General features: G+C 42.9%; 2 protein-coding genes across 6 annotated transcripts; both read right to left on the bottom strand.

Moving 5' to 3' along the window:
* Nucleotides 1-4,526: 4,526 nt before the first annotated feature.
* Nucleotides 4,527-169,731, bottom strand: LOC144504309 (kinesin-like protein KIF13B). Of its 5 annotated transcripts, none has more exons than XM_078229452.1 (41): nucleotides 169,341-169,731; nucleotides 148,624-148,717; nucleotides 140,948-141,041; nucleotides 92,588-92,600; nucleotides 90,645-90,705; nucleotides 87,140-87,232; nucleotides 86,593-86,773; nucleotides 83,981-84,068; nucleotides 79,844-79,978; nucleotides 78,548-78,660; nucleotides 75,850-75,961; nucleotides 73,183-73,395; nucleotides 68,259-68,369; nucleotides 64,249-64,383; nucleotides 62,094-62,224; nucleotides 61,133-61,219; nucleotides 57,906-58,096; nucleotides 56,060-56,267; nucleotides 55,577-55,739; nucleotides 53,320-53,466; nucleotides 49,299-49,448; nucleotides 46,522-46,662; nucleotides 44,639-44,812; nucleotides 43,019-43,176; nucleotides 41,119-41,251; nucleotides 38,282-38,428; nucleotides 37,237-37,266; nucleotides 35,772-35,871; nucleotides 34,504-34,630; nucleotides 33,135-33,190; nucleotides 31,283-31,407; nucleotides 28,879-29,055; nucleotides 27,652-27,744; nucleotides 24,890-25,042; nucleotides 22,028-22,105; nucleotides 21,347-21,400; nucleotides 19,782-19,890; nucleotides 16,833-16,999; nucleotides 15,858-15,920; nucleotides 13,395-14,613; nucleotides 4,527-11,692 (listed from the first exon to the last, which is right to left on the bottom strand). In XM_078229452.1, exons 5-41 carry the CDS (start codon nucleotides 90,673-90,675, stop codon nucleotides 11,382-11,384), a joined length of 5,904 nt encoding a protein of 1,967 aa, XP_078085578.1. In that variant the 5' UTR covers nucleotides 90,676-90,705; nucleotides 92,588-92,600; nucleotides 140,948-141,041; nucleotides 148,624-148,717; nucleotides 169,341-169,731; the 3' UTR covers nucleotides 4,527-11,381. The 5 variants fall into 5 exon arrangements, with proteins under 5 accessions (XP_078085578.1, XP_078085576.1, XP_078085575.1 ...); XM_078229450.1 differs by lacking the exon at nucleotides 148,624-148,717 and having other exon boundaries at nucleotides 16,833-16,879; nucleotides 16,910-16,999; XM_078229449.1 differs by lacking the exon at nucleotides 148,624-148,717.
* A 13,954-nt stretch (nucleotides 169,732-183,685) lies between these two features.
* krtcap3 (keratinocyte associated protein 3) lies at nucleotides 183,686-214,908 on the bottom strand. The gene is made up of 9 exons (XM_078229439.1): nucleotides 214,749-214,908; nucleotides 199,730-199,914; nucleotides 198,701-198,760; nucleotides 193,382-193,582; nucleotides 190,217-190,351; nucleotides 187,573-187,670; nucleotides 186,670-186,849; nucleotides 184,322-186,339; nucleotides 183,686-184,218 (listed from the first exon to the last, which is right to left on the bottom strand). The coding sequence occupies exons 1-6, from the start codon at nucleotides 214,759-214,761 to the stop codon at nucleotides 187,581-187,583; spliced, it is 684 nt and encodes a 227-aa protein (XP_078085565.1). The 5' UTR covers nucleotides 214,762-214,908; the 3' UTR covers nucleotides 183,686-184,218; nucleotides 184,322-186,339; nucleotides 186,670-186,849; nucleotides 187,573-187,580.
* Nucleotides 214,909-237,737: the final 22,829 nt, after the last annotated feature.

Here is a 237,737-nt window from a genome sequence, read left to right as displayed (position 1 = left end):
AGAAGTTTAACAACACCAGGTTAAAGTCCAACAGGTTTATTTGGTAGCAAAAGCCACAATTAAAGATATCAGGGCGGTAGTGAGAGACGATATAGGCTCTAAGGAGCAGAATGTGGAATCGTTGTGGGTGGAGATAAGGAATAGTAAGGGGAGAAAGTCACTGGTGGGCGTGGTCTATAGGCCCCCAAATAATAACTTTGAGGTGGGTCGGGCTATAAACAAGCAAATAATGGATGTGTGCAAAAACGGAACAGCAATAATCATGGGGGATTTTAACCTGCACATTGATTGGTTGACTCAAATTGGACGCGGTGGACTTGAGGAAGAGTTCTTAGAATGCTGTCGGGATAGTTTCCTCGAACAGTATGTTACAGAACCTACGAGGGAGCAAGCTATCTTGGATCTGGTCCCGTGTAATGAGACAGGTAAAATTAATGATCTTCTTGTGAGGGATCCTCTTGGAATGAGTGATCACAATATGGTTAAATTTCTAATACAAATGGAGGGAGAGAAAGTAGGGTCCCAAACCAGTGTCCTCTGCTTGAACAGAGGCAAGTACAATAGGATGAGGGCAGAATTGGCTAATGTAGACTGGGAGCGCAGACTAGTTGGTAGGACAGCTGAGCAACAGTGGCAGATTTTTAAGGAGATTTTTCTCAGTACTCAGCAAAAATATATTCCTGTGATAAAGAAGGAATGTAAGAAAAGGGATAACTAGCCGTGGACAATTAAGGAAATAAAGGAGAGTATTAAATTAAAAACCGATGTGTACAGAGTGGCCAAAACTCGTGGGGAATTAGAAGATTGGGAAAGCTTTAAAAACAACAAAGAACTACTAAGGAAGCAATAAAGAAAAGAAAGATAGATTATGAAACTAAACTAGCACAAAATATAAAAAGAAAAAGAGTAGCTAAAGTAAATGTTGGACCCTTAGAAGACGAGAAGAGGGATTTAATAATGGGAAATGAGGAAATGGCCGAGGCCTTAAACAAGTTTTTTGTGTCGGTCTTCACGGTAGAGGACACAAATAGCTTACCGAAAATTGACAGTCATGGGACTGTAGGGGGTGAAGTCCTTAAAACAATTACTATTACTAAAGAGATAGTGATTGGTAGGCTAATGGGACTAAAGGTAGACAAGTCCCCGGGCCCGGATGGAATGCATTCTAGGGTACTGAAAGAAATGGCAGAAGTAACAGCAGATGCGTTGGTTGTAATTTATCAAAATTCACTGGACTCTGGGGAAGTGTCGGCTGATTGGAAAACAGCTAATGTGACGCCACTGTTTTAAAAAGGAGGTAGACAAAAGGCGGGTAACAAAGAACAGTACAGCACAGGAAACAGGCCCTTCGGCCCTCCAAGCCTGTGCCGCTCCTTGGTCCAACTAGACCAATCGTTTGTATCCCTCCATTCCCAGGCTGCTCATGTGACTATCCAGGTAAGTCTTAAACGATGTCAGCGTGCCTGCCTCCACCACCCTACTTGGCAGCGCATTCCAGGCCCCCACCACTCTCTGTGTAAAAAACATCCCTCTAATATCTGAGTTATACTTCGCCCCTCTCACCATGAGCCCGTGACCCCTCGTGAACGTCACTTCTGATCTGGGAAAAAGCTTCCCACCATTCACCCTATCTATCCCCTTCATAATCTTGTACACCTCTATTAGATCTCCCCTCATTCTCCGTCTTTCCAGGGAGAACAACCCCAGTTTACCCAATCTCTCCTCATAGCTAAGACCCTCCATACCAGGCAACATCCTGGTAAACCTTCTCTGCACTCTCTCTAACGCCGCCACGTCCTTCTGGTAGTGCGGCGACCAGAACTGGATGCAGTACTCCAAATGTGGCCTAACCAGCGTCCTATACAGCTGCATCATCAGACTCCAGCTTTTATACTCTATATCCCGTCCTATAAAGGCAAGCATACCATATGCCTTCTTCACCACCTTCTCCACCTGTGTTGCCACCTTCAAGGAATTGTGGACTTGCACACCTAGGTCCCTCTGTGTTTCTATACTCCTGATGACTCTGCCATTTATTGTATAACTCCTCCCTACATTATTTCTTCCAAAATGCATCACTTCGCATTTATCCGGATTAAACTCCATCTGCCACCTCCCCGCCCAATTTTCCAGTCTATCTATATCCTGCTGTATTGCCCGACAATGCTCTTCGCTATCCGCAAGTCCAGCCATCTTCGTGTCATCCGCAAACTTGCTGATTACACCAGTTACACCTTCTTCCAAATCATTTATATATATCACAAATAGCAGAGGCCCCAGTACAGAGCCCTGCGGAACACCACTGGTCACAGACCTCCAGCCGGAAAAAGACCCTTCGACCACTACCCTCTGTCTCCTATGGCCAAGCCAGTTCTCCACCCATCTAGCCACTACTCCTTGTATCCCATGAGCCTTAACCTTCTTAACCAACCTGCCATGTGGGACTTTGTCAAATGCCTTACTGAAATCCATATAGACGACATCCACGGCCCTTCCTTCATCAACCGTTTTTGTCACTTCCTCAAAAAACTCCACCAAATTTGTAAGGCACGACCTCCCTCTTACAAAACCATGCTGTCTGTCACTAATGAGATTGTTCCGTTCTAAATGCACATACATCCTGTCTCTAAGAATCCTCTCCAACAACTTCCCTACCACGGACGTCAAGCTCACCGGCCTATAACTACAGGTAGTACGGGTAACTACAGGCCGGTTAGCTTAACGTCCGAAGTTGGGAAATTGCTGGAATCCATCATTAAAGAAGAAATAGCAGGACACCTGGAAAAAAACAGTTCGATCAAGCAGACGCAGCATGGATTCATGAAGGGAAAGTTGTGTTTGATGAATTTACTGGATTTTTATGAAGATGTAACGAGTGCGGTTGACAGAGGGGAACCGGTGGATGTGGTGTTTTTGGATTTCCAGAAGGCGTTCGATAAGGTGCCTCACAAAAGGTTGCTGCAGAAGATTAGGGTACACGGAGTTGGGGGTAAAGTGTTAGTGTGGATTGAGGATTGGTTATCTAACAGGAAGCAGAGAGTTGGAATAAATGGGTGCTTTTCTGGTTGGCAGTTGGTGACTAGTGGCGTGCCGCAGGGATCAGTGCTGGGGCCTCAACTGTTTACCATATACATAGATGATCTGGAGGGGGGGACCGAGTGTAGGATAACAAAGTTTGCGGATGACACAAAGATAAATGGGAAAGCGAATTGCGAGGATGATGCAGAAAGTCTGCAGAGAGATTTGGATAGGCTAAGTGAGTGGGTGAGGAACAGGCAGATGGAGTATCATGTTGACAAGTGTGAGGCTATCCACTTTGGAAGGAATAATAGTAAAATGGACTATTATTTAAATGGTGAAAAATTACAACACGCTACTGTGCAGAGGGACCTGGGGTCCTTGTGCATGAATCGCAAAAACTCAGTTTGCAGGTGCAGCAGGTGATCAAGAAGGCAAATGAAATGTTGGCCTTTTTCGCGAAGGGGATGGAGTATAAAAGCAGGGAGGTCTTGCTGCAATTGTACAAGGTACTGGTGAGGCCGCAACTGGAGTAGTGTGTGCAATTTTGGTCCCCTTATTTGCGGAAGGATGTATTGGCCTTGGAGGAAGTGCAGAGAAGGTTCACCAGGTTGATACCGGAGATGAGGGGGTTAGCTTATGAGGAGAGATTGAGTAGATTAGGCCTATACTCGTTGGAGTTTAGAAAGCTGAGGGGAGATCTTATAGAGACATATAAGATAATGAAGGGGCTAGACAGGGTAGAGGCAGAGAGATTCTTTCCACTTAGAAAGGAAACAAGAACTAGAGGACACAGCCTCAAAATAAGGGAGCGTCAGTTTAGGACAGAGTTGAGGAGGAACTTCTTCTCTCAGAGGTAGTGAATTTCTGGAATTCTCTGCCCATTGAAGCAGTGGAGGCTACCTCGTTAAATATGTTTAAGTCACAGGTAGATAGATTTCTGATCAATAAGGGAATTAAGGGTTATGGGGAGCGGGCGGGTAAGTGGAACTAAACCACCATCAGATCAGCCATGATCTTATTGAATGGCGGGGCAGGCTCGAGGGGCTAGATGGCCTACTCTTGCTCCTATTTCTTATGTTCTCACTGACTCCGATGCTCTGGTTTTGTGTTGTTCTGCTGGTTAGCATAGATCATCAGTTGAACCAGTCATGATTCATTTTGAATGAAAACGCAAGATGCTGCAAACATTCAGCAGTGTCTGCAAAGAGAGAAAAGAGTTAATATCTTAGGTTGATGACTTTTCATCAGAATGACCCTTTCTACAACTGCTGGCAATTTTGCTGAGTGAGTCTAGCAGTTTCTGTTTTATTAATCAGATTTACAGCATCTGAAGTGCTTTAAACCTATCTTGAAGCAATGCTCTGGATTTTCCAATTCTACCGTTTAATACCTTAGAGATTTATTACATTCTTATATAGAAGGTCCCCTTTTAGTTAGTTCCACATTACTTCAAGCATCCAATAATTAATCAGTACAGAAAACCAAGGAATACATTAGCTCGTACATTAATTGGTATTTTTTATTGCTCATTTTTCAGCCAGAAGTAACAAGCAGTGTTATTATACAGAATATTTAAGTATACAATTGACACCGAGATGACGAGTGCCTTTGGATTTCATCAAGCCCTTAAATACACACACAAAATTATTACATACATTCAATTTTTTTGCATTGTGCTTTTTATATACAAACCCGACGGATATACAGATTACCAACCAGCTATGGAACTCTACTTCCCACCAGACTGCAAACAGCAATTAGTGTTAAGTTAAAACCTCTACTGGGCTCCATATAACTATGGAGCCTCAGTTGTGAACTGGAAGGTCAGTGTTTTATTCATACATAAAATTATTCAGTATCAGTAGTTAAAATTTCATTTTTTAATGGTCACATTGATTGTATGATTAATCCCGAAACAAATATGGTACACTTCTGCTCCGCAGAGCAGCAAACATAAATAAATGATTGTATTTTACCTGATCCTGATCCACGCAGACTGCCACAGGTACAATTGTAACATCGTAGAGTAGCATACCTGGTTTGTTTTACATACCCTATAGTCCCCATATTTTATAAAATAGAATTTATATTTAAAAAATGCAATGTTTGGACCCAATACTCTTAAATCACATATATTGTCAGCACAAAACAAAAACCAACTAGTTTCTTATCCCGCTGCTTGTTACAACCTGTAGACAGGTGTTTACCACTGCACTGACACCATGTAGGAACATTAGAAACCATTTTCCCCTCGTAGTCTAAATCACCCAGCCTTGAAAGAGCTGCATATTGAACTCTTGTCTTTTGACTCCCACTTTATCCTGGAGGTTCTCTCTACTGCTGATCACCCTTTAACTAATTATTTTTCTCTGATTGAAAGGTTTGGAATTTATTAAGGATGAGAATTTACAACCTCTCGTACTGGCCTCGAGGATATAATAGGTACTCGCAGATTGTGAGCAGGTAATTGGGTTAAAGATTTGTCATAATGCTATGTTGAGTCTTCTAAAAGCCTATTGTCACATCGTCCCAAACACTCTTTAATGTGTACACATTATTTAAAACATTAACTGAATCCAAAGTACATAAATCACACTGTTAACTCCAAGGACACAGATACTGAGCAGTCATTATTACAATTTTTAAAAATAAAGTTGAGTTCTCTTTCAACCAAAATAAAAGCTTACAGGTGTGTGACAAGTGCTACATAGGTCAAATTAATTACTACCAACCATTCACATATTCAAGTGTAATACCAACACAGAATAGAACATTCACTTGTAAAAGTTAACTTCAAACCTGGATGCCTGGTGTTGCTGACTTTGCATGGTCCGTATTTTCCAGCTTCTCCCTGGCTCCTGCACATTCTAACCACATGTCAATACTTGATTCATGAATAAAAGCAATACTCAGCCTGCTTCCAGCCACAATCGATTGCAAGTTAAATTGACAGATTATCTAACAGTCATGCGTGGAGAGCAACTATAGTGTAACTTGATTTCTGCCAGGCATTTTTGAAAACTGTAGTCAGTAAACTTACATTACCAAGAGTGCACTACATAAGCGACTCTGGGGTCAGCTGCAGAAGGAGCTCTGGAGCTGTGTACTTGCAGTCACATTCTCATGTCTGCACCAAAAACACTTCATAGCAGTGCAGAAGTGGTAATATAACCTCAGTGGACAAGTCCAGAACAGTGTGAAACTTGCAGCGTGCTATCCTTATGGTCTATTTCAGAAAGATCGCATAACACAGTACATCAGGCAACAAAATCACTTTTGACTATTGCAATCACATGTTCTACTAGCTGCACTCATACATCACTCCAAACATCTCAACTGCTGGCAAAAGACATGTCTCAAGTTAAGTAAGCACCGGAATCTTTTAGGTTTTTTTTCGGAAGCTCTCTGCCTGTATCGGTTCTGTGGGAGGTGCTATCAGCAGTGCACAAGTACCAAGAAAGCTGACATATTGAGAAACTATTTACTAAATTACTTTTTTAAAAAACATATGATTGCATTGCCATTTCAATAAAGGTAATTTTAATAAAGGGGGAACAATGATCCGTACCAGACCCATTTCAGATAAGCTGGACTGACAGAAGAGTCTCTGCAACCTAATTTAATTCAGCAGCTTTGATACAAAAACAATTTCATTCTTTGTGCTATCATAGTTCATCCTCCTCCACTGCACTTCAAAAACCTTTTCTTACATTATTACAACATTATTTATCTGAAGGATTAAGGCAAAAATGCCCTGAGCAACCCAGGATGCCTATTTGATGCAGACGTGCTATCAAACATACCTAATGGGAAATATTCACAGAAGATTTTCTCCTGGTACAAACCCACTTAATTTCATTCATCAAATATTAATTAAAGACACGCAAAACAACCATTTGTGCCAACCCAAGCCGCCAGTTGCACTAATTGAACGCCAAAATTCTGGGACGTTACTTGGAACAGTATACGTGGCTAAATAATCCCCTTTTTAATAGCCAGCAAGTAATCTTTCGGACATCACTTGCAACAAAATTACTTCTCTCCAGTGGTGCCTCTCAAAGTCAAACACCAGGAAGTGGTGTCACATTTGTGACAGATTTAATTTGACCATTGTAGGCTCAGAAGACTAGTATGGTGGGCAGGATAATTTTGTACATGATGACTTGCCAAGGTTTTGCTGCACCCCCCCCCCCCCGCCCCCGAATTGCATAAGAATCTCTGCTCATCGGGTCACATAGCTGCTATCAAATATCCACTGAACAGACTCCAGATATATTAAAACCTCAACTTAGTGCCTGTACACCAAGATCTGTAATTACAGAACCCAATTAATAGACAAAAATACATTTCAATCAGGATTTGATGTAAAAGAAATTGACCAAAATATGCAAGAGAAAAAATATACAATTTAAACATATAAAGGCCTCGAGTTAGATTTGAATGTACATTTGATTAATATCTCGTTACATGCTCACGTATCATTTTTAATTGATGTAAATTGTTAACTTTGCGATTAAAATCTGAAATCCAGTTTTAAAAGAATGCTCAGTTTAATATGAAGCAGTTATAGGTGCGTGCTGCAGACATACTGTAATCTTGGAGAAGATGCAAACTGTACATAATCATCCTATAATCTTATTGGACTATATGGGGTGATATACAATCTTCATTGCCCCAACCTAGAAACTGCAGGGGTTTTTGGGGGCAGGGGGTGCTGTTGGCTATTCTCACTGTACAGACAATTAAAATATAGGAATTTGCACACTTTGAAAGAAAAACGGAGGTGTGAAATTGTTCACTCTTCAGTTGAACCCTAATATTGAAAGAATAAACATTAATTTAGTACAATTGCCATCAGGAAAGGGCCTGGCTGGAAAGTATACCCATAGGGTTATACTTTGTACAGACCTGTACTACTTTGTATTACAATGTCTGTTTTTCTCTCTCCATCCACCTGAGGTGAAGAGCTGGTTACAAGGCAGATTAGTGTGTGGAGTAGTCAGGTTTTGTAACTACATTCACACATAGATAATCAGCACTTGGTGAAGCATAATCACTAAGCTAGGTGTGTAATCAGTTGGTAACCTATTATATGCATGGTCTCATTATCAGCATCCAAGTATCCAAGCTATCTATCTGTCTTACAACTGTGTCTGGCTGCACTTTGTTGTTGTAAATAAACCCATTCTACAATTTTTAAAACATAAATTGCGTGACAACATAGTCCCACTCTGTTCAGGGGCTGCTTACAGGTACTGGGAAATAAAAAGGGGACTGATCAGGCCACAGATAAAACTATAATACATGGTCACAGAATCCAGGTCTCAAAGTTCCAATTTAAATAGTCGAGAGAACAACTGGTTGTGCGTTTATACACAACTCTCAATTTGGCAAACAAGCTCCCTACAGGAATCGAGTTTATAAAGAAATAAATCAAATCATCTTGCCCGAATCCTCAGTCTGAAGAATCATTCAATTCGGAAATGTTAATCCTGTTTCACTCTCCTCAGATGCTGCAAGGCCGGTTTTACACCTTTCCAATCCCTCTCAAAAAGATAAGATTGCAAGAAAATAATCAGGTTTACCTTTCTCACACAGTACCATTCAACAATTCAGTCAGTCAGAGGCATTTAAGTAGTGCGCATGACATTCAAACACTGAATGTCAATCACTGAGCAAAATAATAAAACCCACAAACACAGGAAAGGCACAGGGCTTCACACTGATATAAAAGTGTCCAGGTATAATTAATTCACAAGGAAAAGGTATGACATTGGAAAAGAACATGCAACCCATCAAGTAAAATCCTTCTGCTGACTGTTTATAATCTACCCCACCCTATTTAAATCTCATGAGAGGCACTTGTGTGCATAGATAATCCCTGATGCCCAAGAAGAAATGAGGCAAAATTGTAGAATATTCCTTCATGCTCAAATCTCCTGTATTCACCCCCCCTGCTGCTGACAATGTTTCTGCTCTCCGCCAACTTAAAAGGAACCTTATCACTGAATGGATTTCTTTCAGGTGCTTGAACTCATGGTAATGCCTTCTGCACTGAAATCTCAATTCCAATAGTCAGTTAGGGAGATTTCAGAATGGCAAACACCAAGAATTTCTGATTGCCAGTTGTCTATCAATACTGGTGTGCTGTTTTTGTCTCCTTTTCCGAGGAGGGATGTCCTTGCTCTGAAAGTGCAGCGAAGGTTTACCAGGCTGATTCCATGGATGGCGAGATTGATGTACGAGGACAGATTGACCAGGTTAGGATTGTTTTCACTGGAGTTCAGACGAATGAGGGGGGGTCTCATAGAGACTTATAAAATTCTAACAGGACTCGACAGGGTAGATGCAGGGAGGATATTCCCGATGGTGGGGGTGTCCAGAACCAGGGGTCACAGACTGAGGGTTCAGGGTAGACCATTTAGGACGGAGGTGAGGAGACATTTCTTCACCCAAAGAATGGTGAGCCTGTGGAATTCATTACCACAGGAAGTAGTTGATGCCAAAACATTGAATGTATTCAAGAGGCGGCTGGATATAGCACTTGGGGCGGATGGGATCAAAGGTTGTGGGGAGAAAACAGGATTAGGCTATTGAGCTGGATTATCAGCCATGGTTGTGATGAATGGCAGAGCAGGCTCGAAGGGCCTCCTCCTGCTCCCATCTTCTATGTTTCTATTCCACACCTATCAAAACTGCCAGTGGTTACCCTATGTTCAGAGATGTAAATCTAAACATCACAATTAAGAAAACAGCAACTGCTGAAATTACGAGGTAAATACAAACCATGTGTAATACCATCCTAAATAGGAGCAAGTTATAGTTGTAGGTAAAGACCGCTAGCCAGAGTTGGGGATTTTTAATGATGCAAGGCCTTTAATAGGCATTAAGTAGTTGTTAACATATCAGACTTGTTGGCTCCCTTCCCCTTTCTTTTGTTCAATTCCAAGAGAGGTTCACTTACTTTCCATTTCAAGTTCTAACAAAGACTCTACACCTAATCCATTAATCAAATCTCTTCTCTTTTTGGGCATCTTCTCAACTGTGTGTTCCTAATGCTTCATCTGTTAAAAAAAATATTATTTTGATCATTGAGAACACATCAAGAAAGAAAGTTCTGGAAACAAAGAGCACAGAGTGAAGGCTTCTTCTCATTCCTCGAGGCAGAAATGTTTGCTCTCACATTGTGGCCACTACACATTTGTTAAGAATTTGAGGTAAATCAGGGAGGTTCTGTTTCTCTGCATAAGTCCCAATGGAATTAGCACCCATTTCTCTCCAAAAATTCTTCATGTCAATTGATCCAACATTTGCATAGTTTATGAAATGCATTTTTTCTGGCCACAGTGGAAATGGTCTGGTGAGGAAGAACTGTGCGTCACGGCCATGTTCTTCCACATTTACTACCACAACCTGCACTCCAAACCGTACAAAAACAATTCCCAGGTTGAACAGCAGTCAAGAAGCTCAAGATCCCATCTTCCCTAAACACCTGGAACCTTCACATTTCAACCCCAGAATACTTCAAAATATTCCTCAAAATTCCAACAGACCTGTTAAAATATGTTGCATTGCACAGGAATTTAAATTTTACTTAACCACTTAAATTTTCACCAACACTGGCAAAAGTGCCAAAAGCAGATTCCTGGGGCTTGGTAGGAGGGACTTGCACTGGTGCGAGCTGGGCAGTGACACTCCGACAATGGCAGCAAAATGCACAGTCCTGTTTGTGGCATTGTCAGCACTTCACATAGTCCCTTCACATGTTTCACTGAGGCATCGCTGCCCCTGCGGCCCCTCGCTACACCAGCAAGCTGCCTGATAGTCCTGTTGGAAGGAAACAAATGTGAACCTGAGCAGGTGACCCAAATGCTTCTCTCTCTGAACCGCTCAAAGCCTGTCATTGTTGATATTCCTTGTGGGGTTTCCTGATGAAATTAAATTGCTGCAACAATACAATGCCGAGTGATTAATGTCAAAGTGACAGGCAATGAATACACAAGTCTTCAGATGCTCTCCATCAAGGTTCAAAGAGGTGAAGTCAAACTTTGACAATACAAGAGCCCTCACATGAATCATAAATATTTTTACAGTGCGTGTCCAGTAATTCACAAGCCCAACAGATGATTGCCATTTTCAAGAGTTGTTTGATTATCTGCTAGTTTGAAGCAGGAAAACTAAACGATGTTACTGATGAAGACAAATGAAAAGAGGAAAATGAAATGAAAGAGTGGGGTTAACCAATGGATGGGTCCCCTCAGGTTGGGGAAGTTATTCAAAGGTACCAACGGGCCCAACTTAAAGAAGTTTCCTTCGGATGTCCAGTAAGATCCAAACATCACTGTCCACTGGTTCATTTCTCACGAAGGTTTTTGTTCAGCAGACCAGGATTTCCTATACTCGCTCTTTCTTGGAGTCCTGTCACCAGATCGGGAACCCCCTCCACTTTCAGATTTAGCGAGTGAAGTGAGAGCTGATAGGTTTGGGTTGGACCTGGAGAAGTTTCCACTCCTCCGATTCTCTGAAGTCACAGCTGACTGTATCCGGAGGCCAGTGCTGCGCCGTTTTGCTGAGCTGGTGGCTTTTGCGACTCGGTTTGGCCTGACTAGCACTCCGTAGCCTGGGTTACATCGGAAATATTGCTTTCCACCAACTGAACCGTCATTCTTTCCTGAAACATAACAAAAATATTTTACTTCTTTAAGAACTGCAAACCAAAAGCAAATTGTGAAACATTCAGGGTAAATCAAAATGATCTGATTAAATTCCTCTTATTCTGTGATTCAACCCAGTGAAGATAAAGGATTTGGAGATTATACCAGGGGGGATGTAGGTGTGGCTGGCGAGGCCAATATTTATTGCCCATCCCTAATTGCCCTTGTTTAGAGGACATTTAAAAGTCAGCCACAATGCTGTGTGGCTGGAATCACATAAGAATAAGAACTAGGAGGAGTAGGCAATTCAGCCCCTCGAGCCTGCTCTGCCATTTAATACGGTCATGGCTGATCTCATCTCGGCCTCAACTCCACTTACCTGCCCGTTCACCGTAGCCTTTCTAACCCATCACTAATTAAAGCTCTGCCCACCTCTTCCTTAAATTCACTCAAAGTCCCGACGTCCTCCGTGCTCTGTGGTGGTGAATTCCACAGACTCACCACCCTTTGAGAGCAGTAATTTCTCCTCATCTCCATTTTAAATCTGCTACCCCTCATCCTAAAACTATGACCTCTTGTTCTAGATTCCATGTAGGCCAGACCAGGTAAGGACGGCAGATTTCCTTCCCTAAAGGACATTAGTGAACCAGATGGGTTTTTACAACAATCAACAATGCTCTCTCAGTCACCATGAGACCTTTCGATCCCAGATTTTTATTGAATGAAAATGTCAACTGCCGTGATGGGATTGAAACCTGGGTCCCCAAAGCATTACGCTGGGTCTCTAGAGTATTAATCAAGTGACACATAACTATGCCACCACCAGCTAGTCTCCAAAAAAAGTTATTTCCCTAGTTCTTTAAATTGATATCCTGGTTGGTTCAGAGCGCAAGGTTGCAAAATCATCGAGATGAAGAAATCCACCTTCCCATTATCACCAAAGTGAGAAAAAAGATGGCACATATTTCTCCTTGCAGAGAGATAATAGCACAACTCTGAGGCAGGGAGATCATGATGTCATTACAGAGAATTGGATAGATGGGCGAAGCGAAAGCAAAGGAATGAAAGTTGTAGAGATAAGAAGCAGACCATCTCCTCCTGTGCTGCAGGCCCAACCAACTTCCCATTGCAGTTTCAACATCCACTCAAACACTTGCTATGTCCAATCTGAAGGATAGGCTATCCATCAGTACCACGTTTGCTGAGTGTTGAACTATTGTTGTTTATGAACTCCAATCCTGGTGTGCAAATTGGACCCAGAAGCGACTGACTGGATGCGGATGATTAATGGACAAAATTATAGTTAAATAATGAGATTAGGTGGAGGTGACTATTAGTTCAATGCAACCATGTTGATATATTTCTCTATTTGTTACCTGGCTGGAGAAAACTCACCATCTACAAATAGCAGCATTTTATGACTTACACCTAGGCAAATGTAATTAATTATCAAACACAAGGCACTGAATAACAAAGGATTTCTCAGAACCTGAAGAGAATAAATCTAAAGGAAAATTAGAAACCAGAGCGTGGTCTACAATAATCAAACTTCTCGCCACTCCTGTGGCAAGCACCAACTCAAAGTTTGAAAAAAATAATTATAAACTAAATGAAAGAAAGGGTTGAAATTAAAGTGAAGGCACTTTTGAACCCACTAACACCACCTTTTTAAAAAAAGATAAAACCCAAAATCAATTGAAGATATTCTCAGTCTCTTACCTGCTGGTACATTCAGTTCAATTCCAATCCAAATTCCATCAGCAAATTCCGTGGGTCCTATATACCTGACTGTACCAATCTTGTTCGTACCAACTGAGACATACTCCCCCTCTTTTAGCCACGCGGGAACGATGTCAACAGCTTCCTCAGAATCTGAAATAATTTCAAGTTTTTCGCTTGATAACTCATGATCATCATCAACCTTCGCACTTACAGTCACAGATCTCTCAGAATCGTCACCTGCCTCCAATGTGGCCAGGCCCAAGGCCCCAGAGTCCCATTGGTCTGGGACCCACTGCACTTCTTTGTCTTCAAGACTATCTTCAGAATCCTGCCACGCATTTTCATCCTCCAAGATGCCAGTGAAAGATTTCAACTCAGATGTTCTTACTTTTTGGATTTTGAAGGGATTGGATGCTGATGTTTTGGGCTGCGTTGCATTGGATTTTGACTCAGGTTTTGAGACGCTTAACACCACGGTTGTCTTCTGTACTGGAGGTAAGTCTTCTAGCTCATCAATTTGGAGGAAATGCGGGGCAGGCATCTGGTTGGACACATCTGTTTTGGTTAATGGCTGTTCGGTGGTCTGAGAGGTAGAGAAGCTGTTTTTGACATCACCTGACACAGATTTTTCCCTGGCTTCTGTTGTCATTGTCTCATGCGAAAGCTCTGCTGTTACCTCAGAGTCTGATGATCGATTTTGGGAGCTTCCGCAATCCTTCCCTGTACTTTTGCTTGGGCTTTGCAGTTGGAATGGACGCGCATCTTCACTGGACATCTGCGGGGCACCACTTTTCACTTGACTAATTTGATGCTCCACGTCCAGAGACCCATCAGCTGCTTGTGCAGCAGAGCAGGAACCTGATTTCACATCAGTGTCCAGCTGCATTGGACTCTCACTGCTCAATACGCTTTGATTTTGTAACTGGGCAGGTGTGTCCTTGTCAGGGGTGGCCCAATTGGATGGAGGTGTGCCAACATCGCCACTCGTCACCATAGCTGTTTCCGAGAGGGTTGTTGTGGAAACGCTGTGGGAGAAATATCCACTCGAACCTTCGCTCGAAGGACTTTGAGGCTCTCCTTGGGTTTCATGGCTGGCTGTGTCCACTGGCTCGTTCTTTGAAGGAGCACTTCCAGTCTCCGAGCCTGTCACTGCAGGGTGGGTAGGTTTTGTTATCACCGCTGAAGCGGAAGGCACTTTCTCTTTCTCTTTGTGAGCCTGATGAAAATGTACAGAAACACCACGTTTTGGCAAAGCAAAAATGTTAGTGCATTTTACCTCCTCTTTTCACTACACCCCACCCCCCGCCGCCCAAAAACACGACTACTTTGCATCCATCAATACCTGCGACGTTAAAATCATGAATCAGTCTCGGGTTTGTTCTTACCGCCATGCTAGCTGGAGGACGATACCCGAGGTGACGCACAATGTGGAAGGTAAAAAGGGAGGCGCGAAAGAGAGGTGGAGTTAAAAATATCTTTTACAAGAATGGATTTTGTCTGTCTGTCCTCGATCTGATAAACACTATAGCTTAAACGAAAAGAGAAAACGCTGGAAAATCCCAGCAGGTCTGGCAGCATCTGTAAGGAGAGAAAAGAGCTGATGTTTCGAATCCAGGTGACCGTTTGTCAAAGCCCAAAGCTTTGTCAGCTTTAACAAACGGTCATCAGGACTCAAAACGTCAGCTCTTTTCTCTCCTTACAGATGCTGCCAGAACTTGCTGAGATTTTCCAGCATTTTTGCTTTTGGTTTCAGATTCCAGCATCCGCAGTAATTTGATTTTAAGCATTTAGAGCTTGTACATCACTGAGTCGATGAAAAATAACTTTCAAAAGTTAATAATTTTATTTAAAAAGGACATGAACTTGCTTTTATGTAGCGACTTAGAGCCCTCAGGACATCTCAAAGGCGCTTCACAATAAATTCCTTCAGAAGTGCAGTCACTGTTTCCTGTGCAGCAACTTCAGCAGCTTTAGATATCCACAACAAGTTTCACATCCACATTCAGTACAGCATGTCCAAGGCAGAAGGGACAGCAACAACTTAATAAAAAAATTTAAACACAGGAACTTTTGTTCTTGCTTTCAGATCTCTCCTTGGTCTTGTACAGCAGCATCTTCTCCAAGCAACTACTGCTCATCTCTCCACTCCACCATTGGAAAACTCGCTTCCAAAGCTATCTGACCTCGCGACTTCTCTCACTGCCTTTAAAATTATTCTAAAAAACCATCTCTCTTCACATTTCCCCTTTAGAATTCATGCTTTCAACCTTGTAAAGCACCCCCAAGGCACTTTTTTCAGGTGCGCTACATAAATTTAAGTTGTTGAGTGCATGGGACATTTGTAAGTCACATTGTATTTTCTGATCCTGTACAAAATATTTTATCACAAAGATCTAACAGCTGCCAAACACGTACGAATTGTAGTACTTAGCCATGTCAAATCTAAGATCCTATACTTACGACTTTATTCTGTTCAGCAGTATCTTCAAGAGTATCAGGTTGCACCAAGATTCGAGGAACAGGCTACAGATAAAAAATATTGATCAGTTATGATCTGTTACATGACCGAAAAAAGGCCTAAACCCAAAATCCCCAGCCTAATGACTCCATTTAAATTTCATTTTTAAAAAAGCCTCATCAGCAAATATTTTAGTTTCACATTTCCACACAAGTCCACTTTCTCCACAACCAGCACCATTGCCTCATCAACAAGAGGTCCAACTGCAACTAGATCACTCACTTGCCCCTGAACATCCCTCCCATTTCCTCCTTCCCCTGCAACCCATACCGTTCCCAGGACAAGCACTGGCTCAAGCCCTGGCATCACCATTTCAGCATGGGTACAGGTCCGCATCAAATATCAATGACTACACTTCAAATAAAGTTCTCAATTGACTATAAAGCACACATTCGGGGTTGCAAGCTGATTCTTTTACACTTTTTATTGAAATATGGTTTAAAATCTGATTTTATCAGATTCAGAACAGATTGTTAGGAATTACTGAAACCAACCAGATGAGTGAGCTAGACCTGTGCCAAACACAGTAAGAACACAAGACACTTCAGTGATCGTTGCTCATTTAATTTGCATTTAAAAAGATTCAACATCTTGTTCAGGAATGCAGCAAATTCTGTATTGAATGGCTTTGATGTGGAGATGCCGGTGTTGGACTGGGGTAGGCACAGTAAGAAGTCTCACAACACCAGCTTGAAGTCCAACAGCTTTATTTGGTAGCACAAGTTTTCAGGGCGCTGCCCCTTCATCAGTTGAGTGGAGAGTTGGGTTCACAAATACGGCATATATAGACAGAGACTCAATTTACAAGATAATGGTTGGAACGCGAGTTTTAACAGGTAATCAAGTCTTTACAGGTACAGACAATGCGAGTGGAGAGAGGGTTAAGCCCAGGCTAAAGAGCAATTAAGATTCCTGACCTGCAGATTTGGTTGAGGGATAGATCTCCTCTTCTCCTCATCCCGTGGGATAGATCTCCTCTTCTCCTCATCCCGTGCAGGGAAAAGTGATTTGAGAAGTTTGGGCATCTGAGGTACAAAGGCCTTCACTGGATTCAAGTAAGAGGCTGCTAGCGCTGAGAATGAGTCTAAAAAGAGATGTGAGATGATGATGGAGGTAACCGTTCATGAATTCCTTCATTTATATTTTTTACCCTGGTATTTTGCACTGCCACTTGTTACTTTGCAAACAGGAGCACAATGACTAGTAAAAAGGCAGAAATTTCTCCACAACCTCTACCGCGCTGCTATTTCATCAACAGGGGTCTAAACATGACATGATCACCTTTTATTTTAATTTTAAAAACTTGTGGCTCCAGATCAGACAAGCGGCCATCATCTTCCAAACAGGACAGCAAGTTTGATAGTGCTTTTGGGGAATCAGTGCACAAGAATAACGGTCCCTCTAATTCACACTATATCACACTATAAAGGTGGCTGGATTTCTGCCACTGCATCTTTAGCACAAGAAAGTTTGCATTTCCTTAAGAAAACAATGCACAGTATAGTGAGTAAATCAATGAGAATGAGGGGTAGAAGAGGGACTAAGTGCAATACAGGCACAGAAGCGTTATTAATGCAACAATAACTTGTGCTTTGAGTGCTCTTGTTTGCTCCCAGACTGTAATGGAAGCAAATTTGAATTGACACTGAAAAAAGGTACCCGTGTTGTTGGAATTCCTTACCATAATCCATCATTGAAGCACAGGTGCAATTGGGGGGGAAAATTGACAAATTAGTTACTTTATAAAATAAACTGGTAACAATTTCATTATCCTATAATAATGTCATAAAACAATCAAGATTTCTTGAATGTGAACAGTTTGCATTGCAATAATAGATTTTATTAATGGAAGAGTTGCAAAGAGTCAAGATGTGTTGTGCTACAACAAAAGCAGAAAATGCTGGAAAATCTCAGCAGGTCTGACAGCATCTGTGGAGCGAGAATAGAGCTAATGTTTTGAGTCTGGATGACCCTTCGTCAGAGCTGTGTTGTGCTGTTGGGACTGCATAGCTGCTGGCACAGTTATCAACACCTTTCTTCATTGAGTAAATAATTCTAAACAAGCAGTTTAATAACCATTAGTAGGCAGCGTTGCAGTGACCATAAACACTGGAACCGACATGAAACAGGTAGGCTTTGAAGTTGAAGATGTTATGAATTAGCTGCTGGAAACATTGGCAATGCTGGTTGCAAGTTGGGAGTAGGGTAGAGGGAGATAAAGAGCAGTTGGCCCTGGTAGCAAATCATGGATAAAATAATCATTGGATGATGCTGTTTATTTTCTGGGGGATGTGATTAACATGTGATTAAGCATCTTAGGGCATCACGGTAGCACAGTGGTTAGCACTGCTGCTTCACAGCTCCAGGGACCTGGGTTCGATTCCCGGCTTGGATCGCTGTCTGTGTGGAGTTTGCACATTCTCCTCGTGTCTGCGTGGGTTTCCTCCGGGTTCTCCGGTTTCCTCCCACAGTCCAAAGATTTGCGGGTTAGGTTGATTGGCCATGCTAAAAATTGCCCGTTAGAGTCCTGAGATGCGTAGGTTAGAGGGATTAGCGGGTAAATATGCAGGGATATCGGGGTAGGGCCTGGGTGGGATTGTGGTCGGTGCAGACTCGATGGGCCGAATGGCCTCTTTCTGTACTGTAGGGTTTCTATGATTCTATGATTCATCTTAATACTTTGCATCACCCGAGCTGCTGAAATTTGATTTAATTGATTTTTAGATTGTGTTTTTTTGAAGAGACTGCAGTCAGCATTTAGTCTCCCAATTGCAAAGCTCCAATTTAGTCCTTGGCAATCCTTGCCGTATCGAACAAGGATTATAGCCCAGACAGGCTCTCGAAAGCATATTGTTCCCAATTTGCAAGATTTCTACCCATGATGCATGAAAACAAGAGCCAGATTTTGTACCCATCCTTTGCCCCTTTGGCTGTGCTATATTTGGCTGAATGAATAAAATAAATCAATGGTTGAACCCTGAAAAGGTGTAGGGCAAATCTTATTTTCTTAGCTACCTACTGACAGCACATTGTCAATCAGATAGGAGAGTTTAGGGCTAGCAGAGGCATTGATCATTGTGCAGAGTTGCATTTGAACATTTGAAGTGAATGGGTAGGGGCGGTGGGGGGGGGGGGGGGGGGGGGCAGGAAAGTGCAGATCTGGGCATTTTCTGAAAAACAATAGCCTTTTTGCAAGATTTCAGTCTCGTTTAAGATGATAAAGGCCTGCTACAGTGGAAGCATCAAGACAGTTTACAGAAATTAAAGTAAAATTGACTCACTATTCCTAAAGGCTTTCTGGACCTTTCAATCCATTTTGCTCAAATCGTTCAGCTAAAGATCATAGCAGCGGGATACTTAAAATCCCCTTTATGAACCACAAGCTTTCTACAACAAGAAAAACTAGAAAAGCTTTCGACATGCTGGAAACATCCATTGATAAACCAGAAAAATCACTTTCAGTTTCTATTATCAAAGTTAATTACGTAAATCCTGGCTGGAGGTTTAAAGTGCTTTGGTGAAATAACAGGTGGTCTGGGCTCAAAAGGAGGAATCCTTAAAAGCAGCAATTGCTGATATCTGGAAATTGTGCTAAAATATAATGTTTTAGGATAGGGGTTAAAGTACTTCAGAGGAAAAACACTTTCTCTTAAAAGTCAGGTGAGCTTTGCAAGCCAACTTCAATGATCTTTGCTACAGAAACGTAAGTTTTAAAAATGTTCAATGTGTCTTTTGAAAGCATTAAAACAGTAACATTGTGACAGAAAGTCTTTGTTTTCTCTATAATTAGTATTTTTAAAATACCCTTGCAGTATCCCTTTCTGAAAAAAAAAGATTCCAAGTCACATCTTTGCACCAGTTCTCACCTGTGTCTTGTGGCATGGAATGCCTGGACACTGGGGAACGGTATGGAGGTGTCTTCTTGTTTGACTGCAGTACAGTTGTCGATATGTCCTGCTGACTCTCCCATCGACTCTACCCAGGGAGAAAAATAAACAAGGGGTCCAGTTACTTTTTTGCAGCAATCCTCAAAACCAAGACAGCAGCATGAGACACTCTGGCCACTTAATTAATTTTTTTTAAGGGGATCACTGGTTAAGATGGGACACTCCATTTACTCTCTCATTTAAATCTCTTGAAATACCAAAGACAGGAGGGAAAGCTCCACAAATAATTCCTGCAAGATTCACAAAAGCCGCTACAACAATTTTACTTGCTACTCGTATACGTGTTTGCATGTTTGGGTGGAAAAGATATCGGGCTTCTGATTAGGGTGTCAGACCTTGTAGGAATCAAAATCATACACCCAAGTTCTAATATTTATGGCAGACCTGATGAAAGTAGGAAATAGTCATGGGTCAGTACAAGCATATCAATTTCTGCATACTACTCCCAAAGCATTGCAAATTGAACAAGACGTCATAATTAACTGTTTAAAAAAAAGTAACTTTCAATTACTGTAACTTCTAAAGAATGGCTCTTTGTGGACAAGCATTTTTCAATATTTCACAACCCCAGGCTAAAGGGACGATCCTTTAAAACAGAGATGAGGAGGAATTTCTGTGGTGAATCTGTGGAACTCTTTGCTGCAGAAGGCTGTGGAAGCCAGATCATTGAGTATCTTTAAGACAGGGATAGATAGATTCTTGATTAATAAAGGGGATCGGGGTAATGAGGAAAAGGCAGGAGGAATGGGGATGAAAAAAAAAATCAGCCATGATTGAATGGCAGAGCAGACTCGATGGGCCGAGTGGCCTGATTCTGCTCCTATGTCTTATGGTCTTATATTTACTTGTTCCTTAACCATTAAAGCTGAAGCTGTAATTACAATGGATGCAGATGGCCAGGAAGCTTATCCCATTGCTTAATTCTATTCATTGTGGTCCCAAATTGCGAATTACAAAGTTACTTGAGATTTAAACTAAGTAATGCAGATATCAAGTTCATTTTTCAAATCAGCAACCAACTTTGGCTACTGGAAACATTTTCAGGCAAACAGTAACTGGGTGACAATGGTTATCTGCACCCATAACAAAAATTAACAAAGAGGAGACCGATTCCCTTGGGATACCATAGTTATGATGCAATTGGGGATTTGAGTGATGGGGACAAGGAGTTGATGCTATTAATGCAACATACATTGACAACATAAATCAGCCTGAGCACTTCGTAAGAGAAAACATTATCAAACCCTGGTGATATCAGTTGCATGGCTCCCATGATTGCGTACCACCTAGAAGCTTAATTGTTGGTTAATGGCAGCATGGGATAAATGTAACTGGAATCACACCACTTCAACTGTAAGCTCACATTGCAGTAGAGATGCAAGAATCAATTACTAAGTCAAGATTTGAATATTGAGGAAAGTTATTAATGTTTAACATTGCTATTTTAATGCTATGTCTAATACGAATCACAGGAATGCAGTTACCTTGTTACGTTCAAGGCTTGATCTTGCATTGAGATCATGACGGCTCCCAGACAACTTTAAAAAGGTTCAAAAAGAAGCACACATTACTGGAGTGAAATGAAACTATTAAAGATGTTGTGACAGGTCAGAACATGCAAACTCAGGATAACCGGTCATGCATGCTCTAGCAGATCCAAGCTTGGACTGTGACAGTGAGAATACATCAAAGGAAAAAATTGTACAGTGCTGCATTTTGAATAAGCATACTGAAGTGTTTGTTAACATTGCAGAAAGGAAGATAGGGACAGAATTTCATGCTCCCGAAAGGAATCAAGAAGCGCTGTGAGGGGAAGGTCAGCAATGAGATAATCCTACATAGACTCTCGAGTTGAATGGCCTTTTCTCTCTGGATATTGTGTTCAGAGATAGAATTAGCATGTCACATATTGCCAATAGGTAACTCGATTAATATTTTAGAATTAGCTGTCAGCCAGGACATCACAACTTCTAATCTTTGTGTTATCATCATGCATCAAGGACACTGACCCTGTAATTCCTCCCAGTTCATTACCCTCTGCAGTAACATTTCAGCAGTTTCAAAATGTTAGAATGAAGCTTGATGCTCCTAGAAACATAGCACAAAGCACATTCCGCTCCTAGCCCCACACACAGGCAGAGGAAAAATAATTTCTGGAGTCATACCCGGTTGACGTTTGGAGAGCTGATGCACCTTCTGGTCAGTTTACGCTTTGCATTTAATTGTTCTTTTACTGCAACTTCCTGTTCACAAAACACAGCAGAAAAGAAACAACACAACATGGCATCAGGACAAGGACAAGACCAGACAACACAGCGGACAGACAAATCTGCAGTTCCACAATGCAAATGGAAGAATTTATGACTTAAGGAGCAAGCAAGCAGTCAGCCTCGCCAATTTCTCTCCTTCTGCAGCACAATTCCACAAATGCTAATGAATTTCTCACCATGTTGCCTCTTATATCTCAACCCTTAACTACTTGTGCTTGCGGACAGTGAGAAATTTGGGCAGACGGTTGAAGAAGAGGTGGGGCTGCACCAGGTTGAGCCAAACACTGATCTCATCCAAATACACTTTCCAGCTGCAGAACACTGGTCAGCACAAAAGTAGGTCATTCAGACCCTTGAGCCTGATCCACTGTTAAATTAAAACCTAATGGAGTCAGATCATGGCTGCTCTATATCTTAACTCCACTTCCCCATCTTGCTTCCATATTCTTCAACACCCTTGCATCTCCATCTTTGTCAACCTTCACTGGCTCTCTGCCTTTCAGTGCACCTAATTCAGAATCCTGGTCTACAAATCCATCACTCAATACAACCTCTTCCAACTCTACGTCCTATTCTGAAACTTTACTTCCTCCAACTCCATTGCTCTATTCAAAACTTTCAGACATCTTGGGACTTATACTATGGTTTATTCATTAGTGTCACAAGTAGGCTTACATGAAGTTACTGTGAAAATCCCCTAGTTGCCACACTCCAGCGCCTGTTCAGAACGACATCCCTTAACCAACTTTGTTCGACTCTGTATTTTACCACTGTTAAAAGTCAAGTGCAGCTCCTGATCTTTAAAATCATTCTTAGGACCTGACTCTTCATGACTGGTTTCTCTCCCTTGAACGGGCAGCACGGTGGTACAGTGGTTCGCACTGTTGCTTCACAGCGCCAGGGACCTAGGTTGAATTCCAGCCTCGGGTCACTGCCTGTGTGGAGTTTGCACATTCTCCCCGTGTCTGCGTGGGTTTCCTCCAGGTGCTCCGGTTTCCTCCCACACTTCAAAGATGTGCGGATTAGGTTGATAGGCCGTGCTAAATTGACCCTTGTCGGGGGGACTTAGCAGAGTAAATGTGTGAGGTTATGGGAATAGGGCCTGGGTGGGATTGTGGTCAGGACAGACTCGATGGGCCGAATATCCTCCTTCTGTACTGTAGGGATTCTATGATTCTAATGCTCAGTATGTTAAAGGTGCTGCATAACCGCAATATGTTGGAGTCTGAAATTGTAGACTGAAGTATAAGCTGGCAAATTCCACATGCTCAATTTTTTGCTGTCAATTGACTTTTTTAATATTCCAAAAGAGGCTTAAATAGGATTTATTTATTTGTTAAAGGCATTAATCACCATTTGCTAGACAAACAAATATCGTAGGCCAATCTTCTTTTGGTGAACCGAATTAAAATTCCAAAAGTCACAAGTAAATTTTCACTCACTATACAAAAAATGTACTTTGCACTTTTGATTTTTTCTGCCTATGAGCTTCACTCTTCTTCTCTCCCCTCTAATCCAATGCTGTCAGAATTGTTTAGTCCTAGTGAACTCTCGGTCTTTGTGTTGCATTTGCAACAGCTTCATTTCTAGGTTGTTTTGTTTTCCTTTTGCAACCGTGTCATGTGGTGCCAGGATAAGAATATCTCATCTTTAGAGTGTCAGGGTAAAGGACAGGGCGAATATTCAAATGCAGAAAGCTGACAGACATTAATGAATATGTGGATGGTTCAGACAGTGCAATCATAAAAAGGAAGCTAGCGTCTTGAGATAAACAGAAGCTTGGGGCATTTGGTGAACATCTGAACGTTCAAAAACATTGATTTAAGACACCAATTTACACATGAACGACTCCATTTAAAAATAACATTTGCTCAGACAGTGATGGCAAGAGAGCTAAAAGTTCAGCGGAACTAAAAACATTTTTAAAAATTTGCAGAAAAAAACCATACGTATTTCAAATTTAATTTTTATTAACAGACCGTTTGCACTGACCTCAAGGCCAGATTCAAATCCAAAAGAACTTCTGCCCAAGTGCAATTTAAGCAACAAATATCATAACCTCAAACGTGCACCATTTGTGGCTCATATCCCAGTTTTGTCCAAAGATGTTCACACATCCACTTCCCACACCCTCTACCTCTGCATCCTGATTGAATTAATCACAAAGAAATGTTGATTATCCGTTGGTTTTATGATCTGCGAGCTGGGATCTAGATTTTTATTGCTGGTTGGCTGGAAAGATGAGTTAATAATACACAGCTGATCCAACAGCTCATAACTCCCCTTTGGATCAGCTCTCTGGCAGATCTGACTACTCACGTCACAGGGGAGTGCATTGCCAAGGAATGATGCACAGCCCTAGCTAATTTACTGGGCAGAAATAACAAGAGGCGAGTATTACTTGAAAAGGTTGAAGAGGATGGGACATGCAGCAACTTACACTCAATTATCCACAAGCTTCAATTATATGCCAAAAGTCAACACAATGGATAATCTTGTGATTAAAATGATCAGCTGCTCCTCTAGAACAGCTGATTTCTGACACCCAGAGACAAGCAGATGCACAATTCAAACCAAAATAACACCTGGCAACTAAAGCCAGCTCACATTTCAGTCACTGTATTTCCAAACTTTGACCTTCCTTGCCTGTGGGTACAATGCAAGTACTAGATAGCCTGTCCGCAAGTTTTAATATCAGAAATTAAAGGCAGAGCAAGCATCAGCCTGGTCAGCTTCCTTTCTCTCAGGAAAACTCACCTGGCGCAGGCGATCCAGAGTGAGGATATTCTCCACTGCCAGCACACTACGGAGATATTTCTCAATGTATGCTTCTTTCTCAGCAGACTCCGCATTTTCCAGCTCTGCTGCCATTCGTGCCAGAGTTTCACGGTCCTCAGACGCTTGAGCATCCTGAAAACACAAAGGAGAAGCTGAGATCATTCACACAACCCACTGTGTTGCCCGAAGGCAAACCATGAAAAAGAAAATGTAAAAGGCCATTTATTTTAGTATTCGCAGCAGCGGATTTATTGATAATATTAACTATTGGTAAAACTGGAAGCTACCATGCTGAGACACCATGCAGGGTTCTGATTAGGTTCCATCGTCAGTACTGATCACTTAGGCATGAAGACCCATTTCAGCTGACTGCTAATGTCAGAGGACTCAGTTAAGAGGAAAGGTAGAAACACAAACACTTTAGCTTCAAGAGGAATTAAATGGTTAAAGGACAGCACGATGGCACAATGGTTAGCATTGCTGCCTCACAGCATCAGGGACCCGGGTTCGATTCCCGGTTTGGGTCACTCTCTGTGTGGAGTCTGCACGTTCTCCCCGTGTCTGCATGGGTTTCCTCTGGGTGCTCCAGTTTCCTCCCACAGTCCAAAAATGTGCGGGTTAGCTTGATTGACCATTCTAAATTGCCCCTTAGTGTCAAGGGGATTAGCAGGATAGATTGTCATCGGTGCAGGCTTGATAGGCCGAATGGCTTCCTTCTGGACTGTAGGGATTCTATGAAAAGCATTGAAGTTATCCCTGAATCACTAAGTAAAATCACTGATGAGGTCTCAGCTGCAGGAAGCACTGTACTGCAGGAGAAACATCAAGGTTTGAAGAGGGCATTGTTTAGAATGGTATCAGGATCGATGGACTTCAGTTACATGGAGAATCTGGTAAAACTGGTATTGTTTTCCTTAAAAGTAAAGGGGAGATTAAATAGCAGTGTTCAGCATTATGAAGGATTTGATGGAGCAAATAGACACACATTGTTCTGACCGGAGGGACATTACCAGAGGACATGGATTTAAGATAATTGACAGAAGAACCAGGGACGAAATGAGGAGAATGTCTTCTTTTTAAACACAGCAACCTATGATCTGGGTAGTGGAAGTAAATTCAATAGTAACTTTCAAAGGAAATCAGATAAGAGTAAACAGAAAGCTTTGGTGCATTTTGTTTATGCTGTGAAGTTATAGATTCTACTGGTAAAAAATACTGATCAACTCCACTCTCTAATTTAGAACAATGCAGCTGTACCTGCTTCCATAGGATAGCGATAGACAGCAGAATTCACTATTGGTTAATGACAGATCGTTAAAGGATTATCAAGGTGTGTGGATAGCTTCTCCCTATAATCAAGTTACTCTCTGGTGAACATCCATGACCCCAAAGAATCCAAATCCCATAATCTCAATTACCAACTTTCTTTAAAATAACACTTCATTCTTAACAGTGTTGTTTTAAATGCTAAAGGAAATGGAGCGCTTTCACATTCCTACTAGTTCCAGAGCTGTTGCCCTGAGCACTAGAGAGCTCAAGGGGACAATAACATAGTGGTGATGTTACTGTGCAAGTAATCCAGAGGCCTGGATTGATGCTCTGGTGACACAGGTTCAAATCCCACCACAGAAGTTGAGGGAATTGAAGTTCAATTATTTAATAAATCTGGAATAAAACTGCTAGTCTCATTAATAATGATCATGAAACCACAGAACAGTTGTAAAAAAAAAAATCTAGCTCACTAATGTCCTTCAGGGATGGAAATCTGCCATCCTTATCCGATCTGGCCTACATGTGACTCAGGTGTAGGTAACTCACTGCCACTTGCTCATGGGGCAATAAGGGATGAACAATAAATGCTGGCCTGGCCAGTGAAGCTCACATCCAAGAATTAAAAAAACTATATATCTGCTGTGCCAACAAGAGCACAATGATGCACCACACTCGTATTAATGCAAATTGGGCCAGATACAAAGTCAATTATAACTACAATGAAAATTCCAAATGCAAGTCTAATCCTAGTAATCGCAAGTAGGTTAGGCAGAAAGTTAAAACTTACCTGCATTTTAATCACGTACCTCGCATTTAGTGGCTATTAGCTTCCCTACAATTATGTTCAAAGCAAATGAATGACAGGATAATGCAGCTGTAGTTTAAACAGCACAGGATGACAACATTCGAGCCATCATATCTGTGCCGTCTCTCTGAAAGTGCTCCTGCGCTCTTTTTTCAAAGCCCTGCAATTTTTTTTCAATTTTAACAATAAATCCAATTCCCTTTCGGTGTTAATTCCGGATCTGCTTCCATTACGTGTATTCGACATTGCAGATCATGATTTGCTTCGGAAAAGTAATTGCTTGTGCCCCCTTGGCTCTTTTGCTAATGATCTTGAATCAGTTTCTGATGGTTACCCGCCCTCCTGCCAGTGGAAACAGTTTATCACTTTCTGCTTCATCAAAGCCCCTCACGGGTTTCCCAGCATGACTTCCACAAGGCTCCAAAATAACCTTTGATTAGTGTATACATCACATGGAGATAATATTTTACCGAGAAGACTTGCAGGCAGCATTATACACTTTTGCTGAACCACCTTCCCTGGAGCAATCCTTTCACTATTTATAACATTCACAGACATTCTGAAGATCCTATTATTCAATAACCACAAAAAGCACTCGTAAGGTGATACACTTCTTTAAAAAAGCTCACAGAACATCAAGCTGTGATACTTATTACTTACGTACCTCTGGAATATTGGAGACTATCTCAAAGGTCACTCCACACGCATTAAGTGTACTTTTGTGGGACATTCGTCTCAAGAAGTTTTGTGCAAAACCCTGTAATTATATTTTGTTTTAATATAAAAGATACATGTTAATACTTTTCACCCCAATCCAGCCAGAGCAGACACTAGCTGCAAATCAATCAAATAGTGAGCTTCTAGCACTCCATAGTATTGTGGCTTTTCATCCTTTCCAAGATTGGCAGTTTATATCAGCATCCTAAATAGGTGTTTTTTTCTTTGTATTAGATGTGTGTCCAATGCATGCAGAAATTATGTTTGAGAGAGTATAAACCAAGCTAAAATAGTCACAGGGCTGGAGTTGCTGTTTGCCCCAATCTGCTGTCCACACCGTCTTCCTGTACAACCCAGCTGCTGAAGCTTAAGGTGGGAGCAAAGAGCACTGGTCAAAGCTTTCTGCTGATTTTCAAACAAGCATCAGCATACTAAAGCTTAACCGACATTGTGTTACGGGTGCAGCTGCCCTCCAACAGCTAACAATTTTTTTGCACGTGCTTCAGTCAGTGTTGATAAGCCATTCCCTCTCACTAGCCATCAGATGAGAGCCCAAACATATCCTCAACTAATGCTTATGGCAGCACACTTTCCATCAGGGCCACCAGATAGCAAACAGGGGCAAACTAGCTGACTTCACCTTTCCTTAACCCAAAGAGATAAAATGCTGGAAAATCTTAGCAGGTCTGGTAGCATCTGTAAGGAGAGAAAAGAGCTGACGTTTCGAGTCCAGATGACCCTTTGTCAAAGCTTTGACAAAGGGTCATCTGGACTCGAAACGTCAGCTCTTTTCTCTCCTTACAGATGCTGCCAGACCTGCTGAGGTTTTCCAGCATTTTCTCTTTTGGTTTCAGATTCCAGCATCCGCAGTAATTTGCTTTTATTCATCTTTCCTTAAATCAGAAGCAATGAAATCAACTCCAACACCTGAAAAGATTTCTTGGTTAAAATTATATGGACACCAGACTGGGATTGCCACAGTCCGTATGACACAATTCACATTTGTCTGTACCTTTGTAAACAGAGCTAGCTGGCTTTCCATCTCAAAGCTTGAATTCCAATTAGCCTGCTCACTATTTTGAACTGACCCCTATTTTCTCTACTGAATTGAGGAGCTCAGGTAGAGCAAAGGAAATTTTATCAGCACGAACAGATGACTTTCTTCAGCTTGTACCTGTCGACTGTAGACGTTGACACAGATGCGCTTGCGTAACACCAGCTGCATCTCAGCAGGGTGGCTGAGCTGCACCACTGTCTTCACGATGAGGAAAACACGCTCGTCGGCTGGAGTTCCTTTGCTCAAGGATGAACAGTTATGGACATTGGAGTCCCAGGAAGCCTCTGCTTTCACCTTGTCCAAACAATGTTAAAAGACATTACCATGCAGAATTTACCATGGGTAAATTATTAGTTCATGCAGCAATTACTCAATAAGTCCAAATATGAGATTGTAGACATTATAAAAGGTTGGCTGATATCAGAGAATGATGGACAGTGGTATTCAGCATAATATACTATCGTTCAGTTACACATTAGACACAAACTTATTTCTATTCTTTCTTGGGATCTGCACATCACAGGCAAGATTAGCAACATTTCTTGCTCATCCCTAATTGTCCTCGTGAAGGTGAGAGGTGGGCCACCTTCTTGAACCGCTGCAGTTCTTCTGGTGCGGGTATTCTCACACTGCTGCAGGAAGGGGATTCCATAATTTTGATACCTCTTGTATCATGTTTGGTAAAACCAAGTGGTTTGCTGGGCCATTACAAAGGACAATTAAAAGTCTGGGCCTGGAGTCACAAGTGGTTTAACAACACCAGGTCAAAGTCCAACAGGTTTATTTGGTAGCAAAAGCCACACAAGCTTTCGGAGCTCCAAGCCCCTTCTTCAGGTGAGTGGGAATTCTGTTCACAAACAGAGTATATAAAGACACAAACTCAATTTACATGAATAATGGTTGGAATGCGAATACTTACAACTAATCAAGTCTTTAAGAAACAAAACAATGTGAGTGGAGAGAGCATCAAGACAGGCTAAAAAGATGTGTATTGTCTCCAGACAAGACAGCCAGTGAAACTCTGCAGGTCCAGGCAACTGTGGGGGTTACAAATAGTGTGACATGAACCCAATATCCCGGTTGAGGCCGTCCTCGTGTGTGCGGAACTTGGCTATCCGCACACACGAGGACGGCCTCAACCGGGATATTGGGTTCATGTCACACTATTTGTAACCCCCACAGTTGCCTAGACCTGCAGAGTTTCACTGGCTGTCTTGTCTGGAGACAATACACATCTTTTTAGCCTGTCTTGATGTTCTCTCCACTCACATTGTTTTGTTTCTTAAAGACTTGATTAGTTGTAAGTATTCACATTCCAACCATTATTCATGTAAATTGAGTTTATGTCTTTATATGCTCTGTTTGTGAACAGAATTCCCACTCACCTGAAGAAGGGGCTTGGAGCTCCGAAAGCTTGTGTGGCTTTTGCTACCAAATAAACCTGTTGGACTTTAACCTGGTGTTGTTAAACTTCTTACTGTGTTTACCCCAGTCCAACGCCGGCATCTCCACGTCACAAGTGGGCCAGACCTGATAATGACAGCAGATTTCCTTCTCTAAAGAACACTCTGGAAGGAATGGGTTTTGACCACAATCAATGATAGTTTCATAGCACCATTACGGAGACTGTGATTCAGTTCCAGATTTTTATTAATTAACGGAGCTCAAATTCCACCAGTTGCTGCGGCATTGGCCCGGGCCTCTGGATTGCGAGTCCAGTAGCATTACCACAATGCCATCATCTTGAGGCAGCCCGGTGGCACAGTGATTAGCAGCGCTGTCTCACAGCACCAGGGACCCAGGTTCAATTCCCAGCTTGGGTCACTGTGTGGAGTCTGCACGTACTCCCTGTGTTTGCGTGGGTTTCCTCCGGTTTCCTCCCAGAGTCTGAAAGACATGCTGGTTAGGTGCAGTGGCTGTGCTAAATGCTCCCTCAGTGTACCCGAATAGGCGCCGGAGTGTGGCAATAAGGGGATTTTCACAGTAACTTCATTGCAGTGTTAATGTAAGACTACTTGTGACACTAATAATTTTTTACTTTAACTTTTCACTTCAAACTCAGCACCCACTCCATTCAGTTACACTTAGCGTTGCTCTTACAGTTTGATACAAGAATTTCAATCCTTTTTGAGTAGATTAATTTTGCAGCAGTTTATGTTGAGGCTGGTTCAGTTTTGGGTTCGTTTAATACTAATGGAGAAATACTTGCTGCAAAACCCATCCCACAATTTCTTTCTTTTCTTTCCTTATTCTCTTCCAACCTTTCAAAATAAAAACAAAGCTTCACCCATCACAAGACCAGGTGTAATTCCTGCTCCTTTCTGACAGTAGATATCTTTATCGCCACTTTCACTCTATACCTTCCTGACTTCAAATACAACCTATAAACCCATTTTCTCTCTCAAATTCCCTTTCCTTTACTGCTTGCTGTCCAATATTCTGCCTTGTTCCACACTTTGAGAAGTTTATTTTATATGAGGAACGGTCAATATTATAAATTGAAGTCGGGGGAATATGTCACCTCTGGGTCGTGATGCTTTGCAATCTGAAGTTCAAAAATGTCATCATCATCTTCATCAACAAGGCTGGCATCCAGTGCACCAGGTTCTGGTCCATCCAGATCTTCACGAGAGCTGAAGTCATCAGCTAATGGTGGGTAAGCAAAACAAACAGAGAAAATAGCAGCAACATTAAACTAAATAAAAGGGTAACATCAGTTGGCATTTAGTTTTTTTTAAATTCACATTCATATTCTTCCCCTAATTAATGCCATTCCTCCCTTGTGTTCAGAACATGCTCGTGGGTAGGGAGTGAGGATTAGCCAAGCTTCATGCACATCCGTGGTCTTGGCAAAATGAAAGAAAAGCTTGTAGAAAGGCATTCATTGCTTCTTCAGTTTCCCTTCACTCTTTCCCTTCCAACTACTCAAGAGGAAACTGAAAAATTTGATTTGGTGCAACTGGTATTTGAAATCAGGAATCAGCCGGAGTAATGTGTAAAAGAAGAACTGAGATCAGGACAAATGTTTTTTTTAATACATTCGTGGGACATGGATGTCGCTGGCTAGCCAGCATTTATTGCCCATCCCTAGTTGCCCTTGAACTGTGTGGCTTTCCAGGCCATTTCAGAGGGCAGTTAACAGTCAACCACATTGCTGTGGCTCTGGAGTCACATTTAGGCCAGACCGGGTAAGGACGGCAGATTTCCTTCCCTAAAGGACATTAGTGAATTAGATGGGTTTTTCCAGCAATCAACAATGGTTCCATGGTCATCGGTAGATTCTTAATTCCAGATATTTTTTATATTGAATTCAAATTCCACCATCTGCCCTGGCGGGATTTGAACCCGAGTCCTCAGAACATTAGCTGAGTTTCTGGGTTAATAATCTAACAATAATACCACTAGGCCATTGCCTCCCCTACTCTGGTAGGGAATGGGTGAGGAAGAGATGATAAGGATGAGCTCAGCAGGTGTCCAGAGAACCTCAGTACTTATGTCAGCCCTGGCAAATTACTGACTGACTTGCACATTGGGAAGTGCATTTTTATCCTGATTGATGTGGCTGTCTCTCTAAGCCCTCTGGAAGTTGCCACATGCTTTAAAAAAATCTCCTCCATACAGCTGAGAAAGCCAATAAGAGGTTTGAGAGAAGAGGTTCACTAAATAAAAAGAAATTGTTTCCAGTTGCTCAAAGGTCTGCAACCAGGCAGTGAAAGCTGAAGAACTGGAGGCAACATGAGGAGAAACCTTTGACACAATGAGTGGCTAGAATTTAGAATACACGGTCAGATAAGGTGGTAGAAATAGATTCAGCAGAAACTGACATGATGTAATTGGATAAATGCTTGATTGAGAAAAAAAGACATGGGATATGGGGAAAGAGCCAGGAAGATGGGGCTAATCTGACTGTTGTTTGAAAAAGCTAGCACAGACTCAATGAGCCGAATGACTTTCTTCTGTAATTCTCCCCCGGACTCTTGTGGGGAAAACTTGTGAAATGAAGTTGGAACTTCCAAGATTCAAAGTTCAGGAACCAATCGAAAGCCTCCAAAACATGCTGCTTCCAGTTACTGTACCAAGATAGGTTTCATATACTGTTAATAACCTAATTCAATTAGAGCAGAAAGAAGAGAAACAATAGCCCCCTCTCTAACTCAGGTAAATGTAGATTAGCTACTGGTAATAAAATTACTAGCGAGTTTCCAGCAAAAAACATCTTCACTATATGTCGTATCATAGTAAGTATGTTTATATTTGTCAGGATATGAGTGATGCTGCTAAAATCTGATGGCTTACCCATCCTCCAAATTTAAAAAAAAATTATTTCCCCTCTTTCACCTGGTGTATAAGAGAAGAAACCATGCAAAATTTACCATTTAGGTCAAGGAAAACAACGGGAACATGTGTTTCCATTCCAGGCGCGGGGCTCCTGCAAGAAATGGGGATAAGCAATTTACAATCTTCACGAGAAAACGGATGGAGTTACAGAATTTGAGTCCAAACCGCTCGCTAAAGCCCCAGAACTCAGCAATAAAAATTAAAATCTGCCTCAGTTCCTGTAAACTAGCAACTCCAGTGAAATTGTGGAGCATGATTCGCAAAACAATGGTTAAAAAAAATCTTGGCATTCCAAATAATAAAAGACATATAAGAAAATGAATTATTACTCAATGTCATAACTGACCATGTTAATTTTAAATCATGCAATTTGAATCATTGGATAATTCTAAACAGTTTTAAAAGCAAAACTTCTCGTTTTCATGTTTGACTAATCAGAATGTTTGGGAATTAAAAAATCAACATGCAATTATTGGGAAACTGTTCCTTGCACAAAACTGAATATTTACTTTGAATATTTAGTATGCATGAACCTGTACCAATACACACTAATTACTTGTTCACAAAACCGCAAGTCTCACATTGTAAATTTCTTCAGGCTGAAGCTAACAGTCTATTTGATTTGGAGCACACTGGGACATTCAGCAAAAACAAAATCTGCCAAGATCATAACATACTTTAATGTGACTTTTTTTTAAAAAGACCTTTTAGATCTGAAGGGAGGGAAGTGAGAGAAATGGTCCATTTGCTTCTGCAAGGAAGAAATGGGATTTGGAATTTTGAAGTCAGCCGAAGAAACAGGGTCTGGATTTTTGCCCAGAGGCAACAGGGAGTGAGGATAATGGCTTTGGCAGGTGGTTAGACCAGGGGCCACACTTAATTGGCTGCTATCCATAAAGTGGCTGCTGCCAGGGCAGCTATTAAGGATCCTATTAAGGATGGTGGCTTGCCCTCAAAAGTTGCTGGTCCAATCAGAGATCCAGCAGCTTTGCAGACTTCAAGGAAATGGTGGTCACAGCAAGCTAAGGCACAAGGCACTTCCTTCTCTGCCCATGGCCTCTTCTCTGCTTTATAAACCGCCCCCACAACATCTTGGCAGCCGTCTCCAGGCATGTTGATGGCAGGTGGCGGGGTCGCTCCAATGTCAGCAAGTTGTCAAATGCACTGTCAAACAGCTCCTGATTGGACCATTATATATGCAAGTCAAATGCCCACCTCCTTGGCAGAAGCAGTTTGCCCACTTCCAGTCACACCATCAGTAAAATGCTGGACTGTGCTGGGTAGTTGATCCGATATGGTTCCCTGCAACTTTATCAGCAGCCACACCCCCATCCCCAGCCACCTGAGGGCCGGTAAAATTCAGCCCAAGGACTCCATTTTTCTTAAATCATTTTGCTGACAAACCATTTTGCTGGGGACCCTGGGATTCCACTTCCAGCTGATGGGACCATTACAGCATTCCTCTCCTCCGTTAGTGTCAATCTTCGTTCCAACAACTGTGCTTCACGGTCTGCATCGTCTTCAGACTTATCTGCAAGAAACATGATATTGAATTCACACTTAACTTTGACAAAGTGAGGGGGGAAACAGGTCACCACAGCACTATACTAAAACTCATGTTCCATCAATACAGAATGGGACGGGAGACTGCCAACACATGCATTCCATCAGAACTCATACTTGACCAACCAAGAATGAGACAGGACATCACATGTCTAATTTATGCATTACATCTGGGCTCACATTTGGCCAATATAACATGGTGATTGATAAGCAAGCTGGAGTTCAGAAGAATGAGGGGGGGGTTCTCATAGAAACCTATAAAATTCTAATAAGACTAGGCAGAGTAGATGCAAAAAGGATGATCCCGATGGTAGGTGTCCAGAACCAGGAGTCACAGTCTGAAGATACACAGTAGACCGTTCAGAACAGATGAGGAGAAATTTCTTCACCCAGAGAGTGGTCAACCTGTGGAATTCGCTACCACAGAAAGTAATCGACACCAAAATATTGAATGTTTTCAAGAAGCAGTTAGATATAGCACTTGAGGCAAACAGTATCAAAGAATATGGGGGTGGGGGGGCGAGATCAGGCTATTGAGTTGAATGATCAGCCATGATCATAATGAATGGTGCAGCAGGCTCAAAGGACCTCCTCCTGCTCCTATTTTCTATGTTTCTAACTCACCATTATTTTAAACACAATCAATTTCAGGACTGCAATCTCTGAAATTCACAACAGTAGATAAATAACCAAGTGCTTAATTACTTTAAATATTTTTACTTGCATGTGCAGTAATTACGTAGACTTCCTGTGCACATGTATTTTAATGGCACCAGGGTGGCTTCAATGACTCTGCTAGTACGTGAAGTCTGGAAATCAGGATGAACTTAAGGCAAGAACACATTTAGCTGTGATAGCACATGCTGAGGATCCTGCCAATACTTGCTGCTCAGGCTCACACAGCTATAGCTTGGAGTGAATTCAGGTGGGTGAACATTATTCACAGAGTGACATAATCATGTGGCTTATGGCCTGAGAGGCACAAAAGGTAAGAATTGGAATGATTGGGGCAATATAAAGAAAATTGAATGGATGGGTTGTGGCCTAGAAAAGCTGCGGTAACAAACTGATTATTCAAAATTGAACACACTTGAGCTTGCTTCACTTACTGGATTTACAAGCGAGTTTCTGGAGCTGCTTGTCAAGATATTCCTGCCTCTTAGTCAATGCAGTTAACCATTTCCGGCGCAGTTTCTCCAAATCCCTTTCCTGCAAGAAAATTAGAATTAACATTTGCAGGTCAATGGGGCAACACGGTGGCACAGTGGTTAGCACTGCTGCCCCACAGCGCCAGGGACCCGGGTTCAATTCCTGGCTTGGGTCACCGTCTGTGCAGAGTCTGCACGTTCTCCCCGTGTTAGCGTGGGTTCCCTCTGCCCCTTTTCATCTCTCCAGTTCAAAGTAATTTCTCGTCTGCTATAACTTCTTTCCAAAAAGTTATAGAACATAGAACAGTACAGCACAGAACAGGCCCTTTGGCCCACGATGTTGTGCCGAGCTTTATCTGAAACCAAGATCAAGCTATCCCACTCCCCATCATCCTGGTGTGCTCCATGTGCCTACCCAATAACCGCTTAAATGTTCCTAAAGTGTCTGACTCCACTATCACTACAGACAGTCCATTCCACACCCCAACCACTCTCTGCGTAAAGAACCTAGCTCTGATATCCTTCCTATATCTCCCACCACGAACCCTATAGTTATGCCCCCTTGTAATAGCTCCATCCACCCGAGGAAATAGTCTTTGAACGTTCACTCTATCTATCCCCTTCATCATTTTATAAACCTCTATTAAGTCTCCCCTCAGCCTCCTCCGCTCCAGAGAGAACAGCCCTAGCTCCCTCAACCTTTCCTCATAAGACCTACCCTCCAAACCAGGCAGCATCCTGGTAAATCTCCTCTGCACTCTTTCCAGCGCTTCCACAGTTAATCAGCGAAAATTCATGTATTATAAATTACTACCTTTCTTTTGATTTCAGGGTTTTAGCCCAAGAACTAAAAGTCATTAACCAAAAGAGAAAATGCTGGAAAATCTCAGCAGGTCTGGCAGCATCTGTAAGGAGAGAAAAGAGCTGACATTTCGAGTCCAGATGACCGACCCTTTGTCAAAGCTTTAAAAAAAAAGGGTCTTTTATCCTTTTATTTTTTACTAAAATTAATTGACAATCTAGATCTAATTCTTAATGAATATGGATTTTTAACACAAAATTGCCCCTCTTCAGCACTTCACCTTTTCTGAGGATGGCTGATGTGCTAAATGAAAAAATGCTGCATCAGTATAGTAGCGAATGCTCTTTTGTGACTGGAGTTTGGACATGAAATAAATACGTCGGAGCAAGTAGTTAGTTTTATTCCACTGATCATGTTTAATGCAAGAACAACCTGACCAAAGGAAAGCAAACGACTAGCCCCAACCTAACCCCAGCTACAAGCTCTGAAATAGTTATTCAAGCCCTTAATCTTGACTAAAGGAGATTTCCAACAGATATTATGTGGCTATTGTACAACTGACTGCTGATAGAGAACAATTTTCATGAAATGAAGGCAAGTAATTCAAAAACAATCAAACCATACCTGGTAACTGTCCATGTCGTCCTCTTCTTCCTGTGTAAAAAGTGAAAACAAATGTCAAAGAAGTGTTCGTAATGGATATGCAAATTTATAAACTGGGTGAACAATTCAACTAACCAGGATCAAAATAAAAAGGACAACGTGTTTACTTCACAGCTGGATAGTATGCATTAAGTTCAAGGTGTGGAGATGCCGGTGTTGGACTGGGGTAAACACACTAAGAGTTTTAACAACACCAGGTTAAAATCCAACAGGTTTATTTGGTAGCAAATACCATTGGCTTTCGGAGCGCTGCTCCTTCGTCAGATGGAGTGGATATCTGCTCTCAGACAAAAGCTAATGGCATTTGCTACCAAATAAACCTGTTGGACTTTAACCTGGTGTTGTTAAGTTCAAGGAGCAGGATTGGCACCATTCAGACCCGACTGTGCTAGGGAAAGTTGGCACCTAAAGAATTTCATTAGAACCAAGCAACAGAAAACCAAAAGCAGTAGCAGAGATTTCAATGATTCTAAATTAGAATCAACATTTTGCAGACTAATGGGGCAACACGCTGGCACAGTGGTTAGCACTGCTGCCCCATAGCGCCAGTGACCAGGGTTCAATTCCTGGCTTGGGTCACCGTCTCTGCAGAGTCTGCACGTTCTCCCCTTGTCTGCGTGGGTTCCCTCTGGATGCTCTGGTTTCCTCCCACAGTCTGAAAGACGTACTGGTTAGGTGCATAGGCCATACTAAATTCTCCCTCAGTGTACCCGAACAGGCGGCGGAATGTGGCAACGACGGGATTTTCACAGTAACTTAATTGCAGTGTTAATGCAAGCCTACTCGTGACACTAATAAATAATCAGTTTTCTCAAAATTCTCATTTTATCTGCCTCCATTCAAACGTTTCAAGCCAAACTCATCTTATGCCCAATTTCTTTAAATAAAACAGTGGGTTTCGCAGTTTACTTTAATGCCATGTTATACGCTCCTTCTGTGCCATTCCTAATTCATCACTTTAAATTGCACTGCTATTACCAACAGCAACAGACCTGTAGCCTCTTACCAAGTGGATATCTTGATATTTCTGGTTTTTAGCAGGTCTGGTTTTGACACATCCCACAGCAACAGACAACACTGCTTCAGCAATTAAAGGCAGCGTCCCAGAGTCTTGAACTGACCTTACTTCAACTTGAATACGTCGAGACTGACCCTGCAAGGCAACGGAAGAAAGATTTTTATGGAAGTTGATATGTTGTTCACACTCAAAAAGCGGGGCATAGCAGAGACAGACAACTACAGGCCCTTGGGGCACATTTCAAATTCATATATAGATCATAAGAAATAAATTGTAAGATCATTTGTCCAAAGATATTTAGTAAACAGTGACAACCAGAAGTTCCTGTCTGACCAACAGTGACATTCAAATGAACTGCGATATGCTGTGCCTAGAACTTCCAAAATACATATGTAAAAATTCCATATACAAAGTAATTGGTATATTTATTACATATTTTGGGTACAGATTTTATAAATTGGCTGAAGGGTGGAAAGCAACACAAACTTGTCAAAGGGGTTATGTCAGATGTGGAGGTATGAGGTGCCCAGTGATTGGTGTTGTGATCACTACGTTTCTCACCTACATGAGTAACTTGGACTCAGAATCCCAATGCGAATCAGTGAAATTTGCAGACAAAACCAACCTACATACATAGAAAATGGAGGAGTAGGCTATTTGGCCCATTGGGCCTGCTCTGCTGCTATTCAATATCATAGCTGATCCTCTATTTCAACGCTATATTCCCATGCTCTACACTTTGACAGCTTCTAACATCATGAAATCTATTTCCTTGTTAAATATATTCAATGACTTGGCCTCTACAGGCTCACCACTCTCTGAGTAAAGTAAGTTCTCCTCATCTCATTCCTAAATGAACTACCCTGTATCCTGAGACAGTGACCCCCTTTGTTCCCAACATCCCCAGCCAGGGGAAAGATCATCCCTGCATCAAGTCTGTGCACCTGTCAGGATTTTATAGAGAAGGCAGTTGGAATCAAAGGAGACACTCAATGAAATGAGAAAGAGAGAGCAGGTAATGGTAGATTAAACTTCATGCAAACAAATGTAAGGTACTGCACACAGGAAGGAAAAATGGTTGAAACGCATACTCCATGAATGGCGCTGAAATAGCTGCAGATGTAGTTGAACAACATCTAGGAGACTTAGTAGGCTGGACATGTCCAATTAACTGCAGAACTCCAATCAACAAAGCTAACAGAATACTGAACCCCATAGTCAAAACAATAGTATATCAGTCAGAGGGAGTCATGATCAGACAGCACAGTATTCTCAACAGTTTGCACCTTGAATGTGGTGGTCAAGGGGACATTTATACTCTGGAGGCAATGCACAGAAGAGACAGAAACCTGAATGTCAAAGGGCTGAACTACAAGCAAAGACTGGAGAAACATGGGTGATTTAGCCTTGAAAAGTCATGTCTGTCTGAGAAATCATCTTATAAAGATACACAAAAAAGTGAAATTGTTTGGAAAGGCAAGATAATTAAAACATGAAAATCGGTTGGGGGTATGAGTAAAATACAAGTTTAAGGATAATGTCAGGAAGTTCTGTTTACCAAGTGATCAAGACATTGAATGGAATACATACTAGATTAGTGCAGGTAAACATTCTGAAATTATTTTCGGACGTTATTGAGTGCTGTAGTGGTGGTCTAGAGGCTCTTTGCAAACAAATGAACTAAGGTGTGCTTAGCGACCCTCCTCGCCTGTTACTATCTTGCAACGTTTTAGAATTTTACTTGTAACAAACTTTTCCATAAGTCCGAGTTATGTGCAGTGTTGACATCACCAACTCCCAAAGCACAAGACTTTCGACATCAGATGTGTAAGACCTGTCGTTTGGGAGTTAGTTGCAATGACAAAGCAAGAGGAAATATAAAAGCAGTTAATGCCTGATAGTGATGTGAAGACTCTAGTGATTGCCAAATATTCCATTTCTTTGGAAAGATAAACGGAATATGGATCGGAAAAATGCACAAGGAAAAAAAATCCTTGATTCCTTTTGCCTCTATTATTAACTGAAATCTGACATAATGGTATCACCTACACCGATGAAATTTAGTTATAAAAGAAACAAGAACTTGAAACTCAATCCAGGAAAGGGAGTCTAGTAGTGGACTGGACTTGCAACCCAGATCTTAAGAGCTTAATTCCACCACTGAAAAACGGAACAGGAAAATATCTGGTAATTTGTAAGCTAGTTATCAGAAAATGCTGTCAAATTACTTTGACAACCCAACTGGTTCACAAATATCCCTCAGAGAAAAGAGTCCCTCATTCCCAAAGTTAATCAAATCTACACAAGTTGATGAAAACCAAGACACATAGCTGTTTTCTTTACTGGAGAGAGTTGATTTACTTTGTCCAGTGTCTCGGCTATTCCCATTTATACTCTTCTGATTAAACCAACAAGATAAGGGGATAAATTAACAAAAGATCAAATGTACAAATATGAATCACCTGTTTAACAATATAAATGCCATCAAACCATAACAATCTAATTGCTATTAAACCTTGATGTAATTAGTAAGACATTGACACCTATCCTCCAATTCGGGCCTACATGGGACTCCAATCCTGCAGTATGTGACTAAAGCATAATGTGTTCAGGTTAACTAAGGAAAGGGAATAAACACTATTTTGTCGGTGTTGCTCAAACAAAAATCAACCCATCCTACTAGGATCTTATCTGAATGATTCTTATATTTTCCTCATGCTTAAACCACGTTCTCTCCACCTCAACACTAAAATCCAAAAGTAATTTCAGACTTCCATCACAGAAGCCCACTTCAGTGTGGGACTCCACTCCTGCCTCCCGCTTACCTGTCGTAGTTGAAAGATGCCACCGGTGGAAACGTCCTTCGAGAGGGTCACCTCCACAGGAACGTACTCTCCATTCTCATTCAGTTCCAAGATCTGGGTCCAAAGCTCTACCTTTCGCATCACCTCACTCCACCTGTAGATATACATGTTTTTAACGGTGCATTTAATCACTCAGGTATATAAATCATTCATTGAGCAAAGGCTAAATGCAATAGTCACCCAAGCTCCACCTAGAAAGCAGGTTATTAGAAACACTACAGTGCAGAAGGAGGCTATTCAGCCCATCAAGTCTGCACCAACACCCTGAAAGAATATCTTACCCAGGCCCACCTCCCCCGTATCCCCGTGCATTTACCATGACCAATCCATCTAACCTACACATCTTTGGACACTACGGGGCAATTTAGCATGACCAATAACACTTAACCTACACATCTTTGGACTGTGGGAGGAAACCAGAGCACCCAGAGGAAACGCATGCAGACACGGGGAGAACGTTCAAACACTACACAGTCACCCAAGGCCGGATTCGAACCCAGGTCCCTGGCACTGAGAGGGAGCAGTGCTAACCACTGTGCCAGTGGTGATCCTTATACTATATTTATTATAATTTATAGGAGGTTTATTGTAAATTTTACTATTTTCTGGCAGTGGTTTGAATATAACTCAGTACTGCTTCCTCCTGTTATTACATAGAGTGTTGCAACATATTGCATATGAGCAGAATACCAAAATAAATCAGTTTTTTGTTTTAAAGGTTAAATCCCAACACACTAATTTCATAGAATTTACTCAGCACATTGGCATCGATTTACTGTAGAAGGGGAAAAGATCCATGCAGTCCATTCTATGTGTACTGAAGACCCAATCATGAATAGCATGATCCTGGGAACTGTAGACCTGGTTTTTAGAAAGCAAAGTCCAGCAGACGGACACTTGCACAATTGCTTCTCAATTTAATACAACTGTGGTATTCCCTGGGAATGGTGCAGATTTTGCCTGGTTGTTTTCCCAGGAAGGGTACACTGTGTCAATAACACTTGGCAAGAGATGGTATGTTGTAATAGAAGGTAATAAATTGAACGGAAGAATTACAAAAGATGAATCAAGCATCAGAGCTACCAACAGAGATCAGCTGAAACAACTAATTTATGCTTGGCTTTGTAATATTTTTATGAATTTGTTCCGATTGAAAATACTTATGGTTGGATAGGTGATTGCTTTAATAGCTGTACCTCTCTAATCAAATTACTTTTGCTAAATGATTTGTGTAGTTTTTTTGGTGGAATATATTGCTTAAAAAATTGAAATCGAGGAAGGCATGGTTGAATAATAGTTTTTAGTTCAGTCACAAGTACGGCTTACATTAACACTGCAATGAAGTTACTGTGAAATTCCCCTAGTCACCACAGTCTGGCGCCTGTTCGGGTCAATGCACCTAACCAGCACGTCTTTCAGAATGTGGGAGGAAACTGGAGCACCCGGAAGAAACCCAGGCAGACACAGGGAGAATGTGCAAACTCTACACAGACGGTGACCCAAGCCGGGGATCGAACCCGGGTCCCTGGCGCTGTGAAGCAGCAGTGCTAATCACTGTGCCACTGCGCCACCCCCGCTTATAATAAGAATAAACCAATTTAAATGGAGACGAAATTAGGAAATTGAACGTGAGAGCCAGAGACCAGGGGAAGACAATGTTGGAACGGTCAACAGAATGAAGAAATAAATTTAGAGCGACATCAACAGAGTGGGAGGCAGCTATGGAAACAGTGAAATAATTACTTTAACATTTCATCCATTTTCAGTACTAGATAGCTTCCACTGTTTACAATAATACTTTCTACACAAGGTGGTAGAGTATAATCTAATGGGCATCGATGCCCAATGCCTCTATATTCACCTATCCCGCAGGGATCGTGTTTTGGCTTGTATTATTCCCAAGTCCCATATGGAAGGGTTTTTCCGAGAATCACGTGATTTATGTCCGTATACTTGGAATGCCAGTGCTCCTTCCGAGAGATATTCCAACAGATCTTCAGAAAGATTGACTGAGAATTCCTGATCAAAAGACAGTGGAAATAATTATAGATTAATTTCAAGGCAATGCACCAACATCCAACACACAATATGCTACTACTCACATGGGTACATTTTCTAGAACATAAATGTTTGTTCTCAGGCACATTAGCCCAGATTTGACAACATTAACAGTTTACATCCAGTATATGTTTTGAATATTGAAATAATGACATAGCTGGAAATCAAAGATTAGAAAACACAGACAATGCAATGTATAGTAGGTTAATCCGTAACTGAAAGAGATAGGTTTATCTTTTCGATATAGTTCCACGTTTAATGAAGAGTTACACTAACTTATTTACTGCTGTAAAAACAGATTTTGCCAACGCGTGCCGTCTTGCACTCATCAGGACAGAGGAAAGAATGCCAAATCGAACAGATTCCTTATACGGGGCATGTTCCTTTGGCTGTATGCAATAGGCACAGTACAGGCCGTACTCAACAGCCCACCTCTCGCAAGACCTAAAATGTCTACTGGTACATTTGATTCTGTGATTGGACAAGACTTGCTAAACAATTCAAGCGAACTAATAGCTACACTAACAACCAACTTAGGATAATCAGTTGAGCTCCTAATGTGGTTTATTTATACTTGCTAAAAGCGACATATATTCTATGCAGGAACCTATTTTCTGCAAACAAAAGGAATATGTTCAAGCTTTGGATCTTTTGGAATTTCCAAACGTTCTTCTTGTGTCTGTGTGGGTTTCCCCCGGGTGCTCCAGTTTCCTCCCACAGTCCAAAGATGTGCTGGTTAGGTGCATTGGCCGTGCTAAATTCTCTCTGTGTGCCTGAACAGGCACTGGAGTGTGGCAACTAGGGAATTTTCACAGTAACTTCATTGCAGTGTTAATGTAAGCCTCCTTGTGACATATAAATAAAGTATAGTTTTAGTTTAGAATTACCAAGAAGCTTGGGGAGCCTATAGTTCCCCGTTGCTTTCTCCATGGATACACTTCAGCCAATCACAGTCAATTTGCAAACCAATCAGCACCCTTTTCTCCTGTGGTATAAATTGTTGCGATTGCTTGAAATTTGGTATTCTTGCATTTGTCCTGATAAGTACAAGACAAAAGGTTTCAGCAACATGCCCCTCTTTTCATCAATAACAAATTTATTTCCTCAGCTATTCAATGACCTGCCATGCAATTCTAGCATGCTGAAGATTATTCGTTCCTGTTAAAAAATATCCTGAATCAACTCAAGCTATGGCAAGAGGGACAAAATATATCAGCATCGAAGTTCACTTGCTACGAATACACTAATCCCCCCAACCCACCACCATAGTCTTGCAGCAAAATGCCCAAAGATCCTCAGCTTTTTGACATCTAAGGTAAAAATTGTTTCAATTTGAAATCTCTCTATAAAGCCAAGCCAAACACCTGAGCAAACTGGCAGATGCAATACGAGTCAGATGATGTTCTAAGAGTTATTCCCTCACCTTACAGTGGTCAAAAACAACCATGCACTCCGGGTCCTTGCCAGCAGAAGTTGAGGAGGAAGGGTCCACCTCCGGTGCAACAATGATTGGTTCGGTCTGATCCCAGAAGGTATACTGGCAGAAAACAAAGTTCGACAGGTGTCGAGGCAAGCCTGTAGCCTGAAGAATTTTAATCTAGGGAAGAAAATTAGTTAAACAATATTACACATTATTGTTTTCACCGGTGTATTCATTTAGCATACAAATTGCATTTCTGAGATTGACGGTGGGAAGATGTTGGCACAGTGTTAATGTGGCTGGACCAGTAACAGAGGTCCAGGCATTGCTCTGGGTACACAAGTTCAAATCTCACCATGGCAGCTGGTGGAATTTAAACTGAATTAATAAATCTGGAATATAAAGCTAGTCTCAGTAATGGTGATCTTGCAATTAATCGTTGCAAAAATCCATCTGACTCTCTAATGTCCCTCGAGAAGGAAATCTGCCATCCTTACCTGGTTTGGCCTACGCATGACTCCAGACCCACAGCAATGGGTCTGTATTGCCCTCTGTAATGGCCTAGGACATCACGCAGTTCAAGGGCAATTAGGGATGGGCAACAAAGGTTGGCCTTGCTGACAACATCCTCATCCCATTGACGAATACATTTTTAAAAATCATGCAAAACCACCAACTGTTTACAAAACAATATGAACCAGCAGGAGAGGTTAACACTGACAGGGGTACTGCTGTGTGGTAGAATAGATTCAAACTGGCAAAGATCCTTATATCAAGAACTCTTCAAGCAAAATGATCAAAATGTAGAACGGATATCCAAGCAGGGCAATGAGGACAAAACCTTTGAGACGATTTAAGAAACAGTTAGTGTGATTGTTGACGAGTGGGGTGGTGATAAAGGAACTGTAACTGTGCCTCATGGATCAACCATGTTTAACCAAATGCCATTGCTAGTTTGTACTTACCTTACATAATCTGTATGAAACTGACAAATGTCCTGCCCTAAACCAGTTAAGTTAATTGGTAATTACTTGTTGTGCAATCAACCCTCATGGTTGTGCCTTCTGATACAAAAACAGTAAAGTTGTTAAAGCGAGAATTTTGCTGCAACGCAGATAGCTAAATACACCTGTGATTACCACGTACAGCTGTTCATCTTTATTACAACAGCACACATACAAATTAAGAGTAGGCCATTTGGCCCCTCGAACCTGCTCGAATTAACAATAAGATCATGGCTGATCTGACTGTTGCCTCAACTTCACGTTCCACCTATCCCCAATAACCGTTGACTCCCCTTGTTAGTCAAGAACCTATCTACCTCTGCCGTACAAATATTCAATGACCTGGTCTCCACCACTTCCTGGGGAAGAAAATTCCAAATTCCAAAGATACTCAACCCTTAAGAAAATAGTTAGCACTGCGCCAGGGACCCGGGTTCGATTCCTGGCTTGGGTCACTGTCTGTGCGGAGTCTGCACATTCTCCCCGTGTCTGCGTAGGTTTCCTCCAGGTGTTCCGGTTTCCTCCCACAGTCCGAAAGACGTGCTGGTTAGGTGCACTGGCCATGCTAAATTCTCCCTCAGTGTACCCGAACCGGCGCCAGAGTGTGGCGACTAGGGGATATTCACAGTAACTTCATTGCAGTGTTAATGTAAGCCTACTTGTGACACTAAAAATTGAACTTTAAAACATTTCTTCTCATCTTCGTTTTAAATGGGAGACCCCTTATTTTTAAACTGTGTCCCTTCGTTCTGATCTCGGAAATAACCAATGCTGGACTGCTTCACATGGACTATTTGTTTTCAACCAATTTCCAGACAGCAAAGTTCCATAAAGAGCATGCTGCAATAGCAGAGTGGAGAACACCTGAGGAGGCACACTTACTCTGCAGACTATTGTTCGTGCCGTTTCTCTCTCCTGAGTTTCACTTTCATTTGGACTGTCCAACGCATCTTCTCCACCAGCAATTCGATCATTAAGATCCCCACTTGTTCGCACCACTTCCACATGCAGGCGTCCCGCAACCTAAAAATCAGACCAGGAACACAGTCCGATTTAAACATTCACTCAAAATATCTCAAGATTACCTCATATGCATTATCTTTGAATTTCAGGGTTTATTCACAACTCAAAAGAAAATTTTATGGACACTGCCCCAAAACATCCAAAAAAACTCCTGAAAGAGTGAGATTCTGTTGGGCACCTGACAATGACTGGCATGGCTCTCTAGTGAACAGCACAGCTTCACCCAAAGGCAACTAGATTATGACCTTTCTGATTCTATTTAGGCTCTACTGCATAAAACATGCCATGCATACCACAAAGGATGGTTGAATGATGTTTCAACCCAGTTATCCTTTGTGGCATTGATAGACAGTGCTCTTTCTATAAAAACATACTTTAACCAAAGGGCAGTGTAGTCAATGCACAGTCAACTCCGCTCCATAGCTCTGAATGACAGTCTTCATTTGTAGAACAGTGAAGCCTGATTCTAATTGTGACATTGACTTCAGCTCCATGCACACATCTTCCCTCAAAGATGTCAGCTACCTCACAAGATCAGGGCTTTTGTATTCGAATCAGTTACACAGATATCAGTCAGTCATCTGAAAGAAATAGCTTTGAGGACAGTTTTAACAATTGCAATTTCCAAACCTAGAGATAGTCATTCAGGAATGAGAACATTTGGCTTCAAGCTAAGTCCTTCACAGTTAAAACGTACCTTTCTATCGTACCTGCAATGTAACAAAACGTTGCAACACTTCAGAGCATTATAAAACAAAATGACACCGAAGTAGTTATTAGGTCACATTTGGTCAAGTTTTAAGGAGCGTTTTAAAGGATGAAAGAAAGATATAGAGGTGGAGTGGTGCAGAGAAAAGACTTCCAGAGCTCAAGTCTCAGGTAATTAAAGGCAATGGTGGTCAAAAATCAAGGATGCCCCAAGAAGCCAGAACTAGATGACTGCCGATATCTCAGAGGGTTGTGGAGCTGGAGGAGATTACAAAGATAGAGGGTCAATGCCATGGAGGAATGTAAAAACAAGGGTGATTATTGCTTGACCAGAAGTTAATATAGGTCCACAAGCATAGGGGTTTCTGGGGAATGGGCCATGGCACGAGTTAAAATGGGCAGCAGAGTTTCGGATTACCTCAAATAAGGAAGGTAAAATGTGGAACACCAACCAGGAGGAAATAGGCAGTCTTATGGATGGTGCGCATATATAGTTAGAAGCTCACCACAGGGTCAACTATGATACCAAGGTTGCAAACATTTTGGTTTAGTTTCAGTCTGTTGCCACAGTAAGAAGTCCCACAACACCAGGTTCAAGTCCAACAGGTTTATTTGGTAGCACGAGCTTCCGAAAGCTTGTGCTACCAAATAAACCAGTTGGACTTTAACCTGGTGTTGTGAGACTTCTCACTGTGCTTACCCCAGTCCAAAGCCGGCATCTCCATATCAAGTCTGTTGCCAGAAAGAGGGGTGAAGTCAGTATCTAGGTAACAGAGCTTGGAGTGGGGACCAAAAACAATAACTTCAGTCTTCCCATTACTTAAATAAACATGGTCCTTCCTTTACTAAATAGTTATATCTCACCAAGTAGGTAATTCCTTGCATTTAATTTGAGGATCTCACTTTAAGGTTTTGTCACATTTAATTTAAAATTAAGGTTCCAAAGGTGAAAGGATAATGGTTCAATACAGAACTAAAGCAGAATTGCAGAGAATTTCCACAGAATTCTAAATCTAACAACTGAACATATTTACAGAAAGTCAGGAAAATCTACAAATGCTGAAAATTTGAAATTAATATTTAAGTCCTGTAAATACAGAATAGATCAGTCACAATCTGAATGGAAAAGATGGTCAACATTTTGGGTGCCAATCTAGAGCCTGACAAAGGACGTTTATCCGAAAAGCAAGCTTATGTTTCCAAGTCCCAATTGATCTCTTGTGGATTGTCAGCTGGTTTCTACCTTTATTCCATAGATTTACTGCTTTTTTAAATTGATCCTTTCTCCAAAACATCAATAGAAACCTTGGTGCAAAAGAGAGACAGTTGTGGAGAACATGTCACAATTCTGAATAGCAATCAAAACGGCGAAAGGGTCGCCCTGAGGGACTCACTTTCAAGACTATTCAATCTGTACAGCCACTTCAGAGCCAATTTAATAGCTAATGCTGGTGCCTACTTGACTGTGAACAGAGCTCTCACTCTCCACAGTGATGATATAATAAACAGCAAATTAAAAGAAACACACAACCTAGGGACATTATGATGCATAAACATTAAAACCCAGATATACTGTTTGTCACGATTTGTTCATAAGACTTACACTGAGCTTTGACAAGAGACTACATACCTACATATCGGAAGGTTTTAATGAATTGATTTTTGTCAAGTCAAAGAGACAAAAGGAATAAAGCAATGTCTCACCAAGTAGGTAATTCCTTGCATTTAATTTGAGGATCTCACTTTAAGGTTTTGTCACATTTAATTTAAAATTAAGGTTCCAAAGGTGAAAGGATAATGGTCCAATACATTGTAACTCCCAGGGCTCCCATCCCCTTATTACTTTAAGCACAATACAAGAGAGGGAACACTTACTAAAACAGCCTTTCAATTGCTATCAATGGAGAGAGCACTGGTTTGTCACATACCTCTCCCTTCTGGTTAATGATGGGTACTGCATACTGCAATTTCACATCATAAAAGAGCAACTCCAAAAAAACATTTGCAACCCCAATCAGGCTGTGGTTTTCCTGTTCATCAAAGAATGGATCAGCTCGCTTGAAGTAAGATCTCATCATCTGCGAAAAAAAAATATCCAGCCAACAGACACGAATTAGCAAAGCCAAATCCTGCCAGCAAGTTATCAGAATATGATCGGTCATCTCAATTATACAATTAAATCCAGAATCACTGAAGCAATGCTTGAATAACAGTTAAAACAAAGATAAAACAGGAACTGTTTACAAGCTGAGGTAAAACAGAAAACGCCTTGCATATGCAGGTTGGTCAGTATCTTAAGGATAACATTTCAGAAGAGATCTTAACTGAATTCCGCATTTCTAGCATTCTCTGTGTTCTACAGTAGTAACAAAACTAACAAGCATCAATTGTCTTCCATGTGTAACATGATGCCATCTAACCCTTAGATCACCACTTATGAGAAATTCTAGTTTACAACTAACTGTAACAAGTTTATGGTGTTAAATGGGAAACAAACTGCCTTAGGTACACAAAATTAGTGTGTAAAATGGTTGCGGTATGTGTAGATACAAGGATCATAAACTAAAGATACAGCGGGCAGTCCAAAATCTGAATTAAATGCAATGAAGTAACAATGCAGATTACAGCCTGAAGCAAATAGATGGGAGATCTTATGCACAATTACCAAACCCCAGGGTGATTTGGAAGGAAAACAGTTTGAAATCTCAGTTTTCTTTCTCCTCAGGCTAGGTATTGCAAAAAGCAAATTTATCCCAAGTTGCTTCCCAGCATCTCAAGAGCATTTTAAAAGCAGTAACGGGTGAATGTTACCCACATGCTCTTCTTACCAGGTTAACTTTCATGGGACAAAGAGGAAATAACATTTTTATTTCAGTTTATTAGCTTGATTCAATTGGTGATACTCTCACCTCTGAATCAGGTGGTTACAGATTCAAACTCCATGCCGCAAACTGAGCAAACAAATATCAAAGGTTGCTTTCATATCTTAAGATCAGTGCATTACTAAGGGAATGGCTAATCAAAGGAAAAGTTTGGATGAGACATTAAAATCACTTGGTATCGTTAATGAATGAATGAAAATGTAATCACCACACGGATGTGCTTTGTTTTTATGGATGTTTAAGAGACTCGATTTGGAATTAAAATACCCCATGCAGATCATCAAAACTTTTGAATTGTAGATAACCTTATAGAGCTTGTAGTCCAATTACTTTTTATGGGCACAATCCTGCAAAACGCCACTCCTGTAGAAGGAATGCAATAGCGTGGTACAGATTACCTATGAATGCAGTAGGATGGTATAGACTACCTTTCTTCAATCAAATAGGTCCACTATTATCACTGGAGGTTGTTTGTTTATGCAACTTTCCTTCAGTGTAATGGAACTTTGTAGAACCTCTTGCACAATAGACATGTTGCATTAATTTAGTCAGTAGTATTGTGAAATGTACATTTAAAGAAATAAGGAAGGAGATCTAAGGGAGAGTACAGTGTGTGGGGTATTTCACTCAAGGTCTCCAAGCAAAAATTGAAAAGAAGCAGATGGTGCAACACCATAACTGAAGTATCTTGGACAACTTTTCTTCAAGGACCACCACCAACAACAGATTCATCTTTATCTTGTCAATTGTGGGATCTTGTAATGGGCAAACTGATTGCCACATTTGCCTGTGTAACAATCACTGCAATTAGAAAGGAATTCATTACACATGAAACACTTTGGGATGTTTCTGCAAGGTGTGATAAGGTGCTATGTAACTCATGATGTATTGTATTTCAACAGAAGGTTTTTCAGCTTTAACAGTGGGATAGCAGACTCAAGGGGTTAAATGGCCACGCCCTACATTCACAAGAAAGTCTTGCAAAGCTTCCAGTATAGAGACCAAACTACTATTATAATCCAGTTTGGTTTATGAACAAATATCACCACTCCATTTCACTGGGTGGTTTAGAGTAATCCATAAACAGCCCCTGGTCTTAACATGGACCCAAACATTTCAGAGTGATATCAAGAGCATCAAAACCACCATCGCAGGTTTAAAACTTTCCAGAGGCGACAATGTCCTAGTGGTATTATCGCTAGATTATTAATCTAGAAACTCAGCTAATGTTCTGAGGACCCGGGTTCAAATCCTGCCACGGCAGATGGTGGAATTTGAATTCAATTTAAAAAATCTGGAATTAAGAATCTACCATGAAACCATTGTTGATTGTTGGAAAAACCTTTCTGGTTCACTAACGTCCTTTAGGAAAGGAAATCTGCCATCCTTATCTGGTCTGGCCTACATGTGACTCCAGATCCACAGCAATGTGGTTGACTCTCAACTGCCCTCAGGCCACTAGGGATGGGCAATAAATGCTGGCCAACCAGCGACGCCCATGTCCCACAAATGAATAGAGAAAAAAAGACCACCTGGTATTAATATCTTCCTATTAACATGGTTTTATTACTTATGGACATTTCTAAGCAACCAAACACAGGTATTAAATTGGGTTTATGACTATTACAAGAATGCATTAAAAAAGTTGTCACCCTTAAAACTTTTCCGATGTGGAGGAGGTGCCAGTGAAGTAATTTAGTGATTATGGTACTGGATGAGTAATCCAGAGGTGAGCAGTTAAAATCCCATCATGGAAAGCAGTGAAACTGAATTCAACATATTAAGTACTTCGTGAGCTAGTTTCAGGAAAAAGGTGCTGGATTGTTATTAGTAACAACCGGTTCACTATTTGTCTGCCTGGAAGATAACCTGTCATCCCTGCTTGGTCTGGCATATGTGATTCCAGTTTCATATTAGGCATTAGATTTTCATGTCCTCAGGGCTGTAAATAATGCCTTGCCAGTTTTACATAAAGTTTTTAAAAAAAAATGAAACTTTTGCTCTTCCTATTGCATTGTTTGATCTTCTAGTGCCACACACCAGATCCTTGACTTTCCAGGCAATCCAAATTAGATTCCTCCAGAACAGCCTGGGAGTGAGCAATCTCTTCTTCCAGTTTCCACTCTGTGCACTCAGCATCTCCTCATTGTAGCATGGGTGTGAAGAAGGGTTTCTGTGCCGTGTTTGAGAGCAGCTTTCCACTCCATCTGACGAAGGAGCAGCGCTCCGAAAGCTAATGGCATTTGCTACCAAATAAACCTGTTGGACTTTAACCTGGTGTTGTTAAAACTCTTACTGTGTGAAGAAGGGAACAGTAGAGGCCTGAATCGACTACTCAGGTTACACCTGAGTGTGTGCAAGGGCATAGAAACATAGTAAATAGAAGTAGATCATTTGGCCCTTCGAGCCTGCTCCGCCATTCATTTTGATCATGGCTGATCATCAAATTTAATATCCTGATCCCCCCCTTCCCCCCATATCCCTTGATCCCTTTATCCCCAAGAGCAATGTTTTGGTCTCAACTACTTTCTGTGGTAGTGTATTCCACACATTCACCACCCTCTGGGTGAAGAACTTTCTCCTCACCCCGAAAATGTTTACCCCTTATCCTCAAACTATGAGCCCTAGTTCTGGGCAATCCCACCATTGGGAACATTCTTTCTGAATCTCCCCTGTCTAACTCTGTTTAGAATTTTCTAAATGTGGCATCATCACATTGTGTAAAGGAGATCCCTTTAACACAATGTCAACGCTTCAGTGATTGAGAAATCAGATGTACTCAATCAAGTGCATAAAGAAGTAGGTGAAAATACAATTCAGATTTAACTGCTTCTCAATGGTTGGTCAGCATAACATTAGAGAGGCAAATAGTGCCTGCTAATTCAAGAGGGTATATAATACTGATATATGTCAGACAAAGATTGAGGGATATGGGAGATTGAGGGATAATGGAGGGTATAATTCACCTGCAGCACCTTTAAACTTTTGGTTTGGCTGATTCAGTGCATTTCCATGTTCCCAAGTCTAACAATGTATTTTTTAAAAAATGCACAAATCTTCTACTTACAGGATTGTCCTCATCACAATCTTTCCATTCCTGGTAAAGTTCACGCATATCAATTAATCGGTTTTCCAGTTTCTCTAGTGACCAGATCTGCTTGCCTTTACTTTTCCTTCGTACCTGGACAGCCGGTTCACTGAGAACGGAGTCACGCTGTTGGAATGAAAGCAAATGAATGAAGTGGCTGCCGACCCAAAAATTATCCCAGACACACGGAAATAAAACAGGCAATCTTCCTCCCTTTCATGTATGTAAACTTAGCTTCAGGAACAACAGCTAGGAATTCTGTTCTTATTTATCAGGGTAAACATCTGTCCAGAAGAGTGATTCAAATACTGGAAGTGCTATAAGGGGCACCAACTCCTTATGGGGAGGGCTTGCCAAAGTCCTGGTGAATTCAGGTGCCAGAAGAGTCAATCCAACTTCAAATCTAGAAAGATGCCAAGACATGCCAATCTTGTGTCCTATATGTAAGGTAGAGAGGGGATATTTCTTTTGTGGACAAGATGGCTCTAAAATTCTGACGAAAGGCCAAAAGTATGAAACATTAACACTGCTTTCTCTCCAGGGATGCTATCTGGCCTGTTCAGTAGTTCCAGCATCTCAGCTTTTATTTCCTAAGATAAAGGACATAAATACACAGCTTCCAGTGATACATATTGGAAATAAGTCAATGGCTATTGCTGGGAGATCTGGAATCTGACACTTTTGTTCATTGTGTTTGTTCTAATAGATGTAAAACATTCAGTTGTCTGTTCCCAAATCTCTTAAGCGCTTAGGAAATTGCTCATTCTGTTCTTCTACTGAGCATACATTTAACAGTAGATACCTTACAGGAACAACCAAAACTAATTACAAGATTGCTCCACCTTTAGTCAATGATGACACCATTCACAAACAAGTAACCAAAGCAGAGATTAATTCCAATGTTCCGCAGTCATTCACGGGCACAGCAGGTGTGTGCAGTAAGAATCAACATTAAAGAATGTTTACACAGTGTATAGTACTGATAGCTCATTTCAGATGTAAAACACTGCTGTTATGTTTATCTTGGCCCCAATGTCCTGAAAATGATCTGATTCACACTGTAAAGGTGGATTTCAAGCTGTGAGGCCAATTGCAAGATCTTTGAGAACAATTTTTAAATCTAATAGTTCAGTACTAAATGGGCAACTTCCTAACAAATGAGAATAAAAAGATATGATGCAGGAAATGGAAATGACATCACCAGTGCAAGACTCCCCTCAAAGCTACAGTTTAAGAAGGTTAGTAAGGTAACTTGGGGAGCCCTTTCTACCCATGTCCTCCTAACTTTCCCAAGCCAACACACTTGACACTCAATCCAAAAAATCTGCCGTATCTACCACCCAAACTTCCAACTTCTGGCCTTCCTCCTGTCCTGACATCTCCATTGCTGATGCTCAATTGTTGCTCACCAGTCATCAAGGACTTTATTTTCATCACATCACTTGCCATCTGCTAATTAGCTTTTCCCCCTAGGATTCATCAACTGTGCTCCCTTATGCCAGAGGACACATAAACAAATTATTATTTTTTTCAGTGCCAGACCGGGATTGAAAAGCATCAAGCACTACACTGCCTCTGCTCACTCAAATTGCTCCAGCATTCCAGGAGCTCTTTACAGGATAAAGATAATTCAAGGTTCCTTTTCTCCAGAACAAGCCGCCTCCACAACCCCTTTTCCCATTCTCTTTAACAAAACCATCTGCAGAGCATGAAGACCATCCATGCAACTTTTTCTTTTATACGAGCTCCTGGGACGTAGTACATAAAACTATCGCAAAACAAAGCAGAACATGGGACGGCACGGTGGTTAGCACTGCTGCCTCAACAGCACCAGGGACCCGGGTTCAATTCCTGATTTGGGTCACTGTCTGTGTGGAGTTTGTATATTCTCCCTGTTTCTGCGTGGGTTTCCTCCGGGTGCTTCAGTTTCCCCTCTCAGTCCAAAGATGTGCAGGTTAGGTTGATTGGACATGATAAATTGCCGCTTAGTGTCAGGGGGATTAGCAGGGTAAATGTGTGGGGTTATGGGAATAGGATCTGGGTAGGATTGTGGTCAGTGCACTTGATGGGCTGAATTGCCTTCTTCTGCACTGTAGGGATTCTATAACATGGGGTGCGGCATTGAACCGCAGAGTACATCCAAGCTCACCAGTACTTGGATGGCAAGAAAATTAAAGAAATATTCCAAATAACTACCAAATTTTGACCAAAGAAATTGAAATATATCAAATTTTACCTTTCGGTTAGCATCAAGGCTGGAGGCTGGAATCTGCAGAGTCACCTGATACTCAGTCTTTTTCTCCATTTCTTCAGCAATATAATTTGCTTCATGGACATAATGATTTGCCTTGGCAATCTGCTCTTGCAACTTCATGAGACTGTGGTTTAGCATTGCCTCTCTGCAAGGATCACAGAACCACTGTAAAAAGCATAACACCAATCCCAAACAGCTACCTACAGCACCACTGGTATTATCACAGGATGCACGATGCAAAGTTCTGCAAAACTGCCAATAGCCAGGCAATTGATTTTGATGCTTTGCTCTATCTTTGCATAACCACAAGTGAGTCTGAACTCAGGAAGGATGACAGAAGCTACAAATTTATCTAAGAGTTGCAAATCAGCAGCTTCATGAGACAAGGGAGAAACCATTTCCTGAACCCCCACCGCCCCCAGAATTCTTCTATAATGAAACATACAGAACATGTCAATGACTCACCTCTCCTCTGTCCACTGACGAAGCCGCTGTTGAGTGCTGGGGGAGCCAAATGAGAGGCGCTCCATACTGCGGTAATGTTTCTCCGGGGACAAACGTCTACGTAACTGCTCCAGTTCTCGTTCGTACATCAGGCGCTGCTGTTCAAGCGCAGAGCGCTTCTCCTCCTCATGTTGGCGTTCCAACCTCTGCAGCACTGACTGCATTGCATCTAACAATACGATAAATCATAGTATCATTACAATGCACAAAGTCCTGCTGTCTCTGGCTTGCGTTGCTCCAATTCCTTTTAGGAGTAGGTAAGGAATACATTTCGTACAAGGTGTGCGGCAGAAGTGTTGGATATGAAACTCATTTCCTTTAATTCTTCAAAGATAATTTCTTTCCGAGTCTAACCAAGCAACCACCTCATCCTTACAAAAGCAAAATATTCTGGGTGCTGGAAATGCTCCGCAGGTCTGGCAATATCCGAGTGTTAAAGTTTCAAATCAATGACCTTGCATTAGAACTTGACCATCTAACTGAAACGTCAACTCTGTTTCTCTCTCAGATGCTGCCAGATCTGCTGAGCATTCCTAACACTGTGATGCTTTACCCTCAGGCCTTTATACATCTTCTAATCCCAATACTCCAATTACCTGCCTTGCATGTTGCCTGCCAGAATTTTTTCAGGGAAAAAGCTCTGAATTGTCTGTTAACACCAATATTCTTCTCTTGGGAGATAACTCAACTGTGGCAAAAAGAAATCCCAGCTTATCATGTTAGTTGGATTGTACTTGCTTTTATTTCTGTGCCTATGATATTACTGGATCATATATTTGCAGATGATCCAACAATTTCAATCTCAATTCACTCCAGATACACAGTTAAAGTTCCTACATTTCGACATTTATGGCCTTATTTCCACATCTTTTCATTCATAAGACATAGGAGCAGAATTAGGCCACTCGGCCCATCGAGTCTGCTCCGCCATTCAATCATGGCTGATACTTTTCTCATCCCCATTCTCCTGCCTTTTTCCCATAACCCCTGACCCCGTTATTAATCAAGAACCTACCTATCCCTGTCTTAAAGACAGTCAAAGACCTGGCCTCCACAGCCTTCTGCGGTAAAGAGTTCCTCAGATTCACCACTCTCTGGCTGAAGAAATTCCTCATGAAACTCAGTTTCTTCAATGTTAAAAACTCATCTTCCTCCCCATAAAACCTAAGTAAGTCAAGGAATTGAACACTCACCAAATTCAGATGTTCCAAAACATCTCTAACATTTCCTCAGTCCAAGCTGCATCTTAACTAGAACATTATAGAATCCTACAGTGCAGGAGGCGGCCATTTGGCCCATCAAGTCTGCACCGACCACAATTCTACCCAGGCCCTTTCCCCATAACCCCACGCATTTACCCTAGCTAGTCCCCCTGACACGAAGGATCAATTTAGCATGGCCAATCCACCTAACCTGCACATCTTTGGACTGTGGGAGGAAACTGGAGCACCCAGAGGAAAACCCACGCAGACATGGGGAGAATGTGTAAACTCCACACAAACAGTGACCCAAGCCGGGAATCGAACCCAGGCCCTGATGCTGTGAGGCAGCAGTGCTAACCACTGAGCCACCCGCTGCTGCAATCTATTCGACATTAGCCTTCAGGACCCTCCCAAATTTGAGCTGCATTGGATAAGCGGTTATTGCAGCCCACAACTTAGAAATGTGATGGACAAAGGATGTTCTGAGGTTGTGAAAGATGCTAGAAAATGCAAATCTTTCATTCTTAAAGTAATGTTATCAGAGCTAAATTGATACTTCAAGGCAAAGGGTACAATCAGATCATCAAATAACTGCTCCTTCTTACCATTGTTTCCAAGAGCCTTCATAGTGACCTCCATCTGTGCAAACTCATAGCTGTAATTGCTTTCACTGGAACCCTCACTGGCACTGTCTCCATCTCCATCCAGTTGCTCACTGCTGGAACTTTGCTTCATGGGACTCTCCTGTCTGTCCTCCTCCTGCACTGTTTTCTGTTTGGTTTTTGGCAAATTAATTCTGTTGAGGAAAATAAAAATTTCAAAGTTGCTTCACGTGGAGTGGAATTAGAAAAGGCGTTTGGAAATTTGTACTCCAAATATGTTGGACTGGCAGCTGTTGCCTATCTTACAACTTCTGCCATCGCAAATAAATCCAGAAACTACAGTCGAAACTCCTCCTCCTCATTTGTAATTCAGGACATGCTATCTCTGGGTAAATCCCAGCCCCTCCCAAGTCTGAATCCTGGAGAATGCAGTCAAACAGGTTTCACAGGATTTGGAATACGCAGTGAACACCCTTACCCATTATCTTTGATGTGGAGTTGCCGGCGTTGGACTGGGGTAGGCACAGTAAGTAGTCTGACAACACCAGGTTAAAGTCCAGCAGGTTTATTTGGTAGCACGAACTTTCAGAACGTTGCCCCTTCATCAGGTGAGTGAAGAGTTGGGTTCACAAACAGAGCATATATAGACACAAACTGAATTACAAGATAATGGTTGGAATGCGAGTCTTAACAGGTAATCAAGTCTTTACAGGTGCAGACAATGTGAGTGGAGAGAGGGGTAAGCACAGGTTAAAGAGGTGTAAATTGTCTCCAGCCAGGACAGTTAGTGAGATTTTGCAAGACCAGGCAAGCTGTGGGGGGGGTTACAGATAGTGTGACAATGAACCCAAGATCCCGGTTGAGGCCGTCCTCGTGTGCGGAACTTGGCTATCAGTCTCTGCTCAGCGGTTCTGCGTTGTCTGTGTCATGAAGGCCGCCTTGGAGCAGTTGAACCAGGAACACTCCTCGTCACAATGGATGTCTCGGCACTCTACACCAGCATCCCCCACAACGACGGCATTACTGCAACTGCCTCAGTACTCAACGATGACAACTGCCAATCTCCCGACGCAATTCTACAACTCATTCGCTTCATCCTGGGCCACAATGTCTTCACCTTCAACAACCAGTTCTTCATCCAGACACGTGGAACAGCCATGGAGACCAAATTCACACCTCAATATGCCAACATCTTCATGCACAGGTTCGAACAAGACTTCTTCACCGCACAGGACCTTCAACCGACACTATACACTAGACACATTGATGACATTTTCTTCCTTTGGACTCTTTGCGAACAATCACTGAAACAACTACATGATGCCATCAACAAATTCCATCCCACTATCAGATTCACCAGAATCAGTTGCATTCTTGGACACACGCATCTCCATCAAGACTGATCACCTCACCACTTCACTGTACCACAAGCCCATAGATAACCTTATGATGTTCCACTTCTCCAACTTCCACCCTAAACACGTTAAAGAAGCCATCCCCTACAGACAAACCTTTCTGTATACACAGGGTCTGCTCAGATGAGGAGGATCGCAATAGATACCTACAGACGCTGAAAGACACCCTCGTAAGAACAGGATATGGCACTCAACTCATCGATCGACAATACCGACGCGCCGTAGTGAAAAACCGCACAGACCTCCTCAGAAGACAAACATGGAACACGGCAGACAGAGTACCCTTCGTCGTCCAGTACTTGCCCAGAGCGGAGAAGCTATAACATCTTCTCCGGAGCCTTCAACATGTCATCGATGAAGACGAGCATCTCGCCAAGGTCATCCCCACACGTCCACTACTTGCCTTCAAACAACCGCGCAACCTCAAACAGACCATTGTCCGCAGCAAACTACCCAGCCTTCGGGAGAACAGTGACCACGATACCACACAACCCTGCCACAGCAAGCTCTGCCGGATCATCGACACGGATGCCATCATTTCACGTGAGAACACCATCCACCAGATACATGGAACATGCTCTTGTGACTCGGCCAACATTGTCTACCTGATGTACTGCAGGAAAGGATGTCCCGAGGCACGGTACATTGGCGAGACCCTGCAGACGCTACGACAAATGAATGGACACCACTCAACAATCACCAGGCAGGAGTGTTCCCTTCCTGTCGGGGAACACTTCAGCAGTCATATATAATCATATAAACCCTACAGTGCAGAAGGAGGCCATTCGGCCCATCGAGTCTGCACCGACCACAATCCCACCCAGGCCCTACCCCCACATATTTTTACCCGCTAATCCCTCTAACCTACACATCCCAGGACTCTAAGGGGCAATTTTTAACCTGGCCAATCAACCTAACCCGCACATCTTTGGACTGTGGGAGGAAACCGGAGCAAACCCACGCAGACATGAGGAGAATGTGCAAACTCCACACAGACAGTGACCCGAGCCGGGAATCGAACCCGGGACCCTGGAGCTGTGAAGCAGCAGTGCTAACCACTGTGCTACCGTGCCGCCCCACAGTCAAGGGCATTCAGCCTCTGATCCTCGGGTAAGCGTTCTCCAAGGCAGCCTTCACGACATGACAACGCAGAATCGGTGAGCAGAAACTGATAGCCAAATTCCGCACACATGAGGATGGCCTCAACCGGGATCTTGGGTTCATGTCACACTATCTGCAACCCCCAAGACTTGCCTGGGCTTGCAAAATCTCACTAACTGTCCTGGCTGGAGACAATACACATCTCGTTAACCTGTGCTTAACCCTCTCTCCACTCACATTGTCTGCATCATTGGTGTTCTGCATCATTGGTGTTATGAGACTACTTACGTTGCCACTATCTTTTGCATCAATACAGAAATAATTAATATGACAATCCCCAGGCCCCCAAAATATATTTGATTTCATTACTTGTACCATAAGAACGGACTCATAAATTCTAACTCACTCATTGAAGTTCCTTGGGTTGCAGCACGGCACAGCACAATTATTGTGACCCAGTTCTCATTTAAAAGTTGTAGCTATGATGTGGAGATGCCGACGATGGCCTGGGGTGGGCACAGTAAGAAGTCTCACAACACCAGGTTAAAGTCCAACAGGTTTATTTGGTAGCACGAACTTTCGGAGCGCTGCTCCTTCATCAGGTGAATCACTTGATGTTGTGAGACTTCTTACTGTGCCCACATTTAAAAGTGTAAACGATATCAGAACGGAGAAAATACTTAGAGTTTTAATTTTCTAATCACTCAAACTTACCTGAAGAAATGGTTGTTTCCCCAAAGGATTCGATCGCCGTGGTGAAGCTGCACATGGTTAGTCAAGAGGGAGCCATTCACAAATGTCCTGGGAGGGATTACAACCAAAGGTAGTGAAAACGCTGGTTCAGTGGACAAAAATGAATTCATTTGAACTACAACAACTCGCATTGATATGGTGCCTTTCACGTACTCAAATGTCACACGGTACTTTAAAACTTAAACTTTAAATTTTAAAGTTTATTTATTAGTGTCACAAGTAGACTTGCGTTAACATGGCAATGAAGTTACTGTGAAAATCCCCTAGTTGGCACACTCTGGCACCTGTTCGGGTACACTGAGGGAGAAGTTAGCATGGCCAATGCACCTAACCAGCACGTCTTTCAGACGTGGGAGGAAACCAGAGCACCCGGAAGAAACCCAAGCAGGCACGGGGAGAACCTGCAGACTCCGCACAGACTGTGACCCAAGCTGGGAATCAAACTCGGGTCCCAGGAGCTGTGAGGCATCAGTGCTCACCAACGTGCTGCCCATATAAACTATGATACTGAGCCACATAATGAGATATTAGGGCAGAAGACCAAAAGCTTGGTCCAAGGGTTTAAGGAATACCTTAAAGAAGAAAAGCAAGGTAGAAAGGTGGAGAGATTGAGGGTGGGAATTCCAGAGCTTAAGACCTGAACAACTGAAGGCACAGCCACCAATGGTAGAGTTATTAAAATCAAGGATGCTCAAGAAGCCAGAGTTAAGATTTACAATCTGGGAGGGACCTGATGATTCCTCAGCAGGATGGTAAAGCCTCACACAATTTGCAATAATGACTCACTGTTTACCATTGGGCTTAAAAGCAACAATTTCCTTAATCCGGGTGCATAGGTCCTGCCCACCCTTTCAGCTTGGGAACAATGATGGATCAATTTTATTTTTAATAAATCACCTGAGTTTGACTGGAAGAATCTCACCTGGAGTTTTGCTTTGGTGTGAGAATTACTAGTCTCTCTGGAGAGATATCAATGAAACAGTGTTCTGGAAGTATTCCCATGCCACACAGTTGGATATCCTGGGAATCATCAGAACCGACTAGCGTGTGATTCTGTCAGATGAGAAAAACATGAAAGATCACATTCCCTCTCCCACACTACAAATCAGTTCTTCAACAACCAAAATACTTGTCTTAGATCCCAGCAGTAGCTCATGAATTGCCAATCTTTAAATTATGATAATATGGAATGTACTGCCCGAAAGGGTAGTGGAAGCAGACTTGGTCATAACTTTCTATTGAATAAATACCTATGACAAGAATATTGCCCAAGAGCTATGCAGAAAGAGCAGGGGAGTGGCACTAATTGGATATCTTTCAAACAGACCATACAGGGATGATGAGATGAATGGCTGCCTGTGCAGTAAGATTCTATAAAGATGTTCCAGCACCACCACCTATTTTCAATTTGCTTTACGTGACCATGTATATCCCCAGTGGTATACTGCTGAGGCAACAGTGCAGCTTTCCTCAGAAAAACAAACCACTACACACAAATTAGGAGGAATGCACAAAAAAATGAAGAATTGATTTGATTTATTATTGTCACATGTATTGGGATACAGTGAAAATATTGTTTCTTGTGAGCTGTTACAGACAAAATATACCATTCATAGAGTTCTGGTCACCCTATTATAGAAAGGATATTATTAAACTAGAAACAGTGCAGAAAGAATGTACTAGGATGCTACCGGGACTTGATGGTTTGAGTTATAAGGAGAGGCTGGATAGACACAGACTTTTTTCTTTGGAGTGTAGAAGGCTGAGGGGTGATCTTACAGAGGTCTATAAAATAATGAGGGGCATAGATCAGCTAGATAGTCAATATCTTTTCCCAAAGGTAGGAGTCTAAAACTAGAGGGAATAGGTTTAAGGTGAGAGGGGAGAGATACAAAAGGGTCCAGAGGGGCAATTTTTTCACACAGAGGGTGGTGAGTGTCTGGAACAAGCTGCCAGAGGTAGTAGTAGAGGCGGGTACAATTTTGTCTTTTAAAAAGCATTTAGATAGTTACATGGGTAAGATGGATATAGTGGTATATGGGCCAAATGCGGGTAACTGGGACTAGCTTAGGGGATTTTTTAAAAAGCGCATGGACAAATTGGGTTGAAGGGCCTGTTTCCATGCTGTAAACCTCAATGACTCTATCTATGAGTACATAGGGGAGAAGATGATAGGGTGAAGAGAAAGATCAACTTAATGTGTGATAGGATCATTCAAAAGTCTGATGGTAACAGGGAAGAAGCTGGCAAGAAAATATATGAATGTGTGAGGTTTTCTGTTCCTGCAGTCTCCTGCTCACATTTCATCGGGCCTGCTCTGTTTCACCCACTTGTCTGGCATTGGGACGGCACAATTGTTCCTCGAGGTGTAGGAAGCTTAAAGACGAGTGTAGAAAGTCAGAGATTCACAGGGATATTTTGCCAGATCATTCCACTTCGATAGATCATTATTTCTGAGATTATGGCTGATCAGTGACCTAACTCCACACAATATTTGGTTGCATGCATGGACAGAAGAGATTAGGAAGAAGCTCGGTTCTAAGGCCCTCAGTCAAATAACCTGTCCATATCCAATGGAAGTCTGGCACTTAGCAAGGTCATGATGTGGAGATGCCGGCGTTGGACTGGGGTAAGCACAGTAAGAAGTCTCACAACACCAGGTTAAAGTCCAACAGGTTTATTTGGTAGCAAATACCATAAGCTTTTGGAGCTTGCTGCTCCTTCGTCAGATGGAGTGGATATCTGTTCTCCAACAGTGCACAGTGTGTCTGTGCACTGTTGGAGAACAGAGACCACTCCATCTGACGAAGGAGCAGCAAGCTCCGAAAGCTTATGGTATTTGCTACCAAATAAACCTGTTGGACTTAGCAAGGTAGCAGAGACCTGCCAGTGATCTTTAAGAATAAGAAATAAACGGAATGTTGAAAAATCACAAAAACAATGCAACACAGTTGCTTTTTGTCAGTTGTGCAAAAGCAGCATGTGGTAGCAGTAAGAGCTCTGTATAAACAGGGCCCAGGGCAGACTGTTCAATGTTGTATTGAAATTACAATATTACCCATAAGCAACAACATTACCTTTAAATAGTAAACAAGCAGCTCATTTAAGGCTGGATCTGCATTCAGATTCACCAAGAAACACTTGTCATCTCCAACTTTGATTCCAGAGGACTGGAGAGAAATGCCAAGCCTTTCCAATTGCTTCTGACGCTCCTGTAAACACAATTGATAAAAATCCATTTTAAAATATTCCGTGGAGGATACCAAAGCACCCACATTCGCCACAGTATGGCTTTAATAATAAACAGCTGAGAAAGAAGAGGAGGGAAGTTGACCATGGAAGCTGAAGTCATTGTTATTCTGAAGTAAATGCACCCCTGATCTGCTTTAGTCACAGGCCCAGTTTAAACATCAGCTAATTTTGTTACATTTCCATTATCCACATACTTGAGCTTTAACTTTTCAGAACATTGCTGGTTCTGTACTAGAAAGAACAACAGATAATTGTTCACAATTTCAAATCAGTAATTAAATCAAGCAATCCAGACATCATGAAGAGTGATTACTTTGATCAGATTACTTACTGTTTTGTAAGCAATCACAAGCTTGGGAGTTATATTCAAGATTAGTGACAAAATTAATTGCAGAGACACAAAACAATCTGATAAACAGATCCAAAGGATAGTCAAACTGTGTGTGACAAAGTCAATACTAATACAAACAAGGAGGAACTCTGTAGCATCTGATCTTAAAACAACATGGAAATAAGCACATAGATAAAATTGTTGATCTGGGCAATTAAACAATATCAGATAGTCAAGAGCAAATTAAACAGATTAGAAAATGCAAAAGTGATATTTAACATAACAATTCAGCTTCATGTGATTATAAACTAGGGTTTAAACTAGTTTGACGGGGGGGGGGGGTTAATTGAGGGAGTCTGTGGGAAGGCAATGGGACGTCTGGTAAATGGCAGGCTTTCAAAAGTGTGTTAATCAGTATTCAGGTTAAGCACATTCCTCTTAGAGTTAAGGGCAAGGCTGGTAGAAGTAGGGAACGCGAGATGACTCGAGATATTGAGGCACATGACATGCAGAGGGAGCTGGGATCAAGTGAATCCCTTGAAGGTTTAGGAGTAGAGTTGAGAGAGAAATCAGGAAGGCAAAACGGGGACAGCAGATTGTTTTGGCAGATAAGGTAAAGGAGAATCCAAAGAGCTTCTACAAATACATAAAGACCAAAAGAGTAACAAGGGAGTAGGGCCTCTTAAGGATCAACAAGGTCACCTATGTGCGGATCACAACAAATGGGTGAGATCCTAAAGGAATATTTCTCATCAGTATTTACTGTTGAGAAAAGCATGGATGTTAGGGAACTTGGGAAATAAATAGTGATGCCTTGAGGAGTGCACATATTATAGAGAAGGAAGTGCTAGAAGTCTTAAAGCACATCAAGGTAGATAAATCCCCGGGACCTGATGAAGTGTATCCCAGGACATTGTGGGAGGTTAGGGAGGAAATTGCGGGTCCCCTAGCAGAGATATTTGAATCATCGATAGTCACAAGTGAGGTGCCTGAAGATTGGAGGGTGGCAAATGTTATGCCTTTGTTTAAAAAGGGCTACAGGGAAAAGCTTGGGAACGACAGGCCAGTGAGCCTCACATCTGTGGTGGGTAAGTTGTTGGAAGGTATTTTGGGAGACAGGATCTACAGACATTTAGAGACGCAAAGACTGATTAGGGACAGTCAGCATGGTTTTGAGAGTGGAAAATCATGTCTCACAAATTTGATTGAGTTTTTTGAAGGGGTAACCAAGAAGGTAGATGAGGGCAGTGCAGTTGATGTTGTCTACATGGACTTTAGCAAGGCCTTTGACAAGGTACCGCATGGTAGGTTGTTGCATAAGGTTAAATCTCACGGGATCCAGGGTGAGGTAGCTAAATGGATACAAAATTGGCTTCTTGACAGAAGTCAGAGGGTGGATGTAGAGGGTTGTTTTTCAAACTGGAGACCTGTGACCAGCGGTATGCCTCAGGAATCGGTGCTGGGTCCACTGTTATTTGTCATTTATATTAATGATTTGGATGAGAATATAGGAGGCACAGTTAGTAAGTTTGCAGATGACACCAAGATTGGTGGCGTAGTGGACAGTGAAGAAAGTTATCTCGGATTGCAACAGGACTTGATCAATTGGGCCAGTGGACTGACGAATGACAGATGGAGTTTAATTTAGATAAATGCAAGGTGATGCATTTTGGTAGATTGAACCAGGGCAGGACTTACTCAGTTAATGGTTGGGCGTTGGGGAGAGTTACAGAACAAAGAGACCTAGGGGTACAAGTTCATAGCTCCTTGAAAGTGGAGTCACAGGTGGACAGAGTGATGGAGACGGCATCCAGCGTGCTTGGTTTCATTGGTCAGAGCATTGAATACAAAGTATTCAAACAAATGTAAAAACCACACCTTCAATTATTGCACTATGGACAAATATAATGACTAATAAAGGGTCCTTCAATGTGCACAAGGGAGAAAGATAAAATAAAATTACCCCTTGCTTCAAGTTTATTAGGAGTCGTAAGGAAAATCATAAAGAAAGTTGTTGAGGTTGTTGGGGCAACACATTGCATTTTATCAGAATTACTGGCTGTCCACCATGAGAAATTGGGAAGAAGCACTCACCCATTCTTCTACATTATTCCTATCCACCAAACAGCCCTCAGACTAAAACTAGCAATTGATCAGACTTTTCCATATTGGGGGTGAACCGTTACCGCGTCTCTTTCAATACCTGTTGCCCTTTTTCCTATTTCAAGACACTTGCCATTTCAAACAGTTCAGTCATCGAGTTGGCATCTTGCCATGGGGTGATTGGGGGGGGGGGGGGGGGGGGGGGTGGTGAGAAATGGGGAAGATCGGGAGAACAAAAGATCTAAATGCAAATGCATCTCAATTAAATCACACATCTTCATTTCCATTGTACGGCACAAACCATTTTGCAGCATCAGCACACAATGGTTTCATGTCGCTAAGATTTTTTAAATTTCTGAAGCTGTAGTTCCTGAAGTCAGCATCTTCCTTTCTCTCCCACGGCACAGTGGTTAGCACTGCTGCCTCACAGCTCCAGGGACCCGGGTTCAATTCCAGGCTTGGGTGACTGTGCAGAGTTTCACGTTTCCCCGTGTCTGCGTGGGTTTGCTCCGGGTGCTCTGGTTTCCTCCCACAGTCCAAAGATGTGTGGGTTAGGTTGATTAGCCATGCTAAATTGCCCCTTAGTGTCAGTGGGACTGGCAGGGTAAATAGGTGGGGTTACAGGGATTGGGCCTATGTGGGATTGTTGTCGGTGCAGACTCGATGGGCCGAATGGCCTCTTCCTGCACTGTAGGGGTTTGATGATTGTTTCAGGTGATGACTGCTCTGCTTTATATTACCAATAGTCTGCTTTATTTCCAAATGACCGCATATAAATTTAAGAGCCTTTACCCCACTCCCCATAAAAAAAGGGAGATGGTAACAGTGGCATTGGACCAGTAATCAAACGATCCAGGTTACTATCCTAGGGAAATCCCATCATGGCAGCTAGTGGGATTTAAATTCAATTAATTAATTCAATTCTGAAATTGAAAGCTTGTCACAGTAATAATGACCATAAAGTGTGGACAGCCTATTCTGAAACCTCAGCTAACATTGCTATGGAACCGTGCTTGGAGGTATAGGAAGATGTTCAGTGACAGTGCTCGCCCTGGCATTTTTTCTTAACTTCCTGTGAGGAAGTTTCCATTTGATCTCAATGACCAAGTAGCAGAACTCGCCATATATATTGTAGACAATTTGTATCTCAGCATACAGTGTGTTAGAATGCTAACTAACTGACCCAGTGTGTTCCCCAATGAGCAACCCCACAAATACTTCAAACCAGTATATTCTCATTCAGAAAACTAGATTTTCATCACAATTCTTGTCCAGGAATTAATCAACTGAGGGAATTTACCACTCCACCTGCCAACTGCAGATACTCAATATCACCTGGTCCCCCGTAAGATTCACCTTCTGACTTCTATTGTTCACTAAAGATCATACTGCACAACATACCTGTGCGATGGCTTCCGTTTTCCTAAGCTTGTCTTCCCATGTAACAGTCATTTCCTGAATTAACTTTTCAGACTCTTCCAAACGATCCTTCAGCTCTGGGGCTTTCATTGCCTGGTATGGGAAATCCAATCAAATATTTCTAAGTAAACATGATTAAGTCCAGACAAACGATTCTATATAGGCACTTAACAATAAAACTAATTGAAGTAAGTACATAATCATGGGGAAAACCAGTTTAGGCATTGAGTGGTTAGGATCTGGAATGTGCTGGCTGGGTGCTGTGGAGGCAGATACAGTCACGGCTTTCAAAAAGGAATTCCGTAGGTACTCAGGAAAAAAAAACAGTGCAGGGCAGGGCTATGGGGAAAGGGGGGAGTGCAACAAGCAAAATTGCTCTTGCAGAGAGCCGACACAAACATGATGGCCGAGTGACCTCCTTCTGTGCTGTAACCATTTTATGTTTCTGTAAAGAAGCTCAGTCTTTTACAGCTTATACACTTTCTCCCCCAAATTCCACTGCACACTTCACCCTTCACATAACCTCAAACAACTCTTCCAATTTTCACCCCCCTGACAGAAAACAGCCTTGCCTGGCATTTGGGATACAGTGAACCGAGAATGGGGATGAAGGTGAACAACAAACCTTTTAAATAGGTGTTGACTAAAGAGGGTTGAAAATATGTACAACAGATGCTGGCCCAGCAGTTAAGCAGATTAACTGGATGTTCATTGAAAAATGATAATTTTTATGTTCACATTAACCTAATACAGTGCCAGCATCGCCCAAGAACAGTGCACAAATCACTGCCACCAGCTCATGAAACTACAAATAACCCTGTGGCAGTAACAGTAGTCATGATGTGGAGATGCCGGCGTTGGACTGGGGTAAACACAGTAAGAAGTTTAACAACACCAGGTTAAAGTCCAACAGGTTTATTTGGTAGCAAAAGCCACACAAGCTTTCGAGGCTCTGAGCCCCTTCTTCAGGTGAGTGGGAATTCTGTTCACAAACAGAACTTATAAAGACACAGACTCAATTTACATGAATAATGGTTGGAATGCGAATACTTACAACTAATCCAGTCTTTAAGAAACAAAACAATGGGAGTGGAGAGAGCATCAAGACAGGCTAAAAAGATGTGTATTATCTCCAGACAAGACAGCCAGTGAAACTCTGCAGGTCCACGCAACTGTGGGAGTTACAAATAGTGTGACATAAACCCAATATCCCGGTTGAGGCCGTCCTTGTGTGTGCGGAACTTGGCTATCAGTTTCTGCTCAGCGACTCTGCGCTGTCGTGTGTCGCGAAGGCCGCCTTGGAGAATGCTTACCCGAATATCAGAGGCCGAATGCCCGTGACCGCTGAAGTGCTCCCCAACAGGAAGAGAACAGTCTTGCCTGGTGATTGTCGAGCGGTGTTCATTCATCTCTGTATAAATGCCCGTGACCGCTGAAGTGCTCCCCAACAGGAAGAGAACAGTCTTGCCTGGTGATTGTCGAGCGGTGTTCATTCATCTCTGTATAAATCCTGTATCAACGGATGAATGAACACCGCTCGACAATCACCAGGCAAGACTGTTCTCTTCCTGTTGGGGAGCACTTCAGCGGTCACGGGCATTCGGCCTCTGATATTCGGGTAAGCGTTCTCCAAGGCGGCCTTCGCGACACACGACAGCGCAGAGTCGCTGAGCAGAAACTGATAGCCAAGTTCCGCACACACAAGGACGGCCTCAACCAGGATATTGGGTTTATGTCACACTATTTGTAACTCCCACAGTTGCGTGGACCTGCAGAGTTTCACTGGCTGTCTTGTCTGGAGACAATACACATCTTTTTAGCCTGTCTTGATGCTCTCTCCACTCCCATTGTTTTGTTTCTTAAAGACTGGATTAGTTGTAAGTATTCGCATTCCAACCATTATTCATGTAAATTGAGTCTGTGTCTTTATAAGTTCTGTTTGTGAACAGAATTCCCACTCACCTGAAGAAGGGGCTTAGAGCCTCGAAAGCTTGTGTGGCTTTTGCTACCAAATAAACCTGTTGGACTTTAACCTGGTGTTGTTAAACTTCTTACTGCAGTAACAGTACACATCACAAGTACAGGTCTCTACTATGTAATATAATCCTAAATTCAGATGGTATCACAAATTATGAAAGAAATGTTAGCAAGTCTTCAAATCATCACCGGAATCCTTTTTAACTAGTTTAATGGCTTTGTAATCTCTCTCAGACGTCTATTCTTTACATCTTATGGGACAGTCAGTCAGTCTTTAGCACACATTGACAAAGAAAAGGAACTTTGCATTGTTCGAGTTATCACTCAGCAAATGTTTGATCATAGCAGAGACTAAATCCTGTATCAGATAGAGCTTTACAGCTTGGATCTTATGGTCAGTGGCAAAACAAGGACACTCACTGTTGATCTGTAAGAAAGAGGCCCACAAAGAACTAGCAATCTACATGGTGGGAAATTCCCTTCCCAATGGCAGTTTAAATCCGGCTCCAAATCAGGAGGATGGCATGGCATGGCATGCAGCAGCAGTGATGTTCATGAACCAGGTCGGCAACTAACTGAAGCATTCAAAGTTGGAAAGCACTTAAAATTGGTCACTATTAATTGCAATTTTCTGATCACAAAATAAATGTATGGCTGTATCAAGATAGAACTAAAGAACAGAATTTTAAACAAAGAATTTTTAAATCAGTGAAATGAACAAGTCTAAAATTAATTTTTCAGAAGCAGTAAGAGTGGCACGGTGCTTCACAGTATCATGGAACCAAGTGTGATTCCCGGCTTGGGTCACTGTCTGTGCAGAGTTTGCACGTTCTCCCAGTGTCTGCGTGGGTTTCCTCCGGGTGCTCCGGTTTCCTTCCATAGTCCAAAAGACGTGCTGGTTAGGGTGCATTGGCCATGCTAAATTCTCCCTCAGTGTACCCGAACAGGCGCCAGAGTGTGGCGACTAGGGGATTTTCACAGTAACTTCATTGCAGTGTTAATGTAAGCCTACTTGTGACACTAATAAATAAAACTTTAAAACTTTAAGAAAATTCAACAGTAATTATAAAGTTGTCATTAAAAACCCTGTTGCACCTCATTCAACAAGAAGTAAATTTCTCAAGGGTTTTTACCATGAGACCAACAGCATTAGAGCGAAGGTTCTTGCCAATTCATGATAGAAAGGGAGATGGCAATCTGCGGCAACTTTGACAGTTCACCTTAAGAAAGAACACAGACCACAATCCATGTTATTCTGTGCATATCTGGACTCCACAAGTTGTTGTCAGTTCCAGATGAGTAATAATGGCGAATGCTGACTGTTTCACCCTCATTACTACAGCAAAATCCAGACCAACAATTCACTGGTTAGGCCTCAACTGGAACACCAAAGACAATTTTGGGCACTATACTTCAAGAAATATGTAAAGACCCTAAAAGGGTGGTTTACAAGGCTGTAACCGGGGTTTGTTCAGGAAAGGTTGGAGAACTTAGGGCTGTTGCTCCATGATGTGAGGCTAACAAGATGAGAGGTTCTGATAGGAGGGACAGTTGGACAGGTACTTGGTGAGGAACTTACAGGGTTATGCACAAAATGTGGGACTAAGCACAACTGAGCCATCACGGACGGGCATGACAGATTGGATGGCGCCCTTCTGTGCTCCCAGTTTCCATGTTTCCATCAGAAATGAACAAAAGTACATTCTCCAGCAGGGGTCAGTGTGGCTCTGCACTTTCCATTCCCTATTTTAACTTTCAGTGTCTCCCTCTCAACCTCAGTTGAAAACAGCTTTTTAAAATCAATATTGATCAGGGTTTGGACGTAGGACCTTCCCATCCGAGTACAATAGCTCTCAGTGGATTTAGTAATTCAGACATACGAGATCAGACAACAGCCTCTAGATTTGGAATTTTAACATCCTCCTTCTTTATGTATTCATTCATTGTACATGGGCATCACTGGCTCGGCCAGTATTTTCTGCCTATCTTAATTGCCCTTGAGAAGATAGTGGTGAACCGCCTTCTCGAACTGCTGCAGTCCATGCGTTGTAGGTACACGCACAGTGCTGTTGGGAAGGGAGTTCGGAGACAGTGAAGGAATGGCAATAAAGTTCCAAGTCAGGATGGTGCGTGGCTTGGAGGGGAACTTGTCCTTCTAGATGGTAGCGGTCATGGGTTTTGAAGGTGGTGTCAAAGTAGCTTTGTTGAGTTACTACAGCGCATTTTTGTAGATGGTGCACAGTGCTGCCACTGTGCATCGGAGGCAGAGGGAGTGAATGCTGGAAATGGTGGATGGGGCCCTGAGCAAGCGGGCTGCTTTGTCTTGGGTGGTGTTGAGCTACTTGAGTTTTGTTGGAGTTGTACTCAGTCATTGAGTGGAGAGCATTCCATCATACCTCGAGTTGTGCACTATCGGTGGGGTGGATAGGCGCGGGAATCAGGATATTAGTAACTCGTCACAGAATTCCGAGCCTCGGAATTGCTCTTCTGGTCCAGTTCAGTTTATTTACAATTTACTGAAGAGTGACACTTGTGATTCTGGGGACCGCAGGCGGATGCCAAGATGAATTATCCACTCAACACTTCTGAATGAAGATGGCTGAGGAGCTTCAGCTGTTTCTTTTGCACTGCAGTGCCGGGCTCTCCGCCTTCACTGAGAATGGGAATATTTGCGAAGACTCCTTCTCTATTAGTTGCTTAGTTGTCCACTGCCATTCGCAACTGGACATGGCAGGACTGCAGAGCTTAGATCTGATCCATTGGTTCAATAGTTCATAGTTAATGCCAGCAAGCATTTAAAATTGTGCCTAACATTTACTTAATTATTTCCAGACCCTCTTTCGCAGATTAGTTGCGCATCCTACCAACCTATTCCTCATGGACTGGACCACTGCTCTGTTTAAAGTCAGAGACTTCCACCACATCATACCTCTGCTCTGGAGAGCTGCTCCCGAAGTTTATCTACTTCCTCACGGAGTTCCCGGATGATTCGGGCGTTGGGATCCTCATTCACCACAGCATGATTAATTATGCTTTTGGCTCTGTCTGCATACCTCAGCGTTGACAGCGTTTCATCGTAATTGTCTGCTGCAGGGCTGACTGTTGCGATCATCGCTGTTTTGCTATTTCCACCAAGACTATCCTGCATTTTTGGAAAAAGAAACAATGAATTAGACTATATATCTGAATTATCTCCCCAAATCTGTGTAACGCATGGTGGCACAGTGGTTAGCACTGCTCCCTCACAGCGCCAGGGATCCGGGTTCAATTCTGGCCTCGGGTCACTGTCTGTGTGGAGTTTGCACATTCTCCCCGTGTCTGCGTGGGTTTCCTCCAGGTGCTCCAGTTTCCTCCCACAGTCCAAAGATGTGCGGGTTAGGTTGATTAGCCATGCTAAATTGCCCCTTAGTGTCAGGGGATTAAGAGGGCAAATATATATGGGGTTGCGGGGCTGGAACCTGGGTGGGATTGTTGTCGGTGCGGGCTCGATGGACCAAGTGGCCTCTTTCTGCGCTGCAGATTCTATGATTAAAAACTGTCACTTCCTTTGTTTATGTACATGATTTGGATATTTTAAAACATTGCAAAGTTGCATCTCTCCATTTAATGGTTAGAAAACATAATGTCTATCATGTCTTAATAGCTAACATGGTGTGAGGTTGAGCCACATCATGAACATTCCTTCTGTGGACAGGACCTGGAGTGGGCCTTGAACCCTGAGCGGGCCTTGAACCCTGAGCTCAGAGGGAGGACACAATCCACTGAGCCACAGTGGGGGGGGCGGGAGGGGGTTCAGGTGGTCCTCTTCTATTAAGACAGATAAATCAACCTGCTTTGATAATATGCAATTAGTTACTCAGAAGAATAAAGTGTAGCTCCTCTCTTCCCCTCCCAATCATCCTTTTTCCTCTCCTCCCCCCTCCATCAACAAGCAACTTAACTAGCACACATTACCCAAAACAGAAAGAATGAGCTAATCTACAGCTGAAACAGATCAGCCTGTGTTTCAGAGTGTAAACTCCAACAGAGTACATGTTTGGTAGGAATCAGGAAGGGTGAGCCAAGCTACTTCCTTTGCTTGAAGGAGACACAGTACAGTAGCTAACACGATGAAAACGCAAATAGTTGAATAGATATACAGCTCTCATTAAATCAAAAGTCTAGAATCATAGAATCATAGAAACCCTACAGTGCAGAAAGAGGCCATCTGGCCCATCGAGTCTGCACCGACCACAATTCCACCCAGGCCCCACCCCCATATCCCTACACATTTACCCGCTAATCCCTCTAACCTATGCACCTCAGGACACTAAGGGGCAATTGAGCATGGCCAATCAACCTAAACCGCACATCTTTGGACTGTGGGAGGAAACCGGAGCACCCGGAGGAAACCCACGCAGACACGAGGAGAATGTGCAAACTCCACACAGACAGTGACCCAAGCTGGGAATCGAACCCAGGTCCCTGGAGCTGTGAAGCAGCAGTGCTAACCACTGTGCTACCGTGCCGCCCATTCAATGTCTAAGCTTCACTGCCACCTTCTTTTCACTTTTCTTCAAAGGTCAGTGGCTGTGATACGGTACCTTGGTGCTAGCACCACATCCAAGTAGCCACTGACCAAATGAGACTCTGGAAAGTGACCGTGGGCAGTCTATTTAATGTGGGGATAGCAGGGCTGAGCACGATCCTATCTATGATCAACAAATGTCTACTTCACAGCACACACCATTGGATAGTGTTGAGGAATGGGAAGCTCATTTGCTGAAACCAGTTGATTAAGCACAGGCCAAGAATCAAAAAGAGAGATTACTGGATGTGGTACAATTAAACCAAAGAACCCTAGATTACCACATTATTTACTGAACCAGATCTGTACACATGACAACAGCCCACATTTAAAGTTTACCCCGAGGCAAAGTTGACTATAAATAAGCTTCCATTCAATTCTTGCGACTGCACTTAGTTTCTACATTGCCTCTCTGTTAAAAGAAAAATGCTCTTCTTTTTCTCATGCCATTCATTATGAGAACATGAACCATCAAGCGTTTTCTGATCTTTTGGCTAAGATCAAGGGTCAGATCAAGCCCAGAATGGGATGTGATGCCTTATCTTGTCAGCTTGTTTGTCTCTCTTGTGGGGGCCTTGAATTGGATTCAATTGGACTTTGAATTTGATTTTTGGAGCAAGGTAGGAATAGATTTGGGTTTGCCTGGTCCACTCTGAGCACTGGCTTTATAACTTTAAGGATGGAGTAAAAAGAAAATCAAATAGACAGTTTAATAGAAGGGTCGTATGTGCTTGAAACATTAACTTTGTTTCTCTCGCCACAGATGCTGCCAGATCTGCTGAGTTTATCCAGCATTTTCTGTTTTTATTTCAGCTTGCTATAAAACCCCTCAGCACTTAAGTCAGTTGGTGGGATGGCTCTTTTTCTCTTCTTTCCATCACCAAGCTCCCTCTCCTCCCATCATCTTCCCCACCCCTCACACAATTGACTCTGCTTTCAAACTATTAATACATCAAGAATTACAAGAGCAAACATGCATCAGACCACTATTTTGAAAAACAGTAAACCAGGTGCAAACTGTTAGTTTACCTTGAGTAGCCAGGTCAGTACAGAATCCCTGTAGGGAACAAACTTGTTCTTGTTTTTACCAGCAGCCTGATCTGCCAAAGCAGAGATTACCAGGCCAAGAGTCGTCAAGGATCTGGAGGTGGAAAAAAGTTAGCATAAAGAAATATTACATTAGCAAGAAAATGTTTGTGTTCACCTGTCCTTGAAGATAAATTCAATATGCCCAACGAGCATGAAATAAAATGTTTTAACTCTAGGGGGAATTTTTGTTTTTCTATTCATTCATGAAATGTGACAGTATTCAGCTAATGTTCGCATTTATTATCCATCCCTACTTGCCCTTCATAAGAACTAGGAGCAGGAGGAGGCCATCAGGCCCCTCGAGCCTGCTCCGCCATTCAATAAGATCATGGCTGATCTTTTTGTGGACTCAGTTCCACTTACCCGCCCGCTCACCATAATCCTTAATTCCTTTACTGTTCAAAAATTTATCTATCCTTGCCTTAAAAACATTCAATGAGGTAGCCTCAACTGCTTCACTGGGCAGGGAATTCCACAGATTCACAACCCTTTGTGTGAAGAAGTTCCTCCTCAACTCAGTCCTAAATCTGCTCCCCCTTATTTTGAGGCTATGCCCCCTAATTCTAGTTTCACCCGCTAGTGGAAACAACTCCCTGCTTCTATCTTATCTATTCCCTTCATAATCTTATATGTTTCTATAAGATCTCCCCTCATTCTTCTGAATTCCGATGAGTTTAGCCCCAGTCTACACAGTCTCTCCCTCATAAACCAACCCTCTCAACTCCACAATCAACCTAGTGAATTTCCTCTGCACCCCCTCCAGTGCCAGTGTATCCTTTCTCAAGTAAGGAGACCAAAACTGTACACAGTACTCCAGGTGTGGCCTCACCAGCACCTTATACAGCTGCAACATAATCTCGCTGTTTTTAAACTCCATCCCTCTAGCAATGAAGGACAAAATTCCATTTGCCTTCTTAATTACCTGCTGCACCTGCAAACCAACTCTTTGTGATTCCTGCACAAGGACACCCAGGTCCCTCTGCACAGCAGCATGCTGCAATTTTTTACCATTTAAACAATAGTCCATTTTGCTGTTATTCCTACCAAAATGGATGACCTCACATTTACCAACATTGTACTCCATCTGCCAGACCCTCGCCCACTCACTTAGATTATCTATATCCCTTTGCAGACTTTCAGCGTCCTCTGCACACTTTGCTCTTCCACCCATCTTAGTGTCATCTGTGAATTTTGACACACTACACTTGGTCCCTAACTCCAAATCATCTATGTAAATCGTAAACAATTGTGGTCCCAACACTGATCCCTGAGGCACACCACTAGTCACTGATCGCCAACCAGAAAAACACCCATTTACCCCCACTCTTTACTTTCTGTTAGTTAACCAATCCTCTATCCATGCTAATACATTACCCGTAACACCGTGCACCTTTATCTTATGCAGCAGTCTCTGGTGCGGCACCTTGTCAAATGCCTTCTGGAAATCCAGATACACCACATCCACAGGTTCCCCATTGTCCACTGCACATGTAATGTTCTCAAAGAATTCCACCAAATTAGTCAAACATGACCTGCCCTCATGAACCCATGCTGCGTCTTACCAATGGGACAATTTATATCCAGATGTCTCGCTATTTCTTCCTTGATGATAGATTCAAGCATTTTCCCTACTACAGAAGTTAAGCTAACCGGCCTATAGTTACCTGCCTTTTGTCTACCTCCTTTTTTAAACAGTGGCGTCACATTTGCTGTTTTCCAATCTGCGGGAACCACCCCAGAGTCCAGGGAATTTTGGTAAATTACCACCAGTGCATTTGCTATTTCTCCCGCCATCTCTTTTAGTACCCTGGGATGAATTCCATCAGGACCAGGAGACTTGGTGGTGGAGGTGGTGGTGGTGAGCCACCTTCTTGAACCGCTACAGTCCATGTGGTGCAGGCACACCCACAGTGCTGTCAGAGAGTTCCAGAATTCTGAGCCAGTGATAATGAAGAAATGGGAATACAGTTCCAAGTCAAGGCACTGTACGACTTGGAGGGGAACTTGAAGATGGTGGTGCCCCCTTTGCACTTGCTGCCCTTGTTCTTCAAGTGCCAGGTTTGGACGATGCTGTTAAAGGACATACCTCTGATAATGTGATATTTAAGCCAATAAAAGGTAAGTAAGAGATCAACCTGGTTTAGTTGGTACATTCTTATCTCTGGGTCAGGAGGAATTGGCTCAAGACCTGGACCAGAGTTGAATTACATAACCAAGGCTGATACTCCAGCGCTTCACGAGTGCTCCATTTTCAGAGGAGTTGTACTTTGACTGAGCAGTCCCATCTGCTTGATCTGATGGCCCAGGCAAGCATTAAAGATCCCACAACATTAATCAAAAATTTGCAAGATCACTCCGGATCCGGCCAGTACTGACCTCAACTATTTCAATGGCAGGCCGTAGCAAGAAAAGAGGCATTGTCCTGGAACATATAGCAGGGGTGAAAGACGATCTAGGCCACCATGTAACCTAATTGATAGTCACTGTCCCAATAGGTCTAATAGCTTTCATGTTTAGATAGTGGTCTATTTAATGTTGAATGATTTAAGGGATTATCTAATCAATATTATTTTTTAAAGCACAAGTCAGTGATTAGATACAGATTAAGCATTTCACCTGCGCCATCAAAAGAACTCACTTGTTAATGTTGCTTCCTTCCTTCAATCGATCCCCAACAGCTCCAGATTTTGCTGCCCTCTCACTGCCGGCCAGGTCCACAAGGCTCAATTTACTCACCTTCTCACCTGAAGTCTATACAGAAAGAAAGCATCAGAATTTATTCATATCTGGCTCCAGAGCAATCTCAAAAATTCTCCATTCACTACAAAATACTTTTACCCTTCCCAACATGATACAAAACCCCCACAGGACACAAAACCAAGAATTCCATTTACCTTTATGCCCTTATCTGACTTGCCATTAACTTGCCACTTTTAATGAACTTCACCTGCACCCGAAGGTTTTTCTGCTCCTCTAACCTATTTAACATCTTCTTTTGCCACATTCTTCCATTTTTTGCACAATGAACCACATTTGTCACTTTTCTATCCATTTAATTAGCCTATCCACGCTCTTCTATCTTTCACAATTCTCATCACAATTTGCCACGATTCCTTAATTTGCTATCAGTAATTTTCTCAATTTTTCAGTCCAGATCATTTGTGTAGTGCGCATGAAACACAGAGCTTTGTGTCACGTTGCTCATCAGATCAGCACAACCCAAGAAATGCCCATCTATCTCATTTAACCATCTCTTTATCCATGTGGCACATTGCCATAGCTCTATACAATACCTCATCAAACACTTTTCAAAAACCAAATAAACCACATCCACACTGCACTTTTTTTTCTATCCTACATCACTGTTCAAAGAATTCTATCACAGTGATCAAGCAAAATTTGCCTTTTAGAAATAGACCCTCACCAGCTCAATCTCATTTTGCAAGCCCTTTTGAACTTTGACAAAGGGTCATCTGGACTCGAAACGTCAGCCCTTTTCTCTCCTTACAGACACTGCCAGACCTGCTGAGATTTTCCAGCATTTTCTTTTTTGGTTCCAGCTTGATCATCTGCTGTTTCAGCAACTACTAGAGATCCCACCCCATGACTTTAAAATTCTCAACCCAGCTTTCAAATCCCACATGACACAATCCTAACCATGCTCCAACTGTACTTGTTCACAAAACATCCTTTGTGCTTCAAATGAGTTCTTGCTTTCCCCATCTCAATGGCCACACATTGAACCACTGTGCACTCTGGAACTCTGCATAGTTCAAACCATCCTCCTTACTTTCAGAAGCCATCTTATACACATTGTCTTCATTTTCCTTTTTTGTATTCTACGTGGCATCTACTTGTCTAATTCCTCAGGCAACCTCCCGCACATGAGCAGCGCCTCAAAAATTCAAGTGGTTTTCAAAGCACATGCCCTCACCCCAGACTGAAGATCATATAACGTATGTGTAAGAATAATGTTGAATACTGCATGGGAGCGGCTGCTCTCCTCATTCATGTTTGTGGCAGCCACTGTTCGAGACTTGTTCCCTTCTGACATCAAAGATTCAATGTCCTGTTGAATAAGAGAACCAAGTTTTTAAAATATATATACATCTTACTTCCCCATTTCTTGCTATTCTGTTTGACCTTCATCAAAGTGCAATCAGGCATTTTCATTCCTAATCACCTTTTCACAGTCCCCAACAGTCAGATTCTTAAAGAACATAGAACATAGAAAGCCACAGCACAAACAGGCCCTTCGGCCCACAAGTTGCGCCGATCACATCCCCACCTCTAGGCCTATCTATAGCCCTCAATCCCATTAAATCCCATGTACTCATCCAGAAGTCTCTTAAAAGACCCCAACGAGTTTGCCTCCACCACCACCGACGTCAGCCGATTCCACTCACCCACCACCCTCTGAGTGAAAAACTTACCCCTGACATCTCCTCTGTACCTACCCCCCAGCACCTTAAACCTGTGTCCTCTCATAGCAACCATTTCAGCCCTTGGAAATAGCCTCTGAGAGTCTACCCTATCCAGACCTCTCAACATCTTGTAAACCTCTATCAGGTCACCTCTCATCCTTCGTCTCTCCAGGGAGAAGAGACCAAGCTCCCTCAACCTATCCTCATAAGGCATGCCCCCCAATCCAGGCAACATCCTTGTAAATCTCCTCTGCACCCTTTCAATGGCTTCAACATCTTTCCAGTAATGAGGTGACCAGAACTGCGCGCAGTACTCCAAGTGGGGTCTAACCAGGGTCCTATAAAGCTGCAGCATTATCTCCCGACTCCTAAACTCAATCCCTCGATTAATGAAGGCCAGTACGCCGTACGCCTTCTTGACCGCATCCTCCACCTGCGAGGCCGATTTAAGAGTCCTATGGACCCGGACCCCAAGGTCCTTCTGATCCTCTACACTGCTAAGAATGGTACCCTTCATATTATACTGCTGCTTCATCCCATTGGATCTGCCAAAATGGATCACCACACACTTATCCGGGTTGAAGTCCATCTGCCACTTCTCCGCCCAGTCTTGCATTCTATCTATGTCTCGCTGCAACTTCTGACATCCCTCCAAACTATCCACAACACCACCTACCTTGGTGTCGTCAGCAAACTTACCAACCCATCCCTCCACTTCCTCATCCAGGTCATTTATGAAAATGACAAACAGCAAGGGTCCCAGAACAGATCCCTGGGGCACTCCACTGGTCACTGACCTCCATGCAGAGAAAGACCCCTCCACAGCCACTCTCTGCCTTCTGCAGGCAAGCCAGTTCTGGATCCACAAGGCAACAGCCCCTTGGATCCCATGCCCTCTCACTTTCTCAAGAAGTCTTGCATGGGGGACCTTATCGAACGCCTTGCTGAAGTCCATATAGACCACATCCACCGCTCTTCCTTCGTCAATGTGTTTGGTCACATTTTCAAAGAACTCAACCAGGCTCGTAAGGCACGACCTGCCCTTGACAAAGCCGTGCTGACTACTTTTGATCATACTAAACTTCTCTAGATGATCATAAATCCTGTCTCTCAGGATCCTCTCCATCAACTTACCAACCACTGAGGTTAGACTCACCGGTCGGTAATTTCCCGGGCTGTCCCTGTTCCCTTTCTTGAATATAGGGACCACATCTGCAATCCTCCAATCCTCCGGAACCTCTCCCGTCTCCATCGACGATGCAAAGATCATCGCCAAAGGCTCCGCAATCTCCTCCCTCGCCTCCCACAGTAACCTGGGGTACATCCCATCCGGTCCCGGCGACTTACCAACCTTGATGCCATTCAATAGTTCCAACACATCCTCTTTCTTTATGTCCACATGCTCGATCCTTTCTGTCCACCGCAAACCAGCAGTACAACCACCCAGATCCCTTTCCACCGTGAATACCGAGGTAAAGTATTCATTAAGCAGCTCCGCCATTTCTAACGGTTCCGCACAAACTTTTCCCCCTTCACCTTTTAAGGGTCCTATGCCTTCACATCTCATCCTTTTACTCTTGACATATTTGTAGAAAGCCTTGGGATTCTCCTTAATCTTACCCGCCAAGGCCTTCTCATGACCCCTTCTCACTCTCCTAATTTCCTTCTTAAGCTCCTTCCTACATCCCATATACTCGTGTAAGCGAGCAGCATAAAATGAGTTGCCCCTGTATGTGTTCCTGCAATACAACTGTTCTCTTTCGAGATAGGGGAAAATAGTATTTGGAGTGGGAGTACTTTAGATTAGTACGTTACCTATTTATGCGGCACTTCTAAAAATTTCAGTAATTCTATGCCAGAGGTATATCGGTGACTCATGTTATTTTGAGGAAACTGGGGAATGTTCAGCTAGTATCAGCAAGTCAAGTGCTGGCTTCATTTCTTTTTCATATTTGGCAAAATTTCAGCTATTTTAATGCATTATATCTGATCATGCATCAGATTAGGGTGTGCATAGATGACAGCTGCAAGATCCCGAGCTCGCTGTCCTCCATGAAGTCAACTGGGTGGAATGAAGAAAATAAGTTAACACTTCATTCAGCAGTGACGGTGGCAAGCAAATTCTTATTTATGCTGTGCTTCAAATCCTATTAAAATGAATGAAGCCCTGTGTATTTTTAAAAGTAGGCAATGGCAAAAGCAAGTACCAGACTGTGAAATTATTGATAACTGTTGGTAAGCTTTTGCAAGAGAGATAGTGGTTACCGGTCCATACAGAAAATTACTGGTTTCAGCAGATAAATAGTTATTCAGTGAAGCACAAGAATGCAAAACGTGAGCACGGTTGCTGTGAACAGAGAAACCACAGAGTTCAGACATAACTCATTCTTACCCAGATTCAAATTCTTCTCTCCCTAATCTTTCCCTCTTTGGACTAAGCTGACTTGAGCACTTTTTCTGATTATGTTAATTTTGTTTTTACACTCTCCAACCTTGGTTGGCGAGAATAATTTCATTCAAAATTCCATTCCTAGAAAAAAGTACTCTTTATACCCATTCAATATGCTGCCCTCATCCAACTCCAACCTTGTGCCCAAAGCATGTTGAACTGACAAAATAAAAATGCACAACCATATTTATCACCATACCGGTGCGAAAGCTGACAGGAATTAGAGCTAACTGTTAACATGTTTGCCAATTTTCCCATTTCAAGTTGTAATTTGTTTGCAGTGTTTGGGTTATTATTTATATGAATAAAACAATGAAAGCCCCAACTAAGCAGTGAACTCTGACAGATCATAACTGTACATCCTGCTCCTGGGAATCATTCTCGCAAATCGTTTCTGCACTCACTGTAAAGACTTCACATCCTTCCTGGAGAGTGGCACCCAGAATTGGACACAATAGTCCAGTTGAAGTCTAACCAGCATTTTACAAAGATTCAGCATATTATCCTCTATTCAGGAAGCCCACGATCCTATTTAACTGTCCTGCCAACTTCAACAATTTGCACACATAAACCCCCTTGAGTCTCTCTGTTCCTGCACCAATTTTAGAGTTGTACCGTGTAAATTAGAAGGAATTACATTTGCCCAATTCAGAAAGGTGTGCAGCTTGGAAGAGAACCTTGGAGGTTCCCATTGTTGCTCTTATTCTACTTGGTGCTTTGATTTAAATGACATTTAAGTTACGCTGGTTTAAAAATGGTCAGCCAGAAAAAAAAATGACGACAATGAATGGTTATTGCAAGTTTCAAATCTCAATAATCTTCAAAGTATTTTATAATTAAATCAAAATTTGTGCTGTTCCCTTGATGAATAGAATATTTATAAATGTGAAAAGCTCTTCATCCATTTCATTCAACCAAAATAATAGTAAATAAGAGCTTAAGCAATAGATCAGAGTGCACAGAAAATGGATAGCATCATGTTGGCAATTAAATTCAAATCATACATTTGAGATTTTAAGCGCCAAATTTTAAACTGGAGCTGTTTTGGGTAAAAAGGTCAATTTTCCTTAATAACTACTTCAATTGTTACCACAAACCAAAAGCTGGCTACACCAACCACCTTAAAATTTTACTTCTGCTATATTCTGGTTTACTGCCTTCAAGATCTTGTTTCATACAGTCCGATTATTTTCCTTACCTTGTAACTTGTCACAGCCAGTTTGGACAAACCATCCACATATGGACCTAGAACCTTGTGTTCTCTCACCTTCAAAGTGTGTCGACTCCTAAAAAACAAGTGCAAGAAAGACGAATGAAACAAGTCAAAAGAAACCAAGTCGGTACACAAATTGGACTTGTACCTCTGGTGTTATACCTAACCAGTGCTGACTATATTCAGCCTGAGAGCTCTGCACTTTGAACAGCTGGTGATGTACAAAATGGCAACTTCACTACTTTGCAAAGCTGGAACACAATGAAGCACTACCCTAATGTTAACCTTTAATTAAGAAAATGTTTGAACCAAAAATCATTCAAGAGATCAAAGTTGTCTCAAACTTTTCTGATTTATTTTTCCTCATAGTTCAACCTCTCGAAGTTGCTCTGTGTCATTTCAAAGGATTATGCTTAGTTGCATGGTGGTCAGAATATAGTAGTTGAATGTTGTGGCTGACCAATGCAGAGTCGTAGAATATATCCTGTACATGTGTATTATTACATACATACTTTCATGCATATTCATTGCTTCACCACATTCAACTCATGCAATATATGATGCAGTTTGTAATGAGAGGAAAAAATCCATTATTTTATCCCATCTAGCACTCAGGGTAACTTTGCTTGCTATTCATCTTTACACCCCAATCACCCGACCACTAACTTAAGTTTCTACTAATCTCCAGAGATACTTGTGCGTAAAAGTCGCAGCTCGTTTAGACGGCACACTCCAGTCAGTGGTCCGCTAGAACAGCCTCCAAGGAAGCAGCGGCTCTGCTCGGCTATGAGAATCTACAGAAAGGCAGGATCATGGCACCATCTGAGCATATGCAATATGACTAATGCCTAACCTAGCCTTGGAGAAGGCTGCATGGGTCATGGGCAGAGAAGTAAACTCGGATTAGAAGATATTGATAGTGACCTTCGTTGGCTTAGGGTATGAAATTAGATTTACGGTGGCACAGTGGTTAGCGCTGCTGTCCCAGAGCGACAGGGACCCTGGTTTGATTCCCGGCTTGGGTCACTGTCTGTGCAGAGTTTGCATGTTCTCCCCGTGTCTGCATGGGTTTCCTCTGGGTGCTCTGGTTTCCTCCCACGGTCCGAAATTCTCCCTCAGCGTACCTGAACAGGCGCCAGAGTGTAGTGACTAAAGGATTTTCACAGTAACTTAACTGCAGTGTTAATGTAAGCCTACTTGTGACACTAATCAATAAAATTGTTTCTGGTGCTTTTCCAAGCACCACGGGAGTGCAGAGATATAATAAATCTAAATAGATTAACATTTTTCTTGTATTCTTTGACAAAGATCTTTAAAGATCTTTCACATTTGTTTTATGTTTCTCTTCTTGAGGTCTCCGTATACTAAAGTAATCAAACCCATAACCTGGTCCCAAAACATCCACAATGCAGCTCTGTAGGCAGGCATACACAGAGCAGCCTTTGGGAAATACATGGGAAACAAAATCAGATGCAGTATCTCTCCCGATGGATGCACTATTAATTAATATTTCATAGGGAAGAAACAGCCTGGATTGGCCTTTTTAATACAAAGTTTTCTTTTAACTTCCATTAATAAAATCATTGGCAAAAATGTCAAGATAACAAGTCATATGAGCATTATCCACATATTAACATCCTTCAATGCAATGACATCTTTTTACCTGTGTTTCTTGCCACAGCAATTGATATGTATGTAAACAATGGCCGAATCTGTCAGATATACCATATGGCAATAGTTCCCAATTTCTCTAACTCTAACAATTCTCTAACAAGTCATATAAGCATTATCCACATATTAACATCCTTCAATATATTCAATTGGACGATAAAGAACAGTGGGAGATTTTATTCATGATTCAAGGTGACACAAATGATCTTTAACTGCTGAAAAATAATAACTCCCACAGTTGCATGGACCTGCAGAGTTTCACTGGCTGTCTTGTCTGGAGACAATACACATCTTTTTAGCCTGTCTTGATGCTCTCTCCACTCACATTGTTTCGTCTCTTAAAGACTTGATTAGTTGTAAGTATTTGCATTCCAACCATTATTCATGTAAATTGAGTCTGTGTCTTTATAAGCTCTGTTTGTGAACAGAATTCCCACTCACCTGAAGAAGGGGCTAAGAGCTCCGAAAGCTTGTGTGGCTTTTGCTACCAAATAAACCTGTTGGACTTTAACCTGGTGTTGTTAAACTTCTTACTACGAAAAATAATTACAACAGAATTAGGCCCTCACTTGAAATGTCAAAGAATGACACTAAGTAAAGACCCATCCACACAGGAGAAAAAAATATAAAGGCATTATATGTGACCCATCCTTGGTGCTTGGAAGCATGGTTGAGATTTGAAGTTTATCACATAGGGGAAATGTCAATGGTGATTGAAAGTTAGAGAAATTGGGAACTATTGCCATATGGTATATCTGACAGATTCGGCCATTGTTTACATACATATCAATTGCTGTGGCAAGAAACACAGGTAAAAAGATGTCATTGCAGATTGTCACATCTTGAGTTAACGCTCTCTTGACAAAATTACTTCCACTTCTAGATATATACACATTTACTTTTCATCTTTATTTTCCTTCACTTACCCTTTTGGATCAAGGAGGTCCCGGACTTTCTCATTGTAGATTTCCATGTACGACACTTCAACTGTGAAGCTTTGCTCCTCATTTGCCTCTTGCAATGCACGTTCAAACAGCTTGCTGCAGAGTCGAGGGATCAAACCCGGCTTGTCCTTTGAGCCCATCATTGTATACGATTTGCCCGAGCCTAACCATTGAGCAGGTGTACACAAGATAGTTAATGTGTACAACACATCAGGATGAATTCAGTTTCATTTTTGTGAACACCATGGAGAATTAGATCAGTGTGAAATTAACAGTTACTTCACAAACAGATGTGCCTTCACATTTTCATCAGTTCAGGTACCATCTATGCCACAGAAGGCCAGATAAAAGAGACATACAGTAAAAGCCTTCAAGGATCCATGTAAAATTATTTTTACATTCTCTTCAAAGGTTTGATTGCAAGAAATTTAGCTAAAACTTCATGCGAAAGCTGAGGTGTTCTGGTAATTATTTGTTAAATGTGTTCTGTTAAGTTAATTTAAAGAAATGTACCACCGAGGTAGCTTACCAGTCTGTCCGTAGGCAAATATACAAGCATTATATCCTTGGAACGCATTTTGCAGCAGATTTTCACCAAGGCACTTGAACACTATATCTTGACCTGGAGTGAAAAAGAACGGAACGGAGAAGGAAGGAAGAATACAGCAGAGTTACATAAAAATGAGGAAAAGGTCATGATAAGAAGAAATAAAAGTATGCATTAGTGAAGTAAACATATTGTGGTGCAGGACTGGAAATCTTAAGCAGGCACAGCCTTCAACTCCATTCAAAATAAAATTTAGATTATACACCGACCAGTAGAAGTCATACGTCCCTCTGGAACTCGGTTAACGCAACCCTTGATGGAGACGTATGAAATTAGATTTATGGTGGCACAGTGGTTAGCGCTGCTGTCTTAGAGTGACAGGGACCCCGGTTCGATTCCCGGCTTGGGTCACTGTCTGTGCGATATGTTGGCCTCTAAGTAATAGCTTTCAGAAGCCATCACCCCAAATCCTAGAGTGTTCTCATAAAACCATAGAAAAGTTATGGTGCAGAGAGAGGCCATTCAGCTCAGTGTGTCTGTGCCAGCCAAAAAAAAGGAAATAAAACTAGCCACTCATTTAAATCCCACTTTCCAGCACCCAGTCCTCACAGGCTACAGCACGTCAGATGCAGATCCAGGTAACTTTTAAATAGGCTGAGCATTTCAGTCTCAACCACCAACTTAGGCAGTGAATTCCAGCCCTTTGGGTGAAAGCATTTTTCCTCATGTCCCCACTAACCCTTATCTCTATTCCCCCTGGTAAATGGCCCCTCAGCGGCAAGAAACAAGCTTTTCCTGTCTACCCTTTTTAGGCCCCTCATAATTTTGTACACCTCAATTCGATCAACCCTGAGTCTCCTCTGTTCGAAGGGGGGGTGGGGGGAAGAAATCTCGCCTATTAAATCTCTTCTCATAGCTGTAATATTCAAGCCCTGGCAACATTCTTGTAAATATTCTCTGCACCCCCTCCACAGCAATTATGTCCTTCCTTCAACATGGTGACCAGAACTGTACACAAAATTCCAGCTGCGGGTTAACCAGAGTTTTATACAGTTGCATCATATCCCTGTTTTTGTATTCAATACCTCGCCCAATAAAGGAAAGCATTCCATACGCATTTTTGACCACCTTGTCCACCTGTCCCATGGTTTTCAAGGACCTGTGGATAAGCACTCCAAGGTCTCTCACTTCTTCATTCCTTCCCAATATTTTATCGCTTAAGCATTTTCTTGTTTTGTTTGCCCTCTCCATTTACATTATCTCATACTTTTCTGGATTGAATTCAATTTGCCATTTCTCCAACCACTCAACCACACCATTGATATAATTCTGGAGTCAACAGCTATCCTCTTCCCCATTCACACAGTCAATTTCTGTGTCATTACAATTTTTCCAATTATGTCCCTCACATTCAAGTCTACATCTTTAATATATAAAACAAACAGCAAAGGCCCCCGTGAGCCCTGTGGAATACCTGTGGAAATCACTTTTCACTCGCAAAAACACCCATTGACCATCACCTTTTTTTCCCCATCATTGAGTCAATTTTGGATCTAACCTGCCATCTCCCCCTGTACCCCATGAGGTTTCACTTTCCAGACCAGTCTGCCATGTGGGACCTTGTCAATGCCCTACAGAAATCCATACAAACCACATCCACTGCACTACCATCAATCTTCCTTGTTACTTCCTCAAAAAATTCTATTTATGTTCGTAACACACAATCTTCCCTTAACAAAACCATGCTGACAATCCCTGATCAATTCGTACCCCATGTCCTATACACCTAAGCTCATTGTCAAATAACAACTTTCCATATCCTCAAGCGTTTAATTTAGGCCCTTGTGTTACAGGATTTGGCTAAAATATATACCCTCTAATGATACTTTCAAAAATAGAGGCATTAACGCAGGAAGTCAAATCGTTCAGGAAGATCTTGGATTCAACCCCAAAATATCAGAATTGTGTCCGGGCAGGCCATTTGGCCAATCATGTCTTCACCAGCTCTCCAAATAAGCATTATGACTTGGTGCCATTCTCCTGACTTTTGTCCATACTCTTGCACTTATGACTGGCCGCAAGATTCCTAGCCACTGATTTGCTCTTGTAGCCACAGTAATTATATGGCTATAGTCAGTTCAGTTTCTGGTCAATGGTAACCGCCAGTGGGGGATTCAGTGATGGCAGTGCCAGTGAATGTCAAAGGGCAATGGTAAGATTCTCTCTTATTGAAGATGATCTTGGTCTGGTACTTGTGTGATGTGAATGTTACATGGATCTTTGGTCCATGTTGATCTTGGCCAAATCAGCAGCTGACCTCAATCCGAGGGGGCAGTATGCCACTGCCTCCCCGATATTTCACCACCATATCGGGGAGGCAGTGGCACAGTGATATTGTCCCTGGACTAGTAATCCAGAGACCCAGATTAAAATGCTCCGGGGACCGGGTTCAAATTCTGCCACTGCAGATGGTGAAATTTAAATTCAATTTTTTTAAAAACTGGAATTAAGTTTAAGGATGACCATGAAACCATTGTTGATTGTTGTAAAAACCCATGTGGTTCACTAATTCCTTTAAGGAAGGAAATTTGCCATCCTTAACTGGTCTGGCCTACCTGTGACTCCAAAACCATAGCAATGTGTTTGACTCTTAAGTGTCCCCTCGAGGGCAATTAGAAATGGACAATAAATCCTGGTCCAGCCCCTTCACATCCCATGAAAAACAAATATAGATGCACATACAAAGAACGACCATTTAGTTGTGGCCAGCATCTTCCAAACCGCATTGCAGTATAAGTCGGTGTCTTTTTCCACTACTGTGGTAGTGGTAAAATTAGATCAGTACCCTGGGACTGGACTTTCAACATTGCAATACAGCTATCCCTTTATGGATGTCAAAAGAACAGAGCTTCCTCAGTGCAAGACCTTGAGCAGGTGGCAATCAAAGGCCAGAAGTGGCACACAACACTACTATATACAAAATAATATTCCATCATACCAGCTTAATGCATGCAGATGCCTGCACAGCCATGCACATGTTTAGAGCAACAGAGATTGTTACTCATAAATAAATTTAGTGAGATGAAAAGTCCCAGTGCAAGGTTATGACATAATAAAGAGCACACGGCACATTTTGTGCAATATCCTAGCATTTTCACCTTGCTGTGCTACAAACTCGTAAATTGTTGAGTGAATGCAGCAAGTTCCTGACCTCAAAGAGATTAACAGAAAAAGGTTAAAGAGCAAGACGATGAAGAGCTAAGTTGATGTAATCCAGAGGGCAAGTCAAGTCCCGACACCTCCCAACATTGGCTATAGTCCTCCATAATCACTGGCCCACGTTTTCAATGGTGTGATAGGCCTAAACAAAGGGCAGGTGCAAAAGGATAACTAAGTAGTAGAACTTTAGTACTGCAAGCAAATGTTATGACTCTGAGACACAATTAAGAGGCTCTCAACCTTACACTGCAGAATAGATGCGACATACCTGCATACTTCTCCTTAATGGACTCATCCATTGACCAGAAACAGTGATCGTATGCAAAAACCTATATACAAAAAGGACAAGAACTCACCATCAATATCTGTCCCTTTCCAACAGCAATCTAAAGCATAAATACATGAAGACTGTTGTAAAATGGGATTAGAAATAATGCAAACATGACAATAAAATTTTATAAATTAAACATTTAATAAACAGAATGCATTTCAGTGGGAAGCTATTATAAATTGGAACTTTCATTCCAATGCTGATCAAGGATCATCACCATATCTCTTCTCTCTTAAGCTCATTGGACTGCCCTGTTACACATTTTCAGCAGTTTTTCATATCAGACTATCCCATCTTGGCTATCCACCACTCCCCACCTTCCCTCTGCAACCCACCACTACAGATTGGCCATGACCAAATAATTGACAATAGGCCAACTGAACCATGTCGCTCTGGCTTTACCATGGTCTGATCATTTTATTGCAAGAACTCTTTTCCAATAATTAAACATGAGGTTGGTTCACAGAAATCACATCAGACTCAGAACAAAATCAGCCTTGTACTAATTATTTACACCAGACAGCTCATTAAGGCTCACAAGTGCTTGCAGGCCAATTGCCTAGCCAAAAAAGTTGATATCACTTGTAGGTGCAAATAAAATTTAAATAAACATCCAGTATAACTTGCATGAATAGAACATGAAGTTTATTGTACAGACCAAACAGACTCTGACAGTATTTGTCCTGTCTCACAAATGAATAAACCTGCAAGTCTACATTATAAAACTGAAATAACATTTTCTCTCTTGCACTGTATAATGTAAACTTTCAACCTCAAGTAATATCAGAAAACGTACAGAGAAATAACTATTTAGCTCACCGCGATCTTGCCATCAGTTCACGCCATACTCCTGCTGCAGCGAAGATGGAGATTTTAGCAACAAGTCAAATCTCCATTCTCTGCAGAGGGATGGGAAAATCCCGCTGGTGTGAACAGTCGGAAAATTCCGGCCGGGATATTTAAAAGTACAAATGGGAATTTAATATGCAGACATCCAATAATCTATCATTCAAGCTTTGACGTATGCTTAATCTATACTAGTCACACTGGCTTGAAACAACAGGTAACTTTACTTTCCACCAACAGTCCATTATATTATATTACTTCTCACATTATTCCCCTATGCTTAAAAGTAGGGATTTAGCTTGGGAAACAAGGAATAGAATTTCAATGCCAAAGCAATCAGCAATTTTCATCCACTGACAAGCATTTATTGTCCATGTTTATTTGCTTTGAGGGTGTGGCAGCTGGTGGTCTTTTTGAACTGCAGTGAAGAATGCTGTTAAATAAAGAATTCCAGGATTTTAACCAGGCGACAGTGCAGACATGGCACTACAGGTCTAAGTCAGGATAGTGTGCGACCTGGAGGGATAATTGGAGGTGATTGCATTCCAACTTGCTGCACTTGTCCTTCAAGTGGTGGAGAGCATAGGCTGGTCACGGTCTTGGTGATTTGCTGCAGATCATCCTGTAGCTAGCATAACCTGCAGCTACAACATACTGGTGGTGGGAGGAGTGGATGTTTAAGATGCTGAATGGGCTGATGAAGCAGATTGCTTTGTCTTGGATGACATTGAATTTCTTCAGTGTTGTTTCAGCCACACCCATCCAGTTAAGTGGAACGTAATCTATAACACTCCCCACTTGTATCATTTAGATGGTGGAAAGGAACGGAGGAGTCAAGAAGTGAGGTATTCGCCACAGAATACCTGACCTAATGCTGTAGAAGATGGCTCACTGCAACTTTCTCAAGGTCAACTCAGGATGGACAATGAAAGCCAGTTTTGCATGACAATTTTTAAAACCATGACATAGTAAACCTACATCTCTCCATTGAGTGTACCAGCACCAAACACAAAAGAAACATAATTGCAACCTACCTTAGGCTGGCTCCTATTGGTAAATCATGATATCCATAATTTCGGAAGCGAAACCCAAATGGAAAGAAAATTTTAAAAAAGTTTTGATTATAATCTGCTTGAAATTGATTTTAAGATTACAGAACAAAAACTGAGCACATAAGGCAATTGAAATGCTTTCAATCTTAATGGCAGTGCTGCTTTTGAGCTAACCATAAGAGAGTCATGCAAGAGAAAAACAATCCTTATTTCTTGCAATGTATATTCAGGAAAAATATTCAACTCGAAAGTGTCACATCAATCAGAAAACAAGATGTAGGAAGACATAGAAGATGCAATAAACTACAAGAGAAAAGTTTAAGCTAAAACTAGTCACCTGAACCTACCAAAAATGAAGTTAACTGTCCGAAAATAACTTTAATACATAATTATTAATGAAAAATGTCATAGCCTTGGCAGGGAGTTTGTTTAAAAACCGAAGCAAGTACCAATCAGCATATCCAATTTGAATAATTTATAATTTCGACAATGTTAAGCCTTGTAGACAAGTCAAAATTAAGTTATTTAGATCAATGATTAAGAATTGATTTCCGAAAATAAGTATATTATAATTTGGACAGGACATATCAGAGTGCTTAACATCATTTCAAGCTCTTTTGTCAAGTCCTCGAAAAACATGCCAGTGTTTCTTTGATATACAGCCTGCAGTTCCCATTGAACATTTTGGCAAATGTCACATTTCACATCTTCTGCTGCAGTTTTATTCCCTTGAACAACTATATGGGTTTGTAATTATTCAGATTATTTTAATTTAAACCACAAAAAATATGCAACCTCAACAAAATGAATCTCATAAGTTCATGGATGGGTTATATTATTCCAGTTTTATATAATGCTTGTTTTCATTACTGCTTGCAAGTACTTCAGTGATGAACAGAGGGCACTCTATGATTTGGGCTGAATTCATACCAAGGTAGTTTTACAGCAGATAGAATATGCACATTTAATCTTAAATTGTATAACACATTTTGATCCAATAAAGTACTGCACTGTGATAGAGAATCCATGGAGTTTTTCTAACACAGAATGGGGACCTTGGAAGCAAAAAGGTTGAAAACCTTTATATAGGTATCAGAACAAATTACAAAGTCTGTGTTTGTTCAAAAGAACCTTTGCAGATAATTGACAAAACTTGCAATATTATATTAACCTAGGGACATAATTCTGGCCTTAAAGTTTTTTTGAAAAACCTGGCTATGATTGAATTAAAGGAACCTCTATAAATGCAAAATAAGACAAAACAACACGTCATGATTGAAAATATTTTTTGTCATATAACACATGCAAAGGAGTAATACAAAGAACAAAGAAAAGTACAGCACAGGAACAGGCTCTATGGCCCTCCAAGCCTGTGCTGATCATGATGCCCTAACTAAAAAAACCCTTCTACCCATACTCGGTCCATATCCCTCTATTCCCTCCCTATTCCTGCACCCAGGCAGATGCCTCTTAAATGTTGCTAATATGTCTGCTTCCATCACCTCCTCTGGCAGCGTGTTCCAGGCACCCACCACTCTGCGTGAAAAACTTCCCCGCACATCTCCCTTAAACTTTCCCTCTCTCACCTTGAACCTGTGCCCCTTTGTAATTGACATTTCCACCCTGGGAAAAAGCACCTGACTATCCATCCTGTCTGTGCCTCTCATAATTTTGTAGACATCTATCAGGTCTCCCCTCAGCCTCTGTCTTTCCAGAGAAAACAATCCTAGCTTATTCACCCTTTCCTCATAGTCAACGCCTTCGAGCTCAGGCAACATCCTGGTTGGTGAACCTTCTTTGCAATCTCTCCAAAGCTTCCACATCCTTCTAGTAGTGTGGTGACCAGAACTGCATGCCATACTCCAAATGTGGCCGAACAAAGGTTTTATATAGCTGCAACATGATTTGCCAACTCTTGAACTCAATGCCCTGGCCGAAGGAGGCAAACATGCCATATGCCTTCTTAATCATCATGGCCACCTGTATTGCCACTTTCAGGGAACTGTGGACCTGCATGCCCAGATCTCTCCATATATTAATGTTCCTAAGGGTTCTGCCATTTACAGTGTAATTCACATCAAAATTTAATCCTCCAAAATGCATCACCTCTCATTTGTCCGGATTAAACTCCCTCTGCCATTTCTGTGCCCAAGATTCCAAACTATCTGTTGCATCCTCTGACAATCCCCGGCACTATCATCAACTCCACCAATCTTTGTGTCATCCAAAAACTTACTAATCATACCACCCACATTTTCCTCCAGATCATTTATATATGCTACAAACAACAGCTCCTAGCACTGATCCTTGCGGAACACCACTAGCTACATCACAGTGAACAACTGCATCTTCAGTAAAGTCTCTTTAATCAAACTATTTCATGAAGGGCATCTGCAATAAAATATACAAACTACAATGGCAATTTGGCATAGTAAACATTGTTAGTGAATGCTGTCTCTTAAAACTCTCGAAACCTAAGGATTGAGTTGCCTAGCTGAGCCAATTGAATGAGAATACAGATGTATACATACATGTCCTTAAATTATAAAATCTGAAAGTGACATTTTAATTAGAGAATAATTAAAATTACAGCATATGTTGTCTGAGTAAACATCTAGGTCAAGAACATGAGCACTTCATAAACTGTGCATTGAAATCTACATGTTTATTTTCTAGTGTGCAATATGGGTGTGGATGGATTAACTAAAAGTAATCAGAACACCCACATTGTCATTACAAATTTTGACGGTCTCATTCAACATTGTCTCTTCAGAACTCAACATTACAAGTTGCGTTAAGGTCTACAGCGAAAGTAATTAGATAACTTAAAAGAGCTAACACAGGTATAATAGGTTGAATGACCTTATTATGTGCTGTATGATTCTATAATTTTCAGTGTTTTATAGTACAGAAGGGCATAGCTGCTTTAATTCTGTACTAAGAAGCTACACCATCAGATTCTGGTCTTAACCAGCTACAGAAAAGGCCAGCAAAAAAAGAATTCTGAAAAGAAAACCACAGCTGCTGTCACATAAGACGCTTCACAAGAGCGTAGGGAGCCTCTGGCTTTTGGACTGGGAATAACAAGCATATGGGAGAATGTAAATAAGGGGACTATTGTTTCTCTTCAAAACTAAACAAAAGTGCTACGTTAATAATTTAACAAACTGGTATCACCAACTCCAATGCAAATAAAAAGCAATTTCACTATTGAGTAACTAAGGGCCACTAGCCAAATTTGCCATGGCGGCAGACCCATTTCTCTCTCAGCTTTGAAACAACAATTACATCAGCAAGAAAAACGGAATAATGGTTCACGGTCTATGCAAATTTCATGCTTTTTTAAAAATAAGATTAAATAAACAGAAACTAATGCTGTTTACTGTAAGAACTACAATGCAAAATGCATCCGATAGTCAGGTCTGAGAGCAAAACAGGATGTTGTTTTGACGCAATGAACCCAGTCATAATCAAGGCTAGCTGAATACCGAAAGTATTTTATGATCATCCTGAAACAAGCTGAATATCTGATCTTTAATTTCACAAACACACTGGACAAAAGGTTTCCTCACAGTAGCCACGACAATTAGAGTTCCCAAATCTAACTGTCAAACCTATTAACATTAGATCTACTGGACATTAAGTAGTGAGAAACTGTTTTGCAAAAAAAAAGCTTGTATTATCAGTACTGTGACATGGCTTATCTTACAGTATGAACTTGGCTCAGTTGATAGGAAATTCACCTTTGAGTCAGACATTGTGAGTTCAAGCACTCCCAAGACATGACCACATACTACACGCTAACATCAAAGTATAAACTTGACTGTTGTGCTTTAGATGAGACAGTAAATGAAGGCCACATACGTGATCAGGTTCTCATTAGACATACCATCATCTCAAATGTGGCCCTCTCAAGCATCACTGTCAAAAATGGTTGTAACACTACATTCTGCACTCTCTCGTTTCCTTCTCTATGAACGGTATGCTTTGTCTGTATAGTGCGCAATAAACAATACTTTTCACTGTATGCTAATACCTGTGAATAATAAATCAAATAAAATTATATCATGGCTATTGGTGGGATTTTTCAGAGTACGATCATGGCATGATGAAACTTCATCGGTTTTTAAACTTGTGGTAAAGTTATTCTATAAAATAAACCACTATTTGTAAGGCTTGGGTTTCTGCAATCGATTTGCAAAGGAAACAGAGTTGAGGTTATTTTCTGCAAGGAATGGAAAGCATAGGAAGAATAATATGAGAATTGACAGCGAGCTCTAGGAAGAGGTTACCTCTTCTGAGGCTGAGGTTAGAAACAGGAAAGGAGAGGTCACCCTGTTGGGAGGTTTTTATAGACCTCCGAAAAGTTCCAGAGATGTAGAGGAAAAGATTGCAAAGATGATTCTGGATAGGAGCGAAAGTAACAGGGTAGTTGTACTGGGGGACTTTAACTTTACAAATATTGACTGGAAAAGCTATAGTTCGAGTACTTTAGAGGGGTCGGTTTTTGTCCAGTGTGTGCAGGAAGGCTTCCTGACGCAGTATGTAGATAGACCAACAAGAGGCGAGGCCACATTGGATTTGGTACTGGGTAATGAACCAGGCCAGGTGTTAGATTTGGAGGTAGGTGAGCACTTTGGTGACAGTGACCACAATTCGATTACGTTTACTTTAGCAATGGAAAAGGATAGGTATATACCAAAGGGCAAGAGTTATAGCTGGGGGAAAGGAAATTATGATGCGATTAGGCGAGATTTAGCTGGCATAGGTTGGGGAAGGAAACTGCAGGGGATGGGCACAATTGTAATGTGGAATTTGTTCAAGGAACAGCTACTACGCGTCCTTGATAAATATGTACCTGTCAGGCAGGGAGGAAGCAGACATGTGAGGGAACCATGGTTTACTAAGGAGGTTGAATCTCTTGTGAAGAGGAAGAAGGAGACTTATGTTAAGGTGAGACGTGAAGGCTCAGTTAGGGCGCTTGAGAGTTACAAGTTAGCCAGGAAGGACCTAAAGAAAGAGTTAAGAAGAGCCAGGAGGGGACATGAGAAGTCTTTGGCAGGTAGGATCAAGGAAAACCCTAAAGCTTTCTATAGGTATGTCAGGAGTAAAAGAATGACGAGGGTAAGATTAGGGCCAGTCAAGGACAGGAGTGGGAAGTTGTGCGTGGAGTCTGAAGAGATAGGAGGGGCACTAAATGAATATTTTTCATCGGTATTCACACTGGAGAGGGACAGTGTTGTTGAGGGGAGTACTGAGATGCAGGCTGTTGGACTGGATGGGATTGATGTTCATAAGGAGGAGGTGTTAACAATTCTGGAAAGGGTAAAAATAGATAAGTCCCTTGGACCGGATGGGATTTATCCTAGGATTCTCTGGGAGGCTAGAGAGGAGATTGCAGAGCCTTTGGCTTTGATCTTTGTGTCGTCATTGTCTACAGGAACAGTGCCAGAAGACTGGAGGATAGCAAATGTTATCCCCTTGTTCAAGAAGGGGAGTAGGGACAACCCTGGTAATTATAGACAGGTGAGCCTTACTTCTGTTGTGGACAAAGTATTGGAAAGGATTATAAGAGATAGGATTTATAATCACCTAGAAAGGAATAATTTGATTAGGGATAGTCAGCATGGTTTTGTGAAGGGTAGGTCGTGCCTCACAAACCTTATTGAGTTCTTTGAGAAGGTGACCAAAGAGGTGGATGAGGGTAAAGCGGTTGATATGGTGTGTATGGATTTCAGCAAAGCGTTTGATAAGGTTCCCCATGGTAAGCTTTTGCAGAAAATACGGACACATGGGATTGAGGGTGATTTAGTGGTTTGGATCAGGAATTGGCTAGCTGTAAGAAAACAAAGGGTGGTGGTTGATGGAAAATATTCATCCTGGAGTTCAATTACTAATGGTGGACCGCAAGGATCTGTTTTGGGGCCACTGCTGTTTGTCATTTTTATTAATGACTTGGATGAGGGCGTGGAAGGATGGATTAGTAAATTTGCGGATGACACTAAAGTCGGTGGAGTTGTAGACGGTGCGGAGGGAAGTGACAGGTTACAGAGGGACGTAGATAAGCTGCAGAGCTGGGCTGAGAGGTGGCAAATGGAGTTTAATGCGGAAAAATGTGAGGTGATTCACTTTGGAAGGAGTAACAGGAATACAGAGTACTGGGCTAATGGTAAGATACTTGGTCGTGTGGATGAACAGAGGGATCTGGGTGTCCATGTGCATAGATCCCTGAAAGTTGGCACCCAGGTTGATAGGGTTGTTAAGAAGGCGTACGGTGTGTTAGCTTTTATTGGTAGAGGGATTGAGTTTCGGAGCCAGGAGGTCATGCTGCAACTGTACAAAACTCTGGTGCGGCCGCATTTGGAGTATTGCGTACAGTTCTGGTCGCCGTATTATAGGAAAGATGTGGAAGTGTTGGAAAGGGTGCAGAGGAGATTTACCAGGATGTTGCCTGGTATGGTGGGAAAATCGTATGAGGAAAGGCTGAGGGGCTTGAGGTTGTTTTCGTTAGACAGAAGAAGGTTAAGAGGTGACTTAATAGAGGCATACAAGATGATCAGAGGATTAGATAGGGTGGATAGTGAGAGCCTTTTTCCTCAGATGGTGTTGGCTAGCACGAGGGGACATAGCTTTAAATTGAAGGGTGAGAGATATAGGACAGATGTTAGAGGTAGGTTCTTTACTCAGAGAGTAGTAAGGGCGTGGAATGCCCTGCCTGCAGCAGTGGTGGACTCGTCAACGTTGAGAGCGTTCAAGTGGTTATTGGATAAACATATGGATGATATTGGAATAGTGTAGATTAGAGGAGCTTTAGATTGGTACCACTGGTCGGCGCAACATCGAGGGCCGAAGGGCCTGTACTACGCTGTAATGTTCTATGTTCTATGTTACCTGCTCACCTGGAAACAGGTTCACAACACTGGACTTCCTCGAATTTCATTATGATCAGTGTACATTTAAAAATAAGTGACCTCTAATATACATGGGAGAATAATTCAATTTGAAGTGATCTGCTTGTACTATTACTCCAGTTCTGGTCATAATAAAGGCTTACTTTTATACTGCACATTATGTTGAACCTTTGCGGGGCAAGGATATGAGTTGTGCATTCTTGAGTCATTATTATCTTGTGTACATGAAGCAGAGATTAAGCTTCCAACAGGAAAATAGCTTAAGAAGTTATGTTCTTCAGCTTTCTTTTAAAATATTTAATTTGAAACTTGACCTTTTCCTCCTACTCCTTTCCTACTCAAGGAAACAAAAACAAGCAACAACTGTTAACACACTTGCACAAAAAAGAGCCTTAGATTCCAAAGCATTCCTAGAATAGCTCATAATGATCATGTTCCAAAAGAGAACTTCATATTTTCTGCTGATTCACTTAATAACAAAGGAGTGCAGAAATCTCACTGTCAGTCAGAGCAATGAACTTGGAAGGATCTTGTATATCGTGTGACATAAATGCTATAATGGGAATAAAAAATCTAAGTCTCCAGATTCTACTTCCATTGCGCTGCAAGGGGAAAGGGACTTCAATAAATTCTAGTAAACTATAGTGTTTACAAAACATATGCTGCAACTATTTGCTTCATCAAATAAGTTAACTCCATATATCCCACCACATAGAAGAAATATGTGTGTATGACCTAGCTAAGGATGTTCAATTACAAGCTGCATGCAAAGGGCAGCTCAAGTCAACTAAACACCCATTTATTTTCTTCCTTCTTCCTCAATATATACACAAGCAATGAGGAGCTACACTGGAAACTTTCTGCTTTAAGGAAATCTGATGTTCTGTTGCTGAAAACGCATACTCTAAGCCATAGTGCATTTCTTAGATAAATTATATCACATTACTCATCCTTCAAGTAGCATGCCCTAAGAGGGCATTGGTGACCATGGACTTCCATTGGATTGGTCCGTGATTATGCTTGCCAAAGTACTGCAGTGATTTTCCGTTGCCTTCTGAAATATAGCTGTCTGGGAAACTCTCCCGCTTTTACCACTTGCCATCAGGCATATTGGAAGAACTTACAGGCAGATAATCAACCTGTCTAGCCACGTTATGAACGCACTTCAAGTCCTGAAGTGGGACTTGAACGCAGGCCTTCTGGCCAAGATATAGGGATGTTACCATTGCCCCAAAAAAGTTTACAGCACAGAAAGAAGCTACTGGGTCCATCATGTCTGCGCCAACCAAAAAACGAGCTACCCAGTCTAATCCCATTTTCCAGCATTTGGTCCGTCACCCTGCAGGTTACACTTCCCAAACTACTGCTAAACTAGATCAGCACACTGCTTAACAACATTCAATTGCTAAAAAACAGCAGTCAGACTTTTGAAAACATTAACAATTGTACATAATTTATTTGGAACAACTCACTGTCAGAATTGGAAGCATACTGGATTGCTAAAATGAAGGTTAATCAATCAAGGCTACCATTCGAAAACAGACACAACTGAATATTTTTTTTTATTAGTGTCACAAGTAGGCTTACATTAACACTGCAATGAAGTTAATGTGAAAATCCCTTAGTTGCCACACTCTTGACGCCTGTTCGGGTGCACAGAGGGAGAATTTAGCATGGCCAATGCACCTAACCAGCACGTCTTTTGGACTATGGGAGGGAACCAGAGCACCTGGAGGATAACCAGACACAGGGAGAACGTGCAGGCTCCGCACAGACAGTAACCCAAGCCAGGAATCGAACCCAGGTCCCGAGTGCTGTGAGGCAGCAGTGCTAACCACTGTGCCACCATACCACCCAGCGGATTTCCAGCATCTGCAGTATTTTGCTCATCATCATGAATCAGAATCCCCAGTTAACAAAACCTATGAAACAGTGTTTCAAACAATGAAGCAATTGACAGGACCAATCAGGGCCTCAACAGAGAGAGAATTCTCTCAATTTTGATTTAAAAGAATGCAATCTAAAAAAAAGTCTTATGTTTCATAAACCACAACTCCTGGATAAGGCCATTCTACACTTTTTTAATATTTCTTTATAATCTAACAGTTGTTTTCAATGTAACCGCATACAGTATTGCCTTTTATACAAACACACATCCCAAAAATGGCTTTAAATACCTTACAAGACTGTTTTCCCAATCTTTTAAATAATGTGCAACAAGGTATATTTATATAATACTTTTAATATAAAAAGCATCCAAAGGTGTTTAATAGACATACTTAAGGAAAATGGAAGTTGAACCAATAACGAAAATATTACAAAGAGTGACCAAAAGCTGGATCAAAGACCAGGTCTGAGAAAGCGTTCAAAGGAAGAGGCGAGGAAGAAAAAAAATTGACAGAACTCTGCAGAATAAAACGGGGACAGCTAAAGAGGTTTTTTCTAATACAGGAAACATAGAAAGATGCCAGGATGTCAGTTGTTTTGAGGGAGGGTTAAGAGCAGTGATGAACAACCTCGGCTTGTGAGTGGGCCACCTGAGTGGCCCTCCATCTCAGTGGGCCGCAAGATTGAAATCAGGCTTGTTCACTAATCATGACCTCACAAATGAGATTAAATACATTTAATTCAAGCTGAGTATTTTATAATGAATTATAGAAAATGCTCAATTGTTTATATATGAATAGAACTATCAACTTCAAAAGATACATTTGCACTTTGGACGCAGAGGGAACACACAGCTCTCACAGTAAATGTTGTGAGCAATCATCAGTCACCTCACTTCGCTTGTCCTTACTTGGATTTTCACAGTAACTTCATTTCAGTGTGAATGTAAGCCTACTTGTGACTAATAAACAAACGTTAAATTTTTACATGCAGATCACTTCAGTTATACCGTTAGAAAAAAAACTACGGACAGAAATCAGCGGAATGTGGCAACCCTGCGTGTGATCAACGGTCAACAAAATGTCTCATGGGCTGGCTGCACTCTGAACTCGGATGGGCCGCACGTGGCCTCCGGACCACAGATTGCCCACCACTAGTTAAGAGAGTCACCAAGTTCGAAAGAGACACACGAGCAATCCCATGGTGGGGAAACTTCCCCTCCTGTGATATTAGTAAGACAATGTGAACCATCAAGTTCACTGTTGACACTAAAACTAGAAAATCAACATAATCTTCAACGTTCTATCAACTGGGCTAAATTAAGGCACACCCATCCTTTAAGGGTTTCAAACCCATTGCAGATGACAGCACAATGATTGAAACCTAAGAACCGCAATACAATTTGTCTGTTTGCTAAGGTGTGTTATTTTGAGTCCAGAAACATGTCTGTGCAAACACGGAAACTGAAAATAAGCAGCAACCATGTTCTTGCACACAGCTGTCACTTGGGGAAATTGGTGAAAGCACAAATTAAGGGTGTGGCCTTTACAAGTGCATACAAATATTAAAGTGAAATGCCAATTTGTTAATTTGAATCCAGTCCCACACACTTTAGTTTAAAAACGTGATCTTTCTTGATACACTGCAATCTTAATAAACATCAAGTCCATGAGTCTAGAAGCACCCAGGTTTGATTTCAGGTCTGTGGCGAATTCAGCTTAATCTCAGTAAAGTGGAAGCATGCTTATAATTCACTCATGGAATGAGGACGTCACTGCCAAGACTCATTGTTTGAGAACAATAAGAGTCTGGAGTCGCACGCAAGCCAGACCAGGTAAGGATGGCAGAGTTCATTTCCTAAAGGATATAGTGAATCAGATGAGTTATGACAAAATTGATTCATGGTTACCATTACTGAGATTAGCTCTCAATTGCAAATTCTTTTCAAAATTTAAATTCCGCCAAGTGCCATTGGAGGAATTTGAACCCATGCCCCAGAGCATTTATATGGGCCTCTGGATTACTAGTCCAGTGACATTACCACTACACCCCCATATCCCCATGGGAAACTGAAATTAGCTTCAGTCTTTCTCGATAGCCACCCAATGGCTATTCAGCGACTGCTGATAAAAGTGTAGATCTGATGAGAATTGTTTTTGGCTACGTTCATCTCCCGACCAATCAAACATCATACTGAAACTGTCAATGATTCCCCTAGAGCGTGCATGAGTACTCTTCTGATGCAGAACCAACCCTGTGCAGCGTCATGCAACCAATACCCATCTTCTGGTGCCATAGCTGTATGTCATATCTTGGATTTGCATCCAGTCGGAATCAAGAGAGCTTATGGTAAAAAAGTTTCTCACAAATACTTAATTTCCAGTGGATCAATTTGATAATTGATGTTATAGGAAGCTTTAATTGCCAGGATTACAGTGAAAGCTGTCCAGAGTGTTGGTGAAATTAAGAATTAGATATTCAGCTTGTTTCTGAAAGATCATAAAATGCTTTCTGTATTCAACTGGCTTTGATTATTAGCTTAATAGTGGAAGTGAGGTGGCTACAAGTATGATGCCAGCTATATTATTTTTGGGAGTTTTGAACAGACTCCATTAACAGAGCATTTATTTTCACAAGTATGCTAACCGCGTTAATTATACACTGTTTTACACTGACAACAAATACTTAATTTTGCTGTACCGCAATATTTTACTGAAATATTCATTCTGAAAACATTAAGACAATTTATAGCAATAGTTCTCTTTAACATATGCTGAATTTTGCAGGATTATGCCTGGCTCCCATTTTCAACTTTTGAATGAAAAGGTTATTGTTGTTAACCTTGCGGCACAATCACAGTTTGGCTATCCTGTATGTGTCTGTTTCATTGGTCCTTGGTAACCATGCCAGTTAATGTAATATTGATCAGCTGTTATCAGCGCCAAATCCCACTCTCCCAGCCTGATTCTAGCTCAGAAAAAGCTACTTGAATTTCTATCGTGCCTTCAATGTAGTGAAAAGTTCCAAGGGACTTCACAGGAGTGAAAACAGGCAAAAGCTGACACCAAGCCACAGGAGGAGACCAAAGTCTGGTCAAGTTGTAGGTTTTAAGCTGCATCTTAAAGGAGGAGAGCAAAGTGGACAATCAGAGGTTTGATTAGTGAATTCCAGACCTCAGGTCCTAGAAGGCTGAAGGCACTGGCACGAAGAACGAGGTGAAGGAAGTTATTCCAAGCTAACAGTCACATTTTGCTTTGATACTTTAAGCATTGGGTTAAGAGATATTGTTTTTGGGGCTGTCCTTCCAAGCACCATTATCTCCCTTTAGCATTCCAAGTTGGGAGACATGCTTGGCTCTTTTGTACAAGAGACTTACAGAGCAAATGCATAGGACTAGCCACTAGTATTTAAATTGTGCACACTGGGTACTCCTGTAGTCCAAAAGGGCTACAGGCGATGAATGTAATCTTTCAGCACATTCTGGTCTTGAGAAGTGAAAGTTGCCAAATTGACTATCTTCCAGAAACATTCAAAAAAATCCTCAAATGCAGCAAGAGGTATAGTCAAATGCTTTCTGTATTCAACTGGCACATACAGGATAGCCAGTGGGAGCAGTTAGCAGAAAGAGGAAAACGGTGTTAGAGAGAAAATTTTAAAAGAAAGCAAAAAAAAAAGAAAGAATGCAGCCAGAGAATGATAAAAGAACAAATAATTAAAATAAAGGGACAGATTTCATTTTGTCCAGCAACAATTGAAAAGTAATTGTTTTACCTTGGCAGAACCCCTGCCGTGCTTACACCTTGGTGGTTAAATAAAAATTTAAACCATCAGAATTTTGCCTTTATCTAAGTACTTCTGCAGTGTGGTCCTCGTTTTAATGGCAGAAAGGCAGCAGCCATTTTGAACACACAGGGGCATAAATAGGTTGAACGCATGTAGTCTTTTTCCCAGGGAAGGGGAATTGAAAACTAGAGGACATAGGTTTAAGGTGAGAGGGGAAAGATTTAAAAGGGACCTGAGGGGCAACTTCTTCACGCAGAGGGTGGTGTGTGTGTGTGGAATGAGCTGCAAGAGAAAGTGGTTGAGGCAGGTACAATAGCAACATCTAAAAAGCATTTGGATAAGTACATGGATGGGAAAGGATTAGAGGGATATGGGCCAAATGCGAGAAATTGGGACTCGCTGAGAGGGCACTATGGTCGGCATGGAGCGATTAGGCCGAAGGGCCTGTTTCCGTGCTGTATTGTTCTATGACTCTATAACATCAAATTTCCGCAAACAGCTATGTCGGAGTGATCACAGCATCTGTTTTTTGAATAGGTTTGAAATTTTCCACTTCCTGAAATTTTGAATAGGATTGCAAAGCTAAAAACATAGCAAGTCCACAGGCTAAATAATTATGCTGCAATATGCAACTACAGTATTAAGCTCCTGACTCAACATTTGTGACCAACACCTTGCATGCACCTGGTTCCTTGTAAAATCAACGCGTAAAAGAGGCACAGCCTCTCAATGACAATCTGCTGACTCTTGCATCCTGTTGCATTTGCCAAACGTTTTTTATTCGTTCATTGGATCTGGGCGTTCCCTCCATATTTCAATGCCAGGAGTATTGTGGGGAAGGCAGATGAGCTGAAGGCGTGGATAGACACATGGAAATATGACATTATAGCCATTAGTGAAGCTTGGCTACAGGAGGGGCAGGACTGGCAGCTCAATGTTCCAGGGTTCCAATGTTTCAGGCGTGATAGAGGCAAAGGGATAAAAGGTGGGAGGGTGGCATTGTTGGTCAGGGAAAATGTTACAGCAGTACTCAGGCAGGAAAGACTAGGGAGCTTGTCTACAGAGGCCCTATGGGTGGAGCTGAGAAACAGGAAAGGTATGACCACATTAATGGGGTTGTATTATAGACCACCCAATAGTCAGCGAGAATTGGAGGAGCAAATCAGCGGAGAGAGAGCTGACAACTGCAAGAAACACAAAGTTGTGATAGTAGGGGATTTTAATTTTCCACATATAGATTGGGACTCGCATACTGTTAAAGGTTTAGACAGGGTAGAGTTTGTAAAATGTGTTCAAGAGAATTTTCTACATCAGTATATAGATGCCAACTAGAGAGGATGCGATATTGGATCTCCTATTGGGAAATGAGTTAGGGCAGGTGACGGATGTGAGGGAACACTTTGGATCCAGTGATCATAATGCCATTAGTTTCAACCTGATCATGGATAAGGATAGATCTGGTCCTCGGGTTGAAGTTCTGAACTGGAAAAAGGCCAAATTTGATGAAATGAGAAGGGATCTGGGAAGTGTGGATTGGCACAGGCTGTTCTCTGGTAAGGATGTAAATGGAAAGTGGGAGGCCTTCAAAGGAGAACGTTTGAGAGTGCAGAGTTTGTATGTTCCTGTCAGGATTAAAGGCAAAGTAAATAGGAATAAGGAACCTTGGTTCTCGAGGGAGATTGTAACACTGATTAAGAGGAAGAGAGAGTTGTATGAAATGTAAAGGCAGCAAGGAACAGATCAGATGCTCGAGGAGTATAAAAAGTGCAAGAAGCTACTTAAGAGGGAAATCAGGAGGGCTAAAAGAAGACATGAGGTTGCTTTGGCAGACAGAGTGAAGGAAACTCCAAAGAGCTTCTATAGGTATGTTAGGAGCAAAAGGATAGTGAGGGATAAAATTGGTCCTCTTGAAGACCAGAGTGGTAGACTGTGTATGGAACCAAAAGAGATGGGGGAGATACTAAATGGTTTTTCTGCATCCGTATTTACTGAGGAAACGGGCATGGAGTCCACAGAAATAGGGCAAACAGGTAGGGAGGTCATGGAACCTTTACAGATTAAAGGGGAGAAGGTGCTCACTGTCTTGAGGCAAATCAGAGTGGATAAATCCCCAGGACCAGACAGGGTATTCCCATGGACCTTGAGGGAAGCTAGTGTTGAACTTGCAGGGGCCCTGGCAGACTTATTTAAAATGTCAGTATTCGCGGGGGAGGTGCCGGATGATTGGAGGGTGGCTCATGTTGTTCCGTTGTTTAAAAAAGGTTCCAAAAGAAATCCGGGAAATTATAGGCCAGTAAGTTTGACGTCGGTAGTGGGCAAGGTATTGGAAGGTGTGATAAGGGATAGGATCTACAAATATTTGGATAGAAAGGGACTTATTAGGGAAAGTCAACATGGCTTTGTGCGTGGTAGGTCATGTTTGACCAATCTATTACAGTTTTTCGAGGAGGTTACCAGGAAAGTGGATGAAGGAAAGGCGGTAGATGTTGTCTACCTGCATTTCAGCAAGGCCTTTGACAAGGTCCCTTATGGGAGGTTAGTTAGGAAGGTTCAGTCGCTGGGTATACATGTGGAGGTAGTAAATTGGATTAGACACTGGCTCAATGGAAGAAGCCAGAGAGTGGTTGTGGAGGATTGCTTCTCTGAGTGGAGGCCTGTGACTAGTGGTGTGCCGCAGGAATCGGTGTTGGATCCATTGTTGTTTGTCATCTATATCAATGATCTGGATGATAATGTGGTAAATTGGATCAGCAAATTTGCTGATGATACAAAGATTGGAGGTGTAGTGGACAGTGAGGAAGGTTTTCAAAGCTTGCAGAGGGATTTGCACCAGCTAGAAAAATGGGCTGAAAAATGGCAAATGGAATTTAACGCAGACAAGTGTGAGATATTGCACTTTGGAAGGACAAACCAAAGAAGAACGTACAGGGTAAATGGTAGGACTCTGAAGAGTGCAGTTGAACAGAGGGATCTGGGAATACAGGTACAGAATTCCCTAAAAGTGATGTCACAGGTGGATAGGGTTGTAAAGAGTGCCTTTGGTACATTGGCCTTTATAAATCGGAGTATCGAGTATAAAAGTTGGTGTGTTATGGTAAGGTTATGTAAGACATTGGTGAGGCCGAATTTAGAGTATTGTGTACAGTTTTGGTCACCTAGTTACAGAAAGGATGTAAATAAGGTTGAAAGAGTGCAGAGAAGGTTCACAAGGATGTTGCCGGGACTTGAGAAGATGAGTTACAGAGAGAGATTGAATAGGTTGGGACTTTATTCCCTGGACCGTAGAAGAATGAGGGGAGATTTGATAGAGGTGTACAAGATTTTGATGGGTATAGATAGAGTGAATGTAAGCAGGCTTTTTCCACTGAGGCTAGGGGAGAAAAAAACCAGAGGGCATGGGTTAAGGGTGAAAGGAGAAAAGTTTAAAGGGAATATTAGGGGGGGCTTCTTCACGCAGAGAGTGGTGGGAGTGTGGAATGAGCTACCGGATAAAGTGGTAAATGCGGGGTCACTTTTAACATTTAAGAAAAACTTGGACGGGTTCATGGATGAGAGGGGTGTGGAGGGATATGGTCCAAGTGCAGGTCAGTGGGACTAGGCAAAAAATGGTTCGGCACAGACAAGAAGGGCCAAAAGGCCTGTTTCTGAGCTGTAGTTTTCTATGGTTCTATATCTCTCTGGTTCTAGGAACTCTACCTCTTCATTCAAGCCAATACAAGAACACAAGAAATAGGAGCAGAAGTAGGTAATTTGGCCCTTGGATCCCACTTCACCATTCAATAAGGTCATGGCTGATCTTTTACCTCAACTCCGCTTTCCCAAACTTTCCCCATATACCTTGATTTCCCGACTACCTAAAAATACATTGACTTCTGTCTTGAATATACTCATGATGTGGAGATGCCGGCGTTGGACTGGGGTAAGCACAGTAAGTCGTCTCACAACACCAGGTTAAAGTCCAACAGGTTTATTTGGTAGCAAATACCATTTGCTACCAAATAAACCTGTTGGACTTTAACCTGGTGTTGTGAGACTTCTTACATTGAATATACTCAACAGCTCAGCATCCATGGCTCTCTGGGAAAGAAAATTCCAAAGATCTACAACGTTTTGAGTCAAGAAATTTCTCAATCTTCAATGGTCGACCGCTTATTCTGAGACTGTGACTCTGTGTTCTGGATTCCTCAGTCAGGGAAACATTTACTCAGTATCTACCCTGTCCAGGCACTTAAGAATTTTGTGTGTATAAATTATGTATTGTGTGTGGCCTGGTGTCAAACTTTGTTCTATAATATTCCTGTAAAGTGCCCTGGAATGTGTCATTACATTAATGTTACAATATAGATGCAAGTTGTTGTTATGTATGCCTTTTAGAAACATCATTATAGGAAACATTCAGAAGTAATGCAAAAGATGCACACATTAGGATATTGCCAGAGTGGTCACTGTATATAGTCTTGAAAATTAGGCTCTGCAGCTGAGCAGATTAAGATTTGAATCCATGCAGATATTCAGAATTGTGAAGAATCACAATGGGATAGTGACAATGAATGACTAGCAAGACAGGAACAAAAGGGCTTTTTTAAGAGGTTAAAAATAATTAAGAGGAAATTATAAAATATTCTATTACACAGAGACTGGTAGGTATGTTTTAGTCCATCCTTTGTTTTAAAAGGAAATACACAATTGCTCAAAAAATAGGAATGCAAAAGGCTATTAGGAACAAGGGAGAGATCGACAGGGAAGATGGTGTAACTGGAGAAAAACTATCAACACTAACTTGACATGCTCAGTGGCTTATTTCTATAATTCTACAAAGCCCTGATAGGGTTTTTTTTCAGAGGCTAAGTATTGAGTTTAATTTAGCTAATACAAAGACTCAGTATCCTGGTGAAAGATGTCTCTTTAATGACCAACGCATGCTGGGAGAGAAGGGCTGGACAGTCCAACTCTTCTCTGAAGTTACATCACAGTAGCAATACAATTATACAACCTCCAAAACACATTTTACCTGCCTTCTGGCTCATCATGAGCCTGTCACCATTAGTACAAGCCAATCATTATTAGAAAATGTCATATACCTTGCCCAATTACAGGTATTCTCTGACAGCATGGGAACAATAAGTTCTAGAGCTTTCTGCCTGACTTTCCCTTGGCCACCTGTCCTGGACTCTTATCTGACCTATTCATTAAGCTGTCTGGAACCACTACCTTGTCCTTGCTTAATGAATACCTCATTCACTAAGCTGTTGGGTAGCCATGCTGATAACAGCTATGCTTCTATGGGTGTATTGTTATAAGGAATGTGGTTCACTTCACTGGCCCTATTTCCCATGGTGCCTTAGAACCTCATGCCATTAGCCAAGATGTATGCCTGTTCAATAACACACTTCCAAAAATACATATTTAAATTCTCTAACTGTAGTTATGTGTTTCTATGCAGACAATACCTCTGTAAAATATATATAAGGCAGTCTGTCATTCTTACCTTAAGCTAACCCACTCTGTTCTAATAGTCTTTATTAGTATTTTAAATCCCAAAGTATTTTGTAGTCCTCTAACAGTCTCATACTTAAAAAAAATTTGGATCCCAAAGAATTATTGTCTAATCAGAACAGGAGACGATCATTTAGCTGCTCAAGCCTGCTCTATTATTCAGTGAGATCATGGCTTATCAGTGATAGAACTCCATATACCCATCTTTGTCCCATATCACTTTGTGCCTTTGGTAAACAAAAGATCTATCAAACTTTGATTTAAAATTTATAATATCGCAATTGTTGCATGTGGGACAGAGTTACAAACTTCTACTTCAAACCTTGTGTAGAAGTTTGTCTTAATTTCACTCCCGAGTGGTCTTGCTCTTAAGTTTGAGCATATGCTCCCTAGCCCTGGACTCCCCAAGCAACAGAAATCTACCCATCGTAATATCCTATAAACTTTGAAACATCACCAACACCTTCTAAATTCCAAGAAATACGTCCTTATTTCCAGCGATATTAACTAATATCTTCAATAGCAAACATTGAGGAGGTGATTGCAATTTCCAGGGTCATGGTGCTTTTTGAAGAATTGACAAATAGTGAAGGAAGCTAAGCTTAGAATGCAGATTTTTCAGATGAGACACCTCTGGCTGGTCAGACCAACCCGAGATATCCTGTGACAATTATTGCAGAGGAACCAACAGTTGGTTCTTCCCAACTCCTGGCCAACATTCCTTCATCAATCATCATCAAAAATAAATTAGCTCTTCATTTGTCTCCTTGCTGTTTGTGGTCATTGTTGACCACAGTGGCTCCCAGTCACCTACTTAGTGACTACATTTAAAAATAACCACTATATATGTAAAGCATTACAGGATGTTTCACAGATACAACTAGGTGCTATAAACAATGCAAATCTTTCAGTTTTTTTATTTCCCTCAAAGTATTCCGAACTGAACAGAATGCAGCAAGAAAGGCGATAGACTCAAAAGGTCTAAACACAATGCAGTATGGAAATTCCCCTAACACATTTGTACAATAAATAATTCCAGTGCCTTAGCTGGGTACAATATACTTTGACATTCATCTGAATACTAAAGCTTAGATTCAGAGCAGTCATTTTGTATTATCCTGGACGCTAAGACTGGCTGAAGTCCCCACTTCAGTCAGATCACATATCTAGAATCTTCAGAACATCAACCGTCACATACTGGGAATATCTCCAAATGGCGAGTTGGAACAAGGAAAATTATTCAGACTGTATAATTACAGCATTCAGTGACTTCTATCCAAAATGTGACTGATCTTCACAAACCTGAAACTAAAGATATTTTTTCACAATAACCCCTCTAAGGATGTCAATCTCGGGACTGGTGGGTGGAAAATGGCTTCGAGCATTCAAGTCGGTTTCCAAATCATGATTTCTACTTTTAACAGTGCAGTACTGTGGGCAGGTTGAAAGGGAAGTTTCAGTGCTTTGGTAGGTCAGATATTTATGTAGGAGTAAATAAAATTCCAAAGCACCAGGCAATGTTCAGTGCACGGAGCCAAGGTGGAGGCAGGGCAGCTCAATCCTAACCTGAGCTATATTGAGCATGGGATAACAGGGGCCTGAGGGAAAACTGGCAACTTCCAGAGGGAGACATGTTCTTGATATCTTCTGACAGCCAACACAAGCAGTGAGAGTAGCTTGAAAGATTATATAGTGAGCTCCCCCTTTCAGTTGCAAGAAAGCCAACCAAATGTACAAAGCAAGTAAAAACTACAGCAGAAAACTGTGTCAAAAAAAATCTCCAGAAAGTAAACTAATATATACTTCAAAAGTAACTGAAATTATATTTGCTACGACAATTCCAGATTACTAAACCAGTATTTGGTTCTCATGAAGTATGACACCACTCCTATTATTGGAATGCAAAGGAAAATTAACTCTGATTTCCAAATCTGATAATTTTAAAAGTTTCACAGATGCATTTTTCACAATGTCACAGGCTAACATACTGAGGAGTTTTACAAGATGATCAGCGCCAAGACACCTTTGATTAAATGTTATATTTTCATTCTCGACTAGAAGAACGTTTGCGAACTGAAATCCCATTCACCTGATGAAGGGGCAACGCTCCGAAAGCTAGTGGCTTGTTCTACCAAATAAACTTGTTGGACTTTAACCTGGTGTTGTGAGACTTCTTTACGGAATTGTTTACAGGGGTCACTAATGTCAATCACAATGGATCTTCAAGCCACAAATTCCAGACTCAGACAACTGCCCCACCTGGTGCTCCAACACGTGGCTTCTAATCTATCATATATTCAGATGAAAGACGACCTCAATTTTAAAATTTGCATATTAAAAAAATGTCAAGAGTTACATTTAGAATCACAAGAGTTTTTATAGCACAGAAAGTGGTCCTCCGACCCACTGTGGCTACGTCAGCCATCAAGCATCTATCTATTCAGATTCCATTTTCCAGCACTTGGTTCGTAACCTTGTATACTATGGTGTTTCAAGTGCATATTTTAATGCTTCTTTGATGCTGTGGGGGGTTCCCACTTCCACTACGCTTTCAGGTAGAGAGTTCCAGATTCCCACCACCCTCAAATCCTCTAAGTCTCCTGTCAATTATCTTCAATCGATGCCTCCAGGTTATTGATCCCTCTACGAAGAGGAAAAGTTTCTTCCTATCTACCCTATGTCCCTCATAATTTTGTACACCTCAAACAGGTCCCCCCTCAGCCTTCTCTGCTTTGAGAACAATCCCAGCCGATCCAACCTCCCTTCATTGCTGAAACGCTCCAGCCCAGGCAACAAGCTGATGAATCTCCTCTGCATCCTCTCTAGTACAATCACATCCCTCCTATAGTGTGGCAACCAGAACTGCAGACACTACTCTCGCTGTGGCCTAATGAATGTTTTACACAACTCCATCCTTCTTGCTCTAATGTTCCATACCTCAGCTATTAAAGGCAAGTATCCATGTGCCTTTTTAACCACCTTATCTACTTGCCCTGCTGTCTTCAAGATCAATGGACATGTACTCCAAAGTGCCTCTGGTCCTCTGTACTTCCTAGCATCCTACCATTCATTTTGTATTCCTTTGCCTTGCTGGTCCTCACAAAATGCATCACCTCACACTTTTCAGGGTTAAATTCCATTTGCCACTGTTCTGCCAATCTGATCAGCCTGTCTATATCGTCCTGTAATCTAAGGCTTTCCTTTGCTATTTACCACACCACCACCAATTTTTGTGACAATTCCATCCATATCATTAACGTACACTACCAACAATAAGGAACCCAGCACCAATCTCTGCGGTACACCACTGGACACATGCTTCCAGTTAGTGGCAGAGTTGCACTTTGTGGGGCTCCATGTTCACCTTCATTTCTGTCCCACCACCCCTCCCAATGATGTCATGCCGTCCCCCTCCCTCTATGATGCTACACCCCTCCCCTTGCCCATTGGTACCACACCTCTCACCTGATTTTTTTAAAAAGTCCCCCTCCCCTGCCCTTTCTATACTCCTCTAGGGCTCCATTGTTTTTGGTCCCCTGCAACTGCCTTAAGCCTTCCTTTTTTTTCCTTACACTGCATTAGACTGGTTTCTATGATTGCTAAAACATCAGATCTAACTATCACATGCATTCATATAGCATATATAACACTCAAGTGATTGACACAATTGATTATTTTAAAAAATATACTGTCACTGTTATTACACGTCCAAAATACACACAGAAAATTCTACTCCTGGATCTGTTCTTTCCAGGCACATGTAAAAATAATTTATTTCCCTAGCCAGAGCTTGGCCTTAAGACATGGAGTCATTTTCCAGTTTAAACAAACCTAGTTTCCATTATTCGTCCAAACTGAAATCGTCCTCTTTCAAGATGATTATGGATATCAGTTTTATCAAATATCTTCAAATGCTATTGCCCTAAGATAATAGTGGCACACAAGAAAGGGATAGATGGGCAAAAATGCAAACTGAGGTACAATCACTGTCTGCGCAGCCAGTTCAAACATTGTATGCACTGACTTCTTCAGTTCTCCTTCCCTCCAGCTTTTAGATTGGAGTTTCGACCAGTTTGTACATTTCTCTAGAGAGGACCACAGCTTTAGAAATAAGTTATAGAAAATTATAGCTATTTATACTGTTCACCCACAGTACTAAATTATTTTACACTCAACTTTTCTGCTGTCAATGACTCATGCTGAGATCATGCTTTCCATTGCTTCGCCCAAATGGCCAATATCCATGCTAGCCTGCAAAATGCCAGCAGGCTTTTCTTCAGCAGTTGCACTTTAGAGTGGCATTAGCAAAGTGGTAATAACTCTGGACTAGTAATCCAGAGGCCCAACTAATGACTTGGGGATATAGGTTCAAATCCCATCACAGCAGCTTGAATTAACACATTGATTAATAAAAAAAATATGGAATTAAAAGCTAGTCTCATTGATAGTACTGTGAAATTACTGATTGTTGGTTCAGTATCTGCCAATCTTACCCAGTTTGGCCTCTGCATGACCAGACACACAGCAACATAGCTGATTCTTAACTGCCCTCTGCGATTGCCTAACAAGCTACTCAATTAAAGGACAACCAGCAATGGGCAACAAATGCTAGTCTTGTCAGCAATGCCCACATCCCATCATGGATATCCAAAAACTTCACAACAACAAGAACTGATCAGTAATATGAGGAATGAGCCAGTAACATTTTTCTGATCAAATTCATCCAAGGCTGTTTGTACTACTAATAGGGTGATAAACTCAAGGAAGACCTGCACAAAATTAATTTCTCAAGGCAGGATCCTCCTTCCCCTACACTCCCCACTACCAAATGTTCAGCATACGTAACATGTCCAGTATTAAGAAGATACAAGAAAAGCTTGTGTGAAAGATAACTCAAAATTAATTTCATGTACAAAAGCTCCAAAAGTACCTATCACTTGACTATTAGTGACTGTTGTAAATAATGATGAATTAGGTCAATGATTTGCTTATGAACACTATAATATGGAACAAAATGCAATTTCCACTCATTCTATATCACATGTAATTGACTAAGCCCATGTGGGGCTGCATGGTGGCCCAGTGGTTAGCACTGCTGCCTCACAGCGCCAGGGTTCAATTCTGGCCTCGGGTCACTGTCTGTGTGTGTGGAGTTTGCACGTTCTCCCGTGTCTGCGTGGGTTTCCTCCGGGTGCTCCGGTTTCCTCCCACAGTCCAAAGATTGCGGGTTAGGTTGATTGGCCCTCGTGTCAGGGGGATTAGCAGGGTAAATGCGTGGGGTTACGGGAATAGGGCCTGGGTGCGATTGTAGTCGGTACAGACTCGATGGGCCGAAGGGCCTCCTTCTGTACTGTAGGGATTCTATGATTACAGAGTTAGGAAGTGTCTACTGCATCTGGAAAAAACATTTGCATGACTTCTGTTTCTTCCACAACAACACACTAACATACAATGTATCTGTGTTTATCTTGTAAAAGGTTCAGGAGTTGTTTAATCTTTATATAAATTAAGTAAAACTCCAATGATGTCACTCCAATCACATGGCACCATTTGGGGAAATCTCCTGATATTTTGGCTAACATTTCTTCCTAGATCAACTAGTCATTAGTGCCTATAAGATCTAGTTACAGATTGGTTACTAGATTGCTGTGTTCATCTACATAATAATCACTGTATTCCAAGTAATTCACTGCATGAGAAATATTTGGGACATTTCAGAGAGACATAATGGATTTGCTTCTTAGAACTGGAAGGTTACCTCCACTGATACTCAAATCTGGCAACTATATTGCCAGTGTGGGAAAGGATTAGACCACAAAGGGATATGAGGAACTTCATATATTCATTAAAGAAAAAATGGCCCAGGAAACGTTTATTTTCTGCTGTTTGCATCTAGTCCACTAATTTCTCAACTGCCACTTTCTCTTTCCGCCATGTTGAACCATCGTTGAGATTTGATGTTTTTATATTCAAAAATACTGGACGCTGTGTTTTATATGTCTGTAACACCCAGCATGTAGGAATTCTCAGTCAAAAAGCCAAATCTGACATGAACTAAAACCTGCTATTTGAACTATTACTGTAACTGTACACCGAAGACTGATAATTACCAAATGATTATGTTACACAACAGAAACTACATAGGATGCACAACACAACGGTCTGTCTTATAAATACCACAGTGCCAGAACACAATGTCCAAGCTAAAACTAATAGATTTGCAAATAAGATAAGGAACAGGAGCTGAAAGACACCACTAACAATGCAATACTTTAACAATACATAAACTGTTCAAAATAAGAAAAACAAACAGACCAAAACCTTTGAATTTTCTTCTAATAGCTTCTGACTGAGCCCCTCACCATTGTTACAGGAACATAAGAACTAGAAGGGGGGACAGGTCATTCAGCCTCGAGCCTACTTCATTCAACTATTTCATAGCTGATCTACTTCAATGCACAATCCCAAATGCCTTGATATCTTTAATATCTAGAAATCTATAATCCCAGTCTTGAACATATTCAATGACTGAGCCTCCACAGTCCTGAAGGGTAGAGAATTCCAAAGATTCACCACTCTGAGTGAAGAAATTCCTTCTCATCTCAGTCCTAAATGGTCTACCACTTATTCTGAGACTATGTTCCCTGATTCCAGTCTAACCCGCCCCTTCCAGCTAGGGGGAAAACATCTAGAATCATAGAATCCATACAGTACAGGAAGAGGCCATTCAGCCTATCGAATCTGCACCACCAACAATCTCACCCAAGCCCTATCCCCTTAACCCTATGTATCCACCCTGCTGGTCCCCCTGACAATAAGGGGCAATTTAGCATGGTCAATCAAACTAACCTGCACAACTAACATGCATCCACTTTGTTGAGCCCTTAAAGAATGTTGTATGTTTCACTGAGATAATCTCATTCTTCTGGACGCCAGACAGTACTGGCCCAATCTCCTCAATCTCTCCTCATTGGACAATCTCCAGCGCAGGAATTAATTTAGTTAACCATTGTTGCACTCCCTCTATGGCAAGTATATCCTTCCTGAGTTAGGGTGACCAAAACTGCGCACAATGCTGCAGGTGTGGTCAACTATGAATCTATACAATTGCAGCAAGACATCATTACGCCTGTACTCAAATCCTCTTGCAAGAAAGGCCAATATACTTAACAGTTTGCTGTATCTGCATTTTAGCTTTCAGTGACTCATGAACAAGGATACCTAGTCTCTTTGGACATCAACTCTTCCCAATTTCGCACTACTTAAATAGTACAATATTCTGCATTTCAGAAACCATATATACCATTCATAATTTCATATACCATATCCTTGCCTATTCACATAGCTTGATTAGATAGGAGCTAACTCACATGCAGCCTTTCTTTGTCCATGAACCCATTTTTCACCACCTCGTATGGTATTGGCCACACACAGCAAATAGTTCAAAATTATACTGGATTGTCCTCCTTTGATGTTAAGCATGGTGGTCATCAGACACTTTTGCTTTTGACACTCTTTGTCCACTTAAATCATACCTTGTCCAGTTCCCACAATGCTTCTAACAATATATAACCTGAATTCTTAGAACAAAGCTGCCCTGATGGCTGAACAATTTAGAAGGTTTTGAATTTGTATGTACCTCACCGACAAATGTGAGGTACAGCAATTGCCAGCAATTGAAACAGCCCTTTTGTGACTGATGAGCAGAAGCTAGAGCACACACAGCTAATACTCGATATCCCTCAGATCATCAAAATTAAACAAACATTCAGAAATCTTTCACGACTCAATACAAACCAATGCTCTCTCCTGCTTGGCTCATTCAGATTGAATTCCCGTTCTTACTGTTCACTTCCTTTTCAGCACGTCGTTACCTTTCATCCAAGATGCAGTAAAACAGTCCATCTGTATCTAACGTTAACTCTGTTTCTCTCCTGGGGCGGCACGGTGGTACAGTAGTTAGCACTGCTGCCTCTCAGCGCCAGTGACCCAGGTTCGATTCCTGGCTTGGGTCACGGTCTGTGCGGAGTTTGCACATTTTCCTCGTGTCTGCGTGGGTTTCCTCCAGATGCTCCAGGTTTCCTTCCCACAGTCCAAAAGACCTGCTGGTTAGGTGCATTGACCTTGCTAAATTCTCCCTCAGTGTACCTGAACAGGCACCAGAGTGTGGTGACTGGAGGATTTTCACAGTAACTTCATTGCAGTGTGAGCCTACTTGTGACACTAATAAATAAACTTTACTTGATAGATGTTGGTAGACCTGCTGAGTTCTTCCAGTGTGTTCGGTTCATGTTTCGGATTCCAGCATCTGCAGTACTTTGCTTACTTCCCTCAATACCTAGTTTAACTCACTGAATTTGAAGTGAAATTTGTTTTGGAACACATTCAAGTTCCATGTTGCACAAGGTAGTCAAGGTCATCTTTGTTTCTGCACATAGTTGCAGAAAACGATTATCTAGCTGCAAAATAATCACTGTTGCATGATCTATGTTATAAACTGTTTCTTTCCCAATTTGGTTAGCTTCTTGACTGCCTTTCTCTTTCCATTCTCACTAAAGCTTTCTCTTCATTTAACACGAATATATAACCAAGGTAAACTTCTTAAAATCTCCACACATTTTCACATTGCTCACGTGGCAAAGTTCTTTTTTTTTGACCATCAGCTACAGGGATCAGTGACAGGGGTTAAAGATAGCTGTTTTTAAAAAGATCCAACAATGTAAATTTACAGAATGAACCCCTTGCGCCTTTAAGTATACTATTTACTGTATTAGTCTACATGAACTTAAGATGTAATTTTAAAAAACTGGTTAAACTATGTCCACTTTCATACAAATGGAATAAGTACATAGCATTCACTTGATTAAGCATTTTGATCTATAAACAAAAGACTTGTTTGATTCTAATATCCATTGCTCCTAAAAATATTTTAAGCAGTAAATATTTATTTTAAATGAGAGGTATGTCTAGACCAGTGTTGGGGAAACTAATTTGTCAACCCTGCCCCATCATCTAGTGAGTAAACTGCATTACAAGCTAGTTGCCAGTAATCAATGGGGAAACAGCTTTTCACAGTAGCTTGGAAATAGGTAACTTTGGGCCACATGTCAGACTTGATTTGATTTATTGTCATATGCATTAGTATACAGTGAAAAGTATTGTTTCTTGCACGCTATACAGACAAAGCATACAGTACATAGAGAAGGAAAGGAGAGCGTACAGAATGAAGTGTTTCAGTCATAGCTAGGGTGTAGAAAAAGATCAAATTAATGCGAGGTAGGTCCATTCAAAAGTTCAATGGCAGCAGGGAAGAAGTTTTTTTGTCAGTTGGTACATGTCCTCAGACTTTTGTATCTTTTTCCTGATGGAAGAAGGTGGAAGAGAGAATGTCCAGGGTGCGTGGGGTCCTTGATTATACTGGCTGTTTTTTTGGGGCAGCGGGAAGTGTAGACAGTGCCAATGGATGGGAGGCTGGTTTGAATGATGGACTGGGCTTTGTTCACGACGCTTTGTTGTTTATTGCGGTCTTGGACAGAGCAGGAGCCATACCAAACTGTGATACAACCAGAAAGAATGCTTTCTATGGTGCATAGAACCGTAGAAAATTACAGCTCAGAAACAGGCCTTTAGACCCTTATTTTCTGTGCCGAACCATTTTTTGCCTAGTCCCACTGACCTGCACTTGGACCATATCCCTCCACACCCCTCTCATCCATGAACCCGTCCAAGTTTTTCATCTGTAGAAGTTGGTGAGAGCTGTAGCGGACATGTCAAATTTCCCTAGCCTCCTGAGAAAGTAGAGGTGTTGGTGGGCTTTCTTAACTATAGCATCCACATGGAGGGACCAGGACAGGTATTTGGTGATCTGGACACCTAAAACCTTGAAGCTCTCGGCCATTTCTATTTCGTTCCCATTGATCAGGACGGGCATGTTCTCCGCTATGCTTCCCAAAGTCGAAGACTATCTCCTTCGTTTTGACGACATTGAGGGAGAGATTATTGTCGTCGCACCAGTTCACCAGATTCTCTATCCCTTTCTTCTACTGTGTCTCATCATTGTTTGAGGTCCGACCCACAACAGTAGTGTCATCAGCAAACTTGAAAATCAAGTTGGAGGGGAAATTGGTCATACAGTCAGAGGTATATAAGGAGTATAGTAAGGGGTTGAGGAAATAGCCTTGTGAAGCACCGGTGTTGAGAATGATCGTGGAGGTGGTGTTGTTGTCTACCCTTACTGACTGCAGTCTGTGGGTTAGGAAGTTCAGGATCCAGTTGCAGAGGGAGGAGCCGAGTCCCCGGCCATGAAGTTTGGAGATGAGTTTCATAAGAATGATAGTCAAGTGTAGGGCCAGGGAGATGGCGCCTGCTGTGGACCTGTTGTGGCGACAGGAACTGTAGTGGATCCAGGCAGTCTGGGAGTCAGGAATGATTTGTGCCATGACTAACCTTTCAAAGCACTTCATAATGATGGATGTCAGAGCCACTGGATGACAGTCATTAAGGCAAGCTGCCTGACTTTTCTTTGGTACCGGGGTGATGGTCGTCTTCTTGAAGCAGATTGGTGTAAAGAGAGGTTAAAGATGTCTGCAAATACCCCCGCCAGCTGGTCTGCGCAGGACCTGAGTGCGTGTCCGGGTACCTCATCTGGGCCAGTTTCTTTCAATGGGTTGACTTTTGGGAAGGCTGCTCTGACATCGGCAATGACCACCTCGGATACAGGTTCATCCGAGGCTTCCGGGATGGAGGGCGTGCGCTCGCTTTAGAAGATGCAAGATGAATAGTGCTGTGGAAACCATGCCACAGTAACATCCATGTAGGAGATGATGCTGGAAAGTCTCAGGCAAATATAGTATAACAAAACTGGAACAATGATTAGAGAATTCAACCAGAGGTAGGTGAAATGAGTCGGTAGGTTTCATTGTGACAGAAAATAATGACAGAAGTGGTAAGACTGTAAAACTTTACAGGAAGGGTAACACACAAAATTATTCTTGGAGACACTTATTTTCTATTTCTGCATTGAAGGTCAGAATTTTGCTTTTTCTTAAGGCTAGCAGCAGATGCCAAGGCTAACAGATGCATCTAAAATGTACAGTTCAATTGACATTATGACTGAAGAAATAAGAGTTATGGTGAAACTGCCACAAACACCAACTTAGGTTAAGTAGAAAATAACACAAACAACAATTTGTCAGATTAATGGTATGATATATTACTGAATCCCTACACTGTCTTTGAGGCTATAATCCACCATAAATAAAACATCTCTACCAACAGCATAGCATCAAGTGGGATTGAGTGGCTCAAGTTCTTTTTTTTGAGTGTCAAACATTCTTGGAAATCTCGCACCATTGCTCGAGTTTTTCAAAGTTTGATTTCAAAATTTTAATTGAATGCAAACTCTACCCCCAAACAGATCTACTATACTTACTCAGCCCAATGAATTTAGCTACAAGTTGCCAAGAACAAAGCTGAGGCGGCCCAAATTTGTGCTGGAATACTGCTCTGGTTTCACAAGCTAAAACTTACAAAACTTGCTAGCATTGAGCACAGTTAAGCTTTATGCATCAGGCTATTAGCATGTAGGGTTATTCACATGAAATAGAAAGCTTCCACCATTTACGGGGTACATACGTGGGGTTACGGGGATAGGGCCTGGGTGGGATTGTTGTCGGTGCAGTCTTGATGGGCCGAATGGCCTCTTTCTGCACTATAAGGATTCTACGATTCTATGACAGGTTTACAGCCGAGCCAATCCAGCAAGCGAAACATCAACAACACCCCAAAGTAAGGCAGACCTGCCTGGCTCAGTTATCAGAGTATCAAGGCTGTCAATTAAGATCAAAAAATCATCAGCATTAATCATATCTCAGAGATGACTCAATTTCAGCATCAGCCTTGCTTTCCTTCAATCCTTCCCTAAATGAGATAATGTATGACTTCAAAAATATTCTCACTGAGATGTGGCTCTTAACAACAATGACTGATTAAAGATCTAAAACACGAGACTCAAAGATTGATTTTGTGACCATACTTCTGAACATCTGAAAGGTCAAAGAAATGTCTTTACCCTTTGTAACCACCTCCAACCCAACAACCTTTCTCCTCCTCTGACTCTGATCATCTGTGCATCCTCATTTCCTTATTCCCCCATCCGTGGTATCTCCTTTTGTTATTTACCACCATTAGCAGCCGTGCAGTTAAGCCAGTGGGCTTTTCACTGGGCTGCACTATCGGAATAAAAATTTGCTCGTGCCACACTGAATTTTTTATAGATAAGAAATACATTCAAAAACAAAAAAAACCAACTCCTAGCAGTGCTTGATTCATAACATAGAACACAACTACTTTATAATACGATCATGGGACATACAGAAAGTACAAAACAATGCTTGCTTAAACCATGTTTAAATGTTTCTTTGATTGTCCTTGAATCTTCCCGCCACACTTGCCATCCTCTCTCGCCGCACCAGTGTGGCGCACCGCACTCTTTGGGAACCACTGAGTTAAGCTGTCCAAACAGTCACTGATTGCCAAAGGTAATTGGATAGACACTTCAAGGTACTAAATTTGCAGGGTTGCAGGGCTACAGCGACAGAGAGGGGAACTGACTGGACTGTTCAACAAAGAACTGGCATGGACACAATGGGCAAAATGGCTTCCTTCTGCATCATTATGTCAATGATTGCCGTGAAACTGGCCACCAATTTGTTCACTTACTCTGGCTTTCCCAAAGTATAATTAATCCTTATTTAAAATAAAATGTACCCACCTCATACTTACTGACTTTTCTGACACCATCTTATTGATGCAACCTTGCAACTTCATTAGGTTCTCTGAATTATTTATTATGCCTCCTTTTTTATTATATACAAATTTAGAGACCACATTCTCGATCCTAAATAATGTATGTACAGTAAATGGAAGTGGCCAGAGTAAAAAAAATCCCTGGAACCATCACTAATCGGTCAGAAGCTGTCCTCATCTCCTACTGTTTCCGCCTTCCAACCAAATTTTATTCCAACATTTACCTTTCTCCTCATTCCAAACCTCCCATTCTTCTTTAATAGTTTCCTGTCATCAACTGCAATACTGTAATTGAAGGCAAATTTATAAAGTTCATTTTGTACCTGCTGTGTGGCTGGGTACAAAATCAGAGACAGTACTTCGAAGTGTCCTAAAAAAAATAAATACCCAGAAAGTACACAATTGGAGGCAATAACATCTCATTTACAATTAGGTGCAAAATGCACTAGTACACAATTAAGTGTTTCTGAAGCACAATTCAGACAATCTTTTTTAAATAGAAAGGCTAGATGGACTGACTGAATTGGCATCTTCAAGCGTTTAAGTATATTTTAACCTATACAACAATACAGCAAAGATCAAACCCAAGTATCTTTTTAAAAGGACACTAAGTCAGTCAGTCATATTGAATACAAAATCAATCATAATTTATATTACGTTGCAAAGCTGACAGCAACTAACATGTCATAAATGTTCCAAAAACTGTGCCATCAATAGCTAGCCCCTCTTTATGCTCCCCCACACACCGACAGCTGGTACTGTAACTAAGGCAACAGAGTTTCAGCAAAAAAGCGGATGGGGAAATGGCACTTGGCACTCGTTATCAGACAACAGAAAGAAAATGTAGCAGCTGAAGACTAGACCAGCAGTGCCCAGAGACAAGCGAGCAATTTAGGAGGCATCAATTAATGCCAAGCATACCATTCCTTCCTCAATTCATACAATTTCAATGCACACAGTTCCTCTTCGTTATTCTGACAAAAGAGAGAAAACCCTGGTCTTGAAAGATTTATTTATCACTCAATAATTACTAAGAGATTGTGATCGAATCCTATACTGCCGAAAAGTTCCTTCTGTAGAATAAGCACAATACTGCACTTGTAGGCTACAGCAATTCATTTGATTTGTCACATGTATTAGTATACAGTGAAAAATATTGCTTCTTACATGCTATACAGACAAAGCATACCGTTCATAGAGAAGGAAAGGAGGGCGTGCAGAATGTGTAATTATAGTCACAGCTGGAGTGTAATTCTGCAAAGGAAACAATTTGAATATTGTTATAGTTTAATGCTCTAAAGTGAAATCTACAAATGGTAGAAGTGACATCAGAGTTAGGCATGCAAAACTATTTTGTTTCCAATAACTCTAAACTGAGTCTAGAGGTAATGAATTTGTGTGTTTATACCCTACTACATCCTAATTAATTTCAAGTGTAGTGTCTGTTGTGTAGACACACACAAACAGTAAATGAGATGAGTGACTAGTTGATCTGTTTATAACTGTGTTGTTGAGAGAATTCTTGGCTAACAATCAGAAAAAACTGTTCTTCAAATAATACCAAGGTATCTTTTACATTCACTCAAACAGCAAACACTAACACAGCTTTCTCTCAGTGCTACACTGAAATGGCATAGAGTACACGTGGAGATGATGTTTCCACTAGTAAGAAAAACTAGAACCAGAGGAATATTGTGTGCAGTTCTGGTCACCTCACTATAAGAAGGATGTGGAAGCGCTGGAAAGAATGCAGAGGAATTTACCAGGATGCTGCCTGGTTTGGAGGGTAGGTCTTATGAGGAAAGGTTGAGGGAGCTAGGGCTGTTCTCTCTAGAGCGGAGGAGGCTGAGGGGAGACTTAATAGAGGTTTATAAAATGATGAAGGGGATAGATAGAGTGAACGTTCAAAGACTATTTCCTCGGGTGGATGGAGCTATTACAAGGGGGCATAACTATAGGGTTCGTGGTGGGAGATATAGGAAGGATATCAGAGCTAGGTTCTTTACGCAGAGAGTGGTTGGGGTGTGGAATGGACTGCCTGCAGTGATAGTGGAGTCAGACACTTTAGGAACATTTAAGCGGTTATTGGATAGGCACATGGAGCACACCAGGGTGATAGGGAGTGGAATAGCTTGATCTTGGTTTCAGATAAAGCTCGGCACAACATTGTGGGCCGAAGGGCCTGTTCTGTGCTGTACTGTTCTAGGGCACAACCTCAGGTTAAAGGGACGATGCTTTAAAACAGAGATGAGAAGGAATTTCTTCAGCCAGAGAGTGGTGAATCTGTGGAACTCTTTGCCGCAGAAGGCTGTATAGGCCAGGTCATTGAGTGTCTTTAAGACAGAGATAGATAAGTTCTTGATTGAAAAGGGGATCGGGGTTATGGGGAAAAGGCAGGAGAATGGGGATGAGAAAAAAAATCAGCCATGATTGAATGTGGCCTAATTCTGAGTGGCTGAGTGGCCTAATTCTGCTCCTATGTCTTATGGTAACTTAGATTCGAGTCCTGCAAAGGGGATCAATTCCGCAACCTTATGACTCAGAAGCAATCTATTATCAACTGAAGCTTTACTGGCTCCATCATTCGTATGCCCGACACGAGATTCCCAAAGCAACTTCTCTACTCGGAACTCGATCACACAGGAGATTTCCAGGAGGACAGCGGAAATGCTTTGGGGAATGTACTCAAAACAGCCCAGAAGAGGTCAATCAAATCCGTCAACTCATCGGCGACCCTGTGACAGGCCAAAATGGGAAGGCAGCTCGGTTCAGAAAGCACCAAAAGCATCAAGAGACTTCGCTGGAAGTATGCAGAGGTGAACGCACAAACTTTCAAACACCCATCTACACAACCCTTCAAGCACCACCTGCCCCGCACCTAGCAGCGTCTGCAGATCGCACATTGAACTACTTTGGCCATGTCAGAACTTAACAAACCACAGAACAAGAAAGTCATCCTCGATCCCAAGGGACTGCCCAAAATAAGGGAGGTTGTGCAATCTTTCAGAAGTCACCATAAACAGAGATACCGTCTCACCTCTCAAACAGACTTAAGACAAGGAACGATAAAGGTGAGGAAGTTCTCCCAACATCCTAGACAATATTTACCCATCAATTTATAGCAAACCCAGTTAATTAGTTATCTATCATATGTTTGTGGCACCTTAGCGTAAGCAAATTGGCTGCCAAATTTCCCTACACTTCAAGGTAATTGATTGGCAGCTTAATGTTTTGGAGGTAACCAAAGTGAGTTGTGCTATATAAACAGATACTTATTTACATAGAATTAAAGAAGGCTTTTTAAAAACAAAATCAGGAACCAAACATAAGATAAAAAGGAATGGCACCTCAACACTGCCAGCAGAATTGCACTGACATTTTTAACAGCAGCACATTCTGCCAACTTATCAGCGTCATCGCATTTTTGAATGTATATCCCGACTCACCCAATGGAAGGCAAGCTAGATGAATGCACTCAGGTATTAACTTTATTTCAATAAATGCAATATTTCAGTGTGGCATTGATGCAATATGATTACTTTGCAACTAATCTGACCACAAAACATTTGCTTCTGTCAGCAAGGCAAGATCTTTTCGAAGTACTGTGCTGGAGCGTCAAGGTGGCGCTCAAAATAGCAATCGTGTTTTGTCATTGTTCTGAAAGCAGTCATGCTGATATTCTATTTTTAGGTCCAACTTCAAATGTGGACTGCAAACTTAATGCCATCCAAATAAATGAAATTATTAACAAAGCCCCAAAGTAAATCACGCTTGAATTTTACATTGTGTAACCCCTTTCTCCCCTCATCAGTAAGTTGGTTTCGTTCAAACAACACTCCAGGACCCGTGACCAAAACCAAAACTGCATATTAACATGTCCCTTTCCAACAATTTTTAAAGCATCAGACTCTCGGTGATTGAAAGACACATGCATACATATACTGTGTTCTTGTCTCATGAGTTATTTAACACAATATTTACAGTTCTGAAGGAGTCATACGGACTCGAAATGTTAACTCTGTTTCTCTCTCCACAGGCGATGCCAGACCTGCTGAGTTTATCCAGCATTTTGTTTTTATTTCAGATTTCCAGCATCCACAGTATTTTGCTTTTATTTGACAGCTCTATGTTCCAAAGTATTATTCCTCCTCTTTGTTCAGACATGTTTAAGGTTCAGCTTTCAATAGTACATGCATTAAGCCAACTGTTATTCACCTATCTAATAACTTACTCGAGAAAATCTAATTGTTGGTATCGGGTGGCACGGAGGCACAGCAGTTAGCACTGCTTCCTCTCAGCGCCAGGGACCCAGGTTCGATTCCCGGCTTGGATCACTGTCTGTGCGGAGTCTGCACATTCTCCCCGTATCTGCAAGGGTTTCCTCCAGGTGCTCCGATTTCCTCCCACAGTCCGAAAGACGCGTTGGTGCTAAATTCTCCCTCAGGCGCTGGAGTGTGGCAAATAGAGATTTTCACAGTAACTTCATTGTAATGTTAATGTAAGCCTACTTGTGATAGTAATAAATAAACTTTAAAATCCTGTTTTAACTGATCATTTTTGGCCAAACCAGCACATTTTTTTCATCTCGTGTCGACCAAGATAGCACCAACTCAAAAGAACCGCCCAGTTTAATTTGTTCATTGCTCATGTGATTAAATTTGATATCAGGTTTGAGGGGGAAGGGACAGTCACAAATGAAAGTTTTAAATATATGTATGGAAAACTTTGAAGAGTTGAGAAATAACTTGGGCTGAACTGCTAATGGATAAACCTACAAATAGTGGGAGATGTTTGGTATGATGCAAAGTCAGCAAGTCTCCCTAAAAGGCACTTTGTTAACTGTGGTTGCACAGCAACACAAGATAAAATAAAACAGTGTCAAGGAACAGCAGAAATCCATCAAACTGGGAGAGCAATAAAAAGCAACAAAGGTACAAAAGGAAAGTCATGGGATTCGAGAAGAAAATATGAAATAAAAAATTGATAATGGAGAAAATAATTGAACAAGATCAATATTTAGGACCTGATGGTTTCCACCCAGCATGTTAAAACAAGAGAAAAAAAACTGTAGATTTATGTAACCATAACAATGTAATAATTTTCCGAAGCTTTAGATTGAGAAATTATGAGTGGAATGTTATAGCCTGGTCAAGCCGGGAGTAGAGCTGTAAAATGTGGCGAGCCTTTCGAAAGTCTATTGACTTTGGTGGGACTGGAAGATCCCACCAGCATAAAATTTGTCTGGATTGAAAAATTGCAAAAGTCACTATTATCTATGGAGTGTAGGAGAAATGATATAATTGCAGGCTTGTTGATCATCTATGAAGAAATTAAATCGAAAACAGAATGATTAAGGCCTTACATAATCAGCTGATGAAAGGGAATCAAAATGGATCTAATTGAATTTTCTGAGGAGGTAGATATCATTGTAGATAGGGGAATGTCTATCTGACTAGTAAGTTCTCTATCTAAAGGACATGAGTGAACTAATCTTTTTATTACATTCTGGTAGCTTTCATGAAGGTGAGACCGGAACCCAAAATCTCTGGGTTGCTAATCCTGCACCAAAAGCTTACTGTACATCTTTTTTTGATTTGATTTAATATTGTCACACGTACTGGGATACAGTGAAAAGTACTGTTTCTTGAGCACTATACAGACAAAACATATCGTTCATAGAGTGCACAGGGGAAAAGGAAAGGAGAGGGTGCAGAATATAGTGTTGCAGTTATAGATAGGGTGTAGAGAAAGATCAGCTTAATATATAGTAGGTCCATTCGAAAGTCCAATGGCAGCAGGGAAGAAGCTGTTCTTGAGTCAGTTGGTACATGACCTCAGACTTCTGTATCTTTTTCCCAACAGAAGGCGGCGGAAGAGAGAATGTCCGGGGTGCGTGGGGTCCATGATTATGCTGGCTGCTTTTCCGAGGCAGTGGGAAGTGCAGACGGAGTGAATGGATGGGAGGCTGGTTTGCATGATGGATCTAGACAACAAAATAGCGCTCTGGAGCAGGACCATGACCTCTGTCAATGAATCTCTCTCCTCCTTCAACCGATGTTGGACACATTTTAAAACTCAGATGAGCCAACATTTTGGGGGCAACAAAAAAGATGACAACCACAGGAAATGTAAAAGTATCTTCCTAAAATTTAAACTTGTATGCAAAAACTGTTTAGGGTGATCACTGTTTGGAAAAAGATTGCTATGCCTGGCACACGGGATACTGTAGCTATTTGAAATGCAATGGATGCTACAGTGAAAGCTAGCCGAGGCCAAATAGCCTTTTCTCATCTTTCATTGCTCTTTTAAACAATCCTTCAAGGGACATACTCATCTTGTGGCTTGCATGCAACTTCCAATCAAATACCTTTATCAAGAAATCAAACAGGGGATTCAAAAGAAGCATCTTTATCCAGACTGCTGAACTGAAGTGAATTATAGTTTTTTTAAAAGTTTATTTATTAGTGTCACAAGTAGGCTTACATTAACACTGCCATGAAGTTACAGTGAAAATCCCCTAGTCGCCACACTCCGACACCTGTGCGGGTACACGGAGGGAGAATTTAGCATGGCCAATGCACCTAACCAGCGCGTCTTTCGGACTGTGGGAAGAAACTGGAATACCCAGAGGAAACCAACACAGACACGGGGAGAACATGTAAACCCCATGCAGGCAGTGACCCAAGCCAGGAATTGAATCAGGGTCCCTGGCACTGTGAGGCAGCAGTGCTAACACTGTGCCACCATGCTGCCACCACGGTGGCGTGTGTTTATACACACACACACATATATAACGAGGGGAGGCAAGACAAACGTATGGAGTGAAGGAAATAGAGGGATATATTGATATTTAGATGAGATGGGAGGAGGCCCAAATGGTGAATAAATGTTGATATGGACTGGTTGGGTCGAACAGCCTGTATCTGTGCTGTATATCCTATACAATCATCACGGCACGGTAGCACAAGTGGTTAGCACTGCTGCTTCACAGCTCCAGGGACCTGGGTTCGACTCTCGGCTTGCATCACTGTCTGTGTGGAGTTTGCACATTCTCCTCGTGTATGCGTGGGTTTCCTCCAGGTGCTCCGGTTTCCTCCCACAGTCCAAAGATGTGCGGGTTAGGTTGATTGGCCATGCTAAAATTGCCCCTTAGTGTCCTGAGATGCATAGGTTGGAGGGATTAGTGGGTAAATATGTAGTGATATGGGGGTAGGGCCTGGGTGGGATTGTGGTTGGTGCAGGCTCGATGGGCCCAATGGCCTCTTTCTGCACTGTAGGGTTTCTATGATTCTATGATCAGCAACCCAAAGACGTTAATGCCAATTGGTAGGAAATATGTTCAACAACTAAAATGAAAGGGATGTTACAGATGATTTGTTGCCACTGATCCTTACTAAAGAAAGAGTCCAAGTCCAACTTTCAAATTCAATGTTTTGAAGCTGCAGTGATTGAAGCAAGGCTCCTTTTATTTAGGAGACAGATACACTGAACTTATCTGAAATATGGTTTGCAATTGCAATCAAAACTCTAAGTTCTGCAACAGCAAGCTTCAGTTCCAAAAAATATTCTACAGGTTATCAAATCGCCAAAAGTGTGTTTGATCCTCCCTTTCCCTCCGCCCGAAGTTCAATGTTTGAACAAAAATGGAAGAAATTCTGTGCCAGACTAAGCACTATCCGCTTCTAATATCACAGCATTCCACACATAGTTTTGCAAAACTTGGAGGCAGTCACAACTACCAAGTAAATCATATTACAATGGAGCAAATAGCTCTCCATTAAGTCCGCATTCAGCAATTAGGACCTTTCAAAGCTTTCCCAAATGGCTGTTCGTAAACATACTGTCTACTGTGGAACCGAGTCATAAGCAGCTGGAAGGTCTCAATTTCAATTTAAATCTGTACCAAATCTAATAACAGTGGGGTCAGTACTCTGGGCACTTGCTATATAAATGCATGTTTCTCTGGTTTGTCACAAATACCTGACTCACTGTTAGATTTAAGAGACTGGGGTCAGGGAAAAGAGCAAGAAGTGCTAATACTATTAGTTTGGGATGGAGGAATAACACAGCAGCTTGCATTTTACCTTCAGCAAGTTTATTCTTCATACAATTCAGCAGAACAGAAACTTCAAATAATTACCCCACAGTAACTGTTCCCGCTGTGTCCATTTATACTCTTTCAGAGGTTGAACCAATAACCATTACCTGTCTTTAATACGGCATTTAACAGGGTGATCATCACAACATGCACTTGCTGATACCAATGACAAGAGGATTGAAATAAAAAAAAGAGGCAAGCCTGGAGTAATAAAAAATGTTTTTAAACACTCAAAGTGGTTTTGGGTACTCGCACAGTGAAACTGATCTTCAGCAAAGTGGGCAACAATGAATTGGCAATCTATTTTACACCGACCTGATTTTTATTTTCCACAGAAAATACTGGGATGGGTGTAAAGCAAGCTGCTGATGCAAGAATTGACTGTTTCGCACTATTGTCAAAGATCAATTTATTCCAAGTGTTTGTACATGGGAAATGGATCTACAGCGTATAAAAAGTAATTTAAAAACTGCTAAAGTCTTCAGGGTTCAGCAGGATGTATTCATGCTTAGAGTAACAACTCTGCATTTATATAGCACCTTCAGCATGGAAACATATGGCAAAGTACTGTCTGTACTTCACCAAAACATAATTGGAAAAAAAAAACACCACACCAAAGGAGGGAAAAAGGATGATTTTAGCGGAGAAGAGATGTTGCGAGGGACAATAACATAGATTAAGGAGGTAACAAGACGTTCAAAAAATCTGGAGCAGAAGAGAAGATGGTGTCACAACTGATTATTTTTGAGTAGGGTGACGATAACAATGGTTTTGAATAGGAAATGGAACCACTAACAATAGCATCAGTGATGGAGGCTAAAAATAATTTGGAATGCAGTCTTCCACAAATGTTTTCCATTGACAAAACATCACAACACCATTAAATTATATAATAACTAGCAAAATGTGCATCCCTGACCAGACAGGAGGTCCAAGGTAATTAATGGAGCTAAAATAAAACTAAATATTGCGGATGCTGGAAATCTGTGAAATAAAAACAAAAGTGCAATCAGTATCTATCGAGAAAGAAACAGAGCTAACAGTTCAAGTTGGATATGTCTCTCCCTCAGATCACTTGAGCTAATTTATTCTACTTTTACAGTTCTGAATTGCATTTTTATTTTTAAAAATTACTCATTAACTGGACAAGGTGAAAAATTCCCTCCGGCACATTCAGAAGAAGTCTTGAAGAAATCTTTCACGCTCTGGAAATAAATAACTCTTTGATTTTGAAGTAAATTAACAGATTTCCACAAAAACATTTACTTGGAATGGTGAAACACCAAACTGTATTTCTGCTGCTGCAGCGGGAAAGGAGATTAATAAAATATGGGGCAAGGCATACCATAGGTTTGCAACCTCCTATATTTGTACCATGCAGTACAGGTTATATACATGTTGGCAATAGTGCACTTTCGTTAATATGGTTTGTTTGCACAGATGTAAATAATCAATGTCACTTATATCAATGCAAAGTCACACCAAGCAATTCAATTCCTGTTCATATATTTACCAAAACTGGGTTGATGAGCAACTTTTATTTAATTCTTAATGAACATTCCTTCTATAGATCTAATCAAAGATCACGCAATTTAACATTCTCCGTTTACTAGTCCAGAGAAAGCCAAAATGATTTGCACACCTAAACTGGTCAATCGACTGGTCTCTCAGTAACATCCATGTGTGACAGTATCACAAAATGCCACTTTTGCTTGCATCTGAGTATTCAAACCGGCAGCTCAATCTATGCAAAGTGATGGAATCTGAATTCATTCAAGAAAGGAAGATGAAGACAGTTTTGTAAATATTTCATCTGCCGTTTTCTCACACCACCTTTTCTTATTCCATGACCAAAGAAATACCAAGCAGGCATACTGGTGGTGATAGAATGTGGATTTTTTCACAAAATGTCCCTGCATACAGTCAGACAAACTAAACATTTCCCAAAGCAGAGTTGGAAACAGGAATAGAATCATAGAATCCCAACAGTGCAGAGGGAGGCCATTTGGCCCATCAAGCCAGGAGGAGGTTTCCAGGAAAGTGGATGAAGGGAAGGCGGTGGATGTTGTCTACCTGGATTTCAGCAAGGCCTTTGACAAGGTCCCTCATGGGAGGTTAGTTAGGAAGGTTCAGTCGCTGGGTAAACATGGGGAGGTAGTAAATTGAATAAGACACTTGCTCAATGGAAGAAGCCAGAGAGTGGTTGTGGAGGATTGCTTCTGAGTGGAGGCCTGTGACTAGTGGTGTGCCGCAGGGATCGGTGTTGGGTCCATTGTTGTTTGTCATCTATATCAATGATCTGAATGATAATGTGGTCAATTGGATCAGCAAGTTTGCTGATGATACAAAGATTGGAGGTGTAGTGGACAGTGAGGAAGGTTTTCAAAGCTTGCAGAGGGATTTGGACCAACTAGAAAAATGGGCTGAAAAATGGCAAATGGAATTTAACGCAGACAAGTGTGAGATATTGCACTTTGGAAGGACAAACCAAAGAAGAACGTACAGGGTAAATGGTAGGACTCTGAAGAGTGCAGTTGAACAGATGGATCTGGGAATACAGGTACAGAGTCCCCTAAAAGTGACGTCACAGGTGGATAGGGTCGTAAAGAGTGCCTTTGGTACATTGGCCTTTATAAATCGGAGTATCGAGTATAAAAGTTGGAGTGTTATGGTAAGGTTGTATAAGGCATTGGTGAGGCCGAATTTGGAGTATTGTGTACAGTTTTGGTCACCTAGTTACAGGAAGGATGTAAATAAGATTGAAAGAGTGCAGAGAAGGTTCACAAGGATGTTGCCGGGACTTGAGAAGCTGAGTTACAGAGAGAGATTGAATAGGTTGGGACTTTATTCCCTGGAGCGTAGAAGATTGAGGGGAGATTTGATAGAGGTGTATAAGATTTTGATGGGTATAGATAGAGTGAATGCGAGCAGGCTTTTTCCGCTGAGGCTAGGGGAGAAAAAAACCAGAGGGCATGGGTTAAGGGTGAAAGGAGAAAAGTTTAAAGGGAATATTAGGGGGGGCTTCTTCACGCAGAGAGTGGTGGGAGTGTGGAATGAGCTGCCGGATAAAGTGGTAAATGCGGGGTCACTTTTAACATTTAAGAAAAACTTGGACGGGTTCATGGATGAGAGGGGTGTGGAGGGATATGGTCCAAGTGCAGGTCAGTGGGACTAGGCATAAAATGGTTCGGCACAGACAAGAAGGGCCAAAAGGCCTGTTTCTGAGCTGTAATTTTCTATGGTTCTATGGTAAGCCTGCACTAACAACAATCCCACCCAGGCCCTATTCCCGTAAACCCACATATTCACCCTACTAATCTCCCTGACACTAAGGGGCAATTTAGCATGGCCAATCAACCTAACCCGCACATTTTTGGACTGTGGGAGGAAACCGGAGCATCTGGAGGAAACCCACGCAGACACGGGGAAAATGTGCAAACTCCACACAGACAGTCAAGCCGGGAACTCAAGCCGGGAATTGAACCCGGGTCCCTAGCACTATGAGGCAATAGTGCTAACCACTGTGCCAAGTTGCCCCCCATAGAAAGCAAGCATTTTGAAGCACACTTCTTTCTGCTCCCAAGAGGTTCCCAATGGAAAAATGTGAGCAACTGTTATGCAGAAATTGCATTCTGGTCTGAGGTTGTGCATTTCTGATGTACACGAATTCTGATATGGTTATATTCACACTGCCACATCAAGCCCATAATCCCTGCCCTAGAGCAAAATGATTAAGCAGTTAGATTCACATAAGTCCCTACCAAACTCATCAGCACTTAATTTGCACGAAATGAAACAGATGTTTTGATGTTAGTTCAAAATCACATGCTGCGCTATCAAGGTTCAGGTGGTGATCAAGACAGTTTTCAAACAGCACTCTTAAATTCCACCTCTCTATTTCCTATGCAACCACCCCATCAACCAAATCCAACCCAAATTGTGACCCACATTACACCATCTTTTAACTCAGCCATACCTGAATTAATTCTGTGGGAACTGCAATGTTTGAGGACTATGTGGCTGATAAATTTCAATAAAATACCAATATGCTCTGACTTAATTTTTTAAGCAATTTGGTCGAATTAGAAATTCACACAAAACTTTTTGGTGTCATTTTTCCCTATTATTGTATTCAGAAAGGTTAACAGAGGAGATAATGGGAACAGGTCATGGATATTGAGGTAACAGGTCATGGATATTGAATTTCTTGGCCACTTAGGAAGAGATGCTTTTAAAGAAACTCAATGTCCTTCCATTCTTGCATATAGAAAAGAGTACTTAAGTGATGCATTCAACAGATTGATCGATTCAACTTAATGTAACTCTTGGGAGTTTCCAAACTATTTTTGATACCCATTATCAAACACATTTTTCATGCTGGATACATGATATTGAAAGAAGTACAGATATATGAATGGAGGGATCACTATGGAATTTAAAGCAATAACAGGAATAATTAGGTTTTAGAAACCTCTGATTTTCTGTTTATACAAATTATTTGAACCTGGTTACAAAAAGTGTATCAAAGTTAATAGATTATACCAAATGGAAAACAGAGAATGAAGAGTGTAGAGGGTTAGAAGACTGGCCGGATAATGCAGAGAAACATGAAGTAGCAAATTGTCTTTTTCAGGTATCAGTGTAAGTGGGATATTAACTGACAACACATTTTGCCAAGTCTGAAACATAGGCACACATAATGACTTCTTAAATTTGTGGTTTATCAGTGTGTGAACAATTGAAATTTCTAACAATTTAAAAAATCTTTAAAAACCAAATCTTCCATTCATAGATTCATTTTTTACCTAATATATTAAATGCAACATGAGCTCAAATGTAGTTAACATATAGGAGATTGCCTGTGGACCTTTGGCCAAAGCAAGAGATTCTGTTTTCAGCAGAGGGGAAACAGCAAGACTCCATTTGTATAGTTAAGTAAGCATAGTCAACAATTGAAGCCAGAAATAGTGCCAAGTTGAAATAAAAATCTTACACAGAAGCTCATTACCTAAGCTGTCATTCTGCAGTGAGCAACTGCTATCAAACTATTCAATATACAGGTCTGACTTACAGGCAGACCTTTCTGCGGTAGTCACAAAAGCATCAGGTGTGTGAAAGCAAGTTGTTTCTCCCCCTGCACATCACCTGTGGAATGTCTTTAGTGCAGTTCCAGCTGTCATACAACCACAGACAATCTGATCTGTAGGACGTTAATACTTTTATAACATAGTTTTCAAAAAACATGAATATTTACAATATTAAGCTACCATAAAATGATATCTTTTAAAGCAACTATGATGTGCGGGCTAGGTTGATTGGCCAATCTAAATTGCCCCTTAGTGTCCTGGGATGCATAGGTTAGAGGGGTTAGTGGGTAAATATGTAGGGATATGTGGATAGGGCCTGGATGGGATTGTGGTTGGTGCCGACTCGATGGGCCGAACGGCCTCTTTCTGCACTGTAAGATTCTATGATTCTATGTCCCAAATTCCTCCTATCGGACTTAAAATATGCCTTCAGAAAGCCCTCGACCACCATTATTTATAGCCATCCAGTTTTGTGACAGCAGACAATGGAGGCATTAACTAGCGCTGGCTCATGACTACAGATGGTTTTATACGAGTCAAAAGGATCTCTGCAAAAACTGGCCACATTTGGAAACTCAGTGCCAGACCTGAAAAAATATACAGATCTAAAGCTGAGAAAAACCCAACAGGAATTTTAATCAGCAAGCCTTCCTCTCCTCAGCAGAGTTTAGCAAAACTGGAATCCAAGTACAAATACATCAGAAGAATTTAACCAACAAGTACAATATTAACCCTTCACAATAATGTATCCAGGGGTATTATAACCTGGTCTTCAAGAACTCCCAACCAATCCATAGCTGGATTCATTATGAAGACAGGCTTTAAATGTAGAAGGAACATTTCCAAAAAAATGCAAATTTAAAGAGGAAGACTTTTAAAAATAGTAATCTCGACTGACGGTGATACTTAATGCAATCTAATATTGTAACCTGTATGTAATAACGCTGCACCAGTCAGCATAAGTTGAGAATGAAATTAATGACATAAGTGATGCATAGCAGCTCCATAGATTTGAAATGCAAACACAAACATAGCAATTACATACTGCAAAGTTAATCTGCGTGTTTATGCTGTATATGCCAGATCACCCTACCCTACCCAGCTCTCTAAATCAGATTAGTGGGATCATTCAATCCTGTAGCACCATAGTAAATGAAAAGGCCAATCATCTTAAAAAGGCAAATCAATAATATTTCTCCTCTCCTAAAAAAATACTTGTAAAAGCCCCCATTAAAGCCAGTTATTTAATCTGAATTCTGATTCTCCAAAAAACAATTTTAAAAGTGTTGAGAGCCCTGAAGCAGATTTGTAATGAGGAGTTATGTACTGTTAGCAGAGTAGCAGGCACCTAATTTATTCTTAAAAGAGGAAATTGTGCCTCAAGAAGAGCATATTCCTTTAATTTGAAATTTAAATTGACAACCTGTAAAATTACACTTGGCACATCAGATGTACAAGTTTCAACTATCATTTTGAACATTATGCAAGTTCAAAGGTACCCAAATACAGTCTACTTTTAAATACAGAGCATCTAGAAGCAGTCATCACAGTGGATGGCTTACTCCACTGTTTCAGTTTATTACGGACATTATGGTCATACGGCATGCTTAGATGTCAGCTACACAAAGCACTTGCTAGCAATTAGTAATGGTGCCTTTTGATTTACTGCCATTAGCTCACAGATTTCAGTCAGACAGAAGTGCGACATTTATGCTTCTGTTTACAGCAAGACGGGTGCTGTGGGGAAAGGGATGGAGGAAAGTGCATTCCGCATTTCGGACGCATTCGATTGTCAAAGAATCTAATAAAAATTCTCAATGCTGAACTTCTAATCTGAGCCTCATCCATCAGAGGCCAGTCAAATAAAACCGCTCGCTCGGCTGTCTGTGCAGTGCACACTGTTCCACATCAAGAGTCTAAACATTTGGTTGAAGTTTATCCCCAGCATGGAGACCAATCTTTTACAACAAAGCACATGTTGAAATGGAATTCCAAACACATGGAACTGGTTCATTCATACAGACTGCTGGATTATCTAAGAAGTGAGTGGTGGGCCTCAGATTCAGAACCCCTGCTGCGAAGGATCTGATCTTAGTGTCAATTTTGGGAGGGTTGGCTGGGAAGAGAAAAAGGGGAAAAAGATTTTTTTTTACAAGATCTGGAGGAAATAAAAAAGCTAAGAGAAAAGCTACTGGCATTGTTTTCATTGCATTTCTGACACACATATCTTGTAAGTGGCACTGGCAACAATCTATGATGACCTTTTGGCCATGCTATTGTTTAATCCATAGACAGGGGGAGGGGCAAAATTGGCTTGCACAGGATATAATAAATACAGGATAGCAGATAATCTCCTAAGAATTAAGTTTTAATGTAAATTTTGCATAATATTCAAAACTTCTGGAGGAGGGAAGAAAATTCAAGTAAAACAAAATGATTGCTTATAATTAAAAATTAGTCGCAAGAAGGTGTCATTATCAGGATTACAAATTATATTTATTTATTAGATTTGTTTAAATTGCCATGGCTATACATACCAAACAAAAACATTCACAAATTATTATACACATACATTCCAGTAAGGGGTCTGATTTGCATTCTGTCAAACTCCTTCAGATCAGGAGATTGTTCTCAAAGCCAACGCTTAAACACACTGTACAAAAACATTATTGTACATGACCTCGGCTATTGTTGCACCAACTCAATGACAATTGAACATTATAAAACTGGAAAAACCATCTGTGGAAATTAACTTTGAAGAAAAACAAGGCTGTACACAACGACACAGCAATCAATGCAATCTGGAGGTGTGAAATCCCAAATGACAAGCACAGCTCTCACTCCACTCAACAACAGGTCTTATTATGTTTTATTTAAATATTTGTGCTAATTTATTAACTGCATCCCCGATAGCCTTCGTCCTTTTATATTTCCTCTGACCTGGCAATGTAATGTGATTTGGGATGGCATAGTGGCACAGCTGGTCAGAATTTCAGTCGCCCACACCTCCAAGTGCTGGAAGGCAGTTTTGTGTTAAGATGCTTTGCGCAGCTGCTTCCCAGGTTCAGTCACATTCAAGTGCTTCCCCTTCGGGAGGGAAAATTGGACCAGCATAACCTTCATTATCTTTACTGCTTACAGATATTTAAGGAGCAAAACTCCATCCCGTTCCCTCAGTCAGGAAAGGCTTGTAAAACTACTAGATAGGCTTCAGGAGAGAAAAGAAAAATGTACAAAACAAAATGAGTTGACATGCCATGTAATATGTAGCACCTAAAGACTAGCTAGTGTATATAAACACACTGAAAGCATGCAAGCAGGTGAATGAAAAAACAGCGAGACAAGATCTTACAAGATGTCACAAATATTTTGGTTTAACAGTATAGACAACAATAATGACAGATACCTTGAGTTGATTACTAGTCAGAGATTTAACCACAATGATCCAGAAGGCATCAACAAACACAAAAGCTAACTAAAGCTTCTAAATTGCCCCCTGCAATTAGATTGTTATTTTATAGCTGCTTGCAAATTGGGTATAATTTCACACAGGCTTTCATTTTGCATTCACTCACTAGTTGCACCTACTGACATCAACTGTAAGTGCACTTCCTGCTATTAATGTAGGGTGATGCTTACACAAGAGAACTCCTTGTTCAGTATTACATAGAATAATCAATTACAGGAATTAATTACAAGGGTAATCTCAAAGAGGTCCAAATTAAAGCACATGAAGAAAGAGGTTAAAGGGTGCACCATTCACAATTTTAACCACAAGGCAAAATTGCTACTTCAAAATTCACTCTGATCTATTCATTCATTGTTCTTTATATCTCTCAGTGTCCTGTGACAGAGAGAAAGGCTATGTTTTAACACAGCGCTTTTCGGGAAACTCTGGCTATTTAAATTTTCTCCCAACCTTTGAAATCTAGAAGAATTGGTAAGAACATTTAAACAGCTTAATTAATTCATGCTCTGTATAATATGCAGCAAGTTTGGTTCCTCACAGACAGCAGTCAGTGCACTTTCAGTAACCTGGCTGCGATCAACTTGTACACAGAAGGAACTGTGACCTTATTCCTGAAAGTTTAACAGCATTTCAATCAATAGTTCGTTACTGAGAATCAAGGCAGTTGGCGATTAACTGTTTGATGTAACCTTTCATGTATTGTTTAAATATTACTCTTCAAAGTAACATATGCAATATACTGAGAAAATCATCAGAATAAATAAAACATAATACAGAAAGTCCAATATATGGTAAATGGCTTACCTGGCATCTCCTTTACCGAGGTTGGCATTAGCCGGATTTAGAATAGTCTGATTGCCCTCAACATCTACAACGCACTTTGTGTTCAAATCAATTTCTAAAAAAAAAGGCAAGAAAAATAAGGCTGATGTCATCCCACAAAACATTCATTTTTTAACCTATATCAGAAAGCAGGTAAATGTTTTATATCTGTAAAGATAAACTGTTATGAAGCCATTTACTTTAAAAAATGACTGAATATGAATTTACTGGTCTGAAACCATTTTTTTAAAGACTGAAGCCACATTTCAATGACCTGAAATCACAGTCAAAGATAGGTGAACATTTGTGTCTCTCTACCTTCGACACTCAAAGCCAGGGAAATGGAGATAACATGTCTGTAAAGCCTTATGGGGACAATTGCCTGGAAGGATTATGAATAGGGGCCATCTCCTATCCATTAGCAAGTATCCAGACAATTACCTGGGTACTCAACCAGGTGGAGACAAATAACTAGATATAATCACTTGGACAAAGGGACTCTGGCTGTGCAAGGAATTTATCCAGGCATCATCTAACCAGAAGCCCTACACAATCTTATTTGGAGTAAACGGGCAGGTATACAATGTGTCACGTGACAAGCCATGCTTAAACCCTATGCATGTTTAAACACCTGGATTCTTTAGAAACCAGTACAAGCAAATGAGATGCTAAACCAGCATCTCTGTGTGGGCCTCTCTCTCTCTTCATACAACTTGCAAGTTTCAACCCTGTATGCTTTCTGGCTCTTCATGGGCCACTTACATTTTTAGAAAAGCTCAACCCAGTAGCTGCAATCTGATAAATCAAACCTCTACATCTTTAAACCGTCTTGAAGCTGAACTCAGAGGACCACCAAGTTCAACCTAGAGGTAGCTAAGTCACCAACCATTAATAGCAGTATATCCTTTAACTTTACTAGATTTTAAATCACAATCTATCTTTCCATTCTGTATTACAGTTGTGCGTGTGGGAGTTTCAAACATGCGCGCGACCAGCATATTCTTTTTAAAAACTGTTGCTACCAAACGAGGAGTAGGAAATCCCTCCTCACCTGCCTGTAACATTTTCAGTAAGAGTTTTAACAACACCAGGTTAAAGTCCAACAGGTTTATTTGGTAGCAAATGCCATTAGCTTTCAGAGCGCTGCTCCTTCGGAAAAGCTAATGGCATTTGATACCAAATAAACCTGTTGGACTTTAACCTGGTGTTGTTAAAACTCTTACTGTGTTTACCCCAGTCCAACGCTGGGATCTCCACATCATGTAACATTTTCAGCACGTATACACAAATGTGATCATAACTAGGCTTTTCACGCACATGGCCTTGCCTACCCTACCTTGCACCTTCATGTCCTCACATGCATTTTCCATTTCTCTTTGTTCACCTGCTCTCTTATTGTCTGCCTATTATTCATCCATGATGTTCTTGCTCACTGCAACTCCCTGATTTCAGAAATCTCAACAACCTTTTCTTCGGCCACACCTTTGGCTATTAACGTCTCTGCATTTTTTTGAATTTTCCATTCTTACCTGACATTTATTTTATTTTCCTTTTGAAACTGAAGCATCTTTTGGTTCTTCCTCCATAAAAAGCTCTATACCAATCTTACTACTTAGAAGTAATATTCATCGACTCCCCAAGTACGCCAAATTTATTCCCATGCACCATCTTAAACGTTCACACCTTCCATCACTGGTAATGCCATTGAATGTCAAGGGGCAATAGTTAGATCTTCTCTTGTTGAGATGGTCATTGCCTGGCACTTGTGTGGCATGAATATTACTTGCCACTTATCAGCCCAAGCCTAAGTGTTGACCATGTCTTGCTACATTTAGATATGGACTGCTTTAGTACCTGAATCGTGAATGGTGCGCAACATTGTACAGTCATCTGTGAGTATCCCCACTTCTGACCTTATGATGAAAGGGGAGGTCATTGATGACACAGCTAAAGATGGTTGGGCCTAGGACACTGCCCTGAGAACTCCTGCAGTGATGTTCTGGAGTTGAGGTGATTGACCTCCAACCACCACAACCATCTTCCTTTATGCCAGGTATGACACCAATTAGCAGAGTGTTTTCCACCTGGTTCCCATTGACACCAGGTTTGCTGGGGCTTCTTGATGCCACACTCAGTCAAGTGCTACCTTGATGTCAAGGTTTACAGAGGGTAAAATTGAATCGAATTTGTTATGTGTATTGGGATACAGTGAAAAGTATTGTTTCTTGAGCACTATACAAACATTCATAGAGTACATAGGAGAGAAGGAAAGGATGAGGTGCGGAATATAGTGTTACCGTCACCAATCAGGTGAAGAGAAAGATCAACTTAATATATGGTAAGTCCATTCAAAAGGTCTGATGACAGCAGGGAAGAAGCTGTTCTTGAGTCAGTTGGTACGTGTTTTCAGATTTTTGTATCCTTTTCCCGATCAAAGAAGGTGGAAGAGAGCATGTCCAGGATGCATGGGGTTCTTGATTATGCTGGCTGCTTTTCTAAGGCAGTGGGAAGTGTAGACTGAGTCAATGGATGGGAGGCTGGTTTGCGTGATGGACTGGGTTATGTTCACAACCCTTTGTAGTTTCTTGCAGTCTTGGTCAGAGCTGGAGCCATATGTGATGCATCCGGAAAGGATGCTTTCTATGGTGCGTCTGTAAAAACTGGTGAGCGTCGTAGCGAACAAACTAAATTTCCTTAGCCTTCTGAGAAAGTAGAGGCATTGGCAGGCTTTCTTAATTATAGCATTGGCTTGGAGGGACCAGGGCAGGTTGTCGGTGATCTGAACACCTAGAAACTTGAAACTCTCAACCATCTCCACTTCATCACCTTTGATGTAGTCAGGGGCATGAAGTTGCCTGAAGGGGCATGATAGTCATCCTGAAGTTGATGACTATCTCCTTCGTTTTACTGACATTGAGGGAGAGATTGTCATTGCACCATTTCACCAGATTCTCTATCTCTTTCCTGTACTCCGTCTCGTCATTGTTTGAGATCCGACCCACTACAGTGGTGTCATCAGCAAACTTGAAAATGGAGTTGGAAGGGAATTTGGCCACGCAGTCATAAGTATATAAGGTGTATAGTAAGGGGCTGTGGACACAGCCTTGCGGGACACCAGTGCTGAACATAATCGTGGAGAAGGTCTCATTATCTATCCTTATTGAATGTGGGGGACCAGCCAGGATGCATTGGAATAGTGAAGTCTGGAGGCAACAAAGACATAAATGAGGGTTTCGGCAGCAGAAACATTGAGACAGAGATAAAATCAGGCAATATTACACGGACCTGCAAGCTCACTTTCAAGTCACACAGCATCTTGGCTTAGAAATATATCACCGTTCCTACACTGTCACAGGTTCAAAATCCTGGAAGTTTCTCTCCAATAGCACTGTTGGAATTCCTACACTACATGGATGGCAGCAGCTGAGGAAGGCAGCCTTCTTCTCAGGGTAATTAGGGTTGGGCAATAAATGCTGGATTTTCCTGTGACATCCGCATCCCATGAACAAAAGTAAATAAAAATTAAGCGAGCAGTGCAAAAATGTACGACATTGACCATTCTTCTACCAGTGTCAGATTAGTTGCTCACAATGAGGGTGGCCACAGAAATGTGTGCAGTTGACCTCTATATAATCATAGCCAAGAGAGGGAAAAACAATCCAGGTTCCCATTCCTGAACATTATCTAGTGACTCTTCCTGAAAGTGCACATTGTAGACTTCAGACAAGGTCAGGATCAAGTAGCACTGGGCTGTTCCCCTTCCACTATTCCATGTCTCAATTCCATCAACACTGTCCATCTAGGGTTGTATATGAACAATGTCCAGTTAGTCAAGGGAGCAGGGAGCCTCTGAAGCCCACTGGAAATCCATGCCTTTGGAGAAGAAGGTTTCAGATGTAAACAACATTCTGGGGGTTACCATTGACCATACATCTAACAGGACCAGCCACATAAATATTATGGTTCCAGCTGCTGTTCAGAGGCTGGGAATTCTGCAGCAATTAATTCACCTCCTAACTCTCCAAAGCTTGTCCAACATCCACAAGTGTCAGGAGTATTCTCGCTTGCTTGGATAATTGCGGCTTCAAAAAGTTGGAGCTCAACACCATTCGGGACAAAGCAGTCCACTTAACCGGCACCCCATGCACCACCTTAATCATTCACTCTCCCCACCACCAACATGTTGTGGCAGCAGTGGGTACCATATAAAAGATACCCTGCAGCAAACCTTTGGCAGCACCTTCCAAACCTGCGACCTCTACCACAAAGGACAAAGGTAGCAGCCACATGAGAGAGCACCACCAACGGGTTCCTCTCCAAGCCATGCACCATCTGAACTTGAAACTCACTGTATCTTCTATGTCACTGGGTTAAATTCCCAGAACTCCTGAACAGCGTTGAGTGTACCTGCACCACATGTACTGCAAGTGGTGCAAGAACCAGCTCACCACCACCTTCTCAAGGGCAATTAAGGATCAGGTCCCAGGAAAGAATAAAAATAATGGTTGAGGAAGCAAAGATTTGAGCAACTTTTAAAACAAGTCATTCATACTGTGACAGATGTGCAGCCAATTATTAGAAAAAGTGGGCAGGCTCTAATTCTGCTCTGTATCTGGAAACATACACATTTTCCAAAAATCTCTCTTCCTTCAAGAATTCCGCATTTAGAACATGGGGAAACTGCTTCCTCCACCTTCATGTCTCACCTATGCTTTCAGAATGTCATGACCACAGCAGATGTTATTGCTGAGCAAGCCAGACCCCGAGGTAAGTTCTGCCTCATGGATGACTAACTTTTTTTTATTATGCTACTGACCCCAAAAAGCATAGAACTCCAGTCGAATTCCTTTCAAATTTTAAAAGCTCAAAAGATTTATTTAAAAAAACTTCAGCACACATGATTAAAGTTACACAGTTAAAACAATCATACAGAACAACCCCTAAAAGATCAAAAGTATGCAATAAAAACCTTTCAGGTAACAAACCCCGATAGATTTCAATGATAAAAATTCAGTAATATTACCCAAGACAATGTATTGTCACGACTTTAAATAAAGGTATACCTGCACAACACCTCAAACACTCGCACTCTGGTGTGGAAATCTAAAGGGAAGTTTAGAACCAACCTATTTCCTAAACAAAGACTCTTCTGGATTAATACTGGGTGGCTGCCTCCAATGCAAAACTTTCAGTCACCACAACTCAGTGAAATTTTTTTTTGCCTTGCATTTCAGATTCCACTATCCTCAAAACACCTCTCTGAACTCAACTTCTCCAAAGATACAAAACTTCTGTGTTTTCTACTTTACCTCCACTTTAGGATCAATAAAATTTAATACACCTTTCTCCATTTACTCATGGAACCTTCGTAAATTGCGAATTTTCCTTATCACCTCTGAACTCCCTTTTGAAATTCAACAGCTAAAAAAACAAATTCCCCACTTATCTCTCAATGCAAATTTTAGATCCAACCTATTTACCTGTAACACAAACTCACCATAACCTCTCATTACAAATGCATCAACCTAACACCACTTTTATTTCTTACACCTCGCAGCCTATTTAATTAACCCTGAACACAGACACAACTTTTTTTTTTACCTACACAGAATACTAACATAATCCCAAAAAATATTTTTTTAAATAATCTCTCATCACAATGTCAAGAATGTCAATGACATTAGGTGAGAGATAATTAAAAGAACCGTCTTGTCAGGCTAAAGTAAGTTCTTCTTACTAGAAATTCATAAGCAGAGTCTAACCCTTCTGACCTTCCTTTCCTGTGGCAAAGCGGCTGGCCTTTTTTTGCCTGCCTTAGACACATATCGACACATAGGCAGATTTCCACTCCATCTGATGAAGGAGCAGCGCTCCGAAAGCTAGTGGCGTTTGCTACCAAATAAACCTGTTGGACTTTAATCTAGTGTTGTTAGACTCCTTACTGTGTTAGACACATATCAACATTGCAAACATTCAATAGAGGATATCCTTTGCACAAAACCACATCATAGGACTTAATGATGTATCATGATGCAACTAAAACTGCAGAAGTCTACGATCCACTGTTCATACAAATGTTGAACTATTAAAATTATAAGTCAAAGCCAGGTGTCCCTTGTCTATCTATGTCTAGACTTTAACTCTTTTGAGCATTTTAAACTAGTCATCAGGAAGCACAAGTTCACAGTGTATTTTTAATAGAAAGAATGACAAAGAAAAAAGAGAGAGAAGCAAAATGAGATTAGATCTGCAGTTGGGGAGCTAGCAATGATGCCGGAAGCCAAATGGCCTACTTTGTGGTATTATGATTCTCTTTACTTGGGCTGCTAATGCCAACTGTAGAATCCCAGTTAACTCAAATCTAACCAAGAATAACAAGCTCCTCACAAGTGATTAGCAGAAACCCCAATAATGTTTACAAATAAGGGCCTGATGTCCTATTGCGTCCTTTTTCATCCTTCTCTTGGAGTAACAAACCTATAATTTAAAGTTTTAAAAGTTTATTTATTAGTGGCACAAGTAGGCTTACATTAACACTGCAATGAAGTTACTGTGGAAATCCCCTATGGAACCTACAACACCAGTCATTTGTTACCTGTGGAAGAATCAAGGCACAGGTCAGGAGCAATTTTCAAATGCAATCTACTAGATTTGCCTCCAGGCAAAATAGTAAACTGAGTGTGACAAGCATCAGTTGGTTGATAATTGTTCACTGAGAAATTCGTGCAAAATTTCCTCAGCAGCAGAAATTTACAAATACAGTCAGCAAACTTTCGGCATTTCACTGATCAACCGAGTCAAAACCACTTCACAGCTTTTAATAGAGGAAGTATAAGAGATAGAGAGATTGAGATACTGATATCTAGATTTTTATTTTTGTTTGCGCAAAATAAAAAGCTGAAGGCCTGCAAAAAATACCTATTTAACATCTGTTGGACATTGAGTAACTAAAATAGTTTCTGCTACTACTGGAGGGAGTGTCATTTGCTTACAGCACTCAAAGCTCAGAGTGAAAAGTTTATTCATTAGTGTCACAAGTAGGCTTACATTAACACTGCAATGAAGTTAGTGTGAAAATCCCCTAGTCGCCACACTCTGGGTGTACTGAGGGAGAATTTAGCTTGGCCAATGCACCTAACCAGCACGTCTTTCGGACTGTCAGAGGAAACTGGAGCACTGGAGAAACCCACGCAGACACGGGGAGAAAGTGCAAACTCTGCACCGACAGTGACACAAGCCAGGTATCGAACCCAGGTCCCTGGCGCTGAGAGGCAGCAGTGCTAACCACTGTGCCACCATGCCACCACAGTAGTAAATATTAAACAATCCTTTTTAAAATGTTTCCCTTGGAGTGAAGAGGGAGAACACAGGGAGGCTTGTGTTCCTTTGGAATTAAAATATATAAACGTACTGTTATATCTTCTGGTTCCCAGAAGTTCGAAATAATCACACTTTAAGACTCAAACACTGGAGCTTAGAGCTCTGCATATGGCCAGTGGACTGATGAATTGTTCTGTGGTATTTGACTGTAATGCAGCGATTAACGTGGCACCCTGGATACACACTTGCATAATATTTACATTTCGGCTCTTTACAAATAATATAACACCTACAGCCTGAGGCAATAGAGAAAGAGAGAAACTCATGCAAAAATAGACCTTTTTCCTGCAACCTCTAGAATCTACTGTATCCAGGGGGCTGAGTTGTTTCTGGATGGGCACATTCGTAACTTTCTTGTAATCTGTCTCCAGGCTGCAAAGAATAAAAACCAGAAAATGCCAAATACACTTAGATCATGCATTATCTCGGAAAGGTTACTAATCTGGTACCCGATCTCTGGATGGTCGTACCTCTGAGGTAGCCCCCTTCCCCACCAAGACACACTGGAGGACCCGCCAAAAGTCCCAACACTCTGACTACATGAGAAATGCCTGGAAAGTTTAGACTTCCGATAGGCAATTCTCCTGAGTCTGGAATTCTCCTCGAGTTAAAGATGTAGACTTTGGATGAGTCTGACTTTCTTAGCAGAATGGTTACCCAGGAAAAGTTAGAAAGATTAACCAGTTTTAACTCATGGCGATCTTTGTACTGAGTTCCCAATTTCCCCCTGGACCTCCAGCCACTTGACCACCACCTCCTCACCCACCACCCTACCCCCCTTTCCCACCCATTTACCTCACACTTTACCTTCTCAAAGCTGCTTTGGGATCTTTAAACTCTCTACTCTGAGGGATATGACAGTTAATGCCAGGGTGTGGCTTGGCTTCCCCTGATGATCCTGCTCTGAGGACTCCCAGAACAGGTATGCTCAGCATTTCTGAAGAGGCTCAGTCCAGATGTCCGGGCCAGAAACTAGAAGGTCCATCTCACAGTAAAAAATAGGAGCATAGTAGTAAGCTGATGGCAATTGTCACTCCTGTGAAAATTCACCCAATATCTTTGTTTTGCTGTCTGCAAATGCTGCCTGATGAGTATTTCTAGCATTTTTTGTTTTTATTCGGACTGCCAGCATTCACAGCATTTTACTTTTGTGCTCAAGAAAGGTAGCTGTACAGCTTGATGTCAGTGTCCTTTGCTGAGGTAGAGCATTACTATGAGGATGAATAATTCATCCCATAACTGTAACTTTTGATTGCTTTAATATAATAATGATGAATAAAACATCAAGATATTTCACAAGAGGCACTATAAAGCAGGTTCTGATACTAGGCCATGAACCAGATGACCAAGAGCTTTACACAAGAACATAAGAAATAGGAGCGGGAGTCGGCCATCTAGCCCCTCAAGCCTGCTCCGCCATTCAATAAGATCATGGCTGATCTGATAGTGGGTTCAGTTCCACTTACCCGCCCGCTCCCCATAACCCTTAATTCCCTTAATGGTTAAAAATCTATATCTGTGACTTAAACACATTTAATGAGGTAGCCTCTACTGCTTCATTGGGCAGAGAATTCCAAAGATTCACTACCCTCTGGGAGAAGAAGTTCCTCCTCAACTCTGTTCTAAATTGACTCCCCCATATTTTGAGGCTATGCCCCACTAGTTCTTGTTTCCATTGTAAGTGGAAATAACCTCGCTGCTTCTACTCTGTCTAGCCCCTTCATTATCTTATATGTCTCTATGAGATCTCCTCTCAACCTCCTAAACTCCAATGAGTACAGGCCCAGTCTACTCAGTCTCTCCTCATACGCTAACCCCCTCATCTCCGGATTCAACCTGGTGAACCTTCTCTGTACCCCCTCCAAAACTAATATATCCTTTTTTAAATAAGAGGACCAAAATTGTACACGGTACTCTAGGTGCGGCCTCACCAGTACCCTGTACAGTTGCAGCATGACCTCCCTGCTTTTATACTCCTTCCCTCTCGCGATAAAGGCCAACCTTCTTGATTACCTGCTGCACCTGCAAACTGAGTTTTTGTGATTCATGCACAAGGGCCCCCAGGTCCCTCTGCACAGTAACATGTTGTAATTTAAATAATAGTCCATTTTACTATTATTCCTTCCAAAGTGGATAACCTCACACTTACCAACGTTATACTCCATCTGCCAGATCCTTGCCCACTCACTTAGCCTATCCAAATCTCTCTGCAGACTCTGTGTCCTCCACGCAATTTGCTTTCCCACTCATCTTTGTGTCATCCGCAAACTTTGTTACCCTACACTCGGTCCCCTCCTCCAGATCGTCTATGTATATGGTAAATAGTTGAGGCCCCAGCACCGATCCCTGCGGCATGCCACTAGTCACTGATTACCAACCGGAAAAGCACCCATTTATTCCGACTCTCTGCTTTCTGTTAGATAGCCAATCCTCAATCCACGCTAACACTTTACCCCCAACTCCGTGTACCTTTATCTTATGCAGCAACCTTTTGTGAGGCACCTTATCGAATGCCTTCTGGAAGTCTAAATACACCACATCCACCAGTTCCCCTCTGTCAACCGCACTCGTTATATCCTTTAAGAATTCCAGTAAATTAGTCAAACATGACTTTCTCTTCATGAATCCATGCTGCGTCTGCTTGATTGAACCATTCTTTTCCAGGTGTCCTGCTATTTCTTCCTTAATGATAGATTCCAGCATTTTCCCAACTACGGATGTTAAGCTAACCGGCCTGTAGCTACCTGCCTTTTGTCTGCCTCCTTTTTTAAACAGTGGCATTACATTAGCTGTTTTCCAATCAGCTGGCACCTCCCCAGAGTCCAGTGAATTTTGATAAATTACAACTAATGCATTTGCTATTTCTTCTGCCGTTTCTTTTAGTACCCTGGGATGCATTCCATCCAGACCAGGGGACTTGTCTACCTTAAGTCCCATTAACCTACCCAGCACTACCTCTTTAGTAATAGTGATCGTTTTAAGGTCCTCACCCCCTACAGTCCCATGACCGTCAATTATTGGTAAGCTATTTGTGTCCTCCACTGTGAAGACCGACACAAAAAACTTGTTTAAGGCCTCGGCCATTTCCTCTTTTCCTATTATTAAATCCCCTTTCTCATCTTCTAAGGGACCAACATTTACTTTAGCCACTCTTTTCCGTTTTATATATTTGTAAAAACTTTTACTATCAGTTTTTACATTTTGTGCTAGTTTACTTTCATAATCTATCTTTCCTTTCTTTATCACTTTCTTAGTAGTTCTTTGTTGTTTTTTAAGGCCTTCCCAATCTTTTGGTTCCCCACTAATTTTAGCCACTCTGTATGCATTGGTTTTCAATTTGATACTCTCCTTTATTTCCTTAGTTATCCATGGCTGGTTATCCCTTTTCTTACATTCCTTCTTTATCACAGGAATATATTTTTGCTGAGTACTGAGAAAAATCTCCTTAAAAATCCTCCACTGTTCCTCAACTGTCCCACCAATTAGTCTGTGTTCCCAGTCTACATTAGCCAACTCCGCCCTTATCCTATTGTAATCCCCCTTGTTCAAGCAGAGGACACTGGTTTGGGACCCTACTTTCTCACCCTCCATCTGTATTAGAAATTGAACCATATTGTGATCACTCATTCCAAGAGGATCATTAATTTTACCTGTCTCATTACACAGGACCAGATCCAAGATAGCTTGCTCCCTCGTGGGTTCTGTAACATACTGTTCGAGGAAACTATCGCGACAGCATTCTAAGAACTCTTCCTCAAGTCCACCGCGTCCGACTTGAGTTGACCAATCAATATGGAGGTTAAAATCCTCCATGATTATTGCTGTTCCATTTTTACATGCACCTGTTATTTGTTTGTTTATAGCCCGCCCCACCTTGAAGTTATTATTTGGGGGCCTATAGACTACGGCCACCAGTGACTTTTTCCCCTTACTATTCCTTATCTCCACCCACATTGATTCCACATTTTGCTCCTTAGAGCCTATATCGTCTCTCACTACCGCCCTGATGTTATCCTTAATTAACAGAGCTACCCCACCTCCTTTTCCTTCCTGTCTATTCTTCCGAATTGTCTGATACCCCTGGATATTTAGTTCCCAGTCCTGGTCACCCTGCAACCACGTTTCTGTAATGGCCACTAGGTCATACCCATTTGTACTGATTTGTGCCGTCAACTCATTTACTTTGTTTCGAATGCTACGTGCATTCAGGTAAAGTGTCTTTCTTACCTGGGCCAAAGAGATAGGGGTGGAATTCCAAAGTTTAGATATATAGCCTTGGCAGCTGAAGTCACGGCCACCATTGGTGAAGCTATTAAAATAAGTGATGGTCAAGACACCAGAATTAGGGCACAAAAAACTCAAAGGGTTGTGGGCTGCAAGGAAGGATGAGGCTTTCAGACAAGGATGAGATTCCGTTTTTTTTCATTCAAATTCTAAGAGATCCAACATTCAAGGACCTAGCATTAGGCTGTTAAATCAGCTTTTAGGAGTTTAGAAATATATTCAGAGACTTAATTTTATCACCCAGATTCTGACTAAGAGTAGCAGATGAACATGAGCAACTTAGTTTGCATTTGCTAGAAAACATTGGTTCCTTGCTGAGGGTATGGTAGGATTTTCGACTGGGAAAAAAAAATCATTGCTCTACCCAATCCCATGCTTACCAAATGTCCACACATGCTTCCCACTATAATCAAGGTAAGATATCAGCCCTGACAGATTTTCCAATCTCCAACCTAGGAACATTGGGGTCAATTATAACACCTAACTGAAATCAACAAATACATCTAAAATTAAGAATTGAATATCTTCTATTTCACATGGTTCAGCTCCTCACTTCATAAACTTGCTAAGCAACTTCATTTTTGATTTGATTTATTATTGTCACATGTATTGGGACACAGTGAAAAGTATTGTTTCTTGCGTGCTGTATGGGCAAAACATACTATGCATAGAGTACATGGGGAGAAGGAAAGGTGAGGATGCAGAATGTAGTGCTACAGTCACAGTAGGATGTAGAGAAAGATCAGCTTAACATAAGGTAGGGCCATTCAAAAGTCTGATGGCAGCAGGAAAGAAACTGTTCTCAAGTCGGTTGGTACGTGACCTCAGAATTCTGTATTTTTTTCCCGACGGAAGAAGGTGGAAGAGAGAATGTCCGGGGCGCGTAAGGTTCTTGATTGGCTGCTTTTCCAAGGCAGCGGGAAGTGTAGACAGAGTCAATGGATGGGAGGCTGGTTTGCATGGTGGACTGGACTTCGTTTATGACCCTTTGTAGTTTCTTGCAGTCTTGGAAAGAGCAGGAGCCATACCAAGCTGTGATACAACCAGAAAGGATGTTTTCTACGGTGCATCTATAAAAGTTGGTAAAAGTCGTAGCAGACATGCCAAATTTTGTTCGCCTCCTGAGAAAGTAGAGGCATTGGTGGGCTTTCTTAACTATAGTGTCCTTAACTATAGCGTCCTTAACTGTAGCGTTGGCGTGGAGGGACCAAGACAAGCTGTTGGCAATCTGGACACCTAGAAACTTGAAGCTCTCGACCATTTCCACTGCATCCCCGTTGATGCAGACACGGACATGTCCTCCACAAAGCTTCCTGAAGTCAATGACTATCTCCTTTGTTTTACTGACATTGAGGGAGAGAGTACTGTCGTTGCACCAGTTCACTAGATTCTCTATCTCTTTCCTGTACACTGTACATACCGTCCCAGTGTTTCTATTGAGCAACTAATGGGTTGACTGTTTGCTTGCACTCTTATAGCAACAACAATGGTCACAAAAGACTCAAAAGGAAAAGCATATAAAATGCAGTAATATGTACAACAAGAACTTGTATTTATATAGCACCTTTAACATAATTAATTATCCCTAGGTGTTTTGTAACAGCAATATATAAAACACTATGAGAACCAGCTACATAAGTTGCTATTAGGCTCAATGACCAAAAACTTAGTCAGAGGTAGATTGAGGATGCAACAGAATGTAACATGTTGTTGAAAGAGGGAAAAAAAATCACTTGACTTCCTCCTTCTCATTTTAGAAAAAAGATTAGTTAATCTCTCTAACATTCCTTGCATCCCCTCCAAGTTGAGCAAGCCAACTAACACCCCACCTTTCTGTCACTGTTCAACATGGAGCACAGAATTCTTTGGTGACAGCTACTTAATGTTCATTGTTCAACTCCCCTGAGTTCAATCATGACTGAGCTAACCATAACTGTAAATCCTACTCCTCCGGTACAGCAAAGCTCTATAACACTTAAATCACTCAAAGCACTCAAGCCCAATGGCAGCAATGATGACAGGCCAAATATTTGACTCCCTTCAGTTATAATAATAAACTTGCCACACCTTTTATTTGTTGTCACTTTTAATATTTTGGTATTAGTCTGTCTGGAGCTCATTAGGACCAGCCTTTAGATTTCAGTCGGTGAGAAAGAGTAAAGGAAAGTAATGGACGTTAAAGAAGATTACTGGTTAAGCTATCTAATCATAAAATCAACTTGGCACAAGAACAAATATCAGTTAATAGAACTACATTGATCTCCCCTGGATTGAATAAAACATAATAAAAATTATTGTGCATTTTATAACTAGAACATCAATTTTTAAACTGCTGGAAGAAGAGGGTGGTTGGAGCCTGGAATAAATTTCCTCATAGGGTGGTGGATCCATTCAAAAGGGAATTGGATCGCTATCTGAAAAGAACGAACTTGCAATGTTACGGAAAAATGGCAGGGGATTGGGACTTGGTAGAATGCTCTTTCAGAGAGCCAGTGCAGACTCAATGGCCCAAATGACCTCCTTCTGCACTGTAAAGATTTTGTGACTACTCCAATTTCACTGTGGGTGGCTTGGAAGAAGATGATCATTGTAACAACCTCAATTGCAAGTAGAAGCGGCATGTTGGTATACCAGTACAGACTTGTGGAAGTCAAACGTCAACTTAGTTTAGTTGGTAGCATTCTTGCCTGGGAGTTGCAAGTTTAAGCTCCATTCCACGAATTGAACATAATCGAGGCTGGCATTCAGTGGGGTACTGGGGCCTTGCTGAACCTTTAGAGGTGTCATGATTCAGATGAGGTGAAACTAAGGCTCAAACACCAATTAAGATGGATGTAAAAGATGTCATACCTTTTTTTCTGAGCAGGGAATTTTTCCAATGAGCTGCCCAGTGTATGTGAATCACAACTACCAAAATAGATTAAATGGTCATTCATTCCACTGGCATCAGTAGGACCTCACTGAACACAAATAAGGAGCACATAAAAACGATATTTATATTTCAAAAAGGTTTGGCTATCAAATGCTTTGAAGATAGATACATATTCTAATATAGAACATACTTTTGAAGCTTGATGATTTATTTTTAAAAATAAAAAGTAATTAGGGTTAGTTCAAGTATATTAATTGATCTATATGACAATGTGTCATACATATTAAATATTCAATAAGAATTTGATCGGGGTATGTTACATTACACAGATTATTGTAAACGGGTTAACTATTAGCCACTCAGCTCTCGGTAAAAAGAAAACACCTCTCTTCTTAAATGGCTGGAGAAATTTCCAAGCAGATATTAACAATGCACGTTATTTCCTCAGGAGAGGAAGGAAACCAAAGGGACAAATTATATTTACATAGCACCTTTACCTGAGTCAAACTGTGCCCCCTTTACATGCACAAGGGGCACTGGCCTGGTAGAGGTTAGTTACATGACCTTCCAGATCTGTGAGAATAAGGGCAGAGGAGAGAGAAGGACAAAGAGGACAAGATAAAACAGGAACAGAAAGTTCCCCGGGTATCAAGTGTCAAATGTAAAAACAGAATTCACGTGACTGCTCCACCACTTGTTTGTTTTACCACTATGCAGGCCAGAAATTAAGCAATGGATATTTCAACTTGCCCTCATAAAAAAATCATCATCCACCCAAATGTATAATTTACTGCATTCTACGTAATGAGGGATAGATGAATGTTGGGTAACAGCAGGATTAGCAAGGTCAAAATATGTATTTCTTGGTTTTGTTTAGATGCATTTAATATTGAATGAAACCCAAGACACAAAAACACAAAGCCATGTTTCTGAAGAGTCAATTCTTGGATATTGATTGATGTACATTAACCATATTGGTGCAATTTTGGACTTCAATTTTGAAATTGAATCCACCTCCTCCTACCTCAATGGCACACTGATGGAAAGAACGGAAAAGATGTTGTTTGTGTTTGGATGAGAAATGAGACTGTTCAGTGTAATGAGTGTGTGTGAACAAGGGAAGCAAAAGAAGATCAACTGTCAAAAGAAACACAATTACCCAAGGCAGAGTTAAGTTACTCACATGAACATGGCACATAATTTAGGAATTAGAAAAGCAAACAAGTTCAATTCACCTTATCTTTCCAGATTATTCACTTTTTCTCCAATCACAGAATTTCATTGTTACTTAATAATATCCAGTATCCTTTACAATCCTTCCTAGAGACTTATCCATGTTTAGAAAAGCTATAATAAGTGAGGTTATGTGGAGGCTCCATTTTGTACGGAAGAGTCAATGTTCTAATTAAGAGAGTGACTGAAGAAATCTGCTGTCTCCATATCAGCTCAGGTCCTGAGTCCTTTTCGTGATTGGTAGAAGTTGGAGTCATAAAGATAATTGTTTGCTCGAGTGTAGTTCTAACTTACTAGTGGATAAATCTATCCATCTTAATTGCCTTGATCCTTTCCCCTAGACGTAGACAAGACAGGCATTTTGAGTGGTGGCTATGGATCCCTATCAGAGAGACAGTGAGTCTCAAAAGCTAAGCTAATAGAAATTAATGCAATCCAAGGGTGAAGGTCATGGAAGGTAGATGATGTAATAGCTTGGAGATGAGAGAATAACAACTAGACCACTGTATCACAAAGGGAGGGATATCAAGTGTTGGTCATCTTTCTACTGATTTCAGCTACTGTGATGTGACGATTCCCAGAACATTCACAGAATCATCTGTACTGACTGAGTAAAATTTCCACTAATAAATCGATAAGTGAAAGACATTACACCATTTCAATCCTGTATCAAACAGATGCACTGTTCAAAGTGCAGCTTTACTCAGTCCCTGGGCCAAAATTTACTCCGTAACCAAAATCACTAAAACAGATCAATCGCAAGCAATTTACAGAAACTTGCTATTCCCAAGCAATTGCCACTGACGCTTACTTTACAACAGCAAATGCAGTAGTTCATAGCCTGGAAAGCAATTTGGGTTCTCCTCTGCTCGTAAAGGGTGCTATACAAGATGCCCTCAGAGGAACTAGAGAAGATTATTCTCTCTTTTGATGAAATTACCAAGACAAGGAATAGGAAATTAGTAACCAAGGAGAATTTAGAGCCTGAGGACAGCCACATGGGCAATATCTAAGTTAAGATTTTGTCAGTGAAAGAAGCCGATTTGTTTTTTTGTAAACAGCGCAAACAACACAGTATTTGTTTGCAAAGTGTCTAATTCTGTAGGTAGCGATTCTTTGGAGTCATTGCATGCTCATATGAGCCCGCAAAAAGTAGTTTGATTTTGTGTCTGTGGAACCATTCAGAATTGCAATCCGCAGTGTAGACTGCTGGGTGACATTTTAGGATGTACTTTTATTTTTACTTGCATAAAGTCAAGTTCTTATGGAGTGCCACCAAATCAATGTGAAGGCAACAGAGTAAGATTCCTATTCTGCATTATATCATTAGCAGATAAACATTTTTTTGAAGTTATCTACCCCAAGCTCATGACTCTAACATTCCCAACAATCTTCACTCCTGCTATATTTGTTGTTCATCCTACATGTTAAGAGATACTCCCTGACATAGCCCTTGCTTAACCATCTACAACAGGACACCAATAATCTTGAACTGGATTTCAAAATGGGCAAACAGACGACAATGATCAAAACTCAGTCTCAATGAGAGCATTCGCAGTACTACTTGTAGTTGGTGTTCTCCATCCCAACACAGAAAACATAATTACCCATGGATTTGAAAGCAAACAGGACCAACCTCTAATGGAATCCCACAGTGGAATAGCTTTCTGTCACACAATGACAAATAACAATTTGGGTTACGTAGCAAAAGCTGTTGCCATTTATATTATACCCTTGAGCACGGCACTTAATGTGCAATAAACTTGGACACAGGGAAAATGACCTAATAGAACATGCATGTTACTTCAACAAGATCAACATTGGATAAAGCATCAATTTCTACAACCCAAGGTTCCAGCAAGAGTTGTTGCAAGATGCCAGAATTAATGTAAACCAGGTTTCTCCGGTCAAAGACAGTATAAACTATTCCAATTGCAAATACAGTAGACAGATTGGAGTTTCAAATAATTGGCTATTTTGATTTGATTTATTGTCACATGAATTAACATAGTGAAAAGTATTGTTTCTTGCGCGCTATACAGAAAAACATATCGCTCATAGAGAAGGAAACGAGAGAGTGCAGAATGTAGTGTTACGGTCATTGCTAGGGTGTCGAGAAAGATCAACTTAATGCAAGGTAAGTCCATTCAAAAGTCTGACAGCAGGGAAGAAGCTGTTCTTTTGTATCTCAAACTTTTGTATCTTTTTCCCAAAGGAAGAAGGTGGAAGAGAGAATGTCCGGGGCGCTTGGGGTCCTTAATTATGCTGGCTGCTTTGTCAAGGCAGTGGGAAGTATAGACAGAGTCAATAGATGAGAGGCTGGTTGATGTTGACAGCAGTATTGGAACTACTTTGTTCTGGATGTAATATATCTTATCATGTAAAATTTTATGCAAAATAAACAAATGCATGCAAATAAGTCAACCAAAAAGCCTTCTCCCAATGGTTCTCTCAAAATGCCTAGCAAGTCTGATAAAGGTTACAAAGGTGACTCTAACTACCCGAGGATTGTGTATGACTCCTCAAACTGTTACTCCTCCGTACTCCTGCTGTCAGCTGCGTTCATATCAGACAAGGAGGAACGGTTGGGAAAGAGGAAAGTGAAAAATATATTCTTCAACAACTTCAGTCTGTTTACTTTTAATTTGGATGGATTTTCATTTGCATCGTCAAATAATATTCTCTTGACTAAAGGACATGGTGAGCAAGTGGTTATAGTCCTGAGCTAGCACTCACAGTCAAGATTTAAATCAAATCAGTTAATTCCATAAGTGAGCTGATACCAGGAAAAGTGACTATAAAACTAGCTAATTGTTATGAAAAACCAATTGGTGCACTAATGTCTTTCAGGAAAGGGACATGTCACTCCTCCAGAATCTGGCTTATGTTACTCATGCCCTCAGAGGAACTAGGAATGGACATTAAATATTGTGTTATCAATGTAATCATATAACAGAAACATATCAAAAAGAGCGATCTTCTCCAAGGTCCATGGCGCTATTGTGCAACTCCTATCAACTAGTTATGGAGCAAAAATAGTTCAGGATGACTCTCCCCATCGCATTTTCATTAAAATTATATTCATGAACCCCAGCTCTTCCACTACAGAAGCACAATGCTACTGACTTTTCCTGCCTGAAAAACGGGCTGTTGATCCACAGGGAATACTAGCCATCTGATATGTGATCAAGGTTAATAGTCTTAATCCCTGCATCTAGGCATTGAATGTTAGCAAGCTACTCATTAGTGGGTGGGAGGTGTCACCGGACAACAATCAAGCATATCTGACTTTTCCTCTTTAGTCCATGTGTACTGGGGTAAGGACACTCAGCACAGTCTAGGAATCACATATGGGACTTTCCTGGGCTATATGGCTCAGAGACCACCGGTGTTTTTACCCATTAGGCTGTCAGGGAATCTCTAAATTGCACCAAATAGAGCCATGACTGGAGCTTGGCAGTTCTCCTGAAAAAAACAGCAGGGTTGTTCAACCAACAACACTGCTTATTTTCCACTAAACCTTTAATTTCTGTTATGAAACTGCAGAGAACAAACAAAACATACAACAGACATTATGAAAGGATGCGGCACATTTATCAAACAAGTTCACATCGCAGTACAATCCATGATTACTGTATCATGAAGAACAAATTAGTCACAGGAACAGGATAATTGCACTGCAAGACAAAAGATATTTTGTCTTAAAATTAGCATTCTGATTACATTGGTGTCCCCTGATATTTCAACTAGTGAAGACAACAAAGGACCACATTCTACAAGAAAGTCCCTGGTTTGACACCCGAACTATCTTCAATCTTTGCTGAATCCTTAGATCTCAGCCAGTATTGCATCGTTCAATAACTGAATGGTCCACCAAGACCCACTATCTATTTTATACGCAAAATGACCATTCAAGAGAGATAGAAGAATGATGCACCCAGGAGTAAATTAAGCACCTTTGAAAAGGAAGCAGAGAAAATTAACAAGGGAAAATTATTAGATTAAGTTTACTTTTCCCCTCTGTCCAAGCCACTACAACTGTGGAATCTAAAGGATAGGGGCTCACGGCCACATTTCCAAACATGATATGGTTAAGATCTGAAAGCCCATGTTTCAGGTAGTGAAGTGTCACACCCTGTTGCAGACATATGCTGCAGATGATTAAGTAGTGGGCAAGCGCGTGCACACATGTAACAAAGCTTCGAACTTCAACCACATTGGTGCAAGGTTTGAAAATCAGGGACAGGAATTTCAGCACATTAGAGGATTGTCTCTTGGTCCTCTAAGCAGTGGTTTGATGTGTGTGGAATGGCAAAAGAACAAATATAAAGGGGAATGTTCTTGGGGGAACAAATAGCATCCAAGGGGCAAGGGTGTAGTTTTTTTTGAATATGCAGTTTACAGGAAAAATTAACATGTTAAAATCAAATCTCAGTCAGCCCAAGCTGCACCACTGACCTTTAAAAAGCCAATATCAATAGAAGAAATAATAGAACAGTACCAGTAATTAGACAGCAGATCTGACAGGCACTTGGGACAAGGGGAATATTTCTCCACGTCAGATTATACTTGCATCCTACCTCTACATAAATAACAGGAACACTGATCTTTTCTTTGACGAAACAATGTTATAATTTATTTTTCCTTAAATGACATCCTCTCAAGCAGCCAATCAACGAAACCTCCATTACTTGCATTCAGCAAAAAATTCATTTCCTCCTCTACTGAAATGAAGTTGAATATTGCGGAAAAGAGACAAATGTTGCTGAAGCTTTTCATCTTGCACTCAACAGGACAAATGCAAGAATATCTAATTTCAAATGACCACAAGAATTCCCAGAAACTTGGGAAGTTTATAGAGCCCCATTGCAACACCTCAGCCAGAGTTGACTTGTCAACCAATCGACACCCTTTTCTCTTGTGGTATAAATTGTGGTCAGCAACTGAAGATATATGCAATTTATGTGAACTTGGATTTCACTGTATCCAAGATTCCCGAAGCACTGTAGTGCGCATGTATAGGTCAAATGAAGCAAAACGTTTCTGCTGTCCTTCTAATAAATTAGATTAAATGAATCAAATAAAGGCTAATGGAAACAATTACCTGGCAAAGATTGATTGTACCAGTACCTAAAGACATGGAGAAAATGTATAAAAGATACCAGTAGTCAAGTCAAGTGTCCTTCCACCCTATCAACTCTGGTGCAATAAGTGATGATTCAGAACCAGTGGCTCCAGGTGAGTAGTATGGAGGGGAAAAATTTCACTGACATCAAATTCCCCAAATGAGTATGAATTGATACAGAATGCTCAGGATGAGTAACTTGCAAATCACTACTCCAATCATAATCTTGTAACAGATCAATAGCTCAATATTTTCTCTAGGTATGACCACACAACACAACCTACAATGGTAAAAGTTCATCTTGATTCAATCCATTGTTCTGAATCCAGAAGCCTATCAAATAGTAGGGTGTTAGGAAATAGAATGTGATGCTACTGTGCCTTTAAGAAATGTATTTTAAGCATGTTTCACTGCAGTTCTTTTAAGAAGGCCTGGCCTTTTGTGATTGTTGCCACGTTGTCTGTACCGCTATCTTTTATGGTTGCTGTAGCAGGAAAATTGCAGCATTATTATTTTTAATAAGGGCCGAATGTAATATCATGGCGTTTACAACCCTTTTGAATTGTCCGATTTGCGATCGATTGACAGGTTATGGTCAGGTGGTTCCTACACAGGGAAAATCCAAGAGTCACTTTCAGTTCAGTTAGAAGCTGTCTCCAGACTAAAAACAGTGTTAGTGTCTCTCTGCCTGGTGTTGGAAATTCTGCTGGCTTGTGACTAGGCAGAAACTGTTAGGACTCCAGACTGCAAGCAGTGTGTTTCTGTCTCTCCCCTGGGTATTGGAAATTTAGCCACTGGTGGCTGGCTAGCTAGTGGTAAGCAGTGCCTCTATCTCTTGCAGTGTGCTGGAAGTCCCAGAACCAGAAGGTCTCAGTGTTTTCAACTCAATATCCAAAGAGGTTGTGCTGGAATCTTTGAATGGCATCAGGATAGATAAGTCGCCGGGTCCAGATGGGATGTACCCCAGGTTACTGTGGGAGACGAGGGAAGAGTTTGCAGAGCCTCTGGCGATGATCTTTGCATCCTCGATGGAGACGGGAGAGGTGCCGGAGGATTGCGGATGTGGTTCCTATTTTCAAGAAGGGGAATAGGGATAGCCCAGGAAATTACCGACCGGTGAGTCTAACCTCAGTGGTTGGTAAGCTGATGGAGAAGATCCTGAGGGACAAGATTTATGAGCATTTAGAGAGGTTTAGTATGCTCAAGAATACTCAGCATGGCTTTGTCAAAGGCAGATCGTGCCTTACGAGCCTGGTGGAGTTCTTCGAAAATGTGACTAAACACATTGACGAAGGGAAAGCGGTAGATGTGGTTTATATGGATTTTAGCAAGGCGTTCGATAAGGTCCCCCGTGCAAGGCTTCTAGAAAAAGTGAGAGGGCATGGGATCCAAGGGGCTGCTGCCCTGTGGATCCAGAACTGGTTTGCCCAAAGGAGGCAGAGAGTGGGTATAGATGGGTCATTTTCTAAATGGAGGTCGGTCACCAGTGGTGTGCCCCAGGGATCTGTTCTGGGACCCTTGCTGTTTGCCATTTTCATAAATGACCTGGATGAGGAAGTGGAGGGATGGGTTGGTAAGTTTGCCGACAACACGAAGGTTGGTGGGGTTGTGAATAGTCTGGAGGGATGTCAGAAGTTACAGGGGGACATAGATAGGATGCAAGACTGGGCGGAGAAATGGCAGATGGACTTCAACCCAGATAAATGCGTAGTGGTCCATTTTGGCAGGTCAAATGGGATGAAGGAGTACAATATAAAGGGAAAGACTCTTAGTACTGTAGAGGATCAGAAGGACCTTGGGGTCCGGGTCCATGGGACTCGGAAATCAGCCCCGCAGGTGGAGGAGGTGGTTAAGAAGGCGTATGGTGTGCTGGCCTTTATCAATCGAGGGATTGAGTTTAGGAGTCCGGGGATAATGATGCAGCTATATAAGACCCTCGTCAGACCCCACTTGGAGTACTGTGCTCAGTTCTGGTCGCCTCATTACAGGAAGGATGTGGAAAAGATTGAAAGGGTGCAGAGGAGATTTTCAAGGTTGTTGCCTGGATTGAGTGGCATGCCATATGAGGATAGGCTGAGGGAGCTCGGTCTTTTCTCCTTGGAGAGACATAGGATGAGAGGAGACCTAATAGAGGTATATAAGATGTTGAGAGGCATAGATCGGGTGGACTCTCAGAGGCTTTTTCCCAGGGTGGAAATGGCTGCTACGAGAGGACACAGGTTTAAGGTGCTGGGGGGTAGGTACAGGGGAAATGTTAGGGGGAAGTTTTTCACACAGAGGGTGGTGGGTGAGTGGAATCAGCTGCCGTCAGTGGTGGTGGAGGCAAACTCAATAGGGTCTTTTAAGAGATTCCTGGATGAGTACATGGGACTTAATAGGATGGAGGGTTATAGGTAGGCCTAAAAGGTAGGGATATGTTCGGCACAACTTGTGGAGCCGAAGGGCCTGTTTTGTGCTGTAGTTTTCTATGTTTCTAAACCACAGCAGGGATTGGAAAGCTGCAAAATCCAGCATCACGTGAGCATACTTACTTTCTGTGCTAAACCGAAACCAGGGTGCACGTTTGTGTTGGAACTGCATTCCTGGCTGTTAGGGTATATACAATCTCATGGTTGTTTTTTTCTTGTTTGTAATTGGTAAAAGTTAGTGCTAATTGTCCGACTATATTTTAAGTGTATTCTTAAATAAACATTATTTGATCGAAGCTCCCTGGTGGGTCATTTGAATTATATCTGGAGTGAAACACCTTATGCTTACCCATGCCAAAATTCAAAGTGCAAAATTTATGGTGTCGGCTGACTTCATAAAACACCTTGGAGTTTCTAGATTATAACAATGAACAGAAGACCATTCAGTCCCTCAAGCCCATTCAGGGTGAGGGTGGGTGAGGATGTCACCATCAGTGTTGGTTCTAATTAAAGACACTTCAAAGCCAGAGGAGACCTATCAGAGTGAGCTAATTCCAATGAAAGGATCAAAGCAGTACTGAGAGAGTGCTGCACAATGACTGTTATCATCTTTAAGACAAGACGAATCTTTAAGCTAAGACTTCCTCTGCCCTTCCAGGTAGATGCAAAAAATTCTGCTGTAGTATTCAAAGAAGTGGTGGCAAGTTCTACTGACATCCTAAATAATACTTGCCCCATAACTAACACCACCATCACAGATTAACTGGGCATCAATCACAAATTATTTGTGGAGCCTGGTCTGCGCAAATCGCCTGCCAAATTTCCACACTTTAAAAGACTTCATTGGTTGTGAAGCATTTTGGGATGTCCTGAGGTTGTGAAAGGAGCAGTATAAATTCAAGTTCTTCCTTCCAATTTTCCTTTAATTTCAATTTTCAAGCCAAGGCATGGGATGTTTGTAACTGAGTGGACTTTAGAACCCATACAGAGGACAGTCATTTGGCCAATAGCATAGTCAGCTTTTGTCAGGAAGGGATCCTGACTTAGTTTTTCCAAGACAGAAAACAACACACTATTTGTTTGCAAACTGTCCAATTCTTTCTGCATCTGGCTGCAGTGATTCTTTGGATAACACAGTGAGAAGCCCTTGCAAAAGCACTATGCCACATAGGTTCCCCAGACATAAAATCATCCAAAATAATCCTGGGAATTGTGGATTCTTAGGTGACACTTTGGGATATTATGAAACCAAATTTAACTTAATATTGCCTGGGAATTCCGAGTCTGGACAAACCTTGGACTTCCCCGCTAGCACAGACTGGGAGCTGGCTGCAAGTGCAAATCATCAGATCTGCATCATTAAGTTATTCGGGCCCAGGACAAGCTCAGCACGTCTGCACATAGAGAGGTAAAAAAGTGAATACCCAGTTCAGGTGACCAGGAGTGGAGCACCATCAAGTAGTGTCCCAGGAAGGGAACAGAAAGAGGTCCCAAAAAAACCCAGGAACAGGGAGAGGTCCATAAAGAAAGTCCCCAGGTAAGGGACAGAGACAATGAACAGAAACAAGCCCCAGTTAAGAAAAAAGAGCAGAGAAATAGGCTCCGAACAGTAAATATGGGGCAGTGGTGTTCTGCTTGGTGCAGCTGAAGATCTGAAATAGTGCTTGTCACTTGGTGCATACTTGGGAATCCAGAGGAACTGAATCTGGAGAGATGAACCTTTTTTGATGCTGTCCAAGTTTAGCATTTGAAGAGGGCTCAAGAGAAGCCCTGAAGATCCAAGAAGGCAGCCAAGGATTGATGACTCCATGCTGCAGGCCATTGAGGCAAGCGTACCCCTTTGGAACGGTTGCATTCTGCTCAGCATAGCTGAAGGTGTGCTTATGAGTTATTGCCCGAGTAAATACTCGGGAATCCAGGAGAACAGAATCATGGGACGAGAGATTGAAACCCTGCGAGGTGGACTGTTATTGAAGCTGTCCGAGTTGGAGCTACTTTTGGAGAGAATTCCAAAGTGAGACCTTCTAAGGTGACACTGAACCTTGAGTATTGCTGAAAAAAGTATGCTATCAAAGATTTTTGGTCTTGCACTCATCATCATCCTTTACTGAAAGTAAAGGGGAACAACAATTTATATTGCATAAGAAGAGTGCACTGAAAGGTGGAGGCACTGCAATGGAGAACGCACCAGGGGATGACTGTTTCCCAAGCTTTTGTTTAGTTGACAACGCGCAATGTGTAGTTGACAACGCGCAATGTGTGGACATGTTCCTCCTGCCTCCACCACCCCCCACTGAGGCTGGGCCTGCCCACACACCTTGCCGCTGAGACCCAGCCCAACACACCCCGAACCCCTAGAGCACAAACCAACCTCCATGCCCCCATACCCCTACCAAATCCTACAAACTTGCCTGATACACTTACCATCTCCCTGGCTGGTCAGGGACTTGGCAGGATCTTTAACTTACCTGGTTTACAGCAGCTAGTGTGTTAAAAGAGGGCGTGACCTCTTTACATTTGACTGAGCTCCCCAGGGTGTTAAACCCTGGGGACATGCTGTACAGCCCAGATCTCACCCAGCAGAATCGGAAAAAATCTCATTAGAAAGTAGGAGAGAAGTGCCAGCCCGACTCTGATTGCCAGTCTGCAGAAGTTTAGCTTATTGTAAATTGTTTTATCTTTCTGACCTTGTAAAGTTTACTTCCGTTCAAAGCCCATGGAATCGTGCAGCTTTCTTCACAAAGCAGGTGTCTTGAATCTCAAACTTTGTCCACTTTAAAATATTGATCCCTACCTGGATCTTGCCAACAACTTGGAGGTCTGGCCAAGGATCGTAACAACGTACCATTATTTTTACTGGTGTAAGATTATGGGGTGTGCCACTAATGTCAGACTAATTGCAACAAATTATTCTGCATCATACATAGCTGCAACCATCATCATATAACCTCTACTTTAAAAAGTCAGTTACTGAAAACATTTTAATTTCACTATCTCCCTGATGGCTAGCAATTAATTCATTTCTCAGTGTGGAATTCATCCAATCGGACTGGATGCTGCAGGATTTAAAAAAATCAGGGTTCCGAATCTACATCCAGCTGATCATAATGAAGGCACTATTGTGTGGAAGAGGACAGATTTGGCGGCAATGCTCCCCACTGCAGAACTGTCTGACAGCCTTCACCAATTAAGATAAGCCGAAGAGTGGCCACTTGATTGAGTCGCCTAAGGGCTCACAGCATCTCTGAAACTATGTCACAGGAAGGACTACCGCCATCAGAAGTGGAGTGGAGGAGGAAAAAAGAACAGAAAGTGCAAGAAGCCTCAAGACATTCCACAACCAGTGGGCATTGCAAGGTCTCAAATGTAGTGTCGAATTTTGCTTGATAATTCTCCTGCAAAGCTCCTCAGGAGGCTTTACTACTTAAAGATGCATTAATATAAACGCAAGTTGGTGTTACTGCAAAATCAACATGGGGCAAAATTATTTCATAGAAACACAGAAGATAGGAGCAGGAGGAGCCGTTTGGCCCTTCAAGCCTGCTCCATCATTCATCATGATCATGGCTGATCGTCCAACTCAATAGCCTGATCTTGCTTTCTCTCCATAACCTTTGATCCAATTTGCCCCAAGTGCTATATCTAGCCGCCTCTTGCATGCATTCAATGTTTTGGCATCAACTACTTCCTGTGGTAATGAATTCCACAGGCTCACCACTCTTTGGGTGAAGAAATGTCTCATCTCCGTCCTAAGTGGTCTACCCTCTATCCTCAGACTGTGACCCCTGGTTCTGGACACACCCACCATCGGGAACATCCTCCCTGCATCTACCCTGTCTAGTCCTGTTAGAATTCTATGAGATTCCCCCCTCGTTCGTCTGAACTCCTGCAAAAACAATCCTAACCTAGTCAATCTCTCCTCATACATCGATCACACCATCCCCGGAATCAGCCTGGTAAACTTTCGCTACACTCATTTGTTAACTTTCCTCCTTTAAAAATGATTTGGGCTTTTAATAGTTCTGCTCTCCTAAAAAGGATCAGATTTTTGGATCAATGACCCTGAGGTAGCACATTGTCTCCCTATGGGGTTAAATTAAAACAGACAAAAGATTGAAAAAGAGCCATGCTGGAAATCCATCGTCAAAGCACAAAGCAGTCCTGGTCAACTGAGGTACAACTGAGGAACCGCATGTCTACCACATTCAAAAGAAATATCCTGAAGAAATTCCTTGTGTTAAAAATTAAACAGAAAGCAAACATTTAACTGGAGCTGCATGAAAGCTGACCACTGTTAATAATTTCTGTAAAAAAAAACACACCCTGAAAGCAAAATTCATCCAAATACAGCTCTCAACTTCCATAATTTAACACTGAAAATAGGAAAAGGGATGTTAACACACTGAAATCAAATTGCGAAAGAGAAGCCCCCCACCCCCCAATTTTTCCAGGCTTAAAGCCCTTCAAGCAACTGAATCGCAGCAACAGGTGATCCTCAAGTTAGTCAAGAACACCTTACCTATTTATTCATTAAGTGACTCACAGTCTGACCTCGATTCCCTCCTTCTGAATTTAACCAAAAACCCCAGCTCCCAATAATAAGGGGGGGGGTGGACAAAATAGGAAGAAACCAACTTGGTACAAGTTACAGATCCATCTGCACCAAACTGGGACAGGAATTGAGGGGGGGATAGGGGGGGGAATGAGACATAGTCTTGTGTTGACTATTTTTCTCACTCTCCCTCCACACGCCCCCCCCCCCTTCTTTTTTTAAAAAAAACAAGTGCCAAGAATCAGTTCTTGTAACACGATCACTTCTTGTTTTTGGAAACCCGTCAGAAGGCAAAATAAAATATTTATGGAGGCCACTGAGAAGAGATTCAATACTTTAATTATACGCAGCCAGGGAAGACCAAACTTTGGGACGGTGAAAAAGCAGCTCTTAAAATTACAACTTTAATTCTTTCCCCCTCACCCGCAGCAGCATTGATATTTCCAAATCAGATCCAGGGTGAGGAATTTGGTGTAAAGTCTGAAGAATAATTATTTAATGGTGATGCCTGGTGGATTTACCTCTTCTGTTGAAGGGACGAATCCTCACAGCCACTTTGACGTTGGAGTCGGACATGCTGCTGAAAGGATGAAGCTTGCAGCACCAGCTCGGAGAATAAAACTTCTATTCCTCCCTCAGTTTTAACGCAATTAATAAAAAGGGAGAGGGTTTTCCGACCGTTAAAAACGTCGACAGCTCCTCAGACTCTCCCCAACTCGGCGCCTCGCTTCACCCCCTCAAAACTTTTTCTTTTACTGAGCAGTTGATTTTTCTCTGAGGTGTTTTATTTTTGCCTCCTCTTTCTCTCGTGTGTTTCACCTGTTTCGTTGCCTGAGTTTGAACCGATGACTCTTCGCCATGACAGCAACTAGGCTGGAAGCCGGCAGCGGCGGCCGGACAGACGGAGGAGGTGGTGGTTCGTGTGGAGAGGGGGGCGGGGAGGAACACTCGGAACCTTTCGGTAACTTCCGGAGACAGGGCCAATATTCGGCACTTTCCGGAGACGGAGGGCCAAGGATCGGCAACAACCGGAGAGTGCTCCAAGGCTCGGTAACCTCCGGAGGGTGAGAGACAAGGATCGGCAAGTTTCGGAGGGAGTGACGAGGATCGGCACTTTTCGGACACAGTGACAGGGATCGGCAGCTTCCGGTGGAAGCGGGCGAGGGTTCGTCAACGTCCGGAGAGTGCTTGGAGACTCGGTAACTTCCGGAGGGAGAGAGCCAAGGATCGGTAACTTCCGGACGGAGGGACAAGGATCGGCACTTTCCGGAGAGAGGGAGCGAGCCGGCGGTCATCAACTTCCGGAGAGAGCTCGAAGGCGGCCCTGTTAATTCCGAAGGGAGAGACAAGGATCGGCAATTTCCAGAGGGAGCGGAGACTCGGTAACTTCCGGAGCGAGAGACAAGGATCGGCTTCTTTCGGCCAGCACGTAGCTTCGGCAACTTCCGGAAGGAGGACAACACGGTGGCACAGTGGTCAGCGCTGCTGCTTCACAGCGCCAGGGTCCCGGGTTCGATTCCCCGCTTGGGTCACGGTCTGTGTGGAGTTTGCGCATTCTCCCTGAGTTTGCGTGGATTTCGCTCCGGGTTTCCTCCCACAGTCCAACGACGTGTACTTAGTTGGATTGGCCATGCTAAATAAATAGGTGGGGTTATGGGGATAATGATGTGGAGATGCCGGTGTTGGACTGGGGTAAACACAGTAAGAAGTCTCACAACACCAGGTTAAAGTCCAACAGGTTTATTTGGTAGCAAACGATTCAGAGCGCTGACAAAGAAGCAGTCTTCTTACTTATGGGGATTACACAGAGAGTCTGAATGGCCTCTTTTGCACTGTATGAAAGCTGTATGATCAGCAAATTTCACAGAAGATTCTGGAAAGATTGACAAAGAGTCAAAACCAAAAAAAAAGACGTGTTTATACACAACCATAGAACACCCTACTGAATAAAGTATTCCTTTCTGGAGTAGATCATCAAGAGAGGTGGTGTCAAAGGACTGACAAAGATTTATTTATTTCCATACAATTTACACACGATAAATGATCATGATTGCAGCATCTACAACAATTGCAATGTTCAAGGGGGCAGGCGATGGCCTAATTAGGCTATTAATCCAGAAACTCAGCTAATGTTCTGGGGACCCGGGTTTGAATCCCGCCAGGGCAGGGATTTGAAATTTGAATTTAATTTTAAAAATCTGAAATTAGAAATCTACTGATGACCACAAAACCATTGTCGATTGTCAGAAAAACCCATCTGGTTCACTAATGTTCTTTAGGGAAGGAAATCTGCCATCCTTACCCGGTCTGGCCTACATGTGACTCCAGAGCCACAGCAATGTGGTTGACTCTCAACTGCCCTCTGAACTGGCCTAGCGAGCCACTCAGTTCAAGGGCAACCAGGGATGGGCAATAAATGCTGCCCATACTTATGGATTGTTGTGATATGTTTGTATGTGAGAAGGGAGTTGTTAAGGATGAGCTTAAAGGTTGACTCCTCTCCAGGGAGAGAAGGGAGACAAGAAAAGAGAGATAAGTCATAGTCAAGAAAGCTGAATCATCAAGTTATAAAATCAGATAATTAGAATTAATTACCACACAGTAATGAGTTTACACATTTAGAATGTGTAAATTCATTACCCTGTGGTAATTTAATGGGTGGCACAGTGGTTAGCACTGCTGCCTCACAGCGCCAGGGACCTGAGTTCGATTCCTGGCTCAGGTCACTGTGTGGAGTTTGCACATTCTCCTCGTGTCTGCGTGGATGTCCTCCGGGTGCTCCGGTTTCCTCCCACAGTCCAAAGATGTGCGGGTTAGTGGATTGGCCGTGCTAAATTGCCCCTTAGTGTCAGGGCGACTGGCTAGGGTAAATGCATGGGGTTATGGGGATAGGGCTGGGTGGAATTGTGGTCGGTGCAGACTCGATGGGCTGAATGGCCTCCTTCAGCACTGTAGGGATTCTATGGATTCTATGAATGGGAGAGTGCTGATTCAACAAGATGGACGAGTATCTAATCTCTCAAAGAGCAAAGAAAATTACAGCACAGGAACAGGCCCTTTGGCCCTTCAAGCCTGCACTGACCATGCTGCCCGACTGAACTAAAACCCTTCCGGGGACCGCATCGCTCTATTCCCATCCTATTCAAGACATCCCTTAAAATTCACTATCGCATCTGCTTCCACTACCTCCCCCGACAGTGAGTTCCAGGCACTCACCGCCCTCTGTGTTTAAAAACTTGCCTCATACATCTCCTTTAAACCTTGCCCCTCGCACCTGAAACCTATGCTCCCTAGTAAAAGAACAAAGAGAAAAAAAATCCAATCTATCCTCATAACTGAAGTTTCTCAATCCTGGAACCAAACTGGTAAACCTCAACGGCTGAAAAGGGTTCAGTGCTTCATTCTTATGTCAATCCTTTGAGTGTATAAAGATACCGACTGAACCACACAGCAGGAAGCAATGAAGCTAATTGGCATGAGCCATGAATAAAACTGGAGCAACTGGTTCAACCTCACACTGAGTAGATTATCATAATTGTTGGACAATGTTTTCTGTCAACTAGATTCAGAAGTTTCCAGGCTATGGAGCAGTAATTTGGAATGACAATGGAAAACATTTCACATTCGAGGCAAAGTTAGGGTGGCGTCACTGCCCAGTAATTGTTCTCTAGTCCTCATGACACTGCTCATTAGATCACACCCTAAACTCTTCCAATTTTGATACAAAATAAAATGTAAAAGTTTAAGAGAAAACTATGTTCACGCCGGATATCATGTTGAGGAGGTGACATGAATTGTGCTTGCATACTGTATAACTGAACTCTTGAATAGATAAGATTCTGTGGGCACAGAACAACATGAATCTCCCATGCTACCTTCTCTGCCACCTAGTGGTCAACACAGTAAGAAGTCTCACAACACCAGGTTAAAGTCAACAGGTTTATTTGAGTCATAGTCGTGGAGTCATAGAGGTTTACAGCATGGAAACAGGCCCTTCGGCCCAATTTGTCCATGCCGCCCTTTTTTTTTTAAAACCCCTAAACTAATCCCAATTGCCCGCATTTGGCCCATATCCCTCTATACCCATCGTACCCATGTAACTATCTAAATGCTTTTTAAAAGATAAAATTGTACCCGCCTCTACTACTACCTCTGGCAGCTTGTTCCAGACATTCACCAACCTCTGTGAAAAATATTGCCCCTCTGGACACTTTTGTATCTCTCACCTTAAACCTATGCCCTCTAGTTTTAGACTCCGCTACCTTTGGGAAAAGATATTGACTATCTAGCTGATCTGTGCCCCTCATTATTTTATAGACCTCTATAAGGTCACCCCTCAGCCTCCTACGCTCCAGAGAAAAAAGTCCCAGTCTATTCAGCCTCTCCTTATAACTCAATCCATCAAGTCCCGGTAGCATCCTAGTAAATCTTTTCTGCACTCTTTCTAGTTTAATAATATCCTTTCTATAATAGGGTGACCAGAATTGCACACACTTCTGCCAAGTTTGTACTCCCTGACTTGTCTAAGAGGCTTCAAGGTGACTTAGACAAGTTGAGGGAGTGGGCAAATTCATGGCAGATGCAATATAATGTCGATAAATGTGAAGTTGTCCACTTCGTACGGAAAAACAGAAGGGCAGAGTATCATTAAAATGGCGATAGTGGGAAGTGTTGTACCAAGGGATCTGGATGTCCCTGTACACCAGCCACCCAAAACAAACAACGAACATCCCCTGCACGACAAGTAAACCAAACCCGGTCCACACCTGTCGCTATCCGCCACGAAAGGATAGACATCCTCACCACCACCATTTGGTAGCAAAAGCTTTGGTAGCGCTGCTCCTTCATCAGCTAAGTGGGAGTTCTGTTCACAAACAGGGCATATAAAGACACAAACTCAATTTACAAAATAATGGTTGGAATGAGAGTCTTTACAGGTCTTTTCAGGATGCCCTCGACATAGCCGGAGAGGTTCTCGCAAAGGTGTGTTCTTTGGTCAAAGAACACACCTGTCAACTCAACAGACTGATCAAGACCTTTGATCCGAACCTTCAGAGCACCCTCCGTGCTCTCATCCCACGTACTCCCCGCGTTGGAGATCTCTACTGCCTCCCGAAGATACACAAGGCAAACACACCCGGCCGTCCCATCGTGTCGTGCAATGGGACCCTGTGCGAGAACCTCTCCAGCTATGTCGAGGGCATCCTGAAACCCATTGTACAAAGAACCCCCAGCTTTTGTCGCGACACTACGGACTTCCTACAGAAACTCATCACACATGGAGCAGTTGAACCAGGAGCACTCCTCGTCACAATGGATGTCTCGGCACTCTACACCAGCATCCCCCACGATGATGGCATTGCTGCAACGGCCTCAGTGCTCAGCGCCAACAACTGCCAGTTTCCAGATGCAATTTTACAACTCATCCGCTTCATCCTGGACCACAATGTCTTCACCTTCAACAACCAGTTCTTCATCCAGACACATGGAACAGCCATGGGGATCAAATTTGCACCTCAATATGCCAACATCTTCATGCACAAGTTCGAACAAGACCTCTTCACCACACAGGATCTTCAACCGATGCTATACACTAGATACATCGATGACATTTTCTTCCTTTGGACTCATGGTGAACAATCACTGAAACAACTATATGATGACATCAACAAGTTCCATCCCACCATCAGACTCACCATGGACTACTCTCTGGAATCGGTTGCATTCTTGGACACACGCATCTCCATCAAGGACGGTCACCTCAGCACCTCACTGTACCGCAATCCCACGGATAACCTCACGATACTCCACTTCTCCAGCTTCCACCCTAAACACGTTAAAGAAGCCATCCCCTATGGACAAGCCCTCCGTATCGCAACAGACACCTCCAGACGCTGAAAGATGCCCTCATAAGAACAGGATATGGCGCTCGACTCATCGATCGACAGTTCCGACTGCCCACAGCGAAAAACCGCACCAACCTCCTCAAAAGACAAACACGGGACACGGTGGACAGAGTACCCTTCGTCGTCCAGTACTTCCCCGGAGCGGAGAAGCTATGACATCTTCTCCGGAGCCTTCAACATGTCATTGATGAAGACGAACATCTCGCCAAGGCCATCCCCACACCCCCACTTCTTGCCTTCAAACAACCGCACAACCTCAAGCAGACCATTGCCCGCAGCAAACTACCCAGCCTTCAGGAGAACAGTGACCAAGACACCATACAACCCTGGCACAGCAACCTCTGCAAGACGTGCTGGATCATCGACATGGATCATCATGCTGGATCATCGACATGGATGCCATCATCTCACGAGAGAACACCATCCACCAGGTACACGGTACAATTCTTGCAACTCGGCCAACGTTGTCTACCTGATATGCTGCAGGAAAGGATGTCCCGAGGCATGGTACATTGGAGAGACCATGCAGATGCTACGATAACGGATGAATGAACCGTTCGACAATCACCAGGCAAGAGTGTTCTCTTTCTGTTGGGGAACACTTGAGCGGTCACGGGCATTCGGCCTCTGATCTTCGGGTAAGCGTTCTCCAAGGCAGCCTTCACGACACACAACAACGCAGAGTCGCTGAGCAGAGACTGAGTTCCGCACACATGAGGACGGCCTCAACCGGGATCTTGGGTACATGTCACACTATCTGTAACCCCCACGACCTGCCTGGGCTTGCAAAATACACATCTCTTTAACCTGTGCTTAACCCTCTCTCCACTCACATTGTCTGTACCTTTAAGACTTGATTACCTGTAAAGACTCGCATTCCAACCATTATTTTGTAAATTGAGTTTGTCTCTTTGTATGCCCTGTTTGTGAACAGAACTCCCACTTACCCGACGAAGGAGCAGCGCTCCGAAAGCTAGTGGCGTTTGCTACCAAATAAACCTGTTGGACTTTAACCTGGTGTTGTGAGACTTCTTACTGTGTTTACCCCTGTCCAACACCGGCATCTCCACATCATGACCTCGTGGTCAAACCAGCAGCGACAACAATGGTGAGAATACTTTGCAGTTTCCTCACTTGTCATCTCATTTAACCATTCGGCATTTCTTTTGTCATTTAATCTCTCCTGTCTTCTGTGCCATCATTCATCTTCTCCTTTGTCCTATTCCTCCTCTTCTCTTTTTCTATTTTTTATTTGCTCAAGGCCGGTTACATCTTTTTTTGATTTTTGATTTGATTTATTATTGTCACATGTATTAGTATTGTTTCTTGCGCGCTATACAAAGCATACCGTTCATAGAGAAGGAAAGAAGAGAGTGCAGAATGTAGTGATTGATTTGATTTAATATTGTCACATTAGTGTACAGTGAAAAGTATTATTTCTGGCGCGCTATACAGACAAAGCATACCGTTCATAGGGTACATAGGGGATAAGGTTAGAGTGCAGAATATAGTGTCACAGTTACCGATAGGGTGAAGAGAAAGATCAGCTTAATGTCTGATAGGACCATTCAAAAGTCTGATGGCAGCAGGGAAGAAGCTGTTCTTGAGTTGGTTGCTACGTGTTTTCAGACTTTTGTATCTTTTTCCTAATGGAAGAAAGTGGAAGAGAGAATGTCCGGGGTGCTTAAGGTCCTTAATTATGCTGACTGCTTTGCCGAGGCAGCGGGAAGTGTAGACAGAGTCAATGGATGGGAGGCTGGTTTGCGTGATGGATTGGGCTACTTTGTAGTTTCTTGCGGTCTTGGTCAGAACAAGAGCCATACCAAACTGTGATGCAACCAGAAAGGATGCTTTTACATGTGGTGCACATGTCAAAATTGGTGAGAGTCGTAGCGGATATGCCAAATTTCCTGAGTCTTCAGAGAAAGTAGAGGTGTTGGTGGGCTTTCTTAACTATAGCATCAGCATGGAGGGACCAGGACAGGTTGTTGGTGATCTGAACACCTAGAAACTTGAAGCTCTCGACCATTTCCACTTCATCACCTTTGACGTAGACAGGGGCATGTTCTCCAATACACTTCCTGAAGTCGATGACTATCGTTTTGTTGACATTGAGGGAGAGATTATTGTTGCCGCACCAGTTCACCAGATTCTCTATCTCATTCCTGTACTCTTTCTCGTCATTGTTTGAGATCCGACCCACTACGGTGGTGTCGTCAGCAAACTTGAAAATGGAGTTGGAGGGAATTTGGCCGCACAGTCATAGGTGTATAAGGAATGTAGTAAGGGGCTACAAAATTTTTATCCAGTTCTGATGTAAGATCACTGGCCAGAAACATTAAATCAGTTTCTCTCTCTTCACAGATGCTGTCTGACCTGCTGAGCAGGTCCAGTTTTTATTTCAGATTTCCAGCATTAGCAGTACTTTGCTTTTTGTACTGTGATGGATCAACTTTATTGACATAAGGTTCCAGTTTCTGATGCAGCATTTCAATGTGATACCAAGCTTCCAAACGTCTAAGAGCTTGGCATATGGTCACTTATAAAATAGTTTTGAAAAACAATTACCTTCCTACCATCAGGACAAGATGGAATTACTGATTAAACAGTGAAACAAAGTTCTGTTTAAACATCTGCATAATATCATGCCTCCTTGTAGGAGGGAAAGTGGAGGTGGAGGTGGGGGGGGCTTTCACCACAAAGCTCGAAGGATGCCAACGTCATCCCTTTGTAAATAGAAACAATGAGATCGGAGTGATTGTATAGGGGAGTTTAAGATTCACAGAAGGAAGGGGTTTGGGGCAAGAGATGCAGGGGGCAGCAAGGTTGGCAGAGTGATGAACACTGCTGCCTCATGGTGCCAGTGACCCGGGTTCGATTGGGTGACTGTGTGGAGTTTGCACGTTCTCCCCGTGTCTGCATGGGTTTCCTCTGGGCGCTCTGGCTTCCTCCCTCGTTCTTCCTGAAAACAACCAGTAGATGTCCTCCTCTGGCAATATGTTCAGTTCATGAACAGATAAGAGTCACACACGAAACCACATACTTAACTTGTCTCTGACACAAGCCCTGCAGTTTATTTATAACCCCGGCCCACTTCCATCTGCAACTGGGATAACAATTACCCAGGTCACAGATTACTCCAGAGCTTCAATCATTGCTGCTGTGTGTGGGTGGCTGGAGGCACCAGGACAAAGCCGATTTCAATTCACTTGTTTTTCTGCTTTTCCCCCTCCTCCGAATGCAGGATAAGGAGCATTGGACAACTTGACAAATACAGATGCTTGGGGCAGGTCATAAATCTTACCTAACACCGTGGCAGAGAGCTACCTGACATCTACAAGAGAGAATTGCTATTAAAGAACACAGGGCTCAAATCACTGAAACATCGATCTCTCCCACCAGAATAGAAGACAAATTGTTGAGTGGATTGAGAGAAGGTGTTTCCTCCGCTGCAGGGGAAGTCCAGAACAAGGGGGAGTAGAACCTTATAATTATAGCTAAGCTATTCAGGAGTGATGTCATCGATTACACCAAAGCTGGTGGAAAATGGAACTCTTTCCCCAAGGCCGCAGAGGTTGGGGGTGAATTAAGAATGTCAAGACTGAGGCCAATAGCCTTTCGTTAATCAAAGTTATTCAACAATATCAAACTGGGGAAGGGGAATGGTGAGGGATAGATGGAGTTCAGATATGGGTTGGCCATGATCGAATTGAATAGCAGAACAGGTTTGATGGGTTAAATCATCTCCTTCTGCTCTAACGTTTGGTGAAAACTCTGGCACGCCATACATTCCAGGCTATGGGCCAAGTGCTGGGATTAAGGGGGGCAGGTCAGGGCATTTAATGCATCAGTGCAGATTCGATGGGCCGAAGGGCCTCTTCTGCACTGTAGTATTCTGTGAAAACTCGATGCAGTTGTCAATTTCACTTTGTCCTAGAATCCCTACACTGCACAAGGCCATTTGGCCCATCGAGCCTACATCAACAACAATCCCACCCGGGCCCTACCCCATAATCCCACACATTTACCCCACTAATCCCCCTAATCTACGCCTCCTGGGACACTGAGGGGCAATTTATCATGGCCAATCAACCTAACCTGCACATCTTTGGACTGTGGGAGGAAACCCACGCAGACATGGGGAGAACATGCAAACTCCACACAGACAGTCACCCAAGCTAGGAATCGAATCCGGGTCCCTGGAGCTGTGAGGCAGCAGTGCTAACCACTGTGCCACCGTGCCACCCTTTCGAACTCCAGCTGCCAGTGGCTTAATTCGATAGGTACATTTCTCCCATGGCCCAGCTAGCAGGTTCAGGGACAGGCAGTATAGGGAAGGCTGGGGATAGAAATTGGCGCAAGTTGGTTTCACGCTGGCATGAATTTCTCCGTAACGTCAGCAGGAAAACATGCCGGGACAAATCATGTTTGGAACATGGGGAGGGAGTGGGGGGGGAGTGCGGCGGGGGAGGTGGGGGTGGTGCAGATATTGGCACTCATCTAAACAATGTCTGATTCAGCCTCTGGAATTGGGAATGGAAGCCACTAGCAACCTTGGACCCTGGAACACCACAGCAGTGCATGCAGGGAGCATCAAGAGGTGGATCTTCCAGATTCAGTGTCATTGAGGAGGTCCATCGAGCAGCCTCAGAATGTTCCGGGAGATCCATCTGCTTACTCAGAAGGTCTATCTTCTTTCTTCAATAGTGGGTCACTGATGTTGGCTGTCTTTTCAATATGGCGCCTGGGTATGATAGCAGACTACGCATCATTGAGCCTGCCCTGGCACAGGACCTGGTCCCAGATGGGAGAATTCCACCCGATATCTTTGCTTGTTGGACTTGAGGGTACACACGCAAAAAAGTACAATTGGATGGACTGGCATTCCTGGATGGGTTATCTGCAATCCCTCTTGCAACCGACATGGAATGGACCAAGTCACCATGTTCTGCCTCTCACCCCCAAGTGGCAATTTTAACAATCCTCGAGCTGAAGATAAAATGATTCTAAAAAAATATTTTAAGATGAATCTCTCTTAAGCTGTCAGGTTGCTCTCTGCCACGGTGTTAGGTAAGATTTATGACCTGCCCCAGGCATCTGTATCTGTCAAGTTGTCCAATGCTCCTTATCCTGCATTCAGAGGAGGGGGAAAAGCAGAAAAACAAGTGAATTGAAATCGGCTTTGTCCTCTTGCCTCCAGCCACCCACACACAGCAGCAATGATTGAAGCTCTGGAGTAATCTGTGACCTGGGTAATTGTTATTAGTGTCATAAGTTAGGCTTACATTAACACTGAAATGAAGATACTGTGAAAATCCCCGAGTCGCCGCACTCTGGCGCCTGTTCGGGTACACCGAGGGAGAATTTAGCACGGCCAATGCACCTAACCAGCATGTCTTTCAGACTGTGGGAGGAAACCGGAGGAAACCCACGCAGTCACGGGGAGAACGTGCAAACTCCGCACAGACAGTGACCCAAGCTGGGAATCGAACCCAGGCCCCAGGCACTGTGAGGCAGCAGTGCTAATCACTGTGCCACCCATAGCATGAGTGGTTTATCTGAAGGGAAATGAATCAGACCTGGCTTCGAGTCTAAAATAAAACCACAAAAAATATAGGAGACAAAAAAACACATTCAATTATCAATCTTTATTTGAAAGACAAAAGTTGGGGTTTGATGTTGCAGTTGTATAGAACGTTGGTTCGGCCGCATTTGGAATACTGCGCCCAGTTCTGGTCGCCACACTACCAGAAGGACGTGGAGGCTTTAGAGAGAGTGCAGAGAAGGTTTACCAAGATGTTGCCTGGTATGGAAGGGCTTAGTTATGAGGAGAGATTGGGTAAACTGGGGTTGTTCTCACTGGAAAGACGGAGGATGAGGGGTGACCTAATAGAGGTGTATAAAATTATGAAAGGCATAGATCGGGTGAACAGGTCGGTGGTGACATTCACGAGGGGTCATAGGTTCAAGGTGAGGGGGGGGTGGTTGAACATGGATATCAGAAGGATGTATTTTACACAGGGTGGTGGGGGCCTGGAATGCACTGCCTGGGAAGGTGGTGGAGGCGGACACACTGGGAACGTTCAAGACTTATCTAGATAGCCACATGAACGGAGTGGGAATGGAGGGATACAAAAGAATGGTCTAGTTTGGACCAGGGAGCGGCGCGGGCTTGGAGGGCCGAAGAGCCTGTCCCTGTGCTGTATTGTTCTTTGTTCTTAAAACAGTTACATTTAACACAGAGTGGATACAAATAATTAACTTTCAGCAATTGCATATAAACAGGATGAAAAGTTTTTTTTAAATAAAACAAAATAATTCAAATACTTTCCAGCTATGCCATTACAGTGATTTTGGAATTCAGTTAAGACAAATTAAATTTAGGATGTGAGTGTTTTGGCCCACAGGATACTGTGTGCAATTCTGGCCACCCTATTATAAAAAATATATTATTAAACTAGAAAGAGTGCAGAAAAGATTTACTAGGATGCTACCGGGACTTGATGGTTTGAGTTATAAGGAGAGGCTGAATAGACTGGGACTTTTCTCTCTGGAGGGTAAGAGGCTGAGGGGTGACCTTATAGAGGTCTATAAAATAATGAGGGGCATAGACAAGGTAGATAGTCAATATCTTTTCCCAAAGGTAGGGGAGTCTAAAACTAGAGGGCATAGGTTTAAGGTCAGAGGGGAGAGACACAAAAGTGTCCAGAGAGGCAATGTTTTCACACAGAGGGTGGTGAGTGTCTGGAACAAGCTGCCAGAGGTAGTAGTAGAGGCGGGTACAATTTTATCTTTTAAAAAGCATTTAGATAGTTACATGGGTACGATGGGTATTGAGGGATATGGGCCAAATGCGGGCAATTGGGACTAGCTTGGGGGTTTTAAAAAAAAAGGGCGGCATGGACAAGTTGGGCCGAAGGGCCTGTTTCCATGCTGTAAACCTCTATGACTCTATGATTATTTTGATCCCCTCTCTGCAGGATGATGAAGTGAGGCTGTCAGAAACTTCTAGAACTTCTTTCAAAGAGGACGAAGCTTTGACGACCGAGTCCAAGGACGCCAGAGCCAATTGTCAGAGCTTCCACATTCTTACACCCCTACGTCCAGTGTGATCAGCAAACTCAGAGAACTGGAGTGCAGAGCCAGGAACCCTTTGGTGCACCATTGCTCACTCGCACTCGTTAAAACTAATGCGCTGTAGAGACAGCTCACTAATTGTTCCTACACTGTAAAATCATCATTCGTAAATGGTAATGATGAGTGGAATTTTCCTACCCAGGCCCTATTCCTGTAACCCCATGTATTTACCCTGTTAATCCTCCTGACACTAAGCATGGCCAATCGATCTCACCCGCACATAGACTCCCGACAGTGCAAGAGGCCGCCATTCGGCCCATCGAGCCTGCACCGACCACAATCCCACTCAAGCCCCAGGCCCATAACCCTAGCTAGTCCCCCTGACACTAAGGGGCAATTTAGCATGGCCAATCCACCTAACCCACACATCTTTGGATTGTGGGAGGAAACCAGAGCTCCCGGAGGAAACCCACGCAGACACGGGGAGAACGTGCAAATTCCATATAGACAGCAACCCAAGCAGGGGAATCGAACCCAGATCCCTGGCGCTGTGAGGCAGCAGTGCTAATCACTGTGCCGCCGTGCCTCCCATCTTTGGAGTGTGGGACGAAACCGGAGCACCCGGAGGAAACCCATGCAGACATGGGGAGAACGTGCAAACTCCACATAGACAGTCACCCAAGGCCACAATTAAACCTGGGTCCCTGGCGCTGTGAGGCAGCAGTGCTAACCATTGTGCCACCTTTTCGAACTCCGATTGCCATTGGCTTCATTCGATAGGTAATTTCTCCAATGGCCCGGCTAGCAGGTTCAATGACAGGCAGTATAGGTCAGGCTGGGGATAGAACGTGGCGTGAGTTGGTTTCACGCTGGCATGAATTTCTCCGTAACGCCAGCAGGAAAACATGCCGAGACAAATAATTTATGGAACATGGGGGTGGGTGTGGGGTGCAGATGTTTGGATTCACCTAAACAATGTCTGGTGCGGCCTCTGGAGTTGGGAATGGAGGCCACCAGAAACTTTGGACCCTGGAACACTACAGCAGTGGGTACGGGAAGCATCTAGATGTGGGTCTTCCAGATTCAGTGTCATCGAGGAGGTCCACCAAGCAGCCTCAGAATGTTCCGGGAGAGCCATCTGCTTACTCAGAAGGTCTATCTTCTTTCTTCAATAGTGGGTCACTGACGTTGGCTGTCTTTTCAATATGGCGCCTGGGTATGATAGCAGACGATGCATCATTGAGCCTGCCCTGCCACAGGACCTGGTCCCAGATGGGAGAATTCCACCCGATATCTTTGCTTGTTGGGCTTCAGGGTACACACGCAAAAAAGCACAATTGGATGGACTGGCATTCCTGGATGGGTTATCTGCAATCCCTCTTGCAACTGACATGGAATGGACCAAGAGACCATGTTCTGCCTCTCACCCCCAACTGGCAATTTTAACAATCCTGGAGCTGAAGATAAAATGATTCTAAAAAATATTTTAAGATGAATCTCTCTTAAGTTTATTTATTAGTGTCACAAGTAGGCTTACATTAACACTGCAATGAAGATACTGTGAAAATCCCCTTGTCGCCACACTCTGGCGCCTGTTCGGGTACACTGAGGGAGAATTTAGCACAGCCAATGGCACTTAACCAGCACGTCTTTCGGACTGTGGGAGGAAACCGGAGGAAACCCACGCAGTCACGGGGAGAATGTGCAAACTCCGCACAGACAGTGACCCAAGCTGGGAATCAAACCCAGGCTCCAGGCACTGTGAGGCAGCAGTGCTAACCACTGTGCCACCCATAGCATGAGTGGTTTATCTGAAGGGAAATGAATCAGACCTGGCTTCGAGTCTAAAATGAAACCACAAAAAATATAGGAGACAAAAAAGACACATTCAATTATCAATCTTTATTTGAAAGATAATAAAACAGTTACATTTAACACAGAATGGATACAAATAACTAACTTTCAGCAATTGTATAGAAACAGGATGAAAAGTTAGAAATAAAATCTCACCAATTTTAACAGAACAAAATCTGCCCTCTGCGTCTTTTTTAATATTAAAACAAAATAATTGAAATACTTTCCAGCTATGGCATTACAGTGATTTTGGAATTCAGTTAAGACAAATTAAATTTAGGATGTGAGTGTTTTGACCCACAGGATTATTTTGATCCCCTCTCTGCAGCATGATGAAGTGAGGCTGTCGGAAACTTCTAGAACTTCTTTAAAAGAGGACGAAGCTTTTACTCCCGAATCCAAGGACGCCAGAGCCAATTGTCAGAGCTTCCACATTCTTACATCCCTACGTCCAGTGAGATCAGCAAACTCAGAGAACCAGAGTGCAGAGCCAGGAATCCTTTGGTGCACCATTGCTCACTCGCACTCGTTAAACCTAATGCTCTGTGGATTTTCACAGTATCTTCATTGCAGTGTTAATGTAAGCCTACTTGTGACACTAATAAATAAACTTAAGAGAGATTCATCTTAAAATATTTTTTAGAATCATTTTATCTTCAGCTCACTAATTGTTCTTACATTGTAAAATCTTCATTCGTAAATGGTAATGATGAGTGGAATTTTCCCACCCAGGCCCTATCCCTGTAACTCCATGTATTTACCCTTCTAATCCTCCTGACACTAAGCACGGCCAATCGATCTCACCCGCACATAGAATCCCGACAGTGCAGAAGGAGGCCATTCGGCCCATCGAGCCTGCACTGACCACAATCTCACACAGGCCCTATCCCCATAACCTCACGCATCCACCCTAGCTAGTCCCCCTGACACTAAGGGGCAATTTTAGCATGGCCAACCCACCTAACCTGCACATCTTTGGACTGTGGGGGGGAAACCGGAGCACCCAGAGGAAACCCACGTAGACACGGGGAGAACGTGCAAACTCCACACAGACAGCGACCCAAGCCGGGGAATCAAACCCGGGTCCCTGACGCTGTGAAGCAGCATTGCTAATCACTGTGCCGCCGTGCCTCCCATCTTTGGAGTGTGGGAGTAAACCGGAGCACCCGGAGGAAACCCACGTAGACACGGGGAGAACATGCAAACTCCACACTGACAGACAGTCACCCAAGGCCGCAATTAAACCTGGGTCCCTGGTGCTGTGAGGCAGCAGTGCGAACCACTGTGCCACCGTGCTGCCCAGTGATTGAATCAGCAAAGACTATGGTTCAATCAGTTCACTATTATATTGGGTCTTCTCCAAAGCCATTCAAAAGGATTCGGATCCACTGTAGTTTAAATCACAATTTTTACAGCTTATTGGGGAGAGTGCTGAGCGTCACACAAATATGAGAATTGAAGGAAAGGGATCCTCAGATTTCAGCCCAGTCAGTAGGGAAAGAGATGATGGATGCGAAAGAGGAAGGGTGGAATAAAGAGAAGGGGACAACAACAAAAAAAGAACACAAATAGAGAAAAGAATTGGACTAAATCTCTAAATTTATGCTTGCATTGACATACCTAGTCAATATTTCAAGGTATAGTTTTCTTAAAAAGGCACTTAAAAAAAGGCAACAACTCATGATTTTAAGAAGAGTATTCATTAAGAACCTTTCAAATCCACATTAAAATTCTAACAGTTTCTGAATAGTTCACAGTAACAACAGATTTGCACAAATACTTCACCTGGTGGGGTTTGGGGTAACTCTCCACGTCAGGTCCTTGTACTTTGGTACCATCCCAATGTTACAATTCACCACTATTCCAAAACACTTTCCCCGCCGCACTGCTTCCCTGAATGTGTCAATTCCGCATCCCGGTTCAAGTCGGTTCTCATCTTCGGGTACTTCTCCCGATCCACCGCTTTTCAGGTCCGAGTGTCGACCGTCGGTCTTGCAATGTCTGCTGACAGTTTGGTCGGATGTCACAACCAATGCTTTCCACAGGCAATTTCCAGCTACTGAGGTGTTGGGGGTGGGGGGGGGGGGGGGGGGGTGGGGGTTACCAGCCCTGACTCAAGTGTCGCTGAGACCAATTATATTATCCTGCTGATTGCTGCCCTCAGAGAGAGGGGTAATTTCCTGGCGAATTTCACTCAGTTCCACACTGCCTTGAGCTACTAAAAAGACAAGCCCTTCAGTTCCTAGATTTACAGTGTGTAAGGGGATCTAAACAGAAAAGGAGGACTAGACTCCTCGAAAGGTGCAAATTCTTCACCTATTAGCCTTAAGACAGTGAACAAGGCTGGTTATTTTTTCATGAACAGAATCACGGACAAGTCTACCCTTTTCTTCAGCTCATGCCAACTTTCAATCTGGACAGCAATACAGAGCAGGAAATCTCGCCGTTACCTTTTTTTGGTAATAGCTCGAACGAGTTTAGCACCCACACCTCTCCTGACTTAACATGATCAACTCAGCACTGACTGGAAATTGCACACTGGAGCTTTTGGCTTGTCTGCTATTCCCAGTGGTGTCTTTGACACGAGGCCGTTGAATGTTGTTCATATTGTTTTTGTTAATAAAAATCGTGCTCACGATAGCATTCCTCCCGACAGGAGAAGGACAGCAGTTATATAGAAACCCTACAGTGCAGAAACAGGCCATTCGGCCCATCAAGTCTGCACCGACCACAATCCCACCCAGGCCCTACTCCCATATCCCTACACATTTACCCGCTAATCCCTCTAACCTACTCAGGACACTAAGGGGCAATTTTAGCATGGCCAATCAACCTAACCCGCACATCTTTGGACTGTGGAAGGAAACCGGAGCGCCCGGAGGAAACCCACGCAGACACGAGGAGAATGTGCAAACTCCACACAGACAGTGACCCAAGCCGGGAATCGAACCCAGGTCCCTGGAGCTGTGAAGCAGCAGTGCTAACCACTGTGCTACCGTGCCGCCAAATATACATTTGACTTCTCCAGTTCCACGTTACAACTTTAAAAACAGAAATTCGATTACCAGTACAGGTCCCTCACTGTCAGAAACTCAACACGCACATCCCCCTAAACCCACTCATCACTCTCAATCGCTTTGTGTGAATTCTAATACAACTGGCACCGTCTTGAGTGGGTAAAGGAGATGTTGGCCTGAAAAAAAAACAAAAGTAAAAGTGAAGTTTATACCTGTAGCAATTCCAGTGAGTAGCACCCAATGCTACATTTGGTAACAATGAGCTGAAAAAGTCTCAGGTTCAAACCCTACTCAAGGAGCACAGAATCTAAGCCGATACGGCAGTGCGGTACTGAGGGAGTGCTGCACTGTCACAGGTGGCGCCCTCTGGAGGTGATGTTAAAATCTCTCCAGGAAACACTGCAACTTTTTTTTGTAAAAGTAGTTTATTAATTAGTCACAAGCAAGGCTTACATTAACACTGCAATGAAGTTACTGTGAAATTCCCCTAATCGCCACACTCCGACACCTGTCTGGGTCAATGCACCTAACCAGCATGTCTTTCAGACTATGGGAGGGCACCGGAGCACCTGGAGGAAACCCACGCAGACATGGGGAGAATGTGCAAACTCCACACAGACAGTGACCCCAGCCGGGAATCGAACCCTGGTCCCTGGCACTGCGAGGCAGCAGTGCTAACCACTGGTGCCACCGTGCCATCCACTTTGGTACACTGGTTGTAGAGATCCAAGGATTTTTGCAAGCCATCCAGACCCAGCTCATGTTAAAATAACCCGAGCAGATTATTGTAAATAGACAATGCAGAGAAAACAAACAATCAAGAGTTTACAATATTGTATGCGAGATCTTACAGTGACTTTATAGAAAGCTCTACCCAGTGGAAAAGCCAGCTTACTCACCCACTTCACTATAGCTGGATATCTCTGCTTTTCCTGATGAGTTTGTAAGTTTCCAATTTCTGGCTTTTCTTTCCTTTCCCTTGGATTTCGTCCTCAATCTGCCGAATGACATTTGTTCACAGAAGTTTAGAAGGATTTTAGACAAATGATAGATTTTTTTAAAATGTTGGCACTCTTTTCTGTGTTTGTCGAGAAAGGACTTAATTAGGGTAATAATGGACAGGGAGCCAATGGCCTTTTGGTATTATTGCTAGACTATTAAGCCAGAAACTCAGATCATGTTCTGGGGGACTAGGGTTCGAATCCCGTCACGGCAGATGGTGGAATTTAAATTCGATTTTTAAAAAATCTGGAATTAATAATCTACTGATGACCGATTGTCGTAAAAACCCATCTGTTTCACTAATGTCCTTTAGGGAAGGAAATCTGCCGTCCTTACCCGGTCTGGCCTACATGTGACTCCAGAGCCACAGCAATGTGGTTGACTCTCAACTGCCCCCCAAGGGATGGGCAGTAAATGCTGGTCAGCCAGCGACACCCATGTCCCACAGATGAATAAAAAAGATGATAATTAATTGAAGCAACTCTGTCAAGTTCAGAGGTTTCCGTGTGACTAAATGAAAAAGGATGTGGCCACTGTATTTTTGTGGATAATACAACATTAAATAGGTCAGAGTTTCAATGTGGAGTGAGATTTGTCTCACCACACTCCCAGCTCCCCTTCTCAATCAATTGATGTTGAGGCTGGATCATTGAATACTCAATATGTGATCAGCAGCAATACACAGTGTGAAAGACCAAGAGCACTATAAAGTGAGATAACCGACAAGTTATATTCCCACAGACAGACATCACACAGAATCTGCAGAACGGGAAACCATTCAGCCCTTCATACCTGTGCTGGCTCTTTGACAGAGGGCAAATGCGAAAAGAAAGATTGAATGGTCCAGTGGAGAGAATCATACCATCCAATCAATCCATAGTCAGGAGCAGTCAGGGAACCACAGTCACAAGAGAAAAACAATTTGGTACAAATTGTACACCGGAGAGGCGGCCCATCATTAGATTCAGCCTGTGCATTATCAATACAGTAAGAAGTTTAACAACACCAGGTTAAAGTCCAACAGGTTTATTTGGTAGCAAAAGCCACACAAGCTTTTGGAGCTCCAAGCCCCTTCTTCAGGTGAGTGGGAATTCTGTTCACAAACAGGGCATATAAACAGGGCATTATGCCCTGTTTGTGAAAAGAATTCCCACACCTGAAGAAGGGGCTTGGAGCTCCAAAAGCTTGTGTGGCTTTTGCTACCAAATAAACCTGTTGGACTTTAACCTGGTGTTGTTAAACTTCTTACTGTGTTTACCCCAGTCCAATGCTGGCATCTCCACATCATCATTATCAATACAACAGTGACCACAGGCAGAGACACGCGCGCGCACACACAGACACGCGCGCGCACACACACACAGACATGCGCGCACACACACAGACACGCGCGCACACACACACACAGACATGCGCGCACACACACAGACACGCGCGCGCACACACACACAGACACGCGCGCACACACACACACAGACACGCGCGCACACACACACACAGACACGCGCGCACACACACACACAGACACGCGCGCACACACACACAGACACGCGCACGCACGCACACACAGACACGCGCGCACACACACACAGACACGCGCGCACACACACACACAGGCACGCGCGCACACACACACACAGGCACGCGCGCACACACACACACAGGCACGCGCGCACACACACACAGACACGCGCGCGCATGCACACACAGACACGCGCACGCACGCACACACAGACACGCGTGCGCACGCACACACAGACACGCGCACACACATTTGCACTGCGCCCAGCTACTCTCATACGCATCTATACACAGACATAGGGGGAGGCAGTGGCACAGTGGTATTGTCACTGGACAAGTAATCCAGAGACCTGGGGGAGCCAGGTTCAAATCCCACCATGGCAGATGGTGAAATTTGAGTTCAATAAAAACAAAGAACAGTACAGCACAGGAACAGGCCCTTCGGCCCTCCCCAAGCCTCCGCCAATCACATTGTCCTATCTAGACCAACCGCTTATATCCCTCTATTCCCCATTTGTTCATGTGTCTATCCAGATGAGTCTTAAATGTCGCTAACGTAACTGCCTCAATCACCTCATTGGGCAGTGCATTCCAGGCCCCCACCACCCTCTGTGTAAAAAACCTCCCCCCACACATCTCCACTGAACCTTTCACCCCCTTATCTTGAATTTGTAATTGTCATTGCTTTCCATTTCTCTCTTCGTGTTGGATTCACGCCCTTTATTCTCTCTATGAGCTGCCATTAGCAGTCTTTTCCCCTGGTTTCTGTGGCTATGACTCATCTTTCATTCCCTCACCCTGCAGTATAAATATCTCCCACTTTCTGTGCCTTTTAGCTTTGACAAAGGGTCATCTGGACTCGAAACGTCAGCTCTTTTCTCTCCTTACAGATGCTGCCAGACCTGCTGAGATTTTCCAGCATTTTCCCTTTTGTACTCACATCCACAGACACACACAGACACACACAGACACACACAGACACACACAGACACACACAGACACACACAGACACACACTCACCCGGTCTATCATGTCACTCTTTCCACAGGGACCTAACCCTCGAAGAATCATGGTCACTATGAGGCAGCGGATAGACAGGATTGCCTCAACGGCCGACAGCACCATTGATGGGAACCACAGGGCCAGTGTGGTGTCCTGAAAACAGACAGAAAGGATCTCCATCACACAGGAAAAATATCTGACAATTTCAGCTTTTAAACCAGGTGACAAAATTCCGACAATTTCTACATTACACTGCTTCACAACACCTTGATCTTTGAGTTGGAAATGAAGTGGGTACGGTTAGGATTGAGAATGGTTGGTGCCATTGGCTCCCTCTGTACTACATCTTGCCTTATTTTCCTGCTGTCTTCTACAAAAAATTGGAATAATTCAATGGTAATGGGGTTCTCATGAGGCATCCCATTAATATTCAGTCCAAAATCCACAAACGGGACTGCTCTGGTAGACCCAAAGTATCAGCCTCTTCCTGCCCCACTGAACTCATTGCTTCCTATCTTCTCATCCCCCTTGTCAAGTCTCTGCCCACCTACACTCACAACTTCGCCGATACCCTATGTAGCATCAACAATTTCCAATTTTTCCCTCTGGATGTTCAATCCCTCTCTACACCTCCATCCCCCACCAGGAGAGTCTTGGGACTCTCCCCTTCATCCTTGAGCAGTGGCCCAAACAATCCCTGTCCACCACACTCCTCTGCCTGGCTGAATCGGTTCTCTCCCTCAACAATTTCTCCTTTAACTTGTCTCACTTCCTGAAAATAAAAGCTGTGGCCATGGGTACCTGCATGGGCCCCAGTTACGCCTGTCTTTTTTGTGAGTTATGTGGAACACTCCTTGTTCCAGTCTTACTCAGGCCCTCTCCCACAACTCTTGCTCTGTTACACTGATGACTACATCGATACCGCTTCATACTCTTGTCTGGACCTGGGATAAATTATTGACTTTGCTTCCAATTCAGTTCTAAACATCTGAACTTCATGCAGTTTGCAGCAATCGTCATGTCATTTTTTTCCAATATTCACCACGATTGGGTTTGGTTGCAAAATATAAAATTAGCTTTAAAGGATGTTGCAGGTGCCCCAAAGCCAACTCCCTGACTGTGAGAGGTTTTAACATCCAGCAGGGAGACAAGCTTAGATTTAACACGTGCTCCTGACGGTCAAGGGGTGGGAAGAATTCCAAAAACATCCGGTTATTGCATGGATTAAAAAGTAACGGAATGTTCCCTTCTGCACAATTAAACTTACAAGTCCAATCCTCAGCTAAGCTTTGTCAAACAATAACCTCTCATCTGATGTACGTCTGCTATAGGACTCGGTAAATACATCAAAACCAATGTTCACGCCCCCGCGGTATGGGGCAAATTCTGCTCAGACTTAAGAGGAAAGACTTAAAGAGAAATCAGATCTTATCGGCTGGTACAGTTACTATGTTGGAAATTTGACCAATAACCCGCTGGCTATTTTTGACTAGAAACGTAGAAACTCTGCAGTGCAGAAGGAGGCCATTCAGCCCATCGAGTCTGCACCGACAACAATCCCACAAGGGAAGGTCATTGATGAAGCAGCTGAAGATGCTGGGCCTGTGACACTAGCCTGAGAAAGTCCTGAAGGGATGTCCTGGGAGTGCCAATGATTGACCTCCAACAACCATAACTACCTTGTGCCAAGTTTGGCTCCAACCAATGAGAGTGTTTTCCCCAATTCCCATTGACCCCAGTTTTGCTAGGGCTCCTTGTTGCCACACTTGGTCAAATGCAGCCTTGATGTCAAGGGCAATCACTCCCACCTCACCTCGGCAGTTCAGCTCTTTTGTCCATGTTTGGGCCAAAGCTGTAATGAGGTCAAAAGCTGAATGGCCCGGACGCAACTAAACTAAGGGCAGCATTATTCCATCTGGGGACTAATTCCCATGGTGGGGCAGGGATGTGGAGTGTTTCCCACTGCAGAGGCCAGCAGTTAAACCAGCTCCGACACCATTACTTATGCAACTGGGTGCTTGCCCCATATTCTGTGGTAGATATTGCACCTAGTCACTGTTCTTTCCAGGTGCCATCTTGAAGACAGAAGGTGGACCTCCTGAAAAAGAAAATGGATCTCCAGGAACATTGTGAGGCTGGGAGATGGACTCCCTCCAGGACACCAAATCTGGAAGGTCCACCTGTCGCTGCTTCCCCCACCCATAGCTGTGGCATTCTGGGATCAGGTGTTCCCATTGGCCTCCATCCTGAATTCCGAAGGCAGCCTCAGGCATTGTTCAGTTGAGTCCCGACATCTGCACGTCACGTTATTCCGATTGTGGTTTCCACCGGTGCGTTTTCCCACTGGCGCCGCAGGAAATCGGGTGTGGGTAACTGGACCTTCATCCAGGAAATCGGGTGTGGGTAACTGGACCCTCATCCAGGAAATCGGGTGTGGGTAACTGGACCTTCATCCAGGAAATCGGGTGTGGGTAACTGGACCTTCATCCAGGAAATCGGGTGTGGGTAACTGGACCTTCACATCCCATTGGTGAGTTGTAAACAGATTTCTCGCAGCAGCTTTCCCAGTCCGCCATGACGGACGTCAGCAGAAGATCCCACTGTAAATTGGGCGGCACGGTAGCACAGTGGTTAGCACTGCTGCTTCACAGCTCCAGGGTCCTGGGTTCGATTCCCGGCTTGGGTCACTGTCTGTGTGGAGTTTGCACATTCTCCTCGTGTCTGCGTGGGTTTCCTCCGGGTGCTCCGGTTTCCTCCCACAGTCCAAAGATGTGCGGGTTAGGTTGATTGGCCATGCTAAAATTGCCCCTTAGTGTCCTGAGATGCGTAGGTTAGAGGGATTAGTGGGTAAAATATGTAGGGATATGGGGGTAGGGCCTGGGTGGGATTGTGGTCGGTGCAGACTCAATGGGCCGAATGGCCTCTTTCTGTACTATAGGGTTTCTATGATTTCTATGATTTCTAAATTCACGCCAGCGTTAAAGTGATTTTTGGGCCTCGCGCCCGACATTGAACCCGCCAGCAGGGCCTTGGGAGAATTCCCTCGACATCAGCGAGCAGGTGATTGCCGAGTCGGTGCTGCTTAATGGTACTTCCGAGGGCCCCTTTCATCACTTTGCTAATGACTGAGGGCACAGGGAAAGAGCAATAATTTCAAAAACCTTGAAATGCCCAATTACTTACGTAAATGCGTGTGGTGTCAAACGGGCAGTCATTCATTATCGCTGCCCTGTCGGAGATGGCTGGCACCATTGTGGAGTTGCAGCCAGAAATCAGGTTCCTGCCGCCCTGTGACACCGTCAGCACAATGGCGAGGAGCACGCCGATCGAACAGGCAAATGATACCAAAGTATTTAACAGCGAGATTGACAGCAGTCCCCAGTGCTGTGGAAATATAATTGGGAATTCGGTGAAAAGGCAAAAATGACACACAATGGAAATCCGAGATTGGATAATCACCAACCTTAAAAGGAATTCTGCAACCCCTGCTTTCAGCTAGCTGAACCCACCTCAACTTAATTCCTACCTGAAGAAATCCTCACAGGACTGGGACATCATGTAAATTAATACCCAAATCTATGATTTGTGGGGTCGACATGGTGGCACAATGGTTAGCACCGCCGCCTCATAGCGCCGGGGACCCCGGTTCGATTCCTAGCTTGGGTCACTGTCTGTGCGGAATTTGCACGTTCTCCCCGTGTCTGCGTGGGTTTCCGCCGGGTGCTCTGCTTTCCTCCCACAGTCCAAAAGACATGCTGGTTAGGTGCAATGGCCATGCTAAATTCTCTGTCAGGTGTATCTGAACAGGCACTGGAGTGTGGCAACTAGGAGATTTTCACAGTAACTTCATTGCAATGTCAATGTAAGCCTACTGGTGACACTAATAAAAAAAACTTACAAGAAACTTATTTTTCAAAGTTATTCGTGGTTGTAAATCTCTTTTCTTTCCTTCTTGAGCACGCACGTGTGCGTGTGTGTGTGTGCGTGTGTGCGTGTGATAACTATCCGCCAGGTTTGAATGTGTGAATAAACAATATTTCTGATTTAATCCAAAGAGTTTGCAGTGAGTCACTTTAAAAATTGATGTCACACAAACAGAGGGGAAATCCACCCACAGCCTATTTCAAAAAATTAAAACGAATCTCTTTATGGACAGACAGCGAGAAAAATTAAAGGGGTTCAGTTTGCCTCTCTCCCTTATAAGCTTATCTGCTTGAAAAGATCACTGCAGTTGGATCCCTGGAGATCCCCTTCTCTTGGAATCAGATTGAAATTGCCAGCGGGAAAGGGGAAATCCACACCACAGAGATCGCTACATCGTTGAAATCAGTGGTGAGTGGCATCACTTGCTGCTGACTGCAAAATCAAGCCAATACTTAATCGGATTGCTGAGTGAGGTACAGATGCACTAATGATATAGAAATGTGTTTGTGTGGAAAGGGTGACCTCGCTCTGAAACTTTACCATGGAATTCTATCCAAGCTGCATTTACCCTGTCAATGTAGATACATTTATATAGCACCTTTCACAATATCAGGACCTCCCAAAGTACTTCACAGCCAATCAATTATTTATGAAGTGTAGTCATTATTATAAAGCAGACAACCATCTTCCCCACATCAATGTGACTGACAGTCTTTTGTTTAGGATGATATTGGTTGAGCGAAATATTGACCAGGACACCAGGGGAGAACTCCCTCGTTCTTCCTCAAAATAGTGTTGAGAGATCTTTGATATCCACCTATGAATGTGGGGCCAAATTCCCCTCAACTCAATTTCCAGGTTTACCGATGATACCACCGTAGTTGGTCAGATCTCAATGAGTACAGGAATGAGATCGTGAATCTGGTGAACTGGTACGACAACAATAACCTCTCCCTCAATGTCAGTAAAACGAAGGAGATCGTCATCAACTTCAGGAAGCTTAGTGAAGGACATGCCCCTGATTACATCAATGAGGGCAAAGTAGAAAGGGTCGAGAGCTTCATGTTTTTAGGTGTCCAGATCATCAACAACCATCCTAGTCCTCCCCATGCCGACGTTATAGTTAAGAAAGACCACCAAAGCCTCTACTTTCTCAGAAGATTAAGAAAATTTGGCATGTCAGTTACGACTCTCACCAACTTTTACAGATGCACCATAGAAAGCATTCTTTCTGGTTGTATCACAGCTTGGTATGGGCTCCTGCTCTGCCCAAGACCGCAAGAAACTACCAAAGGTCGTGAATGCAGCCCAATTCATCATGCAAATCAGCCTCTCATCCATTGACTCTGTCTACACTTCCCGCTGCCTCGGAAAAGCAGCCAGCATAATCAAGGACCCCACACACCCCAGACATTCTCTCTTCCACCTTCTTCCATCAGGAAAAAGATACAAAAGTCTGAAGTCACGTACCAACTGACTCAAGAACAGCTTCTTCCCTGCTGCTGTCAGACTTTTGAATGGACCTATCTTGCATTAAGTTGATCTTTCTCTGTACACTAGCTATGACTGTAACACTACATTCTGCACACCTTTCCTTCTCTATGAACGGTATGCTTTGTCTGTACAGTGCACAAGAAACAATACCTTTCACTGTATACTGATACATGTGACAATAATAAATCAAATCAAAATCCACCTGAGGGGGCAGAAATTACCTCAGTTTAATGGCTTATTTGAAAGATGGCACCTCTGACAGTGTCGCACTCCCTTACTACCGGCACCAGTAGCATCAGCTTGGAATGGTACTTGAACTCACAACCTTCAGATTCACATGTGAGAGCACAGCGTGCACTATCACTCCCTTATCACTCAGGGGAGGTGATGGCCGAGTGGTATTATCGCTAGACTATTAATCCAGAAACTCAGCTAATGTTCTGGGGACCTGCGTTCGAATCCACAGGAGCTGGTGGAATGTGAGTTCAATAAAACTGTTGTCAATTGTCGGAAGAACCCATCTGGTTCATGAATGTCCTTTAGGGAAGGAAATCTGCCATCCTTACCTGGTCTGGCCTACAGAGCCACAGCAACGTGGTTGAGTCTCAACTGCCCTCTGAAATGGCTTAGCGAGCCACTCAGTTGTCAAGGGCAACTAGGGATGGGCAATAGATGCTGGCCAGCCAGCGACGCCCACATCCCACGAATGAATAAAACAAAAACAACTCCCAAGGATGAGAGCTAATAATTAAATTTGATTCTTGCTGAAAAAAACTTGCCGTGTAACCTTCTGAACTAGATATTATTATATTCAGATTGAGAGCCCCCAATACATCCCAATGTGAAGCTGTACAAGCTCCTACAGCAACCTCTATTTGAACAAGGCTGATTCCAGAGATGGCGGAACTGGTGTATGAGGAGAGATTGACTAGGTTAGGGTTGTTTTTGCTGGAGTTCAGATGAATGAGGGGGGGGATCTTATAGAGACTTATAAAACTCTAACAGGACTGAAAAGGATAGATGCAGGGAGGATGTTCCCGATGGTGGGGGAGTCCAGAACCAGGGGTCACAGTCTGAGGATTCAGGGTAGATCATTTAGGACGGAGATGAGGAGATATTTCTTCACCCAAAGAGTGGCGAGCCTGTGGAATTCATTACCACAGGTAGTTGTTGATGTCAAAATATTGAATGTCAAGAAGCGGCTTGACATAGCACTTGGGGCAAATGGGATCAAAGGTTATGGGGAAAAAGCAGGATTAGGCTATTGAGTTGGATGATCAGCCATGATCGTGATGAATGGCGGAGCAGGCTCGAAGGGCCAAATGGCCTCCTCCTGCCTCTATCTTCTATGTTTCTATGATTCTTGCACTGGTGACCAGTCAGAATACAATGCACAAGTTAATTCCCTTATCGTACTCTAAAGTATCTGGGTAGCGTAGCTAATAATACTTGAATAACAATCACTGCATTCTGCTCCTTGTGGTGAACTAGTTCCAGAGCCTGATTAATAGTTTATTGTTCCCTCCACTGAAGTACCTTTGAAGTGTAGTTACTGTTGTAATGGAGGGAATGAGTAGCACTGAATTTGTCAACTTTAATTAAAATTTCACAGTGAGTGAGATTAATTATTGGGACTTGCACAAGGGACGAAGGTGGAAGTAAAAAAAAATCAGACATCTTAAACATATAAAAAATATGAGTCTTCTTATTAACTGGAGAAATCTGACATTTCACAAAGGGGATTTAGCGTGCCATGTCTTGTGCTTCTATGGCTGGGTTCAATGTTGAGGTTAATTCATGGCTTCAGCTGTCATAGTGTGGATAGCTGTGATGCTACCAGGAATGGATCTCCCAGGATAAGTCATAACATCCCCACAGTGCAGGAGGCTATTCGGCCCATCGAGTCTGCACTGACTTTCTGACGGAGCATCTTACCAAGGCCCTATTCACGTAACCTCACATATTTATCTTGCTAATCCCCTAACCTACACATCTTGGTACACTGAGGGGCCATTTAGCATGACAAATCCACCTGCACATCTTTGGACTTGTGGGAGCACCCGGGGGAAACCCACGCAGACATGGGGAGAACGTGCAAACGCTACACAGACAGTCGCTTGAGGCCGGAATCGAACCCGGGTCCCCGGCACTGAGAGGCAGCAGTGCTAACCACCAGGCCACCCTTCAGTAGGTGGGTGCTGGTCAGACTTAGATGGCCACAGTCACAACTTGAGCAGTTCCTCTCATTCCACTTGTGGAGCAAGATGGCCGTGTCTCCCTGGACCCGTCCTCAGGTGGTTGAGGGCTGTCCAGATTTTCCGCAGAAATTTGAAATCTGGGGAACCTTCCTGGGGCTGCACGGTGGCACAGTGGTTAGCGCTGCTGCCTCACAGCGCCAGGGACCCGGGTTCGATTTCCGGCTTGGGTCACTATCTGTGCGGAGTCTGCATTTTCTCCTCATGTCTGCGTGGGTTTATCCGGGTGCTCCGGTTTCCTCCCACAGTCCAAAAGACGTGAGGTGTATTGGCCATGCTAAATTCTCCCTCAATGCGCCCGAACAGGCACCGGAGTGTGGCGACTGGAGGATTTTCACATGACTTCATTGCAGTGTGAATGTAAGCCTACTTGTGACTAATAAATAAACTTTAACTTTAACACTTGTGGAGCAAGATGGCCGTGTCTCCCTGGACCCGTCCTCAGGTGGGTGAGGGCTGTCCAGATTTTCCGCAGAAATTTGAAATCTGGGGAACCTTCCATGGCTCACCATGTCTCGATGGGCCGAACGACCTCCTTCTGCACTGTAGGAGAAACACTGAATCACTAACAGAAACCTCTGGAATTCAATGTTTAACTGCACAAGCAGACTCCAAAAGCTGCTGTCAGTTTCAGATGAATGGTGATACCAAATATTAACAGCTTGGTTGTCATCACTGCTGCCAAATGATACAATGTTCCCCTTGCTGTGGTTCCTCCATTCCATTATTTTCATATTTGCTACAGTTGGAACATAACATTATTTTAAAAAAACACCATTCATATTTATTTCCATCCACTTTTCAATGTGACAAGAATTAAACCACTCACCAGTTTTATTTTGTTTAAGTTTCGCGAGACGAGAATGGCAATGATCCCAGTTACGATACTCTGCAGAATTAAAACAGCAGAAATTTCAATTAGTCACACCCAGAGTTTTGCGGTCTCCCAAAGTCCCTCAGAATAGTGATGTTAAATTAAACAAACAGTTTATCAGCCTTCGTGGCAGCCATGATACGGTTGCCAAGAGACGGTTGCAAGGAACGAGGGAATAAATATGATGCAAACGCACAGCAGGTGCAAAGACAAAGGAGAGTTCAATGTTTCAGGTGCTGAATGTTGGTCAGAATTCTCTATCAGAGATATAAACCATCTTCCTTACAGAAATGTGGATTGCCCAATGGGGATTTTTCCAAGATCTTTTCATGGAATCATAGAATCCCTACAGTGCAGAAGGAGGCCATTTGGCCCATTGAGTCTGCACCGACAACAATCCCACCCAAGCCCCATCCTTGTAACCCCATGTAATCCCCCTGACACGAAGGGGAAATCTCACTCAGACCTGTTCCCTGTAACCCTGAATATTTACCCTCCAACCTACACATCTTGGGACACTAAGGGGCAATTTAGCACGGCCAATCAACCTAACCCGCACATCTGTGGAGTGTGGGAGGAAACCGGAGCACCCGGAGGAAACCCACGCAGACACGGGGAGAACGTGCAAACTCCACACAGACAGTGACCCGAGCTGGGAATTGAACCCGGGTCCCTGGCGCTGTGAGGCAGCAGTGCCAACCACTGTGCCACCCCTATCCAGAAACTGGCAGTTATGATTCCGACATTACAACAGTGATGGCACTTTAGTAAAAAATATTTGCTTGTCTTTTAGCCATTTGGGATGTCGTAACACTGTGAAAGGCGCTACAGAGACGCAAGTTGTTGTCTTATCCTCTCACCAAATGACAATAGCCTGTTCGCGTACCCAATGCCCATCCATTTTCTGGAATGTTTAACCATACTCCAGGCAGGATGATCACAATTCACTCCCACTGATAAAACAAACTGAACAGAAGCACTCACCAATATGCCCGAGATGACACAGATAATGTTGGCCACCGAATACTCGGCTGTCACCTTGCCCTCGGGCTTCGAGATGTGCCTGAGGACTGTGCCATGGACGATTGCACCAATGATGAAGTTGATGTGCCCAACAAAAATCAGCGCAATGCCTTTCCTCATCAACTGCCGGGGACCGGTCACCTTATCTGTCAGATCAAAGCAGAACATCCACACACATTGAAGACACAAAGGGTCAACATTAAAGAGGGTTTGATATGATGTATTATTGTCACATGTAATAGAATACAGTGAAAAGTATTGTTTCTTGCACGCTATACAGACAAAGCATACTGTTCATAGAGAAGGAAAGGAGAGAGTGCAGAATGTAGTCATAGCTAGGGTGTAGAGAAAGATCAACTTAGTGTGAGGTAAGTCCATTCAAAAGTCTATTGGCAGCAGGGAAGAAGCTGTTCTTGAGTTGGTTGGTACATGACCTCAGACTTTTGTATCTTTTTCCCGACGGAAGAGAGAATGTCCAGGGTGCGTGGGGTCCTTAATTATGCTGGCTGCTTTTGCGAGGCAGCGGGAAGCGTAGACAGTGTCAATGGATGGGAGGCTGGTTTGCGTGATGGACTGGGCTACATTCAGGACCTTTTGTAGTTTCTTGCGGTCTTGGGCAGAGCAGGAGCCATACCAAGCTGTGATACAACCAGAAAGAGGGTAGAGGGAAATGGAAACAGGATTGGCTGGAAAAAACTCAGCCGGTCTGGCAACATCTGTGGAGAGGGAAACAGTTCACCCAGTCCAACATGTCTCTTCAGAACAGCCATTTCCAACTCGAAGCTTTAGCTCTGATTCTCTCTCCACAGAGTCTAGCACTTCCTGTTTCCGATCTCCATCATTTACAGTCTTTTGCTTTTATTTGATGGTCTGAGCTTCCAGATAAATCTACCAGAGAGAAGTGAAAAATTTCTTCTTCTTAATTGTTGCCCTTGGCAAATCCTGCCAGTTTATCATGGTCTTGTAGTGGTCCCAGGAGAACCATGTCCCATATGACTTTTAAGGGGCATCTTGACAAATACATGAATAGGATGGGAATAGCAGGATACGGTCCCTGGAAGGGTAGGGGGTTTTAGTTCAGACGGGCAGCATGGTCGGTGCAGGCTTGGAGGGCCGAAGGGTCTGTTCCTGTGCTATAATTTTCTTTGAAGTGGCAACACTCGAGTGTGAAAACAGCTTCTGATTTTGTCTCTGGGACCTGGCTTCAAGTCCAACCCAGACTGATGGGTTGAAAGTTTCTCAACTCTTTGCCTCTCTCTCCTCCTTTAAGACATTCCTCAAACCCTACCTCCCAACCAAGCTTATGGTCAACTGTCTTAATATTGTGGCTTGGTGTCAAATTTTCTCTGACAATGTTCCAAGTACCTTGGAATGTCTTCTTAATGTTAAAGGAGTTGTAGATATGCAAATTGCTGCTACACAAAAACTGGGAGGAAAAGTAGGCCATAGGGCCCATCAACCATGCTCCTCCGAGAGACCATGGATGAACTCCCACTTTCCTATCCCCTCTCTCAATTCCCCAAGTGCCAAAAAATCTATTAATTTCAATCTTAAATATATTCAATGTCCGAGTGCGTCCACAATTATAGCTTCTCTCTCTGCTGGCTGCAAGAGCATGCAGTACTGGACAGGTTTGCACAGACTACAAGGGTACCCAGGGCATAGAAACATAAAAGATAGAAGTGAGAGGAGGCCATTCAGCCCTTCAAGCCTGCTCCGCCATTCATCACAATCATGGCTGATCGTCCAACTCAACAGCCTAATCCTGCTTTTTCCCCATAACCTTTGATCCCATTCACCCCAAGTGCTATATCCAGCCGCCTCTTGAATACATTCAATGTTTTGGCATCAACCATTTCCTGTGGTAATGAATTCCACTTTGGAGGCAAGAAGGGGAGGGGTGAGAATGGAATCAGAAATAAAACTGTGATGAGGTTTCCCTTCCCTTTCCAGCAGTGGACCCCATGCACTGTCCAATTCCTATATTTATTTCAGCTTTCCACAATTTGCAGCTCCTCTGTTTATGCATTCACGCTTTCTGGTCACAACTTTGCTGAATATTTTGGGGTCTGTGGTTAATCCACCGGGACAAGGGAGCTGGGATTAACAATGCATTAATGAGGAGTAGCTTCATGGGAGTTAGCTCCCTCTCAATGCGAACAGAACGAACCCCAGCATTAACACAACAAACCCAAGCATTTCCCCGATTAAAAGATCACAAACGGTTTGGGGAACATTTTATTGTTGTGAGAATGGCTTTTCCACTTCTCTCTTGTGAAACTGGTGGGTTTATCTGGAAGCTCTGACCATAAAACAAAAGCAAAAGACTGTAGCTGAAGAAGATCTGAAATTGATTTACACAGCAAGATCCCACACAGATAACCTAAAGCGAGGTCAACAGCAGGAGCAATACCTGAAAATCTTTCTTTGTACAAAGCGTGATTAACGTGTGAAAGACTTCTCCAAAGGGTGCAGTATCATTTAATAACCAATTAGATGCTGTAATATTGGGGGAACAAGTGTGGGGGAACAAGTGTGGGGGAACAGGATGATTTCCGATGGGCCAAACAGCTTCATCTTTTGTAACCAATGTGTGATTGTCTGACACATTGATGTTTCAAGGTGGTTTTATTAATGTCCAGCATGCCTATTTACACAAAATCCATGGGCCTCTTTCACCGAGATACCAGGAGCATATTTAAACAAAACTAATTACAACATTAATTAGAGGCATGGAGTACAAAAGCAAAGACCACTGGTTAGGCATCAACAACATAATGCCTTTAACATTGTGCAACTCCCCAAGGTGCTCCACAAGAATGATACTAAATAAAATTTGATGCGCAACCTCTTGGGAGGTGCTTGGGACATGGTGACCTAAACCAAGATCAAAGAGGTTCAGGTTTAAGGTGTGTCTTAAAGGACGGGAGAGAGGTGGAGATGTCTAGGGAGGGAATTCCAGAGCTTGCAACGTCAGCAGCTGAAAGCACGGCCACTGATAGTGGGGGAATGAGGATCAGGGACGTGCAAGTTTATAATTAGAGAAGGGCAAAGATCTCAGAGGGTTATATGGTACAAGGAAGTTACAGCAATCGCAAGGACAAGGTGTTGTCAAACTGAGAGCCACTGCAGTTCAGCAAGCATGGGGGTGAAAGTTGAACGGAAGGGTGCACTGGGACACAGGCAGCAGAGTTTAGGATGAATCCAAGTCTCTATAAGGTGAAAGATAGAAGAGCCATAGAATCCCTACAATGCAGGAGACCATTTGGCCCACCAAGTCTGCACTGACTCTCCAACAGAGCTTCTTACCCAGGCCCTATCCCCAGAACCCCACATATTTACCCCGCTAATTCCCCTAACCTACATATCTTGGGACAATTTAACACAGCCAATCCATCCAACCTACACATCTTGGGACAATTTAACACAGCCAATCCATCCAACCCACACATCCCTGGACTGTAGGAGGAAACCCACACAGACACGGGAGAACGTGCAGAATCTATGATTCTATGAACGTGCAGACTCTGCACAGAAAGTCACCCGAGGCTGGAATTGAATCTGGGTCCCTGGTGCGGGTAAAAGAAACATTTCTAGGCACTGCACTTTAGGAAGGTTTTGGAGAAGGTAGAAAGATTTATTAGAATGGTATCAGGGATGAGGGATTTCAGTTATAGGGAGAAACTGGCATTGTTCTCCTTAAAGTGAAGAAAGGCACAGGGACATTTAATGAAGCTTTCAAAATTATGAAGGATTGTGACAGGGTAGATAGAGAGAAACTGTTTCCATTGGCAGGGAAATCAGTAACCAGTGGACCGAGATAATTCACACAGGGCAGGTGATAATTAATTTTTACGCAGCAAGATATGATTTAAAAAACACTATCGGTGGAAGCAGATTCATTAATGACTTTCAAAAGAGAATCAGATAGATGCTTGAAAAGGAAATATAGATTGCAGGGCTGAGGAGAAAGAGCTGGGGGTGATAAATGGTGCAGTATCAAGCTAGACACTTATCTTGATAGTTCCTTTATTTACAGAACACAGCATTACATTTGCCTGCCTCCTACTCACCCAGGGTCCCAGCAATTTATCCATATTTCTTACAACCAATTTGTAAAGGAGACCAGAGGTTAATATTTACTCAGTTTTAGATCAATTCACAAAGTCAGACATTGTAAAAGAACCACAACCTCCCACACAGGGGCTTGAACCCACAACCATGTCACTAAGAGTCTTTTGCTCGACTGGCTCAGGTGGCCAGATTTCAGTCACTCTTTAAAGGTGCTCTATGTATTTGGGCAGAAAAGAGACATTTTGTTGAAGCTTTTCATCTTGCACCCATCAGGGCAGCTCTCAAGAATACCAATTGTAACGGGAACAATACACACATGCACACACAATCTATTTAAGACTATTAGTTGGGCTCACAGTGCATGCTAGAAGCTACATACACAGACAGAAGGAGCATGACCACACTTTGCACCTTTTTCACTAAACAAAAACTAAGGGGACAGCCATTCCCTGGTTCATTCCCCATGGCAATACCTTGGACAAATAAGAGTCGGCCTGGTTTGAATTTCAACAAAAGCTTGGCAGTTAACTGTTCCCACGTGCAGGCTCCATGGCACACCCCTACCTACCAATCAGCACTCTCTTCTCATGCAGTGCAAATTGCTGTTCCCTTTACAATTGGTATTCTTGCAAACTGTCCTGATGAGTACAAGATGAAAAGCTTTGACATGTCTCTTTTCTCAGCAATGCTAAAATTCTGTACAGGCAAATAACTAAGTATTTAATTAAATAATTCCCTTCACCTGTGAATCTTAATTAAAAGACCAACAACAGGGGATTGGGACTAATTGGATTATTTTCCACAGAGGCAGCACAGTCTCGATGAGCCCAATGACCTCCTTCTTGCCTGTAAGATTCTATGATGTTATTCAACAATTCTGTAATGAGTTATTATTTCAAGTTCTACAAAGTCAATTTTACGCACTCCTCTCCTGAAATCATATTCCATGTCAAGAACTGCTCCCTGTGGGAGCTGGATTAAATCAGACCAACTCCTTGCAGTTACTCAGAGAGATCTCTCTCTTTTGTTCATCCTTTGAGGTGGAGATGAGCATGTTCGTCATCTGAAGTGTTTGTCAGAGTTCCAGTGGGTTTGGGAGGTGTGTGCTTAGGCCATTCTTCACCCAGAAGGGTGTAAATAGGACAGGATACCGCAGGCTATTCCGGATGAGTTATGGGCTCAGAAAGGGATAGCACCTCTAGGACATGGACTCACAGCTCTTTATAGAGTGGCTCACCCTGTTCTGGTCCTCACTTTCACCCACTCTCGGCTGTGGCTCCCACATGTTAACATGCAAGAATGGCCACACACTGATAAACCACTTCAATGGGCAGGCCAAACCAGATCAGGGTAACTGCCAAGCCTCCTGTTTAGGGACTTGATTACACTGTCATGTGGAGATCAATTCCAGTGGACAGGATGGTTGAGACAGACCAATGGTCTCGATGGGGATCTAGTGCCACGTGTGAAGTTCATAGAACTCCAAAACACACAGAAGTGGTCACCACGGCATCCAGTCCATCTCCAGCTGTCCAGACTCATTTTGCAGGGGGCCAAGGAAGGCCAGGCCGCAAGGGGGAGTCTGACGAGATGCAATTATAACCTCACTCACTATAATCCAATTCACACACAAGCCATTTTCATCATCACCTTTCTACTCATCATAGAATCCCTACAGTGCAGAAGGAGACCATTCAGCCCATCGAGCCTGCACAGACCACAATCCCACCCAAGTCCTAATCCTGTAACCCCACATATTTACTCTGCTAATCGCCCTGACACTAGGGCTAATGTTAATATATGGCCAATCCACCTAACCCGCACATCTTTGGATTGTGAGAGGAAACCGGAGCACCCGGAGGAAACCCACGCAGACACGGGGAGAATGTGCAAACTCTGCACAGACATTGACTCGAGGCCAGAATTGAACTCGGGTTCCTGGTGCTGTGAGGCAGCAGTGCTAACCACTATGCCACCGTGCCACCCCCAAGAGATAACTTGTAGCTGGTGTCAAAGACGTATTCACAGATCGACAATACCTCAGATAGTTAGCAGAGTTGAAGGAGGACGGATTGTCGTTGAGTTTATAACTTCTCCTGCATTTTAAAAGCACTTCAAGAGCAACAGGCTGAATTGCTGTTAGACCAGAAACACAAATATTTGCAAAATGCTTTTTTATTTGCATTTGGCATGACCCGCTTTGAGTATAAATGCTATCTGGCAAACTGGTTATCAGTAATGTACACATTCCAGAGACAGGGTTGCAAGATTGCTGTGAGTGGGAGGAGGGAGAGGAAGGGTAGGGAGAGGGGAGGGAGGAGGGAGAGGAGGGGGAAGGGAGAGGAAGGATTTCTTCTTCAGAAATCTGGACACAGCCTGATCCAGTCCAAACATAAGAACATAAGAACTAGGAGCAGGAATAGGCCATCTGGTCCTTCTAGCCTGTTCTGCCATTCAATGAGATCATTGATCTTTTGATCTGATCTTTTGAACCTTTCCAGCTGACGAGGTAAAGACTCTGAGTGACGTTGTGTACAGATTGTGGCTCAGAGTAAGTACTGGCACCACTAGAAGTATCAAGATGAGCCAAAACCCACCACACCTCAGCAGCACGGTGGCACAGTGGGTTAGCACTGCTGCCTCACAGAGCCAGGGACCCGGGTTCGATTCCCGGCTTGAGTCAACGTCTGTGCGGAGTTTGCATGTTCTCCCTGTGCCTGCGTGGGTTTCCTCCGGGTGCTCCGGTTTCCTCCCACACTCCTGGTTAGGTGCATTGGCCGTGCTAAATTCTCCCTCAGTGTACCCGAACAGGTGCCGGAGTGTGGCGACTAGGGGATTTTCACAGTAACTTCATTGCAGTGTTAATGTAAGCCTACTTGTGACACTAATAAATGAACTTTAAACTTAAACACACCAGCACCTAACCCACCCCTCCCTCACAACACTAGCAGTGATTCGGTCACTGGTCAGCTCCTTTGCTGTCCATTTCCCCATCTCATTTCCATGCTAACTCACTGGCTGCGAGATAGGGTAAGCATTGCAGTGTATGCTGGTTAGAGCCAGCTCCAGCTTATCTGTAGCCATCTTCATCAGTTTCATGCTTAACACTTACCCAATAGGGAGACAACACAAAAATGTCTCCATCTTATCAGTAAGACCTTTGAGAACCTATGTGTCACAAGTAGGCTTACATTAACATTGCAATGAAGTTACTGTGAAAATCTCCTAGTTGCCACATTGGCACCTGTTCGGGTACACTGAGGGAGAATTTAGCATGGCCAATGCACCTAACCAGCACGTCTTTCCGACTGTGGGAGGAAACCAGAGCACCCGGAGGAAATCCATACAGACACAGGGAGAACGTGCAGACTCCGCACAGACAGTGACCCAACCTGGGAATCGAACCCGGGTCCCTGGTGCTGTTAGGCAGCAGTCAGATCTCAATATTCTCACCCTCATTCCTGCCCCTTCACTTGCTACTGGTCCAAGCTGAACCAGCATGAAATCTGAGTCAATCCCCAGCTGTGCTGCACACCATGCTCCCTCCGTTATCGACACCACCAGTTTGATCTCCACAACATTACTCGCTTCCACCTTTACTGACACAGAAACCTTAACCCACACTTTCATTCCAGGCATTAACAACTCTGCTTGTGCTCTCCTCACTGTCACCCCAAGCCTCAGATGACAATAAATCTGGAGCCCAAAATAACAGCCTGAAGTTTCAGGCAGGACCGAGGGAATGCTGTACTGTCAGATATACTATCTTTCAGAGATGTTAACTCCAGTAAAAATCCCATTTCACTATTTCAATATAGAACAGGGGAGTTATCCCCAGTCACCTGGCCAATATTTATCCCTCAATCAACATTACAAAAACAGTTTTGATTTGATTTATTGTCACATGTATTAGTATACAGTGAAAAGTATTGTTTCTTGCGCGCTCTACAGACAAAGCATACCGTTCATAGAGAAGGAAAGGAGAGAGTGCAGGATGTAGTGTTATAGTCATAGCTAGGGTGCAGAGAAAGATCAACTTAGTGCGAGGTAGGTCCATTCAAAAGTCTGATGGCAGCAGGGAAGAAGCTGTTCTAGAGTTGGTTGGTACGTGACCTCAGACTTTTGTATCCTTTTCTCGATGGAAGAAGGTGGAAAAGAGAATGTCCGGGGTGCCTGGGGTCCTTGATTATGCTGGCTGCTTCGTCAAGGCAGCGGGAAGTGAAGACAGAGTCAATGGATTGGAGGCTGGTTTGCGTGATGGATTGAGCTACATTCACGACCCCTTGTAGTTTCTTGCGGTCTTGGACAGAGCAGGAGCCATACCAAGCTGTGATACAACCAGAAAGAATGCTTTCTATGGTGCATCTGTAAAAGTTGGTGAGGGTTGTAGCTGACATGCCAAATTTCCTTAGTCTTCTGAGAAAGTAGAGGCGTTGGTGGGCTTTCTTAACTATAGTGTCGGCATGGGGGGATCCAGGACAGGTTGTTGGTGATTTGGACACCTAAAAACTTGAAACTTTCGACCATTACTACTTTGTCCCCATTGATGTAGACAGGGGCATGTTCTCCTCTATGCTTCCTGAAGTTGATGACTATCTCCTTCGTTTTGTTGACATTGAGGGAGAGATTATTCTTGCCGCACCAGTAATATGATAATCTGGTCATTGTCACTTTGCTGTTGGTGGGAGTTTGCTGCTACTTTTCCAATAGTGACCATACTTGAAAAGCAAATTCTTGGCTATAAAACACTTTGTGATGTTTTGAGATGGTGAAGGGGACGATATAAATGCAAGTCCTTTTTTTCAATCAAATCTCCTATGACTCTATCCTGTTATTTACTATATCCCACTTGGTCGTTACCCATCCCCTATCTGAACTCCACTGGCTCCATGGATACGCAGCGTTGCTTTAAAGCTTTTACCCACAATTTGCTGCCTCTTTGAAAACGCTATCGGCCTATATCCGTAGCCCTACTCTTTCCCCGTAGCCCTATTCCTTCCCCGTAGCCCTACTCCTTCCCCGTAGCCCTACTCCTTCCCCGTAGCCCTACTCCTTCCCCGTAGCCCTACTCCTTCCCCGTAGCCCTACTCCTTCCCCGTAGCCCTACTCCTTCCCCGTAGCCCTACTCCTTCCCCGTAGCCCTACTCCTTCCCCGTAGCCCTACTCCTTCCCCGTAGCCCTACTCCTTCCCCGTAGCCCTGCAAATATTCCTCCTTCAGGTCGTTATTCAATTGTGGCTGTAAAATACATGCTGTCGAAGCTTCGCATCTTACACACAACAATGCAAAAATTTCAGAGTCATGTCTGAGCCTCTTTTAGAATTAAACAAAAGCACGGGGGGGGGCAATTATTCCCTGGTGCATTCTCCAAGGCTACACATTGTGCAATCAATCAGCACTCTTTTCTCATGCAGTATAAATTGTCGCTCCCTTTGAAATTTGGTATTCTTGCACCTGTCCTGATGAGTGCAAGACAAAAGACTTTGATAGCTTGTCTCTATTTCAGCAATACTCAAGTTCTGTATTGCTAAATGTTTTATTATTCATTATCCTCTGAAAGTTGAATCTTCTCTCCTGCCCTCTATAGATGGTACCTTCTAGATCATTATAACTTGCTGTGTGAAAAAATAATAATTGTGTCTCTGGTTTTATTGCCAGTCATCTCAAATCGATAATCTTCCTGCCAGTGGAAACAATTGCTCCTTTTCTCACTGGGCCAAAGGCAGCTATAATTTTAAATGTTTCTGTTAAATCTCCCCTTAACTTTCTCTGCCTCAAGGAGAACAACCCAAAGGTCTCAAAGTCCATCCCAATGCAAGGTGCCCAGAAAGTTTCCCTCAGGCTTCCACTGTCCTATCCCTTGGCTCCATTGTTGGTGGCATAGTTTTCTGTTCTGGATCACGCGCCGTCTCAACCTCCAGCCTAATTTTTACTCCGCAACAGAGCTGGGGGGAAATAGATAAAGAAGCATCCTTTCTGTTTGTATCACAGCTTGGTATGGCTCATGCTCTGTCCAAGAGCACAAGACAGTTTCAAGCTTCCAGGTGTCCAGATCACCAACAACCCTGTCGTGGTCCCTCCACACCGACACGATAGTTAAGAAAGCCCACCAACATCTCTACTTTCTCAGGAGGCTAAGGAAATTCGGCATGTCCACTACAATTCACACCAACTTCTACAGATGCACCACAGAAAACATTCTTTCTGGTTGTATCACAGCTTGGTATGACTCCTGCTCTGCCCAAGACCGCAAGGAACTGTAAACGGTTGTGAACATAGCCCAGTCCATCACGCAAACCAGCCTCCCATCAATTGACTCTGTCTACACTTCCCGCTGCCTTGGAAAAGCAGCCAGCATAATCAAGGACCCCACACACCCCGGACATTCTCTCTTCCATCGGGAGAAAGATACAAAAGTCTGAGGTCACGTACCGCGTACCAACTCGAGAACAGCTTCTTCCCTGCTGCTGTCAGACTTTTGAATGGACCTAACTTGCATTAAGTTGATCTTTCTCTACACCCTAGCTACGACTGTAACACTGCATTCTGCACTCTCTCCTTCCCTTCTCTATGAACGGTATGCTTTGTCTGTATAGCGTGCAAGAAACAATACTTTTCACTGCATGTTAATACATGTGACAATAATAAATCAAATCAAAACATTCCTGTCGAGATCATTAATCTACATTACAAACAAATCAAATCAAAAGATCTAGACCAGCCGTGACCTAATTGAATGGTGGAACATTCGGGGGGCTGAATGGCCTCCTCCTGTTATGTTACTCATCGTCAGAAGCCCCATTTCTTTGGCAAAGCTCCTGAGTCACCATCGAGCCGTCTATAAAAAGTTCAGCCTCTCTTCCTCTTTCCTGTGAAGTGACTTGCGTTGTTTTCCTTTGTGTTTTGTTTTTTAAATACAGAAGGTTTATTCTGGTGATTTATTTTTGGATACCAGCCATGCTGAACACAGAGTTCATTCTCTGATATTGAGCTGAAGAGTCTATTTCACTCTGTCGGATTCGAGTTAATGTACACAGCAGCAGTAGAGGCAGACAGATTAACAACAACAAACTTCAGGAACAGAGGAGGATTGTTTTCGAACAATAACTAGCATTTACAGAATGCCTTTAACAGAGTAAAATGTCTTAAGGGTAAAATATCTTAATGGGGATGGACTAGAAATGGTCGAGAACTTCAAGTTTTTAGGTGTCCAGATCACCATCAACCTGTCCTGGTCCCTCCCCATGCCGACACGATAGTTATGAAAGCCCACCAACGCCTCTACTTTCTCAGAAGACTGAGGAAATTTGGCATGTCAGCTACAACTCTCACCAACTTTTACAGATGCACCATAGAAAGCATTCTTTCTGGTTGTATCACAGCTTGGTATGACTCCTGCTCTGCCCAAGACCGCAAGGAACTACAAAGGGTCGTGAGCGAAGCCCAGTCCATCACGCAAACCAACCTCCAATCCATTGACTCTCTCTATACTTTCCGCTGCCTCAGGAAAGCAGCCAGCATAATCAAAGATGCCACCCACCCTGGACACACTCTCTTCCACCTTCTTCCGTCAGGAAAAATATACAAAAGTCTGAGGTCACGTACCAACCGACTCAAGAACAGCTTCTTCCCTGCTGCCATCAGACTTTTGAATGGACCTACCTCGCACTAAGTTGATCTTTCTCTACACCCTAGCTATGACTGTAACACTACATTCTGCATTCTCTCCTTTCCTTCTCTATGAACGGTATGCTTTGTCTGTATAGCGCGCAAGAAACAATACTTTTCACTGTATACTAATGCATGTGACAATAATAAATCAAATCAAGAGATGTTGCCAAACACACTTTTACACCGAACTACAAGATTTAAAGTGAAGAGTTTGGTTTAAAGGTGCATCTTAAAGGATGAAAGGGAAGTACAGAGGACAAATAGTTAAAGAAGCATCTTCCAAAGCTGAGGAGGCTAGGTGCAGAAAGTGCAAGCACCAACAGTACAGCGATTAAAATCAGGGCTAAAGAAGGTCGGAATTGGAGGCAAGGAGAAGATCTCAGAAGGTTGTAGGCTGGAGGAGGTTCCAGATTTAGGGAGGGATTAGGCCACGGAGGAACCAAAAACAAGGATGAGAACTCCAAAAGGGGCACTGCTGGACCGGGAATCACAGCACAGGGGGCTTGTTGTGAGTTAATTTACAGGAGGCAGAGTTCAGGATGAATGAGGAACATAGGAACATGAGGAGGTTATTCAGCCCATCAAGTCTGTCCCATTATTCAATAAGATTGTGGCTGATGTGACCTAACTCGTGTCATCTGTGAACTTACTGATCATATCCCCCACATTACATTTCTGGAGTCACTACATAAACACAGTGGCTACAAGAGCAGGTCAAAGTCTAGGAATACTGCGGTGACTAACTCCCCTCCTGACTCCCCAAAGTCTGTCCACCATCTACAAGGCACAAATCAGGAGTGTGATGGAATACTCTCCACTCACCTGGATAGGTGCAGCTCCAACAACATTCAAGAAGCTTGACACCATCCAGGACAAAGCAGTCCGCTTGGTTGGCATCAGATCTATAAACATCTATTCCCTCCACCACCGACACTCAGTAGCAGCAATGTATATCATCTACAGGATGCACTGCAGCAATTCACCAAAGACCCTTAGACAGCAGCTTCCAAACCAATGACCACTTCTATCTGGAAGGTCAGGGGCAGCAGATACATGGGAACACCACCACCTCCAAGTTCCTCTCCAAGCCACTCACCATCCTGACTTGGAAATATATCGCCATTCCTTCGCAGTCGCTGGGTCAAAATCCTGGAATTTTCCCCCAAATGGCATTGAGGGTCAACCCACAGCACATGGACCGCAGCGATTCAAGAAGGCAGCTCACCCACCATCACCTTCTCAAGGACAACTAGGGTTGGGTAATAAATGCTGGCCAGCCAGTGACACCCACCTCCCACGAATGAATAAAAAAATTACACCCTACACTCTAGCTATGACTGTAACACTACATTCTGCACCCTCTTCTTTCCTTCTCCCCTATGAACGGTATGCTTTGTCTGTATAGCACACAAGAAACAATACTTTTCACTGCATCCCAATGCATGTGATAATAATAAATCAAATCAAAACATTCCTGTCTAGATCATTAATGTACACCACAAACAGCAAGGGACCCAGCACCGGTCCCTGTGGCACACCACTGGACACAGGCTTCCAGTCACAAAAAGAACCTTCCACCATCACCCTCTGCCTCCTGCCACTAAAGCAATCTTGGATCCAGTTTGCCAAATTGCCCTCAATTCCATGAGCTCTTATCTTCTTGATCAGTCTCCGATGCAGGATCTTGTCAAAAGCCTTACAGAAGTCCATGTAGACTACATCAACTGCATTGCCCTCATCTACACACCTGGACATCTCCTCAAAAAACTCAATTAAATTTGTTGGACATGATCTCACCCTGACAAAGCTATGCTGACTATCCTTGATTAATCCTTGTCTCTACAAGTGGAGAATAATTCTGCCCCTCAGAAGCTTTTCCAATACTTTCCCTACCACTGATGTTAGACTCACTGGCCTGTCATTGCCTTGTTTTTCCCTATTTTCCTTCTTGAATAATGGTACCACGTAAGTTGTCCTCCAGTCCTCTGTCACCTCTCCTGTGGTCAGAGAGGATTTGAGGATTAGCGTCAGAACCCCTACAATCTCTGTTGCCTCACACAGCAGCCTGGGATACATCTCATTTGGGCCTGGGGATTTTTAAACCCACTGTTAACACCTCCTCCCTCTCAATGCTAACCTGTTCAATTATATCTTCCTGCTTCCTATGTCTACATTGTCCTTCTTCATCATGGACACAGATGCAAAATACCTCACCGACATCTTTCGACTCCACACACATTACCACTTTGGTCCATAATGGACCATAGCTCTTTCCCTGGTTATCTCTTGCCCTTAATATACTCAGAAAACACCTTTAGATTCTCTGAAAACACCTTTAGATTCTCCGAAAACACCTTTAGATTCTCCAAAAACACCTTTAGATTCTCCTTTATTTTGCCCAGTGATTTTTTTTCAGGTCCCCTCTTTGCTATCTAATTTATTTTTTAAGTACCTCCCCCCGCACTTTCTATACTCCTCCAGGGCATCCAGTGTTTTGAGCCCCTTGTATTTGTCAGAATTGCATGGGTTTCCTCCCCAGTTTCCTCCCACAGTTCAAAGATGTGCAGGTTAGGTGAATTGGCCATGATAAATTGCCCCTTAGTGTCAGGGGGACTAGCTAGGGTAAATGCAGGGGGGGTCTGGGGATAGGGCCTGGGTGGGATTGTGGTCAGTACAGACTCGATGGGCCAAATGGCCTCCTTCTGCACTGTAGGGATTCTATGAAACCTCCCTTTGTTTTCCTATCCAATCTGATCAAGCAACTTTATATGTTAATAGATTACCTGTTGTGTGTGAGGAAGTAACTATTCTGTCTTTCTCACAAAATCTTCATCCAGCCTGTGTTGGATCTCTGAAATACTTGGCAACTAGCAGCCAAGTTCCTTTGTGCTTTCCACATAGCCTTACAAATGTTGCCATTTCCCTTTCGTAAGAGTGATTATTGAACCTTTCAGGCAGTGTATTCCAGATAAAAAACACCTTAGATTCATTGCAATGTTTTAGAACAGGCTTCCTCGTAAATCCTATGGGTTTTTTTGTTTAAAAAGCGAATGCTGTAAAAATGGAATTTGTAATTTAACTCTTGGTATAAAAGTTGTTTAACAAGTTCTTAGGGGAGGGAATTCTTGCTAGAATTGTCTCCTGTTGGTTTTTACAAGCTTTTGCTGAATCGCTACTTCATTCGCTGCTGGATGTTACCCCCTCCCTGAACATGGAGAGCAGACAGAGGCACTTACCGAAGCCACACATGTTGCCTGTAGCCGGAATCCCGGCTCGCAAACAGCCCGGAGCCCGGCTCGCTGCTCCTCACCTGGGCCAGGTAAGCTGCACCCTCAGCCCCGGCTCGCTGCTCCTCACCTGGGCCAGGTAAGCTGCACCCTCAGCCCCAGCAGGAAGAACCTGAAGCCACTTCCGTAAATCCAGCTTCCTGGCAGAGTGGATACACCACTCCCTTCCTGTGTTGTTATCCCTGTTAATGAGGCAGAAGCATATTGACACATTCGGAGCTGCAGATGTAAATTGAAGACAAAAATCCTAATGTGCTGGAAATACTCAGCAGGTCTGGCAGCATCTGTGGTGAGGGAAAGGTTTCTCTGAATATCTCCAGCAGTTTGTTTTTTATTTCAGATTTCCAGCATCCACTGTCTTTCTTCTGACTGTCCTTGCAAATATGTTGAATCTACCAAAACATGTAGGGTGAGATTCTTTGGCTTCCCAGCCGTGTGTTTCCCGCCAGCGGGAGGTAGCGCGTTGTTTGCTAGAATTCCCACTGACGTCACCCCACGCTGGCGGGATAACCACGGGCGGGGGTGTGCTGTCAACGGGACCAGGGAATCCCACCGGCGTGAACAACCAGAGAATTCCGGTCTTAATCTGTCCCAAAAACAGAAAATGCTGGAGAAACTCAGCAGGTCTGACAGCATCTGTGGAGAGAGAATAGAGCCAACGTTTCGAGTCTGGATAACTCTTTGTCAGAGCTGCCCCCCTCTCACAGACCTTCCTTTTTGTCCTTCTCCCCATCCTGGTTATCATAGAATCTCTACAGTGCAGAAGGAGACCATTCGGCCCATCGAGTCTTCACCGGCTCTCCAACGGAGCATCGTACCCAGGCCCACCCCCTATCCCCATAGCCCCGTGCACTTAACACAGCTAATCCACCTAACCTACACATATTATTCAACCTTTTATTCAATTTGTGGGTGTCACTGGCTAGCCAGCATTTATTGCCCATCGCTAGTTGAGAGTCAACCACATTGCTGTGGCTCTGGAGTCACATGTAGACCAGACCAGGTAAGAATGGCAGATTTCCTTCCCTAAAGTACATTAGTGAACCAGATGGGTTTTTCCAACAATGGTTTCATGGTTATCAGTAGATTCTTAATTTCAGATTTTTTTTATTGAATTCAAATTCCACCATCTGCTGTAGCGAGATTTGAACCCGGGTCCCCCGATCATTACCTGAATTTCTGGAAAATCAGTCTAGCGATAATATCACTAGGCCATCGCCTCCCCATCTTGGGACACTAAGGGACAATTTAGCATAGCTGATCCACCTAACCCGTACATCATTGGACTGTGGGAGGAAACCAGAGCACCCGGAGGAAATCCACGCAGACACGGGCAGAACGGGCAAACTCCACACAGACAGTCCCCCGAGGCCGGAATTGAACCCAGGTCCTCCCCCACTTTGATTTGCTCATAATCTATCAGGTTTCTACAAATAAAAGCAAAATATTGGGTGCGGGTGCTGGGAATCTGAAATAAAAACAGAAAGTGCTGGAAAAACTCAGCAAGTCTGGCAGGACCTGTGGAGAGAGAAACACGGAGTTAATGTTTCGAGTCCGTATAACCCTTCTGCGGAGTTTCAAATATTTCTCAGTTCTGATGAAAGGTCACCGACTTGAAATGTTCACTCCGATTCTCTCTCCACAGATGCTGTCAGACTGGCTAAGTATTTCCAGCACTTGCTGTTTTTATTGTGAATTGTAACAAATGTTTATCAAGTCTTTTCAGTGAATTTCTGCAACATAAAGTCTAGTGGGTACCCAGAACGCACCTGAATCATCTATGATTGAAGTGTCATCTCTGTGACTATGTAAGCTGACAGGAAAGTCAATATGAGCCTGACACTGACATCAAATCAGTGAAAGAGTTGATGTATTTATTAGTGACGATGGTAGGATGAGGAAGTCAGTGGAGAACTTCCAATTCTTTCAAGAATCCAAATATGGGATCTTTAATCACTGGGATTCGCTACCCCAGAGGATTGTGGGATCCACATCATTGCAAACATGGGAGAGATGGCTGCATCGTCACTAGACCAGTTATCCAGTCTGAGGACACGGGTTCAAATCCCACCATGGCAGCTAATGGAATTTAAATTCAATTTTTAAAAAAATCTGGAATGTAAAGCTCATCTCAGTAATGGTGACCAAAAAACAGTAAGAAGTTTAACAACACCAGGTTAAAGTCCAACAGGTTTATTTGGTAGCAAAAGCCACACAAGCTTTCGAGGCTCTGAGCCCCTTCTTCAGGTGAGTGGGAATTCTGTTCACAAACAGAGCTTATAAGACACAGACTCAATTTACATGAATAATGGTTGGAATGCGAATACTTACAACTAATCCAGTCTTTAAGAAACAAAACAATGGGAGTGGAGAGAGAAGGGGCTCAGAGCCTCGAAAGCTTGTGTGGCTTTTGCTACCAAATAAACCTGTTGGACTTTAACCTGGTGTTGTTAAACTTCTTACTGTGTTTACCCCAGTCCAACGCCGGCATCTCCACATCATGACCAAAAAACTAACATTGATTGTTGTAAAAACACAGCTGGTTCGCTAATGTCCCTTTAGGGAAGAAAATCTGCCGCTCTTACCCAGTCTGACCTACATGTGACTCCAGACCCACAGCAATGTGGTTGACTCTCAACTGCCCTCTTAAATGGGATAATAAGCCATTGAGTTTAGGGGCAATTAGGAATGAGCAACAAATGCTGGCCTTGCCAGCGATGTCCACATCCCATCAAAGACTAAAGAAAATAAAGACTGGGATAGGCAGAGTTTTGGTCTCTTAGGGAATTAAGGGATATGGGGAGCGGGCAGGAAAGTGGAGTTGAAGCTTAAGATCAGCCCTCGTACTGAATGCCAGAGTAAAGTCGACAGACCATCTGGTCTACTCCTGGTCCTATTTCTTGGGTTCATGTGTAACACCCACCGAAACAACTGGAAGAGGCAACAGGAGTTCAGATTTAATATCTCATCAAAAAGATAGCATCCCAGTCCTGATGTAAGACTCGATGGGCTGAAGGGACTCTTCTGCACTGTAGTATACTGTGGTTCTGTAAGAGCTTGGATTTTGTGTTCATGTCCTGTTATGACTCAATGGTTGCAATTGGACCAACTGAGCCAACCTGACCATGAATAAAACCCAGAGATTGCACCTGCCATTGTCCCTCAGTCCTCGTAGTCCTATCATTGAAGGAGGTAACCAACAAAAACCTGAACTTCATGCAGGGAGAATATGAGAGCTATTTTATAGGAATACATAGGACTGAAAAATACCATTGGGCTGAATGTTGCAGAGATGACAGAAGTTCCATTCCCGAGGCAGAAAGTTGGGGGGAAATGATCCCATCTTGGCGAGTGTCAGGACCTAGGGCTGCATTTGCTGGCGCTAAAACCAACCCAATTAAGGATGGTGGGTGGTCCACCCACAAAAGCTCAACCCAATCAGAGGGTCAGCAGCTCAGCAGCGCCACTGTTAGCAGTGGCCATTGCTGGAGCTGCAACTGGAGGATAAGGGCGCATTAATAGAACATAGAACATAGAACATTACAGCGCAGAACAGGCCCTTTGGCCCACGATGTTGCACCGACCAGTTAAAAAAAAACTGTGACCCTCCAACCTAAACCAATTTCTTTTCGTCCATGAACCTATCTACGGATCTCTTAAACGCCCCCAAACTAGGCGCATTTACAACTGATGCTGGCAGGGCATTCCAATCCCTCACCACCCTCTGGGTAAAGAACCTACCCCTGACATCGGTTCTATAACTACCCCCCCTCAATTTAAAGCCATGCCCCCTCGTGCTGGATTTCTCCATCAGAGGAAAAAGGCTATCACTATCCACCCTATCTAAACCTCTAATCATCTTATATGTTTCAATAAGATCCCCTCTTAGCCGCCGCCTTTCCAGCGAAAACAATCCCAAATCCCTCAGCCTCTCCTCATAGGATCTCCCCTCCATACCAGGCAACATCCTGGTAAACCTCCTCTGCACCCTCTCCAAAGCCTCCACATCCTTCCTGTAATGTGGGGACCAGAACTGCACACAGTACTCCAAGTGCGGCCGCACCAGAGTTGTGTACAGTTGCAACATAACGCTACGACTCCTAAATTCAATCCCCCTACCAATAAACGCCAAGACACCATATGCCTTCTTAACAACCTTATCTACTTGATTCCCAACTTTCAGGGATCTATGCACACATACACCTAGATCCCTCTGCTCCTCCACACTATTCAAAGTCCTCCCGTTAGCCCTATACTCAACACATCTGTTATTCCTACCAAAGTGAATTACCTCACACTTCTCCGCATTAAACTCCATCCGCCACCTCTCGGCCCAACTTTGCAACCTGTCTAAATTAATGGCCAGATACCCTCAAAGAGGCATAAATTGGGTCAGGAAGGTTGTCAGGGCTGAGCAGGAAGGTTCTGGTAAACAGAGGGGTGGTGGTTGCAATCTTAGTGGCTAGGCAGGTGAGTTATAAACATAGAAACATAGAAAATAGGTGCAGGAGTAGGCCATTTGGCCCTTCGAGCCTGCTCCACCATTCAATATGATCATGGTTGATCATGCACTTTCAGTATTCCACTCCCACTGTCTCTCCATGCCCCTTGATCTCTTTAGCCATAAGGGCCACGTCCAGCTCCCTCTTGAACATATCTAACGAATTGGCCCCAACAACTTTCTGTGGCAGAGAATTCCACAGGTTCACAACTCTCTGAGTGAAAAAGGTTTTCATCATCTCAGTTCTGAATGGCTTACCCCTTATTCTTAGACTGTGATCCCTAGTTCTGGACTTCCCCAACATTGGGAACATTCTTCCCGCATCTAGCCTGTCCAGTCCCCATCAGGGTTTTATGTGTTTCGATGAGATCCCCTCTCATTCTTCTGAATTCCAGTGAGTACAAGCCCAGTCAATCCAATCTCTCTTCATATGTCAGTCCTGCCATTCCTGGAATCAATCTGGTGAACCTTCACTGGACTCCCTCAGTGAAGTTGCCCTAGAGGCAGCCATTGCTGCCAGATGCCCTTCCAAAACTGCCTCAAAAGGAGGCTCCCCACCCCAGGGTCCACTGGGAGGTGGCAGGTTTCACTGGACGATCGCCTCTCGCACCATCTGGTCCCCAGCTTCTGACAAAATGTCCGCAGAAGAGAAAGTGACACTTGGAGCTGAGGGTTAAGGAGGCAGGGAAGAATGTGGAGTTATGGCCACAGTCAGATCAGCCATGATCTTATTAAAAGGTTTGAGGGGCCGAATGGCCTCCTCCTACTCCTATTCTTGTGTTAATTGGACTCTGATCATGGACCTCATCTGCCATCTTTCCCAGTGCTGGTCAAATGGCAGGGGGGCAGGAAGATGTTAGAAACTCCATCCAGCACCTTCCTGTACCATTTTGCTAACATTCACCCACCCCCAAACCCAGCCTGTCCCCAAAGGGCTGGTATGATTCAGCCCCACATTTCTGGGGAAGATCCATTCCACGCCACCTTTTAAACATCTTAAAACACCCCCTTGCCCAACACAGGAGGAGAATTGGCAGAGGCCGAGGGGTCAAAGTTAGTAAGAAGCAGTTGACAAACCTGACTCAGAGTTAAAGAAGTGCCCAAACTGGTAGCTGAGGATCCACCAGGTGCTGTTTGGGCAAGCCCTAATGGGACAGTTAATCTGAACAATTGTTATTTTCCTCTCAATGGCCCAAGTGATGGAGATGTGGTCGACAAGTCGAGAAAATAAACATCTTTTTAACTATTTCAACCAAAGTAATACTTAAGAAAGAAACAGCTGGAAGGAGTGACTGAGACACAGACTATGATCTTCCTTTCAATAATTTTAGAAATATTGTGGACTGTGAAGGTGACAGTGTTAAATGAAAGATGTTATTAAACTGGAAAGGGTGCAAAGAAGATTTACAAGGGTATTACCCGGGACTGGAAGGTTTGAATTATAAGGAGAGGCTGTATAGGCTGGGACTTTTTCCCTGGAGCGTAGGAGGATCAGGGGTGACCTTATGGAGGTTTATAAAATCATAGATAAGGTGAATAGCCACGGTCATTTCCCCAGGGTAGGGGAGTCCAAAACTAGAGGGCAGAGGTTTAAGGTGAGAGGGGAAAAATTTAAAAGAGACCTGAGGGGCAGCTTTTTGACACAGAGGGTGGTGAGTGTGTGGAATGAGCTGTCAGAGGAGGTGGTAGAGGCGGATACAATTACAACATTTCATAGAATCATAGAGATTTACAGCATGGAAACAGGCCCTTTGGCCCAACTTGTCCATACTGCCCTTTTTTATTAAACCCCTAAGCTAGTCCCAATTGCTCGCATTTGGCCCATACCCCTCTATACCCATCTTACCCATATAACTGTTTAAAGACACAACATTTAAAAGACATTTGGACAGATACATGGATGGGAAAGGGTCAGCGGGATATGGGATAAACACAGGTAAATGGTACTAGTTCAGTTTCGGAAACCTGGTTGGCATGGGCGAGTTGGGCCGAAGGGCCTGTTTCTTTGCTGTATATCTCTATGATCTCTATGATTCTGTGGGATTCATTGTTAGAAATAGCAGTGATATAATTTCCACTGTGTGTGATGATTCATCTCCTCCCTGTCCCACCCCCGGCAGCATGCCTCCTCCCAACTACCAATGTTTTTCAATTATTTTTAACTTATTTTGTTGAATAAAAGAAATGCATGAAAAATAACAATGTTGATTGAATTCTTTCCAACTAACTTGTGACTGTGCAACTCCTGAGATGCTGATATAGAGTCCAAAGTCAAATCTCAGATGTGTTCTCATTTTGGCATGGGGTTCTGTTATTGTACTAACATACCTGAACTTAGTTATGACATTTCATTCAAAAGAATGATAAAATAATTGTGCCTGTGTGTTATTTTGTAACAGAATGACAACATGGAATAGAGATTGTGCAGCTCCAACAGCATTCAAGAAGCTTGACACCATCCAAGCAGCCCGCTTGATTGGCACCACATCTACAAACATTCAATCCCTCCACCACCGACGCTCAGTAGCAGCAGTGTGTACTACCTACAAGATGCACTGCAGCAATTTACCAAAGATCCTTAAACAGCAGCTTCCAAACCCACGACCACTTCCATCTAGAAGGACAAAGGGCAGCAGATACATGGGAACACCACCACCTGCAAGTTCCCCTCCAAGCCTGACTTGGAAATATATTGGCCGTTCCTTCGCAGTTGTTGGGTCAAAATCCTGTGGGTCAACCCACAGCACATGGACTGCAGCGATTCAAGAAGGCACCTCACCAGCATCTTCTCAAGGGCAACTAGGGATGGGCAATAAATGCTGGCCAGCCAGTGACACCCATGTCCCACGAATGAATAAAATAAAATCCACTTTTTTAGTCTAAGCGCACCAACCCTTGCTCAACCCTTCTGGAGAATTAATACCATGTTATGCTACCCCAGAAATAAGAACAAAACCTTGGCACTCACACATGTGGTCCTCAGCCACATGTGGTTAAGGACAGAATGCCACTTCCTTGTGTCTCCACTAGGATTTTTCTTATTTGTTCAAGGAATGTGGATATGGATGGTTAGGCTGGCATTTATTGCCCATCCCTAATTTTCCTTGGTGGTGAGCTGCCTTCTTGAACTGCTACAGTCTGCGTGGTAGCTCCACATCATGGTATAGGTACACCCAGAGTGCTGGTAGGATGGGAGCTTCAGGACTTTGACCCAGCGACAGTGAAGGAATTGTGATATAGTTCCAAATCAGCATGTGTGTGACTTGGAGGGAGACAGGCAGATGTTGGCATTCCATGCATCAGCTGTCCTCGTCCTTCCAGGTAGTAGAGGTCGCAGATTTGGAAGGTGTGAGAGGCCTCGGTGAGTTGCTGCAGTGCATCTTATGGAGCTACGTACTGCTGTTACTGTGCTTTGGTGATGGATGGGGTGCCAATCAAGCATGTTGCTTTGACCTGGATAGTGTTGAGCTTCTTGAGTGTTGTTGGAACTGCACTCATTCAGGCAAGTGGAGAGTATTCCATTGCATTCCTGGCTTGTGCCTTGTAGATGGTGGACAGGGTTTGGGGAGTCAGCATGCAGTATTCTTGACAGAATTCCCAGCCTCTGATCTGCTCGTTAACACTGTATTTATATGGCTGATCTCATTCAGTTTCTGGTCAATGGTAACACCCAGGATGTTGATAGTGGGGGATTCAGTGATGGTAGTGCCATTGAATGTCAAGGGGAAGTAGACATCTCTCTTGTTGGAGATGGTCATTGTTTGGCACTTTTGCGACATTATGTTACTTGCCATCAGCCCAAGCTTAAATATTGTCCACAGTTTGCCGCATATAGACACAGACTACTTTAGTATTTGAGGAGTTGTGAATGGTGCTGAACCTTGTGCAATCGTACCCACTTCTGACATTGTTTTGGGAGGAAGGTCATTGACGAAACAGCTGAAGATGGTTGAGCCCTGATGACCTCCTGCAGTGATGTTCTGGGACTGAGCAAATTGACCGACAGAAGTCCTCACCATCTTCCTTTGTGCTAAGTTTGAGTCCAACAAGTAGAGAGTTTCCCCCACCCTGACTCCCATTGATCTCCTCGGTGCTGCTTTCAGATAGATGCTGATTGATGTTGAGAGCAGTCACTCTCACCTCAACTCTGGAGTTCAGTTCCTTTGTCCATGTTTGGACCAAGACTGTAAAAGATGTAGCAGAGTGGCCCTGGTGGAACCCAAACTGAGCAGATTGTTGCCAGGATGTTGCCTGGTCTGGAGGGTATTAGCTACGAGGAGTGGTTGGACAAACTCGGTTTGTTCTCGCTGGAACGACGGAGGTTGAGGGGTGACCTGATAGAGGTTTACAAGATTATGAGTGGCACGGACAGAGTGGATCGTCAGATGCTCTTTCCTTGGGTAGAAAAGCCAAGTACTCGGGGAAATAGGTTTAAGGTGCGTGAGGAAAAATTTAGAGATGTGCAAGGCAAGTTTTTTTACATAGTGGGTGGTGAATGTCTGGGGAGGCGGTGGGAGCAGGTACAATAGCGGCATTTAAGGGAAACTAGATGAATATATTAATAGGATGGGAATGGAAGGATATGGACTCAGTAAATACATATGGTTTTAGTTTAGGCAGGCATCATGATTGGCGCAGGCTTGGAGGGCCGAAGGGCCTGTTCCTGTGCTGCTTGAGTGGACTGTTGACAACCCTTCCCATCACAGTGCTGATAGAAACATAGAAACATAGAAAACTACAGCACAAAACAGGCCCTTCAGCCCCACAAGTTGTGCCGAACATATCCCTACCTTTTAGGGCTACCTATAACCCTCCATCCTATTAAGCTCCATGTACTCATCCAGGAGTCTCTTAAAAGACCCTATTGAGTTTGCCTTCACCACCACTGACGCAGCCGATTCCACTCGCCCACCACCCCTCTGTGTGAAAAACTTGCCCCTAACATTTCCCCTGTACCTACCCCCCAGCACCTTAAACCTGTGTCCTCTCGTAACAGCCATTTCCACTCTGGGAAAAAGCCTCTGAGAGTCCACCCGATCTATGCCTCTCAACATCTTATACACCTCTATTAGGTCTCCTCTCATCCTACGTCTCTCCAAGGAGAAAAGACCGAGCTCCCTCAGCCTATCCTCATAAGGCATGCCACTCAATCCAGGCAACATCCTTGTAAATCTCCTCTGCACCCTTTCAATCTTTTCCACATCCTTCCTGGAATGAGGCGACCAGAACTGAGCACAGTACTCCAAGTGGGGTCTGACGAGGGTCTTATATAGCTGCATCATTATCCCCGGACTTCTAAACTCAATTCCTCGATTGATAAAGGCCAGCACACCATACGCCTTCTTAACCGCCTCCTCCTGATGATCCACAGCAGACTAATGGGGTTGGATTTGTGCTGCTTTTTATTGTATAGTCCTGATATTTGGCCTCAGCGGTTGGCAGGTGGATCAGGTGTAGGTTACAGAGATTAACTTTTCGCCGTCCATTGATCCCAGCTGGAGGTGAAAATGTGCAGACAAAAAGCGGAGGTTGAAGATTGGACCTCCACGTGTGAATGGCTAATCTACTGTCCAGCCACCATTATCAAGTATGGTTATTTGGGTAAAGGAGCAGTGGACCTGACAACCAGATTCTAAACGTCCAACTTCAGGAGTAGAAACAATAGTATTTATACTGTATATAGCAACAATAGATGGGTGGCACGGTGGCACAGTGGTTAACACCGCTGCCGCACAGCGCCAGTGACCCGGGTTCGATTCCTGGCTTGGGTCACTGTGTGTGCAGAGTCTGTACATTCTCCCCGTGTCTGCGTGGGTTTCCTCTGGGTGCTCCGGTTTCCTCCCACAGTCTGAAAGACGTGCTGGTTAGGGTGCATTTGCCATGCTAAATTCTCCCTCAGTGTACCCGAACAGGCGCCGGAGTGTGGCGACTAGGAGATTTTCACAGTAAAATCATTGCACTGTTCATGTAAGCCTACTTGTGATAATAATAATAAATAAACTTTAATTATGGAATATATTATGAAATATAAACTGCAGTACATCGGAGTGATCAGCTATTAAATTGTACCTTTGGAGCCTGTGGTTATGATATAATGCAAGAACCTAGTCCAAAGCTTCTCCTTTTTAAAAAGAATAACTAGGTGGATTCCCAGCAATCTCACATAAGAGAAATCTTTCCTCAGTCATTCTCACACTTTCCACTAATCACCTACAGAAAGAGTAATCCATTTATAAACCTCGACACCTCCCAAAGCACTTCAAAGCCAATGAAGTGTTATTGAAGTGTAGTTACTGCTATAACGTTGAGAAGTTTGGTAGCCCATTTTCATTCAACAAGACTCTGCGAACAGCAATGAGTTAATAAGCAGATAATCTGTTTTAGTGATGTTGACTAATAATGAACTTTGGCCAGGATAACAGGATAACTCTGCTCTTCCTTGAATAGTGCAATATAAAAAGTAATCAAACATTGTACAAGTCAAAATCCACCCTTGTCCAGCATTGCTGCCTCACAATGGCAGTGACCCGGGTTCAATTCCGGCCTCCGATCTGTGCGGAGTCTGCATGTTCTCCCCGTGTCTGTGTGGGTTTCCTCCGGGTGCTCCAGCTTCCTCCCACAGTCCACAGGTTAGGTGAATTAGTCATGATAAGTTGCCCAAGTTGGTGTCCAAAGATGTGTAGGTTAGAGGGATTAGTGGGGTGAATGTGTGGGGTTAAGGGGATAGGGCGCAGAGTGGGCCTGGATAAAATGCTTTTTCGGAGAGTCGGTGCAGACGCGATGGGCTGAATGGCCTCCTTCTGCACTGTAGGGATTCTACGATGATCAAGCCTTGGCAAAGCCAAGCCCAACACGTCTGCTCATTAAGATGCCCTTCTGAACTTCTGATTGATAGTGAATGTCGCTATCGCTGTGGAGTTACATAATGCAGCACTGATTCACATGGGTGTGACTCAATTCCTCCTGTGCAGTGACTCACTAAGATGATTTAGCCTGTGAGAAACACATTTGAAATCACTCCAAAGCTATCCCTCTGTAATATAATTAAAACCTTATTCATTATTCCAATTTGGCTTTTCAAAATAATTGCTATCATGCTCCCTGCTCTCCTGAATATTTGTCTGAGGATATGGCTCCGTGACACTGTTTATCAAGTTCTTTCAGTAAGAAGTTTAACAACACCAGGTTAAAGTCCAACAGGTTTATTTGGTAGCAAAAGCCACACAAGCTTTCGTGGCTTGTGTGGCTTTTGCTACCAAATAAACCTGTTGGACTTTAACCTGGTGTTGTTAAACTTCTTACTGTGTTTACCCCAGTCCAACGCCGGCATCTCCACATCATATCAAGTTCTTGCCAGATGTCTGAACGTTGGTGGGTTGTGTGGGAGTATCTCAGTTATCTATACTGGATAGATACAGACCAAAGATTAGTGGCAGTGATTGATTCGTCTCAAATGAGTAGAACAAAGCCAATTTTAGCACTCGTATCACTGCACTGACTCCCCCTAATGTAGCAGCAGGTTAAAGTCATTTATGATTCCACACTGTGTTACTGAACCACATCAATATGTTCAGGAACAGTTCCTGTCCAGTGCACATTGTGCCGACAATGGATGCAAACATAGGGAAGTGCAATCCACAGCCTAGAAAAATTGCCACAGTTCTGTCCCCAGTGATCATCCCTTACAAGGCTGTATCTCCACTTTAGAACCTCAAACTAAGCCCCTCTTCCTCATTGACTCAATAATTCTTTCTTCCTCTTCCTTAAGCCTCATCAAAACCAGTTTGGTTGGAACTGGAGCAGTGGTAGAATTGGGGAGGCGACGGAGACGTAGTTAGTTTTGCAAAGCAGTCATGTATTTTATGATGTGAACGGAATTGTGGAATGGTGATAATACACAGGAGGCAGGCATTAGGCCTATTGTGTACATGCCAACTCTCTCACCTAGTGCCACTCACCCACAGGACGACACAGTGGTTAGCACTGCTGCCTCACAGCACCAGGGACCCGGTTCGATTCCCGGCTTGGATCACTATCTGTGTGGAGTTTACACGTTCTCCCCCTGGGTTTCCTCCGAGTGCTCTGGTTTCCTCCCCCAGTCCGAAAGATGTGCTAGTTAGGTGCATTGGCTATGCTAAATTCTCCCTCAGTGTACCCGAACAGGCGCCGGAGTGTGGCGACTAGGGGATTTTCACAGTAACTTCATTGCAGTGTTAACGCAAGTCTACTTGTGACACTGATAAATAACCTTTTCCCTTTGGCCCTGCAAACTTTTTCTCTTCAGATAATTATCCAGTTCCCTTTTTAAAGCCACAATTGAATTGGCTTCCACCACTCTCAGGTAGTAGATTCCAGATCCCAACCACTTACTACATAACTTTGAAATTTGAATAACCAAGTCCATATCATTGACATAGATCAAGAAAAGCAGTGGTCCTAACATCCCCGCTCCCCCCCACTGCCCCAAGGGGAAGCTTACAATATACCTTCCTCCAGTCTGAAGATAACTTGTTTTTTTAAATTCACCTTGCAGGACATAGGTGTCACTGGCTGGGCCAACATTTATTGGCCATCCCAAGTTGCCCTTGAGAAGGTGATATACCCCCATTGCTGTTGCTGAGGGAGTTCCAGGATTTTAACCCAGTGGCAGTGAAGGAATGGTGATATACTTCCAAGTCAGGATGGTGAATGACTTGGGGGGGGGGGGGGGGGGGGGGGGAGGGGGGGTGGAATCTTCCAAGGGGTGGTGTTCATAGAATAGAAACCCTACAGTGCAGAAGGAGGCCATTCGGCCCATCGAGTCTGCACCAACCACAATCCCACCCAGGCCCTACCCCCACATATTTACCCGCTAATCCCTCTAACCTACGCATCTTAGGATTCTAAGGGGCAATTTTTAACCTGGCCAATCAACCTAACCCGCACATCTTTGGACTGTGGGAGGAAACCGGAGCACCCGGAGGAAACCCACGCAGACACGAGGAGAATGTGCAAACTCCACACAGACAGTGACCCGAGCCAGGAATCGAACCCGGGACCCTGGAGCTGTGAAGCAGCAGTGCTAACCACTGCACGACCGTGCCGCCCTATTGAAGCCCGTGTTCCCATGTATCTGCTGCTCTTGTTCTTCTAGACAATAGTGGTCATGGTTTTGGAAGGTGCTGTTGAAGGAGCTTTGGTGAGTTCCTACAGTGCATCTTGTAGATGCTCCACATGACTGCCACTATTTGTTGGTGGTGGAGGGAGTGAATGTTTGTGGAAAGGGATAGCAATCAAGTGGGCTGCTTTGTCCCAGATGATATTGAGCTTCTTGAGTTTTGTTGGAGCTGCACTCATCCAGGCAAGTGGAGAGTATTCTTTCCTCGTAGATAATGGACAGGCTTTGGCAAGTCAGGAGGTGAGATACTTGCCACAGGATTCCTCGCCCTTGACCTGCTCTGGTAGCAGTATTTATAGGGCTAGTCAGGTTCAATTTCTGGTCAATGCTAACCCCCAGGATGTTGACAGTGGGGATTCAGTGATGGTAATGCCATTGAATGTCAAGGGACAATGGTTAGATTCTGTCTTGCTGGAGATGGTCATTGCCTGGCACTTGTGTGGCATGAATGTTACTTGCCACTTGCCTGCCCAACCCTGAATATTGTCTATGTCTTGCTGCATTTGGACATGGACTGCTTCAGTATCTGAGTCGTCGCGAATGTTACTGAACATTGTGCAATCATCAGCAAACACCCCCACTTCTGACCTTATAATGGAAGGAAGGTCATTGATGAAGCAGCTGAAGATGGTTGGGCCTCGGACACTAACCCTGAGGAACTCCTGCAGAGATGTCCTGGAGCTGAGCTGATTGACCTCCAACCACCACAACCATCTTCCTTTGTGCCAGGAATGACTCCAAGCAGTAGAGTTTTATCCCTGATTCCCATTAACTCCAGTTTTGCTAGGGCTCCTTGATGCCACACTCGGTCAAATGTTGCCTTGACGGCAAGGGCAGTCACTCTCACTTCACCTCTGGCATTCAGGTCTTTTGTCCATGTTTGAACCAAGGTTGTAATGATGACCCTGGTGGAACCTAAACTAATGTTGAGTAGGGCCACTTGATAGCACTGTTGATGACCCCTTCCGCCGCTTTACTGATGATAGTGAGTCGACTGATGGCCAGGCTGGATTAGTTCCCTTTGCGTACAGGATATACCTGGGCAATTTTCCACAGTGCTGGGTAGATAGAAGTGTTGTTGCTCTACTGGAGCAGCCTGGCTGGAGGCAAGGCAAGTTCTGGAGCACAAATCTTCACTACTACTGTGTCCCGTCACAAAACCAACTTTGTATCAATGCTGCCACTGTCCCTTTTATCCCACAGGCTTTAACTTTGCTGACAGGCCATAATTTGTGGCACTTTATCAAACGCAAGTTGCAACATCATTAATCCTCTTTAATCTCAAAAAAACTCAAGCAAGTTAGTTAAACACAATTTGCTTTTTAAAAACGTGCTGGGTTAAACACTCTACATTTGCCTGAGTGACTGTTAATTTTGTTCCCAATTGGAATTTCTGAATATGCCATCCAATGTGGCCTGTAACTGCTTGGTTTATCCATGCGTGCTTTTTAAACAAAGATGTTAAATTTTCAATTCTCCACGCTGCTGGTATCATCCTTATATGAGGGTTGGAAGGTTGTGGCTGCAGTCAGATCCCTTACTTTTCTCACTGTGTTGAGATTCTCTTCACGGCCTCTGCCCAAACACACTGCTTCTCTTTTTTTTGCATGTCCCACTAAACTTTCTACATTCATCCCGTTTCTCAATTGTGTTATTTACCTGTCATCTGCACCCTTTTTCTGCATCTTCCTAACTCTATCTCTCTCAGCATCCATCACTCAGAGGGTGGTGAGTATCTGGAACAAGCTGCAGAGGTAGTAGTAGAGAACAAAGAACAAAGAACAGTACAGCACAGGAAACAGGCCCTTCGGCCCTCCAAGCCTGTGCCGCTCCTTGGTCCAACTAGACCAATCGTTTGTATCCCTCCATTCCCAGGCTGCTCATGTGACTATCCAGGTAAGTCTTAAACGATGTCAGCGTGCCTGCCTCCACCACCCTACTTGGCAGCGCATTCCAGGCCCCCACCACCCTCTGTGTAAAAAACGTCCCTCTGATGTCGGAGTTATACTTCGCCCCTCTCAGCTTGAGCCCGTGACCCCTCGTGATCGTCACCTCCGACCTGGGAAAAAGCTTCCCACTGTTCACCCTATCTATACCCTTCATAATCTTGTATACCTCTATTAGATCTCCCCTCATTCTCCGTCTTTCCAAGGAGAACAACCCCAGTCTACCCAATCTCTCCTCATAGCTAAGACCCTCCATACCAGGCAACATCCTGGTAAACCTTCTCTGCACTCTCTCCAATGCCTCCACGTCCTTCTGGTAGTGCGGCGACCAGAACTGGACGCAGTACTCCAAATGTGGCCTAACCAGCGTTCTATACAGCTGCATCATCAGACTCCAGCTTTTATACTCTGTACCCCGTCCTATAAAGGCAAGCATACCATATGCCTTCTTCACCACCTTCTCCACCTGTGTTGCCACCTTCAAGGATTTGTGGACTTGCACACCCAGGTCCCTCTGTGTTTCTATACTCCTGATGACTCTGCCATTTATTGTATAACTCCTCCCTACATTATTTCTTCCAAAATGCATCACTTCGCATTTATCCGGATTAAACTCCATCTGCCACCTCTCCGCCCAATTTTCCAGCCTATCTATATCCTGCTGTATTGCCCAACAATGCTCTTCGCTATCCGCAATTCCAGCCATCTTCGTGTCATCCGCAAACTTGCTGATTACACCAGTTACACCTTCTTCCAAATCATTTATATATATCACAAATAGCAGAGGTCCCAATACAGAGCCCTGCGGAACACCACTGGTCACAGACCTCCAGCCAGAAAAAGACCCTTCGACCACTACCCTCTGTCTCCTATGGCCAAGCCAGTTCTCCACCCATCTAGCCACTTCTCCTTGTATCCCATGAGCCTTAGAGGCAGGTACAATTTTGTCTTTTAAAAAACATTTAGACAGATACATGGGTAAGATGGGTATAGACATAGGCCAAATGCAAGCAATTGGGACGAGCTTAATGGTGAAAACTGGGTGCCATGGACAAGTTGAGCTGAATAGTCTGTTTCCATGCTGTAAACCTCCATGACGCTCACTCCCTTCTGGGCATGCACGGTGACTATTCCGGAATTATCTTCTCTAAAGCAGTCCATTGTTCCATTGCTCCTTTTGCTGACAGTCCTGGACTCCAAGTGACCTGGTCAGATCCGTTCTCCCTCAACTGCCAATTGTTTATACTCATGACAAGATCAAGTCTAACAGTCTGATTGTGTAAGGTGGGAAATAAAACATTTGGGTGAGATTGGAATAAGGCTTTTTGTCCATGTAAGCAGTGCCTCCAAGAAAGGTAAAAAGAATACATTTGAAAAATATACACTGCATGGTAGGTTTTGTTTTTACACAATTTGGTGTTTACTTTGCTTACACCTTACTATAACTTTAAAGACTGTCGTCATTAATACTAATTCACTAAGATTGAACACTAAAGGTGAATAATTTACAGGATTCAGATTCTGGAGTGGAGGAAGCTGCCATCATACCCCACTCGGTTCCATAGTGCAAGGTTGATTCGCTCTCAAAGAAGGGTTGTAATGTGGGGAAATACTGTTGCCAATTTGCGCACAGCCCAAATGACAGTGAAAACCAGAACAGATTTTGTTCAAGCTCTTAGTTGGGGATAAGTGTTGATCATGACATGAGGAGAAGTTCCTTCCTCTTCCTTGAAATGTGTTCCACCTGACAGGGTAGATACCAGCCTTGGTTTAAAAGTCTTTAAAGAGACAACACCTTAGAGTGCAGCATTTCCTTAGTATCACACCAAAGGGTCAGTCAAGATGTTCTAACCTCTGGAGTTTATGTGCTTTCCCACAAGCAGTGTACTTGAATGTAAATAAAGTTGCCTAGCACTAAAATCGATTAGCTGTAAAGACGCGAATTCCAATCATTATTCTGTAAATTGAGTTTGTGTCTTTATGTGCCCTGTTTGTGAACAGATCTCCCACTCACCTGATGAAGGAGCAGCACTCTGAAAGCTAGTGGCGTTTGCTACCAAATAAACCTATTGGACTTTAACCTGGTGTTGTGAGGTGATTCATTTTGGTAGGACTAATTTAAATGTGGATTACAGGGTCAAAGGTAGGGTTCTGAAGACTGTGGAGGAACAGAGAGATCTTGGGGTCCATATCCACAGATCTCTAAAGGTTGCCACTCAAGTGGATAGAGCGGTGAAGAAGGCCTATAGTGTGTTAGCTTTTATTAACAGGGGGTTGGAGTTTAAGAGCCGTGGGGTTATGCTGCAACTGTACAGGACCTTGGTGAGACCACATTTGGAATATTGTGTGCAGTTCTGGTCACCTCACTATAAGGAGGATGTGGAAGCGCTGGAAAGAGTGCAGAGGAGATTTACCAGGATGCTGCCTGGTTTGGAGGGTAGGTCTTATGGGGAAAGGTTGAGGGAGCTAGGGCTGTTCTCTCTGGAACAGAGGAGGCTGAGGGGAGACTTAATAGAGGTTTATAAAATGATGAAGGGGATAGATAGAGTGAACGTTCAAAGACTATTTCCTCGGGTGGATGGAGCTATTACAAGGGGGCATAACTATAGGGTTCATGGTGGGAGATATAGGAAGGATATCAGAGGTAGGTTCTTTACGCAGAGAGTGGTTGGGGTGTGGAATGGACTGCCTGCAGTGATAGTGGAGTCAGACACTTTAGGAACATTTAAGCGGTTATTGGATAGGCACATGGAGCACACCAGGATGATAGGGAGTGGGATAGCTTGATCTTGGTTTCAGATAAAGCTCGGCACAACATCGTGGGCCGAAGGGCCTGTTCTGTGCTGTACTGTTCTATGTTCTAACGGCACTAAAATCAACAGAGCAGACTCAGCCGCAGAGGAACAAAAATATGGACAGAAGAATAAAATCACCACCATCTCCGGAAATGCCAAGATTTGCATGATACTGCTCATATTTAGTCTATATGAATAAGAGACTTAAAGAGTTAAACACTCGGCACCTTTGTACAAACCTTAGAATCACAGTATTTTGTTTGGATTGTTCTTGGATATGATGTGAATGTATCACCCCCTGTTGGTCAAAATATTTTGCTCTTACTGATATGATATTAACATCACAACATATTCAGACAGATCACTCGTGACTGTAGCTGTCCTTGATATTTCTGGAATTCTTGCTTCTTCTTCTGGTGAGCAGTTATCTTTGAGCCAAGTTTGACATCAGAAAAATAAAGTACAGAGGTGGAGAGATTGTGGTGCTGGAATAGAAATCCAGAGGCATGAGTTCAAATCCCACCTTAGATTTTTGAAATTTAACTCAGCAACTGGTATTGTCGTGTGCATATAAATTGTTTAGTGTCACAAATAGGCTTACATCGACACTGCAATGAAGCTTCTGTGAAAATCTCCTACTTGCCACACTCCGGCAACTGTTTGGGTACACGGAGGGAGAATTTAGCATGGCGAATGTACCTAACTAGCATGTCTTTCAGACTGTGACAGGAAACTAGAGCAACCAGAGGGAACCAATGCAGACACAGGGAGAACGTGCAGACTCCGCAGAGTGACCCAAGGCTGGGAATTGAACCCGGGTCTCTGGTACTCTGAGGCAGCAATGCTAACCACTGTACTGCTCCCATAGTTTAAAACCCAATGGATTTCCTATAGCCCTTTTGAGAAAGGGAACTACCACCTGTATCCAGTCAGACAACTGCGTTGGTCTATCCTCCCTCTCAGATATCCAGTATCATCAGGGCACCAGGGGTGGCCAATAAATGGAATCTCATCATTGCCAAACTGATAGCAAGAAAAACGAGTGATGAACTGGGTGGGCAGAGAGGAGAGGACTGGCCTTAAAAAGGCTTCAGGCTGTGCACAAAAGGATCAAGAGCAGCAAGAATATTTTTCAATCACTGACTTTGATGTTTCCTCTCGGAGGATAGTCTTTTCTGGGATGCTGTTCCACATCTCACTAACTGTCCTGTCTGGAGACAATACACATCTCTTTAACCTGTGCTTAACCCTCTCTCCACTCACATTGTCTCTACCTTTAAGACTTGATTACCTGTAAAGACTCGCATTCCAACCATTATTTTGTAATTTGAGTTTGTCTCTTTATGTGCCCTGTTTGTGAATAGAACTCTCACTCACCTGACGAAGAGGCAGCACTCTGAAAGCTAATGGCTTTTGCTACCAAATAAACCTGTTGGACTTTAACCTGGTGTTGTGAGACTTCTTACTATGCTGTTCCACAGGCATAGAATCAGACTCCATTCCTTTCCCCAATGGGCATTACTCCTCTGCGAACCTTGAAAATGTGCTACCCAACCAAGTGTTTGACAGTTTACTCCTGTTTTGCCTCAATATTCACACGTGCATCTTCAAAGGTTTGAGAGAGAAGCTTAATATTTTCCTTGATTTTGGTACAGGGACATCAGCTGATTCAGCTCAGGCCAGGAATGAACCTGGGGCCATTTCTTGTCCCTTGTTTTCTCAAATCCTTTCGAAAGCTCCTGCTGGTTATTGACCCCTCTACTAAAGGGGAAAGATTCTTCCGACCTATATCCCTCAATTTTGTACATCATGATGAGTTTCCCTGCCCCCCCGCCCAAGCCTTTTCTGCTCCAAGGAAAATAACCCCAGCCTCTCTTCATATCTGAAACACTGCAGCCCAGGCAATACCCTGATGAATCACCTCTGCACCCTCTCTACTGCAACCAGAACTGCGCACACTACTCTAGCTGTGGCCTAACAAGCGTTTTATACAGCTCCATCATATTCTCCCGGCTCTTTTATTCTATGCTTCGGCTAATAAAGGGAAGTATCCCACATGCCTTCTTAACCACTATCTACCTGTCCTGCTGCCGTCAGGGATTGATGGATATGTACTGCAAGGTCCTTCTGATCCTCTGTAGTTCCACACATCCTACCATTTATTTTGTATTCCTTTACCTTGTTAGTCCTCCCAGAATGCATCACCTCACACTTTTCAGGGTTAAATTCCATTTGCCACTGTCCTGCCCATCTGACCAGCCTGTCTATATTGTCCTGTAATCCAAGGGCTTCTTCCTTGCTATTTACCACACCACTAACTTTTGTGTTATGTGAACTTGATCATACCCGCACATTCACGTCTAGATCACTAATGTACCCTACAACCAGCGAGGGACCCAGCACTGATCCCTGTGGCATGATGTGGAGATGCCGGCATTGGACTGGGGTGAACACAGTAAGAGTTTTAACAACACCAGGTTAAAGTCCAACAGGTTTATTTGGTAGCAAACACCATTAGCTTTCGGAGCGCTGCTCCTTCGTCAGATCCACAGGACACAGGCTTCCAGTCACAAGAACAACCCACATTACCTTCTGCCACGAAGCCCATTTTGGATCCAGTTTGCCAAATTGCCCTGGATTCTATGGGCTCTTACCTTATTGATGTCTCCCATGTGGGACCTTGTCAACAGCCTCACTGAAGTCCATGTAACTACATAATTGTCCTCATCTACACACTTAGTCACCTCCTTGAAAACTTGAATCGAATGTGTTAGGCATGATCTGCTCTTGACAAAGCTATGCTGACTTTCCTCGATTAATCCTTGCCTCTCCATGGAGATTAATTCTGTCCCTCAAGTTTCTCTAATACTTCCACTACCACTGGTGTTAGGACTCATGGGCCTGTAAATACCAAGTTTTTCCCCAATTCCCTTCTTGAACAATGATACTACATTGGCACAATGGTTAGCACTTCTGCTTCAGTGCCAGGGATCCAGGTTTGATTCCAGCCTAGGGCATACATGTGCAATTTGCACATTTGGTTAGATGGATTAGCCATGGTAAATGCTTGGGGAGAGGCGAGGGCCTGGGTAGAATGTTCTTTGACAGTTGGTATAGATTCGATGGGCCAGACGGCCCTTTTTCTGCACGGTAGGGATTCTATGGTTTTATGAATTTGAATGGCAACATGGGGGCGTATTCTAGCTGTCCTCCAGTCCTCTGGCACCTCTCATGGCCAGAAAGGATTTGAAAATGTGTATCAGAACCCCTACAATCTCGTCCCTTTCCCCTCTCAGTCTAGCATACATCTCATCTGGGCCTGGGAATTTATCCAATTTTAAGTTTGCTGAAACCGCCCTCAATCTGTTCAATTAAACGTAGTGCCCTTATCAATAGCGTACACAGATGCAAAATACTCATTTAATACCTCACCTACTTTCAGTTCCACACTTTGGTACCTAACAGGCCCTACTATTTCCTTGGTCACCCCCTTGCCCTTAATATACTTATAAAACATCTTGGGATTTTCCTTTATTTTGCCTACGTGATTTTTCGTGCCCCCTCTTCACTATTTTTTTAAAATATAAGTTACCCCCCCTGCACATCTCGAATACACAAAAGGTTTTGGAACAACTTTCCTTCCTTGTTTCAGAGCGTGGAATTAAGTCCTTTAAATCAGATGCAAGGACTCTACAAATAAATCCTTGGTGGGTGATTTCAACTCCGTTCCCTTTAGATTAAAGTCTACAGTGTAATATACAAGCTTCAGCACCAATTGGCAGCCTCAGTCAGAAAAACCATAATATTTTGAAATAAGAATATCACCTCAGAAAAATGATGTATGCTGTTTAGGTAAATTAGTGAGGTTTGAGGCTCTTATGCAGTCATAGAATCATAGAAACCCTACAGTGCAGAAGGGGGCCATTCGGCCCATCGAGTCTGCACCGACCACAATCCCATCTGGGCCCTACCTCCAATCCCTACACATTTACCTGCTAATCCCTCTAACCTACACATCTCAGGACACTAAGGGGCAATTTTAGCATGGCCATTCAACCTAACCCGCACATCTTTGGACTGTGGGAGAAAACCGGAGCACCCAGGGGAAACCCACGCAGACACGAGGAGAATGTGCAAACTCCACAGAGTGACCCAAGCCGGGAATCGAACCCAGGTCCCTGGAGCTGTGAAGCAGCAGTGCTAACCACTGTGCTACCGTGCCGCCCTTAGTCAGTTGTGTGATATCAGATATGTGCATCTTCCAATGATTCCATTTATCCGGCAAATTGCTGAACAAACCAGGAAGGTCCCTTTAGCCTGTGTTCCGTTGAATAATCCCAGTGCTAAAACTATGATCCTCAGTATCCCAGGTTGGTAAGAGGAGGCAAGAGTTAACATTATCCAGTGATCCCTGATTTCAGCTGGAAGGATAGAATCAGACCCGACAGGTAGTGTCACTTTGTTAGAATCAGGCACTCACCTGATGAGGGAGTAGCGCTCCAAAAGCTCGTGCTACCAAATAAACCTGCTGGACTTTAA

Source organism: Mustelus asterias, chromosome 15 (assembly GCF_964213995.1).
Source record: "Mustelus asterias chromosome 15, sMusAst1.hap1.1, whole genome shotgun sequence".
Lineage (NCBI taxonomy): Eukaryota > Metazoa > Chordata > Chondrichthyes > Carcharhiniformes > Triakidae > Mustelus > Mustelus asterias.
Note: the sequence above shows the minus strand (reverse complement) of the source record. Positions and strands in the feature narration are given on the sequence as shown.

Excerpts from the sequence above, each read along its gene's own strand:
- krtcap3 (XM_078229439.1), bottom strand. Across the intron at positions 198,761-199,729 it reads GTGTCATCTCGGGCATATTG|AGTATCGTAACTGGGATCAT; the intron begins GTGAGTGCTTCT and ends TTAATTCTGCAG. Across the intron at positions 190,352-193,381 it reads TTGACACCACACGCATTTAC|GACACCACACTGGCCCTGTG; the intron begins GTAAGTAATTGG and ends GTCTGTTTTCAG.
- LOC144504309 (XM_078229449.1), bottom strand. The coding sequence starts at position 169,395 with ATGTCCGACTCCAACGTCAAAGTGGCTGTGAGGATTCGTCCCTTCAAC. Across the intron at positions 75,962-78,547 it reads GAAGGAAGCAACATTAACAA|ATCCTTGACGACTCTTGGCC; the intron begins GTGAGTTCTTTT and ends TTCCACCTCCAG. Across the intron at positions 15,921-16,832 it reads TCCCTCAACCAAATCTGCAG|CCTGTTCCTCGAATCTTGGT; the intron begins GTCAGGAATCTT and ends TTTTATCTGTAG.